Consider the following 288,358-nt stretch of genomic DNA (forward strand, 5'->3'; position numbering starts at 1 on the left):
CAGCCAGTCAAGCTCCTGCTGCTCCTCAGTGGCCATTGGCAGCGCATCTACAGCACCACAGACATCGGGGCTCCGGGCTTTCCCTGACGAATAGGGCTTCGACGTTTACCACCATCTGCACCTGGTCGCCAAAGCCAAAAAAACCCGAAAAATCACTAACGTTGGACGATTGCTCCCACACCGAAAGTGCCAGCAACTCAAGCTCTTCCTGCTCATCACCGGCCATTGGCAGCGCATCTACAGCACCACAGACACTGGGGCTCCGGGCTTTCCCTGACGAACATGGTTTCGACGTTTACCACCAGCTGCACCTGGGCGCCCACTCCAAAAAAACCCGAAAAATCACGAACGTCGGATGATTGCTCCCACACCGAAAGTGCCAGCCAGTCAAGCTCCTGCTGCACCTCCCCGGCCATTGGCAGCGCATCTACAGCACCACAGACGTCGGGGCTCCGGGCTTTCCCTGACGAACAGGGCTTCGACGTTTACCACCAGCTGCACCTGGGCGCCCACTCCAAAAAAACCCGAAAAATCACGAACGTCGGACGATTGCTCCCTCACCGAAAGTGCCAGCCAGTCAAGCTCTTGCTTGTCCTCACTGCCCATTGGCAGCGCATCTACAGCACCACAGACATCGGGGCTCCGGGCTTTCCCTGACGAACAGGGCTTCGACGTTTACCACCAGCTGCACCTGGTCGCACACTCCAAAAAAACCCGAAAAATCACGAACGTCGGACGATTGCTCCCACACAAAAAGTGCCAGCCAGTCAAGCTCCTGCTGCTCCTCAGCGGCCATTGGCAGCGCATCTACAGCACCACAGACATCGGGGCTCCGGGCTTTCCCTGACGAACAGGGCTTCGACGTTTACCACCAGCTGCACCTGGGGGGCCCACTGAAATAAACCCCAAAAAATCATGAACGTCAGACGATTGCTCCCACACAAAAAGTGCCAGCCAGTCAAGCACTTGCTGCTCCTCCCCGGCCATTGGCAGCGCATCTACAGCACCGCAGACATCGGGGCTCCGGGCTTTCCCTGACGAACAGGGCTTCGACGTTTACCACCACCTGCACCTGGTCGCCCACGCCAAAAAAACCCGAAAAATCACGAACGTCGGACGATTGCTCCCACAAAAAAAGTGCCAGCCAGTCAAGCTCTTGCTGCTGCTCCCCGGCCATTGGCAGTGCATCTACAGCACCACAGACATCGGGGCTCCGGGCTTTCCCTGACGAACAGGGCTTCGAAGTTTACCACCACCTGCACCTGGGCGCCCATTGGAAAAAAACCCAAGAAAAATCACGAACGTTGGACGATTGCTCCCACACCTTAAATGCCAGGAATTCAAGCTCTTGCTACTCCTCACCGGCCATTGGCAGCGCATCTACAGCACCACAGACATCGGGGCTCCGGGCTTTCCCTGACGAACAGGGCTTCGACGTTTACCACCAGCTGCACCTGGGGGGCCCACTCCAAAAATCCCGAAAAATCACAAACGTCGGACGATTGCTCCCACACAAAAAGTGCCAGCCAGTCAAGCTCTTGCTGCTCCTCCCCGGCCATTGGCAGCGCATCTACAGCACCACAGACATCGGGGCTCCGGGCTTTCCCTGACGAACAGGGCTTCGACGTTTACCACCAGCTGCACCTGGGGGGCCCACTGAAAAAAACCCCGAAAAATCATGAACGTCGGACGATTGCTCCCACACCGAAAGTGCCAGCCAGTCAAGCACTTGCTGCTCCTCCCCGGCCACTGGCAGCGCATCTACAGCACCACAGACACTGGGGCTCCGGGCTTTCCCTGACGAACAGGGCTTCGACGTTTACCACCAGCTGCAGCTGGTCGCCCACTCCAAAAAAACCCCGAAAAATCACGAACGTCTGACGATTGCTGCCACACAAAAAGTGTCAGCCAGTCAAGCTCCTGCTGCTCCTCACCGGCCATTGGCAGCGCATCTACAGCACCACAGACATCGGGGCTCCGGGCTTTCCCTGACGAACAGGGCTTCGACGTTTACCACCAGCTGCACCTGGGCGCCCACTCCAAAAAAACCCGAAAAATCACGAACGTCGGACGATTGCTCCCACACAAGAAGTGCCAGCCAGTCAAGCTCCTGCTGCTCCTCAGCGGCCATTGGCAGCGCATCTACAGCACCACAGACATCGGGGCTCCGGGCTTTCCCTGACGAACAGGGCTTCGACGTTTACCACCACCTGCACCTGGGCGCCCATTGGAAAAAAACCCAAGAAAAATCACGAACGTTGGATGATTGCTCCCACACCAAAAGTGCCAGCCAGTCAAGCTCTTGCTGCTCCTCACCGGCCATTGGCAGCGCATCTACAGCACAACAGACATCGGGGCTCCGGGCTTTCCCTGACGAACAGGGTTTCGATGTTTACCACCAGCTGCACCTGGGGGGCCCACTGAAAAAAACCCCGAAAAATCATGAACGTCGGACGATTGCTCCCACACCAAAAGTGCCAGCCAGTCAAGCTCTTGCTGCTCCTCACCGGCCATTGGCAGCGCATCTACAGCACCACAGACATCGGGGCTCCGGGCTTTCCCTGACGAACAGGGCTTCGACGTTTACCACCAGCTGCACCTGGTCGCCCACTCCAAAAAAACCCCGAAAAATCACGAACGTCTGACGATTGCTGCCACACAACAAGTGTCAGCCAGTCAAGCTCCTGCTGCTCCTCAGTGGCCATTGGCAGCGCATCTACAGCACCACAGACATCGGGGCTCCGGGCTTTCCCTGACGAATAGGGCTTCGACGTTTACCACCATCTGCACCTGGTCGCCAAAGCCAAAAAAACCCGAAAAATCACTAACGTTGGACGATTGCTCCCACACCGAAAGTGCCAGCAACTCAAGCTCTTCCTGCTCATCACCGGCCATTGGCAGCGCATCTACAGCACCACAGACACTGGGGCTCCGGGCTTTCCCTGACGAACATGGTTTCGACGTTTACCACCAGCTGCACCTGGGCGCCCACTCCAAAAAAACCCGAAAAATCACGAACGTCGGATGATTGCTCCCACACCGAAAGTGCCAGCCAGTCAAGCTCCTGCTGCACCTCCCCGGCCATTGGCAGCGCATCTACAGCACCACAGACGTCGGGGCTCCGGGCTTTCCCTGACGAACAGGGCTTCGACGTTTACCACCAGCTGCACCTGGGCGCCCACTCCAAAAAAACCCGAAAAATCACGAACGTCGGACGATTGCTCCCTCACCGAAAGTGCCAGCCAGTCAAGCTCTTGCTTGTCCTCACTGCCCATTGGCAGCGCATCTACAGCACCACAGACATCGGGGCTCCGGGCTTTCCCTGACGAACAGGGCTTCGACGTTTACCACCAGCTGCACCTGGTCGCACACTCCAAAAAAACCCGAAAAATCACGAACGTCGGACGATTGCTCCCACACAAAAAGTGCCAGCCAGTCAAGCTCCTGCTGCTCCTCAGCGGCCATTGGCAGCGCATCTACAGCACCACAGACATCGGGGCTCCGGGCTTTCCCTGACGAACAGGGCTTCGACGTTTACCACCAGCTGCACCTGGGGGGCCCACTGAAAAAAACCCCAAAAAATCATGAACGTTGGACGATTGCTCCCACACCGAAAGTGCCAGCCAGTCAAGCACTTGCTGCTCCTCCCCGGCCATTGGCAGCGCATCTACAGCACCACAGACATCGGCGCTCCGGGCTTTCCCTGACGAACAGGGCTTCGACGTTTACCACCACCTGCACCTGGGCGCCCATTGGAAAAAAACCCAAGAAAAATCACGAACGTCGGATGATTGCTCCCACACCAAAAGTGCCAGCCAGTCAAGCACTTGCTGCTCCTCCCTGGCCATTGGCAGCGCATCTACAGCACCACAGACATCGGGGCTCCTGGCTTTCCCTGACGAACAGGGCTTCGACGTTTACCACCAGCTGCACCTGGGCGCCCACTCCAAAAAAACCCGAAAAATCACGAACGTCGGACGATTGCTCCCACACAAGAAGTGCCAGTCAGTCAAGCTCCTGCTGCTCCTCACCGGCCATTGGCAGCGCATCTACCGCACCAGAGACATCGGGGCTCCGGGCTTTCCCTGACGAACACGGCTTCGATGTTTACCACCAGCTGCACCTGGGGGGCCCACTGAAAAAAACCCCGAAAAATCATGAACGTCGGACGATTGCTCCCACACCAAAAGTGCCAGCCAGTCAAGCTCTTGCTGCTCCTCACCGACCATTGGCAGCGCATCTACAGCACCACAGACATCGGGGCTCTGGGCTTTCCCTGACGAACAGGGCTTTGACGTTTACCACCAGCTGCACCTGGGCGCCCACTCCAAAAAAACCCGAAAAATCACGAACGTCTGACGATTGCTGCCACACAAAAAGTGTCAGCCAGTCAAGCCCCTGCTGCTCCTCAGCGGCCATTGACAGCGCATCTACAGCACCACAGACATCGGGGCTCCGGGCTTTCCCTGACGAACAGGGCTTCGACGTTTACCACCACCTGCACCTGGGCGCCCATTGGAAAAAAACCCAAGAAAAATCACGAACGTTGGACGATTGCTCCCACACCGAAAGTGCCAGCATCTCAAGCTCTTGCTACTCCTCACCGGCCATTGGCAGCACATCTACAGCACCACAGACATCGGGGCTCCGGGCTTTCCCTGACGAACAGGGCTTCGACGTTTACCACCAGCTGCACCTGGTCGCCCACTGAAAAAAAACCCCGAAAAATCACGAACGTCTGACGATTGCTCCCACACAAAAAGTGCCAGCCAGTGAAGCTCCTGCTGCTCCTCAGCGGCCATTGGCAGCGCATCTACAGCACCACAGACATCGGGGCTCCGGGCTTTCCCTGAGGAACAGGGCTTCGACGTTTACCACCAGCTGCGCCTGGGCGCCCACTAAAAAAAAACTCAAAAAATCATGAACGTCGGACGATTGCTCCCACACCGAAGGTGCCAGCCAGACAAGCTCTTGCTGCTCCTCCCCGGCCATTGGCAGCGCATCTACAGCACCACAGACATCGGGGCTCCAAGCTTTCCCTGACAAACAGGGCTTCGACGTTTACCACAAGCTGCACCTGGGGGGCCCACTGAAAAAAAACCCGATAAATCATGAACGTCGGACGATTGCTCCCACACTGAAAGTGCCAGCCAGTCAAGCTCTTGCTGCTCCTCACCGGCCATTGGCAGCGCATCTACAGCACCACAGACATCGGGGCTCCGGGCTTTCCCTGACGAACAGGGCTTCGACGTTTACCACCACCTGCGCCTGGGAGTCCACTCCAAAAAAACCCGAAAAATCACGAACGTCGGACGATTGCTCCCACACCGAAAGTGCCAGCCAGTCAAGCTCTTGCTGCTCCTCACCGGCCATTGGCAGCACATCTACAGCACCACAGACATCGGGGCTCGAGGCTTTCCCTGACGAACAGGGCTTCGACTTTTACCACCAGCTGCACCTGGGCGCCCACTCCAAAAAAACCCGAAAAATCACGAACGTCGGACGATTGCTCCCACACCAAAAGTGCCAGCCAGACAAGCTCTTGCTGCTCCTCACCGGCCATTGGCAGCGCATCTACAGCACCACAGACATCGGGGCTCCGGGCTTTCCCTGACGAACAGGGCTTCGACGTTTACCACCAGCTGCACCTGGGCGCCCATTGGAAAAAAACCCAAGAAAAATCACGAACGTTGGATGATTGCTCCCACACCGAAAGTGCCAGCAACTCAAGCTCTTGCTGCTCCTCACCGGCCATTGGCAGCGCATCTACAGCACCACAGACATCGGGGCTCCGGGCTTTCCCTGATGAACAGGGCTTCGACGTTTACCACCACCTGCACCTGGGCGCCCACTCCAAAATAGCCCCGAAAAATCACGAACGTCGGACGATTGCTCCCACACCGAAAGTGCCAGCCAGTCAAGCTCTTGCTGCTCCACCCCGGCCATTAGCAGTGCATCTACAGCACCACAGACATCGGGGCTCCGGGCTTTCCCTGACGAACAGGGCTTCGACTTTTACCACCAGCTGCACCTGGGCGCCTACTCCAAAAAACCCCGAAAAATCACGAACGTCGGACGATTGCTCCCACACCGAAAGTGCCAGCCAGTCAAGCTCCTGCTGCTCCTCAGCGGCCATTGGCAGCGCATCTACAGCACCAGAGACATCGGGGCTCCGGGCTTTCCCTGACGAACAGGGCTTCGACGTTTACCACCAGCTGCACCTGGGCGCCCACTGAAGAAAACCCCGAAAAATCACGAACGTGGGACGATAGCTCCCACACCGAAAGTGCCAGCCAGTCAAGCTCTTGCTGCTCCTCACCCGCCATTGGCAGCGCATCTACAGCACCACAGACATCGGGGCTCCGGGCTTTCCCTGATGAACAGGGCTTCGACGTTTACCACCAGCTGCACCTGGTCGCCCACTCCAGAAAATCCCGAAAAATCACGAACGTCAGACGATTGCTCCCACACCGAAGGTGCCAGCCAGACAAGCTCTTGCTGCTCCTCACCGGCCATTGGCAGCGCATCTACAGCACCACAGACATCGGGGCTCCGGGCTTTCCCTGTTGAACAGGGCTTCAACGTTTACCACCAGCTGCGCCTGGGCGCCCACTAAAATAAAAATCAAAAGATCATGAACTTCAGACGATAGCTCCCACACCGAAAGTGCCAGCAACTCAAGCTCTTGCTGCTCCTCACCGGCCATTGGCAGCGCATCTACAGCACCACAGACATCGGGGCTCCAGGCTTTCCCTGACGAACAGGGCTTCGATGTTTACCACCAGCTGCACCTGGGCGCCCACTCCAAAAAAGCCCCGAAAAATCACGAACGTCGGACGATTGCTCCCACACCGAAAGTGCCAGCCACTCAAGCTCTTGCTGCTCATCACCGGCCATTGGCAGCGCATCTACAGCACCACAGACATCGGGGCTCCGGGCTTTCCCTGACGAACAGGGCTTCGACCTTTACCACCACCTGCACCTGGGGGGCCCACTGAAAAAAATCCCGAAAAAGCATGAACGTCGGGCGATTGCTCCGACACCGAAAGTGCCAGTCAGTCAAGCTCTTGCTGCTCCTCAGCGGTCATTGGCAGCACATCTACAGCACCACAGACATCGGGGCTCCGGGCTTTCCCTGACGAACAGGGCTTCGACAATTACCACCACCTGCGCCTGGGCGCCTACTCCAAAAAAACCCCAAAAAATCACGAACGTCGGACGATTGCTCCCACACCGAAAGTGCCAGCCAGTCAAGCTCTTGCTACTCCTCACCGGCCATTGGCAGCGCATCTACAGCACCACAGACATCGGGGCTCCGGGCTTTCCCTGACGAACAGGGCTTTGACGTTTACCACCAGCTGCACCTGGGGGGCCCACTGAAAAAAACCCCCAAAAATCATGAACGTTGGACGATTGCTCCCACACAAAAAGTGCCAGCCAGTCAAGCTCTTGCTGCTCCTCACCGGCCATTGGCAGTGCATCTACAGCACCACAGACATCGGGGCTCCGGGCTTTCCCTGACGAACAGGACTTCGACGTTTACCACCACCTGCGCCTGGGAGTCCACTCCAAAAAAACCCGAAAAATCACGAACGTCGGACGATTGCTCCCACACCGAAAGTGCCAGGCAGTCAAGTTCTTGCTGCTCCTCACCGGGCATTGGCAGCGCATCTACAGCACCACAGACATCGGGGCTCCGGGCTTTCCCTGACGAACAGGGCTTCGACTTTTACCACCAGCTGCACCTGGGCGCCCACTCCAAAAAAACCCCGAAAAATCACGAACGTCGGACGATTGCTCCCACACCAAAAGTGCCAGCCAGACAAGCTCTTGCTGCTTCTCACCGGCCATTGGCAGCGCATCTACAGCACCACAGACATCGGGGCTCCGGGCTTTCCCTGACGAACAGGGCTTCGACGTTTACCACCAGCTGCGTCTGGGCGCCCATTGGAAAAAAACCCAAGAAAAATCACGAACGTTGGGCGATAGCTCCCACACCGAAAGTGCCAGGCAATCAAGCTCTTGCTGCTCCTCCCCGGCCATTGGCAGCGCATCTACAGCACCACAGACATCGGGGCTCCGGGCTTTCCCTGACGAACAGGGCTTCGACATTTACCACCACCTGCACCTGGGCGCCCACTCCAAAAAAGCCCCGAAAAATCACGAACGTCGGACGATTGCTCCCACACCGAAAGTGCCAGCCAGTCAAGCTCCTGTTGCTCCTCCCCGGCCATTGGCAGCGCATCTACAGCACCACAGACATCGGGGCTCCGGGCTTTCCCTGACGAACAGGGCTTCGACTTTTACCACCAGCTGCACCTGGGCGCCTACTCCAAAACAACCCCGAAAAATCACGAACGTCGGACGATTGCTCCCACACCGAAAGTGCCAGCCAGTCAAGCTCTTGCTGCTCCTCACCGGCCATTGGCAGGGCATCTACAGCACCACAGACATCGGGGCTCCGGGCTTTCTCTGACGAACAGGGCTTCGACGTTTACCACCAACTGCACCTGGTCGGCCACTCCAGAAAAACCCGAAAAATCACGAACGTCAGACGATTGCTCCCACACAAAAAGTGCCAGCCAGTCAAGATCCTGCTGCTCCTCACCGGCCATTGGCAGCGCATCTACAGCACCACAAACATCAGGGCTCCGAGCTTTCCCTGACGAACAGGGCTTCGACGTTTACCACCAGCTGCACCTGGGCGCCCACTGAAAAAAAACCCGAAAAATCACGAACATCGGACGATTGCTCCCACACCGAAAGTGCCAGCCAGTCAAGCTCTTGCTGCTCCTCAGCGGCCATTGGCAGCGCATCTACAGCACCACAGACATCGGGGCTCCGGGCTTTCCCTGATGAACAGGGCTTCGACGTTTACCACCAGCTGCACCTGGTCGCCCACTCCAGAAAATCCCGAAAAATCACGAACGTCAGACGTTTGCTCCCACACCGAAAGTGCCAGCCAGACAAGATCTTGCTGCTCCTCACCGGCCATTGGCAGCGCATCTACAGCACCACAGACATCGGGGCTCCGGGCTTTCCCTAACGAACAGGGCTTCGACGTTTACCACCAGCTGCACCTGGGGAGCCAACTGAAAAAAGCCCCGAAAAATCATGAACGTCGGACGATTGCTCCCACACCAAAAGTGCCAGCCAGACAAGCTCTTGCTGCTCCTCACCGGTCATTGGCAGCGCATCTACAGCACCACAGACATCGGGGCTCTACGCTTTCCCTGACGAACAGGGCTTTGACGTTTACTACCAGCTGCACACGGTCGCCCACGCCAAAAAAACACGAAAAATCACGAACGTCGGATGATTACTCCCACACAAAAAGTGCCAGCCAGTGAAGCTCCTGCTGCTCCTCAGCGGCCATTGGCAGCGCATCTACAGCACCAGAGACATCGGGGCTCCGGGCTTTCCCTGACGAACAGGGCTTCGACGTTTACCACCAGCTGCGCCTGGGCGCCCACTAAAAAAAAATCAAAAGATCATGAACTTCAGACGATAGCTCCCACACCGAAAGTGCCAGCAACTCAAGCTCTTGCTGCTCCTCACCGGCCATTGGCAGCGCATCTACAGCACCACAGACATCGGGGCTCCAGGCTTTCCCTGACGAACAGGGCTTCGACGTTTACCACCAGCTGCACCTGGGCGCCCACTGAAAAAAACCCCGAAAAATCACGAACGTCGGACGATTGCTCCCACACCGAAAGTGCCAGCCAGTCAAGCTCTTGCTGCTCCTCCCCGGCCATTGGCAGCGCATCTACAGCACCACAGACATCGGGGCTCCGGGCTTTCCCTGACGAACAGGGCTTCGACGTTTACCACCACCTGCACCTGGGCGCCCACTGGAAAAAAACCCAAGAAAAATCACGAACGTCGGACGATTGCTCCCACACCGAAAGTGCCAGCCAATCAAGCTCTTGCTGCTCCTCACCGGCCATTGGCAGCACATCTACAGCACCACAGACATCGGGGCTCCGGGCTTTCCCTGACGAACAGGGATTCGACGTTTACCACCAGCTGCACCTGGGCGCCCACTCCAAAAAAGCCCCGAAAAATCAGGAACGTCGGACGATTGCTCCCACACCGAAAGTGCCAGCCAGTCAAGCTCCTGTTGCTCCTCCCCGGCCATTGGCAGCGCATCTACAGCACCACAGACATCGGGGCTCCGGGCTTTCCCTGACGAACAGGGCTTCGACTTTTACCACCAGCTACACCTGGGCGCCTACTCCAAAACAACCCCGAAAAATCAGGAACGTCGGACGATTGCTCCCACACCGAAAGTGCCAGCCAGTCAAGCTCTTGCTGCTCCTCACCGGCCATTGGCAGCGCATCTACAGCACCACAGACATCGGGGCTCCGGGCTTTCCCTGACGAACAGGGCTTCGACGTTTACCACCAGCTGCACCTGGGCGCCCACTGAAAAAAACCCCGAAAAATCACGAACGTCGGACGATTGCTCCCACACCGAAACTGCCAGCCAGTCAAGCTCTTGCTGCTCCTCACCAGCCATTGGCAGCGCATCTATAGCACCACAGACATCGGGGCTCCGGGCTTTCCCTGATGAACAGGGCTTCGACGTTTACCACCAGCTGCACCTGGTCGCCCACTCCAGAAAATCCCGAAAAATCACGAACGTCAGATGATTGCTCCCACACCGAAAGTGCCAGCCAGACAAGCTCTTGCTGCTCCTCACCGGCCATTGGCAGCGCATCTACAGCACCACAGACATCGGGGCTCCGGGCTTTCCCTGTTGAACAGGGCTTCGACGTTTACCACCAGCTGCGCCTGGGCGCCCACTAAAAAAAAACTCAAAAGATCATGAACTTCGGACGATAGCTCTCACACCGAAAGTGCCAGCAACTCAAGCTCTTGCTGCTCCTCACCGGCCATTGGCAGCGCATCTACAGCACCACAAACATCGGGTTTCCGGGCTTTCCCTGACGAACAGGGCTTCGATGTTTACCACCAGCTGCACCTGGGCGCCCACTCCAAAAAAGCCCCGAAAAATCACGAACGTCGGACGATTGCTCCCACACCGAAAGTGCCAGCCAGTCAAGCTCTTGCTCTTCCTCCCCGGCCATTGGCAGCGCATCTACAGCACTACAGACATCGGGGCTCCGGGCTTTCCCTGACGAACAGGGCTTTGACATTTACCACCAGCTGCACCCGGGCGCCCACGCCAAAAAAGCCCCGCAAAATCATGAACGTTGGACGATTGCTCCCACACCAAAAGTGCCAGCCAGTCAAGCTCTTGCTGCTCGTCACCGGCCATTGGCAGCGCATCTACAGCACCACAGACATCGGGGCTCCGGGCTTTCCCTGACGAACAGGGCTTCGACCTTTACCACCACCTGCACCTCTGCCCCCATTGGAAAAAAACCCAAGAAAAATCACAAACGTCGGACGATTGCTGCCACACCGAAAGTGCCAGCCAGTCAAGCTCTTGCTGCTCATCACCGGCCATTGGCAGCCCATCTACAGCACCACAGACATCGGGGCTCCGGGCTTTCCCTGACGAACAGGGCTTGAACCTTTACCACCAGCTGCACCTGGGGGGCCCACTGAAAGAAACCCCCAAAAATCGGGAACGTCGGATGATTACTCCCACACAAAAAGTGCCAGCCAGTCAAGCTCTTGCTGCTCCTCACCGGCCATTGGCAGCGCATCTACAGCACCACAGACATCGGGGCTCCGGGCTTTCCCTGACGAACAGGGCTTCGACGTTTACCACCACCTGCACCTGGGCGCCCATTGGAAAAAAACCCAAGAAAAATCACGAACGTTGTACGATTGCTCCCACACCGAAAGTGCCAGCCAGTCAAGCTCTTGCTGCTCCTCACCGGCCATTGGCAGCACATCTACAGCAGCACAGACATCGGGGCTCCGGGCTTTCCCTGACGAACAGGGCTTCAACTTTTACCACCACCTGCGCCTGGGGGGCCCACTAAAATAAAACCCGAAAAATCATGAACGTCGGACGATTGCTCCCACACCGAAAGTGCCAGCCAGTCAAGCTCTTGCTGCTCCTCCCCGGCTATTGGCAGCGCATCTACAGCACCACAGACATCGGGGCTCCGGGCTTTCCCTGACGAACAGGGCTTCGAGGTTTACCACCAGGTGCACCTGGGGGGCCCACTGAAAAAAACCCCGAAAAATCATGAACGTCGGACGATTGCTCCCACACCGAAAGTGCCAGCCAGTCAAGCTCTTGCTGCTCATCACCGGCCATTGGCAGCGCATCTACAGCACCACAGACATCGGGGCTCCGGGCTTTCCCTGACGAACAGGGCTTCGACGTTTATCACCAGCTGCACCTGGTCGCACACTCCAAAAAAACCCGAAAAATCACGAACGTCGGACGATTGCTCCCACACAAAAAGTGCCAGCCAGTCAAGCTCCTGCTGCTCCTCACCGGCCATTGGCAGCGCATCTACAGCACCACAGACATCGGGGCTCCGGGCTTTCCCTGACGAACAGGGCTTCGACGTTTACCACCACCTGCACCTGGGCGCCCATTGGAAAAAAACCCAAGAAAAATCACGAACGTTGGACAATTGCTCCCACACCGAAAGTGCCAGCCAGTCAAGCTCTTGCTGCTCATCACCGGCCATTGGCAGCGCATCTACAGCACCACAGACATCGGGGCTCCGGGCTTTCCCTGACGAACAGGGCTTCGACCTTTACCACCAGCTGCACCTGGGGGGCCCACTGAAAAAAACCCCGAAAAATCATGAACGTCGGATGATTGCTCCCACACAAAAAGTTCCAGCCAGTCAAGCTCTTGCTGCTCCTCCCCGGCCATTGGCAGCGCATCTACAGCACCACAGACATCGGGGCTCCGGGCTTTCCCTGACGAACAGGGCTTCGACGTTTACCACCAGCTGCACCTGGGGGGCCCACTGAAAAAAACCCCGAAAAATCATGAACGTCAGACTATTGCTCCCACACCGAAAGTGCCAGCCAGTCAAGCTCTTGCTGCTCCTCACCGGCCATTGGCAGCGCATCTACAGCACCACAGATATCGGGGCTCCGGGCTTTCCCTGACGAACAGTGCTTCGACGTTTACCACCACCTGCACCTGGGCGCCCAGTGGAAAAAAACCCAAGAAAAATCACGAACGTCGGACGATTGCTCCCACACAGAAAGTGCCAGCCAGTCAAGCTCCTGCTTCTCCTCACCGGTCATTGGCAGCGCATCTACAGCACCACAGACATCGGGGCTCCGGGCTTTCCCTGACGAGCAGGGCTTCGACGTTTACCACCAGCTGCACCTGGGCGCCTACTAAAAAAAACCCCGAAAAATCACGAACGTCGGACGATTGCTCCCACACCGAAACTGCCAGCCAGTCAAGCTCTTGCTGCTCCTCACCCGCCATTGGCAGCGCATCTATAGCACCACAGACATCGGGGCTCCGGGCTTTCCCTGATGAACAGGGCTTCGACGTTTACCACCAGCTGCACCTGGTCGCCCACTCCAGAAAATCCCGAAAAATCACGAACGTCAGATGATTGCTCCCACACCGAAAGTGCCAGCCAGACAAGCTCTTGCTGCTCCTCACCGGCCATTGGCAGCGCATCTACAGCACCACAGACATCGGGGCTCCGGGCTTTCCCTGTTGAACAGGGCTTCAACGTTTACCACCAGCTGCGCCTGGGCGCCCACTAAAAAAAAACTCAAAAGATCATGAACTTCGGACGATAGCTCTCACACCGAAAGTGCCAGCAACTCAAGCTCTTGCTGCTCCTCACCGGCCATTGGCAGCGCATCTACAGCACCACAAACATCGGGTTTCCGGGCTTTCCCTGACGAACAGGGCTTCGATGTTTACCACCAGCTGCACCTGGGCGCCCACTCCAAAAAAGCCCCGAAAAATCACGAACGTCGGACGATTGCTCCCACACCGAAAGTGCCAGCCAGTCAAGCTCTTGCTCTTCCTCCCCGGCCATTGGCAGCGCATCTACAGCACTACAGACATCGGGGCTCCGGGCTTTCCCTGACGAACAGGGCTTTGACATTTACCACCAGCTGCACCTGGGCGCCCACGCCAAAAAAGCCCCGCAAAATCATGAACGTTGGACGATTGCTCCCACACCAAAAGTGCCAGCCAGTCAAGCTCTTGCTGCTCGTCACCGGCCATTGGCAGCGCATCTACAGCACCACAGACATCGGGGCTCCGGGCTTTCCCTGACGAACAGGGCTTCGACCTTTACCACCACCTGCACCTCTGCCCCCATTGGAAAAAAACCCAAGAAAAATCACAAACGTCGGACGATTGCTGCCACACCGAAAGTGCCAGCCAGTCAAGCTCTTGCTGCTCATCACCGGCCATTGGCAGCCCATCTACAGCACCACAGACATCGGGGCTCCGGGCTTTCCCTGACGAACAGGGCTTGAACCTTTACCACCAGCTGCACCTGGGGGGCCCACTGAAAGAAACCCCCAAAAATCGGGAACGTCGGATGATTACTCCCACACAAAAAGTGCCAGCCAGTCAAGCTCTTGCTGCTCCTCACCGGCCATTGGCAGCGCATCTACAGCACCACAGACATCGGGGCTCCGGGCTTTCCCTGACGAACAGGGCTTCGACGTTTACCACCACCTGCACCTGGGCGCCCATTGGAAAAAAACCCAAGAAAAATCACGAACGTTGTACGATTGCTCCCACACCGAAAGTGCCAGCCAGTCAAGCTCTTGCTGCTCCTCACCGGCCATTGGCAGCACATCTACAGCAGCACAGACATCGGGGCTCCGGGCTTTCCCTGACGAACAGGGCTTCGACTTTTACCACCACCTGCGCCTGGGGGGCCCACTAAAATAAAACCCGAAAAATCATGAACGTCGGACGATTGCTCCCACACCGAAAGTGCCAGCCAGTCAAGCTCTTGCTGCTCCTCCCCGGCTATTGGCAGCGCATCTACAGCACCACAGACATCGGGGCTCCGGGCTTTCCCTGACGAACAGGGCTTCGAGGTTTACCACCAGGTGCACCTGGGGGGCCCACTGAAAAAAACCCCGAAAAATCATGAACGTCGGACGATTGCTCCCACACCGAAAGTGCCAGCCAGTCAAGCTCTTGCTGCTCCTCACCGGCCATTGGCAGGGCATCTACAGCACCACAGACATCGGGGCTCCGGGCTTTCCCTGACGAACAGGGCTTCGACCTTTACCACCCCCTGCACCTCTGCCCCCATTGGAAAAAAACCCAAGAAAAATCACGAACGTTGGACGATTTCTCCCACACCGAAAGTGCCAGCCAGTCAAGCTCTTGCTGCTCATCACCGGCCATTGGCAGCGCATCTACAGCACCACAGACATCGGGGCTCCGGGCTTTCCCTGACGAACAGGGCTTCGACGTTTATCACCAGCTGCACCTGGTCGCACACTCCAAAAAAACCCGAAAAATCACGAACGTCGGACGATTGCTCCCACACAAAAAGTGCCAGCCAGTCAAGCTCCTGCTGCTCCTCACCGGCCATTGGCAGCGCATCTACAGCACCACAGACATCGGGGCTCCGGGCTTTCCCTGACGAACAGGGCTTCGACGTTTACCACCACCTGCACCTGGGCGCCCATTGGAAAAAAACCCAAGAAAAATCACGAACGTTGGACAATTGCTCCCACACCGAAAGTGCCAGCAACTCAAGCTCTTGCTGCTCATCACCGGACATTGGCAGCGCATCTACAGCACCACAGACATCGGGGCTCCGGGCTTTCCCTGACGAACAGGGCTTCGACCTTTACCACCAGCTGCACCTGGGGGGCCCACTGAAAAAAACCCCGAAAAATCATGAACGTCGGATGATTGCTCCCACACAAAAAGTTCCAGCCAGTCAAGCTCTTGCTGCTCCTCCCCGGCCATTGGCAGCGCATCTACAGCACCACAGACATCGGGGCTCCGGGCTTTCCCTGACGAACAGGGCTTCGACGTTTACCACCAGCTGCACCTGGGCGCCCACTCCAAAAAAACCCCGAAAAATCACGAAGGTTGGACGATTGCTCCCACACCGGAAGTGCCAGCCAGTCAAGCTCCTGCTGCTCCTCAGCGGCCATTGGCAGCGCATCTACAGCACCACAGATATCGGGGCTCCGGGCTTTCCCTGACGAACAGTGCTTCGACGTTTACCACCACCTGCACCTGGGCGCCCATTGGAAAAAAACCCAAGAAAAATCACGAACGTCGGACGATTGCTCCCACACAGAAAGTGCCAGCCAGTCAAGCTCCTGCTTCTCCTCACCGGTCATTGGCAGCGCATCTACAGCACCACAGACATCGGGGCTCCGGGCTTTCCCTGACGAGCAGGGCTTCGACGTTTACCACCAGCTGCACCTGGGCGCCTACTAAAAAAAACCCCGAAAAATCACGAACGTCGGACGATTGCTCCCACACCGAAAGTGCCAGCCAGTCAAGTGTTGGATACCTGGAGAGCCAGGGGCACTTAGTGAACAATCCAGACCGAATGGAATTGTTTTTTTTTTGAGTAGCAGGCCTCAAGGACATCGATAAGGCCGCTTGTGAGAAAGTACTGAAGCTGCCTGTAAGAAAAATACTGAAGCCACCTGTGAGAAAATAATGAGGCCGTCTGTGAGAAAGTAATGAAGCTGCCTGTGAGAAAGTAAACGAAGCAACCTTGAGAAGAAGGAAAACAGCTGGCATACGTGACTGGGGGCTGAACGTGATACAGGGTGCAGGTGGAGAGAGTCGTGCGCGTGAACATAGAGACTTAACGAATCATATTTTAGCTAGGAGCGCGTGCATGATATAGTTAAGCAATTAGTAGAGAGCTTGCGCATGATACGGAATTAGAAGGGCTATATTAACTGGGATGTATCAACAATAAATTGGCATTTGCTTGATCATATTGGTCGTCAGCAGTGTCCGTTACTTCCGCGTCAACAGGTGGCGCCCGAACAGGGACCCTCAGATCGGCGTTTGACATCCCGTCGGAACCGAAATAGGAAAAGAAGAGGGGGCGGAAGCCGGTCGAAGGCGAGTGCTGCCCCGGCACTCGGGAAGTCGCTATAGCACAAAAAGGTACAAAAGGTACGGAGGGAATCTCGTCTTGGCCAGGCGAGCGGCCGGGGAGGAGATAGGGTCCACACTGACCAAAGAGGAGTCAGCAGTGGTTAAGCTCCTCCAACATATGCTCTCTGTGAGAGGACTGAGTTATGACTCGGCCGTCCTAGAAGCTTTGCTGCAGTGAGCAAAGAAAAGGGAATTAATTCCCACAGTTGATGATGCTTTTGAACTCCCGACATGGGAGAAGATAGGAAAAGAGCTGTGGGATGAAACAAGTAAGGGATCAAAGGAGGCGAGCAAACTCTCCACTATGTGGAGGCTAATTAACGAAACATTGATAAGCATGAAAGCCGAGCGTTCAGTTGCCGCATCTGCTTTTGCGGCCTTAACTCCAGCCGGCGGGTCCACCTCTGCTACTAGCATGCTGTTCTCGGGTTTAACGAGCCCTGCCACCGCCCCGGCTCGTGCTGAGGGTGGGGGGGTTCGAGTCCCAGCAAGGACTGCAGGAGCTGCAGCCACAGCCCCTATAACTAGAGATATACAAGCACCAGAAGGAAAAACTGCCGAAAGCCTTTCACCACCAGATGTACCACTGCCAGGCACCCCGCCACGCTGCGCCAGTGCAGGCTTAGAGTCACGAGTCTTTTCGCCGACACCGACAGCTCCGGTTTATCCCCCATTACCACCTTCTTCCCCGCCACCACGGCATGAGGAGGAGGGGGATGAACATTCATCTGGCTCCAAGGACGCACAGCTGGAAGAGACGCTAAAAAGGCTGGAAGCCCTAGAGATTCGCCTAGAAGCGTCACTGGGAAACTTGTCAACTCCTTCGCCTGTGCCACATCGAGACCTGCCAGCATCCAACCTATTCGTTCCGAACGGACCATCGGGTGAGATCAGTCCTTTTGCACCTTTACAAGGGACGCTGGCGGGAGGGGCCGGGGATTTGAATCCGATAGCACGGTGGAAAGAGGTGATTCGAGATGCTTTGATAGAAGGAGAGCCTTTTCCTATGGCATTTCCAGTTGTGACTGATAATACCGGGAGAGGTGTGTGGCAGGCATTAGACTGGAAAATATTGAAGGAAGCTAAAAATGCAGTTACTCAGTGTGGGCTAAAATCATCATATACTCAATCTGTGTTGCAGCATATTTTTTTGTCACAGTTGTTAACTCCTTATGATATTAGAATGATTGTCCAGATGCTTTTGCTACCGTCACAGCAGCTGCAGTTTTTTCAGCACTGGCAGACTGCTTGTGATAAGGCAGCTGCAACTCCTCGACAACAGGGTGATCCATTATTTGGGGTGCAAACTCAAATGCTGATGGGAGCGGGACCCTACACACGATCTGATTGGCAAGCGCGATTTGCTACCGAAGTATTAGAACTGGGCCAAGATTTGGCTTATAGAGCGCTTGCTAGGGTGCACGATGAAAAGTCTGGACCTGCCTTTACGTCAGTAAGGCAAGGTCCCACAGAACCATATGGGAAATTTATTGATCGGTTGCACGCTGCAATAATGGGTCACCCTGATCTGGATGATGACATGAAAGTAAAGTTCTTAGATATGCTTGCCTTTAATAATGCTAATGAAAAAACTAAGAGAGTCCTTAGTGTGCTGCCAAAAGGATCTAGTACAGGGCAACTGCTGGAAGCTGCCGAGCGAATGGTAGAAGAAGAAAAGGCTACAGTCATGGCTGCTGTCGTAGGTGCAGCAGTTAAACCCTTGGTACCAAAAAAGCAGGCAAAGAGAAAGAACAAAAGGTGTTTTAGTTGTGGAAAATTGGGTCATTTCACTAAGGACTGTTTGCGATCGGGAAACAGGGCACGGAGCGCGTTCCACCCACGCGCAACGACACAAGTACAGGGTGCTTGGACCGCTGCGCGGCCGCCACAGTCGGCAGTGCCGGAGAGGACTTGGCAACAGCAGTAGATGTGACATTAACAACTTCAGAGGTTCAACTAGTTGATTCTGATCAGCAAGGACCGTTAGGGCATGGGTTAAGTGCATTACTTATAGGCCGTTCATCAGTGTCTCGAAAAGGCATATTTATAGTGCCTGGAATTATTGATGCAGATTATTGCGGGACTATAAAGATTATGGTGTATACACTAACACCACCCCTTACCATACCAGCACAATCAAAGATAGCACAATTGGTACCGTTTCATGCATGTGTTCCTCGGGCACACTCGGTCGTCCGCGGCCGGGGAGGCTTTGGGTCCACCGGCGCGCCAAATGTCTTATTGGCAATCGATATCGCCAGGGGAAAGCCAGAAGAAAAGGTCACAATTAAACATCCTAATGGACAATCCTTGGCGCTGTCGATGCTAATTGACACGGGTGCAGATGTTACCATTATTCCTGCAACAAAGTGGCCCTGTAATTGGCCATTGGTACCAGCAGTTACTACTGTGGTAGGGGTGGGAGGCGCACGGTGCACGATGATCAGTAAATCAATAGTGTCATTTAATTTTCAAGATGGTACAGTAGTTACCACGAGGCCGTATGTAATGCACATGCCTATAGCTCTTTTAGGTCGAGACGTGCTGTCCCAAATGAAAGCCCAGCTTGTAACCCAGCCTTTTTAGGGGTGGCCATGGTCAAGCAGCCTGTTCTAAAACTCACCTGGACGACGGCAACCCCAGTGTGGGTAGACCAATGGCCGCTAAAGCAGGATAGGCTGCAAATATTACAGAACCTAGTACATGAGCAATTGGAAGCAGGTCATATTGTGCCATCCATAAGCCCTTGGAACACCCCCGTTTTTACTATTCCAAAGAAATCGGGTAGATGGCGACTGCTGCATGATTTACGTGCAGTAAACGCTGTCATGCAGGATATGGGAACTTTACAGTCGGGATTACCTTCCCCTGTAATGATCCCTGAAAATTGGGATTTACTTATTATTGATTTAAAAGATTGTTTTTTCACCATTCCTTTACATCCAGATGACGCAGAAAAATTTGCTTTCACGGTACCAGCAGTTAACAAGCAGGAACCTGCTAAAAGGTATCAATGGGTGGTGCTACCCCAAGGCATGAAAAATTCCCCCACAATGTGTCAGAATTTTGTCGCATGGGCTCTGCAGCCATTTCGGCAAGAGCATCAGTCTTTGTTAATCTATCATTATATGGATGACATCTTAATAGCAGGCGAAAAAATGAATGCAGAAAAAATATTACAAGAGTTAATAAAAACTTTAGAGCCAAAAGGACTAAAAATTGCCCCTGAAAAAGTACAGCGTAAAGGCCCATGGCAATATTTAGGCTGGGTAATTACTGGAAGCACGGTGCGACCGCAAAAAATGCAAATTCATACAGACATTAAGAACCTCTCAGATGTTCAGAAATTGTTGGGAGACATACGACAAGTGGGTAAGATCCATCACTGGAATCACTAATGATGATTTAGCTCCTTTAATGCCCCTGCTGGGAACTACGACCAAACCAAATGAACGGCGAACTTTATCAGTAGAACAGAAACAGGTGTTAGACCAGACTGTAGAAAAAATTCTAACAGCTACCACACAAAGAAAAATTAATGATTTACCTTTACAGTTTTTGATTGTTAATTTGTCACCCAAGCGACAACATTTAATAGGGCTCATAGTGCAAGCAGAAGAACAGCACATTAGAATTTTGGAATGGGTATTTCTATCTTACCAACCCAAAAACACAGTTTGTACAAGGGTCGAGCTGTTAGCTAACATGATTATAAAAGGCAGAAGAAGGATTTTGGAACTGTCAGCTCAAGAACCTACAAGGCTATTTGTACCTATAGCTCAAAATTATTTGGACTGGCTTTTAGCAACTTCAGAGATGCTTCAAGTCGCTTTAGCTGACTACCCAGGTGCTGTAACTAATCATTATCCTTCAGCCAAACTTTTGTCACTGTTGCAAAATCAAGACTTTGAAGAAGCCCCTCGCAGGTCGGAAGTACCAGTAGAAGGACTCACAGTATTTACAGATGCTGGGAGGGAATCTAAACGAGCTGCCATCGCTTGGTACAGTAATAACCAATGGAATCATCAAATTCTTACAGGTTACATCACGGACTCCCTGCAGACGCTTGAACTGAGAGCAGTGGTGTGGGCCTTTCAACAGTGGCACGATGAGCCTCTAAATGTTGTTTCAGATTCATTATATGTGGTGGGCACGACACAGCGTTTAGAACGTGCCATGATAAAAACAGTAAAAAATAATACTTTGTATATGTTATTGATGCAGCTGTTGTTTTTGCTAAATCAACGCAGAGAACCTTATTTTATAACACACATTCGCAGTCATCAGTTTAACCAAGGCTTGTCTATAGGAAACAACATAGTAGACAAGCTAGTCGCTGCTGCATGGAAAAATCAAACAGTTAACCTGTTTGAGCAGGCTCGTTTATCTCATAATTTCTTACATCAATCTGCTAAAGTGCTAGCGAAACAATTTGATTTAAAATTCTCAGATGCTCGAGGAATAGTGCAGTCCTGCCCTGCTTGTCAAAAATCAGGAGCTGGTCTAGGCCTTGGGGTCAACCCTCGAGGTTTAGGCGCCTTGCAATTATGGCAAATGGATGTTACTCATATTGCAGAATTCGGACGTCAGAAGTATGTGCATGTCAGTATTGACACTTACTCGCATGCAATATGGGCCACTGCTCAAACAGGGGAAACAGCCAAACATGTTCTGAAGCATATGCATGCTGCCATTGCCGCACTAGGAGCTCCTCAAGAAATCAAAACTGACAATGGCCCTGCATATGTTTCGCAAACGTTTGTACGCTTTTGCCAACTATGGGGTATTCGCAGAGTAACAGGTATTCCTCACTCCCCTACAGGCCAAGCCATTGTAGAGTGTGCACATGCCACCTTAAAATCGCTTTTGCAAAAACAAAAAGGGGGAGAGCCGGCACCCTCTGAAAGGCTTGCAAAAGCGCTTTATGTGCTAAATTATCTGAGATTAACAGGAGACCGTGAATCTCCTCCAATTGTAATTCATCATATGTCATTGCAATCTGGACTGCAGAAAAGTGATTCGGTGAAGGTGCAGTACCGGGATTTAAAAACTGGGGAATGGAGAGGTCCGGCAGAAGTGAAAATGACCGGTCGAGGTTATGTTTGTGTTTTGACAGACGAAGGACCACGATGGGTTCCAAGTCGATGGGTGAAACCTTGGAAGGAAGACCTGGGACAGCAGGATGCATCATCATCCTCCTCCTGATGCTGGTAACTGGGTGTGTTGGTGAGACTGTAGACTTACATCGTATTGACCCCAGACCAAACATGTGGCTGACATTTGCCAACATTACAAACCAATCATCGTTTTGTGTGTCAATGGCTACTCCTGCTGATCCTTTTCGTACGTGTCTGATTGGTACTCCCTATTGGAATCCGGATGACTGGAAAGGATGGGTCAATAATCACACTGTTTTGAATGAGACTGTGGTGAATCAAACATGCCACGCAAAGATGGAGTGCGCCAGCCTCCGCCCTGGACAGAAACCGGTGTGTTGTTCTGGGAATAGCAATCAAATTGGAATAGCTGCAGCATTGGTGATTAGGCATTTAAATCACAGTTTGCCTTGGGATCCACAAGAGTTAGATCTAATGGGATCCTTAAATGGTTCAGGGTCTTGTTTTATGCTGGGAGGTCCCCTTTTTACAGAAAAGGGGGTAAATACAGCATGGAACAGGAACCAATGGACTGATGTAACTAGTAAAATGACTGACGCCCAAGGAAAACCTGTGTATACTTATCAAAACAGCTCAGGAGATTATTGTAATGGAGCAGTGGGAGCAGAAATCAAAGGTTCAAAGATGCCTCTTTGGGTGAATGACACGGTGTCGTAGTTCAGCCCCGATCGGACCAGACTACGCAGTCTCTCTCTCACTCCCCCCACCTTCCGAGAGAACAGGGAGAGAAAATATAAGGAAAAACGGCTCGAGGTTTGAGATAAGGACAGGGAGAAATCCTTAAAGTTACCGTCACGGGCAAAACAGACTCGACTTGGGGAAAACTATTCATTTATTACTACAAACAGCAGGATAATGAGACAGAGAACAAGATAACCTCCATCCACCCCTCCCTCTTCCCAAGCTTAAAATTATCTCTACTACCTCCCCCTCCCGAGCGGCACAGGGGGGGGGAAAGGGAATGGGGGTCGTGCTCAGTTCATCACGCGTTGTTTTACGCCGCTGCTTCATGGTTGGGGGAAGAACTCCTCACATTCCTCCCCTGCTCCAGCGTGGGGTCCCTCCCACGGGCCACAGTCCTTCGTGGAACTGCTCCGGCGTGGGTCATCTCTTCCACGGGTGCAGTCTCTCCAGAACAGCTGTCCCAGCGGGCCCTCCACGGGCCACAGCTGCCTTCAGGCATCCACCTCCCCCGGTACGGGGTCCTTCACGGGCTCCAAGTGGATCTCTGCTCCTCCGTGGACCTCCATGGGCTGCAGGGGGACAACCTGCTCCACCATGGTCGTCACCACAGGCTGCAGGGGAATCTTCGCCAGGAGCCGCATTACTCCTCCCCCTCCTTCTGAACTGACCTTGGCGTCTGCAGCCGTTCCTCACAACAGGCTGGTAGATTTCTCTCTGGATCTTTTTTTACATCTTATTCACTTCTCATCTCCTTTCCACTTCTTGCAGCCGGGCTGGACTGAGTCGGGCCCAGTCGGCTGCCTGGCGAGAGGCCAGAGGGTGAGGCCTGCAAGGCCCATGAGGCCTGCGCCTCCCCCTCTGCGCCTCTGCCCTTGCTCAGCTTCTTCACATCTTCTCTTCTCTCTCTTTTTTTTTTCTGTTTTCCCATTCTTAAATACGTTATCGCAGAGGTGTTATCACGAGACATTCTGCTACCAATCAGCTCGGCCTTGGCCAGCAGCAGGTCCGCCCTAGGCCAGGCCAAGTCCCCTGAACAAAGGGGAGCGACTTCTAGCAGTTTCCTACAGAAGCTACCACCCTAGGCCCCCCCTCACTAAACAAAACCACGACACACGGCCAAGGCCATACCCCCGGGATACTTCTTAATTTGTGGGGATCGGGCCTGGTCGGGAGTGCCAAAAGGGGCTATAGGAGGACCGTGTTATTTTGGAAAATTGATAATGTTTGCTCCATCTATGAAAGTATTGCGAAATCGTACTCGAGCAAGGAGATCACTAAAAGTATTAGCTCCCAACTGTGACGGCAATTTAACCCTATTGGGTACAGCTGAGCGTATAGCATTATCTATATTTGTTCCTTGGGCGGCATCTGCAAAAGCTTTAGCTAGCTTAAATAGATTAGCTTGTTGGGCACAAAAGCAAATGAATTTAACCTCTAGCATGTTATCGGGATTGTTAGAAGACACGGATAGTATGCGTCATGCTATTTTGCAGAATCGGGCAGCCGTTGATTTTTTGTTATTAGCGCATGGACGTGGATGTGAAGATTTTGAAGGTATGTGTTGCATGAATATTTCTGATCACTCTAAATCAATACACTATCAGTTGGCAGAGTTACGCCGGAACATGCATGCAATACAAGTGGAAAATGGACTTTCGGACTGGCTAAAATCATTGGGAGTCACAGGTTGGCTAAAAGATTTGATAGTACATGGGCTGGTAATATTAGTGGCTTTGCTGTTGGCACTAATGATATTGGGGTGTATTTTAAAATGCTTTGTGAAAGTTATGGAACGTATGATGACTGGGGTCTGGATTGTTAAAAAAAAAAAAAGGGGATTTGTTGGATACCTGGAGAGCCAGGGGCACTTAGTGAACAATCCAGACCGAATGGAATTGTTTTGTTTTTGAGTAGCAGGCCTCAAGGACATCGATAAGGCCGCTTGTGAGAAAGTACTGAAGCTGCCTGTAAGAAAAATACTGAAGCCACCTGTGAGAAAATAATGAGGCCGTCTGTGAGAAAGTAATGAAGCTGCCTGTGAGAAAGTAAACGAAGCAACCTTGAGAAGAAGGAAAACAGCTGGCATACGTGACTGGGGGCTGAACGTGATACAGGGTGCAGGTGGAGAGAGTCGTGCGCGTGAACATAGAGACTTAACGAATCATATTTTAGCTAGGAGCGCGTGCATGATATAGTTAAGCAATTAGTAGAGAGCTTGCGCATGATACGGAATTAGAAGGGCTATATTAACTGGGATGTATCAACAATAAATTGGCATTTGCTTGATCATAGTGGTCGTCAGCAGTGTCCGTTACTTCCGCGTCAACAGTCAAGCTCTTGCTGCTCCTCACCGGCCATTGGCAGCGCATCTAAAGCACCACAGACATCGGGGCTCCGGGCTTTCCCTGACGAACAGGGCTTCGACCTTTACTACCAGCTGCACCTGGGCGCCCGCTGCAGATTAACCCCGAAAAATCACGAACGTCGGACGATTGCTCCTACACCGAAAGTGCCAGGCAGTCAAGCTCTTGCTGCTCCTCACCGGCCATTAGCAGGGCATCTACAGCACCACAGACATCGGGGCTCCGGGCTTTCCCTGACGAACAGGGCTTCGACATTTACCACCCGCTGCACCTGGGCGCCAGCTGGAGATTAACCCCGAAAAATCACGAACGTCGGACGATTGCTCCCACACCGAAAGTGCCAGCAACTCAAGTTCTTGCTGCTCCTCACCTGCCATTGGCAGCGCATCTACAGCACCACAGACATGGGGGTCCGGGCTTTCTCTGACGAACAGGGCTTCGACGTTTAGCACCAGCTGCACCTGGGCGCCTACTAAAAAAAAAACCCGAAAAATCACGAACGTCGGACGATTGCTCCCACACCGAAAGTTCCAGAAACTCAAGCTCCTGCTGCTCCTCACCAGCCATTGGCAGCACAACTACAGCACCACAGACATCGGGGCTCCGGGTATTCCCTGAAGAACAGGGCTTTGACATTTACCACCACCTGCACCTGGGCGCCCACTGGAAAAAAACCCCGAAAATTCACAAACGTCGGACGATTGCTCCCACACCGAAAGTGCCAGCAACTCAAGCTCCTGCTGCTCCTCAGCGGCCATTGGCAGCGCATCTACAGCACCACAGACATCGGGGCTCCGGGCTTTCCCTGACGAACAGGGCTTCGACGCTTACCACCAGCTGCACCTGGGCGCCCATTGGAAAAAAACCCAAGAAAAATCACAAACTTTGGACGATTGCTCCCACACCAAAAGTGCCAGCAACTAAAGCTCTTGCTGCTCATCACCGGCCATTGGCAGCCTATCTACAGCACCACAGACGTTGGGGCTCCGGGCTTTCCCTGACGAACAGGGCTTCGACTTTTATCACCACCTGCACCTGGGGGGCCCACTGAAAAAAACCCCGAAAAATCATGAACGTCGGACGATTGCTCCCACACCGAAAGTGCCAGCCAGTCAAGCTTCTGCTGCTCCTCACCGGCCATTGGCAGCGCATCTACAGCACCACAGACATCGGGGCTCCGGGCTTTCCCTAACGAACAGGGCTTCGACTTTTATCACCAGCTGCACCTGGGGGGCCCACTGAAAAAAACCCCGAAAAATCACGAACGTCGGACGATTGCTCCCACACCGAAATTGCCAGCCAGTCAAGCTCTTGCTGCTCCTCCCCGGCCATTGGCAGCACATCTACAGCACCACAGACATCGGGGCTCCGGGCTTTCCCTGACGAACAGGGCTTACACCTTTACAACCACCTGCACCTGGGGGGCCCACTGAAAAAAACCCGAAAAATCATGAACGTCAGACGATTTCTCCCACACCGAAAGTGCCAGCCAGTCAAGCTCCTGCTGCTCCTCACCGGCCATTGGCAGCGCATCTACAGCACCACAGACATCGGGGCTCCGGGCTTTCCCTGACGAACAGGGCTTTGACGTTTACCACCAGCTGCACCTGGGCACGCACTAAAAAAAAACGCAAAAAAATCATGAACGTCGGACGATTGCTCCCACACCGAAAGTGCCAGCCAGACAAGCTCCTGCTGCTCCTCCCCGGCCACTGGCAGCGCATCTACAGCACCACAGACATCGGGGCTCCGGGCTTTCCCTGACGAACAGGGCTTCGACGTTTACCACCACCTGCACCTGGGGGGCCCACCGAAAAAAACCCAAGAAAAATCACGAACGTTGGACGATTGCTCCCACACCGAAAGTGCCAGCAACTCAAGCTCTTGCTGCTCCTCCCCGGCCATTGGCAGCGCATCTACAGCACCACAGACATCGGTGCTCCGGGCTTTCCCTGACGAACAGGGCTTCGAGGTTTACCACCAGCTGCACCTGGGTGGCCCACCGAAAAAAACCCGAAAAATCACGAACGTTGGACGATTGCTCCCACACCGAAAGTGCCAGCCACTCAAGCTCTTGCTGCTCATCACCGGCCATTGGCAGCGCATCTACAGCACCACAGACGTCGGGGCTCCGGGCTTTCCCTGACGAACAGGGCTTCGACGTTTACCACCAGCTGCACCTGGGCGCCCACTGAAAAAAACCCAGAAAAATCATGATCGTCGGACGATTGCTCCCACACTGAATGTGCCAGCCAGTCAAGCTTCTGCTGCTCCTCACCGGCCATTGGCAGTGCATCTACAGCACCACAGACATCGGGGCTCCGGGCTTTCCCTGATGAACAGGGCTTCGACGTTTACCACCACCTGCACCTGGGGGGCCCACTGAAAAAAACCCCAATAAATCATGAACGTCGGACGATTGCTCCCACACCGAAAGTGCCAGCCAATCAAGCTCTTGCTGCTCCTCACCGGCCATTGGCAGCGCATCTACAGCACCACAGACATCGGGACTCCGGGCTTTCCCTGACGAACAGGGCTTCTACGTTTACCACCAGCTGCACCTGAGCGCTCACTCCAAAAAAACACCGAAAAATCACGAACGTCGGACGATTTTTCCCACACCGAAAGTGCCAGCAACTCAAGCTCCTGCTGCTCCTCAGCGGCCATTGGCAGCGCATCTACAGCACCACAGACATCGGGGCTCCGGGCTTTCCCTGATGAACAGGGCTTCGACGTTTACCACCAGCTGCGCCTGGACGCCCACTAAAAAAAAACCCAAAAAATCACGAACGTCGGACGATTGCTCCCACACCAAAAGTGCCAGCCAGTCAAGCTCTTGCTGCTCCTCACCGGCCATTGGCAGCGCATCTACAGCACCACAGACATCGGGGTTCCGGGCTTTCCCTGACGAACAGGGCTTCGACGTTTACCACCACCTGCACCTGGGCGCCCACTCCAAAAAAAACCCGAAAAAACACGAACGTCGGACGAATGCTCCCACACAAAAAGTTCCAGCCAGTCAAGCTCTTGCTGCTCCTCCCCGGCCATTGGCAGCGCATCTACAGCACCACAGACATCGGGGCTCCGGGCTTTCCCTGACGAACAGGACTTCGACGTTTACCACCAGCTGCACCTGGGGGGCCCACTGAAAAAAACCCCGAAAAATCACGAACGTCGGACGATTGCTCCCACACTGAACGTGCCAGCCAGTCAAGCTTCTGCTGCTCCTCACCGGCCATTGGCAGTGCATCTACAGCACCACAGACATAGGGGCTCCAGGCTTTCCCTGACGAACAGGGCTTCGACGTTTACCACCAGCTGCGCCTGGGCGCCCACTAAAAAAAAACGCAAAAAATCACGAACGTCGGTCCATAGCTCCCACACCGAAAGTGCCAGCCACTCAAGCTCTTGCTGCTCCTCAGCGGCCATTGGCAGCGCATCTACAGCACCACAGACATCGGGGCTCCGGGCTTTCCCTGACGAACAGAGCTTCGATGTTTACCACCAGCTGCACCTGGGCATTCATTGGAAAAAATCCCCAAAAAATCACGAATGTCGGATGATTGCTCCCACACCGAAAGTGCCAACAACTCAAGCTCTTGCTGCTCCTCCCCGGCCATTGGCAGCGCATCTACAGCACCACAGACATCGGTGCTCCGGGCTTTCCCTGACGAACAGGGCTTCGACGTTTACCACCAGCTGCACCTGGGCACGCACGAAAAAAAACGCAAAAAAATCATGAACGTCGGACGATTGCTCCCACACCGAAAGTGCCAGCCAGTCAAGCTCCTGCTGCTCCTCCCCGGCCACTGGCAGCGCATCTACAGCACCACAGACATCGGGGCTCCGGGCTTTCCCTGACGAACAGGGCTTCGACGTTTACCACCACCTGCACCTGGGGGGCCCACCGAAAAAAACCCAAGAAAAATCACGAACGTTGGACGATTGCTCCCACACCGAATGTGCCAGCCAGTCAAGCTCTTGCTGCTCCTCCCCGGCCATTGGCAGCGCATCTACAGCACCAGAGACATCGGGGCTCCGGGCTTTCCCTGACGAACAGGGCTTCGACGTTTACCACCAGCTGCACCTGGCGGCCCCAGTGAAAAAAACCCCGAAAAAGCATGAACGTCGGACGATTGCTCCACACCGAAATTGCCAGCCAGTCAAGCTCTTGCTGCTCCTCCACTGCCATTGGCAGCACATCTACAGCACCACAGACATCGGGGCTCCGGGCTTTCCCTGACGAACAGGGCTTCGACGTTTACCACCACCTGCACCTGGGGGGCCCACCGAAAAAAACCCAAGAAAAATCACGAACGTTGGACGATTGCTCCCACACCGAAAGTGCCAGCCACTCAAGCTCTTGCTGCTCATCACCGGCCATTGGCAGCGCATCTACAGCACCACAGACATCGGGGCTCCGGGCTTTCCCTGACGAACAGGGCTTCGACGTTTACCACCACCTGCACCGGGGGGCCCACTGAAAAACACCCGGAAAAATCACGACCGTCGGACGATTGCTCCCACACAAAAAGTTCCAGCCAGTCAAGCTCTTGCTGCTCCTCCCCGGCCATTGGCAGCGCATCTACAGCACCACACACATCGGGGCTCCGGGCTTTCCCTGAGGAACAGGCCTTCGACGTTTACCACCAGCTGCACCTGTTCGCCCACTCCAAAAAAACCCGAAAATCACGAACGTCAAACGATTGCTCCCACACCGAAAGTGCCAGCCAGTCAAGCTCTTGCTGCTCCTCACCGGCCATTGGCAGCGCATCTACAGCACCACAGACATCGGGGCTCCGGGCTTTCCCTGACGAACAGGGCTTCGACGTTTACCACCAGCTGCACCTGGTCGCCCACTCCAAAAAAACCCGAAAATCACGAACGTCAAACGATTGCTCCCACACCGAAAGTGCCAGCCAGTCAAGCTCTTGCTGCTCCTCCCCGGCCATTGGCAGCGCATCTACAGCACCACAGACATCGGGGCTCCGGGCTTTCCCTGAGGAACAGGCCTTCGACGTTTACCACGAGCTGCACCTGGGCGCCCGCTGAAAAAAAACCCAGAAAAATAACGAACGTCGGACGATTGCTCCCACACCGAAAGTGCCAGCCAGTCAAGCTCTTGCTGCTCCTCACCGGCCATTGGCAGCCCATCTACAGCACCACAGACATCGGGGCTCCGGGCTTTCCCTGACGAACACGGCTTCGACGTTTACCACCAGCTGCACCTGGTCGCCCACTCCAGAAAAACCCGAAAAATCACGAACGTCGGACGATTGCTCCCACACAAAAAGTGCCAGCCAGTCAAGCTCTTGCTGCTCCTCCCCGGCCATTGGCAGCGCATCTACAGCACCACAGACATCGGGGCTCCGGGCTTTCCCTGACGAACAGGGCTTCGACGTTTACCACCAGCTGCACCTGGGCGCCCATTGGAAAAAAAACCAAGAAAATCACGAACGTCGGACGATTGCTCCCACACCGAAAGTGCCAGCAACTCAAGCTCTTGCTCCTCATCACCGGCCACTGGCAGCGCATCTACAGCACCACAGACACTGGGGCTCCGGGCTTTCCCTGACGAACAGGGCTTTGACGTTTACCACCAGCTGCACCTGGGGGGCCCACTGAAAAAAACCCCGAAAAATCATGAACGTCGGACGATTGCTCCCACACCGAAAGTGCCAGCCAGTCAAGCTCCTGCTGCTCCTCACCGGCCATTGGCAGCGCATCTACAGCACCACAGACATCGGGGCTCCGGGCTTTCCCTGACGAACAGGGCTTCGACGTTTACCACCACCTGCACCTGGGGGGCCCACCGAAAAAAACCCAAGAAAAATCACGAACGTTGGACTATTGCTCCCACACCGAAAGTGCCAGCAACTCAAGCTCTTGCTGCTCCTCCCCGGCCATTGGCAGCGCATCTACAGCACCACAGACATCGGGGCTCCGGGCTTTCCCTGACGAACAGGGCTTCGACGTTTACCACCAGCTGCACCTGGGGGGCCCACTGAAAAAAACCCCGAAAAATCATGTTCGTCGGACGATTGCTCCCACACTGAATGTGCCAGCCAGTCAAGCTTCTGCTGCTCCTCACCGGCCATTGGCAGTGCATCTACAGCACCACAGACATCGGGGCTCCGGGCTTTCCCTGACGAACAGGGCTTCTACGTTTACCACCAGCTGCGCCTGGGCGCCCACTAAAAAAAAACGCAAAAAATCACGAACGTCGGACCATTGCTCCCACACCGAAAGTGCCAGCAACTCAAGCTCTTGCTGCTCCTCACCGGCCATTGGCAGCGCATCTACAGCACCACAGACATCGGGGCTCCAGGCTTTCCCTGACGAACAGGGCTTCGACGTTTACCACCAGCTGCACCTGGTCGCCCACTCCAAAAAAACCCGAAAATCACGAACGTCAAACGATTGCTCCCACACCGAAAGTGCCAGCCAGTCAAGCTCTTGCTGCTCCTCCCCGGCCATTGGCAGCGCATCTACAGCACCACAGACATCGGGGCTCCGGGCTTTCCCTGAGGAACAGGCCTTCGACGTTTACCACCAGCTGCACCTGGGCGCCCACTGAAAAAAAACCCAAGAAAAATCACAAACTTTGGACGATTGCTCCCACACCGAAAGTGCCAGCAACTAAAGCTCTTGCTGCTCCTCCCCGGCCATTGGCAGCGCATCTACAGCACCACAGACATCGGGGCTCCGGGCTTTCCCTGACGAACAGGGCTTTGACGTTTACCACCACCTCCACCTGGGGGGCCCACTGAAAAAAACCCCGAAAAATCATGAACGTGGGACGATTGCTCCCACACCGAAAGTGCCAGCCAGTCAAGCTTCTGCTGCTCCTCACCGGCCATTGGCAGCGCATCTACAGCACCACAGACATCGGGGCTCCGGGCTTTCCCTAACGAACAGGGCTTCGACGTTTACCACCAGCTGCACCTGGTCGCCCACTCCAAAAAAACCCGAAAATCACGAACGTCAAACGATTGCTCCCACACAAAAAGTGCCAGCCAGTCAAGCTCTTGCTGCTCCTCACCGGCCATTGGCAGCGCATCTACAGCACCACAGACATCGGGGCTCCGGGCTTTCCCTGACGAACAGGGCTTCGACTTTTACCACCAGCTGCACCTGGGCGCCCACTCCAAAAAAACCCCGAAAAATCACGAACGTCGGACGATTGCTCCCACACCGAAAGTGCCAGCCAGTCAAGCTCTTGCTGCTCCTCACCGGCCATTGGCAGCGCATCTACAGCACCACAGATATCGGGGCTCCGGGCTTACCCTGACGAACAGGGCTTCGACGTTTACCACCAGCTGCACCTGGGGGCCCCACTGAAAAAAACCCCGAAAAAGCATGGACGTCGGACGATTGCTCCCACACCAAAAGTGCCAGCCAGTCAAGCTCTTGCTGCTCCTCCCCGGCCATTGGCATCGCATCAACAGCACCACAGATATCGGGGCTCCGGGCTTTCCCTGACGAACAGGGCTTCGATGTTTACCACCAGCTGCACCTGGGCACCCACTGGAAAAAAACCCAGAAAAATCACGAACGTCGGACGATTGCTCCCACACAAAAAGTGCCAGCCAGTCAAGCTCTTGCTGCTCCTCCCCGGCCATTGGCAGCGCATCTACAGCACCACAGACATCGGGGCTCCGGGCTTTCCCTGACGAACAGGGCTTCGACTTTTACCACCAGCTGCACCTGGGCGCCCACTCCAAAAAAACCCCGAAAAATCACGAACGTCGGACGATTGCTCCCACACCGAAAGTGCCAGCCAGTCAAGCTCTTGCTGCTCCTCACCGGCCATTGGCAGCCCATCTACAGCACCACAGACATCGGGGCTCCGGGCTTTCCCTGACGAACACGGCTTCGACGTTTACCACCAGCTGCACCTGGGCGCCCACTCCAGAAAAACCCGAAAAATCACGAACGTCGGACGATTGCTCCCACACAAAAAGTGCCAGCCAGTCAAGCTCTTGCTGCTCCTCCCCGGCCATTGGCAGCGCATCTACAGCACCACAGACATCGGGGCTCCGGGCTTTCCCTGACGAACAGGGCTTCGACGTTTACCACCACCTGCACCTGGGCGCCCATTGGAAAAAAACCCAAGAAAAATCACAAACTTTGGACGATTGCTCCCACACCAAAAGTGCCAGCAACTAAAGCTCTTGCTGCTCCTCCCCGGCCATTGGCAGCCCATCTACAGCACCACAGACGTTGGGGCTCCGGGCTTTCCCTGACGAACAGGGCTTCGACTTTTATCACCAGCTGCACCTGGGGGGCCCACTGAAAAAAACCCCGAAAAATCACGAACGTCGGACGATTGCTCCCACACCGAAAGTGCCAGCCAGTCAAGCTCTTGCTGCTCCTCCCCGGCCATTGGCAGCACATCTACAGCACCACAGACATCGGGGCTCCGGGCTTTCCCTGACGAACAGGGCTTACACCTTTACGACCACCTGCACCTGGGGGGCCCACTGAAAAAAACCCGAAAAATCATGAACGTCAGACGATTTCTCCCACACCGAAAGTGCCAGCCAGTCAAGCTCCTGCTGCTCCTCACCGGCCATTGGCAGCGCATCTACAGCACCACAGACATCGGGGCTCCGGGCTTTCCCTGACGAACAGGGCTTCGACGTTTACCACCAGCTGCACCTGGGCGCCCACTCCAAAAAAAACCCTAAAATCACGAACGTCAAACGATTGCTCCCACACAAAAAGTGCCAGCCAGTCAAGCTCTTGCTGCTCCTCACCGGCCATTGGCAGCGCATCTACAGCACCACAGACATCGGGGCTCCGGGCTTTCCCTGACGAACAGGGCTTCGACTTTTACCACCAGCTGCACCTGGGCGCCCACTCCAAAAAAACCCCGAAAAATCACGAACGTCGGACGATTGCTCCCACACCGAAAGTGCCAGCCAGTCAAGCTCTTGCTGCTCCTCAGCGGCCATTGGCAGCGCATCTACAGCACCACAGACATCGGGGCTCCGGGCTTTCCCTGATGAACAGGGCTTCGATGTTTACCACCAGCTGCACCTGGGCACCCACTGGAAAAAAACCCAGAAAAATCACGAACGTCGGACGATTGCTCCCACACCGAAAGTGCCAGCCAGTCAAGCTCTTGCTGCTCCTCACCGGCCATTGGTAGCACATCTACAGCACCACAGACATCAGGGCTCTGGGCTTTCCCTGACGAACAGGGCTTCGACTTTTACCACCACCTGCGCCTGGGAGTCCACTCCAAAAAAACCCAAAAAATCACAAACGTCGGACGATTGCTCCCACACCGAAAGTGTCTTCCAGTCAAGCTCTTGCTGCTCCTCACCGGCCATTGGCAGCGCATCTACAGCACCATGACATCGGGGCTCCGGGCTTTCCCTGACGAACAGGGCTTTGACGTTTACCACCAGCTGCACCTGGGGGGCCCACTTAAAAAAACCCCGAAAAATCATGAACGTCGGACGATTGCTCCGACACCGAAAGTGCCAGCCAGTCAAGCTCCTGCTGCTCCTCACCGGCCATTGGCAGCGCATCTACAGCACCACAGACATCGGGGCTCCGGGCTTTCCCTGACGAACAGGGCTTCGACGTTTACCACCAGCTGCACCTGGGCACCCACTCCAAAAAAAACCCGAAAAAACACGAACGTAGGACGATTGCTCCCACACAAAAAGTTCCAGCCAGGCAAGCTCTTGCTGCTCCTCCCCGGCCACTGGCAGCGCATCTACAGCACCACAGACATCGGGGCTCCGGGCTTTCCCTGACGAACAGGGCTTCGACGTTTACCACCAGCTGCAGCTGGTCGCCCACTCCAAAAAACACCCGAAAAATCACGAACGTCGGACGATTGCTCCCACACCGAAAGTGCCAGCCAGTCAAGCTCTTGCTGCTCCTCACCGGCCATTGGCAGTGCATCTACAGCACCACAGACATCGGGGCTCCGGGCTTTCCCTGACGAACAGGGCTTCGACGTTTACCACCAGCTGCACCTGGGCGCCCACTGGAAAAAAACCCCGAAAAATCACGAACGTCGGACGATTGCTCCCACACCGAAAGTGCCAGCCAGTCAAGCTCTTGCTGCTCCTCCCCAGCCATTGGCAGCGTATCTACAGCACCACAGACATCGGGGCTCCAGGCTTTCCCTGACGAACAGGGCTTCGACGTTTACCACCAGCTGCACCTGGGGGGCCCACTTAAAAAAACCCCAAAAAATCACGAACATCGGACGATTGCTCCCACACAAAAAGTGCCAGCAACTAAAGCTCTTGCTGCTCATCACCGGCCATTGGCAGCCCATCTACAGCACCACAGACGTTGGGGCTCCGGGCTTTCCCTGACGAACAGGGCTTTGACGTTTACCACCAGCTGCACCTGGGCACGCACTAAAAAAAAACGCAAAAAGTCACGAACGTCGGACGATTGCTCCCACACCGAAAGTGCCAGCCACACAAGCTCTTCCTGCTCCTCACCGGCCATTGGCAGCGCATCTACAGCACCACAGACATCGGGGCTCCGGGCTTTCCCTGACGAACAGGGCTTCGACGTTTACCACCACCTGCACCTGGGCGCCCAGTGGAAAAAAACCCAAGAAAAATCACGAACGTCGGGCGATTGCTCCCACACCGAAAGTGCCAGCAACTCAAGCTCTTGCTGCTCCTCACCGGCCATTGGCAGCGCATCTACAGCACCACAGACATCGGGGCTCCGGGCTTTCCCTGACGAACAGGGCTTCGACCTTTACCACCACCTGCACCTGGGGGGCCCACTGAAAAAAACCCCGAAAAAGCATGAACGTCAGACAATTGCTCCCACACCGAATGTGCCAGCCGGTTAAGCTCCTGCTGCTCCTCACCTGCCATTGGCAGCGCATCTACAGCACCACAGACATCGGGGCTCCGGGCTTTCCCTGACGAACAGGGCTTCGATGTTTACCACCAGCTGCACCTGGGCGCCCACTCCATAATAACCCCGAAAAATCACGAATGTCGGACGATTGCTCCCACACCGAAAGCGCCAGCAACTCAAGCTCTTGCTGCTCCTCACCGGCCATTGGCAGCACACCTACAGCACCACAGACATCGGGGCTCCGGGCATTCCCTGACGAACAGGGCTTCGACGTTTACCACCAGCTGCACCTGGGGGCCCCACTGAAAAAAACCCCGAAAAAGCATGGACGTCGGACGATTGCTCCCACACCGAAAGTGCCAGCCAGTCAAGCTCTTGCTGCTCCTCACCGGCCATTGGCATCGCATCAACAGCACCACAGACATCGGGGCTCCGGGCTTTCCCTGACGAACAGGGCTTCGATGTTTACCACCAGCTGCACCTGGGCACCCACTGGAAAAAAACCCAGAAAAATCACGAACGTCGGACGATTGCTCCCACACAAAAAGTGCCAGCCAGTCAAGCTCTTGCTGCTCCTCCCCGGCCATTGGCAGCACATCTACAGCACCACAGACATCGGGGCTCCGGGCTTTCCCTGACGAACAGGGCTTCGACGTTTACCACCAGCTGCACCTGGGCGCCCACTCCAAAAAAACCCGAAAATCACGAACGTCAAACGATTGCTCCCACACAAAAAGTGCCAGCCAGTCAAGCTCTTGCTGCTCCTCACCGGCCATTGGCAGCGCATCTACAGCACCACAGACATCGGGGCTCCGGGCTTTCCCTGACGAACAGGGCTTCGACTTTTACCACCAGCTGCACCTGGGCGCCCACTCCAAAAAAACCCCGAAAAATCACGAACGTCGGACGATTGCTCCCACACCGAAAGTGCCAGCCAGTCAAGCTCTTGCTGCTCCTCACCGGCCATTGGCAGCCCATCTACAGCACCACAGACATCGGGGCTCCGGGCTTTCCCTGACGAACACGGCTTCGACGTTTACCACCAGCTGCACCTGGGCGCCCACTCCAGAAAAACCCGAAAAATCACGAACGTCGGACGATTGCTCCCACACAAAAAGTGCCAGCCAGTCAAGCTCTTGCTGCTCCTCCCCGGCCATTGGCAGCGCATCTACAGCACCACAGACGTTGGGGCTCCGGGCTTTCCCTGACGAACAGGGCTTCGACGTTTACCACCACCTGCACCTGGGCGCCCATTGGAAAAAAACCCAAGAAAAATCACAAACTTTGGACGATTGCTCCCACACCAAAAGTGCCAGCAACTAAAGCTCTTGCTGCTCCTCCCCGGCCATTGGCAGCCCATCTACAGCACCACAGACGTTGGGGCTCCGGGCTTTCCCTGACGAACAGGGCTTTGACGTTTACCACCACCTGCACCTGGGGGGCCCACTGAAAAAAACCCCGAAAAATCATGAACGTCGGACGATTGCTCCCACACCGAAAGTGCCAGCCAGTCAAGCTTCTGCTGCTCCTCACCGGCCATTGGCAGCGCATCTACAGCACCACAGACATCGGGGCTCCGGGCTTTCCCTAACGAACAGGGCTTCGACTTTTATCACCAGCTGCACCTGGGGGGCCCACTGAAAAAAACCCCGAAAAATCACGAACGTCGGACGATTGCTCCCACACCGAAAGTGCCAGCCAGTCAAGCTCTTGCTGCTCCTCCCCGGCCATTGGCAGCACATCTACAGCACCACAGACATCGGGGCTCCGGGCTTTCCCTGACGAACAGGGCTTACACCTTTACGACCACCTGCACGTGGGGGGCCCACTGAAAAAAACCCGAAAAATCATGAACGTCAGACGATTTCTCCCACACCGAAAGTGCCAGCCAGTCAAGCTCCTGCTGCTCCTCACCGGCCATTGGCAGCGCATCTACAGCACCACAGACATCGGGGCTCCGGGCTTTCCCTGACGAACAGGGCTTCGACGTTTACCACCAGCTGCACCTGGGCGCCCACTCCAAAAAAAACCCGAAAATCACGAACGTCAAACGATTGCTCCCACACAAAAAGTGCCAGCCAGTCAAGCTCTTGCTGCTCCTCACCGGCCATTGGCAGCGCATCTACAGCACCACAGACATCGGGGCTCCGGGCTTTCCCTGACGAACAGGGCTTCGACTTTTACCACCAGCTGCACCTGGGCGCCCACTCCAAAAAAACCCCGAAAAATCACGAACGTCGGACGATTGCTCCCACACCGAAAGTGCCAGCCAGTCAAGCTCTTGCTGCTCCTCCCCAGCCATTGGCAGCGTATCTACAGCACCACAGACATCGGGGCTCCAGGCTTTCCCTGACGAACAGGGCTTCGACGTTTACCACCAGCTGCACCTGGGGGGCCCACTTAAAAAAACCCCAAAAAATCACGAACATCGGACGATTGCTCCCACACAAAAAGTGCCAGCAACTAAAGCTCTTGCTGCTCATCACCGGCCATTGGCAGCCCATCTACAGCACCACAGACGTTGGGGCTCCGGGCTTTCCCTGACGAACAGGGCTTTGACGTTTACCACCACCTGCACCTGGGGGGCCCACTGAAAAAAACCCCGAAAAATCATGAACGTGGGACGATTGCTCCCACACCGAAAGTGCCAGCCAGTCAAGCTTCTGCTGCTCCTCACCGGCCATTGGCAGCGCATCTACAGCACCACAGACATCGGGGCTCCGGGCTTTCCCTAACGAACAGGGCTTCGAATTTTATCACCAGCTGCACCTGGGGGGCCCACTGAAAAAAACCCCGAAAAATCACGAACGTCGGACGATTGCTCCCACACCGAAATTGCCAGCCAGTCAAGCTCTTGCTGCTCCTCCCCGGCCATTGGCAGCACATCTACAGTACCACAGACATCGGGGCTCCGGGCTTTCCCTGACGAACAGGGCTTACACCTTTACGACCACCTGCACCTGGGGGGCCCACTGAAAAAAACCCGAAAAATCATGAACGTCAGACGATTTCTCCCACACCGAAAGTGCCAGCCAGTCAAGCTCCTGCTGCTCCTCACCGGCCATTGGCAGCGCATCTACAGCACCACAGACATCGGGGCTCCGGGCTTTCCCTGACGAACAGGGCTTCGACTTTTACCACCAGCTGCACCTGGGCGCCCACTCCAAAAAAACCCCGAAAAATCACGAACGTCGGACGAGTGCTCCCACACCGAAAGTGCCAGCCAGTCAAGCTCTTGCTGCTCCTCACCGGCCATTGGCAGCGCATCTACAGCACCACAGACATCAGGGCTCCGGGCTTTCCCTGATGAAGAGGGCTTCGACTTTTACCACCACCTGCGCCTGGGAGTCCACTCCAAAAAAACCCAAAAAATCACGAACGTCGGACGATTGCTCCCACACCGAAAGTGCCAGCCAGTCAAGCTCTTGCTGCTCCTCAGCGGCCATTGGCAGCGCATCTACAGCACCATGACATCGGGGCTCCGGGCTTTCCCTGACGAACAGGGCTTTGACGTTTACCACCAGCTGCACCTGGGCACGCACTAAAAAAAAACGCAAAAAGTCACGAACGTCGGACGATTGCTCCCACACCGAAAGTGCCAGCCACACAAGCTCTTCCTGCTCCTCACCGGCCATTGGCAGCGCATCTACAGCACCACAGACATCGGGGCTCCGGGCTTTCCCTGACGAACAGGGCTTCGACGTTTACCACCACCTGCACCTGGGCGCCCAGTGGAAAAAAACCCAAGAAAAATCACGAACGTCGGGCGATTGCTCCCACACCGAAAGTGCCAGCCAGTCAAGCTCTTGCTGCTCCTCACCGGCCATTGGCAGCGCATCTACAGCACCACAGACATCGGGGCTCCGGGCTTTCCCTGACGAACAGGGCTTCGACGTTTACCACCAGCTGCGCCTGGGCGCCCACTCCAAAAAAAACCCGAAAAAACACGAACGTAGGACGATTGCTCCCACACAAAAAGTTCCAGGAGGAAAGCTCTTGCTGCTCCTCCCCGGCCACTGGCAGCGCATCTACAGCACCACAGACATCGGGGCTCCGGGCTTTCCCTGACGAACAGGGCTTCGACGTTTACCACCAGCTGCACCTGGGGGGCCCACTGAAAAAAACCCCGAAAAATCACGAACGTCGGACGATTGCTCCCACACCGAAAGTGCCAGCCAGTCAAGCTCTTGCTGCTCCTCCGCGGCCATTGGCAGCGCATCTACAGCACCACAGACATCGGGGCTCTGGGCTTTCCCTGACGAACAGGGCTTCGACGTTTACCACCACCTGCACCTGGGCGCCCATTGGAAAAAAACCCAAGAAAAAACACGAACGTTGGACGATTGCTCCCACACCGAAAGTGCCAGCAACTCAAGCTCTTGCTGCTCATCACCGGCCATTGGCAGCCCATCTACAGCACCACAGACATCGGGGCTCCGGGCTTTCCCTGACGAACAGGGCTTCGACCTTTACCACCACCTGCACCTGGGGGGCCCACTGAAAAAAACCCCGAAAAAGCATGAACGTCAGACGATTGCTCCCACACCAAAAGTGCCAGCCAGTCAAGCTCTTGCTGCTCCTCACCGGCCATTGGCAGCGCATCTACAGCACCACAGACATCGGGGCTCCGGGCTTTCCCTGACGAACAGGGCTTTGACGTTTACCACCAGCTGCACCTGGGGGGCCCACTTAAAAAAACCCCGAAAAATCATGAACGTGGGACGATTGCTCCCACACCGAAAGTGCCAGCCAGTCAAGCTTCTGCTGCTCCTCACCGGCCATTGGCAGCGCATCTACAGCACCACAGACATCGGGGCTCCGGGCTTTCCCTAACGAACAGGGCTTCGACGTTTACCACCAGCTGCACCTGGTCGCCCACTCCAAAAAAACCCGAAAATCACGAACGTCAAACGATTGCTCCCACACAAAAAGTGCCAGCCAGTCAAGCTCTTGCTGCTCCTCACCGGCCATTGGCAGCGCATCTACAGCACCACAGACATCGGGGCTCCGGGCTTTCCCTGACGAACAGGGCTTCGACTTTTACCACCAGCTGCACCTGGGGGGCCCACTTAAAAAAAACCCCGAAAAATCACGAACGTCGGACGATTGCTCCCACACCGAAAGTGCCAGCCAGTCAAGCTCTTGCTGCTCCTCACCGGCCATTGGCAGCGCATCTACAGCACCACAGATATCGGGGCTCCGGGCTTACCCTGACGAACAGGGCTTCGACGTTTACCACCAGCTGCACCTGGGGGCCCCACTGAAAAAAACCCCGAAAAAGCATGGACGTCGGACGATTGCTCCCACACCGAAAGTGCCAGCCAGTCAAGCTCTTGCTGCTCCTCACCGGCCATTGGCATCGCATCAACAGCACCACAGACATCGGGGCTCCGGGCTTTCCCTGACGAACAGGGCTTCGATGTTTACCACCAGCTGCACCTGGGCACCCACTGGAAAAAAACCCAGAAAAATCACGAACGTCGGACGATTGCTCCCACACAAAAAGTGCCAGCCAGTCAAGCTCTTGCTGCTCCTCCCCGGCCATTGGCAGCACATCTACAGCACCACAGACATCGGGGCTCCGGGCTTTCCCTGACGAACAGGGCTTCGACGTTTACCACCAGCTGCACCTGGGCGCCCACTCCAAAAAAACCCGAGAAATCACGAACGTCAAACGATTGCTCCCACACAAAAAGTGCCAGCCAGTCAAGCTCTTGCTGCTCCTCACCGGCCATTGGCAGCGCATCTACAGCACCACAGACATCGGGGCTCCGGGCTTTCCCTGACGAACAGGGCTTCGACTTTTACCACCAGCTGCACCTGGGCGCCCACTCCAAAAAAACCCCGAAAAATCACGAACGTCGGACGATTGCTCCCACACCGAAAGTGCCAGCCAGTCAAGCTCTTGCTGCTCCTCACCGGCCATTGGCAGCCCATCTACAGCACCACAGACATCGGGGCTCCGGGCTTTCCCTGACGAACACGGCTTCGACGTTTACCACCAGCTGCACCTGGGCGCCCACTCCAGAAAAACCCGAAAAATCACGAACGTCGGACGATTGCTCCCACACAAAAAGTGCCAGCCAGTCAAGCTCTTGCTGCTCCTCCCCGGCCATTGGCAGCGCATCTACAGCACCACAGACATCGGGGCTCCGGGCTTTCCCTGACGAACAGGGCTTCGACGTTTACCACCACCTGCACCTGGGCGCCCATTGGAAAAAAACCCAAGAAAAATCACAAACTTTGGACGATTGCTCCCACACCAAAAGTGCCAGCAACTAAAGCTCTTGCTGCTCCTCCCCGGCCATTGGCAGCCCATCTACAGCACCACAGACGTTGGGGCTCCGGGCTTTCCCTGACGAACAGGGCTTTGACGTTTACCACCACCTGCACCTGGGGGGCCCACTGAAAAAAACCCCGAAAAATCATGAACGTCGGACGATTGCTCCCACACCGAAAGTGCCAGCCAGTCAAGCTTCTGCTGCTCCTCACCGGCCATTGGCAGCGCATCTACAGCACCACAGACATCGGGGCTCCGGGCTTTCCCTAACGAACAGGGCTTCGACTTTTATCACCAGCTGCACCTGGGGGGCCCACTGAAAAAAACCCCGAAAAATCACGAACGTCGGACGATTGCTCCCACACCGAAAGTGCCAGCCAGTCAAGCTCTTGCTGCTCCTCCCCGGCCATTGGCAGCACATCTACAGCACCACAGACATCGGGGCTCCGGGCTTTCCCTGACGAACAGGGCTTACACCTTTACGACCACCTGCACGTGGGGGGCCCACTGAAAAAAACCCGAAAAATCATGAACGTCAGACGATTTCTCCCACACCGAAAGTGCCAGCCAGTCAAGCTCCTGCTGCTCCTCACCGGCCATTGGCAGCGCATCTACAGCACCACAGACATCGGGGCTCCGGGCTTTCCCTGACGAACAGGGCTTTGACGTTTACCACCAGCTGCACCTGGGCGCCCACTCCAAAAAAAACCCGAAAATCACGAACGTCAAACGATTGCTCCCACACAAAAAGTGCCAGCCAGTCAAGCTCTTGCTGCTCCTCACCGGCCATTGGCAGCGCATCTACAGCACCACAGACATCGGGGCTCCGGGCTTTCCCTGACGAACAGGGCTTCGACGTTTACCACCAGCTGCAGCTGGTCGCCCACTCCAAAAAAAACCCGAAAAATCACGAACGTCGGACGATTGCTCCCACACCGAAAGTGCCAGCCAGTCAAGCTCTTGCTGCTCCTCACCGGCCATTGGCAGTGCATCTACAGCACCACAGACATCGGGGCTCCGGGCTTTCCCTGACGAACAGGGCTTCGACGTTTACCACCAGCTGCACCTGGGGGGCCCACTTAAAAAAACCCCAAAAAATCACGAACATCGGACGATTGCTCCCACACAAAAAGTGCCAGCAACTAAAGCTCTTGCTGCTCATCACCGGCCATTGGCAGCCCATCTACAGCACCACAGACGTTGGGGCTCCGGGCTTTCCCTGACGAACAGGGCTTTGACGTTTACCACCACCTGCACCTGGGGGGCCCACTGAAAAAAACCCCGAAAAATCATGAACGTGGGACGATTGCTCCCACACCGAAAGTGCCAGCCAGTCAAGCTTCTGCTGCTCCTCACCGGCCATTGGCAGCGCATCTACAGCACCACAGACATCGGGGCTCCGGGCTTTCCCTAACGAACAGGGCTTCGAATTTTATCACCAGCTGCACCTGGGGGGCCCACTGAAAAAAACCCCGAAAAATCACGAACGTCGGACGATTGCTCCCACACCGAAATTGCCAGCCAGTCAAGCTCTTGCTGCTCCTCCCCGGCCATTGGCAGCACATCTACAGTACCACAGACATCGGGGCTCCGGGCTTTCCCTGACGAACAGGGCTTACACCTTTACGACCACCTGCACCTGGGGGGCCCACTGAAAAAAACCCGAAAAATCATGAACGTCAGACGATTTCTCCCACACCGAAAGTGCCAGCCAGTCAAGCTCCTGCTGCTCCTCACCGGCCATTGGCAGCGCATCTACAGCACCACAGACATCGGGGCTCCGGGCTTTCCCTGACGAACAGGGCTTCGACGTTTACCACCAGCTGCACCTGGTCGCCCACTCCAAAAAAACCCGAAAATCACGAACGTCAAACGATTGCTCCCACACCGAAAGTGCCAGCCAGTCAAGCTCTTGCTGCTCCTCACCGGCCATTGGCAGCGCATCTACAGCACCACAGACATCGGGGCTCCGGGCTTTCCCTGACGAACAGGGCTTCGACTTTTACCACCAGCTGCACCTGGGCGCCCACTCCAAAAAAACCCCGAAAAATCACGAACGTCGGACGAGTGCTCCCACACCGAAAGTGCCAGCCAGTCAAGCTCTTGCTGCTCCTCACCGGCCATTGGCAGCGCATCTACAGCACCACAGACATCAGGGCTCCGGGCTTTCCCTGATGAAGAGGGCTTCGACTTTTACCACCACCTGCGCCTGGGAGTCCACTCCAAAAAAACCCAAAAAATCACAAACGTCGGACGATTGCTCCCACACCGAAAGTGCCAGCCAGTCAAGCTCTTGCTGCTCCTCAGCGGCCATTGGCAGCGCATCTACAGCACCATGACATCGGGGCTCCGGGCTTTCCCTGACGAACAGGGCTTTGACGTTTACCACCAGCTGCACCTGGGCACGCACTAAAAAAAAACGCAAAAAGTCACGAACGTCGGACGATTGCTCCCACACCGAAAGTGCCAGCCACGCAAGCTCTTCCTGCTCCTCACCGGCCATTGGCAGCGCATCTACAGCACCACAGACATCGGGGCTCCGGGCTTTCCCTGACGAACAGGGCTTCGACGTTTACCACCACCTGCACCTGGGCGCCCAGTGGAAAAAAACCCAAGAAAAATCACGAAAGTCGGGCGATTGCTCCCACACCGAAAGTGCCAGCCAGTCAAGCTCTTGCTGCTCCTCACCGGCCATTGGCAGCGCATCTACAGCACCACAGACATCGGGGCTCCGGGCTTTCCCTGACGAACAGGGCTTCGACGTTTACCACCAGCTGCGCCTGGGCGCCCACTCCAAAAAAAACCCGAAAAAACACGAACGTAGGACGATTGCTCCCACACAAAAAGTTCCAGCCAGGAAAGCTCTTGCTGCTCCTCCCCGGCCACTGGCAGCGCATCTACAGCACCACAGACATCGGGGCTCCGGGCTTTCCCTGACGAACAGGGCTTCGACGTTTACCACCAGCTGCGCCTGGGCGCCCACTCCAAAAAAAACCCGAAAAAACACGAACGTAGGACGATTGCTCCCACACAAAAAGTTCCAGCCAGGAAAGCTCTTGCTGCTCCTCCCCGGCCACTGGCAGCGCATCTACAGCACCACAGACATCGGGGCTCCGGGCTTTCCCTGACGAACAGGGCTTCGACGTTTACCACCAGCTGCACCTGGGGGGCCCACTGAAAAAAACCCCGAAAAATCACGAACGTCGGACGATTGCTCCCACACCGAAAGTGCCAGCCAGTCAAGCTCTTGCTGCTCCTCCGCGGCCATTGGCAGCGCATCTACAGCACCACAGACATCGGGGCTCTGGGCTTTCCCTGACGAACAGGGCTTCGACGTTTACCACCACCTGCACCTCTGCTTCCATTGGAAAAAAACCCAAGAACAATCACGAACGTTGGACGATTGCTCCCACACCGAAAGTGCCAGCCAGTCAAGCTCTTGCTGCTCATCACCGGCCATTGGTAGCCCATCTACAGCACCACAGACATCGGGGCTCCGGGCTTTCCCTGACGAACAGGCCTTCGACGTTTACCACCAGCTGCACCTGGGGGGCCCACTGAAAAAAACCCCGAAAAATCATGAACGTCGGACGATTGCTCCCACACCAAAAGTGCCAGCCAGTCAAGCTCTTGCTGCTCCTCCCCGGTCATTGGCAGCGCATCTACAGCACCACAGACATCGGGGCTCCGGGCTTTCCCTGACGAACAGGGCTTCGACGTTTACCACCAGCTGCACCTGGTCGCCCACTCCAAAAAAACCCTAAAAATCACGAACGTCGGACGATTGCTCCCACACAAAAAGTACCAGCCAGTCAAGCTCCTGCTGCTCCTCACCGGCCATTGGCAGCGCATCTACAGCAACACAGACATTGGGGCTCCGGGCTTTCCCTGACGAACAGGGCGTGAACGTTTACCACCAGCTGCACCTGGGGGGCCCACTGAAAGAAACCCCGAAAAATCGGGAACGTCGGATGATTACTCCCACACCGAAAGTGCCAGCCAGTCAAGCTCTTGCTGCTCCTCCGCGGCCATTGGCAGCGCATCTACAGCACCACAGACATCGGGGCTCCGGGCTTTCCCTGACGAACAGGGCTTCGACGCTTACCACCAGCTGCACCTGGGCGCCCATTGGAAAAAAACCGAAGAAAAATCACGAACGTTGGACGATTGCTCCCACACCGAAAGTGCCAGCCAGTCAAGCTCTTGCTGCTCCTCACCGGCCATTGGCAGCGCATCTACAGCACCACAGACATCGGGGCTCCGGGCTTTCCCTGACGAACAGGGCTTCGACGTTTACCACCAGCTGCACCTGGGGGGCCCACTGAAAAAAACCCCGAAAAATCACGAACGTCGGACGATTGCTCCCACACCGAAAGTGCCAGCCAGTCAAGCTCTTGCTGCTCCTCCGCGGCCATTGGCAGCGCATCTACAGCACCACAGACATCGGGGCTCTGGGCTTTCCCTGACGAACAGGGCTTCGACGTTTACCACCACCTGCACCTGGGCGCCCATTGGAAAAAAACCCAAGAAAAAACACGAACTTTGGACGATTGCTCCCACACCGAAAGTGCCAGCAACTCAAGCTCTTGCTGCTCATCACCGGCCATTGGCAGCCCATCTACAGCACCACAGACATCGGGGCTCCGGGCTTTCCCTGACGAACAGGGCTTCGACCTTTACCACCACCTGCACCTGGGGGGCCCACTGAAAAAAACCCCGAAAAAGCATGAACGTCAGACGATTGCTCCCACACCGAAAGTGCCAGCCAGTCAAGCTCTTGCTGCTCCTCACCGGCCATTGGCAGCGCATCTACAGCACCACAGACATCGGGGCTCCGGGCTTTCCCTGACGAACAGGGCTTCGACGTTTACCACCAGCTGCACCTGGGGGGCCCACTTAAAAAAACCCCGAAAAATCATGAACGTCGGACGATTGCTCCCACACCGAAAGTGCCAGCCAGTCAAGCTCTTGCTGCTCCTCACCGGCCATTGGCAGTGCATCTACAGCACCACAGATATCGGGGCTCCGGGCTTTCCCTGACGAACAGGGCTTCGACGTTTACCACCAGCTGCACCTGGGCACGCACTAAAAAAAAACGCAAAAAATCACGAACGTCGGACGATTGCTCCCACGCCGAAAGTGCCAGCCAGTCAAGCTCCTGCTGCTCCTCCCCGGCCACTGGCAGCGCATCTACAGCACCACAGACATCGGGGCTCCGGGCTTTCCCTGACGAACAGGGCTTCCACGTTTACCACCAGCTGCACCTGGTCGCCCACTCCAAAAAAAACCCGAAAAATCACGAACGTCGGACGATTGCTCCCACACCGAAAGTGCCAGCCAGTCAAGCTCTTGCTGCTCCTCCCCAGCTATTGGCAGCGTATCTACAGCACCACAGACATCGGGGCTCCAGGCTTTCCCTGACGAACAGGGCTTCGACGTTTACCACCAACTGCACCTGGGGGGCCCACTGAAAAAAACCCCAAAAAATCACGAACGTCGGACGATTGCTCCCACACAAAAATGCCAGCCAGTCAAGCTCCTGCTGCTCCTCACCGGCCATTGGCAGCGCATCTACAGCACCACAGACATCGGGGCTCCGGGTTTTCCCTGACGAACAGGGCTTCGACGTTTACCACCAGCTGCACCTGGTCGCCCACTCAAAAAAGCCCCGAAAAATCACGAACGTCGGACGATTGCTCCCACACAAAAAGTGCCAGCCAGTCAAGCTCTTGCTGCTCCTCCCCGGCCATTGGCAGCGCATCTACAGCACCACAGACATCGGGGCTCCGGGCTTTCCCTGACGAACAGGGCTTCGACGTTTACCACCAGCTGCACCTGGGGGGCCCACTTAAAAAAACCCCAAAAAATCAGGAACGTCGGACGATTGCTCCCACACCGAAAGTGCCAGCCAGTCAAGCTCTTGCTGCTCCTCACCGGCCATTGGCAGCGCATCTACAGCACCACAGACATCGGGGCTCTGGGCTTTCCCTGACGAACAGGGCTTCGACGTTTACCACCACCTGCACCTCTGCTTCCATTGGAAAAAAACCCAAGAACAATCACGAACGTTGGACGATTGCTCCCACACCGAAAGTGCCAGCCAGTCAAGCTCTTGCTGCTCATCACCGGCCATTGGTAGCCCATCTACAGCACCACAGACATCGGGGCTCCGGGCTTTCCCTGACGAACAGGCCTTCGACGTTTACCACCAGCTGCACCTGGGGGGCCCACTGAAAAAAACCCCGAAAAATCATGAACGTCGGACGATTGCTCCCACACCAAAAGTGCCAGCCAGTCAAGCTCTTGCTGCTCCTCCCCGGTCATTGGCAGCGCATCTACAGCACCACAGACATCGGGGCTCCGGGCTTTCCCTGACGAACAGGGCTTCGACGTTTACGACCAGCTGCACCTGGTCGCCCACTCCAAAAAAACCCTAAAAATCACGAACGTCGGACGATTGCTCCCACACAAAAAGTACCAGCCAGTCAAGCTCCTGCTGCTCCTCACCGGCCATTGGCAGCGCATCTACAGCAACACAGACATTGGGGCTCCGGGCTTTCCCTGACGAACAGGGCGTGAACGTTTACCACCAGCTGCACCTGGGGGGCCCACTGAAAGAAACCCCGAAAAATCGGGAACGTCGGATGATTACTCCCACACCGAAAGTGCCAGCCAGTCAAGCTCTTGCTGCTCATCACCGGCCATTGGCAGCCCATCTACAGCACCACAGACATCGGGGCTCCGGGCTTTCCCTGACGAACAGGGCTTCGACGCTTACCACCAGCTGCATCTGGGCGCCCATTGGAAAAAAACCGAAGAAAAATCACGAACGTTGGACGATTGCTCCCACACCGAAAGTGCCAGCCAGTCAAGCTCTTGCTGCTCCTCACCGGCCATTGGCAGCGCATCTACAGCACCACAGACATCGGGGCTCCGGGCTTTCCCTGACGAACAGGGCTTCGACGTTTACCACCAGCTGCACCTGGGGGCCCCACTGAAAAAAACCCCGAAAAAGCATGAACGTCGGACGATTGCTCCGACACCGAAAGTGCCAGCCAGTCAAGCTCTTGCTGCTCCTCCCCGGCTATTGGCAGCGCATCTACAGCACCACAGACATCGGGGCTCCGGGCTTTCCCTGACGAACAGGGCTTCGACGTTTACCACCAGCTGCACCTGGGCGCCCACTCCAGAAAAACCCGAAAAATCACGAACGTCGGACGATTGCTCCCACACAAAATGTGCCAGCAACTCAAGCTCTTGCTGCTCCTCACCGGCCATTGGCAGCGCATCTACAGCACCACAGACATCGGGGCTCTGGGCTTTCCCTGTCGAACAGGGCTTCGACGTTTACCACCAGCTGCGCCTGTTCGCCCACTCCAAAAAAACCCGAAAAATCATGAACGTCGGACAATTGCTCCCATACAAAAAGTGCCAGCCAGTCAAGCTCCTGCTGCTCCTCAGCGGCCATTGGCAGCGCATCTACAGCACCACAGACATTGGGGCTCCGGGCTTTCCCTGACGAACAGGGCTTCGACATTTACCACCAGCTGCACCTGGTCGCCCACTCCAGAAAAACCCTAAAAATCACGAACGTCGGACGATTGCTCCCACACCGAAAGTGCCAGCCAGTCAAGCTCCTGCTGCTCCTCACCGGCTATTGGCAGCGCATCTACAGCACCACAGACATCGGGGCTCCGGGCATTCCCTGACGAACAGGGCTTCGACGTTTACCACCATCTGCACCTGGGCGCCCACTGAAAAAAAACCCCGAAAAATCACGAACGTCGGACGATTGCTCCCACACCGAAAGTGCCAGCCAGTCAAGCTCTTGCTGCTCCTCACCGGCCATTGGCAGCGCATCTACAGCACCACAGACATCGGGGCTCCGGGCTTTCCCTGACGAACAGGGCTTCGACGTTTACCACCAGCTGCACCTGGGGGGCCCACTCCATAAAAGCCCGAAAAATCACGAACGTTGGACGATTGCTCCCACACAAAAAGTGCCAGCCAGTCAAGCTCTTGCTGCTCCTCCCCGGCCATTGGCAGCGCATCTACAGCACCACAGACATCGGGGCTCCGGGCTTTCCCTGACGAACAGGGCTTCGACGTTTACCACCAGCTGCACCTGGGCGCCCACTCCAGAAAAACCCTAAAAATCACGAACGTCGGACGATTGCTCCCACACAAATAGTGCCAGCCAGTCAAGCTCCTGCTGCTCCTCACCGGCCATTGGCAGCGCATCTACAGCACCACAGACATCGGGGCTCCGGGCATTCCCTGACGAACAGGGCTTCGACATTTACCACCAGCTGCACCTGGGCGCCCACTGCAGAAAAACCCGAAAAATCACGAACGTCGGACGATTGCTCCCACACCGAAAGTGCCAGCCAGTCAATCTCTTGCTGCTCCTCCCCGGCCATTGGCAGCACATCTGCAGCACCACAGACATCGGGGCTCCGGGCTTTCCCTGACGAAAAAGGCTTCGACCTTTACTACCACCTGTGCCTGGGAGTCCACTCCAAAAAAACCCGGAAAATCACGAACATCGGACGACTGCTCCCACACCGAAAGTTCCAGCCAGTCAAGCTCTTGCTGCTCATCACCGGCCATTGGTAGCGCATCTACAGCACCACAGACATCGGGGCTCCGGGCTTTCCCTGACGAACAGGGCTTCGACGCTTACCACCAGATTCACCTGGGCGCCCATTGGAAAAAAACCCAAGAAAAATCACGAACGTTGGACGGTTGCTCCCACACCAAAAGTGCCAGCCAGTCAAGCTCTTGCTGCTCATCACAGGCCATTGGCAGCCCATCTACAGCACCACAGACATCGGGGCTCCGGGCTTTCCCTGACGAACAGGGCTTCGACGTTTACCACCAGCTGCACCTGGGGGGCCCACTCCAGAAAAACCCTAAAAATCACGAACGTCGGACGATTGCTCCCACACAAAAAGTGCCAGCCAGTCAAGCTCCTGCTGCTCCTCACCGGCCATTGGCAGCGCATCTACAGCACCACAGACATCGGGGCTCCGGGCTTTCCCTGACGAACAGGGCTTGAACGTTTACCACCAGCTGCACCTGGGGGGCCCACTGAAAGAAACCCCGAAAAATCGGGAACGTCGGATGATTAATCCCACACCAAAAGTGCCAGCCAGTCAAGCTCTTGCTGCTCCTCACCAGCCATTGGCACCGCATCTACAGCACCACAGACATCAGTGCTCTGGGCTTTCCCTGACGAACAGGGCTTCGACATTTACCACCACCTGCACCTGGGGGGCCCACTGAAAAAAACCCCGAAAAAGCATGAACGTCTGACGATTGCTCCCGCACAAAAAGTGCCAGCCAGTCAAGCTCCTGCTGCTCCTCACCGGCCATTGGCAGCGCATCTACAGCACCACAGACATCGGGGCTCCGGGCTTTCCCTGACGAACAGGGCTTCGACGTTTACCACCAGCTGCACCTGGGCGCCCATTGGAAAAAAACCCAAGAAAAATCACGAACGTCGGACGATTGCTCCCACACCGAAAGTGCCAGCCAGTGAAGCTCCTGCTGCTCCTCAGCGGCCATTGGCAGCGCATCTACAGCACCACAGACATCGGGGCTCCGGGCTTTCCCTGACGAACCGGGCTTCGACGTTTACCACCAGCTGCACCTGGTCGCCCACTCCAGAAAAACCCTAAAAATCACGAACGTCAGACGATTTCTCCCACACAAAAAGTGCCAGCCAGTCAAGCTCCTGCTGCTCCTCACTGGCTATTGGCAGCGCATCTACAGCACCACAGACATCGGGGCTCCGGGCTTTCCCTGACGAAAAGGGCTTCGACCTTTACCACCAGCTGCACCTGGGCGCCCACTCCAAAAAAACCCGGAAAATCACGAACGTCGGACGATTGCTCCCACACCGAAAGTTCCAGCAACTCAAGCTCTTGCTGCTCCTCACCGGCCATTGGCAGTGCATCTACACCACCACAGACATCGGGGCTCCGGGCTTTCCCTGACGAACAGGGCTTCGACCTTTACCACCACCTGCACCTCTGCCCCCATTGGAAAAAAACCCAAGAAAAGTCACGAACGTTAGACGATTGCTCCCACACCGAAAGTGCCAGCCAGTCAAGCTCTTGCTGCTCATCACCGGCCATTGGCAGCGCATCTACAGCACCACAGACATCGGGGCTCCGGGCTTTCCCTGACGAAAAGGGCTTCGACCTTTACCACCAGCTGCACCTGGGCGCCCACTCCAAAAAAACCCAGAAAATCACGAACGTCGGACGATTGCTCCCACACCGAAAGTTCCAGCCAGTCAAGCTCTTGCTGCTCCTCACCGGCCATTGGCAGTGCATCTACAGCACCACAGACATCGGGGCTCCGGGCTTTCCCTGACATACAGGGCTTCGACGCTTACCACCAGCTGCACCTGGGGGGCCCACTGAAAGAAACCCCGAAAAATCGGGAACGTCGGATGATTACTCGCACACCGAAAGTGCCAGCCAGTCAAGCTCCTGCTGCTCCTCACCGGCCATTGGCAGCGCATCTACAGCACCACAGACATCGGGGCTCCGGGCTTTCCCTGACGAACAGGGCTTCGACGTTTACCACCACCTGCACCTGGGCGCCCATTGGAAAAAAACCCAAGAAAAATCACGAACGTGGGACGATTGCTCCCACACCAAAAGTGCCAGCCAGTCAAGCTCTTGCTGCTCCTCCCCGGCCATTGGCAGCGCATCTACAGCACCACAGACATCGGGGCTCCGGGCTTTCCCTGACGAACAGGGCTTCGACGTTTACCACCAGCTGCACCTGTGGGGCCCACTGAAAAAAACCCTGAAAAATCATGAACGTCGGAAGATTGCTCCCACACAAAAAGTTCCAGCCAGTCAAGCTCTTGCTGCTCCTCCCCGGCCATTGGCAGCGCATCTACAGCACCACAGACATCGGGGCTCCGGGCTTTCCCTGACGAACAGGGCTTCGACGTTTACCACCAGCTGCACCTGGGCGCCCATTGGAAAAAAACCCAAGAAATATCACGAACGTCGGACGATTGCTCCCACACCGAAAGTGCCAGCCAGTGAAGCTCCTGCTGCTCCTCAGCGGCCATTGGCAGCGCATCTACAGCACCACAGACATCGGGGCTCCGGGCTTTCCCTGACGAACCGGGCTTCGACGTTTACCACCAGCTGCACCTGGTCGCCCACTCCAGAAAAACCCTAAAAATCACGAACGTCAGACGATTTCTCCCACACAAAAAGTGCCAGCCAGTCAAGCTCCTGCTGCTCCTCACTGGCTATTGGCAGCGCATCTACAGCACCACAGACATCGGGGCTCCGGGCTTTCCCTGACGAAAAGGGCTTCGACCTTTACCACCAGCTGCACCTGGGCGCCCACTCCAAAAAAACCCGGAAAATCACGAACGTCGGACGATTGCTCCCACACCGAAAGTTCCAGCAACTCAAGCTCTTGCTGCTCCTCACCGGCCATTGGCAGTGCATCTACACCACCACAGACATCGGGGCTCCGGGCTTTCCCTGACGAACAGGGCTTCGACCTTTACCACCACCTGCACCTCTGCCCCCATTGGAAAAAAACCCAAGAAAAGTCACGAACGTTAGACGATTGCTCCCACACCGAAAGTGCCAGCCAGTCAAGCTCTTGCTGCTCATCACCGGCCATTGGCAGCGCATCTACAGCACCACAGACATCGGGGCTCCGGGCTTTCCCTGACGAAAAGGGCTTCGACCTTTACCACCAGCTGCACCTGGGCGCCCACTCCAAAAAAACCCAGAAAATCACGAACGTCGGACGATTGCTCCCACACCGAAAGTTCCAGCCAGTCAAGCTCTTGCTGCTCCTCACCGGCCATTGGCAGTGCATCTACAGCACCACAGACATCGGGGCTCCGGGCTTTCCCTGACATACAGGGCTTCGACGCTTACCACCAGCTGCACCTGGGGGGCCCACTGAAAGAAACCCCGAAAAATCGGGAACGTCGGATGATTACTCGCACACCGAAAGTGCCAGCCAGTCAAGCTCCTGCTGCTCCTCACCGGCCATTGGCAGCGCATCTACAGCACCACAGACATCGGGGCTCCGGGCTTTCCCTGACGAACAGGGCTTCGACGTTTACCACCACCTGCACCTGGGCGCCCATTGGAAAAAAACCCAAGAAAAATCACGAACGTGGGACGATTGCTCCCACACCAAAAGTGCCAGCCAGTCAAGCTCTTGCTGCTCCTCCCCGGCCATTGGCAGCGCATCTACAGCACCACAGACATCGGGGCTCCGGGCTTTCCCTGACGAACAGGGCTTCGACGTTTACCACCAGCTGCACCTGTGGGGCCCACTGAAAAAAACCCTGAAAAATCATGAACGTCGGAAGATTGCTCCCACACAAAAAGTTCCAGCCAGTCAAGCTCTTGCTGCTCCTCCCCGGCCATTGGCAGCGCATCTACAGCACCACAGACATCGGGGCTCCGGGCTTTCCCTGACGAACAGGGCTTCGACGTTTACCACCAGCTGCACCTGGGCGCCCACTCCAGAAAAACCCGAAAAATCACGAACGTCGGACGATTGCTCCCACACAAAAAGTGCCAGCCAGTCAAGCTCCTGCTGCTCATCACCAGCCATTGGCAGCGCATCTACAGCACCACAGACATCAGGGCTCCGGGCTTTCCCTGACGAACAGGGCTTGAACGTTTACCACCAGCTGCACCTGGGGGGCCCACTGAAAGAAACCCCGAAAAATCAGGAACGTCGGACGATTGCTCCCACACCGAAAGTGCCAGCCAGTCAAGCTCTTGCTGCTCCTCACCGGCCATTGGCAGCGCATCTACAGCACCACAGACATCGGGGCTCCGGGCTTTCCCTGACGAACAGGGCTTCGACGTTTACCACCACCTGCACCTGGGCGCCCATTGGAAAAAAACCCAAGAAAAATCACAAACGTTGGACGATTGCTCCCACACCAAATGTGCCAGCCAGTCAAGCTCTTGCTGCTCATCACCAGCCATTGGCAGCGCATCTACAGCACCACAGACATCGGTGCTCTGGGCTTTTCCTGACGAACAGGGCTTCGACGTTTACCACCACCTGCACCTGGGGGGCCCACTGAAAAAAACCCCGAAAAAGCATGAACGTCTGACGATTGCTCCCGCACAAAAAGTGCCAGCCAGTCAAGCTCCTGCTGCTCCTCACCGGCCATTGGCAGCGCATCTACAGCACCACAGACATCGGGGCTCCGGGCTTTCCCTGACGAACAGGGCTTCGACGCTTACCACCAGCTGCACCTGGGGGGCCCACTGAAAGAAACCCCGAAAAATCGGGAACGTAGGATGATTACTCCCACACCGAAAGTGCCAGCCAGTCAAGCTCTTGCTGCTCCTCACCGGCCATTGGCAGCACATCTACAGCACCACAGACATCGGGGCTCCGGGCTTTCCCTGACGAACAGGGCTTCGACTTTTACCACCACCTGCACCTGGGGGGCCCACTGAAAAAAACCCCGAAAAATCATGAACGTCGGACGATTGCTCCCACACAAAAAGTTCCAGCCAGTCAAGCTCTTGCTGCTCCTCCCCGGCCATTGGCAGCGCATCTACAGCACCACAGACATCGGGGCTCCGGGCTTTACCTGACGAACAGGGCTTCGACCTTTACCACCACCTGCACCTGGGCGCCCATTGGAAAAAAACCCAAGAAAAATCACGAACGTTGGACGATAGCTCCCACACAAAAAGTGCCATCCAGTCAAGCTCCTGCTGCTGCTCCCCGGCCATTGGCAGCATATCTACAGCACCACAGACATCGGGGCTCCGGGCTTTCCCTGACGAAAAGGGCTTCGACCTTTCCCACCACCTGTGCCTGGGAATCCACTCCAAAAAAACGCGGAAAATCACGAACGTCGGACGATTGCTCCCACACCGAAAGTTCCAGCCAGTCAAGCTCTTGCTGCTCATCACCGGCCATTGGCAGCGCATCTACAGCACCACAGACATCGGGGCTCCGGGCTTTCCCTGACGAACAGGGCTTCGACGCTTACCACCAGATTCACCTGGGCGCCCATTGGAAAAAAACCCAAGAAAAATCACGAACGTTGGACGGTTGCTCCCACACCAAAAGTGCCAGCCAGTCAAGCTCTTGCTGCTCATCACAGGCCATTGGCAGCGCATCTACAGCACCACAGACATCGGGGCTCCGGGCTTTCCCTGACGAACAGGGCTTCGACCTTTACCACCAGCTGCACCTGGGGCGCCCACTGAAAAAAACCCCGAAAAATCACGAACGTCGGACGATTGCTCCCACACCAAAAGTGTCAGCCAGACAAGCTCTTGCTGCTCCTCACCGGCCATTGGCAGCGCATCTACAGCACCACAGACATCGGGGCTCCGGGCTTTCCCTGACGAACAGTGCTTCGACGTTTACCACCAGCTGCACCTGGGCGCCCATTGGAAAAAAACCCAAGAAAAATCACGAACGTCGGACGATTGCTCCCACACCGAAAGTGCCAGCCAGTGAAGCTCCTGCTGCTCCTCAGCGGCCATTGGCAGCGCATCTACAGCACCACAGACATCGGGGCTCCGGGCTTTCCCTGACGAACAGGGCTTCGACGTTTACCACCAGCTGCACCTGGGCGCCCACTGAAAAAAACCCCGAAAAATCACGAACGTTGGACGATTGCTCCCACACCGAAAGTGCCAGCCAGTCAAGCTCTTGCTGCTCATCACCGGCCATTCGCAGCGCATCTACAGCACCACAGACATCGGGGCTCCGGGCTTTCCCTGACGAACCGGGCTTCGACGTTTACCACCAGCTGCACCTGGTCGCCCACTCCAGAAAAACCCTAAAAATCACGAACGTCAGACGATTTCTCCCACACAAAAAGTGCCAGCCAGTCAAGCTCCTGCTGCTCCTCACTGGCCATTGGCAGCGCATCTACAGCACCACAGACATCGGGGCTCCGGGCTTTCCCTGACGAAAAGGGCTTCGACCTTTACCACCAGCTGCACCTGGGCGCCCACTCCAAAAAAACCCGGAAAATCACGAACGTCGGACGATTGCTCCCACACCGAAAGTTCCAGCCAGTCAAGCTCTTGCTGCTCCTCACCGGCCATTGGCAGTGCATCTACAGCACCACAGACATCGGGGCTCCGGGCTTTCCCTGACGAACAGGGCTTCGACCTTTACCACCACCTGCACCTCTGCCCCCATTGGAAAAAAACCCAAGAAAAGTCACGAACGTTAGACGATTGCTCCCACACCGAAAGTGCCAGCCAGTCAAGCTCTTGCTGCTCATCACTGGCCATTGGCAGCGCATCTACAGCACCACAGACATCGGGGCTCCGGGCTTTCCCTGACGAAAAGGGCTTCGACCTTTACCACCATCTGCACCTGGGCGCCCACTCCAAAAAAACCCAGAAAATCACGAACGTCGGACGATTGCTCCCACACCGAAAGTTCCAGCCAGTCAAGCTCTTGCTGCTCCTCACCGGCCATTGGCAGTGCATCTACAGCACCACAGACATCGGGGCTCCGGGCTTTCCCTGACATACAGGGCTTCGACGCTTACCACCAGCTGCACCTGGGGGGCCCACTGAAAGAAACCCCGAAAAATCGGGAACGTCGGATGATTACTCGCACACCGAAAGTGCCAGCCAGTCAAGCTCTTGCTGCTCCTCACCGGCCATTGGCAGCGCATCTACAGCACCACAGACATCGGGGCTCCGGGCTTTCCCTGACGAACAGGGCTTCGACGTTTACCACCAGCTGCACCTGTGGGGCCCACTGAAAAAAACCCCGAAAAATCATGAACGTCGGACGATTGCTCCCACACAAAAAGTTCCAGCCAGTCAAGCTCTTGCTGCTCCTCCCCGGCCATTGGCAGCGCATCTACAGCACCACAGACATCGGGGCTCCGGGCTTTCCCTGACGAACAGGGCTTCGACGTTTACCACCAGCTGCACCTGGGCGCCCACTGAAAAAAACCCCGAAAAATCACGAACGTCGGACGATTGCTCCCACACCGAAAGTGCCAGCCAGTCAAGCTCTTGCTGCTCCTCCCCGGCCATTGGCAGCACATCTACAGCACTACAGACATCGGGGCTCCGGGGATTTCCCTAACGAACAGGGCTTTGACGTTTACCACCAGCTGCACCTGGGGGGCCAACTGAAAAAAGCCCCGAAAAATCATGAACGTCGGACGATTGCTCCCACACCGCAAGTGCCAGCCAGACAAGCTCTTGCTGCTCCTCACCGGCCATTGGCAGCGCATCTACAGCACCACAGACATCGGGGCTTCGGGCTTTCCCTGACGAACAGGGCTTCGACGTTTACCACCACCTGCACCTGGGCGCCCACTCCAGAAAAACCCTAAAAATCACGAACGTCGGACGATTGCTCCCACACAAAAACTGCCAGCCAGTCAAGCTCCTGCTGCTCCTCACCGGCCATTGGCAGCGCATCTACAGCACCACAGACATCGGGGCTCCCGGCTTTCCCTGACGAACAGGGCTTGAACGTTTATCACCAGCTGCACCTGGGGGGCCCACTGAAAGAAACCCAAGAAAAATCGGGAACGTCGGATGATTACTCCCACACCGGAAGTGCCAGCCAGTCAAGCTCTTGCTGCTCCTCACCGGCCATTGGCAGCGCATCTACAGCACCACAGACATCGGGGCTCCGGGCTTTCCCTGACGAACAGGGCTTCGACGTTTACCACCAGCTGCACCTGGTCGCCCACTCCAGAAAAACCCTAAAAATCACGAACGTTGGACGATTGCTCCCACACAAAAAGTGCCAGCCAGTCAAGCTCCTGCTGCTCCTCACCGGCCATTGGCAGTGCATCTACAGCACCACAGACATCGGGGCTCCGGGCTTTCCCTGACGAACAGGGCTTCGACCTTTACCACCACCTGCACCTCTGCCCCCATTGGAAAAAAACCCAAGAAAAGTCACGAACGTTAGACGATTGCTCCCACACCGAAAGTGCCAGCCAGTCAAGCTCTTGCTGCTCATCACCGGCCATTGGCAGCGCATCTACAGCACCACAGACATCGGGGCTCCGGGCTTTCCCTGACGAACAGGGCTTCGACGCTTACCACCAGCTGCACCTGGGGTCCCACTGAAAGAAACCCCGAAAAATCGGGAACGTCGGATGATTACTCCCACACCGAAAGTGCCAGCCAGTCAAGCTCTTGCTGCTCCTCACCGGCCATTGGCAGCGCATCTACAGCACCACAGACATCGGGGCTTCGGGCTTTCCCTGACGAACAGGGCTTCGACGTTTACCACCAGCTGCACCTGGGCGCCCATTGGAAAAAAACCCAAGAAAAATCACGAACGTGGGACGATTGCTCCCACACCAAAAGTGCCAGCCAGTCAAGCTCTTGCTGCTCCTCCCCGGCCATTGGCAGCGCATCTACAGCACCACAGACATCGGGGCTCCGGGCTTTCCCTGACGAACAGGGCTTTGACGTTTACCACCAGCTGCACCTGGGGGGCCCACTGAAAAAAACCCCGAAAAATCATGAACGTCGGAAGATTGCTCCCACACAAAAAGTTCCAGCCAGTCAAGCTCTTGCTGCTCCTCACCGGCCATTGGCAGCGCATCTACAGCACTACAGACATCGGGGCTCCGGGGATTTCCCTAACGAACAGGGCTTTGACGTTTACCACCAGCTGCACCTGGGGGGCCAACTGAAAAAAGCCCCGAAAAATCATGAACGTCGGACGATTGCTCCCACACCGCAAGTGCCAGCCAGACAAGCTCTTGCTGCTCCTCACCGGCCATTGGCAGCGCATCTACAGCACCACAGACATCGGGGCTTCGGGCTTTCCCTGACGAACAGGGCTTCGACGTTTACCACCACCTGCACCTGGGCTTCCACTCCAGAAAAACCCTAAAAATCACGAACGTCGGACGATTGCTCCCACACAAAAACTGCCAGCCAGTCAAGCTCCTGCTGCTCCTCACCGGCCATTGGCAGCGCATCTACAGCACCACAGACATCGGGGCTCCGGGCTTTCCCTGACGAACAGGGCTTGAACGTTTATCACCAGCTGCACCTGGGGGGCCCACTGAAAGAAACCCAAGAAAAATCGGGAACGTCGGATGATTACTCCCACACCGGAAGTGCCAGCCAGTCAAGCTCCTGCTGCTCCTCAGCGGCCATTGGCAGCGCATCTACAGCACCACAGACATCGGGGCTCCGGGCTTTCCCTGACGAACAGGGCTTCGACGTTTACCACCACCTGTGCCTGGGAGTCCACTCCAAAAAAAACCGAAAAATCACAAACGTCGGACGATTGCTCCCACACCGAAAGTGCCAGCCATTCAAGCTCTTGCTGCTCCTCACCGGCCATTGGCAGCGCATCTACAGCACCACAGACATAGGGGCTCCGGGCTTTCCCTGACGAACAGGGCTTCGACGTTTACAACCAGCTGCACCTGGGGGGCCAACTGAAAAAAGCCCCGAAAAATCATGAACGTCGGACGATTGCTCCCACACCGAAACTGCCAGCCAGACAAGCTCTTGCTGCTCCTCACCGGCCATTGGCAGCGCATCTACAGCACCACAGACATCGGGGCTCCGGGCTTTCCCTGACGAACAGGGCTTCGACGTTTACCACCACCTGCACCTGGGCGCCCACTCCAGAAAAACCCTAAAAATCACGAACGTCGGACGATTGCTCCCACACAAAAAGTGCCAGCCAGTCAAGCTCCTGCTGCTCCTCACTGGCCACTGGCAGCGCATCTACAGCACCACAGACATCGGGGCTCCGGGCTTTCCCTGACGAACAGGGCTTCGACGTTTACCACCAGCTGCACCTGGGGGCCCCACTGAAAAAAACCCCAAAAATGCATGAACGTCGGACGATTGCACCCACACCGAAAGTGCCAGCCAGACAAGCTCTTGCTGCTCCTCACCGGCCATTGGCAGCACATCTACAGCAACACAGACATCGGGGCTCCGGGCTTTCTCTGACGAACAGGGCTTCGACGTTTACCACCAGCTGCACCTGGGGGGCCCACTGAAAAAAACCCCGAAAAATCACGAACGTTGGACGATTGCTCCCACACCGAAAGTGCCAGCCAGTCAAGCTCCTGCTGCTCCTCAGCGGCCATTGGCAGCGTATCCACAGCACCACAGACACTGGGGCTCCGGGCTTTCCCTGACGAACAGGGCTTCGACGTTTACCACCAGCTGCACCTGGTCGCCCACTCCAGAAAAACCCGAAAAATCACGAACGTCAGACGATTGCTCCCACACAAAAAGTGCCAGCCAGTCAAGCTCTTGCTGCTCCTCCCCGGCCATTGGCAGTGCATCTACAGCACCACAGACATCGGGGCTCCGGGCTTTCCCTGACGAACCGGGCTTCGACGTTTACCACCAGCTGCACCTGGTCGCCCACTCCAGAAAAACCCGAAAAATCACGAACGTCAGACGTTTGCTCCCACACAAAAAGTGCCAGCCAGTCAAGCTCCTGCTGCTCCTCACTGGCCATTGGCAGCGCATCTACAGCACCACAGACATCGGGGCTCCGGGCTTTCCCTGACGAACAGGGCTTCGATATTTACCACCAGCTGCACCTGGGGGCCCCACTGAAAAAAGCCCCGAAAAATCATGAACGTCGGACGATTGCTCCCACACCGAAACTGCCAGCCAGACAAGCTCTTGCTGTTCCTCACCGGCCATTGGCAGCGCATCTACAGCACCACAGACATCGGGGCTCCACGCTTTCCCTGACGAACAGGGCTTCGATGTTTACCACCAGCTGCACCTGGGGGGCCCACTGAAAGAATCCCCGAAAAATCGGGAACGTCGGATGATTACTCCCACACCGAAAGTGCCAGCCAGTCAAGCTCTTGCTGCTCATCACCGGCCATTGGCAGCGCATCTACAGCACCACAGACATCGGGGCTCCGGGCTTTCCCTGACGAACAGGGTTTCGACGTTTACCACCACCTGCACCTGGGCGCCCATTGGAAAAAAACCCAAGAAAAATCACGAACGTTGGACGGTTGCTCCCAAACCAAAAGTGCCAGCCAGTCAAGCTCTTGCTGCTCATCACCGGCCATTGGCAGCGCATCTACAGCACCACAGACATCGGGGCTCCGGGCTTTCCCTGACGAACAGGGCTTCGACGTTTACCACCAGCTGCACCTGGGTAGCCCACTGAAAAAAACCCCGAAAAATCATGAACGTCGGACGATTGCTCCCACACCAAAAGTGCCAGCCAGACAAGCTCTTGCTGCTCCTCCCCGGCCATTGGCAGCGCATCTACAGCACCACAGACATCGGGGCTCCGGGCTTTCCCTGACGAACAGGGCTTCGACGTTTACCACCAGCTGCACCTGGGGGGCCCACTGAAAAAAACCCCGAAAAATCATGAACGTCGGACGATTGCTCCCACACAAAAAGTTCCAGCCAGTCAAGCTCTTGCTACTCCTCCCCGGCCATTGGCAGCGCATCTACAGCACCACAGACATCGGGGCTCCGGGCTTTCCCTGACGAACAGGGCTTCAACGTTTACCACCAGCTGCACCTGGGGGGCCCACTGAAAAAAACCCCGAAAAATCACGAACGTCGGACGATTGCTCCCACACAAAAAGTGTCAGCCAGTCAAGCTCCTGCTGCTCCTCACCGGCCATTGGCAGCACATCTACAGCACCACAGACATCGGGGCTCCGGGCTTTCCCTGACGAACAGGGCTTCGACGTTTACCACCAGCTGCACCTGGGGGGCCCAATGAAAAAAACCCCGAAAAATCATGAACGTCGGACGATTGCTCCCACACCGAAAGTGCCAGCCAGTCAAGCTCTTGCTGCTACTCACCGGCGATTGGCACCTCATCTACAGCACCACAGACATCGGGGCTCCGGGCTTTCCCTGACGAACAGGGCTTCGACGTTTACCACCACCTGCACCTAGGCGCCCAATCCAAAAAACCCCAAAAAATCACAAACGTCGGACGATTGCTCCCACACCGAAAGTGCCAGCCAGTCAAGCTCTTGCTGCTCCTCACCAGCCATTGGCAGCGCATCTACAGCACCACAGGCATTGGGGCTCCAGGCATTCCCTGACGAACAGGGCTTCGACGTTTACCACCAGCTGGACCTGGTCGCACACTCCAAAAAAACCCGAGAAATCATGAATGTCGGACGATTGCTCCCACAGAAATGTGCCAGCCAGTCAAGCTCCTGCTGCTCCTCACGGGCCATTGGCATTGCATCTAGAGCACCACAGACATCGGGGCTCCGGGCTTTCCCTGACGAACAGGGCTTCGACGTTTACCACCATCTGCACCTGGGGGGCCCAATGAAAAAAACCCCGAGAAATCATGAACGTCGGACGATTGCTCCCACACCAAAAGTGCCAGCCAGTCAAGCTCTTCCTGCTCCTCACCGGCCATTGGCAGCGCATCTACAGCACCACAGACATCGGGGCTCCGGGCTTTTCCTGATGAACAGGGCTTCGACGTTTACCACCAGCTGCACCTGGGCGCCCACTCCAAAAAAACCCGAAAAATCACGAACGTCGGACGATTGCTCCCACACAAAAACTGCCAGCCAGTCAAGCTCCTGCTGCTCCTCCCCGGCCATTGGCAGCGCATCTACAGCACCACAGACATCGGGGCTCCGGGCTTTCCCTGACGAACAGGGCTTCGACATTTACCACCACCTGCACCTGGGCGCCCACTCCAAAAAAACCCCAAAAAATCACAAACGTCGGACGATTGCTCCCACACCGAAAGTGCCAGCCAGTCAAGCTCTTCCTGCTCCTCCCCGGCCATTGGCAGCGCATCTACAGCACCACAGACATCGGGGCTCCGGGCTTTCCCTGACGAACAGGGCTTCAACGTTTACCACCATCTGCACCTGGGGGACCCACTGAAAAAAACCCCGAGAAATCATGAACGTCGGACGATTGCTCCCACACCAAAAGTGCCAGCCAGTCAAGCTCTTCCTGCTCCTCACCGGCCATTGGCAGCGCATCTACAGCACCACAGACATCGGGGCTCCGGGCTTTTCCTGACGAACAGGGCTTCGACGTTTACCACCAGCTGCACCTGGGCGCCCACTCCAAAAAAACCCGAAAAATCATGAACGTCGGACGATTGCTCCCACACAAAAACTGCCAGCCAGTCAAGCTCCTGCTGCTCCTCCCCGGCCATTGGCAGCGCATCTACAGCACCACAGACATCGGGGCTCCGGGCTTTCCCTGACGAACAGGGCTTCGACGTTTACCACCAGCTGCACCTGGGGGGCCCACTGAAAAAAACCCCGAAAAATCATGAACGTCAGACGATTGCTCCCACACCAAAAGTGCCAGCCAGTCAAGATCTTCCTGCTCCTCACCGGCCATTGGCAGCGCATCTACAGCACCACAGACATCGGGGCTCCGGTCTTTCCCTGACGGACAGGGCTTCGACGTTTACCACCAGCTGCGCCTGGGCGCCCACTAAAAAAAAACCCAAAAAATCACGAAAGTCGGACGATTGCTCCCACACAAAAAGGGCCAGCCAGTCAATCTCCTGCTACTCCTCACGGGCCATTGGCATCGCATCTACAGCACCACAGACATCGGGGCTCCGGGCTTTCCCTGATGAACAGGGCTTCGACGTTTACCACCACCTGCACCTGGGCGCCCAATCCAAAAAAACCCCAAAAAATCACAAACGTCGGACGATTGCTCCCACACCGAAAGTGCCAGCAACTCAAGCTCTTGCTGCTCCTCACCAGCCATTGGCAGCGCATCTACAGCACCACAGGCATCGGGGCTCCAGGCATTCCCTGACGAACAGGGCTTCGACGTTTACCACCAGCTGCGACTGGGCGCCCACTCCAAAAAAACCCCGAAAAATCACGAACGTCGGACGATTGCTCCCACACCGAAAGTGCCAGCCAGTCAAGCTCTTGCTGCTTCTTCACCAGCCATTGGCAGCGCATCTACAGCACCACAGGCATTGGGGCTCCAGGCATTCCCTGACGAACAGGGCTTCGACGTTTACCACCAGCTGCACCTGGTCGCCCACTCCAAAAAAACCCGAGAAATCATGAATGTCGGACGATTGCTCCCACAGAAATGTGCCAGCCAGTCAAGCTCCTGCTGCTCCTCACCGGCCATTGGCAGCGCATCTACAGCACCACAGACATCGGGGCTCCGGGCTTTCCCTGACGAACAGGGCTTCGACATTTACCACCACCTGCACCTGGGCGCCCACTCCAAAAAAACCCCAAAAAATCACAAACGTCGGACGATTGCTCCCACACCGAAAGTGCCAGCCAGTCAAGCTCTTGCTGCTCCTCCCCGGCCATTGGCAGCGCATCTACAGCACCACAGACATCGGGGCTCCGGGCTTTCCCTGACGAACAGGGCTTCGGCGTTTACCACCATCTGCACCTGGGGGGCCCACTGAAAAAAACCCCGAGAAATCATGAACGTCGGACGATTGCTCCCACACCAAAAGTGCCAGCCAGTCAAGCTCTTCCTGCTCCTCACCGGCCATTGGCAGCGCATCTACAGCACCACAGACATCGGGGCTCCGGGCTTTTCCTGACGAACAGGGCTTCGACGTTTACCACCAGCTGCACCTGGGCGCCCACTCCAAAAAAACCCGAAAAATCACGAACGTCGGACGATTGCTCCCACACAAAAACTGCCAGCCTGTCAAGCTCCTGCTGCTCCTCACCGGCCATTGGCAGCGCATCTACAGCACCACAGACATCGGGGCTCCGGGCTTTCCCTGACGAACAGGGCTTCGACGTTTACCACCAGCTGCACCTGGGGGGCCCACTGAAAAAAACCCCGAAAAATCATGAACGTCAGACGATTGCTCCCACACCAAAAGTGCCAGCCAGTCAAGCTCTTCCGGCTCCTCACCGGCCATTGGCAGCGCATCTACAGCACCACAGACATCGGGGCTCCGGTCTTTCCCTGATGGACAGGGCTTCGACGTTTACCACCAGCTGCGCCTGGGCGCCCACTAAAAAAAAACCCGAAAAATCACGAACGTCGGACGATTGCTCCCACACAAAAACTGCCAGCCAGTCAAGCTCCTGCTGCTCCTCCCCGGCCATTGGCAGCGCATCTACAGCACCACAGACATCGGGGCTCCGGGCTTTCCCTGACGAACAGGGCTTCGACGTTTACCACCAGCTGCACCTGGGGGGCCCACTGAAAAAAACCCCGAAAAATCATGAACGTCGGACGATTGCTCCCACACCGAAAGTGCCAGCCAGTCAAGCTCTTCCTGCTCCTCACCGGCCATTGGCAGCGCATCTACAGCACCACAGACATCGGGGCTCCGGTCTTTCCCTGATGGACAGGGCTTCGACGTTTACCACCAGCTGCGCCTGGGCGCCCACTCCAAAAAAACCCAAAAAATCACGAAAGTCGGACGATTGCTCCCACACAAAAAGGGCCAGCCAGTCAATCTCCTGCTACTCCTCACGGGCCATTGGCATCGCATCTACAGCACCACAGACATCGGGGCTCCGGGCTTTCCCTGATGAACAGGGCTTCGACGTTTACCACCAGCTGCGACTGGGCGCCCACTCGAAAAAAAACCCGAAAAATCACGAACGTCGGACGATTGCTCCCACACCGAAAGTGCCAGCCAGTCAAGCTCCTGCTGCTCCTCACCGGCCATTGGCAGCGCATCTACAGCACCACAGACATCGGGGCTCCGGGCTTTCCCTGTCGAACAGGGCTTCGACGTTTACCACCAGCTGCACCTGGGCGCCCACTGGAAAAAAACCCCGAAAAATCACGAACGTGGGACGATTGCTCCCACACCAAAAGTGCCAGCCAGTCAAGCTCTTGCTGCTACTCACCGGCGATTGGAAGCGCATCTACAGCACCACAGACATCGGGGCTCCGGGCTTTCCCTGACGAACAGGGCTTCGACGTTTACCACCACCTGCACCTGGGCGCCCAATCCAAAAAAACCCCAAAAAATCACGAACGTCGGACGATTGCTCCCACACCGAAAGTGCCAGCCAGTCAAGCTCTTGCTGCTCCTCACCAGCCATTGGCAGCGCATCTACAGCACCAGAGGCATTGGGGCTCCAGGCATTCCCTGACGAACAGGGCTTCGACGTTTACCACCAGCTCGACCTGGTCGCCCACTCCAAAAAAACCCGAGAAATCATGAATGTCGGACGATTGCTCCCACAGAAATGTTCCAGCCAGTCAAGCTCCTGCTGCTCCTCACCGGCCATTGGCAGCGCATCTACAGCACCACATACATCGGGGCTCCGGGCTTTTCCTGACGAACAGGGCTTCGACCTTTACCACCAGCTGCACCTGGGCGCCCACTAAAAAAAACCCAAAAAAATCACGAACGTCGGACGATTGTTCTCACACTGAAAGTGCCAGCAACTCAAGCTGTTGCTGCTCCTCACAGGCCATTGGCAGCGCATCTACAGCACCACAGACATCGGGGCTCCAGGCTTTCCCTGACGAACAGGGCTTCGACGTTTACCACCATCTGCACCTGGGGGGCCCAATGAAAAAAACCCGAAAAATCACGAACGTCGGACGATTGCTGCCACACAAAAACTGCCAGCCAGTCAAGCTCCTGCTGCTCCTCACCGGCCATTGGCAGCGCATCTACAGCACCACAGACATCGGGGCTCCGGGCTTTCCCTGACGAACAGGGCTTCGACATTTACCACCACCTGCACCTGGGCGCCCACTCCAAAAAAACCCCAAAAAATCACAAACGTCGGACGATTGCTCCCACACCGAAAGTGCCAGCCAGTCAAGCTCTTGCTGCTCCTCCCCTGCCATTGGCAGCGCATCTACAGCACCACAGACATAGGGGCTCCGGGCTTTCCCTGACGAACAGGGCTTCGACGTTTACCACCATCTGCACCTGGGGGGCCCACTGAAAAAAACCCCGAAAAATCATGAACGTCGGACGATTGCTCCCACACCAAAAGTGCCAGCCAGTCAAGCTCTTCCTGCTCCTCACCGGCCATTGGCAGCGCATCTACAGCACCACAGACATCGGGGCTCCGGGCTTTCCCTGACGAACAGGGCTTCGACGTTTACCACCAGCTGCACCTGGGCGCTCACTCCAAAAAACCCCGAAAAATCACGAACGTCGGACGATTGCTCCCACACCAAAAGTGTCAGCCAGTCAAGCTCCTGCTGCTCCTCACCGGCCATTGGCAGCGCATCTACAGCACCACAGGCATCGGGGCTCCGGGCTTTCCCTGACGAACAGGGCTTCGACGTTTACCACCAGCTGCACCTGGGGGGCCCACTGAAAAAAACCCCGAAAAATCATGAACGTCGCAGGATTGCTCCCACACCAAAAGTGCCAGCCGGTCAAGCTCTTGCTGCTACTCACCGGCGATTGGCAGCGCATCTACAGCACCACAGACATCGGGGCTCCAGGCATTCCCTGATGAACAGGGCTTCGACGTTTACCACCAGCTGGACCTGGTCGCCCACTCCAAAAAAACCCGAGAAATCATGAATGTCGGACGATTGCTCCCACAGAAATGTGCCAGCCAGTCAAGCTCCTGCTGCTCCTCACGGGCCATTGGCATTGCATCTAGAGCACCACAGATATCGGGGCTCCGGGCTTTCCCTGACGAACAGGGCTTCGACGTTTACCACCATCTGCACCTGGGGGGCCCAATGAAAAAAACCCCGAGAAATCATGAACGTCGGACGATTGCTCCCACACCAAAAGTGCCAGCCAGTCAAGCTCTTCCTGCTCCTCACCGGCCATTGGCAGCGCATCTACAGCACCACAGACATCGGGGCTCCGGGCTTTTCCTGACGAACAGGGCTTCGACGTTTACCACCATCTGCACCTGGGCGCCCACTCCAAAAAAACCCGAAAAATCACGAACGTCGGACGATTGCTCCCACACAAAAACTGCCAGCCAGTCAAGCTCCTGCTGCTCCTCACCGGCCATTGGCAGCGCATCTACAGCACCACAGACATCGGGGCTCCGGGCTTTCCCTGACGAACAGGGCTTCGACATTTACCACCACCTGCACCTGGGCGCCCACTCCAAAAAAACCCCAAAAAATCACAAACGTCGGACGATTGCTCCCACACCGAAAGTGCCAGCCAGTCAAGCTCTTGCTGCTCCTCCCCGGCCATTGGCAGCGCATCTACAGCACCACAGACATCGGGGCTCCGGACTTTCCCTGACGAACAGGGCTTCGACGTTTACCACCATCTGCACCTGGGGGACCCACTGAAAAAAACCCCGAGAAATCATGAACGTCGGACGATTGCTCCCACACCGAAAGTGCCAGCCAGTCAAGCTCTTCCTGCTCCTCACCGGCCATTGGCAGCGCATCTACAGCACCACAGACATCGGGGCTCCGGGCTTTTCCTGACGAACAGGGCTTCGACGTTTACCACCAGCTGCACCTGGGCGCCCACTCCAAAAAAACCCGAAAAATCACGAACGTCGGACGATTGCTCCCACACAAAAACTGCCAGCCAGTCAAGCTCCTGCTGCTCCTCACCGGCCATTGGCAGCGCATCTACAGCACCACAGACATCGGGGCTCCGGGCTTTCCCTGACGAACAGGGCTTCGACGTTTACCACCAGCTGCACCTGGGGGGCCCACTGAAAAAAACCCCGAAAAATCATGAACGTCAGACGATTGCTCCCACACCAAAAGTGCCAGCCAGTCAAGCTCTTCCTGCTCCTCACCGGCCATTGGCAGCGCATCTACAGCACCACAGACATCGGGGCTCCGGTCTTTCCCTGACGGACAGGGCTTCGACGTTTACCACCAGCTGCACCTGGGCGCCCACTAAAAAAAAAACCCAAAAAAACACGAAAGTCGGACGATTGCTCCCACACAAAAAGGGCCAGCCAGTCAATCTCCTGCTACTCCTCACGGGCCATTGGCAGCGCATCTACAGCACCACAGACATCGGGGCTCCAGGCATTCCCTGACGAACAGGGATTCGACGTTTACCACCGGCTGCGACTGGGCGCCCACTCCAAAAAAACCCTGAAAAATCACGAACGTCGGACGATTGCTCCCACACCGAAAGTGCCAGCCAGTCAAGCTCTTGCTGCTCCTCACCGGCCATTGGCAGCGCATCTAAAGCACCACAGACATCAAGGCTCCGGGCTTTCCCTGACGAACAGGGCTTCGACGTTTACGACCAGCTGCACCTGGGCGCCCACGCCAAAAAAACCCGAAAATTCACGAACGTCGGACGATTGCTCCCACACAAAAAGTGCCAGCCAGTCAAGCTCCTGCTGCTCTTCACCGGCCATTGGCAGCGCATCTACAGCACCACAGACATCGGGGCTCCACGCTTTCCCTGACGAACAGGGCTTCGACCTTTACCACCAGCTGCACCAGGGCGCCCACTTGAAAAAAACCCCGAAAAATCACGAACGTCGGACGATTGCTCCCACACCGAAAGTGCCAGTCAGTCAAGCTATTGCTGCTCCTCACCGGCCATTGGCAGCGCATCTACAGCACCACAGACATCGGGGCTCCGGGCTTTCCCTGACGAACAGGGCTTCGACGTTTACCACCATCTGCACCTGGGGGGCCCACTGAAAAAAACCCCGAGAAATCATGAACGTCGGACGATTGCTCCCACACCAAAAGTGCCAGCCAGTCAAGCTCTTCCTGCTCCTCACCGGCCATTGGCAGCGCATCTACAGCACCACAGACATCGGGGCTCCGGGCTTTCCCTGACGAACAGGGCTTCGACGTTTACCACCAGCTGCACCTGGGCGCCCACTCCAAAAAAACCCGAAAAATCACGAACGTCGGACGATTGCTCCCACACAAAAAGTGTCAGCCAGTCAAGCTCCTGCTGCTCCTCCCCGGCCATTGGCAGCGCATCTACAGCACCACAGACATCGGGGCTCCGGGCTTTCCCTGACGAACAGGGCTTCGACGTTTACCACCATCTGCACCTGGGGGGCCCACTGAAAAAAACCCCGAGAAATCATGAACGTCGGACGATTGCTCCCACACCAAAAGTGCCAGCCAGTCAAGCTCTTCCTGCTCCTCACCGGCCATTGGCAGCGCATCTACAGCACCACAGACATTGGGGCTCCGGGCTTTCCATGACGAACAGGGCTTCGACGTTTACCACCAGCTGCACCTGGGCGCCCACTCCAAAAAAACCCGAAAAATCACGAACGTCGGACGATTGCTCCCACACAAAAACTGCCAGCCAGTCAAGCTCCTGCTGCTCCTCACCGGCCATTGGCAGCGCATCTACAGCACCACAGACATCGGGGCTCCGGGCTTTCCCTGACGAACAGGGCTTCGACGTTTACCACCAGCTGCGCCTGGGCGCCCACTAAAAAAAAAACCCAAAAAATCACGAACGTCGGACGATTGCTCCCACACCAAAAGTGCCAGCCAGACAAGCACTTGCTGCTCCTCACCGGCCATTGGCAGCGCATCTACAGCACCACAGACATCGGGGCTCCAGGCATTCCCTGACGAACAGGGATTCGACGTTTACCACCGGCTGCGACTGGGCGCCCACTCCAAAAAAACCCTGAAAAATCACGAACGTCGGACGATTGCTCCCACACCGAAAGTGCCAGCCAGTCAAGCTCCTGCTGCTCTTCACCGGCCATTGGCAGCGCATCTACAGCACCACAGACATCGGGGCTCCACGCTTTTCCTGACGAACAGGGCTTCGACCTTTACCACCAGCTGCACCAGGGCGCCCACTTGAAAAAAACCCCGAAAAATCACGAACGTCGGACGATTGCTCCCACACCGAAAGTGCCAGTCAGTCAAGCTATTGCTGCTCCTCACCAGCCATTGGCAGCGCATCTACAGCACCACAGACATCGGGGCTCCGGGCTTTCCCTGATGAACAGGGCTTCAGTGTTTACCACCAGGTGCACCTGGGCGTCCACTGAAATAAAACCCCGAAAAATCACGAACGTCGGACGATTGCTCCCACACCGAAAGTGCCAGCCAGTCAAGCTCTTGCTGCTCATCACCGGCCATTGGCAGCGCATCTACAGCACCACAGACATCGGGGCTCCGGTCTTTCCCTGACGGACAGGGCTTCGACGTTTACCACCAGCTGCGCCTGGGCGCCCACTAGAAAAAAAACCAAAAAATCACGAACGTCGGACGATTGCTCCCACACAAAAAGTGCCAGCCAGTCAAGCTCCTGCTGCTCCTCACAAGCCATTGGCATCGCATCTACAGCACCACAGACATCGGGGCTCCGGGCTTTCCCTGATGAATAGGGCTTCGACGTTTACCACCAGCTGCACCTCGGCGCCCACTCCAAAAAAAACCCGAAAAACCACGAACGTCGGACGATTGCTCCCACACAAAAAGTGCCAGCCAGACAAGCTCCTGCTGCTCCTCACGGGCCATTGGCATCGCATCTACAGCACCACAGACATCGGGGCTCCGGGCTTTCCCTGATGGACAGGGCTTCGACGTTTACCACCAGCTGCGCCTGGGCGCCCACTAAAAAAAAACCCAAAAAATCACGAAAGTCGGACGATTGCTCCCACACAAAAAGGGCCAGCCAGTCAATCTCCTGCTACTCCTCACGGGCCATTGGCAGCGCATCTACAGCACCACAGACATCGGGGCTCCGGGCTTTCCCTGATGAACAGGGCTTTGACGTTTACCACCAGCTGCACCTGGGCGCCCACTGGAAAAATCCCCTAAAAACCACGAACGACGGACGATTGCTCCCACACCAAAAGTGCCAGCCAGTCAAGCTCTTGCTGCTCCTAACCAGCCATTGGCAGCGCATCTACAGCACCACAGACATCGGGGCTCCGGGCTTTCCCTGACGAACAGGGCTTCGACGTTTACCACCAGCTGGACCTGGTCGCCCACTCCAAAAAAACCCGAGAAGTCATGAATGTCGGACGATTGCTCCCACAGAAATGTGCCAGCCAGTCAAGCTCCTGCTGCTCCTCACGGGCCATTGGCATTGCATCTAGAGCACCACAGACATCGGGGCTCCGGGCTTTCCCTGACGAACAGGGCTTCGACGTTTACCACCATCTGCACCTGGGGGGCCCACTGAAAAAAACCCCGAGAAATCATGAACGTCGGACGATTGCTCCGACACCAAAAGTGCCAGCCAGTCAAGCTCTTCCTGCTCCTCACCGGCCATTGGCAGCGCATCTACAGCACCACAGACATCGGGGCTCCGGGCTTTCCCTGATGGACAGGGCTTCGACGTTTACCACCAGCTGCACCTGGGCGCCCACTAAAAAAAAACCCAAAAAGTCACGAAAGTCGGACGATTGCTCCCACACAAAAAGGGCCAGCCAGTCAATCTCCTGCTACTCCTCACCGGCCATTGGCATCGCATCTACAGCACCACAGACATCGGGGCTCCGGGCTTTCCCTGATGAACAGGGCTTCGACGTTTACCACCAGCTGCACCTGGGCGCCCACTGGAAAAATCCCCTAAAAACCACGAACGTCGGACGATTGCTCCCACACCAAAAGTGCCAGCCAGACAAGCTCTTGCTGCTCCTCACCGGCCATTGGCAGCGCATCTACAGCACCACAGACATCGGGGCTCCAGGCATTCCCTGACGAACAGGGATTCGACGTTTACCACCGGCTGCGACTGGGCGCCCACTCCAAAAAAACCCTGAAAAATCACGAACGTCGGACGATTGCTCCCACATCGAAAGTGCCAGCCAGTCAAGCTCTTGCTGCTCCTCACCGGCCATTGGCAGCGCATCTAAAGCACCACAGACATCAAGGCTCCGGGCTTTCCCTGACGAACAGGGCTTCGACGTTTACGACCAGCTGCACCTGGGCGCCCACGCCAAAAAAACCCGAAAATCCACGAACGTCGGACGATTGCTCCCACACAAAAAGTGCCAGCCAGTCAAGCTCCTGCTGCTCTTCACCGGCCATTGGCAGCGCATCTACAGCACCACAGACATCGGGGCTCCACGCTTTCCCTGACGAACAGGGCTTCGACCTTTACCACCAGCTGCACCAGGGCGCCCACTTGAAAAAAACCCCGAAAAATCACGAACGTCGGACGATTGCTCCCACACCGAAAGTGCCAGTCAGTCAAGCTATTGCTGCTCCTCACCGGCCATTGGCAGCGTATCTACAGCACCACAGACATCGGGGCTCCGGGCTTTCCCTGACGAACAGGGCTTCGACGTTTACCACCATCTGCACCTGGGGGGCCCACTGAAAAAAACCCCGAGAAATCATGAACGTCGGACGATTGCTCCCACACCAAAAGTGCCAGCCAGTCAAGCTCTTCCTGCTCCTCACCGGCCATTGGCAGCGCATCTACAGCACCACAGACATCGGGGCTCCGGGCTTTTCCTGACGAACAGGGCTTCGACGTTTACCACCAGCTGCACCTGGGCGCCCACTCCAAAAAAACCCGAAAAATCACGAACGTCGGACGATTGCTCCCACACAAAAACTGCCAGCCTGTCAAGCTCCTGCTGCTCCTCACCGGCCATTGGCAGCGCATCTACAGCACCACAGACATCGGGGCTCCGGGCTTTCCCTGACGAACAGGGCTTCGACGTTTACCACCAGCTGCACCTGGGGGGCCCACTGAAAAAAACCCCGAAAAATCATGAACGTCGGACGATTGCTCCCACACCAAAAGTGCCAGCCAGTCAAGCTCTTCCTGCTCCTCACCGGCCATTGGCAGCGCATCTACAGCACCACAGACATCGGGGCTCCGGGCTTTCCCTGACGAACAGGGCTTCGACGTTTACCACCAGCTGCACCTGGGCGCTCACTCCAAAAAACCCCGAAAAATCACGAACGTCGGACGATTGCTCCCACACAAAAAGTGTCAGCCAGTCAAGCTCCTGCTGCTCCTCACCGGCCATTGGCAGCGCATCTACAGCACCACAGGCATCGGGGCTCCGGGCTTTCCCTGACGAACAGGGCTTCGACGTTTACCACCAGCTGCACCTGGGGGGCCCACTGAAAAAAACCCCGAAAAATCATGAACGTCGCACGATTGCTCCCACACCAAAAGTGCCAGCCGGTCAAGCTCTTGCTGCTACTCACCGGCGATTGGCAGCGCATCTACAGCACCACAGACATCGGGGCTCCGGGCTTTCCCTGACGAACAGGGCTTCGACGTTTACCACCAGCTGCACCTGTGGGGCCCACTGAAAAAAACCCCGAAAAATCATGAACGTCGGAAGATTGCTCCCACACAAAAAGTTCCAGCCAGTCAAGCTCTTGCTGCTCCTCCCCGGCCATTGGCAGCGCATCTACAGCACCACAGACATCGGGGCTCCGGGCTTTCCCTGACGAACAGGGCTTCGACGTTTACCACCAGCTGCACCTGGGCGCCCACTGAAAAAAACCCCGAAAAATCACGAACGTCGGACGATTGCTCCCACACCGAAAGTGCCAGCCAGTCAAGCTCTTGCTGCTCCTCCCCGGCCATTGGCAGCACATCTACAGCACTACAGACATCGGGGCTCCGGGGATTTCCCTAACGAACAGGGCTTTGACGTTTACCACCAGCTGCACCTGGGGGGCCAACTGAAAAAAGCCCCGAAAAATCATGAACGTCGGACGATTGCTCCCACACCGCAAGTGCCAGCCAGACAAGCTCTTGCTGCTCCTCACCGGCCATTGGCAGCGCATCTACAGCACCACAGACATCGGGGCTTCGGGCTTTCCCTGACGAACAGGGCTTCGACGTTTACCACCACCTGCACCTGGGCGCCCACTCCAGAAAAACCCTAAAAATCACGAACGTCGGACGATTGCTCCCACACAAAAACTGCCAGCCAGTCAAGCTCCTGCTGTTCCTCACCGGCCATTGGCAGCGCATCTACAGCACCACAGACATCGGGGCTCCCGGCTTTCCCTGACGAACAGGGCTTGAACGTTTATCACCAGCTGCACCTGGGGGGCCCACTGAAAGAAACCCAAGAAAAATCGGGAACGTCGGATGATTACTCCCACACCGGAAGTGCCAGCCAGTCAAGCTCTTGCTGCTCCTCACCGGCCATTGGCAGCGCATCTACAGCACCACAGACATCGGGGCTCCGGGCTTTCCCTGACGAACAGGGCTTCGACGTTTACCACCAGCTGCACCTGGTCGCCCACTCCAGAAAAACCCTAAAAATCACGAACGTTGGACGATTGCTCCCACACAAAAAGTGCCAGCCAGTCAAGCTCCTGCTGCTCCTCACCGGCCATTGGCAGTGCATCTACAGCACCACAGACATCGGGGCTCCGGGCTTTCCCTGACGAACAGGGCTTCGACCTTTACCACCACCTGCACCTCTGCCCCCATTGGAAAAAAACCCAAGAAAAGTCACGAACGTTAGACGATTGCTCCCACACCGAAAGTGCCAGCCAGTCAAGCTCTTGCTGCTCATCACCGGCCATTGGCAGCGCATCTACAGCACCACAGACATCGGGGCTCCGGGCTTTCCCTGACGAACAGGGCTTCGACGCTTACCACCAGCTGCACCTGGGGGGCCCACTGAAAGAAACCCCGAAAAATCGGGAACGTCGGATGATTACTCCCACACCGAAAGTGCCAGCCAGTCAAGCTCTTGCTGCTCCTCACCGGCCATTGGCAGCGCATCTACAGCACCACAGACATCGGGGCTTCGGGCTTTCCCTGACGAACAGGGCTTCGACGTTTACCACCAGCTGCACCTGGGCGCCCATTGGAAAAAAACCCAAGAAAAATCACGAACGTGGGACGATTGCTCCCACACCAAAAGTGCCAGCCAGTCAAGCTCTTGCTGCTCCTCCCCGGCCATTGGCAGCGCATCTACAGCACCACAGACATCGGGGCTCCGGGCTTTCCCTGACGAACAGGGCTTCGACGTTTACCACCAGCTGCACCTGTGGGGCCCACTGAAAAAAACCCCGAAAAATCATGAACGTCGGAATATTGCTCCCACACAAAAAGTTCCAGCCAGTCAAGCTCTTGCTGCTCCTCACCGGCCATTGGCAGCGCATCTACAGCACTACAGACATCGGGGCTCCGGGGATTTCCCTAACGAACAGGGCTTTGACGTTTACCACCAGCTGCACCTGGGGGGCCAACTGAAAAAAGCCCCGAAAAATCATGAACGTCGGACGATTGCTCCCACACCGCAAGTGCCAGCCAGACAAGCTCTTGCTGCTCCTCACCGGCCATTGGCAGCGCATCTACAGCACCACAGACATCGGGGCTTCGGGCTTTCCCTGACGAACAGGGCTTCGACGTTTACCACCACCTGCACCTGGGCTTCCACTCCAGAAAAACCCTAAAAATCACGAACGTCGGACGATTGCTCCCACACAAAAACTGCCAGCCAGTCAAGCTCCTGCTGCTCCTCACCGGCCATTGGCAGCGCATCTACAGCACCACAGACATCGGGGCTCCGGGCTTTCCCTGACGAACAGGGCTTGAACGTTTATCACCAGCTGCACCTGGGGGGCCCACTGAAAGAAACCCAAGAAAAATCGGGAACGTCGGATGATTACTCCCACACCGGAAGTGCCAGCCAGTCAAGCTCCTGCTGCTCCTCAGCGGCCATTGGCAGCGCATCTACAGCACCACAGACATCGGGGCTCCGGGCTTTCCCTGACGAACAGGGCTTCGACGTTTACCACCACCTGTGCCTGGGAGTCCACTCCAAAAAAAACCGAAAAATCACAAACGTCGGACGATTGCTCCCACACCGAAAGTGCCAGCCATTCAAGCTCTTGCTGCTCCTCACCGGCCATTGGCAGCGCATCTACAGCACCACAGACATAGGGGCTCCGGGCTTTCCCTGACGAACAGGGCTTCGACGTTTACCACCAGCTGCACCTGGGGGGCCAACTGAAAAAAGCCCCGAAAAATCATGAACGTCGGACGATTGCTCCCACACCGAAACTGCCAGCCAGACAAGCTCTTGCTGCTCCTCACCGGCCATTGGCAGCGCATCTACAGCACCACAGACATCGGGGCTCCGGGCTTTCCCTGACGAACAGGGCTTCTACGTTTACCACCACCTGCACCTGGGCGCCCACTCCAGAAAAACCCTAAAAATCACGAACGTCGGACGATTGCTCCCACACAAAAAGTGCCAGCCAGTCAAGCTCCTGCTGCTCCTCACTGGCCATTGGCAGCGCATCTACAGCACCACAGACATCGGGGCTCCGGGCTTTCCCTGACGAACAGGGCTTCGACGTTTACCACCAGCTGCACCTGGGGGACCCACTGAAAAAAACCCCAAAAAAGCATGAACGTCGGACGATTGCACCCACACCGAAAGTGCCAGCCAGACAAGCTCTTGCTGCTCCTCACCGGCCATTGGCAGCACATCTACAGCAACACAGACATCGGGGCTCCGGGCTTTCTCTGACGAACAGGGCTTCGACGTTTACCACCAGCTGCACCTGGGGGGCCCACTGAAAAAAACCCCGAAAAATCACGAACGTTGGACGATTGCTCCCACACCGAAAGTGCCAGCCAGTCAAGCTCCTGCTGCTCCTCAGCGGCCATTGGCAGCGTATCCACAGCACCACAGACACTGGGGCTCCGGGCTTTCCCTGACGAACAGGGCTTCGACGTTTACCACCAGCTGCACCTGGTCGCCCACTCCAGAAAAACCCGAAAAATCACGAACGTCAGACGATTGCTCCCACACAAAAAGTGCCAGCCAGTCAAGCTCTTGCTGCTCCTCCCCGGCCATTGGCAGTGCATCTACAGCACCACAGACATCGGGGCTCCGGGCTTTCCCTGACGAACCGGGCTTCGACGTTTACCACCAGCTGCACCTGGTCGCCCACTCCAGAAAAACCCGAAAAATCACGAACGTCAGACGTTTGCTCCCACACAAAAAGTGCCAGCCAGTCAAGCTCCTGCTGCTCCTCACTGGCCATTGGCAGCGCATCTACAGCACCACAGACATCGGGGCTCCGGGCTTTCCCTGACGAACAGGGCTTCGATATTTACCACCAGCTGCACCTGGGGGCCCCACTGAAAAAAGCCCCGAAAAATCATGAACGTCGGACGATTGCTCCCACACCGAAACTGCCAGCCAGACAAGCTCTTGCTGTTCCTCACCGGCCATTGGCAGCGCATCTACAGCACCACAGACATCGGGGCTCCACGCTTTCCCTGACGAACAGGGCTTCGATGTTTACCACCAGCTGCACCTGGGGGGCCCACTGAAAGAATCCCCGAAAAATCGGGAACGTCGGATGATTACTCCCACACCGAAAGTGCCAGCCAGTCAAGCTCTTGCTGCTCCTCACCGGCCATTGGCAGCGCATCTACAGCACCACAGACATCGGGGTTCCGGGCTTTCCCTGACGAACAGGGTTTCGACGTTTACCACCACCTGCACCTGGGCGCCCATTGGAAAAAAACCCAAGAAAAATCACGAACGTTGGACGGTTGCTCCCAAACCAAAAGTGCCAGCCAGTCAAGCTCTTGCTGCTCATCACCGGCCATTGGCAGCGCATCTACAGCACCACAGACATCGGGGCTCCGGGCTTTCCCTGACGAACAGGGCTTCGACGTTTACCACCAGCTGCACCTGGGTAGCCCACTGAAAAAAACCCCGAAAAATCATGAACGTCGGACGATTGCTCCCACACCAAAAGTGCCAGCCAGACAAGCTCTTGCTGCTCCTCCCCGGCCATTGGCAGCGCATCTACAGCACCACAGACATCGGGGCTCCGGGCTTTCCCTGACGAACAGGGCTTCGACGTTTACCACCAGCTGCACCTGGGGGGCCCACTGAAAAAAACCCCGAAAAATCATGAACGTCGGACGATTGCTCCCACACAAAAAGTTCCAGCCAGTCAAGCTCTTGCTACTCCTCCCCGGCCATTGGCAGCGCATCTACAGCACCACAGACATCGGGGCTCCGGGCTTTTCCTGACGAACAGGGCTTCGACGTTTACCACCAGCTGCACCTGGGCGCCCACTCCAAAAAAACCCGAAAAATCACGAACGTCGGACGATTGCTCCCACACAAAAACTGCCAGCCTGTCAAGCTCCTGCTGCTCCTCACCGGCCATTGGCAGCGCATCTACAGCACCACAGACATCGGGGCTCCGGGCTTTCCCTGACGAACAGGGCTTCGACGTTTACCACCAGCTGCACCTGGGGGGCCCACTGAAAAAAACCCCGAAAAATCATGAACGTCGGACGATTGCTCCCACACCAAAAGTGCCAGCCAGTCAAGCTCTTCCTGCTCCTCACCGGCCATTGGCAGCGCATCTACAGCACCACAGACATCGGGGGTCCGGGCTTTCCCTGACGAACAGGGCTTCGACGTTTACCACCAGCTGCACCTGGGCGCTCACTCCAAAAAACCCCGAAAAATCACGAACGTCGGACGATTGCTCCCACACAAAAAGTGTCAGCCAGTCAAGCTCCTGCTGCTCCTCACCGGCCATTGGCAGCGCATCTACAGCACCACAGGCATCGGGGCTCCGGGCTTTCCCTGACGAACAGGGCTTCGACGTTTACCACCAGCTGCACCTGGGGGGCCCACTGAAAAAAACCCCGAAAAATCATGAACGTCGCACGATTGCTCCCACACCAAAAGTGCCAGCCGGTCAAGCTCTTGCTGCTACTCACCGGCGATTGGCAGCGCATCTACAGCACCACAGACATCGGGGCTCCGGGCTTTCCCTGACGAACAGGGCTTCGACGTTTACCACCAGCTGCACCTGTGGGGCCCACTGAAAAAAACCCCGAAAAATCATGAACGTCGGAAGATTGCTCCCACACAAAAAGTTCCAGCCAGTCAAGCTCTTGCTGCTCCTCCCCGGCCATTGGCAGCGCATCTACAGCACCACAGACATCGGGGCTCCGGGCTTTCCCTGACGAACAGGGCTTCGACGTTTACCACCAGCTGCACCTGGGCGCCCACTGAAAAAAACCCCGAAAAATCACGAACGTCGGACGATTGCTCCCACACCGAAAGTGCCAGCCAGTCAAGCTCTTGCTGCTCCTCCCCGGCCATTGGCAGCACATCTACAGCACTACAGACATCGGGGCTCCGGGGATTTCCCTAACGAACAGGGCTTTGACGTTTACCACCAGCTGCACCTGGGGGGCCAACTGAAAAAAGCCCCGAAAAATCATGAACGTCGGACGATTGCTCCCACACCGCAAGTGCCAGCCAGACAAGCTCTTGCTGCTCCTCACCGGCCATTGGCAGCGCATCTACAGCACCACAGACATCGGGGCTTCGGGCTTTCCCTGACGAACAGGGCTTCGACGTTTACCACCACCTGCACCTGGGCGCCCACTCCAGAAAAACCCTAAAAATCACGAACGTCGGACGATTGCTCCCACACAAAAACTGCCAGCCAGTCAAGCTCCTGCTGCTCCTCACCGGCCATTGGCAGCGCATCTACAGCACCACAGACATCGGGGCTCCCGGCTTTCCCTGACGAACAGGGCTTGAACGTTTATCACCAGCTGCACCTGGGGGGCCCACTGAAAGAAACCCAAGAAAAATCGGGAACGTCGGATGATTACTCCCACACCGGAAGTGCCAGCCAGTCAAGCTCTTGCTGCTCCTCACCGGCCATTGGCAGCGCATCTACAGCACCACAGACATCGGGGCTCCGGGCTTTCCCTGACGAACAGGGCTTCGACGTTTACCACCAGCTGCACCTGGTCGCCCACTCCAGAAAAACCCTAAAAATCACGAACGTTGGACGATTGCTCCCACACAAAAAGTGCCAGCCAGTCAAGCTCCTGCTGCTCCTCACCGGCCATTGGCAGTGCATCTACAGCACCACAGACATCGGGGCTCCGGGCTTTCCCTGACGAACAGGGCTTCGACCTTTACCACCACCTGCACCTCTGCCCCCATTGGAAAAAAACCCAAGAAAAGTCACGAACGTTAGACGATTGCTCCCACACCGAAAGTGCCAGCCAGTCAAGCTCTTGCTGCTCATCACCGGCCATTGGCAGCGCATCTACAGCACCACAGACATCGGGGCTCCGGGCTTTCCCTGACGAACAGGGCTTCGACGCTTACCACCAGCTGCACCTGGGGGGCCCACTGAAAGAAACCCCGAAAAATCGGGAACGTCGGATGATTACTCCCACACCGAAAGTGCCAGCCAGTCAAGCTCTTGCTGCTCCTCACCGGCCATTGGCAGCGCATCTACAGCACCACAGACATCGGGGCTTCGGGCTTTCCCTGACGAACAGGGCTTCGACGTTTACCACCACCTGCACCTGGGCGCCCATTGGAAAAAAACCCAAGAAAAATCACGAACGTGGGACGATTGCTCCCACACCAAAAGTGCCAGCCAGTCAAGCTCTTGCTGCTCCTCCCCGGCCATTGGCAGCGCATCTACAGCACCACAGACATCGGGGCTCCGGGCTTTCCCTGACGAACAGGGCTTCGACGTTTACCACCAGCTGCACCTGTGGGGCCCACTGAAAAAAACCCCGAAAAATCATGAACGTCGGAATATTGCTCCCACACAAAAAGTTCCAGCCAGTCAAGCTCTTGCTGCTCCTCACCGGCCATTGGCAGCGCATCTACAGCACTACAGACATCGGGGCTCCGGGGATTTCCCTAACGAACAGGGCTTTGACGTTTACCACCAGCTGCACCTGGGGGGCCAACTGAAAAAAGCCCCGAAAAATCATGAACGTCGGACGATTGCTCCCACACCGCAAGTGCCAGCCAGACAAGCTCTTGCTGCTCCTCACCGGCCATTGGCAGCGCATCTACAGCACCACAGACATCGGGGCTTCGGGCTTTCCCTGACGAACAGGGCTTCGACGTTTACCACCACCTGCACCTGGGCTTCCACTCCAGAAAAACCCTAAAAATCACGAACGTCGGACGATTGCTCCCACACAAAAACTGCCAGCCAGTCAAGCTCCTGCTGCTCCTCACCGGCCATTGGCAGCGCATCTACAGCACCACAGACATCGGGGCTCCGGGCTTTCCCTGACGAACAGGGCTTGAACGTTTATCACCAGCTGCACCTGGGGGGCCCACTGAAAGAAACCCAAGAAAAATCGGGAACGTCGGATGATTACTCCCACACCGGAAGTGCCAGCCAGTCAAGCTCCTGCTGCTCCTCAGCGGCCATTGGCAGCGCATCTACAGCACCACAGACATCGGGGCTCCGGGCTTTCCCTGACGAACAGGGCTTCGACGTTTACCACCACCTGTGCCTGGGAGTCCACTCCAAAAAAAACCGAAAAATCACAAACGTCGGACGATTGCTCCCACACCGAAAGTGCCAGCCATTCAAGCTCTTGCTGCTCCTCACCGGCCATTGGCAGCGCATCTACAGCACCACAGACATAGGGGCTCCGGGCTTTCCCTGACGAACAGGGCTTCGACGTTTACCACCAGCTGCACCTGGGGGGCCAACTGAAAAAAGCCCCGAAAAATCATGAACGTCGGACGATTGCTCCCACACCGAAACTGCCAGCCAGACAAGCTCTTGCTGCTCCTCACCGGCCATTGGCAGCGCATCTACAGCACCACAGACATCGGGGCTCCGGGCTTTCCCTGACGAACAGGGCTTCGACGTTTACCACCACCTGCACCTGGGCGCCCACTCCAGAAAAACCCTAAAAATCACGAACGTCGGACGATTGCTCCCACACAAAAAGTGCCAGCCAGTCAAGCTCCTGCTGCTCCTCACTGGCCATTGGCAGCGCATCTACAGCACCACAGACATCGGGGCTCCGGGCTTTCCCTGACGAACAGGGCTTCGACGTTTACCACCAGCTGCACCTGGGGGCCCCACTGAAAAAAACCCCAAAAAAGCATGAACGTCGGACGATTGCACCCACACCGAAAGTGCCAGCCAGACAAGCTCTTGCTGCTCCTCACCGGCCATTGGCAGCACATCTACAGCAACACAGACATCGGGGCTCCGGGCTTTCTCTGACGAACAGGGCTTCGACGTTTACCACCAGCTGCACCTGGGGGGCCCACTGAAAAAAACCCCGAAAAATCACGAACGTTGGACGATTGCTCCCACACCGAAAGTGCCAGCCAGTCAAGCTCCTGCTGCTCCTCAGCGGCCATTGGCAGCGTATCCACAGCACCACAGACACTGGGGCTCCGGGCTTTCCCTGACGAACAGGGCTTCGACGTTTACCACCAGCTGCACCTGGTCGCCCACTCCAGAAAAACCCGAAAAATCACGAACGTCAGACGATTGCTCCCACACAAAAAGTGCCAGCCAGTCAAGCTCTTGCTGCTCCTCCCCGGCCATTGGCAGTGCATCTACAGCACCACAGACATCGGGGCTCCGGGCTTTCCCTGACGAACCGGGCTTCGACGTTTACCACCAGCTGCACCTGGTCGCCCACTCCAGAAAAACCCGAAAAATCACGAACGTCAGACGTTTGCTCCCACACAAAAAGTGCCAGCCAGTCAAGCTCCTGCTGCTCCTCACTGGCCATTGGCAGCGCATCTACAGCACCACAGACATCGGGGCTCCGGGCTTTCCCTGACGAACAGGGCTTCGATATTTACCACCAGCTGCACCTGGGGGCCCCACTGAAAAAAGCCCCGAAAAATCATGAACGTCGGACGATTGCTCCCACACCGAAACTGCCAGCCAGACAAGCTCTTGCTGTTCCTCACCGGCCATTGGCAGCGCATCTACAGCACCACAGACATCGGGGCTCCACGCTTTCCCTGACGAACAGGGCTTCGATGTTTACCACCAGCTGCACCTGGGGGGCCCACTGAAAGAATCCCCGAAAAATCGGGAACGTCGGATGATTACTCCCACACCGAAAGTGCCAGCCAGTCAAGCTCTTGCTGCTCCTCACCGGCCATTGGCAGCGCATCTACAGCACCACAGACATCGGGGTTCCGGGCTTTCCCTGACGAACAGGGTTTCGACGTTTACCACCACCTGCACCTGGGCGCCCATTGGAAAAAAACCCAAGAAAAATCACGAACGTTGGACGGTTGCTCCCAAACCAAAAGTGCCAGCCAGTCAAGCTCTTGCTGCTCATCACCGGCCATTGGCAGCGCATCTACAGCACCACAGACATCGGGGCTCCGGGCTTTCCCTGACGAACAGGGCTTCGACGTTTACCACCAGCTGCACCTGGGTAGCCCACTGAAAAAAACCCCGAAAAATCATGAACGTCGGACGATTGCTCCCACACCAAAAGTGCCAGCCAGACAAGCTCTTGCTGCTCCTCCCCGGCCATTGGCAGCGCATCTACAGCACCACAGACATCGGGGCTCCGGGCTTTCCCTGACGAACAGGGCTTCGACGTTTACCACCAGCTGCACCTGGGGGGCCCACTGAAAAAAACCCCGAGAAATCATGAACGTCGGACGATTGCTCCCACACCAAAAGTGCCAGCCAGTCAAGCTCTTCCTGCTCCTCACCGGCCATTGGCAGCGCATCTACAGCACCACAGACATCGGGGCTCCGGGCTTTCCCTGACGAACAGGGCTTCAACGTTTACCACCAGCTGCACCTGGGGGGCCCACTGAAAAAAACCCCGAAAAATCACGAACGTCGGACGATTGCTCCCACACAAAAAGTGTCAGCCAGTCAAGCTCCTGCTGCTCCTCACCGGCCATTGGCAGCACATCTACAGCACCACAGACATCGGGGCTCCGGGCTTTCCCTGACGAACAGGGCTTCGACGTTTACCACCAGCTGCACCTGGGGGGCCCAATGAAAAAAACCCCGAAAAATCATGAACGTCGGACGATTGCTCCCACACCGAAAGTGCCAGCCAGTCAAGCTCTTGCTGCTACTCACCGGCGATTGGCAGCGCATCTACAGCACCACAGACATCGGGGCTCCGGGCTTTCCCTGACGAACAGGGCTTCGACGTTTACCACCACCTGCACCTAGGCGCCCAATCCAAAAAACCCCAAAAAATCACAAACGTCGGACGATTGCTCCCACACCGAAAGTGTCAGCCAGTCAAGCTCTTGCTGCTCCTCACCAGCCATTGGCAGCGCATCTACAGCACCACAGGCATTGGGGCTCCAGGCATTCCCTGACGAACAGGGCTTCGACGTTTACCACCAGCTGGACCTGGTCGCCCACTCCAAAAAAACCCGAGAAATCATGAATGTCGGACGATTGCTCCCACAGAAATGTGCCAGCCAGTCAAGCTCCTGCTGCTCCTCACTGGCCATTGGCATTGCATCTAGAGCACCACAGACATCGGGGCTCCGGGCTTTCCCTGACGAACAGGGCTTCGACGTTTACCACCATCTGCACCTGGGGGGCCCAATGAAAAAAACCCCGAGAAATCATGAACGTCGGACGATTGCTCCCACACCAAAAGTGCCAGCCAGTCAAGCTCTTCCTGCTCCTCACCGGCCATTGGCAGCGCATCTACAGCACCACAGACATCGGGGCTCCGGGCTTTTCCTGATGAACAGGGCTTCGACGTTTACCACCAGCTGCACCTGGGCGCCCACTCCAAAAAAACCCGAAAAATCACGAACGTCGGACGATTGCTCCCACACAAAAACTGCCAGCCAGTCAAGCTCCTGCTGCTCCTCCCCGGCCATTGGCAGCGCATCTACAGCACCACAGACATCGGGGCTCCGGGCTTTCCCTGACGAACAGGGCTTCGACATTTACCACCACCTGCACCTGGGCGCCCACTCCAAAAAAACCCCAAAAAATCACAAACGTCGGACGATTGCTCCCACACCGAAAGTGCCAGCCAGTCAAGCTCTTCCTGCTCCTCACCGGCCATTGGCAGCGCATCTACAGCACCACAGACATCGGGGCTCCGGGCTTTCCCTGACGAACAGGGCTTCAACGTTTACCACCATCTGCACCTGGGGGACCCACTGAAAAAAACCCCGAGAAATCATGAACGTCGGACGATTGCTCCCACACCAAAAGTGCCAGCCAGTCAAGCTCTTCCTGCTCCTCACCGGCCATTGGCAGCGCATCTACAGCACCACAGACATCGGGGCTCCGGGCTTTTCCTGACGAACAGGGCTTCGACGTTTACCACCAGCTGCACCTGGGCGCCCACTCCAAAAAAACCCGAAAAATCATGAACGTCGGACGATTGCTCCCACACAAAATCTGCCAGCCAGTCAAGCTCCTGCTGCTCCTCACCGGCCATTGGCAGCGCATCTACAGCACCACAGACATCGGGGCTCCGGGCTTTCCCTGACGAACAGGGCTTCGACGTTTACCACCAGCTGCACCTGGGGGGCCCACTGAAAAAAACCCCGAAAAATCATGAACGTCAGACGATTGCTCCCACACCAAAAGTGCCAGCCAGTCAAGATCTTCCTGCTCCTCACCGGCCATTGGCAGCGCATCTACAGCACCACAGACATCGGGGCTCCGGTCTTTCCCTGACGGACAGGGCTTCGACGTTTACCACCAGCTGCGCCTGGGCGCCCACTAAAAAAAAACCCAAAAAATCACGAACGTCGGACGATTGCTCCCACACAAAAAGGGCCAGCCAGTCAATCTCCTGCTACTCCTCACCGGCCATTGGCATCGCATCTACAGCACCACAGACATCGGGGCTCCGGGCTTTCCCTGATGAACAGGGCTTCGACGTTTACCACCACCTGCACCTGGGCGCCCAATCCAAAAAAACCCCAAAAAATCACAAACGTCGGACGATTGCTCCCACACCGAAAGTGCCAGCAACTCAAGCTCTTGCTGCTCCTCACCAGCCATTGGCAGCGCATCTACAGCACCACAGGCATCGGGGCTCCAGGCATTCCCTGACGAACAGGGCTTCGACGTTTACCACCAGCTGCGACTGGGCGCCCACTCCAAAAAAACCCCGAAAAATCACGAACGTCGGACGATTGCTCCCACACCGAAAGTGCCAGCCAGTCAAGCTCTTGCTGCTTCTTCACCAGCCATTGGCAGCGCATCTACAGCACCACAGGCATTGGGGCTCCAGGCATTCCCTGACGAACAGGGCTTCGACGTTTACCACCAGCTGCACCTGGTCGCCCACTCCAAAAAAACCCGAGAAATCATGAATGTCGGACGATTGCTCCCACAGAAATGTGCCAGCCAGTCAAGCTCCTGCTGCTCCTCACCGGCCATTGGCAGCGCATCTACAGCACCACAGACATCGGGGCTCCGGGCTTTCCCTGACGAACAGGGCTTCGACATTTACCACCACCTGCACCTGGGCGCCCACTCCAAAAAAACCCCAAAAAATCACAAACGTCGGACGATTGCTCCCACACCGAAAGTGCCAGCCAGTCAAGCTCTTGCTGCTCCTCCCCGGCCATTGGCAGCGCATCTACAGCACCACAGACATCGGGGCTCCGGGCTTTCCCTGACGAACAGGGCTTCGGCGTTTACCACCATCTGCACCTGGGGGGCCCACTGAAAAAAACCCCGAGAAATCATGAACGTCGGACGATTGCTCCCACACCAAAAGTGCCAGCCAGTCAAGCTCTTCCTGCTCCTCACCGGCCATTGGCAGCGCATCTACAGCACCACAGACATCGGGGCTCCGGGCTTTTCCTGACGAACAGGGCTTCGACGTTTACCACCAGCTGCACCTGGGCGCCCACTCCAAAAAAACCCGAAAAATCACGAACGTCGGACGATTGCTCCCACACAAAAACTGCCAGCCTGTCAAGCTCCTGCTGCTCCTCACCGGCCATAGGCAGCGCATCTACAGCACCACAGACATCGGGGCTCTGGGCTTTCCCTGACGAACAGGGCTTCGACGTTTACCACCAGCTGCACCTGGGGGGCCCACTGAAAAAAACCCCGAAAAATCATGAACGTCGGACGATTGCTCCCACACCAAAAGTGCCAGCCAGTCAAGCTCTTCCGGCTCCTCACCGGCCATTGGCAGCGCATCTACAGCACCACAGACATCGGGGCTCCGGTCTTTCCCTGATGGACAGGGCTTCGACGTTTACCACCAGCTGCGCCTGGGCGCCCACTAAAAAAAAACCCAAAAAATCACGAAAGTCGGACGATTGCTCCCACACCGAAAGTGCCAGCCAGTCAAGCTCTTCCTGCTCCTCACCGGCCATTGGCAGCGCATCTACAGCACCACAGACATCGGGGCTCCGGGCTTTCCCTGACGAACAGGGCTTCGACATTTACCACCACCTGCACCTGGGCGCCCACTCCAAAATAACCCCAAAAAATCACAAACGTCGGACGAATGCTCCCACACCGAAAGTGCCAGCCAGTCAAGCTCTTGCTGCTCCTCCCCGGCCATTGGCAGCGCATCTACAGCACCACAGACATCGGGGCTCCGGGCTTTCCCTGACGAACAGGGCTTCGACGTTTACCACCATCTGCACCTGGGGGGCCCAATGAAAAAAACCCCGAGAAATCATGAACGTCGGACGATTGCTCCCACACCAAAAGTGCCAGCCAGTCAAGCTCTTCCTGCTCCTCACCGGACATTGGCAGCGCATCTACAGCACCACAGACATCGGGGCTCCGGGCTTTTCCTGACGAACAGGGCTTCGACGTTTACCACCAGCTGCACCTGGGCGCCCACTCCAAAAAAAACCCGAAAAATCACGAACGTCGGACGATTGCTCCCACACAAAAACTGCCAGCCAGTCAAGCTCCTGCTGCTCCTCCCCGGCCATTGGCAGCGCATCTACAGCACCACAGACATCGGGGCTCCGGGCTTTCCCTGACGAACAGGGCTTCGACGTTTACCACCAGCTGCACCTGGGGGGCCCACTGAAAAAAACCCCGAAAAATCATGAACGTCGGACGATTGCTCCCACACCGAAAGTGCCAGCCAGTCAAGCTCTTCCTGCTCCTCACCGGCCATTGGCAGCGCATCTACAGCACCACAGACATCGGGGCTCCGGTCTTTCCCTGATGGACAGGGCTTCGACGTTTACCACCAGCTGCGCCTGGGCGCCCACTCCAAAAAAACCCAAAAAATCACGAAAGTCGGACGATTGCTCCCACACAAAAAGGGCCAGCCAGTCAATCTCCTGCTACTCCTCACGGGCCATTGGCATCGCATCTACAGCACCACAGACATCGGGGCTCCGGGCTTTCCCTGATGAACAGGGCTTCGACGTTTACCACCAGCTGCGACTGGGCGCCCACTCGAAAAAAAACCCGAAAAATCACGAACGTCGGACGATTGCTCCCACACCAAAAGTGCCAGCCAGTCAAGCTCTTGCTGCTCCTCACCGGCCATTGGCAGCGCATCTACAGCACCACAGACATCGGGGCTCCGGGCTTTCCCTGACGAACAGGGCTTCGACGTTTACCACCAGCTGCACCTGGACGCCCACGCCAAAAAAACCCGAAAAATCACGAACGTCGGACGATTGCTCCCACACCGAAAGTGCCAGCCAGTCAAGCTCCTGCTGCTCCTCACCGGCCATTGGCAGCGCATCTACAGCACCACAGACATCGGGGCTCCGGGCTTTCCCTGTCGAACAGGGCTTCGACGTTTACCACCAGCTGCACCTGGGCGCCCACTGGAAAAAAAACCCCGAAAAATCACGAACGTGGGACGATTGCTCCCACACCAAAAGTGCCAGCCAGTCAAGCTCTTGCTGCTACTCACCGGCGATTGGAAGCGCATCTACAGCACCACAGACATCGGGGCTCCGGGCTTTCCCTGACGAACAGGGCTTCGACGTTTACCACCACCTGCACCTGGGCGCCCAATCCAAAAAAACCCCAAAAAATCACGAACGTCGGACGATGGCTCCCACACCGAAAGTGCCAGCCAGTCAAGCTCTTGCTGCTCCTCACCAGCCATTGGCAGCGCATCTACAGCACCAGAGGCATTGGGGCTCCAGGCATTCCCTGACGAACAGGGCTTCGACGTTTACCACCAGCTGGACCTGGTCGCCCACTCCAAAAAAAACCCGAAAAATCACGAACGTCGGACGATTGCTCCCACACAAAAACTGCCAGCCAGTCAAGCTCCTGCTGCTCCTCCCCGGCCATTGGCAGCGCATCTACAGCACCACAGACATCGGGGCTCCGGGCTTTCCCTGACGAACAGGGCTTCGACGTTTACCACCAGCTGCACCTGGGGGGCCCACTGAAAAAAACCCCGAAAAATCATGAACGTCGGACGATTGCTCCCACACCGAAAGTGCCAGCCAGTCAAGCTCTTCCTGCTCCTCACCGGCCATTGGCAGCGCATCTACAGCACCACAGACATCGGGGCTCCGGTCTTTCCCTGATGGACAGGGCTTCGACGTTTACCACCAGCTGCGCCTGGGCGCCCACTCCAAAAAAACCCAAAAAATCACGAAAGTCGGACGATTGCTCCCACACAAAAAGGGCCAGCCAGTCAATCTCCTGCTACTCCTCACGGGCCATTGGCATCGCATCTACAGCACCACAGACATCGGGGCTCCGGGCTTTCCCTGATGAACAGGGCTTCGACGTTTACCACCAGCTGCGACTGGGCGCCCACTCGAAAAAAAACCCGAAAAATCACGAACGTCGGACGATTGCTCCCACACCAAAAGTGCCAGCCAGTCAAGCTCTTGCTGCTCATCACCGGCCATTGGCAGCGCATCTACAGCACCACAGACATCGGGGCTCCGGGCTTTCCCTGACGAACAGGGCTTCGACGTTTACCACCAGCTGCACCTGGACGCCCACGCCAAAAAAACCCGAAAAATCACGAACGTCGGACGATTGCTCCCACACCGAAAGTGCCAGCCAGTCAAGCTCCTGCTGCTCCTCACCGGCCATTGGCAGCGCATCTACAGCACCACAGACATCGGGGCTCCGGGCTTTCCCTGTCGAACAGGGCTTCGACGTTTACCACCAGCTGCACCTGGGCGCCCACTGGAAAAAAACCCCGAAAAATCACGAACGTGGGACGATTGCTCCCACACCAAAAGTGCCAGCCAGTCAAGCTCTTGCTGCTACTCACCGGCGATTGGAAGCGCATCTACAGCACCACAGACATCGGGGCTCCGGGCTTTCCCTGACGAACAGGGCTTCGACGTTTACCACCACCTGCACCTGGGCGCCCAATCCAAAAAAACCCCAAAAAATCACGAACGTCGGACGATTGCTCCCACACCGAAAGTGCCAGCCAGTCAAGCTCTTGCTGCTCCTCACCAGCCATTGGCAGCGCATCTACAGCACCAGAGGCATTGGGGCTCCAGGCATTCCCTGACGAACAGGGCTTCGACGTTTACCACCAGCTCGACCTGGTCGCCCACTCCAAAAAAACCCGAGAAATCATGAATGTCGGACGATTGCTCCCACAGAAATGTTCCAGCCAGTCAAGCTCCTGCTGCTCCTCACGGGCCATTGGCATTGCATCTACAGCACCACAGACATCGGGGCTCCGGGCTTTCCCTGACGAACAGGGCTTCGACGTTTACCACCACCTGCACCTGGGCGCCCACTCCAAAAAAACCAGAAAAATCAGGAACGTCGAACGATTGCTCCCACACCGAAAGTGCCAGCCAGTCAAGCTCCTGCTGCTCCTCACCGGCCATTGGCAGCGCATCTACAGCACCACATACATCGGGGCTCCGGTCTTTTCCTGACGAACAGGGCTTCGACGTTTACCACCATCTGCACCTGGGGGGCCCAATGAAAAAAACCCCGAGAAATCATGAACGTCGGACGATTGCTCCCACACCGAAAGTGCCAGCCAGTCAAGCTCTTCCTGCTCCTCACCGGCCATTGGCAGCGCATCTACAGCACCACAGACATCGGGGCTCCACGCTTTCCCTGACGAACAGGGCTTCGACGTTTACCACCATCTGCACCTGGGGGGCCCAATGAAAAAAACCCGAAAAATCACGAACGTCGGACGATTGCTGCCACACAAAAACTGCCAGCCAGTCAAGCTCCTGCTGCTCCTCACCGGCCATTGGCAGCGCATCTACAGCACCACAGACATCGGGGCTCCGGGCTTTCCCTGACGAACAGGGCTTCGACATTTACCACCACCTGCACCTGGGCGCCCACTCCAAAAAAACCCCAAAAAATCACAAACGTCGGACGATTGCTCCCACACCGAAAGTGCCAGCCAGTCAAGCTCTTGCTGCTCCTCCCCTGCCATTGGCAGCGCATCTACAGCACCACAGACATCGGGGCTCCGGGCTTTCCCTGACGAACAGGGCTTCGACGTTTACCACCAGCTGCACCTGGGCGCTCACTCCAAAAAACCCCGAAAAATCACGAACGTCGGACGATTGCTCCCACACAAAAAGTGTCAGCCAGTCAAGCTCCTGCTGCTCCTCACCGGCCATTGGCAGCGCATCTACAGCACCACAGACATCGGGGCTCCGGGCTTTCCCTGACGAACAGGGCTTCGACGTTTACCACCAGCTGCACCTGGGGGGCCCACTGAAAAAAACCCCGAAAAATCATGAACGTCGCACGATTGCTCCCACACCAAAAGTGCCAGCCGGTCAAGCTCTTGCTGCTACTCACCGGCGATTGGCAGCGCATCTACAGCACCACAGACATCGGGGCTCCAGGCATTCCCTGATGAACAGGGCTTCGACGTTTACCACCAGCTGGACCTGGTCGCCCACTCCAAAAAAACCCGAGAAATCATGAATGTCGGACGATTGCTCCCACAGAAATGTGCCAGCCAGTCAAGCTCCTGCTGCTCCTCACGGGCCATTGGCATTGCATCTAGAGCACCACAGATATCGGGGCTCCGGGCTTTCCCTGACGAACAGGGCTTCGACGTTTACCACCATCTGCACCTGGGGGGCCCAATGAAAAAAACCCCGAGAAATCATGAACGTCGGACGATTGCTCCCACACCAAAAGTGCCAGCCAGTCAAGCTCTTCCTGCTCCTCACCGGCCATTGGCAGCGCATCTACAGCACCACAGACATCGGGGCTCCGGGCTTTTCCTGACGAACAGGGCTTCGACGTTTACCACCATCTGCACCTGGGCGCCCACTCCAAAAAAACCCGAAAAATCACGAACGTCGGACGATTGCTCCCACACAAAAACTGCCAGCCAGTCAAGCTCCTGCTGCTCCTCACCGGCCATTGGCAGCGCATCTACAGCACCACAGACATCGGGGCTCCGGGCTTTCCCTGACGAACAGGGCTTCGACATTTACCACCACCTGCACCTGGGCGCCCACTCCAAAAAAACCCCAAAAAATCACAAACGTCGGACGATTGCTCCCACACCGAAAGTGCCAGCCAGTCAAGCTCTTGCTGCTCCTCACCGGCCATTGGCAGCGCATCTACAGCACCACAGACATCGGGGCTCCGGACTTTCCCTGACGAACAGGGCTTCGACGTTTACCACCATCTGCACCTGGGGGACCCACTGAAAAAAACCCCGAGAAATCATGAACGTCGGACGATTGCTCCCACACCGAAAGTGCCAGCCAGTCAAGCTCTTCCTGCTCCTCACCGGCCATTGGCAGCGCATCTACAGCACCACAGACATCGGGGCTCCGGGCTTTTCCTGACGAACAGGGCTTCGACGTTTACCACCAGCTGCACCTGGGCGCCCACTCCAAAAAAACCCGAAAAATCACGAACGTCGGACGATTGCTCCCACACAAAAACTGCCAGCCAGTCAAGCTCCTGCTGCTCCTCACCGGCCATTGGCAGCGCATCTACAGCACCACAGACATCGGGGCTCCGGGCTTTCCCTGACGAACAGGGCTTCGACGTTTACCACCAGCTGCACCTGGGGGGCCCACTGAAAAAAACCCCGAAAAATCATGAACGTCAGACGATTGCTCCCACACCAAAAGTGCCAGCCAGTCAAGCTCCTGCTGCTCCTCACCGGCCATTGGCAGCGCATCTACAGCACCACAGACATCGGGGCTCCGGGCTTTCCCTGACGAACAGGGCTTCGACGTTTACCACCAGCTGCACCTGGGGGGCCCACTGAAAAAAACCCCGAAAAATCATGAACGTCAGACGATTGCTCCCACACCAAAAGTGCCAGCCAGTCAAGCTCTTCCTGCTCCTCACCGGCCATTGGCAGCGCATCTACAGCACCACAGACATCGGGGCTCCGGTCTTTCCCTGACGGACAGGGCTTCGACGTTTACCACCAGCTGCACCTGGGCGCCCACTAAAAAAAAAACCCAAAAAAACACGAAAGTCGGACGATTGCTCCCACACAAAAAGGGCCAGCCAGTCAATCTCCTGCTACTCCTCACGGGCCATTGGCAGCGCATCTACAGCACCACAGACATCGGGGCTCCAGGCATTCCCTGACGAACAGGGATTCGACGTTTACCACCGGCTGCGACTGGGCGCCCACTCCAAAAAAACCCTGAAAAATCACGAACGTCGGACGATTGCTCCCACACCGAAAGTGCCAGCCAGTCAAGCTCTTGCTGCTCCTCACCGGCCATTGGCAGCGCATCTAAAGCACCACAGACATCAAGGCTCCGGGCTTTCCCTGACGAACAGGGCTTCGACGTTTACCACCAGCTGCACCTGGGCGCCCACGCCAAAAAAACCCGAAAATTCACGAACGTCGGACGATTGCTCCCACACAAAAAGTGCCAGCCAGTCAAGCTCCTGCTGCTCTTCACCGGCCATTGGCAGCGCATCTACAGCACCACAGACATCGGGGCTCCACGCTTTCCCTGACGAACAGGGCTTCGACCTTTACCACCAGCTGCACCAGGGCGCCCACTTGAAAAAAACCCCGAAAAATCACGAACGTCGGACGATTGCTCCCACACCGAAAGTGCCAGTCAGTCAAGCTATTGCTGCTCCTCACCGGCCATTGGCAGCGCATCTACAGCACCACAGACATCGGGGCTCCGGGCTTTCCCTGACGAACAGGGCTTCGACGTTTGCCACCACCTGCACCTGGGGGGCCCACTGAAAAAAACCCCGAGAAATCATGAACGTCGGACGATTGCTCCCACACCAAAAGTGCCAGCCAGTCAAGCTCTTCCTGCTCCTCACCGGCCATTGGCAGCGCATCTACAGCACCACAGACATCGGGGCTCCGGGCTTTCCCTGACGAACAGGGCTTCGACGTTTACCACCAGCTGCACCTGGGCGCCCACTCCAAAAAAACCCGAAAAATCACGAACGTCGGACGATTGCTCCCACACAAAAAGTGTCAGCCAGTCAAGCTCCTGCTGCTCCTCCCCGGCCATTGGCAGCGCATCTACAGCACCACAGACATCGGGGCTCCGGGCTTTCCCTGACGAACAGGGCTTCGACGTTTACCACCATCTGCACCTGGGGGGCCCACTGAAAAAAACCCCGAGAAATCATGAACGTCGGACGATTGCTCCCACACCAAAAGTGCCAGCCAGTCAAGCTCTTCCTGCTCCTCACCGGCCATTGGCAGCGCATCTACAGCACCACAGACATCGGGGCTCCGGGCTTTCCATGACGAACAGGGCTTCGACGTTTACCACCAGCTGCACCTGGGCGCCCACTCCAAAAAAACCCGAAAAATCACGAACGTCGGACGATTGCTCCCACACAAAAACTGCCAGCCAGTCAAGCTCCTGCTGCTCCTCACCGGCCATTGGCAGCGCATCTACAGCACCACAGACATCGGGGCTCCGGGCTTTCCCTGACGAACAGGGCTTCGACGTTTACCACCAGCTGCGCCTGGGCGCCCACTAAAAAAAAAACCCAAAAAATCACGAAAGTCGGACGATTGCTCCCACACAAAAAGGGCCAGCCAGTCAATCTCCTGCTACTCCTCACGGGCCATTGGCATCGCATCTACAGCACCACAGACATCGGGGCTCCGGGCTTTCCCTGATGAACAGGGCTTCGACGTTTACCACCAGCTGCACCTGGGCGCCCACTGGAAAAATCCCCTAAAAACCACGAACGTCGGACGATTGCTCCCACACCAAAAGTGCCAGCCAGACAAGCACTTGCTGCTCCTCACCGGCCATTGGCAGCGCATCTACAGCACCACAGACATCGGGGCTCCAGGCATTCCCTGACGAACAGGGATTCGACGTTTACCACCGGCTGCGACTGGGCGCCCACTCCAAAAAAACCCTGAAAAATCACGAACGTTGGACGATTGCTCCCACACCGAAAGTGCCAGCCAGTCAAGCTCCTGCTGCTCTTCACCGGCCATTGGCAGCGCATCTACAGCACCACAGACATCGGGGCTCCACGCTTTTCCTGACGAACAGGGCTTCGACCTTTACCACCAGCTGCACCAGGGCGCCCACTTGAAAAAAACCCCGAAAAATCACGAACGTCGGACGATTGCTCCCACACCGAAAGTGCCAGTCAGTCAAGCTATTGCTGCTCCTCACCAGCCATTGGCAGCGCATCTACAGCACCACAGACATCGGGGCTCCGGGCTTTCCCTGATGAACAGGGCTTCAGTGTTTACCACCAGGTGCACCTGGGCGTCCACTGAAATAAAACCCCGAAAAATCACGAACGTCGGACGATTGCTCCCACACCGAAAGTGCCAGCCAGTCAAGCTCTTGCTGCTCATCACCGGCCATTGGCAGCGCATCTACAGCACCACAGACATCGGGGCTCCGGTCTTTCCCTGACGGACAGGGCTTCGACGTTTACCACCAGCTGCGCCTGGGCGCCCACTAGAAAAAAAACCAAAAAATCACGAACGTCGGACGATTGCTCCCACACAAAAAGTGCCAGCCAGTCAAGCTCCTGCTGCTCCTCACAAGCCATTGGCATCGCATCTACAGCACCACAGACATCGGGGCTCCGGGCTTTCCCTGATGAATAGGGCTTCGACGTTTACCACCAGCTGCACCTCGGCGCCCACTCCAAAAAAAACCCGAAAAACCACGAACGTCGGACGATTGCTCCCACACAAAAAGTGCCAGCCAGACAAGCTCCTGCTGCTCCTCACGGGCCATTGGCATCGCATCTACAGCACCACAGACATCGGGGCTCCGGGCTTTCCCTGATGGACAGGGCTTCGACGTTTACCACCAGCTGCGCCTGGGCGCCCACTAAAAAAAAACCCAAAAAATCACGAAAGTCGGACGATTGCTCCCACACAAAAAGGGCCAGCCAGTCAATCTCCTGCTACTCCTCACGGGCCATTGGCAGCGCATCTACAGCACCACAGACATCGGGGCTCCGGGCTTTCCCTGATGAACAGGGCTTTGACGTTTACCACCAGCTGCACCTGGGCGCCCACTGGAAAAATCCCCTAAAAACCACGAACGACGGACGATTGCTCCCACACCAAAAGTGCCAGCCAGTCAAGCTCTTGCTGCTCCTAACCAGCCATTGGCAGCGCATCTACAGCACCACAGACATCGGGGCTCCGGGCTTTCCCTGACGAACAGGGCTTCGACGTTTACCACCATCTGCACCTGGTCGCCCACTCCAAAAAAACCCGAGAAGTCATGAATGTCGGACGATTGCTCCCACAGAAATGTGCCAGCCAGTCAAGCTCCTGCTGCTCCTCACGGGCCATTGGCATTGCATCTAGAGCACCACAGACATCGGGGCTCCGGGCTTTCCCTGACGAACAGGGCTTCGACGTTTACCCCCATCTGCACCTGGGGGGCCCAATGAAAAAAACCCCGAGAAATCATGAACGTCGGACGATTGCTCCCACACCAAAAGTGCCAGCCAGTCAAGCTCTTCCTGCTCCTCACCGGCCATTGGCAGCGCATCTACAGCACCACAGACATCGGGGCTCCGGGCTTTTCCTGACGAACAGGGCTTCGACGTTTACCACCAGCTGCACCTGGGCGCCCACTCCAAAAAAACCCGAAAAATCACGAACGTCGGACGATTGCTCCCACACAAAAACTGCCAGCCAGTCAAGCTCCTGCTGCTCCTCACCGGCCATTGGCAGCGCATCTACAGCACCACAGACATCGGGGCTCCGGGCTTTCCCTGATGAACAGGGCTTCGACATTTACCACCACCTGCACCTGGGCGCCCACTCCAAAAAAAACCCAAAAAATCACAAACGTCGGACGATTGCTCCCACACCGAAAGTGCCAGCCAGTCAAGCTCTTGCTGCTCCTCCCCGGCCATTGGCAGCGCATCTACAGCACCACAGACATCGGGGCTCCGGGCTTTCCCTGACGAACAGGGCTTCGACGTTTACCACCATCTGCACCTGGGGGGCCCACTGAAAAAAACCCCGAGAAATCATGAACGTCGGACGATTGCTCCGACACCAAAAGTGCCAGCCAGTCAAGCTCTTCCTGCTCCTCACCGGCCATTGGCAGCGCATCTACAGCACCACAGACATTGGGGCTCCGGGCTTTCCCTGATGGACAGGGCTTCGACGTTTACCACCAGCTGCACCTGGGCGCCCACTAAAAAAAAACCCAAAAAGTCACGAAAGTCGGACGATTGCTCCCACACAAAAAGGGCCAGCCAGTCAATCTCCTGCTACTCCTCACCGGCCATTGGCATCGCATCTACAGCACCACAGACATCGGGGCTCCGGGCTTTCCCTGATGAACAGGGCTTCGACGTTTACCACCAGCTGCACCTGGGCGCCCACTGGAAAAATCCCCTAAAAACCACGAACGTCGGACGATTGCTCCCACACCAAAAGTGCCAGACAGACAAGCTCTTGCTGCTCCTCACCGGCCATTGGCAGCGCATCTACAGCACCACAGACATCGGGGCTCCAGGCATTCCCTGACGAACAGGGATTCGACGTTTACCACCGGCTGCGACTGGGCGCCCACTCCAAAAAAACCCTGAAAAATCACGAACGTCGGACAATTGCTCCCACACCGAAAGTGCCAGCCAGTCAAGCTCTTGCTGCTCCTCACCGGCCATTGGCAGCGCATCTAAAGCACCACAGACATCAAGGCTCCGGGCTTTCCCTGACGAACAGGGCTTCGACGTTTACGACCAGCTGCACCTGGGCGCCCACGCCAAAAAAACCCGAAAATCCACGAACGTCGGACGATTGCTCCCACACAAAAAGTGCCAGCCAGTCAAGCTCCTGCTGCTCTTCACCGGCCATTGGCAGCGCATCTACAGCACCACAGACATCGGGGCTCCACGCTTTCCCTGACGAACTGGGCTTCGACCTTTACCACCAGCTGCACCAGGGCGCCCACTTGAAAAAAACCCCGAAAAATCACGAACGTCGGACGATTGCTCCCACACCGAAAGTGCCAGTCAGTCAAGCTATTGCTGCTCCTCACCGGCCATTGGCAGCGTATCTACAGCACCACAGACATCGGGGCTCCGGGCTTTCCCTGACGAACAGGGCTTCGACGTTTACCACCATCTGCACCTGGGGGGCCCACTGAAAAAAACCCCGAGAAATCATGAACGTCGGACGATTGCTCCCACACCAAAAGTGCCAGCCAGTCAAGCTCTTCCTGCTCCTCACCGGCCATTGGCAGCGCATCTACAGCACCACAGACATCGGGGCTCCGGGCTTTTCCTGACGAACAGGGCTTCGACGTTTACCACCAGCTGCACCTGGGCGCCCACTCCAAAAAAACCCGAAAAATCACGAACGTCGGACGATTGCTCCCACACAAAAACTGCCAGCCTGTCAAGCTCCTGCTGCTCCTCACCGGCCATTGGCAGCGCATCTACAGCACCACAGACATCGGGGCTCCGGGCTTTCCCTGACGAACAGGGCTTCGACGTTTACCACCAGCTGCACCTGGGGGGCCCACTGAAAAAAACCCCGAAAAATCATGAACGTCGGACGATTGCTCCCACACCAAAAGTGCCAGCCAGTCAAGCTCTTCCTGCTCCTCACCGGCCATTGGCAGCGCATCTACAGCACCACAGACATCGGGGCTCCGGGCTTTCCCTGACGAACAGGGCTTCGACGTTTACCACCAGCTGCACCTGGGCGCTCACTCCAAAAAACCCCGAAAAATCACGAACGTCGGACGATTGCTCCCACACAAAAAGTGTCAGCCAGTCAAGCTCCTGCTGCTCCTCACCGGCCATTGGCAGCGCATCTACAGCACCACAGGCATCGGGGCTCCGGGCTTTCCCTGACGAACAGGGCTTCGACGTTTACCACCAGCTGCACCTGGGGGGCCCACTGAAAAAAACCCCGAAAAATCATGAACGTCGCACGATTGCTCCCACACCAAAAGTGCCAGCCGGTCAAGCTCTTGCTGCTACTCACCGGCGATTGGCAGCGCATCTACAGCACCACAGACATCGGGGCTCCAGGCATTCCCTGATGAACAGGGCTTCGACGTTTACCACCAGCTGGACCTGGTCGCCCACTCCAAAAAAACCCGAGAAATCATGAATGTCGGACGATTGCTCCCACAGAAATGTGCCAGCCAGTCAAGCTCCTGCTGCTCCTCACGGGCCATTGGCATTGCATCTAGAGCACCACAGATATCGGGGCTCCGGGCTTTCCCTGACGAACAGGGCTTCGACGTTTACCACCATCTGCACCTGGGGGGCCCAATGAAAAAAACCCCGAGAAATCATGAACGTCGGACGATTGCTCCCACACCAAAAGTGCCAGCCAGTCAAGCTCTTCCTGCTCCTCACCGGCCATTGGCAGCGCATCTACAGCACCACAGACATCGGGGCTCCGGGCTTTTCCTGACGAACAGGGCTTCGACGTTTACCACCATCTGCACCTGGGCGCCCACTCCAAAAAAACCCGAAAAATCACGAACGTCGGACGATTGCTCCCACACAAAAACTGCCAGCCAGTCAAGCTCCTGCTGCTCCTCACCGGCCATTGGCAGCGCATCTACAGCACCACAGACATCGGGGCTCCGGGCTTTCCCTGACGAACAGGGCTTCGACATTTACCACCACCTGCACCTGGGCGCCCACTCCAAAAAAACCCCAAAAAATCACAAACGTCGGACGATTGCTCCCACACCGAAAGTGCCAGCCAGTCAAGCTCTTTCTGCTCCTCCCCGGCCATTGGCAGCGCATCTACAGCACCACAGACATCGGGGCTCCGGACTTTCCCTGACGAACAGGGCTTCGACGTTTACCACCATCTGCACCTGGGGGACCCACTGAAAAAAACCCCGAGAAATCATGAACGTCGGACGATTGCTCCCACACCGAAAGTGCCAGCCAGTCAAGCTCTTCCTGCTCCTCACCGGCCATTGGCAGCGCATCTACAGCACCACAGACATCGGGGCTCCGGGCTTTTCCTGACGAACAGGGCTTCGACGTTTACCACCAGCTGCACCTGGGGGGCCCACTGAAAAAAACCCCGAAAAATCATGAACGTCAGACGATTGCTCCCACACCAAAAGTGCCAGCCAGTCAAGCTCTTCCTGCTCCTCACCGGCCATTGGCAGCGCATCTACAGCACCACAGACATCGGGGCTCCGGTCTTTCCCTGACGGACAGGGCTTCGACGTTTACCACCAGCTGCACCTGGGCGCCCACTAAAAAAAAAACCCAAAAAAACACGAAAGTCGGACGATTGCTCCCACACAAAAAGGGCCAGCCAATCAATCTCCTGCTACTCCTCACGGGCCATTGGCAGCGCATCTACAGCACCACAGACATCGGGGCTCCAGGCATTCCCTGACGAACAGGGATTCGACGTTTACCACCAGCTGCGACTGGGCGCCCACTCCAAAAAAACCCTGAAAAATCACGAACGTCGGACGATTGCTCCCACACCGAAAGTGCCAGCCAGTCAAGCTCTTGCTGCTCCTCACCGGCCATTGGCAGCGCATCTAAAGCACCACAGACATCAAGGCTCCGGGCTTTCCCTGACGAACAGGGCTTCGACGTTTACGACCAGCTGCACCTGGGCGCCCACGCCAAAAAAACCCGAAAATTCACGAACGTCGGACGATTGCTCCCACACAAAAAGTGCCAGCCAGTCAAGCTCCTGCTGCTCTTCACCGGCCATTGGCAGCGCATCTACAGCACCACAGACATCGGGGCTCCACGCTTTCCCTGACGAACAGGGCTTCGACCTTTACCACCAGCTGCACCAGGGCGCCCACTTGAAAAAAACCCCGAAAAATCACGAACGTCGGACGATTGCTCCCACACCGAAAGTGCCAGTCAGTCAAGCTATTGCTGCTCCTCACCGGCCATTGGCAGCGCATCTACAGCACCACAGACATCGGGGCTCCGGGCTTTCCCTGACGAACAGGGCTTCGACGTTTACCACCATCTGCACCTGGGGGGCCCACTGAAAAAAACCCCGAGAAATCATGAACGTCGGACGATTGCTCCCACACCAAAAGTGCCAGCCAGTCAAGCTCTTCCTGCTCCTCACCGGCCATTGGCAGCGCATCTACAGCACCACAGACATCGGGGCTCCGGGCTTTCCCTGACGAACAGGGCTTCGACGTTTACCACCAGCTGCACCTGGGCGCCCACTCCAAAAAAACCCGAAAAATCACGAACGTCGGACGATTGCTCCCACACAAAAAGTGTCAGCCAGTCAAGCTCCTGCTGCTCCTCCCCGGCCATTGGCAGCGCATCTACAGCACCACAGACATCGGGGCTCCGGGCTTTCCCTGACGAACAGGGCTTCGACGTTTACCACCATCTGCACCTGGGGGGCCCACTGAAAAAAACCCCGAGAAATCATGAACGTCGGACGATTGCTCCCACACCAAAAGTGCCAGCCAGTCAAGCTCTTCCTGCTCCTCACCGGCCATTGGCAGCGCATCTACAGCACCACAGACATCGGGGCTCCGGGCTTTCCATGACGAACAGGGCTTCGACGTTTACCACCAGCTGCACCTGGGCGCCCACTCCAAAAAAACCCGAAAAATCACGAACGTCGGACGATTGCTCCCACACAAAAACTGCCAGCCAGTCAAGCTCCTGCTGCTCCTCCACGGCCATTGGCAGCGCATCTACAGCACCACAGACATCGGGGCTCCGGGCTTTCCCTGACGAACAGGGCTTCGACGTTTACCACCAGCTGCGCCTGGGCGCCCACTAAAAAAAAAACCCAAAAAATCACGAAAGTCGGACGATTGCTCCCACACAAAAAGGGCCAGCCAGTCAATCTCCTGCTACTCCTCACGGGCCATTGGCATCGCATCTACAGCACCACAGACATCGGGGCTCCGGGCTTTCCCTGATGAACAGGGCTTCGACGTTTACCACCAGCTGCACCTGGGCGCCCACTGGAAAAATCCCCTAAAAACCACGAACGTCGGACGATTGCTCCCACACCAAAAGTGCCAGCCAGACAAGCACTTGCTGCTCCTCACCGGCCATTGGCAGCGCATCTACAGCACCACAGACATCGGGGCTCCAGGCATTCCCTGACGAACAGGGATTCGACGTTTACCACCGGCTGCGACTGGGCGCCCACTCCAAAAAAACCCTGAAAAATCACGAACGTCGGACGATTGCTCCCACACCGAAAGTGCCAGCCAGTCAAGCTCCTGCTGCTCTTCACCGGCCATTGGCAGCGCATCTACAGCACCACAGACATCGGGGCTCCACGCTTTTCCTGACGAACAGGGCTTCGACCTTTACCACCAGCTGCACCAGGGCGCCCACTTGAAAAAAACCCCGAAAAATCACGAACGTCGGACGATTGCTCCCACACCGAAAGTGCCAGTCAGTCAAGCTATTGCTGCTCCTCACCAGCCATTGGCAGCGCATCTACAGCACCACAGACATCGGGGCTCCGGGCTTTCCCTGATGAACAGGGCTTCAGTGTTTACCACCAGGTGCACCTGGGCGTCCACTGAAATAAAACCCCGAAAAATCACGAACGTCGGACGATTGCTCCCACACCGAAAGTGCCAGCCAGTCAAGCTCTTGCTGCTCATCACCGGCCATTGGCAGCGCATCTACAGCACCACAGACATCGGGGCTCCGGTCTTTCCCTGACGGACAGGGCTTCGACGTTTACCACCAGCTGCGCCTGGGCGCCCACTAGAAAAAAAACCAAAAAATCACGAACGTCGGACGATTGCTCCCACACAAAAAGTGCCAGCCAGTCAAGCTCCTGCTGCTCCTCACAAGCCATTGGCATCGCATCTACAGCACCACAGACATCGGGGCTCCGGGCTTTCCCTGATGAATAGGGCTTCGACGTTTACCACCAGCTGCACCTCGGCGCCCACTCCAAAAAAAACCCGAAAAACCACGAACGTCGGACGATTGCTCCCACACAAAAAGTGCCAGCCAGACAAGCTCCTGCTGCTCCTCACGGGCCATTGGCATCGCATCTACAGCACCACAGACATCGGGGCTCCGGGCTTTCCCTGATGGACAGGGCTTCGACGTTTACCACCAGCTGCGCCTGGGCGCCCACTAAAAAAAAACCCAAAAAATCACGAAAGTCGGACGATTGCTCCCACACAAAAAGGGCCAGCCAGTCAATCTCCTGCTACTCCTCACGGGCCATTGGCAGCGCATCTACAGCACCACAGACATCGGGGCTCCGGGCTTTCCCTGATGAACAGGGCTTTGACGTTTACCACCAGCTGCACCTGGGCGCCCACTGGAAAAATCCCCTAAAAACCACGAACGACGGACGATTGCTCCCACACCAAAAGTGCCAGCCAGTCAAGCTCTTGCTGCTCCTAACCAGCCATTGGCAGCGCATCTACAGCACCACAGACATCGGGGCTCCGGGCTTTCCCTGACGAACAGGGCTTCGACGTTTACCACCAGCTGGACCTGGTCGCCCACTCCAAAAAAACCCGAGAAGTCATGAATGTCGGACGATTGCTCCCACAGAAATGTGCCAGCCAGTCAAGCTCCTGCTGCTCCTCACGGGCCATTGGCATTGCATCTAGAGCACCACAGACATCGGGGCTCCGGGCTTTCCCTGACGAACAGGGCTTCGACGTTTACCCCCATCTGCACCTGGGGGGCCCAATGAAAAAAACCCCGAGAAATCATGAACGTCGGACGATTGCTCCCACACCAAAAGTGCCAGCCAGTCAAGCTCTTCCTGCTCCTCACCGGCCATTGGCAGCGCATCTACAGCACCACAGACATCGGGGCTCCGGGCTTTCCCTGACGAACAGGGCTTCGACGTTTACGACCAGCTGCACCTGGGCGCCCACGCCAAAAAAACCCGAAAATCCACGAACGTCGGACGATTGCTCCCACACAAAAAGTGCCAGCCAGTCAAGCTCCTGCTGCTCTTCACCGGCCATTGGCAGCGCATCTACAGCACCACAGACATCGGGGCTCCACGCTTTCCCTGACGAACAGGGCTTCGACCTTTACCACCAGCTGCACCAGGGCGCCCACTTGAAAAAAACCCCGAAAAATCACGAACGTCGGACGATTGCTCCCACACCGAAAGTGCCAGTCAGTCAAGCTATTGCTGCTCCTCACCGGCCATTGGCAGCGTATCTACAGCACCACAGACATCGGGGCTCCGGGCTTTCCCTGACGAACAGGGCTTCGACGTTTACCACCATCTGCACCTGGGGGGCCCACTGAAAAAAACCCCGAGAAATCATGAACGTCGGACGATTGCTCCCACACCAAAAGTGCCAGCCAGTCAAGCTCTTCCTGCTCCTCACCGGCCATTGGCAGCGCATCTACAGCACCACAGACATCGGGGCTCCGGGCTTTTCCTGACGAACAGGGCTTCGACGTTTACCACCAGCTGCACCTGGGCGCCCACTCCAAAAAAACCCGAAAAATCACGAACGTCGGACGATTGCTCCCACACAAAAACTGCCAGCCTGTCAAGCTCCTGCTGCTCCTCACCGGCCATTGGCAGCGCATCTACAGCACCACAGACATCGGGGCTCCGGGCTTTCCCTGACGAACAGGGCTTCGACGTTTACCACCAGCTGCACCTGGGGGGCCCACTGAAAAAAACCCCGAAAAATCATGAACGTCAGACGATTGCTCCCACACCAAAAGTGCCAGCCAGTCAAGCTCTTCCGGCTCCTCACCGGCCATTGGCAGCGCATCTACAGCACCACAGACATCGGGGCTCCGGGCTTTCCCTGTCAAACAGGGCTTCGACGTTTACCACCAGCTGCGCCTGGGCGCCCACTAAAAAAAAACCCAAAAAATCACGAAAGTCGGACGATTGCTCCCACACAAAAAGGGCTAGCCAATCAATCTCCTGCTACTCCTCACGGGCCATTGGTAGCGCATCTACAGCACCACAGACATCGGGGCTCCGGGCTTTCCCTGATGAACAGGGCTTTGACGTTTACCACCAGCTGCACCTGGGCGCCCACTGGAAAAATCCCCTAAAAACCACGAACGACGGACGATTGCTCCCACACCAAAAGTGCCAGCCAGTCAAGCTCTTGCTGCTCCTAACCAGCCATTGGCAGCGCATCTACAGCACCACAGACATCGGGGCTCCGGGCTTTCCCTGACGAACAGGGCTTCGACGTTTACCACCAGCTGGACCTGGTCGCCCACTCCAAAAAAACCCGAGAAATCATGAACGTCGGACGATTGCTCCCACACCAAAAGTGCCAGCCAGTCAAGCTCTTCCTGCTCCTCACCGGCCATTGGCAGCGCATCTACAGCACCACAGACATCGGGGCTCCGGGCTTTTCCTGACGAACAGGGCTTCGACGTTTACCACCAGCTGCACCTGGGCGCCCACTCCAAAAAAACCCGAAAAATCACGAACGTCGGACGATTGCTCCCACACAAAAACTGCCAGCCAGTCAAGCTCCTGCTGCTCCTCACCGGCCATTGGCAGCGCATCTACAGCACCACAGACATCGGGGCTCCGGGCTTTCCCTGACGAACAGGGCTTCGACATTTACCACCACCTGCACCTGGGCGCCCACTCCAAAAAAAACCCAAAAAATCACAAACGTCGGAAGATTGCTCCCACACCGAAAGTGCCAGCCAGTCAAGCTCTTGCTGCTCCTCCCCGGCCATTGGCAGCGCATCTACAGCACCACAGACATCGGGGCTCCGGGCTTTCCCTGACGAACAGGGCTTCGACGTTTACCACCATCTGCACCTGGGGGGCCCACTGAAAAAAACCCCGAGAAATCATGAACGTCGGACGATTGCTCCGACACCAAAAGTGCCAGCCAGTCAAGCTCTTCCTGCTCCTCACCGGCCATTGGCAGCGCATCTACAGCACCACAGACATCGGGGCTCCGGGCTTTTCCTGACGAACAGGGCTTCGACGTTTACCACCAGCTGCACCTGGGCGCCCACTCCAAAAAAACCCGAAAAATCACGAACGTCGGACGATTGCTCCCACACAAAAACTGCCAGCCAGTCAAGCTCCTGCTGCTCCTCACCGGCCATTGGCAGCGCATCTACAGCACCACAGACATCGGGGCTCCGGGCTTTCCCTGACGAACAGGGCTTCGACGTTTACCACCAGCTGCACCTGGGGGGCCCACTGAAAAAAACCCCGAAAAATCATGAACGTCAGACGATTTCTCCCACACCAAAAGTGCCAGCCAGTCAAGCTCTTCCTGCTCCTCACCGGCCATTGGCAGCGCATCTACAGCACCACAGACATCGGGGCTCCGGTCTTTCCCTGATGGACAGGGCTTCGACGTTTACCACCAGCTGCACCTGGGCGCCCACTAAAAAAAAACCCAAAAAGTCACGAAAGTCGGACGATTGCTCCCACACAAAAAGGGCTAGCCAGTCAATCTCCTGCTACTCCTCACCGGCCATTGGCATCGCATCTACAGCACCACAGACATCGGGGCTCCGGGCTTTCCCTGATGAACAGGGCTTCGACGTTTACCACCAGCTGCACCTGGGCGCCCACTGGAAAAATCCCCTAAAAACCACGAACGTCGGACGATTGCTCCCACACCAAAAGTGCCAGCCAGACAAGCTCTTGCTGCTCCTCACCGGCCATTGGCAGCGCATCTACAGCACCACAGACATCGGGGCTCCAGGCATTCCCTGACGAACAGGGATTCGACGTTTACCACCGGCTGCGACTGGGCGCCCACTCCAAAAAAACCCTGAAAAATCACGAACGTCGGACGATTGCTCCCACACCGAAAGTGCCAGCCAGTCAAGCTCTTGCTGCTCCTCACCGGCCATTGGCAGCGCATCTAAAGCACCACAGACATCAAGGCTCCGGGCTTTCCCTGACGAACAGGGCTTCGACGTTTACGACCAGCTGCACCTGGGCGCCCACGCCAAAAAAACCCGAAAATCCACGAACGTCGGACGATTGCTCCCACACAAAAAGTGCCAGCCAGTCAAGCTCCTGCTGCTCTTCACCGGCCATTGGCAGCGCATCTACAGCACCACAGACATCGGGGCTCCGGGCTTTCCCTGACGAACAGGGCTTCGACCTTTACCACCAGCTGCACCAGGGCGCCCACTTGAAAAAAACCCCGAAAAATCACGAACGTCGGACGATTGCTCCCACACCGAAAGTGCCAGTCAGTCAAGCTATTGCTGCTCCTCACCGGCCATTGGCAGCGTATCTACAGCACCACAGACATCGGGGCTCCGGGCTTTCCCTGACGAACAGGGCTTCGACGTTTACCACCATCTGCACCTGGGGGGCCCACTGAAAAAAACCCCGAGAAATCATGAACGTCGGACGATTGCTCCCACACCAAAAGTGCCAGCCAGTCAAGCTCTTGCTGCTCCTCACCGGCCATTGGCAGCGCATCTACAGCACCACAGACATCGGGGCTCCGGGCTTTCCCTGACGAACAGGGCTTCGACCTTTACCACCAGCTGCACCTGGGCGCCCACTCCAAAAAAACCCGAAAAATCACGAACGTCGGACGATTGCTCCCACACAAAAAGTGTCAGCCAGTCAAGCTCCTGCTGCTCCTCCCCGGCCATTGGCAGCGCATCTACAGCACCACAGACATCGGGGCTCCGGGCTTTCCCTGACGAACAGGGCTTCGACGTTTACCACCATCTGCACCTGGGGGGCCCACTGAAAAAAACCCAGAGAAATCATGAACGTCGGACGATTGCTCCCACACCAAAAGTGCCAGCCAGTCAAGCTCTTCCTGCTCCTCACCGGCCATTGGCAGCGCATCTACAGCACCACAGACATCGGGGCTCCGGGCTTTCCCTGACGAACAGGGCTTCGACGTTTACCACCACCTGCACCTGGGCGCCCACTCCAAAAAAACCCGAAAAATCACGAACGTCGGACGATTGCTCCCACACAAAAACTGCCAGCCAGTCAAGCTCCTGCTGCTCCTCACCGGCCATTGGCAGCGCATCTACAGCACCACAGACATCGGGGCTCCGGGCTTTCCCTGACGAACAGGGCTTCGACGTTTACCACCAGCTGCACCTGGGGGGCCCACTGAAAAAAACCCCGAAAAATCATGAACGTCAGACGATTGCTCCCACACCAAAAGTGCCAGCCAGTCAAGCTCTTCCTGCTCCTCACCAGCCATTGGCAGCGCATCTACAGCACCACAGACATCGGGGCTCAGGTCTTTCCCTGACGGACAGGGCTTCGACGTTTACCACCAGCTGCGCCTGGGCGCCCACTAAAAAAAAAACCCAAAAAATCACGAAAGTCGGACGATTGCTCCCACACAAAAAGGGCCAGCCAGTCAATCTCCTGCTACTCCTCACGGGCCATTGGCATCGCATCTACAGCACCACAGACATCGGGGTTCCGGGCTTTCCCTGATGAACAGGGCTTCGACGTTTACCACCAGCTACACCTGGGCGCCCACTGGAAAAATCCCCTAAAAACCACGAACGTCGGACGATTGCTCCCACACCAAAAGTGCCAGCCAGACAAGCACTTGCTGCTCCTCACCGGCCATTGGCAGCGCATCTACAGCACCACAGACATCGGGGCTCCAGGCATTCCCTGACGAACAGGGATTCGACGTTTACCACCGGCTGCGACTGGGCGCCCACTCCAAAAAAACCCTGAAAAATCACGAACGTCGGACGATTGCTCCCACACCGAAAGTGCCAGTCAGTCAAGCTATTGCTGCTCCTCACCAGCCATTGGCAGCGCATCTACAGCACCACAGACATCGGGGCTCCGGGCTTTCCCTGATGAACAGGGCTTCTGTGTTTACCCCCAGGTGCACCTGGGCGTCCACTGAAATAAAACCCCGAAAAATCACGAACGTCGGACGATTGCTCCCACACCGAAAGTGCCAGCCAGTCAAGCTCTTGCTGCTCATCACCGGCCATTGGCAGCGCATCTACAGCACCACAGACATCGGGGCTCCGGTCTTTCCCTGACGGACAGGGCTTCGACGTTTACCACCAGCTGCGCCTGGGCGCCCACTAAAAAAAAAACCAAAAAATCACGAACGTCGGACGATTGCTCCCACACAAAAAGTGCCAGCCAGTCAAGCTCCTGCTGCTCCTCACAAGCCATTGGCATCGCATCTACAGCACCACAGACATCGGGGCTCCGGGCTTTCCCTGATGAATAGGGCTTCGACGTTTACCACCAGCTGCACCTCGGCGCCCACTCCAAAAAAAACCCGAAAAACCACGAACGTCGGACGATTGCTCCCACACAAAAAGTGCCAGCCAGTCAAGCTCCTGCTGCTCCTCACGGGCCATTGGCATCGCATCTACAGCACCACAGACATCGGGGCTCCGGGCTTTCCCTGATGAATAGGGCTTCGACGTTTACCACCAGCTGCACCTGGGCGCCCACTCCAAAAAAAACCCGAAAAACCACGAACGTCGGACGATTGCTCCCACACAAAAAGTGCCAGCCAGACAAGCTCCTGCTGCTCCTCACTGGCCATTGGCATCGCATCTACAGCACCACAGACATCGGGGCTCCGGGCTTTCCCTGACGAACAGGGCTTCGACGTTTACCACCAGCTGCACCTGGGGGGCCCACTGAAAAAAACCCCGAAAAATCATGAACGTCGGACGATTGCTCCCACACCAAAAGTGCCAGCCAGTCAAGCTCTTCCGGCTCCTCACCGGCCATTGGCAGCGCATCTACAGCACCACAGACATCGGGGCTCCGGTCTTTCCCTGACGGACAGGGCTTCGACGTTTACCACCAGCTGCACCTGAAGGGCCCACTGAAAAAAACCAAAGAAAAATCACGAACGTCGGACGATTGCTCCCACACCGAAAGTGCCAGCCAGTCAAGCTCTTGCTGCTCCTCACCGGCCATTGGCAGCGCATCTACAGCACCACAGACATCGGGGCTCCGGGCTTTCCCTGACGAACAGGGCTTGAACGTTTACCACCAGCTGCGCCTGGGCGCCCACTAAAAAAAAACCCAAAAAATCACGAACGTCGGACGATTGCTCCGACACCGAAAGTGCCAGCCAGACAAGCTCTTGCTGTTCCTCACCGGCCATTGTCAGCGCATCTACAGCACCACAGACATCGGGGTTCCGGGCTTTCCCTGACGAACAGGGCTTCGACGTTTACCACCACCTGCACCTGGGCGCCCATTGGAAAAAAACCCAAGAAAAATCACAAATGTCGGAGTATTGCTCCCACACCTAAAGTGCCAGCCAGTCAAGCTCTTGCTGCTCCTCCCCGGCCATTGGCAGCGCATCTACAGCACCACAGACATCGGGGCTCCGGGCTTTCCCTGACGAACAGGGCTTCGACGTTTACCACCAGCTGCACCTGGGCGCCCACTAAAAAATAACCAAAAAGATCACGAACTTCGGACGATAGCTCCCACACCGCAAGTGCCAGCAACTCAAGCTCTTGCTGCTCCTCACCGGCCATTGGCAGCGCATCTACAGCACCACAGACATCGGGGCTCCGGGCTTTCCCTGACGAACAGGGCTTCGACCTTTACCACCAGCTGCACCTGGGCGCCCACTCCAAAAAAGCCCCGAAAAATCACGAACGTCGGACGATTGCTCCCACACCGAATGTGCCAGCCAGTCAAGCTCTTGCTGCTCCTCCCCGGCCATTGGCAGCGCATCTACAGCACCACAGACATGGGGGCTCCGGGCTTTCCCTGACGAACAGGTCTTCGACGTTTACCACCAGCTGCACCTGGGCGCCCATTGGAAAAAAACCCAAGAAAAATCACGAACGTTGGACGATTGCTCCCACACCAAAAGTGCCAGCCAGTCAAGCTGTTGCTGCTCCTCACCGGCCATTGGCAGCGCATCTACAGCACCACAGACATCGGGGCTCCGGGCTTTCCCTGACGAACAGGGCTTCGACGTTTACCACCAGCTGCCCCTGGGCGGCCCACTGAAAAAAACCCCGAAACGTCACGAACGTCGGACGATTGCTCCCACACCGAAAGTGCCAGCCAGTCAAGCTCTTGCTGCTCCTCACCGGCCATTGGCAGCGCATCTACAGCACCACAGACATCGGGGCTCCGGGCTTTCCCTGACGAACAGGGCTTCGACCTTTACCACCAGCTGCACCTGGGCGCCCACTCCAAAAAAAACCCGAAAAATCACGAACGTCGGACGATTGCTCCCACACAAAAAGTGTCAGCCAGTCAAGCTCCTGCTGCTCCTCCCCGGCCATTGGCAGCGCATCTACAGCACCACAGACATCGGGGCTCCGGGCTTTCCCTGACGAACAGGGCTTCGACGTTTACCACCATCTGCACCTGGGGGGCCCACTGAAAAAAACCCAGAGAAATCATGAACGTCGGACGATTGCTCCCACACCAAAAGTGCCAGCCAGTCAAGCTCTTCCTGCTCCTCACCGGCCATTGGCAGCGCATCTACAGCACCACAGACATCGGGGCTCCGGGCTTTCCCTGACGAACAGGGCTTCGACGTTTACCACCACCTGCACCTGGGCGCCCACTCCAAAAAAACCCGAAAAATCACGAACGTCGGACGATTGCTCCCACACAAAAACTGCCAGCCAGTCAAGCTCCTGCTGCTCCTCACCGGCCATTGGCAGCGCATCTACAGCACCACAGACATCGGGGCTCCGGGCTTTCCCTGACGAACAGGGCTTCGACGTTTACCACCAGCTGCACCTGGGGGGCCCACTGAAAAAAACCCCGAAAAATCATGAACGTCAGACGATTGCTCCCACACCAAAAGTGCCAGCCAGTCAAGCTCTTCCTGCTCCTCACCAGCCATTGGCAGCGCATCTACAGCACCACAGACATCGGGGCTCAGGTCTTTCCCTGACGGACAGGGCTTCGACGTTTACCACCAGCTGCGCCTGGGCGCCCACTAAAAAAAAAACCCAAAAAATCACGAAAGTCGGACGATTGCTCCCACACAAAAAGGGCCAGCCAGTCAATCTCCTGCTACTCCTCACGGGCCATTGGCATCGCATCTACAGCACCACAGACATCGGGGTTCCGGGCTTTCCCTGATGAACAGGGCTTCGACGTTTACCACCAGCTGCACCTGGGCGCCCACTGGAAAAATCCCCTAAAAACCACGAACGTCGGACGATTGCTCCCACACCAAAAGTGCCAGCCAGACAAGCACTTGCTGCTCCTCACCGGCCATTGGCAGCGCATCTACAGCACCACAGACATCGGGGCTCCAGGCATTCCCTGACGAACAGGGATTCGACGTTTACCACCGGCTGCGACTGGGCGCCCACTCCAAAAAAACCCTGAAAAATCACGAACGTCGGACGATTGCTCCCACACCGAAAGTGCCAGTCAGTCAAGCTATTGCTGCTCCTCACCAGCCATTGGCAGCGCATCTACAGCACCACAGACATCGGGGCTCCGGGCTTTCCCTGATGAACAGGGCTTCTGTGTTTACCCCCAGGTGCACCTGGGCGTCCACTGAAATAAAACCCCGAAAAATCACGAACGTCGGACGATTGCTCCCACACCGAAAGTGCCAGCCAGTCAAGCTCTTGCTGCTCATCACCGGCCATTGGCAGCGCATCTACAGCACCACAGACATCGGGGCTCCGGTCTTTCCCTGACGGACAGGGCTTCGACGTTTACCACCAGCTGCGCCTGGGCGCCCACTAAAAAAAAAACCAAAAAATCACGAACGTCGGACGATTGCTCCCACACAAAAAGTGCCAGCCAGTCAAGCTCCTGCTGCTCCTCACAAGCCATTGGCATCGCATCTACAGCACCACAGACATCGGGGCTCCGGGCTTTCCCTGATGAATAGGGCTTCGACGTTTACCACCAGCTGCACCTCGGCGCCCACTCCAAAAAAACCCGAAAAACCACGAACGTCGGACGATTGCTCCCACACAAAAAGTGCCAGCCAGTCAAGCTCCTGCTGCTCCTCACGGGCCATTGGCATCGCATCTACAGCACCACAGACATCGGGGCTCCGGGCTTTCCCTGATGAATAGGGCTTCGACGTTTACCACCAGCTGCACCTGGGCGCCCACTCCAAAAAAAACCCGAAAAACCACGAACGTCGGACGATTGCTCCCACACAAAAAGTGCCAGCCAGACAAGCTCCTGCTGCTCCTCACTGGCCATTGGCATCGCATCTACAGCACCACAGACATCGGGGCTCCGGGCTTTCCCTGACGAACAGGGCTTCGACGTTTACCACCACCTGCACCTGGGCGCCCATTGGAAAAAAACCCAAGAAAAATCACAAATGTCGGAGGATTGCTCCCACACCGAAAGTGCCAGCCAGTCAAGCTCTTGCTGCTCCTCCCCGGCCATTGGCAGCGCATCTACAGCACCACAGACATCGGGGCTCCGGGCTTTCCCTGACGAACAGGGCTTCGACGTTTACCACCAGCTGCACCTGGGCGCCCACTAAAAAATAACCAAAAAGATCACGAACTTCGGACGATAGCTCCCACACCGCAAGTGCCAGCAACTCAAGCTCTTGCTGCTCCTCACCGGCCATTGGCAGCGCATCTACAGCACCACAGACATCGGGGCTCCGGGCTTTCCCTGACGAACAGGGCTTCGACCTTTACCACCAGCTGCACCTGGGCGCCCACTCCAAAAAAGCCCCGAAAAATCACGAACGTCGGACGATTGCTCCCACACCGAATGTGCCAGCCAGTCAAGCTCTTGCTGCTCCTCCCCGGCCATTGGCAGCGCATCTACAGCACCACAGACATCGGGGCTCCACGCTTTCCCTGACGAACAGGGCTTCGACCTTTACCACCAGCTGCACCAGGGCGCCCACTTGAAAAAAACCCCGAAAAATCACGAACGTCGGACGATTGCTCCCACACCGAAAGTGCCAGTCAGTCAAGCTATTGCTGCTCCTCACCGGCCATTGGCAGCGTATCTACAGCACCACAGACATCGGGGCTCCGGGCTTTCCCTGACGAACAGGGCTTCGACGTTTACCACCATCTGCACCTGGGGGGCCCACTGAAAAAAACCCCGAGAAATCATGAACGTCGGACGATTGCTCCCACACCAAAAGTGCCAGCCAGTCAAGCTCTTCCTGCTCCTCACCGGCCATTGGCAGCGCATCTACAGCACCACAGACATCGGGGCTCCGGGCTTTTCCTGACGAACAGGGCTTCGACGTTTACCACCAGCTGCACCTGGGCGCCCACTCCAAAAAAACCCGAAAAATCACGAACGTCGGACGATTGCTCCCACACAAAAACTGCCAGCCTGTCAAGCTCCTGCTGCTCCTCACCGGCCATTGGCAGCGCATCTACAGCACCACAGACATCGGGGCTCCGGGCTTTCCCTGACGAACAGGGCTTCGACGTTTACCACCAGCTGCACCTGGGGGGCCCACTGAAAAAAACCCCGAAAAATCATGAACGTCAGACGATTGCTCCCACACCAAAAGTGCCAGCCAGTCAAGCTCTTCCGGCTCCTCACCGGCCATTGGCAGCGCATCTACAGCACCACAGACATCGGGGCTCCGGGCTTTCCCTGTCAAACAGGGCTTCGACGTTTACCACCAGCTGCGCCTGGGCGCCCACTAAAAAAAAACCCAAAAAATCACGAAAGTCGGACGATTGCTCCCACACAAAAAGGGCTAGCCAATCAATCTCCTGCTACTCCTCACGGGCCATTGGTAGCGCATCTACAGCACCACAGACATCGGGGCTCCGGGCTTTCCCTGATGAACAGGGCTTTGACGTTTACCACCAGCTGCACCTGGGCGCCCACTGGAAAAATCCCCTAAAAACCACGAACGACGGACGATTGCTCCCACACCAAAAGTGCCAGCCAGTCAAGCTCTTGCTGCTCCTAACCAGCCATTGGCAGCGCATCTACAGCACCACAGACATCGGGGCTCCGGGCTTTCCCTGACGAACAGGGCTTCGACGTTTACCACCAGCTGGACCTGGTCGCCCACTCCAAAAAAACCCGAGAAATCATGAACGTCGGACGATTGCTCCCACACCAAAAGTGCCAGCCAGTCAAGCTCTTCCTGCTCCTCACCGGCCATTGGCAGCGCATCTACAGCACCACAGACATCGGGGCTCCGGGCTTTCCATGACGAACAGGGCTTCGACGTTTACCACCAGCTGCACCTGGGCGCCCACTCCAAAAAAACCCGAAAAATCACGAACGTCGGACGATTGCTCCCACACAAAAACTGCCAGCCAGTCAAGCTCCTGCTGCTCCTCCACGGCCATTGGCAGCGCATCTACAGCACCACAGACATCGGGGCTCCGGGCTTTCCCTGACGAACAGGGCTTCGACGTTTACCACCAGCTGCGCCTGGGCGCCCACTAAAAAAAAAACCCAAAAAATCACGAAAGTCGGACGATTGCTCCCACACAAAAAGGGCCAGCCAGTCAATCTCCTGCTACTCCTCACGGGCCATTGGCATCGCATCTACAGCACCACAGACATCGGGGCTCCGGGCTTTCCCTGATGAACAGGGCTTCGACGTTTACCACCAGCTGCACCTGGGCGCCCACTGGAAAAATCCCCTAAAAACCACGAACGTCGGACGATTGCTCCCACACCAAAAGTGCCAGCCAGACAAGCACTTGCTGCTCCTCACCGGCCATTGGCAGCGCATCTACAGCACCACAGACATCGGGGCTCCAGGCATTCCCTGACGAACAGGGATTCGACGTTTACCACCGGCTGCGACTGGGCGCCCACTCCAAAAAAACCCTGAAAAATCACGAACGTCGGACGATTGCTCCCACACCGAAAGTGCCAGCCAGTCAAGCTCCTGCTGCTCTTCACCGGCCATTGGCAGCGCATCTACAGCACCACAGACATCGGGGCTCCACGCTTTTCCTGACGAACAGGGCTTCGACCTTTACCACCAGCTGCACCAGGGCGCCCACTTGAAAAAAACCCCGAAAAATCACGAACGTCGGACGATTGCTCCCACACCGAAAGTGCCAGTCAGTCAAGCTATTGCTGCTCCTCACCAGCCATTGGCAGCGCATCTACAGCACCACAGACATCGGGGCTCCGGGCTTTCCCTGATGAACAGGGCTTCAGTGTTTACCACCAGGTGCACCTGGGCGTCCACTGAAATAAAACCCCGAAAAATCACGAACGTCGGACGATTGCTCCCACACCGAAAGTGCCAGCCAGTCAAGCTCTTGCTGCTCATCACCGGCCATTGGCAGCGCATCTACAGCACCACAGACATCGGGGCTCCGGTCTTTCCCTGACGGACAGGGCTTCGACGTTTACCACCAGCTGCGCCTGGGCGCCCACTAGAAAAAAAACCAAAAAATCACGAACGTCGGACGATTGCTCCCACACAAAAAGTGCCAGCCAGTCAAGCTCCTGCTGCTCCTCACAAGCCATTGGCATCGCATCTACAGCACCACAGACATCGGGGCTCCGGGCTTTCCCTGATGAATAGGGCTTCGACGTTTACCACCAGCTGCACCTCGGCGCCCACTCCAAAAAAAACCCGAAAAACCACGAACGTCGGACGATTGCTCCCACACAAAAAGTGCCAGCCAGACAAGCTCCTGCTGCTCCTCACGGGCCATTGGCATCGCATCTACAGCACCACAGACATCGGGGCTCCGGGCTTTCCCTGATGGACAGGGCTTCGACGTTTACCACCAGCTGCGCCTGGGCGCCCACTAAAAAAAAACCCAAAAAATCACGAAAGTCGGACGATTGCTCCCACACAAAAAGGGCCAGCCAGTCAATCTCCTGCTACTCCTCACGGGCCATTGGCAGCGCATCTACAGCACCACAGACATCGGGGCTCCGGGCTTTCCCTGATGAACAGGGCTTTGACGTTTACCACCAGCTGCACCTGGGCGCCCACTGGAAAAATCCCCTAAAAACCACGAACGACGGACGATTGCTCCCACACCAAAAGTGCCAGCCAGTCAAGCTCTTGCTGCTCCTAACCAGCCATTGGCAGCGCATCTACAGCACCACAGACATCGGGGCTCCGGGCTTTCCCTGACGAACAGGGCTTCGACGTTTACCACCAGCTGGACCTGGTCGCCCACTCCAAAAAAACCCGAGAAGTCATGAATGTCGGACGATTGCTCCCACAGAAATGTGCCAGCCAGTCAAGCTCCTGCTGCTCCTCACGGGCCATTGGCATTGCATCTAGAGCACCACAGACATCGGGGCTCCGGGCTTTCCCTGACGAACAGGGCTTCGACGTTTACCCCCATCTGCACCTGGGGGGCCCAATGAAAAAAACCCCGAGAAATCATGAACGTCGGACGATTGCTCCCACACCAAAAGTGCCAGCCAGTCAAGCTCTTCCTGCTCCTCACCGGCCATTGGCAGCGCATCTACAGCACCACAGACATCGGGGCTCCGGGCTTTCCCTGACGAACAGGGCTTCGACGTTTACGACCAGCTGCACCTGGGCGCCCACGCCAAAAAAACCCGAAAATCCACGAACGTCGGACGATTGCTCCCACACAAAAAGTGCCAGCCAGTCAAGCTCCTGCTGCTCTTCACCGGCCATTGGCAGCGCATCTACAGCACCACAGACATCGGGGCTCCACGCTTTCCCTGACGAACAGGGCTTCGACCTTTACCACCAGCTGCACCAGGGCGCCCACTTGAAAAAAACCCCGAAAAATCACGAACGTCGGACGATTGCTCCCACACCGAAAGTGCCAGTCAGTCAAGCTATTGCTGCTCCTCACCGGCCATTGGCAGCGTATCTACAGCACCACAGACATCGGGGCTCCGGGCTTTCCCTGACGAACAGGGCTTCGACGTTTACCACCATCTGCACCTGGGGGGCCCACTGAAAAAAACCCCGAGAAATCATGAACGTCGGACGATTGCTCCCACACCAAAAGTGCCAGCCAGTCAAGCTCTTCCTGCTCCTCACCGGCCATTGGCAGCGCATCTACAGCACCACAGACATCGGGGCTCCGGGCTTTTCCTGACGAACAGGGCTTCGACGTTTACCACCAGCTGCACCTGGGCGCCCACTCCAAAAAAACCCGAAAAATCACGAACGTCGGACGATTGCTCCCACACAAAAACTGCCAGCCTGTCAAGCTCCTGCTGCTCCTCACCGGCCATTGGCAGCGCATCTACAGCACCACAGACATCGGGGCTCCGGGCTTTCCCTGACGAACAGGGCTTCGACGTTTACCACCAGCTGCACCTGGGGGGCCCACTGAAAAAAACCCCGAAAAATCATGAACGTCAGACGATTGCTCCCACACCAAAAGTGCCAGCCAGTCAAGCTCTTCCGGCTCCTCACCGGCCATTGGCAGCGCATCTACAGCACCACAGACATCGGGGCTCCGGGCTTTCCCTGTCAAACAGGGCTTCGACGTTTACCACCAGCTGCGCCTGGGCGCCCACTAAAAAAAAACCCAAAAAATCACGAAAGTCGGACGATTGCTCCCACACAAAAAGGGCTAGCCAATCAATCTCCTGCTACTCCTCACGGGCCATTGGTAGCGCATCTACAGCACCACAGACATCGGGGCTCCGGGCTTTCCCTGATGAACAGGGCTTTGACGTTTACCACCAGCTGCACCTGGGCGCCCACTGGAAAAATCCCCTAAAAACCACGAACGACGGACGATTGCTCCCACACCAAAAGTGCCAGCCAGTCAAGCTCTTGCTGCTCCTAACCAGCCATTGGCAGCGCATCTACAGCACCACAGACATCGGGGCTCCGGGCTTTCCCTGACGAACAGGGCTTCGACGTTTACCACCAGCTGGACCTGGTCGCCCACTCCAAAAAAACCCGAGAAATCATGAACGTCGGACGATTGCTCCCACACCAAAAGTGCCAGCCAGTCAAGCTCTTCCTGCTCCTCACCGGCCATTGGCAGCGCATCTACAGCACCACAGACATCGGGGCTCCGGGCTTTTCCTGACGAACAGGGCTTCGACGTTTACCACCAGCTGCACCTGGGCGCCCACTCCAAAAAAACCCGAAAAATCACGAACGTCGGACGATTGCTCCCACACAAAAACTGCCAGCCAGTCAAGCTCCTGCTGCTCCTCACCGGCCATTGGCAGCGCATCTACAGCACCACAGACATCGGGGCTCCGGGCTTTCCCTGACGAACAGGGCTTCGACATTTACCACCACCTGCACCTGGGCGCCCACTCCAAAAAAAACCCAAAAAATCACAAACGTCGGACGATTGCTCCCACACCGAAAGTGCCAGCCAGTCAAGCTCTTGCTGCTCCTCCCCGGCCATTGGCAGCGCATCTACAGCACCACAGACATCGGGGCTCCGGGCTTTCCCTGACGAACAGGGCTTCGACGTTTACCACCATCTGCACCTGGGGGGCCCACTGAAAAAAACCCCGAGAAATCATGAACGTCGGACGATTGCTCCGACACCAAAAGTGCCAGCCAGTCAAGCTCTTCCTGCTCCTCACCGGCCATTGGCAGCGCATCTACAGCACCACAGACATCGGGGCTCCGGGCTTTTCCTGACGAACAGGGCTTCGACGTTTACCACCAGCTGCACCTGGGCGCCCACTCCAAAAAAACCCGAAAAATCACGAACGTCGGACGATTGCTCCCACACAAAAACTGCCAGCCAGTCAAGCTCCTGCTGCTCCTCACCGGCCATTGGCAGCGCATCTACAGCACCACAGACATCGGGGCTCCGGGCTTTCCCTGACGAACAGGGCTTCGACGTTTACCACCAGCTGCACCTGGGGGGCCCACTGAAAAAAACCCCGAAAAATCATGAACGTCAGACGATTTCTCCCACACCAAAAGTGCCAGCCAGTCAAGCTCTTCCTGCTCCTCACCGGCCATTGGCAGCGCATCTACAGCACCACAGACATCGGGGCTCCGGTCTTTCCCTGATGGACAGGGCTTCGACGTTTACCACCAGCTGCACCTGGGCGCCCACTAAAAAAAAACCCAAAAAGTCACGAAAGTCGGACGATTGCTCCCACACAAAAAGGGCTAGCCAGTCAATCTCCTGCTACTCCTCACCGGCCATTGGCATCGCATCTACAGCACCACAGACATCGGGGCTCCGGGCTTTCCCTGATGAACAGGGCTTCGACGTTTACCACCAGCTGCACCTGGGCGCCCACTGGAAAAATCCCCTAAAAACCACGAACGTCGGACGATTGCTCCCACACCAAAAGTGCCAGCCAGACAAGCTCTTGCTGCTCCTCACCGGCCATTGGCAGCGCATCTACAGCACCACAGACATCGGGGCTCCAGGCATTCCCTGACGAACAGGGATTCGACGTTTACCACCGGCTGCGTCTGGGCGCCCACTCCAAAAAAACCCTGAAAAATCACGAACGTCGGACGATTGCTCCCACACCGAAAGTGCCAGCCAGTCAAGCTCTTGCTGCTCCTCACCGGCCATTGGCAGCGCATCTAAAGCACCACAGACATCAAGGCTCCGGGCTTTCCCTGACGAACAGGGCTTCGACGTTTACGACCAGCTGCACCTGGGCGCCCACGCCAAAAAAACCCGAAAATCCACGAACGTCGGACGATTGCTCCCACACAAAAAGTGCCAGCCAGTCAAGCTCCTGCTGCTCTTCACCGGCCATTGGCAGCGCATCTACAGCACCACAGACATCGGGGCTCCGGGCTTTCCCTGACGAACAGGGCTTCGACCTTTACCACCAGCTGCACCAGGGCGCCCACTTGAAAAAAACCCCGAAAAATCACGAACGTCGGACGATTGCTCCCACACCGAAAGTGCCAGTCAGTCAAGCTATTGCTGCTCCTCACCGGCCATTGGCAGCGTATCTACAGCACCACAGACATCGGGGCTCCGGGCTTTCCCTGACGAACAGGGCTTCGACGTTTACCACCATCTGCACCTGGGGGGCCCACTGAAAAAAACCCCGAGAAATCATGAACGTCGGACGATTGCTCCCACACCAAAAGTGCCAGCCAGTCAAGCTCTTGCTGCTCCTCACCGGCCATTGGCAGCGCATCTACAGCACCACAGACATCGGGGCTCCGGGCTTTCCCTGACGAACAGGGCTTCGACCTTTACCACCAGCTGCACCTGGGCGCCCACTCCAAAAAAACCCGAAAAATCACGAACGTCGGACGATTGCTCCCACACAAAAAGTGTCAGCCAGTCAAGCTCCTGCTGCTCCTCCCCGGCCATTGGCAGCGCATCTACAGCACCACAGACATCGGGGCTCCGGGCTTTCCCTGACGAACAGGGCTTCGACGTTTACCACCATCTGCACCTGGGGGGCCCACTGAAAAAAACCCAGAGAAATCATGAACGTCGGACGATTGCTCCCACACCAAAAGTGCCAGCCAGTCAAGCTCTTCCTGCTCCTCACCGGCCATTGGCAGCGCATCTACAGCACCACAGACATCGGGGCTCCGGGCTTTCCCTGACGAACAGGGCTTCGACGTTTACCACCACCTGCACCTGGGCGCCCACTCCAAAAAAACCCGAAAAATCACGAACGTCGGACGATTGCTCCCACACAAAAACTGCCAGCCAGTCAAGCTCCTGCTGCTCCTCACCGGCCATTGGCAGCGCATCTACAGCACCACAGACATCGGGGCTCCGGGCTTTCCCTGACGAACAGGGCTTCGACGTTTACCACCAGCTGCACCTGGGGGGCCCACTGAAAAAAACCCCGAAAAATCATGAACGTCAGACGATTGCTCCCACACCAAAAGTGCCAGCCAGTCAAGCTCTTCCTGCTCCTCACCAGCCATTGGCAGCGCATCTACAGCACCACAGACATCGGGGCTCAGGTCTTTCCCTGACGGACAGGGCTTCGACGTTTACCACCAGCTGCGCCTGGGCGCCCACTAAAAAAAAAACCCAAAAAATCACGAAAGTCGGACGATTGCTCCCACACAAAAAGGGCCAGCCAGTCAATCTCCTGCTACTCCTCACGGGCCATTGGCATCGCATCTACAGCACCACAGACATCGGGGTTCCGGGCTTTCCCTGATGAACAGGGCTTCGACGTTTACCACCAGCTACACCTGGGCGCCCACTGGAAAAATCCCCTAAAAACCACGAACGTCGGACGATTGCTCCCACACCAAAAGTGCCAGCCAGACAAGCACTTGCTGCTCCTCACCGGCCATTGGCAGCGCATCTACAGCACCACAGACATCGGGGCTCCAGGCATTCCCTGACGAACAGGGATTCGACGTTTACCACCGGCTGCGACTGGGCGCCCACTCCAAAAAAACCCTGAAAAATCACGAACGTCGGACGATTGCTCCCACACCGAAAGTGCCAGTCAGTCAAGCTATTGCTGCTCCTCACCAGCCATTGGCAGCGCATCTACAGCACCACAGACATCGGGGCTCCGGGCTTTCCCTGATGAACAGGGCTTCTGTGTTTACCCCCAGGTGCACCTGGGCGTCCACTGAAATAAAACCCCGAAAAATCACGAACGTCGGACGATTGCTCCCACACCGAAAGTGCCAGCCAGTCAAGCTCTTGCTGCTCATCACCGGCCATTGGCAGCGCATCTACAGCACCACAGACATCGGGGCTCCGGTCTTTCCCTGACGGACAGGGCTTCGACGTTTACCACCAGCTGCGCCTGGGCGCCCACTAAAAAAAAAACCAAAAAATCACGAACGTCGGACGATTGCTCCCACACAAAAAGTGCCAGCCAGTCAAGCTCCTGCTGCTCCTCACAAGCCATTGGCATCGCATCTACAGCACCACAGACATCGGGGCTCCGGGCTTTCCCTGATGAATAGGGCTTCGACGTTTACCACCAGCTGCACCTCGGCGCCCACTCCAAAAAAAACCCGAAAAACCACGAACGTCGGACGATTGCTCCCACACAAAAAGTGCCAGCCAGTCAAGCTCCTGCTGCTCCTCACGGGCCATTGGCATCGCATCTACAGCACCACAGACATCGGGGCTCCGGGCTTTCCCTGATGAATAGGGCTTCGACGTTTACCACCAGCTGCACCTGGGCGCCCACTCCAAAAAAAACCCGAAAAACCACGAACGTCGGACGATTGCTCCCACACAAAAAGTGCCAGCCAGACAAGCTCCTGCTGCTCCTCACTGGCCATTGGCATCGCATCTACAGCACCACAGACATCGGGGCTCCGGGCTTTCCCTGACGAACAGGGCTTCGACGTTTACCACCAGCTGCACCTGGGGGGCCCACTGAAAAAAACCCCGAAAAATCATGAACGTCGGACGATTGCTCCCACACCAAAAGTGCCAGCCAGTCAAGCTCTTCCGGCTCCTCACCGGCCATTGGCAGCGCATCTACAGCACCACAGACATCGGGGCTCCGGTCTTTCCCTGACGGACAGGGCTTCGACGTTTACCACCAGCTGCACCTGAAGGGCCCACTGAAAAAAACCAAAGAAAAATCACGAACGTCGGACGATTGCTCCCACACCGAAAGTGCCAGCCAGTCAAGCTCTTGCTGCTCCTCACCGGCCATTGGCAGCGCATCTACAGCACCACAGACATCGGGGCTCCGGGCTTTCCCTGACGAACAGGGCTTGAACGTTTACCACCAGCTGCGCCTGGGCGCCCACTAAAAAAAAACCCAAAAAATCACGAACGTCGGACGATTGCTCCGACACCGAAAGTGCCAGCCAGACAAGCTCTTGCTGTTCCTCACCGGCCATTGTCAGCGCATCTACAGCACCACAGACATCGGGGTTCCGGGCTTTCCCTGACGAACAGGGCTTCGACGTTTACCACCACCTGCACCTGGGCGCCCATTGGAAAAAAACCCAAGAAAAATCACAAATGTCGGAGTATTGCTCCCACACCTAAAGTGCCAGCCAGTCAAGCTCTTGCTGCTCCTCCCCGGCCATTGGCAGCGCATCTACAGCACCACAGACATCGGGGCTCCGGGCTTTCCCTGACGAACAGGGCTTCGACGTTTACCACCAGCTGCACCTGGGCGCCCACTAAAAAATAACCAAAAAGATCACGAACTTCGGACGATAGCTCCCACACCGCAAGTGCCAGCAACTCAAGCTCTTGCTGCTCCTCACCGGCCATTGGCAGCGCATCTACAGCACCACAGACATCGGGGCTCCGGGCTTTCCCTGACGAACAGGGCTTCGACCTTTACCACCAGCTGCACCTGGGCGCCCACTCCAAAAAAGCCCCGAAAAATCACGAACGTCGGACGATTGCTCCCACACCGAATGTGCCAGACAGTCAAGCTCTTGCTGCTCCTCCCCGGCCATTGGCAGCGCATCTACAGCACCACAGACATGGGGGCTCCGGGCTTTCCCTGACGAACAGGTCTTCGACGTTTACCACCAGCTGCACCTGGGCGCCCATTGGAAAAAAACCCAAGAAAAATCACGAACGTTGGACGATTGCTCCCACACCAAAAGTGCCAGCCAGTCAAGCTGTTGCTGCTCCTCACCGGCCATTGGCAGCGCATCTACAGCACCACAGACATCGGGGCTCCGGGCTTTCCCTGACGAACAGGGCTTCGACGTTTACCACCAGCTGCCCCTGGGCGGCCCACTGAAAAAAACCCCGAAACGTCACGAACGTCGGACGATTGCTCCCACACCGAAAGTGCCAGCCAGTCAAGCTCTTGCTGCTCCTCACCGGCCATTGGCAGCGCATCTACAGCACCACAGACATCGGGGCTCCGGGCTTTCCCTGACGAACAGGGCTTCGACCTTTACCACCAGCTGCACCTGGGCGCCCACTCCAAAAAAAACCCGAAAAATCACGAACGTCGGACGATTGCTCCCACACAAAAAGTGTCAGCCAGTCAAGCTCCTGCTGCTCCTCCCCGGCCATTGGCAGCGCATCTACAGCACCACAGACATCGGGGCTCCGGGCTTTCCCTGACGAACAGGGCTTCGACGTTTACCACCATCTGCACCTGGGGGGCCCACTGAAAAAAACCCAGAGAAATCATGAACGTCGGACGATTGCTCCCACACCAAAAGTGCCAGCCAGTCAAGCTCTTCCTGCTCCTCACCGGCCATTGGCAGCGCATCTACAGCACCACAGACATCGGGGCTCCGGGCTTTCCCTGACGAACAGGGCTTCGACGTTTACCACCACCTGCACCTGGGCGCCCACTCCAAAAAAACCCGAAAAATCACGAACGTCGGACGATTGCTCCCACACAAAAACTGCCAGCCAGTCAAGCTCCTGCTGCTCCTCACCGGCCATTGGCAGCGCATCTACAGCACCACAGACATCGGGGCTCAGGTCTTTCCCTGACGGACAGGGCTTCGACGTTTACCACCAGCTGCGCCTGGGCGCCCACTAAAAAAAAAACCCAAAAAATCACGAAAGTCGGACGATTGCTCCCACACAAAAAGGGCCAGCCAGTCAATCTCCTGCTACTCCTCACGGGCCATTGGCATCGCATCTACAGCACCACAGACATCGGGGTTCCGGGCTTTCCCTGATGAACAGGGCTTCGACGTTTACCACCAGCTGCACCTGGGCGCCCACTGGAAAAATCCCCTAAAAACCACGAACGTCGGACGATTGCTCCCACACCAAAAGTGCCAGCCAGACAAGCACTTGCTGCTCCTCACCGGCCATTGGCAGCGCATCTACAGCACCACAGACATCGGGGCTCCAGGCATTCCCTGACGAACAGGGATTCGACGTTTACCACCGGCTGCGACTGGGCGCCCACTCCAAAAAAACCCTGAAAAATCACGAACGTCGGACGATTGCTCCCACACCGAAAGTGCCAGTCAGTCAAGCTATTGCTGCTCCTCACCAGCCATTGGCAGCGCATCTACAGCACCACAGACATCGGGGCTCCGGGCTTTCCCTGATGAACAGGGCTTCTGTGTTTACCCCCAGGTGCACCTGGGCGTCCACTGAAATAAAACCCCGAAAAATCACGAACGTCGGACGATTGCTCCCACACCGAAAGTGCCAGCCAGTCAAGCTCTTGCTGCTCATCACCGGCCATTGGCAGCGCATCTACAGCACCACAGACATCGGGGCTCCGGTCTTTCCCTGACGGACAGGGCTTCGACGTTTACCACCAGCTGCGCCTGGGCGCCCACTAAAAAAAAAACCAAAAAATCACGAACGTCGGACGATTGCTCCCACACAAAAAGTGCCAGCCAGTCAAGCTCCTGCTGCTCCTCACAAGCCATTGGCATCGCATCTACAGCACCACAGACATCGGGGCTCCGGGCTTTCCCTGATGAATAGGGCTTCGACGTTTACCACCAGCTGCACCTCGGCGCCCACTCCAAAAAAACCCGAAAAACCACGAACGTCGGACGATTGCTCCCACACAAAAAGTGCCAGCCAGTCAAGCTCCTGCTGCTCCTCACGGGCCATTGGCATCGCATCTACAGCACCACAGACATCGGGGCTCCGGGCTTTCCCTGATGAATAGGGCTTCGACGTTTACCACCAGCTGCACCTGGGCGCCCACTCCAAAAAAAACCCGAAAAACCACGAACGTCGGACGATTGCTCCCACACAAAAAGTGCCAGCCAGACAAGCTCCTGCTGCTCCTCACTGGCCATTGGCATCGCATCTACAGCACCACAGACATCGGGGCTCCGGGCTTTCCCTGACGAACAGGGCTTCGACGTTTACCACCACCTGCACCTGGGCGCCCATTGGAAAAAAACCCAAGAAAAATCACAAATGTCGGAGGATTGCTCCCACACCGAAAGTGCCAGCCAGTCAAGCTCTTGCTGCTCATCCCCGGCCATTGGCAGCGCATCTACAGCACCACAGACATCGGGGCTCCGGGCTTTCCCTGACGAACAGGGCTTCGACGTTTACCACCAGCTGCACCTGGGCGCCCACTAAAAAATAACCAAAAAGATCACGAACTTCGGACGATAGCTCCCACACCGCAAGTGCCAGCAACTCAAGCTCTTGCTACTCCTCACCGGCCATTGGCAGCGCATCTACAGCACCACAGACATCGGGGCTCCGGGCTTTCCCTGACGAACAGGGCTTCGACCTTTACCACCAGCTGCACCTGGGCGCCCACTCCAAAAAAGCCCCGAAAAATCACGAACGTCGGACGATTGCTCCCACACCGAATGTGCCAGCCAGTCAAGCTCTTGCTGCTCCTCCCCGGCCATTGGCAGCGCATCTACAGCACCACAGACATGGGGGCTCCGGGCTTTCCCTGACGAACAGGTCTTCGACGTTTACCACCAGCTGCACCTGGGCGCCCATTGGAAAAAAACCCAAGAAAAATCACGAACGTTGGACGATTGCTCCCACACCAAAAGTGCCAGCCAGTCAAGCTGTTGCTGCTCCTCACCGGCCATTGGCAGCGCATCTACAGCACCACAGACATCGGGGCTCCGGGCTTTCCCTGACGAACAGGGCTTCGACGTTTACCACCAGCTGCCCCTGGGCGGCCCACTGAAAAAAACCCCGAAAAGTCACGAACGTCGGACGATTGCTCCCACACCGAAAGTGCCAGCCAGTCAAGCTCTTGCTGCTCCTCACCGGCCATTGGCAGCGCATCTACAGCACCACAGACATCGGGGCTCCGGGCTTTCCCTGATGAACAGGGCTTCGACCTTTACCACCAGCTGCACCTGGGCGCCCACTCCAAAAAACCCCGAAAAATCACGAACGTCGGACGATTGCTCCCTCACCGAAAGTGCCAGCCAGTCAAGCTCTTGCTGCTCCTCACCGGCCATTGGCAGCGCATCTACAGCACCACAGACATCGGGGCTCCGGGCTTTCCCTGACGAACAGGGCTTGAACGTTTACCACCAGCTGCGCCTGGGCGCCCACTAAAAAAAAAACCCAAAAAATCACGAACGTGGGACGATTGCTCCCACACCGAAAGTGCCAGCAACTCAAGCTCTTGCTGTTCCTCACCGGCCACTGTCAGCGCATCTACAGCACCACAGACATCGGGGCTCCGGGCTTTCCCTGACGAACAGGGCTTCGACGTTTACCACCAGCTGCACCTGGGCGCCCAATCAAAAAAAGCCCGGAAAAATCACGAACGTCGGAGGATTGCTCCCACACCAAAAGTGCCAGCCAGTCAAGCTCTTGCTGCTCCTCCCCGGCCATTGGCAGCGCATCTACAGCACCACAGTCATCGGGGCTCCGGGCTTTCCCTGACGAACAGGGCTTGAACGTTTACCACCAGCTGCACCTGGGGGGCCCACTTAAAAAAACCCCGAAAAATCATGAACGTCGGACGATTGCTCCCGCACTGAAAGTGCCAGCCAGTCAAGCTCTTGCTGCTCGTCACCGGCCATTGGCAGTGCATTTACAGCACCACAGACATCGGGGCTCCGGGCTTTCCCTGACGAACAGGGCTTCGACATTTACCACCACCTGCACCTGGGGAGCCAACTGAAAAAAACCCCGAAAAATCACAAACGTCGGACGATTGCTCCCACACCGAAAGTGCCAGCCAGTCAAGCTCTTGCTGCTCCTCCCCAGCCATTGGCAGCACATCTACAGCACCACAGACATCGGGGCTCCGGGCTTTCCCTGACGAACAGGGCTTCGACTTTTACCACCACCTGCGCCTCGGAGTCCACTCCAAAAAAACCCAAAAAATCACAAACGTCGGACGATTGCTCCCACACCGAAAGTGCCAGCCAGTCAAGCTCTTGCTGCTCCTCACCGGCCATTGGCAGCACATCTACAGCACCACAGACATCGGGGCTCCGGGCTTTCCCTGACGAACAGGGCTTCGACGTTTACCACCAGCTGCACCTGGTCGCCCACTCCAGAAAAACCCGAAAAATCACGAACGTCAGACGATTGCTCCCACACCAAAAGTGCCAGCCAGTCAAGCTCCTGCTGCTCCTCACCGGCCATTGGCAGCTCATCTACAGCACCACAGACATTGGGGCTCCGGGCTTTCCCTGACGAACAGGGCTTTGACATTTACCACCACCTGCACCTGGGGGCCCCACTGAAAAAAAAACCGAAAAAGCATGAACGTCGGACGATTGCTCCGACACCGAAAGTGCCAGCCAGTCAAGCTCTTGCTGCTCCTCCCCGGCCATTGGCAGCGCATCTACAGCACCACAGACATCGGGGCTCCGGGCTTTCCCTGACGAACAGGGCTTCGACGTTTACCACCAGCTGCACCTGGGGGGCCCACTGAAAAAAAACCCCGAAAAATCACGAACGTCGGACGATTGCTCCCACACAAAAAGTGCCAGCCAGTCAAGCTCTTGCTGCTCCTCACCGGCCATTGGCAGCGCATCGACAGCACCACAGACATCGGGGCTCCGGGCTTTCCCTGTCAAACAGGGCTTCGACGTTTACCACCAGCTGCGCCTGGGCACCCAGTAAAAAAAAACCCAAAATATCACGAACTTCAAACGATAGCTCCCACACCGAAAGTGCCAGCAACTCAAGCTCTTGCTGCTCCTCCCCGGCCATTGGCAGCGCATCTACAGCACCACAGACATCGGGGCTCCGGGCATTCCCTGACGAACAGGGCTTTGACGTTTACCACCAGCTGCACCTGGGGGGCCCACTGAAAAAAACCCCGAAAAATCATGAACGTTGGACGATTGCTCCCACACGGAAAGTGCCAGCCAGTCAAGCTCTTTCTGCTCGTCACCGGCCACTGGCAGTGCATCTACAGCACCACAGACATCGGGGCTCCGGGCTTTCCCTGACGAACAGGGCTTCGACGTTTACCACCAGCTGCACCTGGGCGCCCATTGGAAAAAAACCCAAGAAAAATCACAAACGTCGGACGATTGCTTCCACACCGAAAGTGCCAGCCAGTCAAGCTCTTGCTGCTCCTCACCGGCCATTGGCAGCGCATCTACAGCACCACAGACATCGGGGCTCCGGGCTTTCCCTGACGAACAGGGCTTCGACCTTTACCACCAGCTGCACCTGGTCGCCCACTCCAAAAAACCCCGAAAAATCACGAACGTCGGACGATTGCTCCCACACAAAAAGTTCCAGCCAGTCAAGCTCTTGCTGCTCCTCACCGGCCATTGGCAGTGCATCTACAGCACCACAGACATCGGGGCTCCGGGCTTTCCCTGACGAACAGGGCTTCGACCCTTACCACCACCTGCACCTCTGCCAACATCGGAAAAAAACCCAAGAGAAATCACGAACGTTGGACGATTGCTCCCACACCGAAAGTGCCAGCCAGTCAAGCTCTTGCTGCTCATCACCGGCCATTGGCAGCGCATCTACAGCATCACAGACATCGGGGCTCTGGGCTTTCCCTAACGAACAGGGCTTCGACGTTTACCACCAGCTGCACCTGGTCGCCCACTCCAAAAAAACCCGAGAAATCATGAACGTCGGACGATTGCTCCCACACAAAAAGTGCCAGCCAGTCAAGCTCTTGCTGCTCCTCACCGGCCATTGGCAGCGCATCTACAGCACCACAGACATCGGGGCTCCGGGCTTTCCCTGACGAACAGGGGTTCGACGTTTACCACAAGCTGCACCTGGGCGCCCATTGGAAAAAAACCCAAGAAAAATCACGAACGTTGGACGATTGCTCCCACACCAAAAGTGCCAGCCAGTCAAGCTCTTGCTGCTCATCACCGGCCATTGGCAGCGCATCTACAGCACCACAGACATCGGGGTTCCGGGCTTTCCCTGACGAACAGGGCTTCGACTTTTACCACCACCTGCGCCTGGGAGTCCACTCCAAAAAAACCCGAAATATCACAAACGACGGACGATTGCTCCCACACCGAAAGTGCCAGCCAGACAAGCTCTTGCTGCTCCTCCGCGGCCATTGGCAGCGCATCTACAGCACCACAGACATCGGGGCTCCGGGCTTTCCCTGACGAACAGGGCTTCGACGTTTACCACCACCTGCATTGGGCGCCCATTGGAAAAAAACGCAAGAAAAATCACGAACGTTGGACGATTGCTCCCACACCGAAAGTGCCAGCAACTCAAGCTCTTGCTGCTCATCACCGGCCATTGGCAGCGCATCTACAGCACCACAGACATCGGGGCTCCGGGCTTTCCCTGTCGAACAGGGCTTCAACGTTTACCACCACCTGCACCTGGGCACCCACTAAAAAAAAACCCAAAAGATCACGAACTTCGGACGATAGCTCCCACACCGAAAGTGCCAGAAACTCAAGCTCTTGCTGCTCCTCCCCGGCCATTGGCAGCGCATCTACAGCACCACAGACATCGGGGCTCCGGGCTTTCCCTGCGAACAGGGCTTCGACGTTTACCACCAGCTGCACCTGGGCGCCCAATCAAAAAAAGCCCGGAAAAATCACGAACGTCGGAGGATTGCTCCCACACCAAAAGTGCCAGCCAGTCAAGCTCTTGCTGCTCCTCCCCGGCCATTGGCAGCGCATCTACAGCACCACAGTCATCGGGGTTCCGGGCTTTCCCTGACGAACAGGGCTTTGACGTTTACCACCAGCTGCACCTGGGGGGCCCACTTAAAAAAACCCCGAAAAATCATGAACATCGGACGATTGCTCCCGCACTGAAAGTTCCAGCCAGTCAAGCTCTTGCTGCTCGTCACCGGCCATTGGCAGCACATCTACAGCACCACAGACATCGGGGCTCCGGGCTTTCCCTGACGAACAGGGCTTCGACTTTTACCACCACCTGCGCCTCGGAGTCCACTCCAAAAAAACCCAAAAAATCACAAACGTCGGACGATTGCTCCCACACCGAAAGTGCCAGCCAGTCAAGCTCTTGCTGCTCCTCACCGGCCATTGGCAGCGCATCTACAGCACCACAGACATCGGGGCTCCGGGCTTTCCCTGACGAACAGGGCTTCGACGTTTACCACCAGCTGCACCTGGTCGCCCACTCCAGAAAAACCCGAAAAATCACGAACGTCAGACGATTGCTCCCACACAAAAAGTGCCAGCCAGTCAAGCGCCTGCTGCTCCTCACCAGCCATTGGCAGCGCATCTACAGCACCACAGACATCGGGGCTCCGGGCTTTCCCTGACGAACAGGGCTTCGACGTTTACCACCAGCTGCACCTGGGGGGCCCACTAAAAAAAAACCCGAAAAATCACGAACGTCGGACGATTGCTCCCACACCCAAAGTGCCAGCCAGTCAAGCTCTTGCTGCTCCTCACCGGCCATTGGCAGCGCATCTACAGCACCACAGACATCGGGGCTCCGGGCTTTCCCTGACGAACAGGGGTTCGACGTTTACCACAAGCTGCACCTGGGCGCCCATTGGAAAAAAACCCAAGAAAAATCACGAACGTTGGACGATTGCTCCCACACCAAAAGTGCCAGCCAGTCAAGCTCTTGCTGCTCATCACCGGCCATTGGCAGCGCATCTACAGCACCACAGACATCGGGGTTCCGGGCTTTCCCTGACGAACAGGGCTTCGACTTTTACCACCACCTGCGCCTGGGAGTCCACTCCAAAAAAACCCGAAATATCACAAACGACGGACGATTGCTCCCACACCGAAAGTGCCAGCCAGACAAGCTCTTGCTGCTCCTCCGCGGCCATTGGCAGCGCATCTACAGCACCACAGACATCGGGGCTCCGGGCTTTCCCTGACGAACAGGGCTTCGACGTTTACCACCACCTGCATTGGGCGCCCATTGGAAAAAAACGCAAGAAAAATCACGAACGTTGGACGATTGCTCCCACACCGAAAGTGCCAGCAACTCAAGCTCTTGCTGCTCATCACCGGCCATTGGCAGCGCATCTACAGCACCACAGACATCGGGGCTCCGGGCTTTCCCTGTCGAACAGGGCTTCAACGTTTACCACCACCTGCACCTGGGCACCCACTAAAAAAAAACCCAAAAGATCACGAACTTCGGACGATAGCTCCCACACAAAAAGTGCCAGAAACTCAAGCTCTTGCTGCTCCTCCCCGGCCATTGGCAGCGCATCTACAGCACCACAGACATCGGGGCTCCGGGCTTTCCCTGCGAACAGGGCTTCGACGTTTACCACCAGCTGCACCTGGGCGCCCAATCAAAAAAAGCCCGGAAAAATCACGAACGTCGGAGGATTGCTCCCACACCAAAAGTGCCAGCCAGTCAAGCTCTTGCTGCTCCTCCCCGGCCATTGGCAGCGCATCTACAGCACCACAGTCATCGGGGTTCCGGGCTTTCCCTGACGAACAGGGCTTTGACGTTTACCACCAGCTGCACCTGGGGGGCCCACTTAAAAAAACCCCGAAAAATCATGAACGTCGGACGATTGCTCCCGCACTGAAAGTGCCAGCCAGTCAAGCTCTTGCTGCTCGTCACCGGCCATTGGCAGCACATCTACAGCACCACAGACATCGGGGCTCCGGGCTTTCCCTGACGAACAGGGCTTCGACTTTTACCACCACCTGCGCCTCGGAGTCCACTCCAAAAAAACCCAAAAAATCACAAACGTCGGACGATTGCTCCCACACCGAAAGTGCCAGCCAGTCAAGCTCTTGCTGCTCCTCACCGGCCATTGGCAGCGCATCTACAGCACCACAGACATCGGGGCTCCGGGCTTTCCCTGACGAACAGGGCTTCGACGTTTACCACCAGCTGCACCTGGTCGCCCACTCCAGAAAAACCCGAAAAATCACGAACGTCAGACGATTGCTCCCACACAAAAAGTGCCAGCCAGTCAAGCGCCTGCTGCTCCTCACCAGCCATTGGCAGCGCATCTACAGCACCACAGACATCGGGGCTCCGGGCTTTCCCTGACGAACAGGGCTTCGACGTTTACCACCAGCTGCACCTGGGGGGCCCACTAAAAAAAAACCCGAAAAAACACGAACGTCGGAGGATTGCTCCCACACCGAAAGTGCCAGCCAGTCAAGCTCTTGCTGCTCCTCACCGGCCATTGGCAGCGCATCGACAGCACCACAGACATCGGGGCTCCGGGCTTTCCCTGTCAAACAGGGCTTCGACGTTTACCACCAGCTGCGCCTGGGCACCCAGTAAAAAAAAACCCAAAATATCACGAACTTCAAACGATAGCTCCCACACCGAAAGTGCCAGCCAGTCAAGCTCTTGCTGCTCCTCACCGGCCATTGGCAGCGCATCTACAGCACCACAGACATCGGGGCTCCGGGCTTTCCCTGACAAACAGGGCTTCGACGTTTACCACCAGCTGCACCTGGTCGCCCACTCCAAAAAACCCCGAAAAATCACGAACGTCGGACGATTGCTCCCACACAAAAAGTGCCAGCCAGTCAAGCTCTTGCTGCTCCTCACCGGCCATTGGCAACGCATCTACAGCACCACAGACATCGGGGCTCCGGGCTTTCCCTGACGAACAGGGCTTGAACGTTTACCACCAGCTGCGCCTGGGCGCCCACTAAAAAAAAACCCAAAAAATCACGAACGTCAGACGATTGCTCCCACACCGAAAGTGCCAGCAACTCAAGCTCTCCCTGTTCCTCACCGGCCATTGGCAGCGCATCTACAGCACCACAGACATCGGGGCTCCGGGCTTTCCCTAACGAACAGGGCTTCGACGTTTACCACCAGCTGCACCTGGGCGCCCAATCAAAAAAAGCCCGGAAAAATCACGAACGTCGGAGGATTGCTCCCACACCGAAAGTGGCAGCCAGTCAAGCTCTTGCTGCTCATCACCGGCCATTGGCAGTGCATCTACAGCACCACAGACATCGGGGCTCCGGGCTTTCCCTGACGAACAGGGCTTCGACCCTTACCACCACCTGCACCTCTGCCAATATTGGAAAAAAACCCAAGAGAAATCACGAACGTTGGACGATTGCTCCCACACCGAAAGTGCCAGCCAGTCAAGCACTTGCTGCTCATCACCGGCCATTGGCAGCGCATCTACAGCACCACAGACATCGGGGCTCCGGGCTTTCCCTGACGAACAGGGGTTCGACGTTTACCACAAGCTGCACCTGGGCGCCCATTGGAAAAAAACCCAAGAAAAATCACGAACGTTGGACGATTGCTCCCACACCAAAAGTGCCAGCCAGTCAAGCTCTTGCTGCTCATCACCGGCCATTGGCAGCGCATCTACAGCACCACAGACATCGGGGTTCCGGGCTTTCCCTGACGAACAGGGCTTCGACATTTACCACCACCTGCGCCTGGGAGTCCACTCCAAAAAAACCCGAAATATCACAAACGACGGACGATTGCTACCACACCGAAAGTGCCAGCCAGACAAGCTCTTGCTGCTCCTCCGCGGCCATTGGCAGCGCATCTACAGCACCACAGACATCGGGGCTCCGGGCTTTCCCTGACGAACAGGGCTTCGACGTTTACCACCACCTGCACCTGGGCGCCCATTGGAAAAAAACGCAAGAAAAATCAGGAACGTTGGACGATTGCTCCCACACCGAAAGTGCCAGCAACTCAAGCTCTTGCTGCTCATCACCGGCCATTGGCAGCGCATCTACAGCACCACAGACATCGGGGCTCCGGGCTTTCCCTGTCGAACAGGGCTTCGACGTTTACCACCACCTGCACCTGGGCACCCACTAAAAAAAAACCCAAAAGATCACGAACTTCGGACGATTGCTCCCACACCGAAAGTGCCAGAAACTCAAGCTCTTGCTGCTCCTCCCCGGCCATTGGCAGCGCATCTACAGCACCACAGACATCGGGGCTCCGGGCTTTCCCCGACGAACAGGGCTTCGACGTTTACCACCAGCTGCACCTGGGGGGCCCACTGAAAAAAACCCCGAAAAATCATGAACGTCGGACGATTGCTCCCACACAAAAAGTGCCAGCCAGTCAAGCCCTTGCTGCTCCTCACCGGCCATTGGCAGCGCATCTACAGCACCACAGACATCGGGGCTCCGGGCTTTCCCTGACGAACAGGGCTTCGACGTTTACCACCACCTGCACCTGGGCGCCCACTCCAAAAAAACCCAAGAAAAATCACGAACGTTGGACGATTGCTCCCACACCGAAAGTGTCAGCAACTCAAGATCTTGCTGCTCCTCACCGGCCATTGGCAGCGCATCTACAGCACCACAGACATTGGGGCTCCGGGCTTTCCCCGACGAACAGGGCTTCGACGTTTACCACCAGCTGCACCTGGGGGGCCCACTGAAAAAAACCCAAGAAAAATCACGAACGATGGACGATTGCTCCCACACAAAAAGTGCCAGCCAGTCAAGCTGTTGCTGCTCATCACCGGCCATTGGCAGTGCATCTACAGCACCACAGACATCGGGGCTCCGGGCTTTCCCTGACGAACAGGGCTCCGACCTTTACCACCACCTGCACCTCTGCCAACATTGGAAAAAAACCCAAGAAAAATCACGAACGTTGGACGATTGCTCCCACACCGACAGTGCCAGCAACTCAAGCTCTTGCTGCTCAACACCGGCCATTGGCAGCGCATCTACAGCACCACAGACATCGGGGCTCCGGGCTTTCCCTAACGAACAGGGCTTCGACGTTTACCACCAGCTGCACCTGGGGGGCCAACTGAAAAAAGCCCCGAAAAATCACGAACGTCGGACGATTGCTCCCACACAAAAAGTGCCAGCCAGTCAAGCTCCTGCTGCTCCTCACCGGCCATTGGCAGCGCATCTACAGCACCACAGACATCGGGGCTCCGGGCTTTTCCTGACGAACAGGGATTCGACGTTTACCACCACCTGCACCTGGGCGCCCATTGGAAAAAAACCCAAGAAAAATCATGAACGTTGGACAATTGCTCCCACACCGAAAGTGCCAGCAACTCAAGCTGTTGCTGCTCCTCAGCGGCCATTGGCAGCGCATCTACAACACCACAGACATCGGGGCTCCGGGCTTTCCCTGACGAACAGGGCTTCGACGTTTACCACCAGCTGCACCTGGGGGCCCCACTGAAAATAACCCCGAAAAATCACGAACGTCGGACGATTGCTCCCACACAAAAAGTGCCAGCCAGTCAAGCTCTTGCTGCTCCTCCCCGGCCATTGGCAGCGCATCTACAGCACCACAGACATCGGGGCTCCGGGCTTTCCCTGACGAACAGGGCTTCGACGTTTACCACCACCTGCACCTGGGCGCCCACTCCAAAAAAACCCAAGAAAAATCATGAACGTTGGACGATTGCTCCCACACCGAAAGTGTCAGCAACTCAAGCTCTTGCTGCTCCTCCCCGGCCATTGGCAGCGCATCTACAGCACCACAGACATTGCGGCTCCGGGCTTTCCCTGACGAACAGGCCTTCGACGTTTACCACCAGCTGCACCTGGGGGGCCCACTGAAAAAAACCCCGAAAAATCACGAACGTCGGACGATTGCTCCCACACAAAAAGTGCCAGCCAGTCAAGCTCTTGCTGCTCCTCACCGGCCATTGGCAGCGCATCTACAGCACCACAGACATCGGGGCTCCGGGCTTTCCCTGTCAAACAGGGCTTCGACGTTTACCACCAGCTGCACCTGGGGGTTCATTGGAAAAAAACCCAAGAAAAATCACAAATGTCGGACGATTGCTCCCACACCGAAAGTGCCAGCCAGTCAAGCTCTTGCTGCTCCTCCCCGGCCATTGGCAGCGCATCTACAGCACCACAGACATCGGGGCTCCGGGCTTTCCCTGACGAACAGGGCTTTGACGTTTACCACCAGCTGCACCTGGGGGGCCCACTGAAAAAAACCAAAGAAAAATCACGAACGTTGGACGATTGCTCCCACACCGAAAGTGCCAGCCAGTCAAGCTCTTGCTGCTCCTCACCGGCCATTGGCAGCGCATCTACAGCACCACAGACATCGGGGCTCCGGGCTTTCCCTGACGAACAGGGCTTGAACGTTTACCACCAGCTGCGCCTGGGCGCCCACTAAAAAAAAACCAAAAAATCACGAACGTCGGACGATTGCTCCCACACCGAAAGTGCCAGCAACTCAAGCTCTTGCTGTTCCTCACCGGCCATTGTCAGCGCATCTACAGCACCACAGACATCGGGGCTCCGGGCTTTCCCTGACGAACAGGGCTTCGACGTTTATCACCACCTGCACCTGGGCGCCCATTGGAAAAAAACCCAAGAAAAATCACAAACGTCGGAGGATTGCTCCCACACCGAAAGTGCCAGCCAGTCAAGCTCTTGCTGCTCCTCCCCGGCCATTGGCAGCGCATCTACAGCACCACAGACATCGGGGCTCCGGGCTTTCCCTGACGAACAGGGCTTCGACGTTTACCACCAGCTGCACCTGGGCGCCCACTAAAAAATAACCAAAAAGATCACGAACTTCGGACGATAGCTCCCACACCGAAAGTGCCAGCCAGTCAAGCTCTTGCTGCTCCTCACCGGCCATTGGCAGCGCATCTACAGCACCACAGACATCGGGGCTCCGGGCTTTCCCTGACGAACAGGGCTTCGACCTTTACCACCAGCTGCACCTGGGCGCCCACTCCAAAAAAGCCCCGAAAAATCACAAACGTCGGACGATTGCTCCCACACCGAATGTGCCAGCCAGTCAAGCTCTTGCTGCTCCTCACCGGCCATTGGCAGCGCATCTACAGCACCACAGACATCGGGGCTCCGGGCTTTCCCTGACGAACAGGGGTTCGACGTTTACCACAAGCTGCACCTGGGCGCCCATTGGAAAAAAACCCAAGAAAAATCACGAACGTTGGACGATTGCTCCCACACCAAAAGTGCCAGCCAGTCAAGCTCTTGCTGCTCATCACCGGCCATTGGCAGCGCATCTACAGCACCACAGACATTGGGGCTCCGGGCTTTCCCTGACGAACAGGCCTTCGACGTTTACCACCAGCTGCACCTGGGGGGCCCACTGAAAAAAACCCCGAAAAATCACGAACGTCGGACGATTGCTCCCACACAAAAAGTGCCAGCCAGTCAAGCTCTTGCTGCTCCTCACCGGCCATTGGCAGCGCATCTACAGCACCACAGACATCGGGGCTCCGGGCTTTCCCTGTCAAACAGGGCTTCGACGTTTACCACCAGCTGCACCTGGGGGTTCATTGGAAAAAAACCCAAGAAAAATCACAAATGTCGGACGATTGCTCCCACACCGAAAGTGCCAGCCAGTCAAGCTCTTGCTGCTCCTCCCCGGCCATTGGCAGCGCATCTACAGCACCACAGACATCGGGGCTCCGGGCTTTCCCTGACGAACAGGGCTTTGACGTTTACCACCAGCTGCACCTGGGGGGCCCACTGAAAAAAACCAAAGAAAAATCACGAACGTTGGACGATTGCTCCCACACCGAAAGTGCCAGCCAGTCAAGCTCTTGCTGCTCCTCACCGGCCATTGGCAGCGCATCTACAGCAGCACAGACATCGGGGCTCCGGGCTTTCCCTGACGAACAGGGCTTGAACGTTTACCACCAGCTGCGCCTGGGCGCCCACTAAAAAAAAACCAAAAAATCACGAACGTCGGACGATTGCTCCCACACCGAAAGTGCCAGCAACTCAAGCTCTTGCTGTTCCTCACCGGCCATTGTCAGCGCATCTACAGCACCACAGACATCGGGGCTCCGGGCTTTCCCTGACGAACAGGGCTTCGACGTTTATCACCACCTGCACCTGGGCGCCCATTGGAAAAAAACCCAAGAAAAATCACAAACGTCGGAGGATTGCTCCCACACCGAAAGTGCCAGCCAGTCAAGCTCTTGCTGCTCCTCCCCGGCCATTGGCAGCGCATCTACAGCACCACAGACATCGGGGCTCCGGGCTTTCCCTGACGAACAGGGCTTCGACGTTTACCACCAGCTGCACCTGGGCGCCCACTAAAAAATAACCAAAAAGATCACGAACTTCGGACGATAGCTCCCACACCGAAAGTGCCAGCCAGTCAAGCTCTTGCTGCTCCTCACCGGCCATTGGCAGCGCATCTACAGCACCACAGACATCGGGGCTCCGGGCTTTCCCTGACGAACAGGGCTTCGACCTTTACCACCAGCTGCACCTGGGCGCCCACTCCAAAAAAGCCCCGAAAAATCACAAACGTCGGACGATTGCTCCCACACCGAATGTGCCAGCCAGTCAAGCTCTTGCTGCTCCTCACCGGCCATTGGCAGCGCATCTACAGCACCACAGACATCGGGGCTCCGGGCTTTCCCTGACGAACAGGGGTTCGACGTTTACCACAAGCTGCACCTGGGCGCCCATTGGAAAAAAACCCAAGAAAAATCACGAACGTTGGACGATTGCTCCCACACCAAAAGTGCCAGCCAGTCAAGCTCTTGCTGCTCATCACCGGCCATTGGCAGCGCATCTACAGCACCACAGACATCGGGGTTCCGGGCTTTCCCTGACGAACAGGGCTTCGACATTTACCACCACCTGCGCCTGGGAGTCCACTCCAAAAAAACCCGAAATATCACAAACGATGGACGATTGCTCCCACACCGAAAGTGCCAGCCAGACAAGCTCTTGCTGCTCCTCCGTGGCCATTGGCAGCGCATCTACAGCACCACAGACATCGGGGCTCCGGGCTTTCCCTGACGAACAGGGCTTCGACGTTTACCACCACCTGCACCTGGGCGCCCATTGGAAAAAAACGCAAGAAAAATCACGAACGTTGGACGATTGCTCCCACACCGAAAGTGCCAGCAACTCAAGCTCTTGCTGCTCATCACCGGCCATTGGCAGCGCATCTACAGCACCACAGACATCGGGGCTCCGGGCTTTCCCTGTCGAACAGGGCTTCGACGTTTACCACCACCTGCACCTGGGCACCCACTAAAAAAAAACCCAAAAGATCACGAACTTCGGACGATAGCTCCCACTCCGAAAGTGCCAGAAACTCAAGCTCTTGCTGCTCCTCCCCGGCCATTGGCAGCGCATCTACAGCACCACAGACATCGGGGCTCCGGGCTTTCCCCGACGAACAGGGCTTCGACGTTTACCACCAGCTGCACCTGGGGGGCCCACTGAAAAAAACCCCGAAAAATCATGAACGTCGGACGATTGCTCCCACACAAAAAGTGCCAGCCAGTCAAGCCCTTGCTGCTCCTCCCCGGCCATTGGCAGCGCATCTACAGCACCACAGACATCGGGGCTCCGGGCTTTCCCTGACGAACAGGGCTTCGACTTTTACCACCACCTGCGCCTCGGACTCCACTCCAAAAAAACCCGAAATATCACAAACGACGGACGATTGCTCCCACACCGAAAGTGCCAGCAACTCAAGCTCTTGCTGCTCCTCCCCGGCCATTGGCAGCGCATCTACAGCACCACAGACATCGGGGCTCCGGGCTTTCCCTGACGAACAGGGCTTCGACGTTTACCACCACCTGCACCTGGGCGCCCACTCCAAAAAAACCCAAGAAAAATCACGAACGTTGGACGATTGCTCCCACACCTAAAGTGTCAGCAACTCAAGATCTTGCTGCTCCTCACCGGCCATTGGCAGCGCATCTACAGCACCACAGACATTGGGGCTCCGGGCTTTCCCCGACGAACAGGGCTTCGACGTTTACCACCAGCTGCACCTGGGGGGCCCACTGAAAAAAACCCAAGAAAAATCATGAACGATGGACGATTGCTCCCACACCAAAAGTGCCAGCAACTCAAGCTCTTGCTGCTCCTCACCGGCCATTGGCAGCGCATCTACAGCACCACAGACATCGGGGCTCCACGCTTTCCCTGACGAACAGGGTTTCAACGTTTACCACCAGCTGCACCTGGTCGCCCACTCCAAAAAAACCCGAAAAATCACGAACGTCGGACGATTGCTCCCACACAAAAAGTGCCAGCCAGTCAAGCTCCTGCTGCTCCTCACCGGCCATTGGCAGCGCATCTACAGCACCACAGACATCGGGGCTCCGGGCTTTTCCTGACGAACAGGGATTCGACGTTTACCACCACCTGCACCTGGGCGCCCATTGGAAAAAAACCCAAGAAAAATCATGAACGTTGGACAATTGCTCCCACACCGAAAGTGCCAGCAACTCAAGCTGTTGCTGCTCATCACCGGCCATTGGCAGCGCATCTACAACACCACAGACATCGGGGCTCCGGGCTTTCCCTGACGAACAGGGCTTCGACGTTTACCACCAGCTGCACCTGGGGGCCCCACTGAAAAAAAACCCGAAAAATCACGAACGTCGGACGATTGCTCCCACACAAAAAGTGCCAGCCAGTCAAGCTCTTGCTGCTCCTCCCCGGCCATTGGCAGCACATCTACAGCACCACAGACATCGGGGTTCCGGGCTTTCCCTGACGAACAGGGCTTCGACTTTTACCACCACCTGCGCCTCGGAGTCCACTCCAAAAAAACCCGAAATATCACAAACGACGGACGATTGCTCCCACACCGAAAGTGCCAGCAACTCAAGCTCTTGCTGCTCCTCCCCGGCCATTGGCAGCGCATCTACAGCACCACAGACATCGGGGCTCCGGGCTTTCCCTGACGAACAGGGCTTCGACGTTTACCACCACCTGCACCTGGGCGCCCACTCCAAAAAAACCCAAGAAAAATCACGAACGTTGGACGATTGCTCCCACACCGAAAGTGTCAGCAACTCAAGCTCTTGCTGCTCCTCCCCGGCCATTGGCAGCGCATCTACAGCACCACAGACATCGGGGCTCCGGGCTTTCCCTGACGAACAGGCCTTCGACGTTTACCACCAGCTGCACCTGGGGGGCCCACTGAAAAAAACCCCGAAAAATCACAAACGTCGGACGATTGCTCCCACACAAAAAGTGCCAGCCAGTCAAGCTCTTGCTGCTCCTCACCGGCCATTGGCAGCGCATCTACAGCACCACAGACATCGGGGCTCCAGGCTTTCCCTGTCAAACAGGGCTTCGACGTTTACCACCAGCTGCACCTGGGCGCCCATTGGAAAAAAACCCAAGAAAAATCACAAATGTCGGACGATTGCTCCCACACCGAAAGTGCCAGCCAGTCAAGCTCTTGGTGCTCCTCCCCGGCCATTGGCAGCGCATCTACAGCACCACAGACATCGGGGCTCCGGGCTTTCCCTGACGAACAGGGCTTCGACGTTTACCACCACCTGCACCTGGGCGCCCACTCCAAAAAAACCCAAGAAAAATCACGAACGTTGGACGATTGCTCCCACACCTAAAGTGTCAGCAACTCAAGATCTTGCTGCTCCTCACCGGCCATTGGCAGCGCATCTACAGCACCACAGACATTGGGGCTCCGGGCTTTCCCCGACGAACAGGGCTTCGACGTTTACCACCAGCTGCACCTGGGGGGCCCACTGAAAAAAACCCAAGAAAAATCACGAACGATGGACGATTGCTCCCACACAAAAAGTGCCAGCCAGTCAAGCTCCTGCTGCTCCTCACTGGCCATTGGCAGCGCATCTACAGCACCACAGACATCGGGGCTCCGGGCTTTTCCTGACGAACAGGGATTCGACGTTTACCACCACCTGCACCTGGGCGCCCATTGGAAAAAAACCCAAGAAAAATCATGAACGTTGGACAATTGCTCCCACACCGAAAGTGCCAGCAACTCAAGCTGTTGCTGCTCATCACCGGCCATTGGCAGCGCATCTACAACACCACAGACATCGGGGCTCCGGGCTTTCCCTGACGAACAGGGCTTCGACGTTTACCACCAGCTGCACCTGGGGGCCCCACTGAAAAAAAACCCGAAAAATCACGAACGTCGGACGATTGCTCCCACACAAAAAGTGCCAGCCAGTCAAGCTCTTGCTGCTCCTCCCCGGCCATTGGCAGCACATCTACAGCACCACAGACATCGGGGTTCCGGGCTTTCCCTGACGAACAGGGCTTCGACTTTTACCACCACCTGCGCCTCGGAGTCCACTCCAAAAAAACCCGAAATATCACAAACGACGGACGATTGCTCCCACACCGAAAGTGCCAGCAACTCAAGCTCTTGCTGCTCCTCCCCGGCCATTGGCAGCGCATCTACAGCACCACAGACATCGGGGCTCCGGGCTTTCCCTGACGAACAGGGCTTCGACGTTTACCACCACCTGCACCTGGGCGCCCACTCCAAAAAAACCCAAGAAAAATCACGAACGTTGGACGATTGCTCCCACACCGAAAGTGTCAGCAACTCAAGCTCTTGCTGCTCCTCCCCGGCCATTGTCAGCGCATCTACAGCACCACAGACATCGGGGCTCCGGGCTTTCCCTGACGAACAGGCCTTCGACGTTTACCACCAGCTGCACCTGGGGGGCCCACTGAAAAAAACCCCGAAAAATCACAAACGTCGGACGATTGCTCCCACACAAAAAGTGCCAGCCAGTCAAGCTCTTGCTGCTCCTCACCGTCCATTGGCAGCGCATCTACAGCACCACAGACATCGGGGCTCCGGGCTTTCCCTGTCAAACAGGGCTTCGACGTTTACCACCAGCTGCACCTGGGCGCCCATTGGAAAAAAACCCAAGAAAAATCACAAATGTCGGACGATTGCTCCCACACCGAAAGTGCCAGCCAGTCAAGCTCTTGGTGCTCCTCCCCGGCCATTGGCAGCGCATCTACAGCACCACAGACATCGGGGCTCCGGGCTTTCCCTGACGAACAGGGCTTGAACGTTTACCACCAGCTGCGCCTGGGCGCCCACTAAAAAAAAACCCAAAAAATCACGAACGTTGGACGATTGCTCCCACACCGAAAGTGCCAGCAACTCAAGCTCTTGCTGTTCCTCACCGGCCATTGTCAGCGCATCTACAGCACCACAGACATCGGGGCTCCGGGCTTTCCCTGACGAACAGGGCTTCGACGTTTACCACCAGCTGCACCTGGGCGCCCACTAAAAAATAACCAAAAAGATCACGAACTTCGGACGATAGCTCCCACACCGAAAGTGCCAGCCAGTCAAGCTCTTGCTGCTCCTCACCGGCCATTGGCAGCGCATCTACAGCACCACAGACATCGGGGCTCCGGGCTTTCCCTGACGAACAGGGCTTCGACGTTTACCACCAGCTGCACCTGGGCGCCCACTCCAAAAAAGCCCCGAAAAATCACAAACGTCGGACGATTGCTCCCACACCGAATGTGCCAGCCAGTCAAGCTCTTGCTGCTCCTCACCGGCCATTGGCAGCGCATCTACAGCACCACAGACATCGGGGCTCCGGGCTTTCCCTGACGAACAGGGCTTCGACGTTTACCACCAGCTGCACCTGGGCGCCCACTCCAAAAAAAACCCGAAAATCACGAACGTCAAACGATTGCTCCCACACAAAAAGTGCCAGCCAGTCAAGCTCTTGCTGCTCCTCACCGGCCATTGGCAGCGCATCTACAGCACCACAGACATCGGGGCTCCGGGCTTTCCCTGACGAACAGGGCTTCGACTTTTACCACCAGCTGCACCTGGGCGCCCACTCCAAAAAAACCCCGAAAAATCACGAACGTCGGACGATTGCTCCCACACCGAAAGTGCCAGCCAGTCAAGCTCTTGCTGCTCCTCAGCGGCCATTGGCAGCGCATCTACAGCACCACAGACATCGGGGCTCCGGGCTTTCCCTGATGAACAGGGCTTCGATGTTTACCACCAGCTGCACCTGGGCACCCACTGGAAAAAAACCCAGAAAAATCACGAACGTCGGACGATTGCTCCCACACCGAAAGTGCCAGCCAGTCAAGCTCTTGCTGCTCCTCACCGGCCATTGGTAGCACATCTACAGCACCACAGACATCAGGGCTCTGGGCTTTCCCTGACGAACAGGGCTTCGACTTTTACCACCACCTGCGCCTGGGAGTCCACTCCAAAAAAACCCAAAAAATCACAAACGTCGGACGATTGCTCCCACACCGAAAGTGTCTTCCAGTCAAGCTCTTGCTGCTCCTCACCGGCCATTGGCAGCGCATCTACAGCACCATGACATCGGGGCTCCGGGCTTTCCCTGACGAACAGGGCTTTGACGTTTACCACCAGCTGCACCTGGGGGGCCCACTTAAAAAAAACCCCGAAAAATCATGAACGTCGGACGATTGCTCCGACACCGAAAGTGCCAGCCAGTCAAGCTCTTGCTGCTCCTCACCGGCCATTGGCAGCGCATCTACAGCACCACAGACATCGGGGCTCCGGGCTTTCCCTGACGAACAGGGCTTCGACGTTTACCACCAGCTGCACCTGGGCACCCACTCCAAAAAAAACCCGAAAAAACACGAACGTAGGACGATTGCTCCCACACAAAAAGTTCCAGCCAGGCAAGCTCTTGCTGCTCCTCCCCGGCCACTGGCAGCGCATCTACAGCACCACAGACATCGGGGCTCCGGGCTTTCCCTGACGAACAGGGCTTCGACGTTTACCACCAGCTGCAGCTGGTCGCCCACTCCAAAAAACACCCGAAAAATCACGAACGTCGGACGATTGCTCCCACACCGAAAGTGCCAGCCAGTCAAGCTCTTGCTGCTCCTCACCGGCCATTGGCAGTGCATCTACAGCACCACAGACATCGGGGCTCCGGGCTTTCCCTGACGAACAGGGCTTCGACGTTTACCACCAGCTGCACCTGGGCGCCCACTGGAAAAAAACCCCGAAAAATCACGAACGTCGGACGATTGCTCCCACACCGAAAGTGCCAGCCAGTCAAGCTCTTGCTGCTCCTCCCCAGCCATTGGCAGCGTATCTACAGCACCACAGACATCGGGGCTCCAGGCTTTCCCTGACGAACAGGGCTTCGACGTTTACCACCAGCTGCACCTGGGGGGCCCACTTAAAAAAACCCCAAAAAATCACGAACATCGGACGATTGCTCCCACACAAAAAGTGCCAGCAACTAAAGCTCTTGCTGCTCATCACCGGCCATTGGCAGCCCATCTACAGCACCACAGACGTTGGGGCTCCGGGCTTTCCCTGACGAACAGGGCTTTGACGTTTACCACCACCTGCACCTGGGGGGCCCACTGAAAAAAACCCCGAAAAATCATGAACGTGGGACGATTGCTCCCACACCGAAAGTGCCAGCCAGTCAAGCTTCTGCTGCTCCTCACCGGCCATTGGCAGCGCATCTACAGCACCACAGACATCGGGGCTCCGGGCTTTCCCTAACGAACAGGGCTTCGAATTTTATCACCAGCTGCACCTGGGGGGCCCACTGAAAAAAACCCCGAAAAATCACGAACGTCGGACGATTGCTCCCACACCGAAATTGCCAGCCAGTCAAGCTCTTGCTGCTCCTCCCCGGCCATTGGCAGCACATCTACAGTACCACAGACATCGGGGCTCCGGGCTTTCCCTGACGAACAGGGCTTACACCTTTACGACCACCTGCACCTGGGGGGCCCACTGAAAAAAACCCGAAAAATCATGAACGTCAGACGATTTCTCCCACACCGAAAGTGCCAGCCAGTCAAGCTCCTGCTGCTCCTCACCGGCCATTGGCAGCGCATCTACAGCACCACAGACATCGGGGCTCCGGGCTTTCCCTGACGAACAGGGCTTCGACATTTACCACCAGCTGCACCTGGGCGCCCACTCCAAAAAAACCCGAAAATCACGAACGTCAAACGATTGCTCCCACACCGAAAGTGCCAGCCAGTCAAGCTCTTGCTGCTCCTCACCGGCCATTGGCAGCGCATCTACAGCACCACAGACATCGGGGCTCCGGGCTTTCCCTGACGAACAGGGCTTCGACTTTTACCACCAGCTGCACCTGGGCGCCCACTCCAAAAAAACCCCGAAAAATCACGAACGTCGGACGAGTGCTCCCACACCGAAAGTGCCAGCCAGTCAAGCTCTTGCTGCTCCTCACCGGCCATTGGCAGCGCATCTACAGCACCATGACATCGGGGCTCCGGGCTTTCCCTGACGAACAGGGCTTTGACGTTTACCACCAGCTGCACCTGGGCACGCACTAAAAAAAAACGCAAAAAGTCACGAACGTCGGACGATTGCTCCCACACCGAAAGTGCCAGCCACACAAGCTCTTCCTGCTCCTCACCGGCCATTGGCAGCGCATCTACAGCACCACAGACATCGGGGCTCCGGGCTTTCCCTGACGAACAGGGCTTCGACGTTTACCACCACCTGCACCTGGGCGCCCAGTGGAAAAAAACCCAAGAAAAATCACGAACGTCGGGCGATTGCTCCCACACCGAAAGTGCCAGCCAGTCAAGCTCTTGCTGCTCCTCACCGGCCATTGGCAGCGCATCTACAGCACCACAGACATCGGGGCTCCGGGCTTTCCCTGACGAACAGGGCTTCGACGTTTACCACCAGCTGCCCCTGGGCGCCCACTCCAAAAAAAACCCGAAAAAACACGAACGTAGGACGATTGCTCCCACACAAAAAGTTCCAGCCAGGAAAGCTCTTGCTGCTCCTCCCCGGCCACTGGCAGCGCATCTACAGCACCACAGACATCGGGGCTCCGGGCTTTCCCTGACGAACAGGGCTTCGACGTTTACCACCAGCTGCACCTGGGGGGCCCACTGAAAAAAACCCCGAAAAATCACGAACGTCGGACGATTGCTCCCACACCGAAAGTGCCAGCCAGTCAAGCTCTTGCTGCTCCTCCGCGGCCATTGGCAGCGCATCTACAGCACCACAGACATCGGGGCTCTGGGCTTTCCCTGACGAACAGGGCTTCGACGTTTACCACCACCTGCACCTGGGCGCCCATTGGAAAAAAACCCAAGAAAAAACACGAACGTTGGACGATTGCTCCCACACCGAAAGTGCCAGCAACTCAAGCTCTTGCTGCTCATCACCGGCCATTGGCAGCCCATCTACAGCACCACAGACATCGGGGCTCCGGGCTTTCCCTGACGAACAGGGCTTCGACCTTTACCACCACCTGCACCTGGGGGGCCCACTGAAAAAAACCCCGAAAAAGCATGAACGTCAGACGATTGCTCCCACACCGAAAGTGCCAGCCAGTCAAGCTCTTGCTGCTCCTCACCGGCCATTGGCAGCGCATCTACAGCACCACAGACATCGGGGCTCCGGGCTTTCCCTGACGAACAGGGCTTTGACGTTTACCACCAGCTGCACCTGGGGGGCCCACTTAAAAAAACCCCGAAAAATCATGAACGTGGGACGATTGCTCCCACACCGAAAGTGCCAGCCAGTCAAGCTTCTGCTGCTCCTCACCGGCCATTGGCAGCGCATCTACAGCACCACAGACATCGGGGCTCCGGGCTTTCCCTAACGAACAGGGCTTCGACGTTTACCACCAGCTGCACCTGGTCGCCCACTCCAAAAAAACCCGAAAATCACGAACGTCAAACGATTGCTCCCACACAAAAAGTGCCAGCCAGTCAAGCTCTTGCTGCTCCTCACCGGCCATTGGCAGCGCATCTACAGCACCACAGACATCGGGGCTCCGGGCTTTCCCTGACGAACAGGGCTTCGACTTTTACCACCAGCTGCACCTGGGCGCCCACTCCAAAAAAACCCCGAAAAATCACGAACGTCGGACGATTGCTCCCACACCGAAAGTGCCAGCCAGTCAAGCTCTTGCTGCTCCTCACCGGCCATTGGCAGCGCATCTACAGCACCACAGATATCGGGGCTCCGGGCTTACCCTGACGAACAGGGCTTCGACGTTTACCACCAGCTGCACCTGGGGGCCCCACTGAAAAAAACCCCGAAAAAGCATGGACGTCGGACGATTGCTCCCACACCGAAAGTGCCAGCCAGTCAAGCTCTTGCTGCTCCTCACCGGCCATTGGCATCGCATCAACAGCACCACAGACATCGGGGCTCCGGGCTTTCCCTGACGAACAGGGCTTCGATGTTTACCACCAGCTGCACCTGGGCACCCACTGGAAAAAAACCCAGAAAAATCACGAACGTCGGACGATTGCTCCCACACAAAAAGTGCCAGCCAGTCAAGCTCTTGCTGCTCCTCCCCGGCCATTGGCAGCACATCTACAGCACCACAGACATCGGGGCTCCGGGCTTTCCCTGACGAACAGGGCTTCGACGTTTACCACCAGCTGCACCTGGGCGCCCACTCCAAAAAAACCCGAAAATCACGAACGTCAAACGATTGCTCCCACACAAAAAGTGCCAGCCAGTCAAGCTCTTGCTGCTCCTCACCGGCCATTGGCAGCGCATCTACAGCACCACAGACATCGGGGCTCCGGGCTTTCCCTGACGAACAGGGCTTCGACTTTTACCACCAGCTGCACCTGGGCGCCCACTCCAAAAAAACCCCGAAAAATCACGAACGTCGGACGATTGCTCCCACACCGAAAGTGCCAGCCAGTCAAGCTCTTGCTGCTCCTCACCGGCCATTGGCAGCCCATCTACAGCACCACAGACATCGGGGCTCCGGGCTTTCCCTGACGAACACGGCTTCGACGTTTACCACCAGCTGCACCTGGGCGCCCACTCCAGAAAAACCCGAAAAATCACGAACGTCGGACGATTGCTCCCACACAAAAAGTGCCAGCCAGTCAAGCTCTTGCTGCTCCTCCCCGGCCATTAGCAGCGCATCTACAGCACCACAGACATCGGGGCTCCGGGCTTTCCCTGACGAACAGGGCTTCGACGTTTACCACCACCTGCACCTGGGCGCCCATTGGAAAAAAACCCAAGAAAAATCACAAACTTTGGACGATTGCTCCCACACCAAAAGTGCCAGCAACTAAAGCTCTTGCTGCTCCTCCCCGGCCATTGGCAGCCCATCTACAGCACCACAGACGTTGGGGCTCCGGGCTTTCCCTGACGAACAGGGCTTTGACGTTTACCACCACCTGCACCTGGGGGGCCCACTGAAAAAAACCCCGAAAAATCATGAACGTCGGACGATTGCTCCCACACCGAAAGTGCCAGCCAGTCAAGCTTCTGCTGCTCCTCACCGGCCATTGGCAGCGCATCTACAGCACCACAGACATCGGGGCTCCGGGCTTTCCCTAACGAACAGGGCTTCGACTTTTATCACCAGCTGCACCTGGGGGGCCCACTGAAAAAAACCCCGAAAAATCACGAACGTCGGACGATTGCTCCCACACCGAAAGTGCCAGCCAGTCAAGCTCTTGCTGCTCCTCCCCGGCCATTGGCAGCACATCTACAGCACCACAGACATCGGGGCTCCGGGCTTTCCCTGACGAACAGGGCTTACACCTTTACGACCACCTGCACGTGGGGGGCCCACTGAAAAAAACCCGAAAAATCATGAACGTCAGACGATTTCTCCCACACCGAAAGTGCCAGCCAGTCAAGCTCCTGCTGCTCCTCACCGGCCATTGGCAGCGCATCTACAGCACCACAGACATCGGGGCTCCGGGCTTTCCCTGACGAACAGGGCTTCGACGTTTACCACCAGCTGCACCTGGGCGCCCACTCCAAAAAAAACCCGAAAATCACGAACGTCAAACGATTGCTCCCACACAAAAAGTGCCAGCCAGTCAAGCTCTTGCTGCTCCTCACCGGCCATTGGCAGCGCATCTACAGCACCACAGACATCGGGGCTCCGGGCTTTCCCTGACGAACAGGGCTTCGACTTTTACCACCAGCTGCACCTGGGCGCCCACTCCAAAAAAACCCCGAAAAATCACGAACGTCGGACGATTGCTCCCACACTGAAAGTGCCAGCCAGTCAAGCTCTTGCTGCTCCTCAGCGGCCATTGGCAGCGCATCTACAGCACCACAGACATCGGGGCTCCGGGCTTTCCCTGATGAACAGGGCTTCGATGTTTACCACCAGCTGCACCTGGGCACCCACTGGAAAAAAACCCAGAAAAATCACGAACGTCGGACGATTGCTCCCACACCGAAAGTGCCAGCCAGTCAAGCTCTTGCTGCTCCTCACCGGCCATTGGTAGCACATCTACAGCACCACAGACATCAGGGCTCTGGGCTTTCCCTGACGAACAGGGCTTCGACTTTTACCACCACCTGCGCCTGGGAGTCCACTCCAAAAAAACCCAAAAAATCACAAACGTCGGACGATTGCTCCCACACCGAAAGTGTCTTCCAGTCAAGCTCTTGCTGCTCCTCACCGGCCATTGGCAGCGCATCTACAGCACCATGACATCGGGGCTCCGGGCTTTCCCTGACGAACAGGGCTTTGACGTTTACCACCAGCTGCACCTGGGGGGCCCACTTAAAAAAAACCCCGAAAAATCATGAACGTCGGACGATTGCTCCGACACCGAAAGTGCCAGCCAGTCAAGCTCTTGCTGCTCCTCACCGGCCATTGGCAGCGCATCTACAGCACCACAGACATCGGGGCTCCGGGCTTTCCCTGACGAACAGGGCTTCGACGTTTACCACCAGCTGCACCTGGGCACCCACTCCAAAAAAAACCCGAAAAATCATGAACGTCAGACGATTTCTCCCACACCGAAAGTGCCAGCCAGTCAAGCTCCTGCTGCTCCTCACCGGCCATTGGCAGCGCATCTACAGCACCACAGACATCGGGGCTCCGGGCTTTCCCTGACGAACAGGGCTTCGACGTTTACCACCAGCTGCAGCTGGTCGCCCACTCCAAAAAAACCCGAAAATCACGAACGTCAAACGATTGCTCCCACACCGAAAGTGCCAGCCAGTCAAGCTCTTTCTGCTCCTCACCGGCCATTGGCAGCGCATCTACAGCACCACAGACATCGTGGCTCCGGGCTTTCCCTGACGAACAGGGCTTCGACTTTTACCACCAGCTGCACCTGGGCGCCCACTCCAAAAAAACCCCGAAAAATCACGAACGTCGGACGAGTGCTCCCACACCGAAAGTGCCAGCCAGTCAAGCTCTTGCTGCTCCTCACCGGCCATTGGCAGCGCATCTACAGCACCACAGACATCAGGGCTCCGGGCTTTCCCTGATGAAGAGGGCTTCGACTTTTACCACCACCTGCGCCTGGGAGTCCACTCCAAAAAAACCCAAAAAATCACAAACGTCGGACGATTGCTCCCACACCGAAAGTGCCAGCCAGTCAAGCTCTTGCTGCTCCTCAGCGGCCATTGGCAGCGCATCTACAGCACCATGACATCGGGGCTCCGGGCTTTCCCTGACGAACAGGGCTTTGACGTTTACCACCAGCTGCACCTGGGCACGCACTAAAAAAAAACGCAAAAAGTCACGAACGTCGGACGATTGCTCCCACACCGAAAGTGCCAGCCACACAAGCTCTTCCTGCTCCTCACCGGCCATTGGCAGCGCATCTACAGCACCACAGACATCGGGGCTCCGGGCTTTCCCTGACGAACAGGGCTTCGACGTTTACCACCACCTGCACCTGGGCGCCCAGTGGAAAAAAACCCAAGAAAAATCACGAAAGTCGGGCGATTGCTCCCACACCGAAAGTGCCAGCCAGTCAAGCTCTTGCTGCTCCTCACCGGCCATTGGCAGCGCATCTACAGCACCACAGACATCGGGGCTCCGGGCTTTCCCTGACGAACAGGGCTTCGACGTTTACCACCAGCTGCGCCTGGGCGCCCACTCCAAAAAAAACCCGAAAAAACACGAACGTAGGACGATTGCTCCCACACAAAAAGTGCCAGCCAGTCAAGCTCTTGCTGCTCCTCACCGGCCATTGGCAGCGCATCTACAGCACCACAGACATCGGGGCTCCGGGCTTTCCCTGACGAACAGGGCTTCGACTTTTACCACCAGCTGCACCTGGGCGCCCACTCCAAAAAAACCCCGAAAAATCACGAACGTCGGACGATTGCTCCCACACCGAAAGTGCCAGCCAGTCAAGCTCTTGCTGCTCCTCAGCGGCCATTGGCAGCGCATCTACAGCACCACAGACATCGGGGCTCCGGGCTTTCCCTGATGAACAGGGCTTCGATGTTTACCACCAGCTGCACCTGGGCACCCACTGGAAAAAAACCCAGAAAAATCACGAACGTCGGACGATTGCTCCCACACCGAAAGTGCCAGCCAGTCAAGCTCTTGCTGCTCCTCACCGGCCATTGGTAGCACATCTACAGCACCACAGACATCAGGGCTCTGGGCTTTCCCTGACGAACAGGGCTTCGACTTTTACCACCACCTGCGCCTGGGAGTCCACTCCAAAAAAACCCAAAAAATCACAAACGTCGGACGATTGCTCCCACACCGAAAGTGTCTTCCAGTCAAGCTCTTGCTGCTCCTCACCGGCCATTGGCAGCGCATCTACAGCACCATGACATCGGGGCTCCGGGCTTTCCCTGACGAACAGGGCTTTGACGTTTACCACCAGCTGCACCTGGGGGGCCCACTTAAAAAAAACCCCGAAAAATCATGAACGTCGGACGATTGCTCCGACACCGAAAGTGCCAGCCAGTCAAGCTCTTGCTGCTCCTCACCGGCCATTGGCAGCACATCTACAGCACCACAGACATCGGGGCTCCGGGCTTTCCCTGACGAACAGGGCTTCGACGTTTACCACCAGCTGCACCTGGGCACCCACTCCAAAAAAAACCCGAAAAAACACGAACGTAGGACGATTGCTCCCACACAAAAAGTTCCAGCCAGGCAAGCTCTTGCTGCTCCTCCCCGGCCACTGGCAGCGCATCTACAGCACCACAGACATCGGGGCTCCGGGCTTTCCCTGACGAACAGGGCTTCGACGTTTACCACCAGCTGCAGCTGGTCGCCCACTCCAAAAAAAACCCGAAAAATCACGAACGTCGGACGATTGCTCCCACACCGAAAGTGCCAGCCAGTCAAGCTCTTGCTGCTCCTCACCGGCCATTGGCAGTGCATCTACAGCACCACAGACATCGGGGCTCCGGGCTTTCCCTGACGAACAGGGCTTCGACGTTTACCACCAGCTGCACCTGGGGGGCCCACTTAAAAAAACCCCAAAAAATCACGAACATCGGACGATTGCTCCCACACAAAAAGTGCCAGCAACTAAAGCTCTTGCTGCTCATCACCGGCCATTGGCAGCCCATCTACAGCACCACAGACGTTGGGGCTCCGGGCTTTCCCTGACGAACAGGGCTTTGACGTTTACCACCACCTGCACCTGGGGGGCCCACTGAAAAAAACCCCGAAAAATCATGAACGTGGGACGATTGCTCCCACACCGAAAGTGCCAGCCAGTCAAGCTTCTGCTGCTCCTCACCGGCCATTGGCAGCGCATCTACAGCACCACAGACATCGGGGCTCCGGGCTTTCCCTAACGAACAGGGCTTCGAATTTTATCACCAGCTGCACCTGGGGGGCCCACTGAAAAAAACCCCGAAAAATCACGAACGTCGGACGATTGCTCCCACACCGAAATTGCCAGCCAGTCAAGCTCTTGCTGCTCCTCCCCGGCCATTGGCAGCACATCTACAGTACCACAGACATCGGGGCTCCGGGCTTTCCCTGACGAACAGGGCTTACACCTTTACGACCACCTGCACCTGGGGGGCCCACTGAAAAAAACCCGAAAAATCACGAACGTCAAACGATTGCTCCCACACCGAAAGTGCCAGCCAGTCAAGCTCTTGCTGCTCCTCACCGGCCATTGGCAGCGCATCTACAGCACCACAGACATCGGGGCTCCGGGCTTTCCCTGACGAACAGGGCTTCGACTTTTACCACCAGCTGCACCTGGGCGCCCACTCCAAAAAAACCCCGAAAAATCACGAACGTCGGACGAGTGCTCCCACACCGAAAGTGCCAGCCAGTCAAGCTCTTGCTGCTCCTCACCGGCCATTGGCAGCGCATCTACAGCACCACAGACATCAGGGCTCCGGGCTTTCCCTGATGAAGAGGGCTTCGACTTTTACCACCACCTGCGCCTGGGAGTCCACTCCAAAAAAACCCAAAAAATCACAAACGTCGGACGATTGCTCCCACACCGAAAGTGCCAGCCAGTCAAGCTCTTGCTGCTCCTCAGCGGCCATTGGCAGCGCATCTACAGCACCATGACATCGGGGCTCCGGGCTTTCCCTGACGAACAGGGCTTTGACGTTTACCACCAGCTGCACCTGGGCACGCACTAAAAAAAAACGCAAAAAGTCACGAACGTCGGACGATTGCTCCCACACAAAAAGTGCCAGCCACACAAGCTCTTCCTGCTCCTCACCGGCCATTGGCAGCGCATCTACAGCACCACAGACATCGGGGCTCCGGGCTTTCCCTGACGAACAGGGCTTCGACGTTTACCACCACCTGCACCTGGGCGCCCAGTGGAAAAAAACCCAAGAAAAATCACGAAAGTCGGGCGATTGCTCCCACACCGAAAGTGCCAGCCAGTCAAGCTCTTGCTGCTCCTCACCGGCCATTGGCAGCGCATCTACAGCACCACAGACATCGGGGCTCCGGGCTTTCCCTGACGAACAGGGCTTCGACGTTTACCACCAGCTGCGCCTGGGCGCCCACTCCAAAAAAAACCCGAAAAAACACGAACGTAGGACGATTGCTCCCACACAAAAAGTTCCAGCCAGGAAAGCTCTTGCTGCTCCTCCCCGGCCACTGGCAGCGCATCTACAGCACCACAGACATCGGGGCTCCGGGCTTTCCCTGACGAACAGGGCTTCGACGTTTACCACCAGCTGCACCTGGGGGGCCCACTGAAAAAAACCCCGAAAAATCACGAACGTCGGACGATTGCTCCCACACCGAAAGTGCCAGCCAGTCAAGCTCTTGCTGCTCCTCCGCGGCCATTGGCAGCGCATCTACAGCACCACAGACATCGGGGCTCTGGGCTTTCCCTGACGAACAGGGCTTCGACGTTTACCACCACCTGCACCTGGGCGCCCATTGGAAAAAAACCCAAGAAAAAACACGAACGTTGGACGATTGCTCCCACACCGAAAGTGCCAGCAACTCAAGCTCTTGCTGCTCATCACCGGCCATTGGCAGCCCATCTACAGCACCACAGACATCGGGGCTCCGGGCTTTCCCTGACGAACAGGGCTTCGACCTTTACCACCAGCTGCACCTGGGGGGCCCACTTAAAAAAAACCCCGAAAAATCATGAACGTCGGACGATTGCTCCGACACCGAAAGTGCCAGCCAGTCAAGCTCTTGCTGCTCCTCACCGGCCATTGGCAGCGCATCTACAGCACCACAGACATCGGGGCTCCGGGCTTTCCCTGACGAACAGGGCTTCGACGTTTACCACCAGCTGCACCTGGGCACCCACTCCAAAAAAAACCCGAAAAAACACGAACGTAGGACGATTGCTCCCACACAAAAAGTTCCAGCCAGGCAAGCTCTTGCTGCTCCTCCCCGGCCACTGGCAGCGCATCTACAGCACCACAGACATCGGGGCTCCGGGCTTTCCCTGACGAACAGGGCTTCGACGTTTACCACCAGCTGCAGCTGGTCGCCCACTCCAAAAAAAACCCGAAAAATCACGAACGTCGGACGATTGCTCCGACACCGAAAGTGCCAGCCAGTCAAGCTCTTGCTGCTCCTCACCGGCCATTGGCAGCGCATCTACAGCACCACAGACATCGGGGCTCCGGGCTTTCCCTGACGAACAGGGCTTCGACGTTTACCACCAGCTGCACCTGGGCACCCACTCCAAAAAAAACCCGAAAAAACACGAACGTAGGACGATTGCTCCCACACAAAAAGTTCCAGCCAGGCAAGCTCTTGCTGCTCCTCCCCGGCCACTGGCAGCGCATCTACAGCACCACAGACATCGGGGCTCCGGGCTTTCCCTGACGAACAGGGCTTCGACGTTTACCACCAGCTGCAGCTGGTCGCCCACTCCAAAAAAAACCCGAAAAATCACGAACGTCGGACGATTGCTCCCACACCGAAAGTGCCAGCCAGTCAAGCTCTTGCTGCTCCTCACCGGCCATTGGCAGTGCATCTACAGCACCACAGACATCGGGGCTCCGGGCTTTCCCTGACGAACAGGGCTTCGACGTTTACCACCAGCTGCACCTGGGGGGCCCACTTAAAAAAACCCCAAAAAATCACGAACATCGGACGATTGCTCCCACACAAAAAGTGCCAGCAACTAAAGCTCTTGCTGCTCATCACCGGCCATTGGCAGCCCATCTACAGCACCACAGACGTTGGGGCTCCGGGCTTTCCCTGACGAACAGGGCTTTGACGTTTACCACCACCTGCACCTGGGGGGCCCACTGAAAAAAACCCCGAAAAATCATGAACGTGGGACGATTGCTCCCACACCGAAAGTGCCAGCCAGTCAAGCTTCTGCTGCTCCTCACCGGCCATTGGCAGCGCATCTACAGCACCACAGACATCGGGGCTCCGGGCTTTCCCTAACGAACAGGGCTTCGAATTTTATCACCAGCTGCACCTGGGGGGCCCACTGAAAAAAACCCCGAAAAATCACGAACGTCGGACGATTGCTCCCACACCGAAAGTGCCAGCCAGTCAAGCTCTTGCTGCTCCTCCCCGGCCATTGGCAGCACATCCACAGTACCACAGACATCGGGGCTCCGGGCTTTCCCTGACGAACAGGGCTTACACCTTTACGACCACCTGCACCTGGGGGGCCCACTGAAAAAAACCCGAAAAATCATGAACGTCAGACGATTTCTCCCACACCGAAAGTGCCAGCCAGTCAAGCTCCTGCTGCTCCTCACCGGCCATTGGCAGCGCATCTACAGCACCACAGACATCGGGGCTCCGGGCTTTCCCTGACGAACAGGGCTTCGACGTTTACCACCAGCTGCACCTGGTCGCCCACTCCAAAAAAACCCGAAAATCACGAACGTCAAACGATTGCTCCCACACCGAAAGTGCCAGCCAGTCAAGCTCTTGCTGCTCCTCACCGGCCATTGGCAGCGCATCTACAGCACCACAGACATCGGGGCTCCGGGCTTTCCCTGACGAACAGGGCTTCGACTTTTACCACCAGCTGCACCTGGGCGCCCACTCCAAAAAAACCCCGAAAAATCACGAACGTCGGACGAGTGCTCCCACACCGAAAGTGCCAGCCAGTCAAGCTCTTGCTGCTCCTCACCGGCCATTGGCAGCGCATCTACAGCACCACAGACATCAGGGCTCCGGGCTTTCCCTGATGAAGAGGGCTTCGACTTTTACCACCACCTGCGCCTGGGAGTCCACTCCAAAAAAACCCAAAAAATCACAAACGTCGGACGATTGCTCCCACACCGAAAGTGCCAGCCAGTCAAGCTCTTGCTGCTCCTCAGCGGCCATTGGCAGCGCATCTACAGCACCATGACATCGGGGCTCCGGGCTTTCCCTGACGAACAGGGCTTTGACGTTTACCACCAGCTGCACCTGGGCACGCACTAAAAAAAAACGCAAAAAGTCACGAACGTCGGACGATTGCTCCCACACCGAAAGTGCCAGCCACACAAGCTCTTCCTGCTCCTCACCGGCCATTGGCAGCGCATCTACAGCACCACAGACATCGGGGCTCCGGGCTTTCCCTGACGAACAGGGCTTCGACGTTTACCACCACCTGCACCTGGGCGCCCAGTGGAAAAAAACCCAAGAAAAATCACGAAAGTCGGGCGATTGCTCCCACACCGAAAGTGCCAGCCAGTCAAGCTCTTGCTGCTCCTCACCGGCCATTGGCAGCGCATCTACAGCACCACAGACATCGGGGCTCCGGGCTTTCCCTGACGAACAGGGCTTCGACGTTTACCACCAGCTGCGCCTGGGCGCCCACTCCAAAAAAAACCCGAAAAAACACGAACGTAGGACGATTGCTCCCACACAAAAAGTTCCAGCCAGGAAAGCTCTTGCTGCTCCTCCCCGGCCACTGGCAGCGCATCTACAGCACCACAGACATCGGGGCTCCGGGCTTTCCCTGACGAACAGGGCTTCGACGTTTACCACCAGCTGCACCTGGGGGGCCCACTGAAAAAAACCCCGAAAAATCACGAACGTCGGACGATTGCTCCCACACCGAAAGTGCCAGCCAGTCAAGCTCTTGCTGCTCCTCCGCGGCCATTGGCAGCGCATCTACAGCACCACAGACATCGGGGCTCTGGGCTTTCCCTGACGAACAGGGCTTCGACGTTTACCACCAGCTGCACCTGGGGGGCCCACTGAAAAAAACCCCGAAAAATCACGAACGTCGGACGATTGCTCCCACACCGAAAGTGCCAGCCAGTCAAGCTCTTGCTGCTCCTCACCGGCCATTGGCAGCGCATCTACAGCACCACAGACATCGGGGCTCCGGGCTTTCCCTGACGAACAGGGCTTCCACGTTTACCACCAGCTGCACCTGGTCGCCCACTCCAAAAAAAACCCGAAAAATCACGAACGTCGGACGATTGCTCCCACACCGAAAGTGCCAGCCAGTCAAGCTCTTGCTGCTCCTCCCCAGCTATTGGCAGCGCATCTACAGCACCACAGACATCGGGGCTCCAGGCTTTCCCTGACGAACAGGGCTTCGACGTTTACCACCAACTGCACCTGGGGGGCCCACTGAAAAAAACCCCAAAAAATCACGAACGTCGGACGATTGCTCCCACACAAAAATGCCAGCCAGTCAAGCTCCTGCTGCTCCTCACCGGCCATTGGCAGCGCATCTACAGCACCACAGACATCGGGGCTCCGGGTTTTCCCTGACGAACAGGGCTTCGACGTTTACCACCAGCTGCACCTGGTCGCCCACTCAAAAAAGCCCCGAAAAATCACGAACGTCGGACGATTGCTCCCACACAAAAAGTGCCAGCCAGTCAAGCTCTTGCTGCTCCTCCCCGGCCATTGGCAGCGCATCTACAGCACCACAGACATCGGGGCTCCGGGCTTTCCCTGACGAACAGGGCTTCGACGTTTACCACCAGCTGCACCTGGGGGGCCCACTTAAAATAACCCCAAAAAATCAGGAACGTCGGACGATTGCTCCCACACCGAAAGTGCCAGCCAGTCAAGCTCTTGCTGCTCCTCACCGGCCATTGGCAGCGCATCTACAGCACCACAGACATCGGGGCTCTGGGCTTTCCCTGACGAACAGGGCTTCGACGTTTACCACCACCTGCACCTCTGCTTCCATTGGAAAAAAACCCAAGAACAATCACGAACGTTGGACGATTGCTCCCACACCGAAAGTGCCAGCCAGTCAAGCTCTTGCTGCTCATCACCGGCCATTGGTAGCCCATCTACAGCACCACAGACATCGGGGCTCCGGGCTTTCCCTGACGAACAGGCCTTCGACGTTTACCACCAGCTGCACCTGGGGGGCCCACTGAAAAAAACCCCGAAAAATCATGAACGTCGGACGATTGCTCCCACACCAAAAGTGCCAGCCAGTCAAGCTCTTGCTGCTCCTCCCCGGTCATTGGCAGCGCATCTACAGCACCACAGACATCGGGGCTCCGGGCTTTCCCTGACGAACAGGGCTTCGACGTTTACCACCAGCTGCACCTGGTCGCCCACTCCAAAAAAACCCTAAAAATCACGAACGTCGGACGATTGCTCCCACACAAAAAGTACCAGCCAGTCAAGCTCCTGCTGCTCCTCACCGGCCATTGGCAGCGCATCTACAGCACCACAGACATTGGGGCTCCGGGCTTTCCCTGACGAACAGGGCGTGAACGTTTACCACCAGCTGCACCTGGGGGGCCCACTGAAAGAAACCCCGAAAAATCGGGAACGTCGGATGATTACTCCCACACCGAAAGTGCCAGCCAGTCAAGCTCTTGCTGCTCATCACCGGCCATTGGCAGCCCATCTACAGCACCACAGACATCGGGGCTCCGGGCTTTCCCTGACGAACAGGGCTTCGACGCTTACCACCAGCTGCACCTGGGCGCCCATTGGAAAAAAACCGAAGAAAAATCACGAACGTTGGACGATTGCTCCCACACCAAAAGTGCCAGCCAGTCAAGCTCTTGCTGCTCCTCACCGGCCATTGGCAGCGCATCTACAGCACCACAGACATCGGGGCTCCGGGCTTTCCCTGACGAACAGGGCTTCGACGTTTACCACCAGCTGCACCTGGGGGCCCCACTGAAAAAAACCCCGAAAAAGCATGAACGTCGGACGATTGCTCCGACACCGAAAGTGCCAGCCAGTCAAGCTCTTGCTGCTCCTCCCCGGCTATTGGCAGCGCATCTACAGCACCACAGACATCGGGGCTCCGGGCTTTCCCTGACGAACAGGGCTTCGACGTTTACCACCAGCTGCACCTGGGCGCCCACTCCAGAAAAACCCGAAAAATCACGAACGTCGGACGATTGCTCCCACACAACATGTGCCAGCCAGTCAAGCTCTTGCTGCTCCTCACCGGCCATTGGCAGCGCATCTACAGCACCACAGACATCGGGGCTCTGGGCTTTCCCTGTCGAACAGGGCTTCGACGTTTACCACCAGCTGCGCCTGTTCGCCCACTCCAAAAAAACCCGAAAAATCATGAACGTCGGACAATTGCTCCCATACAAAAAGTGCCAGCCAGTCAAGCTCCTGCTGCTCCTCAGCGGCCATTGGCAGCGCATCTACAGCACCACAGACATTGGGGCTCCGGGCTTTCCCTGACGAACAGGGCTTCGACATTTACCACCAGCTGCACCTGGTCGCCCACTCCAGAAAAACCCTAAAAATCACGAACGTCGGACGATTGCTCCCACACCGAAAGTGCCAGCCAGTCAAGCTCCTGCTGCTCCTCACCGGCTATTGGCAGCGCATCTACAGCACCACAGACATCGGGGCTCCGGGCATTCCCTGACGAACAGGGCTTCGACGTTTACCACCATCTGCACCTGGGCGCCCACTGAAAAAAAACCCCGAAAAATCACGAACGTCGGACGATTGCTCCCACACCGAAAGTGCCAGCCAGTCAAGCTCTTGCTGCTCCTCACCGGCCATTGGCAGCGCATCTACAGCACCACAGACATCGGGGCTCCGGGCTTTCCCTGACGAACAGGGCTTCGACGTTTACCACCAGCTGCACCTGGGGGGCCCACTCCATAAAAGCCCGAAAAATCACGAACGTTGGACGATTGCTCCCACACAAAAAGTGCCAGCCAGTCAAGCTCTTGCTGCTCCTCCCCGGCCATTGGCAGCGCATCTACAGCACCACAGACATCGGGGCTCCGGGCTTTCCCTGACGAACAGGGCTTCGACGTTTACCACCAGCTGCACCTGGTCGCCCACTCCAGAAAAACCCTAAAAATCACGAACGTCGGACGATTGCTCCCACACAAATAGTGCCAGCCAGTCAAGCTCCTGCTGCTCCTCACCGGCCATTGGCAGCGCATCTACAGCACCACAGACATCGGGGCTCCGGGCATTCCCTGACGAACAGGGCTTCGACATTTACCACCAGCTGCACCTGGGCGCCCACTGCAGAAAAACCCGAAAAATCACGAACGTCGGACGATTGCTCCCACACCGAAAGTGCCAGCCAGTCAATCTCTTGCTGCTCCTCCCCGGCCATTGGCAGCACATCTGCAGCACCACAGACATCGGGGCTCCGGGCTTTCCCTGACGAAAAAGGCTTCGACCTTTACTACCACCTGTGCCTGGGAGTCCACTCCAAAAAAACCCGGAAAATCACGAACATCGGACGACTGCTCCCACACCGAAAGTTCCAGCCAGTCAAGCTCTTGCTGCTCATCACCGGCCATTGGTAGCGCATCTACAGCACCACAGACATCGGGGCTCCGGGCTTTCCCTGACGAACAGGGCTTCGACGCTTACCACCAGATTCACCTGGGCGCCCATTGGAAAAAAACCCAAGAAAAATCACGAACGTTGGACGGTTGCTCCCACACCAAAAGTGCCAGCCAGTCAAGCTCTTGCTGCTCATCACAGGCCATTGGCAGCCCATCTACAGCACCACAGACATCGGGGCTCCGGGCTTTCCCTGACGAACAGGGCTTCGACGTTTACCACCAGCTGCACCTGGGGGGCCCACTCCAGAAAAACCCTAAAAATCACGAACGTCGGACGATTGCTCCCACACAAAAAGTGCCAGCCAGTCAAGCTCCTGCTGCTCCTCACCGGCCATTGGCAGCGCATCTACAGCACCACAGACATCGGGGCTCCGGGCTTTCCCTGACGAACAGGGCTTGAACGTTTACCACCAGCTGCACCTGGGGGGCCCACTGAAAGAAACCCCGAAAAATCGGGAACGTCGGATGATTAATCCCACACCAAAAGTGCCAGCCAGTCAAGCTCTTGCTGCTCCTCACCAGCCATTGGCAGCGCATCTACAGCACCACAGACATCGGGGCTCCGGGCTTTCCCTGACGAACAGGGCTTCGACGTTTACCACCAGCTGCACCTGGGGGCCCCACTGAAAAAAAAATCCGAAAAATCATGAACGTCGGACGATTGCTCCCACACCGAAAGTGCCAGCCAGTCAAGCTCTTGCTGCTCCTCACCGCCATTGGCAGCACATCTACAGCACCACAGACATCGGGGTTCCGGGCTTTCCCTGACGAACAGGGCTTCGACGTTTACCACCACCTGCGCCTGGGAGTCCACTCCAAAAAAACCCGAAAAATCACAAACGTCGGACGATTGCTCCCACACCGAAAGTGCCAGCCAGTCAAGCTCTTGCTGCTCCTCACCGGCCATTGGCAGCGCATCTACAGCACCACAGACATCGGGGCTCCGGGCTTTCCCTGACGAACAGGGCTTCGACGTTTACCACCAGCTGCACCTGGGCGCCCATTGGAAAAAAACCCAAGAAAAATCATGAACGTGGGACGATTGCTCCCACACCGAAAGTGCCAGCCAGTCAAGCTCTTGCTGCTCATCACCGGCCATTGGCACCGCATCTACAGCACCACAGACATCAGTGCTCTGGGCTTTCCCTGACGAACAGGGCTTCGACGTTTACCACCAGCTGCACCTGGGCGCCCATTGGAAAAAAACCCAAGAAAAATCACGAACGTCGGACGATTGCTCCCACACCGAAAGTGCCAGCCAGTGAAGCTCCTGCTGCTCCTCAGCGGCCATTGGCAGCGCATCTACAGCACCACAGACATCGGGGCTCCGGGCTTTCCCTGACGAACAGGGCTTCGACGTTTACCACCAGCTGCACCTGGGCGCCCACTGAAAAAAACCCCGAAAAATCACGAACGTTGGACGATTGCTCCCACACCGAAAGTGCCAGCCAGTCAAGCTCTTGCTGCTCATCACCGGCCATTCGCAGCGCATCTACAGCACCACAGACATCGGGGCTCCGGGCTTTCCCTGACGAACCGGGCTTCGACGTTTACCACCAGCTGCACCTGGTCGCCCACTCCAGAAAAACCCTAAAAATCACGAACGTCAGACGATTTCTCCCACACAAAAAGTGCCAGCCAGTCAAGCTCCTGCTGCTCCTCACTGGCTATTGGCAGCGCATCTACAGCACCACAGACATCGGGGCTCCGGGCTTTCCCTGACGAAAAGGGCTTCGACCTTTACCACCAGCTGCACCTGGGCGCCCACTCCAAAAAAACCCGGAAAATCACGAACGTCGGACGATTGCTCCCACACCGAAAGTTCCAGCAACTCAAGCTCTTGCTGCTCCTCACCGGCCATTGGCAGTGCATCTACACCACCACAGACATCGGGGCTCCGGGCTTTCCCTGACGAACAGGGCTTCGACCTTTACCACCACCTGCACCTCTGCCCCCATTGGAAAAAAACCCAAGAAAAGTCACGAACGTTAGACGATTGCTCCCACACCGAAAGTGCCAGCCAGTCAAGCTCTTGCTGCTCATCACCGGCCATTGGCAGCGCATCTACAGCACCACAGACATCGGGGCTCCGGGCTTTCCCTGACGAAAAGGGCTTCGACCTTTACCACCAGCTGCACCTGGGCGCCCACTCCAAAAAAACCCAGAAAATCACGAACGTCGGACGATTGCTCCCACACCGAAAGTTCCAGCCAGTCAAGCTCTTGCTGCTCCTCACCGGCCATTGGCAGTGCATCTACAGCACCACAGACATCGGGGCTCCGGGCTTTCCCTGACATACAGGGCTTCGACGCTTACCACCAGCTGCACCTGGGGGGCCCACTGAAAGAAACCCCGAAAAATCGGGAACGTCGGATGATTACTCGCACACCGAAAGTGCCAGCCAGTCAAGCTCCTGCTGCTCCTCACCGGCCATTGGCAGCGCATCTACAGCACCACAGACATCGGGGCTCCGGGCTTTCCCTGACGAACAGGGCTTCGACGTTTACCACCACCTGCACCTGGGCGCCCATTGGAAAAAAACCCAAGAAAAATCACGAACGTGGGACGATTGCTCCCACACCAAAAGTGCCAGCCAGTCAAGCTCTTGCTGCTCCTCCCCGGCCATTGGCAGCGCATCTACAGCACCACAGACATCGGGGCTCCGGGCTTTCCCTGACGAACAGGGCTTCGACGTTTACCACCAGCTGCACCTGTGGGGCCCACTGAAAAAAACCCTGAAAAATCATGAACGTCGGAAGATTGCTCCCACACAAAAAGTTCCAGCCAGTCAAGCTCTTGCTGCTCCTCCCCGGCCATTGGCAGCGCATCTACAGCACCACAGACATCGGGGCTCCGGGCTTTCCCTGACGAACAGGGCTTCGACGTTTACCACCAGCTGCACCTGGGCGCCCACTCCAGAAAAACCCGAAAAATCACGAACGTCGGACGATTGCTCCCACACAAAAAGTGCCAGCCAGTCAAGCTCCTGCTGCTCATCACCAGCCATTGGCAGCGCATCTACAGCACCACAGACATCAGGGCTCCGGGCTTTCCCTGACGAACAGGGCTTGAACGTTTACCACCAGCTGCACCTGGGGGGCCCACTGAAAGAAACCCCGAAAAATCAGGAACGTCGGACGATTGCTCCCACACCGAAAGTGCCAGCCAGTCAAGCTCTTGCTGCTCCTCACCGGCCATTGGCAGCGCATCTACAGCACCACAGACATCGGGGCTCCGGGCTTTCCCTGACGAACAGGGCTTCGACGTTTACCACCACCTGCACCTGGGCGCCCATTGGAAAAAAACCCAAGAAAAATCACAAACGTTGGACGATTGCTCCCACACCAAATGTGCCAGCCAGTCAAGCTCTTGCTGCTCATCACCAGCCATTGGCAGCGCATCTACAGCACCACAGACATCGGTGCTCTGGGCTTTTCCTGACGAACAGGGCTTCGACGTTTACCACCACCTGCACCTGGGGGGCCCACTGAAAAAAACCCCGAAAAAGCATGAACGTCGGACGATTGCTCCGACACCGAAAGTGCCAGCCAGTCAAGCTCTTGCTGCTCCTCCCCGGCTATTGGCAGCGCATCTACAGCACCACAGGCATCGGGGCTCCGGGCTTTCCCTGACGAACAGGGCTTCGACGTTTACCACCAGCTGCACCTGGGCGCCCACTCCAGAAAAACCCGAAAAATCACGAACGTCGGACGATTGCTCCCACACAAAATGTGCCAGCCAGTCAAGCTCTTGCTGCTCCTCACCGGCCATTGGCAGCGCATCTACAGCACCACAGACATCGGGGCTCTGGGCTTTCCCTGTCGAACAGGGCTTCGACGTTTACCACCAGCTGCGCCTGTTCGCCCACTCCAAAAAAACCCGAAAAATCATGAACGTCGGACAATTGCTCCCATACAAAAAGTGCCAGCCAGTCAAGCTCCTGCTGCTCCTCAGCGGCCATTGGCAGCGCATCTACAGCACCACAGACATTGGGGCTCCGGGCTTTCCCTGACGAACAGGGCTTCGACATTTACCACCAGCTGCACCTGGTCGCCCACTCCAGAAAAACCCTAAAAATCACGAACGTCGGACGATTGCTCCCACACCGAAAGTGCCAGCCAGTCAAGCTCCTGCTGCTCCTCACCGGCTATTGGCAGCGCATCTACAGCACCACAGACATCGGGGCTCCGGGCATTCCCTGACGAACAGGGCTTCGACGTTTACCACCATCTGCACCTGGGCGCCCACTGAAAAAAAACCCCGAAAAATCACGAACGTCGGACGATTGCTCCCACACCGAAAGTGCCAGCCAGTCAAGCTCTTGCTGCTCCTCACCGGCCATTGGCAGCGCATCTACAGCACCACAGACATCGGGGCTCCGGGCTTTCCCTGACGAACAGGGCTTCGACGTTTACCACCAGCTGCACCTGGGGGGCCCACTCCATAAAAGCCCGAAAAATCACGAACGTTGGACGATTGCTCCCACACAAAAAGTGCCAGCCAGTCAAGCTCTTGCTGCTCCTCCCCGGCCATTGGCAGCGCATCTACAGCACCACAGACATCGGGGCTCCGGGCTTTCCCTGACGAACAGGGCTTCGACGTTTACCACCAGCTGCACCTGGTCGCCCACTCCAGAAAAACCCTAAAAATCACGAACGTCGGACGATTGCTCCCACACAAATAGTGCCAGCCAGTCAAGCTCCTGCTGCTCCTCACCGGCCATTGGCAGCGCATCTACAGCACCACAGACATCGGGGCTCCGGGCATTCCCTGACGAACAGGGCTTCGACATTTACCACCAGCTGCACCTGGGCGCCCACTGCAGAAAAACCCGAAAAATCACGAACGTCGGACGATTGCTCCCACACCGAAAGTGCCAGCCAGTCAATCTCTTGCTGCTCCTCCCCGGCCATTGGCAGCACATCTGCAGCACCACAGACATCGGGGCTCCGGGCTTTCCCTGACGAAAAAGGCTTCGACCTTTACTACCACCTGTGCCTGGGAGTCCACTCCAAAAAAACCCGGAAAATCACGAACATCGGACGACTGCTCCCACACCGAAAGTTCCAGCCAGTCAAGCTCTTGCTGCTCATCACCGGCATTGGTAGCGCATCTACAGCACCACAGACATCGGGGCTCCGGGCTTTCCCTGACGAACAGGGCTTCGACGCTTACCACCAGATTCACCTGGGCGCCCATTGGAAAAAAACCCAAGAAAAATCACGAACGTTGGACGGTTGCTCCCACACCAAAAGTGCCAGCCAGTCAAGCTCTTGCTGCTCATCACAGGCCATTGGCAGCCCATCTACAGCACCACAGACATCGGGGCTCCGGGCTTTCCCTGACGAACAGGGCTTCGACGTTTACCACCAGCTGCACCTGGGGGGCCCACTCCAGAAAAACCCTAAAAATCACGAACGTCGGACGATTGCTCCCACACAAAAAGTGCCAGCCAGTCAAGCTCCTGCTGCTCCTCACCGGCCATTGGCAGCGCATCTACAGCACCACAGACATCGGGGCTCCGGGCTTTCCCTGACGAACAGGGCTTGAACGTTTACCACCAGCTGCACCTGGGGGGCCCACTGAAAGAAACCCCGAAAAATCGGGAACGTCGGATGATTAATCCCACACCAAAAGTGCCAGCCAGTCAAGCTCTTGCTGCTCCTCACCAGCCATTGGCAGCGCATCTACAGCACCACAGACATCGGGGCTCCGGGCTTTCCCTGACGAACAGGGCTTCGACGTTTACCACCAGCTGCACCTGGGGGCCCCACTGAAAAAAAAATCCGAAAAATCATGAACGTCGGACGATTGCTCCCACACCGAAAGTGCCAGCCAGTCAAGCTCTTGCTGCTCCTCACCGCCATTGGCAGCACATCTACAGCACCACAGACATCGGGGTTCCGGGCTTTCCCTGACGAACAGGGCTTCGACGTTTACCACCACCTGCGCCTGGGAGTCCACTCCAAAAAAACCCGAAAAATCACAAACGTCGGACGATTGCTCCCACACCGAAAGTGCCAGCCAGTCAAGCTCTTGCTGCTCCTCACCGGCCATTGGCAGCGCATCTACAGCACCACAGACATCGGGGCTCCGGGCTTTCCCTAACGAACAGGGCTTCGACGTTTACCACCAGCTGCACCTGGGCGCCCATTGGAAAAAACCCCAAGAAAAATCATGAACGTGGGACGATTGCTCCCACACCGAAAGTGCCAGCCAGTGAAGCTCCTGCTGCTCCTCAGCGGCCATTGGCAGCGCATCTACAGCACCACAGACATCGGGGCTCCGGGCTTTCCCTGACGAACAGGGCTTCGACGTTTACCACCAGCTGCACCTGGGCGCCCACTGAAAAAAACCCCGAAAAATCACGAACGTTGGACGATTGCTCCCACACCGAAAGTGCCAGCCAGTCAAGCTCTTGCTGCTCATCACCGGCCATTCGCAGCGCATCTACAGCACCACAGACATCGGGGCTCCGGGCTTTCCCTGACGAACCGGGCTTCGACGTTTACCACCAGCTGCACCTGGTCGCCCACTCCAGAAAAACCCTAAAAATCACGAACGTCAGACGATTTCTCCCACACAAAAAGTGCCAGCCAGTCAAGCTCCTGCTGCTCCTCACTGGCTATTGGCAGCGCATCTACAGCACCACAGACATCGGGGCTCCGGGCTTTCCCTGACGAAAAGGGCTTCGACCTTTACCACCAGCTGCACCTGGGCGCCCACTCCAAAAAAACCCGGAAAATCACGAACGTCGGACGATTGCTCCCACACCGAAAGTTCCAGCAACTCAAGCTCTTGCTGCTCCTCACCGGCCATTGGCAGTGCATCTACACCACCACAGACATCGGGGCTCCGGGCTTTCCCTGACGAACAGGGCTTCGACCTTTACCACCACCTGCACCTCTGCCCCCATTGGAAAAAAACCCAAGAAAAGTCACGAACGTTAGACGATTGCTCCCACACCGAAAGTGCCAGCCAGTCAAGCTCTTGCTGCTCATCACCGGCCATTGGCAGCGCATCTACAGCACCACAGACATCGGGGCTCCGGGCTTTCCCTGACGAAAAGGGCTTCGACCTTTACCACCAGCTGCACCTGGGCGCCCACTCCAAAAAAACCCAGAAAATCACGAACGTCGGACGATTGCTCCCACACCGAAAGTTCCAGCCAGTCAAGCTCTTGCTGCTCCTCACCGGCCATTGGCAGTGCATCTACAGCACCACAGACATCGGGGCTCCGGGCTTTCCCTGACATACAGGGCTTCGACGCTTACCACCAGCTGCACCTGGGGGGCCCACTGAAAGAAACCCCGAAAAATCGGGAACGTCGGATGATTACTCGCACACCGAAAGTGCCAGCCAGTCAAGCTCCTGCTGCTCCTCACCGGCCATTGGCAGCGCATCTACAGCACCACAGACATCGGGGCTCCGGGCTTTCCCTGACGAACAGGGCTTCGACGTTTACCACCACCTGCACCTGGGCGCCCATTGGAAAAAAACCCAAGAAAAATCACGAACGTGGGACGATTGCTCCCACACCAAAAGTGCCAGCCAGTCAAGCTCTTGCTGCTCCTCCCCGGCCATTGGCAGCGCATCTACAGCACCACAGACATCGGGGCTCCGGGCTTTCCCTGACGAACAGGGCTTCGACGTTTACCACCAGCTGCACCTGTGGGGCCCACTGAAAAAAACCCTGAAAAATCATGAACGTCGGAAGATTGCTCCCACACAAAAAGTTCCAGCCAGTCAAGCTCTTGCTGCTCCTCCCCGGCCATTGGCAGCGCATCTACAGCACCACAGACATCGGGGCTCCGGGCTTTCCCTGACGAACAGGGCTTCGACGTTTACCACCAGCTGCACCTGGGCGCCCACTCCAGAAAAACCCGAAAAATCACGAACGTCGGACGATTGCTCCCACACAAAAAGTGCCAGCCAGTCAAGCTCCTGCTGCTCATCACCAGCCATTGGCAGCGCATCTACAGCACCACAGACATCAGGGCTCCGGGCTTTCCCTGACGAACAGGGCTTGAACGTTTACCACCAGCTGCACCTGGGGGGCCCACTGAAAGAAACCCCGAAAAATCAGGAACGTCGGACGATTGCTCCCACACCGAAAGTGCCAGCCAGTCAAGCTCTTGCTGCTCCTCACCGGCCATTGGCAGCGCATCTACAGCACCACAGACATCGGGGCTCCGGGCTTTCCCTGACGAACAGGGCTTCGACGTTTACCACCACCTGCACCTGGGCGCCCATTGGAAAAAAACCCAAGAAAAATCACAAACGTTGGACGATTGCTCCCACACCAAATGTGCCAGCCAGTCAAGCTCTTGCTGCTCATCACCAGCCATTGGCAGCGCATCTACAGCACCACAGACATCGGTGCTCTGGGCTTTTCCTGACGAACAGGGCTTCGACGTTTACCACCACCTGCACCTGGGGGGCCCACTGAAAAAAACCCCGAAAAAGCATGAACGTCTGACGATTGCTCCCGCACAAAAAGTGCCAGCCAGTCAAGCTCCTGCTGCTCCTCACCGGCCATTGGCAGCGCATCTACAGCACCACAGACATCGGGGCTCCGGGCTTTCCCTGACGAACAGGGCTTCGACGCTTACCACCAGCTGCACCTGGGGGGCCCACTGAAAGAAACCCCAAAAAATCGGGAACGTAGGATGATTACTCCCACACCGAAAGTGCCAGCCAGTCAAGCTCTTGCTGCTCCTCACCGGCCATTGGCAGCACATCTACAGCACCACAGACATCGGGGCTCCGGGCTTTCCCTGACGAACAGGGCTTCGACTTTTACCACCACCTGCACCTGGGGGGCCCACTGAAAAAAACCCCGAAAAATCATGAACGTCGGACGATTGCTCCCACACAAAAAGTTCCAGCCAGTCAAGCTCTTGCTGCTCCTCCCCGGCCATTGGCAGCGCATCTACAGCACCACAGACATCGGGGCTCCGGGCTTTCCCTGACGAACAGGCCTTCGATGTTTACCACCAGCTGCACCTGGGGGGCCCACTGAAAAAAACCCCGAAAAATCACGAACGTCGGACGATTGCTCCCACACAAAAAGTGCCAGCCAGTCAAGCTCCTGCTGCTCCTCCCCGGCCATTGGCAGCGCATCTACAGCACCACAGACATCGGGGCTCCGGGCTTTCCCTGACGAAAAGGGCTTCGACCTTTCCCACCACCTGTGCCTGGGAATCCACTCCAAAAAAACGCGGAAAATCACGAACGTCGGACGATTGCTCCCACACCGAAAGTTCCAGCCAGTCAAGCTCTTGCTGCTCATCACCGGCCATTGGCAGCGCATCTACAGCACCACAGACATCGGGGCTCCGGGCTTTCCCTGACGAACAGGGCTTCGACGCTTACCACCAGATTCACCTGGGCGCCCATTGGAAAAAAACCCAAGAAAAATCACGAACGTTGGACGGTTGCTCCCACACCAAAAGTGCCAGCCAGTCAAGCTCTTGCTGCTCATCACAGGCCATTGGCAGCGCATCTACAGCACCACAGACATCGGGGCTCCGGGCTTTCCCTGACGAACAGGTCTTCGACCTTTACCACCAGCTGCACCTGGGGGGCCCACTGAAAAAAACCCCGAAAAATCACGAACGTCGGACGATTGCTCCCACACCAAAAGTGTCAGCCAGACAAGCTCTTGCTGCTCCTCACCGGCCATTGGCAGCGCATCTACAGCACCACAGACATCGGGGCTCCGGGCTTTCCCTGACGAACAGTGCTTCGACGTTTACCACCAGCTGCACCTGGGCGCCCATTGGAAAAAAACCCAAGAAAAATCACGAACGTCGGAAGATTGCTCCCACACCGAAAGTGCCAGCCAGTGAAGCTCCTGCTGCTCCTCAGCGGCCATTGGCAGCGCATCTACAGCACCACAGACATCGGGGCTCCGGGCTTTCCCTGACGAACAGGGCTTCGACGTTTACCACCAGCTGCACCTGGGCGCCCACTGAAAAAAACCCCGAAAAATCACGAACGTTGGACGATTGCTCCCACACCGAAAGTGCCAGCCAGTCAAGCTCTTGCTGCTCATCACCGGCCATTCGCAGCGCATCTACAGCACCACAGACATCGGGGCTCCGGGCTTTCCCTGACGAACCGGGCTTCGACGTTTACCACCAGCTGCACCTGGTCGCCCACTCCAGAAAAACCCTAAAAATCACGAACGTCAGACGATTTCTCCCACACAAAAAGTGCCAGCCAGTCAAGCTCCTGCTGCTCCTCACTGGCCATTGGCAGCGCATCTACAGCACCACAGACATCGGGGCTCCGGGCTTTCCCTGACGAAAAGGGCTTCGACCTTTACCACCAGCTGCACCTGGGCGCCCACTCCAAAAAAACCCGGAAAATCACGAACGTCGGACGATTGCTCCCACACCGAAAGTTCCAGCCAGTCAAGCTCTTGCTGCTCCTCACCGGCCATTGGCAGTGCATCTACAGCACCACAGACATCGGGGTTCCGGGCTTTCCCTGACGAACAGGGCTTCGACCTTTACCACCACCTGCACCTCTGCCCCCATTGGAAAAAAACCCAAGAAAAGTCACGAACGTTAGACGATTGCTCCCACACCGAAAGTGCCAGCCAGTCAAGCTCTTGCTGCTCATCACTGGCCATTGGCAGCGCATCTACAGCACCACAGACATCGGGGCTCCGGGCTTTCCCTGACGAAAAGGGCTTCGACCTTTACCACCATCTGCACCTGGGCGCCCACTCCAAAAAAACCCAGAAAATCACGAACGTCGGACGATTGCTCCCACACCGAAAGTTCCAGCCAGTCAAGCTCTTGCTGCTCCTCACCGGCCATTGGCAGTGCATCTACAGCACCACAGACATCGGGGCTCCGGGCTTTCCCTGACATACAGGGCTTCGACGCTTACCACCAGCTGCACCTGGGGGGCCCACTGAAAGAAACCCCGAAAAATCGGGAACGTCGGATGATTACTCGCACACCGAAAGTGCCAGCCAGTCAAGCTCTTGCTGCTCCTCACCGGCCATTGGCAGCGCATCTACAGCACCACAGACATCGGGGCTCCGGGCTTTCCCTGACGAACAGGGCTTCGACGTTTACCACCAGCTGCACCTGTGGGGCCCACTGAAAAAAACCCCGAAAAATCATGAACGTCGGAAGATTGCTCCCACACAAAAAGTTCCAGCCAGTCAAGCTCTTGCTGCTCCTCCCCGGCCATTGGCAGCGCATCTACAGCACCACAGACATCGGGGCTCCGGGCTTTCCCTGACGAACAGGGCTTCGACGTTTACCACCAGCTGCACCTGGGCGCCCACTGAAAAAAACCCCGAAAAATCACGAACGTCGGACGATTGCTCCCACACCGAAAGTGCCAGCCAGTCAAGCTCTTGCTGCTCCTCCCCGGCCATTGGCAGCGCATCTACAGCACTACAGACATCGGGGCTCCGGGGATTTCCCTAACGAACAGGGCTTTGACGTTTACCACCAGCTGCACCTGGGGGGCCAACTGAAAAAAGCCCCGAAAAATCATGAACGTCGGACGATTGCTCCCACACCGCAAGTGCCAGCCAGACAAGCTCTTGCTGCTCCTCACCGGCCATTGGCAGCGCATCTACAGCACCACAGACATCGGGGCTTCGGGCTTTCCCTGACGAACAGGGCTTCGACGTTTACCACCACCTGCACCTGGGCGCCCACTCCAGAAAAACCCTAAAAATCACGAACGTCGGACGATTGCTCCCACACAAAAACTGCCAGCCAGTCAAGCTCCTGCTGCTCCTCACCGGCCATTGGCAGCGCATCTACAGCACCACAGACATCGGGGCTCCGGGCTTTCCCTGACGAACAGGGCTTGAACGTTTATCACCAGCTGCACCTGGGGGGCCCACTGAAAGAAACCCAAGAAAAATCAGGAACGTCGGATGATTACTCCCACACCGGAAGTGCCAGCCAGTCAAGCTCTTGCTGCTCCTCACCGGCCATTGGCAGCGCATCTACAGCACCACAGACATCGGGGCTCCGGGCTTTCCCTGACGAACAGGGCTTCGACGTTTACCACCAGCTGCACCTGGTCGCCCACTCCAGAAAAACCCTAAAAATCACGAACGTTGGACGATTGCTCCCACACAAAAAGTGCCAGCCAGTCAAGCTCCTGCTGCTCCTCACCGGCCATTGGCAGTGCATCTACAGCACCACAGACATCGGGGCTCCGGGCTTTCCCTGACGAACAGGGCTTCGACCTTTACCACCACCTGCACCTCTGCCCCCATTGGAAAAAAACCCAAGAAAAGTCACGAACGTTAGACGATTGCTCCCACACCGAAAGTGCCAGCCAGTCAAGCTCTTGCTGCTCATCACCGGCCATTGGCAGCGCATCTACAGCACCACAGACATCGGGGCTTCGGGCTTTCCCTGACGAACAGGGCTTCGACGTTTACCACCAGCTGCACCTGGGCGCCCATTGGAAAAAAACCCAAGAAAAATCACGAACGTGGGACGATTGCTCCCACACCAAAAGTGCCAGCCAGTCAAGCTCTTGCTGCTCCTCCCCGGCCATTGGCAGCGCATCTACAGCACCACAGACATCGGGGCTCCGGGCTTTCCCTGACGAACAGGGCTTCGACGTTTACCACCAGCTGCACCTGTGGGGCCCACTGAAAAAAACCCCGAAAAATCATGAACGTCGGAAGATTGCTCCCACACAAAAAGTTCCAGCCAGTCAAGCTCTTGCTGCTCCTCACCGGCCATTGGCAGCGCATCTACAGCACTACAGACATCGGGGCTCCGGGGATTTCCCTAACGAACAGGGCTTTGACGTTTACCACCAGCTGCACCTGGGGGGCCAACTGAAAAAAGCCCCGAAAAATCATGAACGTCGGACGATTGCTCCCACACCGCAAGTGCCAGCCAGACAAGCTCTTGCTGCTCCTCACCGGCCATTGGCAGCGCATCTACAGCACCACAGACATCGGGGCTTCGGGCTTTCCCTGACGAACAGGGCTTCGACGTTTACCACCACCTGCACCTGGGCTTCCACTCCAGAAAAACCCTAAAAATCACGAACGTCGGACGATTGCTCCCACACAAAAACTGCCAGCCAGTCAAGCTCCTGCTGCTCCTCACCGGCCATTGGCAGCGCATCTACAGCACCACAGACATCGGGGCTCCGGGCTTTCCCTGACGAACAGGGCTTGAACGTTTATCACCAGCTGCACCTGGGGGGCCCACTGAAAGAAACCCAAGAAAAATCGGGAACGTCGGATGATTACTCCCACACCGGAAGTGCCAGCCAGTCAAGCTCCTGCTGCTCCTCAGCGGCCATTGGCAGCGCATCTACAGCACCACAGACATCGGGGCTCCGGGCTTTCCCTGACGAACAGGGCTTCGACGTTTACCACCACCTGTGCCTGGGAGTCCACTCCAAAAAAAACCGAAAAATCACAAACGTCGGACGATTGCTCCCACACCGAAAGTGCCAGCCATTCAAGCTCTTGCTGCTCCTCACCGGCCATTGGCAGCGCATCTACAGCACCACAGACATAGGGGCTCCGGGCTTTCCCTGACGAACAGGGCTTCGACGTTTACCACCAGCTGCACCTGGGGGGCCAACTGAAAAAAGCCCCGAAAAATCATGAACGTCGGACGATTGCTCCCACACCGAAACTGCCAGCCAGACAAGCTCTTGCTGCTCCTCACCGGCCATTGGCAGCGCATCTACAGCACCACAGACATCGGGGCTCCGGGCTTTCCCTGACGAACAGGGCTTCGACGTTTACCACCACCTGCACCTGGGCGCCCACTCCAGAAAAACCCTAAAAATCACGAACGTTGGACGATTGCTCCCACACAAAAAAAGCCAGCCAGTCAAGCTCCTGCTGCTCCTCACTGGCCATTGGCAGCGCATCTACAGCACCACAGACATCGGGGCTCCGGGCTTTCCCTGACGAACAGGGCTTCGACGTTTACCACCAGCTGCACCTGGGGGGCCCACTGAAAAAAACCCCGAAAAATCACGAACGTTGGACGATTGCTCCCACACCGAAAGTGCCAGCCAGTCAAGCTCCTGCTGCTCCTCAGCGGCCATTGGCAGCGTATCCACAGCACCACAGACACTGGGGCTCCGGGCTTTCCCTGACGAACAGGGCTTCGACGTTTACCACCAGCTGCACCTGGTCGCCCACTCCAGAAAAACCCGAAAAATCACGAACGTCAGACGATTGCTCCCACACGAAAAGTGCCAGCCAGTCAAGCTCTTGCTGCTCCTCCCCGGCCATTGGCAGTGCATCTACAGCACCACAGACATCGGGGCTCCGGGCTTTCCCTGACGAACCGGGCTTCGACGTTTACCACCAGCTGCACCTGGTCGCCCACTCCAGAAAAACCCGAAAAATCACGAACGTCAGACGTTTGCTCCCACACAAAAAGTGCCAGCCAGTCAAGCTCCTGCTGCTCCTCACTGGCCATTGGCAGCGCATCTACAGCACCACAGACATCGGGGCTCCGGGCTTTCCCTGACGAACAGGGCTTCGATATTTACCACCAGCTGCACCTGGGGGCCCCACTGAAAAAAGCCCCGAAAAATCATGAACGTCGGACGATTGCTCCCACACCGAAACTGCCAGCCAGACAAGCTCTTGCTGTTCCTCACCGGCCATTGGCAGCGCATCTACAGCACCACAGACATCGGGGCTCCACGCTTTCCCTGACGAACAGGGCTTCGATGTTTACCACCAGCTGCACCTGGGGGGCCCACTGAAAGAATCCCCGAAAAATCGGGAACGTCGGATGATTACTCCCACACCGAAAGTGCCAGCCAGTCAAGCTCTTGCTGCTCCTCACCGGCCATTGGCAGCGCATCTACAGCACCACAGACATCGGGGCTCCGGGCTTTCCCTGACGAACAGGGTTTCGACGTTTACCACCACCTGCACCTGGGCGCCCATTGGAAAAAAACCCAAGAAAAATCACGAACGTTGGACGGTTGCTCCCAAACCAAAAGTGCCAGCCAGTCAAGCTCTTGCTGCTCATCACCGGCCATTGGCAGCGCATCTACAGCACCACAGACATCGGGGCTCCGGGCTTTCCCTGACGAACAGGGCTTCGACGTTTACCACCAGCTGCACCTGGGTAGCCCACTGAAAAAAACCCCGAAAAATCATGAACGTCGGACGATTGCTCCCACACCAAAAGTGCCAGCCAGACAAGCTCTTGCTGCTCCTCCCCGGCCATCGGCAGCGCATCTACAGCACCACAGACATCGGGGCTCCGGGCTTTCCCTGACGAACAGGGCTTCGACGTTTACCACCAGCTGCACCTGGGGGGCCCACTGAAAAAAACCCCGAAAAATCATGAACGTCGGACGATTGCTCCCACACAAAAAGTTCCAGCCAGTCAAGCTCTTGCTACTCCTCCCCGGCCATTGGCAGCGCATCTACAGCACCACAGACATCGGGGCTCCGGGCTTTCCCTGACGAACAGGGCTTCGACGTTTACCACCAGCTGCACCTGGGGGGCCCACTGAAAAAAACCCCGAAAAATCACGAACGTCGGACGATTGCTCCCACACAAAAAGTGTCAGCCAGTCAAGCTCCTGCTGCTCCTCACCGGCCATTGGCAGCACATCTACAGCACCACAGACATCGGGGCTCCGGGCTTTCCCTGACGAACAGGGCTTCGACGTTTACCACCAGCTGCACCTGGGGGGCCCAATGAAAAAAACCCCGAAAAATCATGAACGTCGGACGATTGCTCCCACACCGAAAGTGCCAGCCAGTCAAGCTCTTGCTGCTACTCACCGGCGATTGGCAGCGCATCTACAGCACCACAGACATCGGGGCTCCGGGCTTTCCCTGACGAACAGGGCTTCGACGTTTACCACCACCTGCACCTAGGCGCCCAATCCAAAAAACCCCAAAAAATCACAAACGTCGGACGATTGCTCCCACACCGAAAGTGCCAGCCAGTCAAGCTCTTGCTGCTCCTCACCAGCCATTGGCAGCGCATCTACAGCACCACAGGCATTGGGGCTCCAGGCATTCCCTGACGAACAGGGCTTCGACGTTTACCACCAGCTGGACCTGGTCGCCCACTCCAAAAAAACCCGAGAAATCATGAATGTCGGACGATTGCTCCCACAGAAATGTGCCAGCCAGTCAAGCTCCTGCTGCTCCTCACGGGCCATTGGCATTGCATCTAGAGCACCACAGACATCGGGGCTCCGGGCTTTCCCTGACGAACAGGGCTTCGACGTTTACCACCATCTGCACCTGGGGGGCCCAATGAAAAAAACCCCGAGAAATCATGAACGTCGGACGATTGCTCCCACACCAAAAGTGCCAGCCAGTCAAGCTCTTCCTGCTCCTCACCGGCCATTGGCAGCGCATCTACAGCACCACAGACATCGGGGCTCCGGGCTTTTCCTGATGAACAGGGCTTCGACGTTTACCACCAGCTGCACCTGGGCGCCCACTCCAAAAAAACCCGAAAAATCACGAACGTCGGACGATTGCTCCCACACAAAAACTGCCAGCCAGTCAAGCTCCTGCTGCTCCTCCCCGGCCATTGGCAGCGCATCTACAGCACCACAGACATCGGGGCTCCGGGCTTTCCCTGACGAACAGGGCTTCGACATTTACCACCACCTGCACCTGGGCGCCCACTCCAAAAAAACCCCAAAAAATCACAAACGTCGGACGATTGCTCCCACACCGAAAGTGCCAGCCAGTCAAGCTCTTCCTGCTCCTCCCCGGCCATTGGCAGCGCATCTACAGCACCACAGACATCGGGGCTCCGGGCTTTCCCTGACGAACAGGGCTTCAACGTTTACCACCATCTGCACCTGGGGGACCCACTGAAAAAAACCCCGAGAAATCATGAACGTCGGACGATTGCTCCCACACCAAAAGTGCCAGCCAGTCAAGCTCTTCCTGCTCCTCACCGGCCATTGGCAGCGCATCTACAGCACCACAGACATCGGGGCTCCGGGCTTTTCCTGACGAACAGGGCTTCGACGTTTACCACCAGCTGCACCTGGGCGCCCACTCCAAAAAAACCCGAAAAATCATGAACGTCGGACGATTGCTCCCACACAAAAACTGCCAGCCAGTCAAGCTCCTGCTGCTCCTCCCCGGCCATTGGCAGCGCATCTACAGCACCACAGACATCGGGGCTCCGGGCTTTCCCTGACGAACAGGGCTTCGACGTTTACCACCAGCTGCACCTGGGGGGCCCACTGAAAAAAACCCCGAAAAATCATGAACGTCAGACGATTGCTCCCACACCAAAAGTGCCAGCCAGTCAAGATCTTCCTGCTCCTCACCGGCCATTGGCAGCGCATCTACAGCACCACAGACATCGGGGCTCCGGTCTTTCCCTGACGGACAGGGCTTCGACGTTTACCACCAGCTGCGCCTGGGCGCCCACTAAAAAAAAACCCAAAAAATCACGAAAGTCGGACGATTGCTCCCACACAAAAAGGGCCAGCCAGTCAATCTCCTGCTACTCCTCACGGGCCATTGGCATCGCATCTACAGCACCACAGACATCGGGGCTCCGGGCTTTCCCTGATGAACAGGGCTTCGACGTTTACCACCACCTGCACCTGGGCGCCCAATCCAAAAAAACCCCAAAAAATCACAAACGTCGGACGATTGCTCCCACACCGAAAGTGCCAGCAACTCAAGCTCTTGCTGCTCCTCACCAGCCATTGGCAGCGCATCTACAGCACCACAGGCATCGGGGCTCCAGGCATTCCCTGACGAACAGGGCTTCGACGTTTACCACCAGCTGCGACTGGGCGCCCACTCCAAAAAAACCCCGAAAAATCACGAACGTCGGACGATTGCTCCCACACCGAAAGTGCCAGCCAGTCAAGCTCTTGCTGCTTCTTCACCAGCCATTGGCAGCGCATCTACAGCACCACAGGCATTGGGGCTCCAGGCATTCCCTGACGAACAGGGCTTCGACGTTTACCACCAGCTGCACCTGGTCGCCCACTCCAAAAAAACCCGAGAAATCATGAATGTCGGACGATTGCTCCCACAGAAATGTGCCAGCCAGTCAAGCTCCTGCTGCTCCTCACCGGCCATTGGCAGCGCATCTACAGCACCACAGACATCGGGGCTCCGGGCTTTCCCTGACGAACAGGGCTTCGACATTTACCACCACCTGCACCTGGGCGCCCACTCCAAAAAAACCCCAAAAAATCACAAACGTCGGACGATTGCTCCCACACCGAAAGTGCCAGCCAGTCAAGCTCTTGCTGCTCCTCCCCGGCCATTGGCAGCGCATCTACAGCACCACAGACATCGGGGCTCCGGGCTTTCCCTGACGAACAGGGCTTCGGCGTTTACCACCATCTGCACCTGGGGGGCCCACTGAAAAAAACCCCGAGAAATCATGAACGTCGGACGATTGCTCCCACACCAAAAGTGCCAGCCAGTCAAGCTCTTCCTGCTCCTCACCGGCCATTGGCAGCGCATCTACAGCACCACAGACATCGGGGCTCCGGGCTTTTCCTGACGAACAGGGCTTCGACGTTTACCACCAGCTGCACCTGGGCGCCCACTCCAAAAAAACCCGAAAAATCACGAACGTCGGACGATTGCTCCCACACAAAAACTGCCAGCCTGTCAAGCTCCTGCTGCTCCTCACCGGCCATTGGCAGCGCATCTACAGCACCACAGACATCGGGGCTCCGGGCTTTCCCTGACGAACAGGGCTTCGACGTTTACCACCAGCTGCACCTGGGGGGCCCACTGAAAAAAACCCCGAAAAATCATGAACGTCAGACGATTGCTCCCACACTAAAAGTGCCAGCCAGTCAAGCTCTTCCGGCTCCTCACCGGCCATTGGCAGCGCATCTACAGCACCACAGACATCGGGGCTCCGGCCTTTCCCTGATGGACAGGGCTTCGACGTTTACCACCAGCTGCGCCTGGGCGCCCACTAAAAAAAAACCCAAAAAATCACGAAAGTCGGACGATTGCTCCCACACCGAAAGTGCCAGCCAGTCAAGCTCTTCCTGCTCCTCACCGGCCATTGGCAGCGCATCTACAGCACCACAGACATCGGGGCTCCGGGCTTTCCCTGACGAACAGGGCTTCGACATTTACCACCACCTGCACCTGGGCGCCCACTCCAAAATAACCCCAAAAAATCACAAACGTCGGACGAATGCTCCCACACCGAAAGTGCCAGCCAGTCAAGCTCTTGCTGCTCCTCCCCGGCCATTGGCAGCGCATCTACAGCACCACAGACATCGGGGCTCCGGGCTTTCCCTGACGAACAGGGCTTCGACGTTTACCACCATCTGCACCTGGGGGGCCCAATGAAAAAAACCCCGAGAAATCATGAACGTCGGACGATTGCTCCCACACCAAAAGTGCCAGCCAGTCAAGCTCTTCCTGCTCCTCACCGGACATTGGCAGCGCATCTACAGCACCACAGACATCGGGGCTCCGGGCTTTTCCTGACGAACAGGGCTTCGACGTTTACCACCAGCTGCACCTGGGCGCCCACTCCAAAAAAAACCCGAAAAATCACGAACGTCGGACGATTGCTCCCACACAAAAACTGCCAGCCAGTCAAGCTCCTGCTGCTCCTCCCCGGCCATTGGCAGCGCATCTACAGCACCACAGACATCGGGGCTCCGGGCTTTCCCTGACGAACAGGGCTTCGACGTTTACCACCAGCTGCACCTGGGGGGCCCACTGAAAAAAACCCCGAAAAATCATGAACGTCGGACGATTGCTCCCACACCGAAAGTGCCAGCCAGTCAAGCTCTTCCTGCTCCTCACCGGCCATTGGCAGCGCATCTACAGCACCACAGACATCGGGGCTCCGGTCTTTCCCTGATGGACAGGGCTTCGACGTTTACCACCAGCTGCGCCTGGGCGCCCACTCCAAAAAAACCCAAAAAATCACGAAAGTCGGACGATTGCTCCCACACAAAAAGGGCCAGCCAGTCAATCTCCTGCTACTCCTCACGGGCCATTGGCATCGCATCTACAGCACCACAGACATCGGGGCTCCGGGCTTTCCCTGATGAACAGGGCTTCGACGTTTACCACCAGCTGCGACTGGGCGCCCACTCGAAAAAAAACCCGAAAAATCACGAACGTCGGACGATTGCTCCCACACCAAAAGTGCCAGCCAGTCAAGCTCTTGCTGCTCCTCACCGGCCATTGGCAGCGCATCTACAGCACCACAGACATCGGGGCTCCGGGCTTTCCCTGACGAACAGGGCTTCGACGTTTACCACCAGCTGCACCTGGACGCCCACGCCAAAAAAACCCGAAAAATCACGAACGTCGGACGATTGCTCCCACACCGAAAGTGCCAGCCAGTCAAGCTCCTGCTGCTCCTCACCGGCCATTGGCAGCGCATCTACAGCACCACAGACATCGGGGCTCCGGGCTTTCCCTGTCGAACAGGGCTTCGACGTTTACCACCAGCTGCACCTGGGCGCCCACTGGAAAAAAACCCCGAAAAATCACGAACGTGGGACGATTGCTCCCACACCAAAAGTGCCAGCCAGTCAAGCTCTTGCTGCTACTCACCGGCGATTGGAAGCGCATCTACAGCACCACAGACATCGGGGCTCCGGGCTTTCCCTGACGAACAGGGCTTCGACGTTTACCACCACCTGCACCTGGGCGCCCAATCCAAAAAAACCCCAAAAAATCACGAACGTCGGACGATTGCTCCCACACCGAAAGTGCCAGCCAGTCAAGCTCTTGCTGCTCCTCACCAGCCATTGGCAGCGCATCTACAGCACCAGAGGCATTGGGGCTCCAGGCATTCCCTGACGAACAGGGCTTCGACGTTTACCACCAGGTGGACCTGGTCGCCCACTCCAAAAAAAACCCGAAAAATCACGAACGTCGGACGATTGCTCCCACACAAAAACTGCCAGCCAGTCAAGCTCCTGCTGCTCCTCCCCGGCCATTGGCAGCGCATCTACAGCACCACAGACATTGGGGCTCCGGGCTTTCCCTGACGAACAGGGCTTCGACGTTTACCACCAGCTGCACCTGGGGGGCCCACTGAAAAAAACCCCGAAAAATCATGAACGTCGGACGATTGCTCCCACACCGAAAGTGCCAGCCAGTCAAGCTCTTCCTGCTCCTCACCGGCCATTGGCAGCGCATCTACAGCACCACAGACATCGGGGCTCCGGTCTTTCCCTGATGGACAGGGCTTCGACGTTTACCACCAGCTGCGCCTGGGCGCCCACTCCAAAAAAACCCAAAAAATCACGAAAGTCGGACGATTGCTCCCACACAAAAAGGGCCAGCCAGTCAATCTCCTGCTACTCCTCACGGGCCATTGGCATCGCATCTACAGCACCACAGACATCGGGGCTCCGGGCTTTCCCTGATGAACAGGGCTTCGACGTTTACCACCAGCTGCGACTGGGCGCCCACTCGAAAAAAAACCCGAAAAATCACGAACGTCGGACGATTGCTCCCACACCAAAAGTGCCAGCCAGTCAAGCTCTTGCTGCTCATCACCGGCCATTGGCAGCGCATCTACAGCACCACAGACATCGGGGCTCCGGGCTTTCCCTGACGAACAGGGCTTCGACGTTTACCACCAGCTGCACCTGGACGCCCACGCCAAAAAAACCCGAAAAATCACGAACGTCGGACGATTGCTCCCACACCGAAAGTGCCAGCCAGTCAAGCTCCTGCTGCTCCTCACCGGCCATTGGCAGCGCATCTACAGCACCACAGACATCGGGGCTCCGGGCTTTCCCTGTCGAACAGGGCTTCGACGTTTACCACCAGCTGCACCTGGGCGCCCACTGGAAAAAAACCCCGAAAAATCACGAACGTGGGACGATTGCTCCCACACCAAAAGTGCCAGCCAGTCAAGCTCTTGCTGCTACTCACCGGCGATTGGAAGCGCATCTACAGCACCACAGACATCGGGGCTCCGGGCTTTCCCTGACGAACAGGGCTTCGACGTTTACCACCACCTGCACCTGGGCGCCCAATCCAAAAAAACCCCAAAAAATCACGAACGTCGGACGATTGCTCCCACACCGAAAGTGCCAGCCAGTCAAGCTCTTGCTGCTCCTCACCAGCCATTGGCAGCGCATCTACAGCACCAGAGGCATTGGGGCTCCAGGCATTCCCTGACGAACAGGGCTTCGACGTTTACCACCAGCTCGACCTGGTCGCCCACTCCAAAAAAACCCGAGAAATCATGAATGTCGGACGATTGCTCCCACAGAAATGTTCCAGCCAGTCAAGCTCCTGCTGCTCCTCACGGGCCATTGGCATTGCATCTACAGCACCACAGACATCGGGGCTCCGGGCTTTCCCTGACGAACAGGGCTTCGACGTTTACCACCACCTGCACCTGGGCGCCCACTCCAAAAAAACCAGAAAAATCAGGAACGTCGAACGATTGCTCCCACACCGAAAGTGCCAGCCAGTCAAGCTCCTGCTGCTCCTCACCGGCCATTGGCAGCGCATCTACAGCACCACATACATCGGGGCTCCGGTCTTTTCCTGACGAACAGGGCTTCGACCTTTACCACCAGCTGCACCTGGGCGCCCACTAAAAAAAACCCAAAAAAATCACGAACGTCGGACGATTGTTCTCACACCGAAAGTGCCAGCAACTCAAGCTGTTGCTGCTCCTCACAGGCCATTGGCAGCGCATCTACAGCACCACAGACATCGGGGCTCCAGGCTTTCCCTGACGAACAGGGCTTCGACGTTTACCACCATCTGCACCTGGGGGGCCCAATGAAAAAAACCCCGAGAAATAATGAACGTCGGACGATTGCTCCCACACCGAAAGTGCCAGCCAGTCAAGCTCTTCCTGCTCCTCACCGGCCATTGGCAGCGCATCTACAGCACCACAGACATCGGGGCTCCAGGCTTTCCCTGACGAACAGGGCTTCGACGTTTACCACCATCTGCACCTGGGGGGCCCAATGAAAAAAACCCGAAAAATCACGAACGTCGGACGATTGCTGCCACACAAAAACTGCCAGCCAGTCAAGCTCCTGCTGCTCCTCACCGGCCATTCGCAGCGCATCTACAGCACCACAGACATCGGGGCTCCGGGCTTTCCCTGACGAACAGGGCTTCGACATTTACCACCACCTGCACCTGGGCGCCCACTCCAAAAAAACCCCAAAAAATCACAAACGTCGGACGATTGCTCCCACACCGAAAGTGCCAGCCAGTCAAGCTCTTGCTGCTCCTCCCCTGCCATTGGCAGCGCATCTACAGCACCACAGACATCGGGGCTCCGGGCTTTCCCTGACGAACAGGGCTTCGACGTTTACCACCATCTGCACCTGGGGGGCCCACTGAAAAAAACCCCGAAAAATCATGAACGTCGGACGATTGCTCCCACACCAAAAGTGCCAGCCAGTCAAGCTCTTCCGGCTCCTCACCGGCCATTGGCAGCGCATCTACAGCACCACAGACATCGGGGCTCCGGGCTTTCCCTGACGAACAGGGCTTCGACGTTTACCACCAGCTGCACCTGGGCGCTCACTCCAAAAAACCCCGAAAAATCACGAACGTCGGACGATTGCTCCCACACAAAAAGTGTCAGCCAGTCAAGCTCCTGCTGCTCCTCACCGGCCATTGGCAGCGCATCTACAGCACCACAGGCATCGGGGCTCCGGGCTTTCCCTGACGAACAGGGCTTCGACGTTTACCACCAGCTGCACCTGGGGGGCCCACTGAAAAAAACCCCGAAAAATCATGAACGTCGCACGATTGCTCCCACACCAAAAGTGCCAGCCGGTCAAGCTCTTGCTGCTACTCACCGGCGATTGGCAGCGCATCTACAGCACCACAGACATCGGGGCTCCAGGCATTCCCTGATGAACAGGGCTTCGACGTTTACCACCAGCTGGACCTGGTCGCCCACTCCAAAAAAACCCGAGAAATCATGAATATCGGACGATTGCTCCCACAGAAATGTGCCAGCCAGTCAAGCTCCTGCTGCTCCTCACGGGCCATTGGCATTGCATCTAGAGCACCACAGATATCGGGGCTCCGGGCTTTCCCTGACGAACAGGGCTTCGACGTTTACCACCATCTGCACCTGGGGGGCCCAATGAAAAAAACCCCGAGAAATCATGAACGTCGGACGATTGCTCCCACACCAAAAGTGCCAGCCAGTCAAGCTCTTCCTGCTCCTCACCGGCCATTGGCAGCGCATCTACAGCACCACAGACATCGGGGCTCCGGGCTTTTCCTGACGAACAGGGCTTCGACGTTTACCACCATCTGCACCTGGGCGCCCACTCCAAAAAAACCCGAAAAATCACGAACGTCGGACGATTGCTCCCACACAAAAACTGCCAGCCAGTCAAGCTCCTGCTGCTCCTCACCGGCCATTGGCAGCGCATCTACAGCACCACAGACATCGGGGCTCCGGGCTTTCCCTGACGAACAGGGCTTCGACATTTACCACCACCTGCACCTGGGCGCCCACTCCAAAAAAACCCCAAAAAATCACAAACGTCGGACGATTGCTCCCACACCGAAAGTGCCAGCCAGTCAAGCTCTTGCTGCTCCTCCCCGGCCATTGGCAGCGCATCTACAGCACCACAGACATCGGGGCTCCGGACTTTCCCTGACGAACAGGGCTTCGACGTTTACCACCATCTGCACCTGGGGGACCCACTGAAAAAAACCCCGAGAAATCATGAACGTCGGACGATTGCTCCCACACCGAAAGTGCCAGCCAGTCAAGCTCTTCCTGCTCCTCACCGGCCATTGGCAGCGCATCTACAGCACCACAGACATCGGGGCTCCGGGCTTTTCCTGACGAACAGGGCTTCGACGTTTACCACCAGCTGCACCTGGGCGCCCACTCCAAAAAAACCCGAAAAATCACGAACGTCGGACGATTGCTCCCACACAAAAACTGCCAGCCAGTCAAGCTCCTGCTGCTCCTCACCGGCCATTGGCAGCGCATCTACAGCACCACAGACATCGGGGCTCCGGGCTTTCCCTGACGAACAGGGCTTCGACGTTTACCACTAGCTGCATCTGGGGGGCCCACTGAAAAAAACCCCGAAAAATCATGAACGTCAGACGATTGCTCCCACACCAAAAGTGCCAGCCAGTCAAGCTCTTCCTGCTCCTCACCGGCCATTGGCAGCGCATCTACAGCACCACAGACATCGGGGCTCCGGTCTTTCCCTGACGGACAGGGCTTCGACGTTTACCACCAGCTGCACCTGGGCGCCCACTAAAAAAAAAACCCAAAAAAACACGAAAGTCGGACGATTGCTCCCACACAAAAAGGGCCAGCCAGTCAATCTCCTGCTACTCCTCACGGGCCATTGGCAGCGCATCTACAGCACCACAGACATCGGGGCTCCAGGCATTCCCTGACGAACAGGGATTCGACGTTTACCACCGGCTGCGACTGGGCGCCCACTCCAAAAAAACCCTGAAAAATCACGAACGTCGGACGATTGCTCCCACACCGAAAGTGCCAGCCAGTCAAGCTCTTGCTGCTCCTCACCGGCCATTGGCAGCGCATCTAAAGCACCACAGACATCAAGGCTCCGGGCTTTCCCTGACGAACAGGGCTTCGACGTTTACGACCAGCTGCACCTGGGCGCCCACGCCAAAAAAACCCGAAAATTCACGAACGTCGGACGATTGCTCCCACACAAAAAGTGCCAGCCAGTCAAGCTCCTGCTGCTCTTCACCGGCCATTGGCAGCGCATCTACAGCACCACAGACATCGGGGCTCCAGGCTTTCCCTGACGAACAGGGCTTCGACGTTTACCACCAGCTGCACCTGGTCGCCCACTCCAAAAAATCCCGAAAAATCACGAACGTCGGACGATTGCTCCCACACCGAAAGTGCCAGTCAGTCAAGCTATTGCTGCTCCTCACCGGCCATTGGCAGCGCATCTACAGCACCACAGACATCGGGGCTCCGGGCTTTCCCTGACGAACAGGGCTTCGACGTTTACCACCATCTGCACCTGGGGGGCCCACTGAAAAAAACCCCGAGAAATCATGAACGTCGGACGATTGCTCCCACACCAAAAGTGCCAGCCAGTCAAGCTCTTCCTGCTCCTCACCGGCCATTGGCAGCGCATCTACAGCACCACAGACATCGGGGCTCCGGGCTTTCCCTGACGAACAGGGCTTCGACGTTTACCACCAGCTGCACCTGGGCGCCCACTCCAAAAAAACCCGAAAAATCACGAACGTCGGACGATTGCTCCCACACAAAAAGTGTCAGCCAGTCAAGCTCCTGCTGCTCCTCCCCGGCCATTGGCAGCGCATCTACAGCACCACAGACATCGGGGCTCCGGGCTTTCCCTGACGAACAGGGCTTCGACGTTTACCACCATCTGCACCTGGGGGGCCCACTGAAAAAAACCCCGAAAAATCATGAACGTCGGACGATTGCTCCCACACCAAAAGTGCCAGCCAGTCAAGCTCTTCCTGCTCCTCACCGGCCATTGGCAGCGCATCTACAGCACCACAGACATCGGGGCTCCGGGCTTTCCATGACGAACAGGGCTTCGACGTTTACCACCAGCTGCACCTGGGCGCCCACTCCAAAAAAACCCGAAAAATCACGAACGTCGGACGATTGCTCCCACACAAAAACTGCCAGCCAGTCAAGCTCCTGCTGCTCCTCACCGGCCATTGGCAGCGCATCTACAGCACCACAGACATCGGGGCTCCGGGCTTTCCCTGACGAACAGGGCTTCGACGTTTACCACCAGCTGCGCCTGGGCGCCCACTAAAAAAAAAACCCAAAAAATCACGAAAGTCGGACGATTGCTCCCACACAAAAAGGGCCAGCCAGTCAATCTCCTGCTACTCCTCACGGGCCATTGGCATCGCATCTACAGCACCACAGACATCGGGGCTCCGGGCTTTCCCTGATGAACAGGGCTTCGACGTTTACCACCAGCTGCACCTGGGCGCCCACTGGAAAAATCCCCTAAAAACCACGAACGTCGGACGATTGCTCCCACACCAAAAGTGCCAGCCAGACAAGCACTTGCTGCTCCTCACCGGCCATTGGCAGCGCATCTACAGCACCACAGACATCGGGGCTCCAGGCATTCCCTGACGAACAGGGATTCGACGTTTACCACCGGCTGCGACTGGGCGCCCACTCCAAAAAAACCCTGAAAAATCACGAACGTCGGACGATTGCTCCCACACCGAAAGTGCCAGCCAGTCAAGCTCCTGCTGCTCTTCACCGGCCATTGGCAGCGCATCTACAGCACCACAGACATCGGGGCTCCACGCTTTTCCTGACGAACAGGGCTTCGACCTTTACCACCAGCTGCACCAGGGCGCCCACTTGAAAAAAACCCCGAAAAATCACGAACGTCGGACGATTGCTCCCACACCGAAAGTGCCAGTCAGTCAAGCTATTGCTGCTCCTCACCAGCCATTGGCAGCGCATCTACAGCACCACAGACATCGGGGCTCCGGGCTTTCCCTGATGAACAGGGCTTCAGTGTTTACCACCAGGTGCACCTGGGCGTCCACTGAAATAAAACCCCGAAAAATCACGAACGTCGGACGATTGCTCCCACACCGAAAGTGCCAGCCAGTCAAGCTCTTGCTGCTCATCACCGGCCATTGGCAGCGCATCTACAGCACCACAGACATCGGGGCTCCGGTCTTTCCCTGACGGACAGGGCTTCGACGTTTACCACCAGCTGCGCCTGGGCGCCCACTAGAAAAAAAACCAAAAAATCACGAACGTCGGACGATTGCTCCCACACAAAAAGTGCCAGCCAGTCAAGCTCCTGCTGCTCCTCACAAGCCATTGGCATCACATCTACAGCACCACAGACATCGGGGCTCCGGGCTTTCCCTGATGAATAGGGCTTCGACGTTTACCACCAGCTGCACCTCGGCGCCCACTCCAAAAAAAACCCGAAAAACCACGAACGTCGGACGATTGCTCCCACACAAAAAGTGCCAGCCAGACAAGCTCCTGCTGCTCCTCACGGGCCATTGGCATCGCATCTACAGCACCACAGACATCGGGGCTCCGGGCTTTCCCTGATGGACAGGGCTTCGACGTTTACCACCAGCTGCGCCTGGGCGCCCACTAAAAAAAAACCCAAAAAATCACGAAAGTCGGACGATTGCTCCCACACAAAAAGGGCCAGCCAGTCAATCTCCTGCTACTCCTCACGGGCCATTGGCAGCGCATCTACAGCACCACAGACATCGGGGCTCCGGGCTTTCCCTGATGAACAGGGCTTTGACGTTTACCACCAGCTGCACCTGGGCGCCCACTGGAAAAATCCCCTAAAAACCACGAACGACGGACGATTGCTCCCACACCAAAAGTGCCAGCCAGTCAAGCTCTTGCTGCTCCTAACCAGCCATTGGCAGCGCATCTACAGCACCACAGACATCGGGGCTCCGGGCTTTCCCTGACGAACAGGGCTTCGACGTTTACCACCAGCTGGACCTGGTCGCCCACTCCAAAAAAACCCGAGAAGTCATGAATGTCGGACGATTGCTCCCACAGAAATGTGCCAGCCAGTCAAGCTCCTGCTGCTCCTCACGGGCCATTGGCATTGCATCTAGAGCACCACAGACATCGGGGCTCCGGGCTTTCCCTGACGAACAGGGCTTCGACGTTTACCCCCATCTGCACCTGGGGGGCCCAATGAAAAAAACCCCGAGAAATCATGAACGTCGGACGATTGCTCCCACACCAAAAGTGCCAGCCAGTCAAGCTCTTCCTGCTCCTCACCGGCCATTGGCAGCGCATCTACAGCACCACAGACATCGGGGCTCCGGGCTTTTCCTGACGAACAGGGCTTCGACGTTTACCACCAGCTGCACCTGGGCGCCCACTCCAAAAAAACCCGAAAAATCACGAACGTCGGACGATTGCTCCCACACAAAAACTGCCAGCCAGTCAAGCTCCTGCTGCTCCTCACCGGCCATTGGCAGCGCATCTACAGCACCACAGACATCGGGGCTCCGGGCTTTCCCTGACGAACAGGGCTTCGACATTTACCACCACCTGCACCTGGGCGCCCACTCCAAAAAAAACCCAAAAAATCACAAACGTCGGACGATTGCTCCCACACCGAAAGTGCCAGCCAGTCAAGCTCTTGCTGCTCCTCCCCGGCCATTGGCAGCGCATCTACAGCACCACAGACATCGGGGCTCCGGGCTTTCCCTGACGAACAGGGCTTCGACGTTTACCACCATCTGCACCTGGGGGGCCCACTGAAAAAAACCCCGAGAAATCATGAACGTCGGACGATTGCTCCGACACCAAAAGTGCCAGCCAGTCAAGCTCTTCCTGCTCCTCACCGGCCATTGGCAGCGCATCTACAGCACCACAGACATCGGGGCTCCGGGCTTTCCCTGATGGACAGGGCTTCGACGTTTACCACCAGCTGCACCTGGGCGCCCACTAAAAAAAAACCCAAAAAGTCACGAAAGTCGGACGATTGCTCCCACACAAAAAGGGCCAGCCAGTCAATCTCCTGCTACTCCTCACCGGCCATTGGCATCGCATCTACAGCACCACAGACATCGGGGCTCCGGGCTTTCCCTGATGAACAGGGCTTCGACGTTTACCACCAGCTGCACCTGGGCGCCCACTGGAAAAATCCCCTAAAAACCACGAACGTCGGACGATTGCTCCCACACCAAAAGTGCCAGCCAGACAAGCTCTTGCTGCTCCTCACCGGCCATTGGCAGCGCATCTACAGCACCACAGACATCAGGGCTCCAGGCATTCCCTGACGAACAGGGATTCGACGTTTACCACCGGCTGCGACTGGGCGCCCACTCCAAAAAAACCCTGAAAAATCACGAACGTCGGACGATTGCTCCCACACCGAAAGTGCCAGCCAGTCAAGCTCTTGCTGCTCCTCACCGGCCATTGGCAGCGCATCTAAAGCACCACAGACATCAAGGCTCCGGGCTTTCCCTGACGAACAGGGCTTCGACGTTTACGACCAGCTGCACCTGGGCGCCCATTGGAAAAAAAACCCGAAAATCCACGAACGTCGGACGATTGCTCCCACACAAAAAGTGCCAGCCAGTCAAGCTCCTGCTGCTCTTCACCGGCCATTGGCAGCGCATCTACAGCACCACAGACATCGGGGCTCCACGCTTTCCCTGACGAACAGGGCTTCGACCTTTACCACCAGCTGCTCCAGGGCGCCCACTTGAAAAAAACCCCGAAAAATCACGAACGTCGGACGATTGCTCCCACACCGAAAGTGCCAGTCAGTCAAGCTCTTGCTGCTCCTCACCGGCCATTGGCAGCGTATCTACAGCACCACAGACATCGGGGCTCCGGGCTTTCCCTGACGAACAGGGCTTCGACGTTTACCACCATCTGCACCTGGGGGGCCCACTGAAAAAAACCCCGAGAAATCATGAACGTCGGACGATTGCTCCCACACCAAAAGTGCCAGCCAGTCAAGCTCTTCCTGCTCCTCACCGGCCACTGGCAGCGCATCTACAGCACCACAGACATCGGGGCTCCGGGCTTTTCCTGACGAACAGGGCTTCGACGTTTACCACCAGCTGCACCTGGGCGCCCACTCCAAAAAAACCCGAAAAATCACGAACGTCGGACGATTGCTCCCACACAAAAACTGCCAGCCTGTCAAGCTCCTGCTGCTCCTCACCGGCCATTGGCAGCGCATCTACAGCACCACAGACATCGGGGCTCCGGGCTTTCCCTGACGAACAGGGCTTCGACGTTTACCACCAGCTGCACCTGGGGGGCCCACTGAAAAAAACCCCGAAAAATCATGAACGTCGGACGATTGCTCCCACACCAAAAGTGCCAGCCAGTCAAGCTCTTCCTGCTCCTCACCGGCCATTGGCAGCGCATCTACAGCACCACAGACATCGGGGCTCCGGGCTTTCCCTGACGAACAGGGCTTCGACGTTTACCACCAGCTGCACCTGGGCGCTCACTCCAAAAAACCCCGAAAAATCACGAACGTCGGACGATTGCTCCCACACAAAAAGTGTCAGCCAGTCAAGCTCCTGCTGCTCCTCACCGGCCATTGGCAGCGCATCTACAGCACCACAGGCATCGGGGCTCCGGGCTTTCCCTGACGAACAGGGCTTCGACGTTTACCACCAGCTGCACCTGGGGGGCCCACTGAAAAAAACCCCGAAAAATCATGAACGTCGCACGATTGCTCCCACACCAAAAGTGCCAGCCGGTCAAGCTCTTGCTGCTACTCACCGGCGATTGGCAGCGCATCTACAGCACCACAGACATCGGGTCTCCAGGCATTCCCTGATGAACAGGGCTTCGACGTTTACCACCAGCTGGACCTGGTCGCCCACTCCAAAAAAACCCGAGAAATCATGAATGTCGGACGATTGCTCCCACAGAAATGTGCCAGCCAGTCAAGCTCCTGCTGCTCCTCACGGGCCATTGGCATTGCATCTAGAGCACCACAGATATCGGGGCTCCGGGCTTTCCCTGACGAACAGGGCTTCGACGTTTACCACCATCTGCACCTGGGGGGCCCAATGAAAAAAACCCCGAGAAATCATGAACGTCGGACGATTGCTCCCACACCAAAAGTGCCAGCCAGTCAAGCTCTTCCTGCTCCTCACCGGCCATTGGCAGCGCATCTACAGCACCACAGACATCGGGGCTCCGGGCTTTTCCTGACGAACAGGGCTTCGACGTTTACCACCATCTGCACCTGGGCGCCCACTCCAAAAAAACCCGAAAAATCACGAACGTCGGACGATTGCTCCCACACAAAAACTGCCAGCCAGTCAAGCTCCTGCTGCTCCTCACCGGCCATTGGCAGCGCATCTACAGCACCACAGACATCGGGGCTCCGGGCTTTCCCTGACGAACAGGGCTTCGACATTTACCACCACCTGCACCTGGGCGCCCACTCCAAAAAAACCCCAAAAAATCACAAACGTCGGACGATTGCTCCCACACCGAAAGTGCCAGCCAGTCAAGCTCTTGCTGCTCCTCCCCGGCCATTGGCAGCGCATCTACAGCACCACAGACATCGGGGCTCCGGACTTTCCCTGACGAACAGGGCTTCGACGTTTACCACCATCTGCACCTGGGGGACCCACTGAAAAAAACCCCGAGAAATCATGAACGTCGGACGATTGCTCCCACACCGAAAGTGCCAGCCAGTCAAGCTCTTCCTGCTCCTCACCGGCCATTGGCAGCGCATCTACAGCACCACAGACATCGGGGCTCCGGGCTTTTCCTGACGAACAGGGCTTCGACGTTTACCACCAGCTGCACCTGGGCGCCCACTCCAAAAAAACCCGAAAAATCACGAACGTCGGACGATTGCTCCCACACAAAAACTGCCAGCCAGTCAAGCTCCTGCTGCTCCTCACCGGCCATTGGCAGCGCATCTACAGCACCACAGACATCGGGGCTCCGGGCTTTCCCTGACGAACAGGGCTTCGACGTTTACCACCAGCTGCACCTGGGGGGCCCACTGAAAAAAACCCCGAAAAATCATGAACGTCAGACGATTGCTCCCACACCAAAAGTGCCAGCCAGTCAAGCTCTTCCTGCTCCTCACCGGCCATTGGCAGCGCATCTACAGCACCACAGACATCGGGGCTCCGGTCTTTCCCTGACGGACAGGGCTTCGACGTTTACCACCAGCTGCACCTGGGCGCCCACTAAAAAAAGAACCCAAAAAAACACGAAAGTCGGACGATTGCTCCCACACAAAAAGGGCCAGCCAGTCAATCTCCTGCTACTCCTCACGGGCCATTGGCAGCGCATCTACAGCACCACAGACATCGGGGCTCCAGGCATTCCCTGACGAACAGGGATTCGACGTTTACCACCGGCTGCGACTGGGCGCCCACTCCAAAAAAACCCTGAAAAATCACGAACGTCGGACGATTGCTCCCACACCGAAAGTGCCAGCCAGTCAAGCTCTTGCTGCTCCTCACCGGCCATTGGCAGCGCATCTAAAGCACCACAGACATCAAGGCTCCGGGCTTTCCCTGACGAACAGGGCTTCGACGTTTACGACCAGCTGCACCTGGGCGCCCACGCCAAAAAAACCCGAAAATTCACGAACGTCGGACGATTGCTCCCACACAAAAAGTGCCAGCCAGTCAAGCTCCTGCTGCTCTTCACCGGCCATTGGCAGCGCATCTACAGCACCACAGACATCGGGGCTCCACGCTTTCCCTGACGAACAGGGCTTCGACCTTTACCACCAGCTGCACCAGGGCGCCCACTTGAAAAAAACCCCGAAAAATCACGAACGTCGGACGATTGCTCCCACACCGAAAGTGCCAGTCAGTCAAGCTATTGCTGCTCCTCACCGGCCATTGGCAGCGCATCTACAGCACCACAGACATCGGGGCTCCGGGCTTTCCCTGACGAACAGGGCTTCGACGTTTACCACCATCTGCACCTGGGGGGCCCACTGAAAAAACCCCGAGAAATCATGAACGTCGGACGATTGCTCCCACACCAAAAGTGCCAGCCAGTCAAGCTCTTCCTGCTCCTCACCGGCCATTGGCAGCGCATCTACAGCACCACAGACATCGGGGCTCCGGGCTTTCCCTGACGAACAGGGCTTCGACGTTTACCACCAGCTGCACCTGGGCGCCCACTCCAAAAAAACCCGAAAAATCACGAACGTCGGACGATTGCTCCCACACAAAAAGTGTCAGCCAGTCAAGCTCCTGCTGCTCCTCCCCGGCCATTGGCAGCGCATCTACAGCACCACAGACATCGGGGCTCCGGGCTTTCCCTGACGAACAGGGCTTCGACGTTTACCACCATCTGCACCTGGGGGGCCCACTGAAAAAAACCCCGAGAAATCATGAACGTCGGACGATTGCTCCCACACCAAAAGTGCCAGCCAGTCAAGCTCTTGCTGCTCCTCACCGGCCATTGGCAGCGCATCTACAGCACCACAGACATCGGGGCTCCGGGCTTTCCATGACGAACAGGGCTTCGACGTTTACCACCAGCTGCACCTGGGCGCCCACTCCAAAAAAACCCGAAAAATCACGAACGTCGGACGATTGCTCCCACACAAAAACTGCCAGCCAGTCAAGCTCCTGCTGCTCCTCACCGGCCATTGGCAGCGCATCTACAGCACCACAGACATCGGGGCTCCGGGCTTTCCCTGACGAACAGGGCTTCGACGTTTACCACCAGCTGCGCCTGGGCGCCCACTGGAAAAATCCCCTAAAAACCACGAACGTCGGACGATTGCTCCCACACCAAAAGTGCCAGCCAGACAAGCACTTGCTGCTCCTCACCGGCCATTGGCAGCGCATCTACAGCACCACAGACATCGGGGCTCCAGGCATTCCCTGACGAACAGGGATTCGACGTTTACCACCGGCTGCGACTGGGCGCCCACTCCAAAAAAACCCTGAAAAATCACGAACGTCGGACGATTGCTCCCACACCGAAAGTGCCAGCCAGTCAAGCTCCTGCTGCTCTTCACCGGCCATTGGCAGCGCATCTACAGCACCACAGACATCGGGGCTCCACGCTTTTCCTGACGAACAGGGCTTCGACCTTTACCACCAGCTGCACCAGGGCGCCCACTTGAAAAAAACCCCGAAAAATCACGAACGTCGGACGATTGCTCCCACACCGAAAGTGCCAGTCAGTCAAGCTATTGCTGCTCCTCACCAGCCATTGGCAGCGCATCTACAGCACCACAGACATCGGGGCTCCGGGCTTTCCCTGACGAACAGGGCTTCAGTGTTTACCACCAGGTGCACCTGGGCGTCCACTGAAATAAAACCCCGAAAAATCACGAACGTCGGACGATTGCTCCCACACCGAAAGTGCCAGCCAGTCAAGCTCTTGCTGCTCATCACCGGCCATTGGCAGCGCATCTACAGCACCACAGACATCGGGGCTCCGGGCTTTCCCTGACGGACAGGGCTTCGACGTTTACCACCAGCTGCGCCTGGGCGCCCACTAGAAAAAAAACCAAAAAATCACGAACGTCGGACGATTGCTCCCACACAAAAAGTGCCAGCCAGTCAAGCTCCTGCTGCTCCTCACAAGCCATTGGCATCGCATCTACAGCACCACAGACATCGGGGCTCCGGGCTTTCCCTGATGAATAGGGCTTCGACGTTTACCACCAGCTGCACCTCGGCGCCCACTCCAAAAAAAACCCGAAAAACCACGAACGTCGGACGATTGCTCCCACACAAAAAGTGCCAGCCAGACAAGCTCCTGCTGCTCCTCACGGGCCATTGGCATCGCATCTACAGCACCACAGACATCGGGGCTCCGGGCTTTCCCTGATGGACAGGGCTTCGACGTTTACCACCAGCTGCGCCTGGGCGCCCACTAAAAAAAAACCCAAAAAATCACGAAAGTCGGACGATTGCTCCCACACAAAAAGGGCCAGCCAGTCAATCTCCTGCTACTCCTCACGGGCCATTGGCAGCGCATCTACAGCACCACAGACATCGGGGCTCCGGGCTTTCCCTGATGAACAGGGCTTTGACGTTTACCACCAGCTGCACCTGGGCGCCCACTGGAAAAATCCCCTAAAAACCACGAACGACGGACGATTGCTCCCACACCAAAAGTGCCAGCCAGTCAAGCTCTTGCTGCTCCTAACCAGCCATTGGCAGCGCATCTACAGCACCACAGACATCGGGGCTCCGGGCTTTCCCTGACGAACAGGGCTTCGACGTTTACCACCAGCTGGACCTGGTCGCCCACTCCAAAAAAACCCGAGAAGTCATGAATGTCGGACGATTGCTCCCACAGAAATGTGCCAGCCAGTCAAGCTCCTGCTGCTCCTCACGGGCCATTGGCATTGCATCTAGAGCACCACAGACATCGGGGCTCCGGGCTTTCCCTGACGAACAGGGCTTCGACGTTTACCCCCATCTGCACCTGGGGGGCCCAATGAAAAAAACCCCGAGAAATCATGAACGTCGGACGATTGCTCCCACACCAAAAGTGCCAGCCAGTCAAGCTCTTCCTGCTCCTCACCGGCCATTGGCAGCGCATCTACAGCACCACAGACATCGGGGCTCCGGGCTTTTCCTGACGAACAGGGCTTCGACGTTTACCACCAGCTGCACCTGGGCGCCCACTCCAAAAAAACCCGAAAAATCACGAACGTCGGACGATTGCTCCCACACAAAAACTGCCAGCCAGTCAAGCTCCTGCTGCTCCTCACCGGCCATTGGCAGCGCATCTACAGCACCACAGACATCGGGGCTCCGGGCTTTCCCTGACGAACAGGGCTTCGACATTTACCACCACCTGCACCTGGGCGCCCACTCCAAAAAAAACCCAAAAAATCACAAACGTCGGACGATTGCTCCCACACCGAAAGTGCCAGCCAGTCAAGCTCTTGCTGCTCCTCCCCGGCCATTGGCAGCGCATCTACAGCACCACAGACATCGGGGCTCCGGGCTTTCCCTGACGAACAGGGCTTCGACGTTTACCACCATCTGCACCTGGGGGGCCCACTGAAAAAAACCCCGAGAAATCATGAACGTCGGACGATTGCTCCGACACCAAAAGTGCCAGCCAGTCAAGCTCTTCCTGCTCCTCACCGGCCATTGGCAGCGCATCTACAGCACCACAGACATCGGGGCTCCGGGCTTTCCCTGATGGACAGGGCTTCGACGTTTACCACCAGCTGCACCTGGGCGCCCACTAAAAAAAAACCCAAAAAGTCACGAAAGTCGGACGATTGCTCCCACACAAAAAGGGCCAGCCAGTCAATCTCCTGCTACTCCTCACCGGCCATTGGCATCGCATCTACAGCACCACAGACATCGGGGCTCCGGGCTTTCCCTGATGAACAGGGCTTCGACGTTTACCACCAGCTGCACCTGGGCGCCCACTGGAAAAATCCCCTAAAAACCACGAACGTCGGACGATTGCTCCCACACCAAAAGTGCCAGCCAGACAAGCTCTTGCTGCTCCTCACCGGCCATTGGCAGCGCATCTACAGCACCACAGACATCGGGGCTCCAGGCATTCCCTGACGAACAGGGATTCGACGTTTACCACCGGCTGCGACTGGGCGCCCACTCCAAAAAAACCCTGAAAAATCACGAACGTCGGACGATTGCTCCCACACCGAAAGTGCCAGCCAGTCAAGCTCTTGCTGCTCCTCACCGGCCATTGGCAGCGCATCTAAAGCACCACAGACATCAAGGCTCCGGGCTTTCCCTGACGAACAGGGCTTCGACGTTTACGACCAGCTGCACCTGGGCGCCCACGCCAAAAAAACCCGAAAATCCACGAACGTCGGACGATTGCTCCCACACAAAAAGTGCCAGCCAGTCAAGCTCCTGCTGCTCTTCACCGGCCATTGGCAGCGCATCTACAGCACCACAGACATCGGGGCTCCACGCTTTCCCTGACGAACAGGGCTTCGACCTTTACCACCAGCTGCACCAGGGCGCCCACTTGAAAAAAACCCCGAAAAATCACGAACGTCGGACGATTGCTCCCACACCGAAAGTGCCAGTCAGTCAAGCTATTGCTGCTCCTCACCGGCCATTGGCAGCGTATCTACAGCACCACAGACATCGGGGCTCCGGGCTTTCCCTGACGAACAGGGCTTCGACGTTTACCACCATCTGCACCTGGGGGGCCCACTGAAAAAAACCCCGAGAAATCATGAACGTCGGACGATTGCTCCCACACCAAAAGTGCCAGCCAGTCAAGCTCTTCCTGCTCCTCACCGGCCATTGGCAGCGCATCTACAGCACCACAGACATCGGGGCTCCGGGCTTTTCCTGACGAACAGGGCTTCGACGTTTACCACCAGCTGCACCTGGGCGCCCACTCCAAAAAAACCCGAAAAATCACGAACGTCGGACGATTGCTCCCACACAAAAACTGCCAGCCTGTCAAGCTCCTGCTGCTCCTCACCGGCCATTGGCAGCGCATCTACAGCACCACAGACATCGGGGCTCCGGGCTTTCCCTGACGAACAGGGCTTCGACGTTTACCACCAGCTGCACCTGGGGGGCCCACTGAAAAAAACCCCGAAAAATCATGAACGTCAGACGATTGCTCCCACACCAAAAGTGCCAGCCAGTCAAGCTCTTCCGGCTCCTCACCGGCCATTGGCAGCGCATCTACAGCACCACAGACATCGGGGCTCCGGGCTTTCCCTGTCAAACAGGGCTTCGACGTTTACCACCAGCTGCGCCTGGGCGCCCACTAAAAAAAAACCCAAAAAATCACGAAAGTCGGACGATTGCTCCCACACAAAAAGGGCTAGCCAATCAATCTCCTGCTACTCCTCACGGGCCATTGGTAGCGCATCTACAGCACCACAGACATCGGGGCTCCGGGCTTTCCCTGATGAACAGGGCTTTGACGTTTACCACCAGCTGCACCTGGGCGCCCACTGGAAAAATCCCCTAAAAACCACGAACGACGGACGATTGCTCCCACACCAAAAGTGCCAGCCAGTCAAGCTCTTGCTGCTCCTAACCAGCCATTGGCAGCGCATCTACAGCACCACAGACATCGGGGCTCCGGGCTTTCCCTGACGAACAGGGCTTCGACGTTTACCACCAGCTGGACCTGGTCGCCCACTCCAAAAAAACCCGAGAAATCATGAACGTCGGACGATTGCTCCCACACCAAAAGTGCCAGCCAGTCAAGCTCTTCCTGCTCCTCACCGGCCATTGGCAGCGCATCTACAGCACCACAGACATCGGGGCTCCGGGCTTTTCCTGACGAACAGGGCTTCGACGTTTACCACCAGCTGCACCTGGGCGCCCACTCCAAAAAAACCCGAAAAATCACGAACGTCGGACGATTGCTCCCACACAAAAACTGCCAGCCAGTCAAGCTCCTGCTGCTCCTCACCGGCCATTGGCAGCGCATCTACAGCACCACAGACATCGGGGCTCCGGGCTTTCCCTGACGAACAGGGCTTCGACATTTACCACCACCTGCACCTGGGCGCCCACTCCAAAAAAAACCCAAAAAATCACAAACGTCGGACGATTGCTCCCACACCGAAAGTGCCAGCCAGTCAAGCTCTTGCTGCTCCTCCCCGGCCATTGGCAGCGCATCTACAGCACCACAGACATCGGGGCTCCGGGCTTTCCCTGACGAACAGGGCTTCGACGTTTACCACCATCTGCACCTGGGGGGCCCACTGAAAAAAACCCCGAGAAATCATGAACGTCGGACGATTGCTCCGACACCAAAAGTGCCAGCCAGTCAAGCTCTTCCTGCTCCTCACCGGCCATTGGCAGCGCATCTACAGCACCACAGACATCGGGGCTCCGGGCTTTTCCTGACGAACAGGGCTTCGACGTTTACCACCAGCTGCACCTGGGCGCCCACTCCAAAAAAACCCGAAAAATCACGAACGTCGGACGATTGCTCCCACACAAAAACTGCCAGCCAGTCAAGCTCCTGCTGCTCCTCACCGGCCATTGGCAGCGCATCTACAGCACCACAGACATCGGGGCTCCGGGCTTTCCCTGACGAACAGGGCTTCGACGTTTACCACCAGCTGCACCTGGGGGGCCCACTGAAAAAAACCCCGAAAAATCATGAACGTCAGACGATTTCTCCCACACCAAAAGTGCCAGCCAGTCAAGCTCTTCCTGCTCCTCACCGGCCATTGGCAGCGCATCTACAGCACCACAGACATCGGGGCTCCGGTCTTTCCCTGATGGACAGGGCTTCGACGTTTACCACCAGCTGCACCTGGGCGCCCACTAAAAAAAAACCCAAAAAGTCACGAAAGTCGGACGATTGCTCCCACACAAAAAGGGCTAGCCAGTCAATCTCCTGCTACTCCTCACCGGCCATTGGCATCGCATCTACAGCACCACAGACATCGGGGCTCCGGGCTTTCCCTGATGAACAGGGCTTCGACGTTTACCACCAGCTGCACCTGGGCGCCCACTGGAAAAATCCCCTAAAAACCACGAACGTCGGACGATTGCTCCCACACCAAAAGTGCCAGCCAGACAAGCTCTTGCTGCTCTTCACCGGCCATTGGCAGCGCATCTACAGCACCACAGACATCGGGGCTCCAGGCATTCCCTGACGAACAGGGATTCGACGTTTACCACCGGCTGCGACTGGGCGCCCACTCCAAAAAAACCCTGAAAAATCACGAACGTCGGACGATTGCTCCCACACCGAAAGTGCCAGCCAGTCAAGCTCTTGCTGCTCCTCACCGGCCATTGGCAGCGCATCTAAAGCACCACAGACATCAAGGCTCCGGGCTTTCCCTGACGAACAGGGCTTCGACGTTTACGACCAGCTGCACCTGGGCGCCCACGCCAAAAAAACCCGAAAATCCACGAACGTCGGACGATTGCTCCCACACAAAAAGTGCCAGCCAGTCAAGCTCCTGCTGCTCTTCACCGGCCATTGGCAGCGCATCTACAGCACCACAGACATCGGGGCTCCGGGCTTTCCCTGACGAACAGGGCTTCGACCTTTACCACCAGCTGCACCAGGGCGCCCACTTGAAAAAAACCCCGAAAAATCACGAACGTCGGACGATTGCTCCCACACCGAAAGTGCCAGTCAGTCAAGCTATTGCTGCTCCTCACCGGCCATTGGCAGCGTATCTACAGCACCACAGACATCGGGGCTCCGGGCTTTCCCTGACGAACAGGGCTTCGACGTTTACCACCATCTGCACCTGGGGGGCCCACTGAAAAAAACCCCGAGAAATCATGAACGTCGGACGATTGCTCCCACACCAAAAGTGCCAGCCAGTCAAGCTCTTCCTGCTCCTCACCGGCCATTGGCAGCGCATCTACAGCACCACAGACATCGGGGCTCCGGGCTTTCCCTGACGAACAGGGCTTCGACCTTTACCACCAGCTGCACCTGGGCGCCCACTCCAAAAAAACCCGAAAAATCACGAACGTCGGACGATTGCTCCCACACAAAAAGTGTCAGCCAGTCAAGCTCCTGCTGCTCCTCCCCGGCCATTGGCAGCGCATCTACAGCACCACAGACATCGGGGCTCCGGGCTTTCCCTGACGAACAGGGCTTCGACGTTTACCACCATCTGCACCTGGGGGGCCCACTGAAAAAAACCCAGAGAAATCATGAACGTCGGACGATTGCTCCCACACCAAAAGTGCCAGCCAGTCAAGCTCTTCCTGCTCCTCACCGGCCATTGGCAGCGCATCTACAGCACCACAGACATCGGGGCTCCGGGCTTTCCCTGACGAACAGGGCTTCGACGTTTACCACCACCTGCACCTGGGCGCCCACTCCAAAAAAACCCGAAAAATCACGAACGTCGGACGATTGCTCCCACACAAAAACTGCCAGCCAGTCAAGCTCCTGCTGCTCCTCACCGGCCATTGGCAGCGCATCTACAGCACCACAGACATCGGGGCTCCGGGCTTTCCCTGACGAACAGGGCTTCGACGTTTACCACCAGCTGCACCTGGGGGGCCCACTGAAAAAAACCCCGAAAAATCATGAACGTCAGACGATTGCTCCCACACCAAAAGTGCCAGCCAGTCAAGCTCTTCCTGCTCCTCACCAGCCATTGGCAGCGCATCTACAGCACCACAGACATCGGGGCTCAGGTCTTTCCCTGATGGACAGGGCTTCGACGTTTACCACCAGCTGCGCCTGGGCGCCCACTAAAAAAAAAACCCAAAAAATCACGAACGTCGGACGATTGCTCCCACACAAAAAGGGCCAGCCAGTCAATCTCCTGCTACTCCTCACGGGCCATTGGCATCGCATCTACAGCACCACAGACATCGGGGTTCCGGGCTTTCCCTGATGAACAGGGCTTCGACGTTTACCACCAGCTGCACCTGGGCGCCCACTGGAAAAATCCCCTAAAAACCACGAACGTCGGACGATTGCTCCCACACCAAAAGTGCCAGCCAGACAAGCACTTGCTGCTCCTCACCGGCCATTGGCAGCGCATCTACAGCACCACAGACATCGGGGCTCCAGGCATTCCCTGACGAACAGGGATTCGACGTTTACTACCGGCTGCGACTGGGCGCCCACTCCAAAAAAACCCTGAAAAATCACGAACGTCGGACGATTGCTCCCACACCGAAAGTGCCAGTCAGTCAAGCTATTGCTGCTCCTCACCAGCCATTGGCAGCGCATCTACAGCACCACAGACATCGGGGCTCCGGGCTTTCCCTGATGAACAGGGCTTCTGTGTTTACCCCCAGGTGCACCTGGGCGTCCACTGAAATAAAACCCCGAAAAATCACGAACGTCGGACGATTGCTCCCACACCGAAAGTGCCAGCCAGTCAAGCTCTTGCTGCTCATCACCGGCCATTGGCAGCGCATCTACAGCACCACAGACATCGGGGCTCCGGTCTTTCCCTGACGGACAGGGCTTCGACGTTTACCACCAGCTGCGCCTGGGCGCCCACTAAAAAAAAAACCAAAAAATCACGAACGTCGGACGATTGCTCCCACACAAAAAGTGCCAGCCAGTCAAGCTCCTGCTGCTCCTCACAAGCCATTGGCATCGCATCTACAGCACCACAGACATCGGGGCTCCGGGCTTTCCCTGATGAATAGGGCTTCGACGTTTACCACCAGCTGCACCTCGGCGCCCACTCCAAAAAAAACCCGAAAAACCACGAACGTCGGACGATTGCTCCCACACAAAAAGTGCCAGCCAGTCAAGCTCCTGCTGCTCCTCACCAGCCATTGGCATCGCATCTACAGCCCCACAGACATCGGGGCTCCGGGCTTTCCCTGATGAATAGGGCTTCGACGTTTACCACCAGCTGCACCTGGGCGCCCACTCCAAAAAAAACCCGAAAAACCACGAACGTCGGACGATTGCTCCCACACAAAAAGTGCCAGCCAGACAAGCTCCTGCTGCTCCTCACTGGCCATTGGCATCGCATCTACAGCACCACAGACATCGGGGCTCCGGGCTTTCCCTGACGAACAGGGCTTCGACGTTTACCACCAGCTGCACCTGGGGGGCCCACTGAAAAAAACCCCGAAAAATCATGAACGTCGGACGATTGCTCCCACACCAAAAGTGCCAGCCAGTCAAGCTCTTCCGGCTCCTCACCGGCCATTGGCAGCGCATCTACAGCACCACAGACATCGGGGCTCCGGTCTTTCCCTGACGGACAGGGCTTCGACGTTTACCACCAGCTGCACCTGAAGGGCCCACTGAAAAAAACCAAAGAAAAATCACGAACGTCGGACGATTGCTCCCACACCGAAAGTGCCAGCCAGTCAAGCTCTTGCTGCTCCTCACCGGCCATTGGCAGCGCATCTACAGCACCACAGACATCGGGGCTCCGGGCTTTCCCTGACGAACAGGGCTTGAACGTTTACCACCAGCTGCGCCTGGGCGCCCACTAAAAAAAAACCCAAAAAATCACGAACGTCGGACGATTGCTCCGACACCGAAAGTGCCAGCCAGACAAGCTCTTGCTGTTCCTCACCGGCCATTGTCAGCGCATCTACAGCACCACAGACATCGGGGTTCCGGGCTTTCCCTGACGAACAGGGCTTCGACGTTTACCACCACCTGCACCTGGGCGCCCATTGGAAAAAAACCCAAGAAAAATCACAAATGTCGGAGGATTGCTCCCACACCGAAAGTGCCAGCCAGTCAAGCTCTTGCTGCTCCTCCCCGGCCATTGGCAGCGCATCTACAGCACCACAGACATCGGGGCTCCGGGCTTTCCCTGACGAACAGGGCTTCGACGTTTACCACCAGCTGCACCTGGGCGCCCACTAAAAAATAACCAAAAAGATCACGAACTTCGGACGATAGCTCCCACACCGCAAGTGCCAGCAACTCAAGCTCTTGCTGCTCCTCACCGGCCATTGGCAGCGCATCTACAGCACCACAGACATCGGGGCTCCGGGCTTTCCCTGACGAACAGGGCTTCGACCTTTACCACCAGCTGCACCTGGGCGCCCAATCCAAAAAAGCCCCGAAAAATCACGAACGTCGGACGATTGCTCCCACACCGAATGTGCCAGCCAGTCAAGCTCTTGCTGCTCCTCCCCGGCCATTGTCAGCGCATCTACAGCACCACAGACATCGGGGCTCTGGGCTTTCCCTGACGAACAGGGCTTTGACGTTTACCACCAGCTGCACCTGGGGGGCCCACTGGAAAAAACCCCGAAAAATCATGAACGTTGGACGGTAGCTCCCACACCGAAAGTGCCAGCCAGTCAAGCTCTTGCTGCTCCTCACCGGCCATTGGCAGCGCATCTACAGCACCACAGACATCGGGGCTCCGGGCTTTCCCTGACGAACAGGGCTTCGACGTTTACCACCAGCTGCACCTGGTCGCCCACTCCAAAAAAACCCGAAAAATCATGAACGTCGGACGATTGCTCCCACACAAAAAGTGCCAGCCAGTCAAGCTCTTGCTGCTCCTCCCCGGCCATTGGCAGCGCATCTACAGCACCACAGACATGGGGGCTCCGGGCTTTCCCTGACGAACAGGTCTTCGACGTTTACCACCAGCTGCACCTGGGCGCCCATTGGAAAAAAACCCAAGAAAAATCACGAACGTTGGACGATTGCTCCCACACCAAAAGTGCCAGCCAGTCAAGCTGTTGCTGCTCCTCCCCGGCCATTGGCAGCGCATCTACAGCACCACAGACATCGGGGCTCCGGGCTTTCCCTGACGAACAGGGCTTCGACGTTTACCACCAGCTGCACCTGGGCGGCCCACTGAAAAAAACCCCGAAAAGTCACGAACGTCGGACGATTGCTCCCACACCGAAAGTGCCAGCCAGTCAAGCTCTTGCTGCTCCTCACCGGCCATTGGCAGCGCATCTACAGCACCACAGACATCGGGGCTCCGGGCTTTCCCTGATGAACAGGGCTTCGACCTTTACCACCAGCTGCACCTGGGCGCCCACTCCAAATAACCCCGAAAAATCACGAACGTCGGACGATTGCTCCCTCACCGAAAGTGCCAGCCAGTCAAGCTCTTGCTGCTCCTCACCGGCCATTGGCAGCGCATCTACAGCACCACAGACATCGGGGCTCCGGGCTTTCCCTGACGAACAGGGCTTGAACGTTTACCACCAGCTGCGCCTGGGCGCCCACTAAAAAAAAAACCCAAAAAATCACGAACGTGGGACGATTGCTCCCACACCGAAAGTGCCAGCAACTCAAGCTCTTGCTGTTCCTCACCGGCCACTGTCAGCGCATCTACAGCACCACAGACATCGGGGCTCCGGGCTTTCCCTGACGAACAGGGCTTCGACGTTTACCACCAGCTGCACCTGGGCGCCCAATCAAAAAAAGCCCGGAAAAATCACGAACGTCGGAGGATTGCTCCCACACCAAAAGTGCCAGCCAGTCAAGCTCTTGCTGCTCCTCCCCGGCCATTGGCAGCGCATCTACAGCACCACAGTCATCGGGGCTCCGGGCTTTCCCTGACGAACAGGGCTTGAACGTTTACCACCAGCTGCACCTGGGGGGCCCACTTAAAAAAACCCCGAAAAATCATGAACGTCGGACGATTGCTCCCGCACTGAAAGTGCCAGCCAGTCAAGCTCTTGCTGCTCGTCACCGGCCATTGGCAGTGCATTTACAGCACCACAGACATCGGGGCTCCGGGCTTTCCCTGACGAACAGGGCTTCGACATTTACCACCACCTGCACCTGGGGAGCCAACTGAAAAAAACCCCGAAAAATCACAAACGTCGGACGATTGCTCCCACACCGAAAGTGCCAGCCAGTCAAGCTCTTGCTGCTCCTCCCCAGCCATTGGCAGCACATCTACAGCACCACAGACATCGGGGCTCCGGGCTTTCCCTGACGAACAGGGCTTCGACTTTTACCACCACCTGCGCCTCGGAGTCCACTCCAAAAAAACCCAAAAAATCACAAACGTCGGACGATTGCTCCCACACCGAAAGTGCCAGCCAGTCAAGCTCTTGCTGCTCCTCACCGGCCATTGGCAGCGCATCTACAGCACCACAGACATCGGGGCTCCGGGCTTTCCCTGACGAACAGGGCTTCGACGTTTACCACCAGCTGCACCTGGTCGCCCACTCCAGAAAAACCCGAAAAATCACGAACGTCAGACGATTGCTCCCACACAAAAAGTGCCAGCCAGTCAAGCTCCTGCTGCTCCTCACCGGCCATTGGCAGCTCATCTACAGCACCACAGACATTGGGGCTCCGGGCTTTCCCTGACGAACAGGGCTTCGACGTTTACCACCACCTGCACCTGGGGGCCCCACTGAAAAAAAACCCGAAAAAGCATGAACGTCGGACGATTGCTCCGACACCGAAAGTGCCAGCCAGTCAAGCTCTTGCTGCTCCTCCCCGGCCATTGGCAGCGCATCTACAGCACCACAGACATCGGGGCTCCGGGCTTTCCCTGACGAACAGGGCTTCGACTTTTACCACCAGCTGCACCTGGGGGGCCCACTGAAAAAAAACCCGAAAAATCACGAACGTCGGACGATTGCTCCCACACAAAAAGTGCCAGCCAGTCAAGCTCTTGCTGCTCCTCACCGGCCATTGGCAGCGCATCGACAGCACCACAGACATCGGGGCTCCGGGCTTTCCCTGTCAAACAGGGCTTCGACGTTTACCACCAGCTGCGCCTGGGCACCCAGTAAAAAAAAACCCAAAATATCACGAACTTCAAACGATAGCTCCCACACCGAAAGTGCCAGCAACTCAAGCTCTTGCTGCTCCTCCCCGGCCATTGGCAGCGCATCTACAGCACCACAGACATCGGGGCTCCGGGCATTCCCTGACGAACAGGGCTTTGACGTTTACCACCAGCTGCACCTGGGGGGCCCACTGAAAAAAACCCGGAAAAACCATGAACGTTGGACGATTGCTCCCACACCGAAAGTGCCAGCCAGTCAAGCTCTTTCTGCTCGTCACCGGCCACTGGCAGTGCATCTACAGCACCACAGACATCGGGGCTCCGGGCTTTCCCTGACGAACAGGGCTTCGACGTTTACCACCAGCTGCACCTGGGCGCCCATTGGAAAAAAACCCAAGAAAAATCACAAACGTCGGACGATTGCTTCCACACCGAAAGTGCCAGCCAGTCAAGCTCTTGCTGCTCCTCACCGGCCATTGGCAGCGCATCTACAGCACCACAGACATCGGGGCTCCGGGCTTTCCCTGACGAACAGGGCTTCGACATTTACCACCAGCTGCACCTGGTCGCCCACTCCAAAAAACCCCGAAAAATCACGAACGTCGGACGATTGCTCCCACACAAAAAGTTCCAGCCAGTCAAGCTCTTGCTGCTCCTCACCGGCCATTGGCAGTGCATCTACAGCACCACAGACATCGGGGCTCCGGGCTTTCCCTGACGAACAGGGCTTCGACCCTTACCACCACCTGCACCTCTGCCAACATTGGAAAAAAACCCAAGAGAAATCACGAACGTTGGACGATTGCTCCCACACCGAAAGTGCCAGCCAGTCAAGCTCTTGCTGCTCATCACCGGCCATTGGCAGCGCATCTACAGCATCACAGACATCGGGGCTCTGGGCTTTCCCTAACGAACAGGGCTTCGACGTTTACCACCAGCTGCACCTGGTCGCCCACTCCAAAAAAACCCGAGAAATCATGAACGTCGGACGATTGCTCCCACACAAAAAGTGCCAGCCAGTCAAGCTCTTGCTGCTCCTCACCGGCCATTGGCAGCGCATCTACAGCACCACAGACATCGGGGCTCCGGGCTTTCCCTGACGAACAGGGGTTCGACGTTTACCACAAGCTGCACCTGGGCGCCCATTGGAAAAAAACCCAAGAAAAATCACGAACGTTGGACGATTGCTCCCACACCAAAAGTGCCAGCCAGTCAAGCTCTTGCTGCTCATCACCGGCCATTGGCAGCGCATCTACAGCACCACAGACATCGGGGTTCCGGGCTTTCCCTGACGAACAGGGCTTCGACTTTTACCACCACCTGCGCCTGGGAGTCCACTCCAAAAAAACCCGAAATATCACAAACGACGGACGATTGCTCCCACACCGAAAGTGCCAGCCAGACAAGCTCTTGCTGCTCCTCCGCGGCCATTGGCAGCGCATCTACAGCACCACAGACATCGGGGCTCCGGGCTTTCCCTGACGAACAGGGCTTCGACGTTTACCACCACCTGCATTGGGCGCCCATTGGAAAAAAACGCAAGAAAAATCACGAACGTTGGACGATTGCTCCCACACCGAAAGTGCCAGCAACTCAAGCTCTTGCTGCTCATCACCGGCCATTGGCAGCGCATCTACAGCACCACAGACATCGGGGCTCCGGGCTTTCCCTCTCGAACAGGGCTTCAACGTTTACCACCACCTGCACCTGGGCACCCACTAAAAAAAAACCCAAAAGATCACGAACTTCGGACGATAGCTCCCACACCGAAAGTGCCAGAAACTCAAGCTCTTGCTGCTCCTCCCCGGCCATTGGCAGCGCATCTACAGCACCACAGACATCGGGGCTCCGGGCTTTCCCTGCGAACAGGGCTTCGACGTTTACCACCAGCTGCACCTGGGCGCCCAATCAAAAAAAGCCCGGAAAAATCACGAACGTCGGAGGATTGCTCCCACACCAAAAGTGCCAGCCAGTCAAGCTCTTGCTGCTCCTCCCCGGCCATTGGCAGCGCATCTACAGCACCACAGTCATCGGGGTTCCGGGCTTTCCCTGACGAACAGGGCTTTGACGTTTACCACCAGCTGCACCTGGGGGGCCCACTTAAAAAAACCCCGAAAAATCATGAACGTCGGACGATTGCTCCCGCACTGAAAGTGCCAGCCAGTCAAGCTCTTGCTGCTCGTCACCGGCCATTGGCAGCACATCTACAGCACCACAGACATCGGGGCTCCGGGCTTTCCCTGACGAACAGGGCTTCGACTTTTACCACCACCTGCGCCTCGGAGTCCACTCCAAAAAAACCCAAAAAATCACAAACGTCGGACGATTGCTCCCACACCGAAAGTGCCAGCCAGTCAAGCTCTTGCTGCTCCTCACCGGCCATTGGCAGCGCATCTACAGCACCACAGACATCGGGGCTCCGGGCTTTCCCTGACGAACAGGGCTTCGACGTTTACCACCAGCTGCACCTGGTCGCCCACTCTAGAAAAACCCGAAAAATCACGAACGTCAGACGATTGCTCCCACACAAAAAGTGCCAGCCAGTCAAGCGCCTGCTGCTCCTCACCAGCCATTGGCAGCGCATCTACAGCACCACAGACATCGGGGCTCCGGGCTTTCCCTGACGAACAGGGCTTCGACGTTTACCACCAGCTGCACCTGGGGGGCCCACTAAAAAAAAACCCGAAAAATCACGAACGTCGGACGATTGCTCCCACACCCAAAGTGCCAGCCAGTCAAGCTCTTGCTGCTCCTCACCGGCCATTGGCAGCGCATCTATAGCACCACAGACATCGGGGTTCCGGGCTTTCCCTGACGAACAGGGCTTCGACGTTTACCACCACCTGCGCCTGGGAGTCCACTCCAAAAAAACCCGAAATATCACAAACGACGGACGATTGCTCCCACACCGAAAGTGCCAGCCAGACAAGCTCTTGCTGCTCCTCCGCGGCCATTGGCAGCGCATCTACAGCACCACAGACATCGGGGCTCCGGGCTTTCCCTGACGAACAGGGCTTCGACGTTTACCACCACCTGCATTGGGCGCCCATTGGAAAAAAACGCAAGAAAAATCACGAACGTTGCACGATTGCTCCCACACCGAAAGTGCCAGCAACTCAAGCTCTTGCTGCTCATCACCGGCCATTGGCAGCGCATCTACAGCACCACAGACATCGGGGCTCCGGGCTTTCCCTGTCGAACAGGGCTTCAACGTTTACCACCAGCTGCACCTGGGCACCCACTAAAAAAAAACCCAAAAGATCACGAACTTCGGACGATAGCTCCCACACAAAAAGTGCCAGAAACTCAAGCTCTTGCTGCTCCTCCCCGGCCATTGGCAGCGCATCTACAGCACCACAGACATCGGGGCTCCGGGCTTTCCCTGCGAACAGGGCTTCGACGTTTACCACCAGCTGCACCTGGGCGCCCAATCAAAAAAAGCCCGGAAAAATCACGAACGTCGGAGGATTGCTCCCACACCAAAAGTGCCAGCCAGTCAAGCTCTTGCTGCTCCTCCCCGGCCATTGGCAGCGCATCTACAGCACCACAGTCATCGGGGTTCCGGGCTTTCCCTGACGAACAGGGCTTTGACGTTTACCACCAGCTGCACCTGGGGGGCCCACTTAAAAAAACCCCGAAAAATCATGAACGTCGGACGATTGCTCCCGCACTGAAAGTGCCAGCCAGTCAAGCTCTTGCTGCTCGTCACCGGCCATTGGCAGCACATCTACAGCACCACAGACATCGGGGCTCCGGGCTTTCCCTGACGAACAGGGCTTCGACTTTTACCACCACCTGCGCCTCGGAGTCCACTCCAAAAAAACCCAAAAAATCACAAACGTCGGACGATTGCTCCCACACCGAAAGTGCCAGCCAGTCAAGCTCTTGCTGCTCCTCACCGGCCATTGGCAGCGCATCTACAGCACCACAGACATCGGGGCTCCGGGCTTTCCCTGACGAACAGGGCTTCGACGTTTACCACCAGCTGCACCTGGGGGGCCCACTAAAAAAAAACCCGAAAAATCACGAACGTCGGAGGATTGCTCCCACACCCAAAGTGCCAGCCAGTCAAGCTCTTGCTGCTCCTCACCGGCCATTGGCAGCGCATCGACAGCACCACAGACATCGGGGCTCCGGGCTTTCCCTGTCAAACAGGGCTTCGACGTTTACCACCAGCTGCGCCTGGGCACCCAGTAAAAAAAAACCCAAAATATCACGAACTTCAAACGATAGCTCCCACACCGAAAGTGCCAGCAACTCAAGCTCTTGCTGCTCCTCCCCGGCCATTGGCAGCGCATCTACAGCACCACAGACATCGGGGCTCCGGGCATTCCCTGACGAACAGGGCTTTGACGTTTACCACCAGCTGCACCTGGGGGGCCCACTGAAAAAAACCCCGAAAAATCATGAACGTTGGACGATTGCTCCCACACCGAAAGTGCCAGCCAGTCAAGCTCTTGCTGCTCCTCACCGGCCATTGGCAGCGCATCTACAGCACCACAGACATCGGGGCTCCGGGCTTTCCCTGACAAACAGGGCTTCGACCTTTACCACCAGCTGCACCTGGTCGCCCACTCCAAAAAACCCCGAAAAATCACGAACGTCGGACGATTGCTCCCACACAAAAAGTGCCAGCCAGTCAAGCTCTTGCTGCTCCTCACCGGCCATTGGCAACGCATCTACAGCACCACAGACATCGGGGCTCCGGGCTTTCCCTGACGAACAGGGCTTGAACGTTTACCACCAGCTGCGCCTGGGCGCCCACTAAAAAAAAACCCAAAAAATCACGAACGTCAGACGATTGCTCCCACACCGAAAGTGCCAGCAACTCAAGCTCTCCCTGTTCCTCACCGGCCATTGGCAGCGCATCTACAGCACCACAGACATCGGGGCTCCGGGCTTTCCCTAACGAACAGGGCTTCGACGTTTACCACCAGCTGCACCTGGGCGCCCAATCAAAAAAAGCCCGGAAAAATCACGAACGTCGGAGGATTGCTCCCACACCGAAAGTGGCAGCCAGTCAAGCTCTTGCTGCTCATCACCGGCCATTGGCAGTGCATCTACAGCACCACAGACATCGGGGCTCCGGGCTTTCCCTGACGAACAGGGCTTCGACCCTTACCACCACCTGCACCTCTGCCAATATTGGAAAAAAACCCAAGAGAAATCACGAACGTTGGACGATTGCTCCCACACCGAAAGTGCCAGCCAGTCAAGCACTTGCTGCTCATCACCGGCCATTGGCAGCGCATCTACAGCACCACAGACATCGGGGCTCTGGGCTTTCCCTAACGAACAGGGCTTCGACGTTTACCACCAGCTGCACCTGGTCGCCTACTCCAAAAAAACCCGAAAAATCACGAACGTCGGACGATTGCTCCCACACAAAAAGTGCCAGCCAGTCAAGCTCTTGCTGCTCCTCACCGGCCATTGGCAGCGCATCTACAGCACCACAGACATCGGGGCTCCGGGCTTTCCCTGACGAACAGGGGTTCGACGTTTACCACAAGCTGCACCTGGGCGCCCATTGGAAAAAAACCCAAGAAAAATCACGAACGTTGGACGATTGCTCCCACACCAAAAGTGCCAGCCAGTCAAGCTCTTGCTGCTCATCACCGGCCATTGGCAGCGCATCTACAGCACCACAGACATCGGGGTTCCGGGCTTTCCCTGACGAACAGGGCTTCGACATTTACCACCACCTGCGCCTGGGAGTCCACTCCAAAAAAACCCGAAATATCACAAACGACGGACGATTGCTACCACACCGAAAGTGCCAGCCAGACAAGCTCTTGCTGCTCCTCCGCGGCCATTGGCAGCGCATCTACAGCACCACAGACATCGGGGCTCCGGGCTTTCCCTGACGAACAGGGCTTCGACGTTTACCACCACCTGCACCTGGGCGCCCATTGGAAAAAAACGCAAGAAAAATCAGGAACGTTGGACGATTGCTCCCACACCGAAAGTGCCAGCAACTCAAGCTCTTGCTGCTCATCACCGGCCATTGGCAGCGCATCTACAGCACCACAGACATCGGGGCTCCGGGCTTTCCCTGACGAACAGGGCTTCGACGTTTACCACCACCTGCACCTGGGCGCCCACTCCAAAAAAAACCAAGAAAAATCACGAACGTTGGACGATTGCTCCCACACCGAAAGTGTCAGCAACTCAAGATCTTGCTGCTCCTCACCGGCCATTGGCAGCGCATCTACAGCACCACAGACATTGGGGCTCCGGGCTTTCCCCGACGAACAGGGCTTCGACGTTTACCACCAGCTGCACCTGGGGGGCCCACTGAAAAAAACCCAAGAAAAATCACGAACGATGGACGATTGCTCCCACACAAAAAGTGCCAGCCAGTCAAGCTCTTGCTGCTCATCACCGGCCATTGGCAGTGCATCTACAGCACCACAGACATCGGGGCTCCGGGCTTTCCCTGACGAACAGGGCTTCGACCTTTACCACCACCTGCACCTCTGCCAACATTGGAAAAAAACCCAAGAAAAATCACGAACGTTGGACGATTGCTCCCACACCGACAGTGCCAGCAACTCAAGCTCTTGCTGCTCAACACCGGCCATTGGCAGCGCATCTACAGCACCACAGACATCGGGGCTCCGGGCTTTCCCTAACGAACAGGGCTTCGACGTTTACCACCAGCTGCACCTGGGGGGCCAACTGAAAAAAGCCCCGAAAAATCACGAACGTCGGACGATTGCTCCCACACCAAAAGTGCCAGCCAGTCAAGCTCCTGCTGCTCCTCACCGGCCATTGGCAGCGCATCTACAGCACCACAGACATCGGGGCTCCGGGCTTTTCCTGACGAACAGGGATTCGACGTTTACCACCACCTGCACCTGGGCGCCCATTGGAAAAAAACCCAAGAAAAATCATGAACGTTGGACAATTGCTCCCACACCGAAAGTGCCAGCAACTCAAGCTGTTGCTGCTCCTCAGCGGCCATTGGCAGCGCATCTACAACACCACAGACATCGGGGCTCCGGGCTTTCCCTGACGAACAGGGCTTCGACGTTTACCACCAGCTGCACCTGGGGGCCCCACTGAAAATAACCCCGAAAAATCACGAACGTCGGACGATTGCTCCCACACAAAAAGTGCCAGCCAGTCAAGCTCTTGCTGCTCCTCCCCGGCCATTGGCAGCGCATCTACAGCACCACAGACATCGGGGCTCCGGGCTTTCCCTGACGAACAGGGCTTCGACGTTTACCACCACCTGCACCTGGGCGCCCACTCCAAAAAAACCCAAGAAAAATCACGAACGTTGGACGATTGCTCCCACACCGAAAGTGTCAGCAACTCAAGCTCTTGCTGCTCCTCCCCGGCCATTGGCAGCGCATCTACAGCACCACAGACATTGGGGCTCCGGGCTTTCCCTGACGAACAGGCCTTCGACGTTTACCACCAGCTGCACCTGGGGGGCCCACTGAAAAAAACCCCGAAAAATCACGAACGTCGGACGATTGCTCCCACACAAAAAGTGCCAGCCAGTCAAGCTCTTGCTGCTCCTCACCGGCCATTGGCAGCGCATCTACAGCACCACAGACATCGGGGCTCCGGGCTTTCCCTGTCAAACAGGGCTTCGACGTTTACCACCAGCTGCACCTGGGGGTTCATTGGAAAAAAACCCAAGAAAAATCACAAATGTCGGACGATTGCTCCCACACCGAAAGTGCCAGCCAGTCAAGCTCTTGCTGCTCCTCCCCGGCCATTGGCAGCGCATCTACAGCACCACAGACATCGGGGCTCCGGGCTTTCCCTGACGAACAGGGCTTTGACGTTTACCACCAGCTGCACCTGGGGGGCCCACTGAAAAAAACCAAAGAAAAATCACGAACGTTGGACGATTGCTCCCACACCGAAAGTGCCAGCCAGTCAAGCTCTTGCTGCTCCTCACCGGCCATTGGCAGTGCATCTACAGCACCACAGACATCGGGGCTCCGGGCTTTCCCTGACGAACAGGGCTTGAACGTTTACCACCAGCTGCGCCTGGGCGCCCACTAAAAAAAAACCAAAAAATCACGAACGTCGGACGATTGCTCCCACACCGAAAGTGCCAGCAACTCAAGCTCTTGCTGTTCCTCACCGGCCATTGTCAGCGCATCTACAGCACCACAGACATCGGGGCTCCGGGCTTTCCCTGACGAACAGGGCTTCGACGTTTATCACCACCTGCACCTGGGCGCCCATTGGAAAAAAACCCAAGAAAAATCACAAACGTCGGAGGATTGCTCCCACACCGAAAGTGCCAGCCAGTCAAGCTCTTGCTGCTCCTCCCCGGCCATTGGCAGCGCATCTACAGCACCACAGACATCGGGGCTCCGGGCTTTCCCTGACGAACAGGGCTTCGACGTTTACCACCAGCTGCACCTGGGCGCCCACTAAAAAATAACCAAAAAGATCACGAACTTCGGACGATAGCTCCCACACCGAAAGTGCCAGCCAGTCAAGCTCTTGCTGCTCCTCACCGGCCATTGGCAGCGCATCTACAGCACCACAGACATCGGGGCTCCGGGCTTTCCCTGACGAACAGGGCTTCGACCTTTACCACCAGCTGCACCTGGGCGCCCACTCCAAAAAAGCCCCGAAAAATCACAAACGTCGGACGATTGCTCCCACACCGAATGTGCCAGCCAGTCAAGCTCTTGCTGCTCCTCACCGGCCATTGGCAGCGCATCTACAGCACCACAGACATCGGGGCTCCGGGCTTTCCCTGACGAACAGGGGTTCGACGTTTACCACAAGCTGCACCTGGGCGCCCATTGGAAAAAAACCCAAGAAAAATCACGAACGTTGGACGATTGCTCCCACACCAAAAGTGCCAGCCAGTCAAGCTCTTGCTGCTCATCACCGGCCATTGGCAGCGCATCTACAGCACCACAGACATTGGGGCTCCGGGCTTTCCCTGACGAACAGGCCTTCGACGTTTACCACCAGCTGCACCTGGGGGGCCCACTGAAAAAAACCCCGAAAAATCACGAAAGTCGGACGATTGCTCCCACACAAAAAGTGCCAGCCAGTCAAGCTCTTGCTGCTCCTCACCGGCCATTGGCAGCGCATCTACAGCACCACAGACATCGGGGCTCCGGGCTTTCCCTGTCAAACAGGGCTTCGACGTTTACCACCAGCTGCACCTGGGGGTTCATTGGAAAAAAACCCAAGAAAAATCACAAATGTCGGACGATTGCTCCCACACCGAAAGTGCCAGCCAGTCAAGCTCTTGCTGCTCCTCCCCGGCCATTGGCAGCGCATCTACAGCACCACAGACATCGGGGCTCCGGGCTTTCCCTGACGAACAGGGCTTTGACGTTTACCACCAGCTGCACCTGGGGGGCCCACTGAAAAAAACCAAAGAAAAATCACGAACGTTGGACGATTGCTCCCACACCGAAAGTGCCAGCCAGTCAAGCTCTTGCTGCTCCTCACCGGCCATTGGCAGCGCATCTACAGCACCACAGACATCGGGGCTCCGGGCTTTCCCTGACGAACAGGGCTTGAACGTTTACCACCAGCTGCGCCTGGGCGCCCACTAAAAAAAAACCAAAAAATCACGAACGTCGGACGATTGCTCCCACACCGAAAGTGCCAGCAACTCAAGCTCTTGCTGTTCCTCACCGGCCATTGTCAGCGCATCTACAGCACCACAGACATCGGGGCTCCGGGCTTTCCCTGACGAACAGGGCTTCGACGTTTATCACCACCTGCACCTGGGCGCCCATTGGAAAAAAACCCAAGAAAAATCACAAACGTCGGAGGATTGCTCCCACACCGAAAGTGCCAGCCAGTCAAGCTCTTGCTGCTCCTCCCCGGCCATTGGCAGCGCATCTACAGCACCACAGACATCGGGGCTCCGGGCTTTCCCTGACGAACAGGGCTTCGACGTTTACCACCAGCTGCACCTGGGCGCCCACTAAAAAATAACCAAAAAGATCACGAACTTCGGACGATAGCTCCCACACCGAAAGTGCCAGCCAGTCAAGCTCTTGCTGCTCCTCACCGGCCATTGGCAGCGCATCTACAGCACCACAGACATCGGGGCTCCGGGCTTTCCCTGACGAACAGGGCTTCGACCTTTACCACCAGCTGCACCTGGGCGCCCACTCCAAAAAAGCCCCGAAAAATCACAAACGTCGGACGATTGCTCCCACACCGAATGTGCCAGCCAGTCAAGCTCTTGCTGCTCCTCACCGGCCATTGGCAGCGCATCTACAGCACCACAGACATCGGGGCTCCGGGCTTTCCCTGACGAACAGGGGTTCGACGTTTACCACAAGCTGCACCTGGGCGCCCATTGGAAAAAAACCCAAGAAAAATCACGAACGTTGGACGATTGCTCCCACACCAAAAGTGCCAGCCAGTCAAGCTCTTGCTGCTCATCACCGGCCATTGGCAGCGCATCTACAGCACCACAGACATCGGGGTTCCGGGCTTTCCCTGACGAACAGGGCTTCGACATTTACCACCACCTGCGCCTGGGAGTCCACTCCAAAAAAACCCGAAATATCACAAACGATGGACGATTGCTCCCACACCGAAAGTGCCAGCCAGACAAGCTCTTGCTGCTCCTCCGTGGCCATTGGCAGCGCATCTACAGCACCACAGACATCGGGGCTCCGGGCTTTCCCTGACGAACAGGGCTTCGACGTTTACCACCACCTGCACCTGGGCGCCCATTGGAAAAAAACGCAAGAAAAATCACGAACGTTGGACGATTGCTCCCACACCGAAAGTGCCAGCAACTCAAGCTCTTGCTGCTCATCACCGGCCATTGGCAGCGCATCTACAGCACCACGACATCGGGGCTCCGGGCTTTCCCTGTCGAACAGGGCTTCGACGTTTACCACCACCTGCACCTGGGCACCCACTAAAAAAAAACCCAAAAGATCACGAACTTCGGACGATAGCTCCCACTCCGAAAGTGCCAGAAACTCAAGCTCTTGCTGCTCCTCCCCGGCCATTGGCAGCGCATCTACAGCACCACAGACATCGGGGCTCCGGGCTTTCCCCGACGAACAGGGCTTCGACGTTTACCACCAGCTGCACCTGGGGGGCCCACTGAAAAAAACCCCGAAAAATCATGAACGTCGGACGATTGCTCCCACACAAAAAGTGCCAGCCAGTCAAGCCCTTGCTGCTCCTCCCCGGCCATTGGCAGCGCATCTACAGCACCACAGACATCGGGGCTCCGGGCTTTCCCTGACGAACAGGGCTTCGACTTTTACCACCACCTGCGCCTCGGACTCCACTCCAAAAAAACCCGAAATATCACAAACGACGGACGATTGTTCCCACACCGAAAGTGCCAGCAACTCAAGCTCTTGCTGCTCCTCCCCGGCCATTGGCAGCGCATCTACAGCACCACAGACATCGGGGCTCCGGGCTTTCCCTGACGAACAGGGCTTCGACGTTTACCACCACCTGCACCTGGGCGCCCACTCCAAAAAAACCCAAGAAAAATCACGAACGTTGGACGATTGCTCCCACACCTAAAGTGTCAGCAACTCAAGATCTTGCTGCTCCTCACCGGCCATTGGCAGCGCATCTACAGCACCACAGACATTGGGGCTCCGGGCTTTCCCCGACGAACAGGGCTTCGACGTTTACCACCAGCTGCACCTGGGGGGCCCACTGAAAAAAACCCAAGAAAAATCACGAACGATGGACGATTGCTCCCACACCAAAAGTGCCAGCCAGACAAGCTCTTGCTGCTCCTCACCGGCCATTGGCAGCGCATCTACAGCACCACAGACATCGGGGCTCCACGCTTTCCCTGACGAACAGGGTTTCAACGTTTACCACCAGCTGCACCTGGTCGCCCACTCCAAAAAAACCCGAAAAATCACGAACGTCGGACGATTGCTCCCACACAAAAAGTGCCAGCCAGTCAAGCTCCTGCTGCTCCTCACCGGCCATTGGCAGCGCATCTACAGCACCACAGACATCGGGGTTCCGGGCTTTCCCTGACGAACAGGGCTTCGACTTTTACCACCACCTGCGCCTCGGAGTCCACTCCAAAAAAACCCGAAATATCACAAACGACGGACGATTGCTCCCACACCGAAAGTGCCAGCAACTCAAGCTCTTGCTGCTCCTCCCCGGCCATTGGCAGCGCATCTACAGCACCACAGACATCGGGGCTCCGGGCTTTCCCTGACGAACAGGGCTTCGACGTTTACCACCACCTGCACCTGGGCGCCCACTCCAAAAAAACCCAAGAAAAATCACGAACGTTGGACGATTGCTCCCACACCGAAAGTGCCAGTCAGTCAAGCTATTGCTGCTCCTCACCGGCCATTGGCAGCGTATCTACAGCACCACGACATCGGGGCTCCGGGCTTTCCCTGTCGAACAGGGCTTCGACGTTTACCACCACCTGCACCTGGGCACCCACTAAAAAAAAACCCAAAAGATCACGAACTTCGGACGATAGCTCCCACTCCGAAAGTGCCAGAAACTCAAGCTCTTGCTGCTCCTCCCCGGCCATTGGCAGCGCATCTACAGCACCACAGACATCGGGGCTCCGGGCTTTCCCCGACGAACAGGGCTTCGACGTTTACCACCAGCTGCACCTGGGGGGCCCACTGAAAAAAACCCCGAAAAATCATGAACGTCGGACGATTGCTCCCACACAAAAAGTGCCAGCCAGTCAAGCCCTTGCTGCTCCTCCCCGGCCATTGGCAGCGCATCTACAGCACCACAGACATCGGGGCTCCGGGCTTTCCCTGACGAACAGGGCTTCGACTTTTACCACCACCTGCGCCTCGGACTCCACTCCAAAAAAACCCGAAATATCACAAACGACGGACGATTGTTCCCACACCGAAAGTGCCAGCAACTCAAGCTCTTGCTGCTCCTCCCCGGCCATTGGCAGCGCATCTACAGCACCACAGACATCGGGGCTCCGGGCTTTCCCTGACGAACAGGGCTTCGACGTTTACCACCACCTGCACCTGGGCGCCCACTCCAAAAAAACCCAAGAAAAATCACGAACGTTGGACGATTGCTCCCACACCTAAAGTGTCAGCAACTCAAGATCTTGCTGCTCCTCACCGGCCATTGGCAGCGCATCTACAGCACCACAGACATCGGGGCTCCGGGCTTTCCCTGACGAACAGGGCTTCGACGTTTACCACCAGCTGCACCTGGGGGGCCCACTGAAAAAAACCCAAGAAAAATCACGAACGATGGACGATTGCTCCCACACCAAAAGTGCCAGCCAGACAAGCTCTTGCTGCTCCTCACCGGCCATTGGCAGCGCATCTACAGCACCACAGACATCGGGGCTCCACGCTTTCCCTGACGAACAGGGTTTCAACGTTTACCACCAGCTGCACCTGGTCGCCCACTCCAAAAAAACCCGAAAAATCACGAACGTCGGACGATTGCTCCCACACAAAAAGTGCCAGCCAGTCAAGCTCCTGCTGCTCCTCACCGGCCATTGGCAGCGCATCTACAGCACCACAGACATCGGGGTTCCGGGCTTTCCCTGACGAACAGGGCTTCGACTTTTACCACCACCTGCGCCTCGGAGTCCACTCCAAAAAAACCCGAAATATCACAAACGACGGACGATTGCTCCCACACCGAAAGTGCCAGCAACTCAAGCTCTTGCTGCTCCTCCCCGGCCATTGGCAGCGCATCTACAGCACCACAGACATCGGGGCTCCGGGCTTTCCCTGACGAACAGGGCTTCGACGTTTACCACCACCTGCACCTGGGCGCCCACTCCAAAAAAACCCAAGAAAAATCACGAACGTTGGACGATTGCTCCCACACCGAAAGTGTCAGCAACTCAAGCTCTTGCTGCTCCTCCCCGGCCATTGGCAGCGCATCTACAGCACCACAGACATCGGGGCTCCGGGCTTTCCCTGACGAACAGGCCTTCGACGTTTACCACCAGCTGCACCTGGGGGGCCCACTGAAAAAAACCCCGAAAAATCACAAACGTCGGACGATTGCTCCCACACAAAAAGTGCCAGCCAGTCAAGCTCTTGCTGCTCCTCACCGGCCATTGGCAGCGCATCTACAGCACCACAGACATCGGGGCTCCAGGCTTTCCCTGTCAAACAGTTCTTCGACGTTTACCACCAGCTGCACCTGGGCGCCCATTGGAAAAAAACCCAAGAAAAATCACAAATGTCGGACGATTGCTCCCACATAGAAAGTGCCAGCCAGTCAAGCTCTTGGTGCTCCTCCCCGGCCATTGGCAGCGCATCTACAGCACCACAGACATCGGGGCTCCGGGCTTTCCCTGACGAACAGGGCTTCGACGTTTACCACCACCTGCACCTGGGCGCCCACTCCAAAAAAACCCAAGAAAAATCACGAACGTTGGACGATTGCTCCCACACCTAAAGTGTCAGCAACTCAAGATCTTGCTGCTCCTCACCGGCCATTGGCAGCGCATCTACAGCACCACAGACATTGGGGCTCCGGGCTTTCCCCGACGAACAGGGCTTCGACGTTTACCACCAGCTGCACCTGGGGGGCCCACTGAAAAAAACCCAAGAAAAATCACGAACGATGGACGATTGCTCCCACACCAAAAGTGCCAGCCAGACAAGCTCTTGCTGCTCCTCACCGGCCATTGGCAGCGCATCTACAGCACCACAGACATCGGGGCTCCACGCTTTCCCTGACGAACAGGGTTTCAACGTTTACCACCAGCTGCACCTGGTCGCCCACTCCAAAAAAACCCGAAAAATCACGAACGTCGGACGATTGCTCCCACACAAAAAGTGCCAGCCAGTCAAGCTCCTGCTGCTCCTCACTGGCCATTGGCAGCGCATCTACAGCACCACAGACATCGGGGCTCCGGGCTTTTCCTGACGAACAGGGATTCGACGTTTACCACCACCTGCACCTGGGCGCCCATTGGAAAAAAACCCAAGAAAAATCATGAACGTTGGACAATTGCTCCCACACCGAAAGTGCCAGCAACTCAAGCTGTTGCTGCTCATCACCGGCCATTGGCAGCGCATCTACAACACCACAGACATCGGGGCTCCGGGCTTTCCCTGACGAACAGGGCTTCGACGTTTACCACCAGCTGCACCTGGGGGCCCCACTGAAAAAAAACCCGAAAAATCACGAACGTCGGACGATTGCTCCCACACAAAAAGTGCCAGCCAGTCAAGCTCTTGCTGCTCCTCCCCGGCCATTGGCAGCACATCTACAGCACCACAGACATCGGGGTTCCGGGCTTTCCCTGACGAACAGGGCTTCGACTTTTACCACCACCTGCGCCTCGGAGTCCACTCCAAAAAAACCCGAAATATCACAAACGACGGACGATTGCTCCCACACCGAAAGTGCCAGCAACTCAAGCTCTTGCTGCTCCTCCCCGGCCATTGGCAGCGCATCTACAGCACCACAGACATCGGGGCTCCGGGCTTTCCCTGACGAACAGGGCTTCGACGTTTACCACCACTTGCACCTGGGCGCCCACTCCAAAAAAACCCAAGAAAAATCACGAACGTTGGACGATTGCTCCCACACCGAAAGTGTCAGCAACTCAAGCTCTTGCTGCTCCTCCCCGGCCATTGGCAGCGCATCTACAGCACCACAGACATCGGGGCTCCGGGCTTTCCCTGACGAACAGGCCTTCGACGTTTACCACCAGCTGCACCTGGGGGGCCCACTGAAAAAAACCCCGAAAAATCACAAACGTCGGACGATTGCTCCCACACAAAAAGTGCCAGCCAGTCAAGCTCTTGCTGCTCCTCACCGGCCATTGGCAGCGCATCTACAGCACCACAGACATCGGGGCTCCGGGCTTTCCCTGTCAAACAGGGCTTCGACGTTTACCACCAGCTGCACCTGGGCGCCCATTGGAAAAAAACCCAAGAAAAATCACAAATGTCGGACGATTGCTCCCACACCGAAAGTGCCAGCCAGTCAAGCTCTTGGTGCTCCTCCCCGGCCATTGGCAGCGCATCTACAGCACCACAGACATCGGGGCTCCGGGCTTTCCCTGACGAACAGGGCTTCGACGTTTACCACCAGCTGCACCTGGGGGGCCCACTGAAAAAAACCAAAGAAAAATCACGAACGTTGGACGATTGCTCCCACACCGAAAGTGCCAGCCAGTCAAGCTCTTGCTGCTCCTCACCGGCCATTGGCAGCGCATCTACAGCACCACAGACATCGGGGCTCCGGGCTTTCCCTGACGAACAGGGCTTGAACGTTTACCACCAGCTGCGCCTGGGCGCCCACTAAAAAAAAACCCAAAAAATCACGAACGTTGGATGATTGCTCCCACACCGAAAGTGCCAGCAACTCAAGCTCTTGCTGTTCCTCACCGGCCATTGTCAGCGCATCTACAGCACCACAGACATCGGGGCTCCGGGCTTTCCCTGACGAACAGGGCTTCGACGTTTACCACCACCTGCACCTGGGCGCCCATTGGAAAAAAACCCAAGAAAAATCACAAACGTCGGAGGATTGCTCCCACACCGAAAGTGCCAGCCAGTCAAGCTCTTGCTGCTCCTCACCGGCCATTGGCAGCGCATCTACAGCACCACAGACATCGGGGCTCCGGGCTTTCCCTGACGAACAGGGCTTCGACGTTTACCACCAGCTGCACCTGGGCGCCCACTAAAAAATAACCAAAAAGATCACGAACTTCGGACGATAGCTCCCACACCGAAAGTGCCAGCCAGTCAAGCTCTTGCTGCTCCTCACCGGCCATTGGCAGCGCATCTACAGCACCACAGACATCGGGGCTCCGGGCTTTCCCTGACGAACAGGGCTTCGACGTTTACCACCAGCTGCACCTGGGCGCCCACTCCAAAAAAGCCCCGAAAAATCACAAACGTCGGACGATTGCTCCCACACCGAATGTGCCAGCCAGTCAAGCTCTTGCTGCTCCTCACCGGCCATTGGCAGCGCATCTACAGCACCACAGACATCGGGGCTCCGGGCTTTCCCTGACGAACAGGGGTTCGACGTTTACCACAAGCTGCACCTGGGCGCCCATTGGAAAAAAACCCAAGAAAAATCACGAACGTTGGACGATTGCTCCCACACCAAAAGTGCCAGCCAGTCAAGCTCTTGCTGCTCATCACCGGCCATTGGCAGCGCATCTACAGCACCACAGACATCGGGGTTCCGGGCTTTCCCTGACCAACAGGGCTTCGACATTTACCACCACCTGCGCCTGGGAGTCCACTCCAAAAAAACCCGAAATATCACAAACGATGGACGATTGCTCCCACACCGAAAGTGCCAGCCAGACAAGCTCTTGCTGCTCCTCCGTGGCCATTGGCAGCGCATCTACAGCACCACAGACATCGGGGCTCCGGGCTTTCCCTGACGAACAGGGCTTCGACGTTTACCACCACCTGCACCTGGGCGCCCATTGGAAAAAAACGCAAGAAAAATCACGAACGTTGGACGATTGCTCCCACACCGAAAGTGCCAGCAACTCAAGCTCTTGCTGCTCATCACCGGCCATTGGCAGCGCATCTACAGCACCACAGACATCGGGGCTCCGGGCTTTCCCTGTCGAACAGGGCTTCGACGTTTACCACCACCTGCACCTGGGCACCCACTAAAAAAAAACCCAAAAGATCACGAACTTCGGACGATAGCTCCCACTCCGAAAGTGCCAGAAACTCAAGCTCTTGCTGCTCCTCCCCGGCCATTGGCAGCGCATCTACAGCACCACAGACATCGGGGCTCCGGGCTTTCCCCGACGAACAGGGCTTCGACGTTTACCACCAGCTGCACCTGGGGGGCCCACTGAAAAAAACCCCGAAAAATCATGAACGTCGGACGATTGCTCCCACACAAAAAGTGCCAGCCAGTCAAGCCCTTGCTGCTCCTCCCCGGCCATTGGCAGCGCATCTACAGCACCACAGACATCGGGGCTCCGGGCTTTCCCTGACGAACAGGGCTTCGACTTTTACCACCACCTGCGCCTCGGACTCCACTCCAAAAAAACCCGAAATATCACAAACGACGGACGATTGCTCCCACACCGAAAGTGCCAGCAACTCAAGCTCTTGCTGCTCCTCCCCGGCCATTGGCAGCGCATCTACAGCACCACAGACATCGGGGCTCCGGGCTTTCCCTGACGAACAGGGCTTCGACGTTTACCACCACCTGCACCTGGGCGCCCACTCCAAAAAAACCCAAGAAAAATCACGAACGTTGGACGATTGCTCCCACACCGAAAGTGTCAGCAACTCAAGATCTTGCTGCTCCTCACCGGCCATTGGCAGCGCATCTACAGCACCACAGACATTGGGGCTCCGGGCTTTCCCCGACGAACAGGGCTTCGACGTTTACCACCAGCTGCACCTGGGGGGCCCACTGAAAAAAACCCAAGAAAAATCACGAACGATGGACGATTGCTCCCACACCAAAAGTGCCAGCCAGACAAGCTCTTGCTGCTCCTCACCGGCCATTGGCAGCGCATCTACAGCACCACAGACATCGGGGCTCCACGCTTTCCCTGACGAACAGGGTTTCAACGTTTACCACCAGCTGCACCTGGTCGCCCACTCCAAAAAAACCCGAAAAATCACGAACGTCGGACGATTGCTCCCACACAAAAAGTGCCAGCCAGTCAAGCTCTTGCTGCTCCTCCCCGGCCATTGGCAGCACATCTACAGCACCACAGACATCGGGGCTCCGGGCTTTTCCTGACGAACAGGGATTCGACGTTTACCACCACCTGCACCTGGGCGCCCATTGGAAAAAAACCCAAGAAAAATCATGAACGTTGGACAATTGCTCCCACACCGAAAGTGCCAGCAACTCAAGCTGTTGCTGCTCATCACCGGCCATTGGCAGCGCATCTACAACACCACAGACATCGGGGCTCCGGGCTTTCCCTGACGAACAGGGCTTCGACGTTTACCACCAGCTGCACCTGGGGGCCCCACTGAAAAAAAACCCGAAAAAACACGAACGTCGGACGATTGCTCCCACACAAAAAGTGCCAGCCAGTCAAGCTCTTGCTGCTCCTCCCCGGCCATTGGCAGCACATCTACAGCACCACAGACATCGGGGTTCCGGGCTTTCCCTGACGAACAGGGCTTCGACTTTTACCACCACCTGCGCCTCGGAGTCCACTCCAAAAAAACCCGAAATATCACAAACGACGGACGATTGCTCCCACACCGAAAGTGCCAGCAACTCAAGCTCTTGCTGCTCCTCCCCGGCCATTGGCAGCGCATCTACAGCACCACAGACATCGGGGCTCCGGGCTTTCCCTGACGAACAGGGCTTCGACGTTTACCACCACCTGCACCTGGGCGCCCACTCCAAAAAAACCCAAGAAAAATCACGAACGTTGGACGATTGCTCCCACACCGAAAGTGTCAGCAACTCAAGCTCTTGCTGCTCCTCCCCGGCCATTGGCAGCGCATCTACAGCACCACAGACATCGGGGCTCCGGGCTTTCCCTGACGAACAGGGCTTTGACGTTTACCACCAGCTGCACCTGGGGGGCCCACTGAAAAAAACCAAAGAAAAATCACGAACGTTGGACGATTGCTCCCACACCGAAAGTGCCAGCCAGTCAAGCTCTTGCTGCTCCTCACCGGCCATTGGCAGCGCATCTACAGCACCACAGACATCGGGGCTCCGGGCTTTCCCTGACGAACAGGGCTTGAACGTTTACCACCAGCTGCGCCTGGGCGCCCACTAAAAAAAAACCCAAAAAATCACGAACGTTGGACGATTGCTCCCACACCGAAAGTGCCAGCAACTCAAGCTCTTGCTGTTCCTCACCGGCCATTGTCAGCGCATCTACAGCACCACAGACATCGGGGCTCCGGGCTTTCCCTGACGAACAGGGCTTCGACGTTTACCACCACCTGCACCTGGGCGCCCATTGGAAAAAAACCCAAGAAAAATCACAAACGTTGGAGGATTGCTCCCACACCGAAAGTGCCAGCCAGTCAAGCTCTTGCTGCTCCTCACCGGCCATTGGCAGCGCATCTACAGCACCACAGACATCGGGGCTCCGGGCTTTCCCTGACGAACAGGGCTTCGACGTTTACCACCAGCTGCACCTGGGGGGCCCACTGGAAAAAACCCCGAAAAATCATGAACGTTGGACGATAGCTCGCACACAAAAAGTGCCAGCCAGTCAAGCTCTTGCTGCTCCTCACGGGCCATTGGCAGCGCATCTACAGCACCACAGACATCGGGGCTCCGGGCTTTCCCTGACGAACAGGGCTTCGACGTTTACCACCAGCTGCACCTGGGCGCCCATTGGAAAAAATCCCTGAAAAAATCACGAACGTTGGACGATTGCTCCCACACCAAAAGTGCCAGCCAGTCAAGCTGTTGCTGCTCCTCACCGGCCATTGTCAGCGCATCTACAGCACCACAGACATCGGGGCTCCGGGCTTTCCCTGACGAACAGGGCTTCGACGTTTACCACCACCTGCACCTGGGCGCCCATTGGAAAAAAACCCAAGAAAAATCACAAACGTCGGAGGATTGCTCCCACACCGAAAGTGCCAGCCAGTCAAGCTCTTGCTGCTCCTCACCGGCCATTGGCAGCGCATCTACAGCACCACAGACACTGGGGCTCCGGGCTTTCCCTGACGAACAGGGCTTCGACGTTTACCACCAGCTGCACCTGGGCGCCCACTAAAAAATAACCAAAAAGATCACGAACTTCGGACGATAGCTCCCACACCGAAAGTGCCAGCCAGTCAAGCTCTTGCTTCTCCTCACCGGCCATTGGCAGCGCATCTACAGCACCACAGACATCGGGGCTCCGGGCTTTCCCTGACGAACAGGGCTTCGACGTTTACCACCAGCTGCACCTGGGCGCCCACTCCAAAAAAGCCCCGAAAAATCACAAACGTCGGACGATTGCTCCCACACCGAATGTGCCAGCCAGTCAAGCTCTTGCTGCTCCTCACCGGCCATTGGCAGCGCATCTACAGCACCACAGACATCGGGGCTCCGGGCTTTCCCTGACGAACAGGGGTTCGACGTTTACCACAAGCTGCACCTGGGCGCCCATTGGAAAAAAACCCAAGAAAAATCACGAACGTTGGACGATTGCTCCCACACCAAAAGTGCCAGCCAGTCAAGCTCTTGCTGCTCATCACCGGCCATTGGCAGCGCATCTACAGCACCACAGACATCGGGGCTCCGGGCTTTCCCTGACGAACAGGGCTTCGACGTTTACCACCAGCTGCGTCTGGGCGCCCACTAAAAAAAACCCCAAAAAGTCACGAACGTCGGACGATTGCTCCCACACCAAAAGTGCCAGCCAGTCAAGCTGTTGCTGCTCCTCACCGGCCATTGTCAGCGCATCTACAGCACCACAGACATCGGGGCTCCGGGCTTTCCCTGACGAACAGGGCTTCGACGTTTACCACCACCTGCACCTGGGCGCCCATTGGAAAAAAACCCAAGAAAAATCACAAACGTCGGAGGATTGCTCCCACACCGAAAGTGCCAGCCAGTCAAGCTCTTGCTGCTCCTCACCGGCCATTGGCAGCGCATCTACAGCACCACAGACACTGGGGCTCCGGGCTTTCCCTGACGAACAGGGCTTCGACGTTTACCACCAGCTGCACCTGGGCGCCCACTAAAAAATAACCAAAAAGATCACGAACTTCGGACGATAGCTCCCACACCGAAAGTGCCAGCCAGTCAAGCTCTTGCTGCTCCTCACCGGCCATTGGCAGCGCATCTACAGCACCACAGACATCGGGGCTCCGGGCTTTCCCTGACGAACAGGGCTTCGACGTTTACCACCAGCTGCACCTGGGCGCCCACTCCAAAAAAGCCCCGAAAAATCACAAACGTCGGACGATTGCTCCCACACCGAATGTGCCAGCCAGTCAAGCTCTTGCTGCTCCTCACCGGCCATTGGCAGCGCATCTACAGCACCACAGACATCGGGGCTCCGGGCTTTCCCTGACGAACAGGGGTTCGACGTTTACCACAAGCTGCACCTGGGCGCCCATTGGAAAAAAACCCAAGAAAAATCACGAACGTTGGACGATTGCTCCCACACCAAAAGTGCCAGCCAGTCAAGCTCTTGCTGCTCATCACCGGCCATTGGCAGCGCATCTACAGCACCACAGACATCGGGGTTCCGGGCTTTCCCTGACGAACAGGGCTTCGACATTTACCACCACCTGCGCCTGGGAGTCCACTCCAAAAAAACCCGAAATATCACAAACGATGGACGATTGCTCCCACACCGAAAGTGCCAGCCAGACAAGCTCTTGCTGCTCCTCCGTGGCCATTGGCAGCGCATCTACAGCACCACAGACATCGGGGCTCCGGGCTTTCCCTGACGAACAGGGCTTCGACGTTTACCACCACCTGCACCTGGGCGCCCATTGGAAAAAAACGCAAGAAAAATCACGAACGTTGGACGATTGCTCCCACACCGAAAGTGCCAGCAACTCAAGCTCTTGCTGCTCATCACCGGCCATTGGCAGCGCATCTACAGCACCACAGACATCGGGGCTCCGGGCTTTCCCTGTCGAACAGGGCTTCGACGTTTACCACCACCTGCACCTGGGCACCCACTAAAAAAAAACCCAAAAGATCACGAACTTCGGACGATAGCTCCCACTCCGAAAGTGCCAGAAACTCAAGCTCTTGCTGCTCCTCCCCGGCCATTGGCAGCGCATCTACAGCACCACAGACATCGGGGCTCCGGGCTTTCCCCGACGAACAGGGCTTCGACGTTTACCACCAGCTGCACCTGGGGGGCCCACTGAAAAAAACCCCGAAAAATCATGAACGTCGGACGATTGCTCCCACACAAAAAGTGCCAGCCAGTCAAGCCCTTGCTGCTCCTCCCCGGCCATTGGCAGCGCATCTACAGCACCACAGACATCCGGGCTCCGGGCTTTCCCTGACGAACAGGGCTTCGACTTTTACCACCACCTGCGCCTCGGATTCCACTCCAAAAAAACCCGAAATATCACAAACGACGGACGATTGCTCCCACACCGAAAGTGCCAGCAACTCAAGCTCTTGCTGCTCCTCCCCGGCCATTGGCAGCGCATCTACAGCACCACAGACATCGGGGCTCCGGGCTTTCCCTGACGAACAGGGCTTCGACCTTTACCACCACCTGCACCTCTGCCAACATTGGAAAAAAACCCAAGAAAAATCACGAACGTTGGACGATTGCTCCCACACCGAAAGTGCCAGCAACTCAAGCTCTTGCTGCTCAACACCGGCCATTGGCAGCGCATCTACAGCACCACAGACATCGGGGCTCCGGGCTTTCCCTAACGAACAGAACTTCGACGTTTACCACCAGCTGCACCTGGGGGGCCAACTGAAAAAAGCCCCGAAAAATCACGAACGTCGGACGATTGCTCCCACACCAAAAGTGCCAGCCAGACAAGCTCTTGCTGCTCCTCACCGGCCATTGGCAGCGCATCTACAGCACCACAGACATCGGGGCTCCACGCTTTCCCTGACGAACAGGGTTTCAACGTTTACCACCAGCTGCACCTGGTCGCCCACTCCAAAAAAACCCGAAAAATCACGAACGTCGGACGATTGCTCCCACACAAAAAGTGCCAGCCAGTCAAGCTCCTGCTGCTCCTCACCGGCCATTGGCAGCGCATCTACAGCACCACAGACATCGGGGCTCCGGGCTTTTCCTGACGAACAGGGATTCGACGTTTACCACCACCTGCACCTGGGCGCCCACTCCAAAAAACCCAAGAAAAATCACGAACGTTGGACGATTGCTCCCACACCGAAAGTGTCAGCAACTCAAGCTCTTGCTGCTCCTCACCGGCCATTGGCAGCGCATCTACAGCACCACAGACATCGGGGCTCCGGGCTTTCCCCGACGAACAGGGCTTCGACGTTTACCACCAGCTGCACCTGGGGGGCCCACTGAAAAAAACCCAAGAAAAATCACGAACGATGGACGATTGCTCCCACACAAAAAGTGCCAGCCAGTCAAGCTCTTGCTGCTCATCACCGGCCATTGGCAGTGCATCTACAGCACCACAGACATCGGGGCTCCGGGCTTTCCCTGACGAACAGGGCTTCGACCTTTACCACCACCTGCACCTCTGCCAACATTGGAAAAAAACCCAAGAAAAATCACGAACGTTGGACGATTGCTCCCACACCGAAAGTGCCAGCAACTCAAGCTCTTGCTGCTCAACACCGGCCATTGGCAGCGCATCTACAGCACCACAGACATCGGGGCTCCGGGCTTTCCCTAACGAACAGAACTTCGACGTTTACCACCAGCTGCACCTGGGGGGCCAACTGAAAAAAGCCCCGAAAAATCACGAACGTCGGACGATTGCTCCCACACCAAAAGTGCCAGCCAGACAAGCTCTTGCTGCTCCTCACCGGCCATTGGCAGCGCATCTACAGCACCACAGACATCGGGGCTCCACGCTTTCCCTGACGAACAGGGTTTCAACGTTTACCACCAGCTGCACCTGGTCGCCCACTCCAAAAAAACCCGAAAAATCACGAACGTCGGACGATTGCTCCCACACAAAAAGTGCCAGCCAGTCAAGCTCCTGCTGCTCCTCACCGGCCATTGGCAGCGCATCTACAGCACCACAGACATCGGGGCTCCGGGCTTTTCCTGACGAACAGGGATTCGACGTTTACCACCACCTGCACCTGGGCGCCCATTGGAAAAAAACCCAAGAAAAATCATGAACGTTGGACAATTGCTCCCACACCGAAAGTGCCAGCAACTCAAGCTGTTGCTGCTCCTCAGCGGCCATTGGCAGCGCATCTACAACACCACAGACATCGGGGCTCCGGGCTTTCCCTGACGAACAGGGCTTCGACGTTTACCACCAGCTGCACCTGGGGGCCCCACTGAAAAAAACCCCGAAAATCACGAACGTCGGACGATTGCTCCCACACAAAAAGTGCCAGCCAGTCAAGCTCTTGCTGCTCCTCCCCGGCCATTGGCAGCACATCTACAGCACCACAGACATCGGGGTTCCGGGCTTTCCCTGACGAACAGGGCTTCGACTTTTACCACCACCTGCGCCTCGGAGTCCACTCCAAAAAAACCCGAAATATCACAAACGACGGACGATTGCTCCCACACCGAAAGTGCCAGCAACTCAAGCTCTTGCTGCTCCTCCCCGGCCATTGGCAGCGCATCTATAGCACCACAGACATCGGGGCTCCGGGCTTTCCCTGACGAACAGGGCTTCGACGTTTACCACCACCTGCACCTGGGCGCCCACTCCAAAAAAACCCAAGAAAAATCACGAACGTTGGACGATTGCTCCCACACCGAAAGTGTCAGCAACTCAAGCTCTTGCTGCTCCTCCCCGGCCATTGGCAGCGCATCTACAGCACCACAGACATCGGGGCTCCGGGCTTTCCCTGACGAACAGGCCTTCGACGTTTACCACCAGCTGCACCTGGGGGGCCCACTGAAAAAAACCCCGAAAAATCACAAACGTCGGACGATTGCTCCCACACAAAAAGTGCCAGCCAGTCAAGCTCTTGCTGCTCCTCACCGGCCATTGGCAGCGCATCTACAGCACCACAGACATCGGGGCTCCGGGCTTTCCCTGTCAAACAGGGCTTCGACGTTTACCACCAGCTGCACCTGGGCGCCCATTGGAAAAAAACCCAAGAAAAATCACAAATGTCGGACGATTGCTCCCACACCGAAAGTGCCAGCCAGTCAAGCTCTTGCTGCTCCTCCCCGGCCATTGGCAGCGCATCTACAGCACCACAGACATCGGGGCTCCGGGCTTTCCCTGACGAACAGGGCTTTGACGTTTACCACCAGCTGCACCTGGGGGGCCCACTGAAAAAAACCAAAGAAAAATCACGAACGTTGGACGATTGCTCCCACACCGAAAGTGCCAGCCAGTCAAGCTCTTCCTGCTCCTCACCGGCCATTGGCAGCGCATCTACAGCACCACAGACATCGGGGCTCCGGGCTTTCCCTGACAACAGGGCTTGAACGTTTACCACCAGCTGCGCCTGGGCGCCCACTAAAAAAAAACCCAAAAAATCACGAACGTCGGACGATTGCTCCCACACCGAAAGTGCCAGCAACTCAAGCTCTTGCTGTTCCTCACCGGCCATTGTCAGCGCATCTACAGCACCACAGACATCGGGGCTCCGGGCTTTCCCTGACGAACAGGGCTTCGACGTTTACCACCACCTGCACCTGGGCGCCCATTGGAAAAAAACCCAAGAAAAATCACAAACGTCGGAGGATTGCTCCCACACCGAAAGTGCCAGCCAGTCAAGCTCTTGCTGCTCCTCACCGGCCATTGGCAGTGCATCTACAGCACCACAGACATCGGGGCTCCGGGCTTTCCCTGACGAACAGGGCTTCGACGTTTACCACCAGCTGCACCTGGGCGCCCACTAAAAAATAACCAAAAAGATCACGAACTTCGGACGATAGCTCCCACACCGAAAGTGCCAGCCAGTCAAGCTCTTGCTGCTCCTCACCGGCCATTGGCAGCGCATCTACAGCACCACAGACATCGGGGCTCCGGGCTTTCCCTGACGAACAGGGCTTCGACCTTTACCACCAGCTGCACCTGGGCGCCCACTCAAAAAAAGCCCCGAAAAATCACAAACGTCGGATGATTGCTCCCACACCGAATGTGCCAGCCAGTCAAGCTCTTGCTGCTCCTCACCGGCCATTGGCAGCGCATCTACAGCACCACAGACATCGGGGCTCCGGGCTTTCCCTGACGAACAGGGCTTTGACGTTTACCACCAGCTGCACCTGGGGGGCCCACTGGAAAAAACCCCGAAAAATCATGAACGTTGGACGATAGCTCGCACACCGAAAGTGCCAGCCAGTCAAGCTCTTGCTGCTCCTCACCGGCCATTGGCAGCGCATCTACAGCACCACAGACATCGGGGCTCCGGGCTTTCCCTGACGAACAGGGCTTCGACGTTTACCACCAGCTGCACCTGGTCGCCCACTCCAAAAAAACCCGAAAAATCATGAACGTCGGACGATTGCTCCCACACAAAAAGTGCCAGCCATTCAAGCTCTTGCTGCTCCTCACGGGCCATTGGCAGCGCATCTACAGCACCACAGACATCGGGGCTCCGGGCTTTCCCTGACGAACAGGGCTTCAACGTTTACCACCAGCTGCACCTGGGCGCCCATTGGAAAAAATCCCTGAAAAAATCACGAACGTTGGACGATTGCTCCCACACCGAAAGTGCCAGCAACTCAAGCTCTTGCTGCTCCTCCCCGGCCATTGGCAGCGCATCTACAGCACCACAGACATCGGGGCTCCGGGCATTCCCTGACGAACAGGGCTTTGACGTTTACCACCAGCTGCACCTGGGGGGCCCACTGAAAAAAACCCCGAAAAATCATGAACGTTGGACGATTGCTCCCACACCGAAAGTGCCAGCCAGTCAAGCTCTTTCTGCTCCTCACCGGCCATTGGCAGTGCATCTACAGCACCACAGACATCGGGGCTCCGGGCTTTCCCTGACGAACAGGGCTTCGACCTTTACCACCAGCTGCACCTGGTCGCCCACTCCAAAAAACCCCGAAAAATCACGAACGTCGGACGATTGCTCCCACACAAAAAGTGCCAGCCAGTCAAGCTCTTGCTGATCCTCACCGGCCATTGGCAGCGCATCTACAGCACCACAGACATCGGGGCTCCGGGCTTTCCCTGACGAACAGGGCTTCGACGTTTACCACCAGCTGCACCTGGGCGGCCCACTGAAAAAAACCCCGAAAAGTCACGAACGTCGGACGATTGCTCCCACACCGAAAGTGCCAGCCAGTCAAGCTCTTGCTGCTCCTCACCGGCCATTGGCAGCGCATCTACAGCACCACAGACATCGGGGCTCCGGGCTTTCCCTGATGAACAGGGCTTCGACCTTTACCACCAGCTGCACCTGGGCGCCCACTCCAAAAAACCCCGAAAAATCACGAACGTCGGACGATTGCTCCCACACAAAAAGTGCCAGCCAGTCAAGCTCTTGCTGCTCCTCACCGGCCATTGGCAGCGCATCTACAGCACCACAGACATCGGGGCTCGGGGCTTTCCCTGACGAACAGGGCTTGAACGTTTACCACCAGCTGCGCCTGGGCGCCCACTAAAAAAAAAACCCAAAAAATCACGAACGTGGGACGATTGCTCCCACACCGAAAGTGCCAGCAACTCAAGCTCTTGCTGTTCCTCACCGGCCACTGTCAGCACATCTACAGCACCACAGACATCGGGGCTCCGGGCTTTCCCTGATGAACAGGGCTTCGACGTTTACCACCAGCTGCACCTGGGCGCCCAATCAAAAAAAGCCCGGAAAAATCACGAACGTCGGACGATTGCTCCCACACCGAAAGTGCCAGCCAGTCAAGCTCTTGCTGCTCCTCCCCGGCCATTGGCAGCGCATCTACAGCACCACAGTCATCGGGGCTCCGGGCTTTCCCTGACGAACAGGGCTTTGATGTTTACCACCAGCTGCACCTGGGGGGCCCACTTAAAAAAACCCCGAAAAATCATGAACGTTGGACGATTGCTCCCGCACTGAAAGTGCCAGCCAGTCAAGCTCTTGCTGCTCGTCACCGGCCATTGGCAGTGCATCTACAGCACCACAGACATCGGGGCTCCGGGCTTTCCCTGACGAACAGGGCTTCGACCTTTACCACCACCTGCACCTGGGGAGCCAACTGAAAAAAACCCCGAAAAATCACAAACGTCGGACGATTGCTCCCACACCGAAAGTGCCAGCCAGTCAAGCTCCTGCTGCTCCTCCCCAGCCATTGGCAGCACATCTACAGCACCACAGACATCGGGGCTCCGGGCTTTCCCTGACGAACAGGGCTTCGACTTTTACCACCACCTGCGCCTCGGAGTCCACTCCAAAAAAACCCAAAAAATCACAAACGTCGGACGATTGCTCCCACACCGAAAGTGCCAGCCAGTCAAGCTCTTGCTGCTCCTCACCGGCCATTGGCAGCGCATCTACAGCACCACAGACATCGGGGCTCCGGGCTTTCCCTGACGAACAGGACTTCGACGTTTACCACCAGCTGCACCTGGTCGCCCACTCCAGAAAAACCCGAAAAATCACGAACGTCAGACGATTGCTCCCACACAAAAAGTGCCAGCCAGTCAAGCTCTTGCTGCTCCTCCCCGGCCATTGGCAGCACATCTACAGCACCACAGACATCGGGGTTCCGGGCTTTCCCTGACGAACAGGGCTTCGACGTTTACCACCACCTGCGCCTGGGAGTCCACGCCAAAAAAACCCGAAAAATCACAAACGTCGGCCGATTGCTCCCACACCGAAAGTGCCAGCCAGTCAAGCTCCTGCTGCTCCTCACCGGCCATTGGCAGCGCATCTACAGCACCACAGACATCGGGGCTCCGGGCTTTCCCTGACGAACAGGGCTTCGACGTTTACCACCAGCTGCACCTGGGCGCCCACTGAAAAAAACCCCGAAAAATCACGAACGTCGGACGATTGCTCCCACACAAAAAGTGCCAGCCAGTCAAGCTCTTGCTGCTCCTCACCGGCCATTGGCAGCGCATCGACAGCACCACAGACATCGGGGCTCCGGGCTTTCCCTGTCAAACAGGGCTTCGACGTTTACCACCAGCTGCGCCTGGGCACCCAGTAAAAAAAAACCCAAAATATCACGAACTTCAAACGATAGCTCCCACACCGAAAGTGCCAGCAACTCAAGCTCTTGCTGCTCCTCCCCGGCCATTGGCAGCGCATCTACAGCACCACAGACATCGGGGCTCCGGGCATTCCCTGACGAACAGGGCTTTGACGTTTACCACCAGCTGCACCTGGGGGGCCCACTGAAAAAAACCCCGAAAAATCATGAACGTTGGACGATTGCTCCCACACCGAAAGTGCCAGCCAGTCAAGCTCTTTCTGCTCCTCACCGGCCATTGGCAGTGCATCTACAGCACCACAGACATCGGGGCTCCGGGCTTTCCCTGACGAACAGGGCTTCGACCTTTACCACCAGCTGCGTCTGGGCGCCCACTCCAAAAAACCCCGAAAAATCACGAACGTCGGACGATTGCTCCCACACAAAAAGTGCCAGCCAGTCAAGCTCTTGCTGATCCTCACCGGCCATTGGCAACGCATCTACAGCACCACAGACATCGGGGCTCCGGGCTTTCCCTGACGAACAGGGCTTGAACGTTTACCACCACCTGCGCCTGGGCGCCCACTGAAAAAAAACCCAAAAAATCACGAACGTAGGACGATTGCTCCCACACCGAAAGTGCCAGCAACTCAAGCTCTGGCTGTTCCTCACCGGCCATTGGCAGCGCATCTACAGCACCACAGACATCGGGGCTCCGGGCTTTCCCTAACGAACAGGGCTTCGACGTTTACCACCAGCTGCACCTGGGCGCCCAATCAAAAAAAGCCCGGAAAAATCACGAACGTCGGACGATTGCTCCCACACAAAAAGTGCCAGCCAGTCAAGCTCTTGCTGCTCCTCACGGGCCATTGGCAGCGCATCTACAGCACCACAGACATCGGGGCTCCGGGCTTTCCCTGACGAACAGGGCTTCGACGTTTACCACCAGCTGCACCTGGGCGCCCATTGGAAAAAAACCCAAGAAAAATCACGAACGTCAGACGATTGCTCCCACACAAAAAGTGCCAGCCAGTCAAGCTGTTGCTGCTCCTCACCGGCCATTGGCAGCGCATCTACAGCACCACAGACATCGGGGCTCCGGGCTTTCCCTGACGAACAGGGCTTCGACGTTTACCACCAGCTGCACCTGGGCGGCCCACTGAAAAAAACCCCGAAAAGTCACGAACGTCGGACGATTGCTCCCACACCGAAAGTGCCAGCCAGTCAAGCTCTTGCTGCTCCTCACCGGCCATTGGCAGCGCATCTACAGCACCACAGACATCGGGGCTCCGGGCTTTCCCTGATGAACAGGGCTTCGACCTTTACCACCAGCTGCACCTGGGCGCCCACTCCAAAAAACCCCGAAAAATCACGAACGTCGGACGATTGCTCCCACACAAAAAGTGCCAGCCAGTCAAGCTCTTGCTGCTCCTCACCGGCCATTGGCAGCGCATCTACAGCACCACAGACATCGGGGCTCGGGGCTTTCCCTGACGAACAGGGCTTGAACGTTTACCACCAGCTGCGCCTGGGCGCCCACTAAAAAAAAAACCCAAAAAATCACGAACGTGGGACGATTGCTCCCACACCGAAAGTGCCAGCAACTCAAGCTCTTGCTGTTCCTCACCGGCCACTGTCAGCACATCTACAGCACCACAGACATCGGGGCTCCGGGCTTTCCCTGATGAACAGGGCTTCGACGTTTACCACCAGCTGCACCTGGGCGCCCAATCAAAAAAAGCCCGGAAAAATCACGAACGTCGGACAATTGCTCCCACACCGAAAGTGCCAGCCAGTCAAGCTCTTGCTGCTCCTCCCCGGCCATTGGCAGCGCATCTACAGCACCACAGTCATCGGGGCTCCGGGCTTTCCCTGACGAACAGGGCTTTGATGTTTACCACCAGCTGCACCTGGGGGGCCCACTTAAAAAAACCCCGAAAAATCATGAACGTTGGACGATTGCTCCCGCACTGAAAGTGCCAGCCAGTCAAGCTCTTGCTGCTCGTCACCGGCCATTGGCAGTGCATCTACAGCACCACAGACATCGGGGCTCCGGGCTTTCCCTGACGAACAGGGCTTCGACCTTTACCACCACCTGCACCTGGGGAGCCAACTGAAAAAAACCCCGAAAAATCACAAACGTCGGACGATTGCTCCCACACCGAAAGTGCCAGCCAGTCAAGCTCCTGCTGCTCCTCCCCAGCCATTGGCAGCACATCTACAGCACCACAGACATCGGGGCTCCGGGCTTTCCCTGACGAACAGGGCTTCGACTTTTACCACCACCTGCGCCTCGGAGTCCACTCCAAAAAAACCCAAAAAATCACAAACGTCGGACGATTGCTCCCACACCAAAAGTGCCAGCCAGTCAAGCTCTTGCTGCTCCTCACCGGCCATTGGCAGCGCATCTACAGCACCACAGACATCGGGGCTCCGGGCTTTCCCTGACGAACAGGGCTTCGACGTTTACCACCAGCTGCACCTGGGCGCCCACTCCAGAAAAACCCGAAAAATCACGAACGTCAGACGATTGCTCCCACACCGAAAGTGCCAGCCAGTCAAGCTCCTGCTGCTCCTCACCGGCCATTGGCAGCGCATCTACAGCACCACAGACATCGGGGCTCCGGGCTTTCCCTGACGAACAGGGCTTCGACGTTTACCACCAGCTGCACCTGGGCGCCCACTGAAAAAAGCTCCGAAAAATCACGAACGTCGGACGATTGCTCCCACACCGAAAGTGCCAGCCAGTCAAGCTCTTGCTGCTCCTCCCCGGCCATTGGCAGCGCATCTACAGCACCACAGACATCGGGGCTCCGGGCTTTCCCTGACGAACAGGGCTTCGACGTTTACCACCAGCTGCACCTGGGGGGCCCACTGAAAAAAACCCCGAAAAATCACGAACGTCGGACGATTGCTCCCACACAAAAAGTGCCAGCCAGTCAAGCTCTTGCTGCTCCTCACCGGCCATTGGCAGCGCATCGACAGCACCACAGACATCGGGGCTCCGGGCTTTCCCTGTCAAACAGGGCTTCGACGTTTACCACCAGCTGCGCCTGGGCACCCACTAAAAAAAAACCCAAAATATCACGAACTTCAAACGATAGCTCCCACACCGAAAGTGCCAGCCAGTCAAGCTCTTGCTGCTCCTCCCCGGCCATTGGCAGCGCATCTACAGCACCACAGACATCGGGGCTCCGGGCATTCCCTGACGAACAGGGCTTTGACGTTTACCACCAGCTGCACCTGGGGGGCCCACTGAAAAAAACCCCGAAAAATCATGAACGTTGGACGATTGCTCCCACACCGAAAGTGCCAGCCAGTCAAGCTCTTTCTGCTCCTCACCGGCCATTGGCAGTGCATCTACAGCACCACAGACATCGGGGCTCCGGGCTTTCCCTGACGAACAGGGCTTGAACGTTTACCACCAGCTGCGCCTGGGCGCCCACTAAAAAAAAACCCAAAAAATCACGAACGTCGGACGATTGCTCCCACACCGAAAGTGCCAGCAACTCAAGCTCTGGCTGTTCCTCACCGGCCATTGGCAGCGCATCTACAGCACCACAGACATCGGGGCTCCGGGCTTTCCCTAACGAACAGGGCTTCGACGTTTACCACCAGCTGCACCTGGGCGCCCAATCAAAAAAAGCCCGGAAAAATCACGAACGTCGGAGGATTGCTCCCACACCGAAAGTGCCAGCCAGTCAAGCTCTTGCTGCTCCTCCCCGGCCATTGGCAGCGCATCTACAGCACCACAGACATCGGGGCTCCGGGCTTTCCCTGACGAACAGGGCTTTGACGTTTACCACCAGCTGCACCTGGGGGGCCCACTTAAAAAAACCCCGAAAAATCATGACGTCGGACGATTGCTCCCACACTGAAAGTGCCAGCCAGTCAAGCTCTTGCTGCTCCTCCCCGGCCATTGGCAGCGCATCTACAGCACCACAGACATCGGGGCTCCGGGCTTTCCCTGACGAACAGGGCTTCGACGTTTACCACCAGCTGCACCTGGGGAGCCAACTGAAAAAAACCCCGAAAAATCATGAAGATCGGACGATTGCTCCCACACCGAAAGTGCCAGCCAGTCAAGCTCTTGCTGCTCCTCCCCAGCCATTGGCAGCACATCTACAGCACCACAGACATCGGGGCTCCGGGCTTTCCCTGACAAACAGGGCTTCGACTTTTACCACCACCTGCGCCTCGGAGTCCACTCCAGAAAAACCCGAAAAATCACGAACGTCAGACGATTGCTCCCACACAAAAAGTGCCAGCCAGTCAAGCTCCTGCTGCTCCTCACCGGCCATTGGCAGCGCATCTACAGCACCACAGACATCGGGGCTCCGTGCTTTCCCTGTCAAACAGGGCTTCGACGTTTACCACCAGCTGCGCCTGGGCACACACTAAAAAAAAACCCAAAAGATCAAGAACTTTGGACGATAGCTCCCACACCGAAAGTGCCAGCAACTCAAGCTCTTGCTGCTCCTCCCCGGCCATTGGCAGCGCATCTACAGCACCACAGACATCGGGGCTCCAGGCATTCCCTGACGAACAGGGCTTCGACCTTTACCACCAGCTGCACCTGGTCGCCCACTCCAAAAAACCCCGAAAAATCACGAACGTCGGACGATTGCTCCCACACAAAAAGTGCCAGCCAGTCAAGCTCTTGCTGCTCCTCAGCGGCCATTGGCAGCGCATCTACAGCACCACAGACATCGGGGCTCCGGGCTTTCCCTGACGAACAGGGCTTGAACGTTTACCACCAGCTGCGCCTGGGCGCCCACTAAAAAAAAACCCAAAAAATCACGAACGTCGGACGATTGCTCCCACACCGAAAGTGCCACCCAGTCAAGCTCTTGCTGCTCCTCACCGGCCATTGTCAGCGCATCTACAGCACCACAGACATCGGGGCTCTGGGCTTTCCCTGACGAACAGGGCTTCGACGTTTACCACCAGCTGCACCTGGGCGCCCAATCAAAAAAAGCCCGGAAAAATCACGAACGTCGGAGGATTGCTCCCACACCGAAAGTGCCAGCCAGTCAAGCTCTTGCTGCTCCTCCCCGGCCATTGGCAGCGCATCTACAGCACCACAGTCATCGGGGCTCCGGGCTTTCCCTGACGAACAGGGCTTTGACGTTTACCACCAGCTGCACCTGGGGGGCCCACTTAAAAAAACCCCGAAAAATCATGAACGTCGGACGATTGCTCCCACACCGAAAGTGCCAGCCAGTCAAGCTCTTGCTGCTCCTCACCGGCCATTGGCAGCGCATCTACAGCACCACAGTCATCGGGGCTCCGGGCTTTCCCTGACGAACAGGGCTTTGACGTTTACCACCAGCTGCACCTGGGGGGCCCACTTAAAAAAACCCCGAAAAATCACGAACGTCGGACGATTGCTCCCACACCGAAAGTGCCAGCCAGTCAAGCTCTTGCTGCTCCTCCCCGGCCATTGGCAGCGCATCTACAGCACCACAGTCATCGGGGCTCCGGGCTTTCCCTGACGAACAGGGCTTCGACGTTTACCACCAGCTGCACCTGGGCGCCCACTAAAAAATAACCAAAAAGATCACGAACTTCGGACGATAGCTCCCACACCGAAAGTGCCAGCCAGTCAAGCTCTTGCTGCTCCTCACCGGCCATTGGCAGCGCATCTACAGCACCACAGACATCGGGGCTCTGGGCTTTCCCTGACGAACAGGGCTTTGACGTTTACCACCAGCTGCACCTGGGGGGCCCACTGGAAAAAACCCCGAAAAATCATGAACGTTGGACGATAGCTCCCACACCGAAAGTGCCAGCCAGTCAAGCTCTTGCTGCTCCTCACCGGCCATTGGCAGCGCATCTACAGCACCACAGACATCGGGGCTCCGGGCTTTCCCTGACGAACAGGGCTTCGACGTTTACCACCAGCTGCACCTGGTCGCCCACTCCAAAAAAACCCGAAAAATCATGAACGTCGGACGATTGCTCCCACACAAAAAGTGCCAGCCAGTCAAGCTCTTGCTGCTCCTCACGGGCCATTGGCAGCGCATCTACAGCACCACAGACATCGGGGCTCCGGGCTTTCCCTGACGAACAGGTCTTCGACGTTTACCACCAGCTGCACCAGGGCGCCCATTGGAAAAAAACCCAAGCAAAATCACGAACGTTGGATGATTGCTCCCACACCAAAAGTGCCAGCCAGTCAAGCTGTTGCTGCTCCTCACCGGCCATTGGCAGCGCATCTACAGCACCACAGACATCGGGGCTCCGGGCTTTCCCTGACGAACAGGGCTTCGACGTTTACCACCACCTGCACCTGGGCGGCCCACTGAAAAAAACCCCGAAAAGTCACGAACGTCGGACGATTGCTCCCACACCGACAGTGCCAGCCAGTCAAGCTCTTGCTGCTCCTCACCGGCCTTTGGCAGCGCATCTACAGCACCACAGACATCGGGGCTCCGGGCTTTCCGTGACGAACAGGGCTTCGACATTTACCACCAGCTGCACCTGGGCGCCCACTCCAAAAAAACCCGAAAAATCACGAACGTCGGACGATTGCTCCCACACAAAAAGTGCCAGCCAGTCAAGCTCTTGCTGCTCCTCACCGGCCATTGGCAGCGCATCTACAGCACCACAGACATCGGGGCTCCGGGCTTTCCCTGTCGAACAGGGCTTGAACGTTTACCACCAGCTGCGCCTGGGCGCCCACTAAAAAAAAAACCCAAAAAATCACGAACTTTGGACGATTGCTCCCACACCGAAAGTGCCAGCAACTCAAGCTCTTGCTGTTCCTCACCGGCCACTGTCAGCGCATCTACAGCACCACAGACATCGGGGCTCCGGGCTTTCCCTGACGAACAGGGCTTCGACGTTTACCACCAGCTGCACCTGGGCGCCCACTAAAAAATAACCAAAAAGATCACGAACTTCGGACGATAGCTCCCACACCGAAAGTGCCAGCCAGTCAAGCTCTTGCTGCTCCTCACCGGCCATTGGCAGCGCATCTACAGCACCACAGACATCGGGGCTCCGGGCTTTCCCTGACGAACAGGGCTTCGACCTTTACCACCAGCTGCACCTGGGCGCCCACTCCAAAAAAGCCCCGAAAAATCACAAACGTCGGACGATTGCTCCCACACCGAATGTGCCAGCCAGTCCAGCTCTTGCTGCTCCTCCCCGGCCATTGTCAGCGCATCTACAGCACCACAGACATCGGGGCTCCGGGCTTTCCCTGACGAACAGGGCTTTGACGTTTACCACCAGCTGCACCTGGGGGGCCCACTGGAAAAAACCCCGAAAAATCATGAACGTTGGACGATAGCTCCCACACCGAAAGTGCCAGCCAGTCAAGCTCTTGCTGCTCCTCACCGGCCATTGGCAGCGCATCTACAGCACCACAGACATCGGGGCTCCGGGCTTTCCCTGACGAACAGGGCTTCGACGTTTACCACCAGCTGCACCTGGTCGCCCACTCCAAAAAAACCCGAAAAATCATGAACGTCGGACGATTCCTCCCACACAAAAAGTGCCAGCCAGTCAAGCTCTTGCTGCTCCTCACGGGCCATTGGCAGCGCATCTACAGCACCACAGACATCGGGGCTCCGGGCTTTCCCTGACGAACAGGTCTTCGACGTTTACCACCAGCTGCACCAGGGCGCCCATTGGAAAAAAACCCAAGAAAAATCACGAACGTTGGACGATTGCTCCCACACCAAAAGTGCCAGCCAGTCAAGCTGTTGCTGCTCCTCACCGGCCATTGGCAGCGCATCTACAGCACCACAGACATCGGGGCTCCGGGCTTTCCGTGACGAACAGGGCTTCGACATTTACCACCAGCTGCACCTGGGCGCCCACTCCAAAAAAACCCGAAAAATCACGAACGTCGGACGATTGCTCCCACACAAAAAGTGCCAGCCAGTCAAGCTCTTGCTGCTCCTCACCGGCCATTGGCAGCGCATCTACAGCACCACAGACATCGGGGCTCCGGGCTTTCCCTGACGAACAGGGCTTGAACGTTTACCACCAGCTGCGCCTGGGCGCCCACTAAAAAAAAAACCCAAAAAATCACGAACTTTGGACGATAGCTCCCACACCGAAAGTGCCAGCCAGTCAAGCTCTTGCTGCTCCTCACCGGCCATTGGCAGCGCATCTACAGCACCACAGACATCGGGGCTCCGGGCTTTCCCTGACGAACAGGGCTTCGACGTTTACCACCAGCTGCACCTGGTCGCCCACTCCAAAAAAACCCGAAAAATCATGAACGTCGGACGATTGCTCCCACACAAAAAGTGCCAGCCAGTCAAGCTCTTGCTGCTCCTCACGGGCCATTGGCAGCGCATCTACAGCACCACAGACATCGGGGCTCCGGGCTTTCCCTGACGAACAGGTCTTCGACGTTTACCACCAGCTGCACCAGGGCGCCCATTGGAAAAAAACCCAAGAAAAATCACGAACGTTGGACGATTGCTCCCACACCGAAAGTGCCAGCCAGTCAAGCTCTTGCTGCTCCTCACTGGCCATTGGCAGCGCATCTACAGCACCACAGACATCGGGGCTCCGGGCTTTCCCTGACGAACAGGGCTTCGACGTTTACCACCAGCTGCACCTGGTCGCCCACTCCAAAAAAACCCGAAAAATCACGAACGTCGGTCGATTTCTCCCACTCCGAAAGTGCAAGCCAGTCCAGCTTTTGCTCTCCTCCCCGGCCGTTGGCAGCGCATCTACAGCACCACAGACATCGGGGCTCCGGGCTTTCCCTGACGAACAGGGCTTCGATATTTACCACCAGCTGCACCTGGGCACCCACTCCAAAAAAACCCGAAAAATCACGAACGTCGGACGATTGCTCCCACACAAAAAGTGCCAGCAACTCAAGCTCTTGCTACTCCTCACCGGCCATTGGCAGCGCATCTACAGCACCACAGACATCGGGGCTCCGGGCTTTCCCTGACGAACAGGGCTTCAACGTTTACCACCACCTGCACCTGGGCGCCCATTGGAAAAAAACCCAAGAAAAATCACGAACGTTGGACGATTGCTCCCACACCGAAAGTGCGAGCAACTCAAGCTCTTCCTGCTCATCACCGGCCATTGGCAGCGCATCTACAGCACCACAGACACTGGGGCTCCGGGCTTTCCCTCACGAACAGGGCTTCGACGTTTACCACCAGCTGCGCCTGGGCGCCCACTAAAAAAAAACCCGAAAAATCACGAACGTCGGACGATTGCTCCCACACCGAAAGTGCCAGCCAGTCAAGCTCCTGCTGCTCCTCATCGGCCATTGGCAGCGCATCTACAGCACCACAGACATCGGGGCTCCGGGCTTTCCCTGACGAACAGGGCTTCGACGTTTACCACCAGCTGCGCCTGGGCGCCCACTAAAAAAAACCCCGAAAAATCACGAACGTCGGACGATTGCTCCCACACCGAAAGTGCCAGCCAGTCAAGCTCTTGCTGTACCTCACCGGCCATTGGCAGCCCATCTACAGCACCACAGACATCGGGGCTCCGGGATTTCCCTGAAGAACAGGGCTTTGACATTTACCACCAGCTGCACCTGGGCACCCACTCCAAAAAAACCCGAAAAATCACGAACGTCGGACGATTGCTCCCACACCGAAAATGCCAGCCAGTCAAGCTCTTGCTGCTCCTCCCCGGCCGTTGGCAGCGCATCTACAGCACCACAGACATCGGGGCTCCGGGCTTTCCCTCACGAACAGGGCTTCGACGTTTACCACCAGCTGCACCTGGGGGGCCCACTGAAAAAAACCCCGAAAAATCACGAACGTCAGACTATTGCTCCCACACAAGAAGTGCCAGCCAGTCAAGCTCCTGCTGCTCCTCAGCGGCCATTGGCAGCGCATCTACAGCACCACAGACATCGGGGCTCCGGGCTTTCCCTGACGAACAGGGCTTCGACGTTTACCACCAGCTGCACCTGGGCGCCCACTCCAAAAAAACCCCGAAAAATCACGAAGATCGGACGATTGCTCCCACACCGAAAGTGCCAGCCAGTCAAGCTCTTGCTGCTGCTCCCCGGCAATTGGCAGCGCATCTACAGCACCACAGACATCGGGGCTCCGGGCTTTCCCTGACGAACAGGGCTTCGACATTTACCACCAGCTGCACCTGGGCGCCCACTAAAATAAAACCCGAAAAATCCTGAACGTCGGACGATTGCTCCCACACAAAAAGTGCCAGCCAGTCAAGCTCCTGCTGCTCCTCACCGGCCATTGGCAGCGCATCTACAGCACCACAGACATCGGGGCTCCGGGCTTTCCCTGACGAACAGGGCTTCGACGTTTACCACCAGCTGCGTCTGGGCGCCCACTAAAAAAAACCCCAAAAAATCACGAATGTCGGACGATTGCTCCCACACAAAAAGTGCCAGCCAGTCAAGCTCTTGCTGCTCCTCACCGGCCATTGGCAGCGCATCTACAGCACCACAGACATCGGGGCTCCGGGATTTCCCTCACGAACAGGGCTTCGACGTTTACCACCAGCTGCACCTGGGCGCCCATTGGAAAAAAACCCAAGAAAATCACGAACGTTGGACGATTGCTCCCACACCGAAAGTGTTAGCAACTCAAGCTCTTGCTCCTCATCACCGGCCACTGGCAGCGCATCTACAGCACCACAGACATCGGGGCTCCGGGCTTTCCCTGACGAACAGGACTTCGACGTTTACCACCAGCTGCACCTGAGCGCTCACTAAAAAAAAACCCGAAAAATCACGAACGTCGGACGATTGCTCCCACACCGAAAGTGCCAGCCAGTCAAGCACTTGCTGCTCATCACCGGCCATTGGCAGCGCATCTACAGCACCACAGACATCGGGGCTCCGGGCTTTCCCTGACGAACAGGGCTTCGACGTTTACCACCAGCTGCACCTGGTCGCCCACTCCAAAAAATCCCGAAAAATCACGAACGTCGGTCGATTGCTCCCACTCCGAAAGTGCAAGCCAGTCAAGCTCCTGCTGCTCCTCACCGGCCGTTGGCAGCGCATCTACAGCACCACAGACATCGGGGCTCCGGGCTTTCCCTGACGAACAGGGCTTCGACGTTTACCACCAGCTGCACCTGGGCGCCCACTCCAAAAAAACCCGAAAAATCACGAACGTCGAACGATTGCTCCCACACCAAAAGTGCCAGCCAGTCAAGCTCCTGCTGCTCCTCAGCGGCCATTGGCAGCGCATCTACAGCACCGCAGACATCGGGGCTCCGGGCTTTCCCTGACGAACAGGGCTTCGACGTTTACCACCATCTGCACCTTGGCGCCCACTGAAAAAAACCCCGAAAAATCATGAACGTCGGACGATTGCTCCCACACCGAAAGTGCCAGCCAGTCAAGCTCCTGCTGCTCCTCACCGGCCATTGGCAGCGCATCTACAGCACCACAGACATCGGGGCTCCGAGCTTTCCCTGACGAACAGGGCTTCGACCTTTACCACCAGCTGCGTCTGGGCACCCACTCCAAAAAAACCCCGAAAAATCACGAATGTCGGACGATTGCTCCCACACCGAACGTGCCAGCCATTCAAGCTCTTGCTGCTCCTCCCCGGCCATTGGCAGCGCATCTACAGCACCACAGACATCGGGGCTCTGGGCTTTCCCTGACGAACAGGGCTTCGACGTTTACCACCAGCTGCACCTGGGCGCCCAATGGAAAAAAAAACCAAGAAAATCACGAACGTTGGACGATTGCTCCCACACCGAAAGTGCCAGCAACTCAAGCTCTTGCTCCTCATCACCGGCCACTGGCAGCGCATCTACAGCACCACAGACATCGGGGCTCTGGGCTTTCCCTGACGAACAGGGCTTCGACGTTTACCACCAGCTGCACCTGGGCGCCCAATGGAAAAAAAAACCAAGAAAATCACGAACGTTGGACGATTGCTCCCACACCGAAAGTGCCAGCAACTCAAGCTCTTGCTCCTCATCACCGGCCACTGGCAGCGCATCTACAGCACCACAGACACTGGGGCTCCGGGCTTTCCCTGACGAACAGGACTTCGACGTTTACCACCACCTGCACCTGGGCGCCCACTCCAAAAAAACCCTAAAAATCACGAATGTCGGACGATTGCTCCCACACCGAACGTGCCAGCCAGTCAAGCTCTTGCTGCTGCTCCCCGGCCATTGGCAGCGCATCTACAGCACCACAGACATCAGGGCTCCAGGCTTTCCCTGACGAACAGGGCTTTGACATTTACCACCAGCTGCACCTGGGCACCCACTCCAAAAAAACCCGAAAAATCACGAAGATCCGACGATTGCTCCCTCACCGAAAATGCCAGCCAGTCAAGCTCTTGCTGCTCCTCCCCGGCCATTGGCAGCGCATCTACAGCACCACAGACATCGGGGCACTGGGCTTTCCCTGACGAACAGTGCTTCGACATTTACCACCAGCTGCGCCTGAGCGCTCACTAAAAAAAAACCCGAAAAATCACGAACGTCGGACGATTGCTCCCACACAAAAAGTGCCAGCCAGTCAAGCTCTTGCTGCTCCTCCCCGGCCATTGGCAGCGCATCTACAGCACCACAGACATCGGGGCTCCGGGCTTTCCCTGACGAACAGGGCTTCGACGTTTACCACCAGCTGCACCTGGTCGCCCACTCTAAAAAATCCCGAAAAATCACGAACGTCGGTCGATTGCTCCCACTCCGAAAGTGCAAGCCAGTCAAGCTCCTGCTGCTCCTCACTGGCCGTTGGCAGCGCATCTACAGCACCACAGACATCGGGGCTCCGGGCTTTCCCTGACGAACAGGGCTTCGACGTTTACCACCAGCTGCACCTGGGCGCCCACTCCAAAAAAACCCGAAAAATCACGAACGTCGTACGATTGCTCCCACACCAAAAGTGCCAGCCAGTCAATCTCTTGCTGCTTCTCCCTGGCCATTGGCAGCGCATCTACAGCACCACAGACATCGGGGCTCCGGGCTTTCCCTGACGAACAGGGCTTCGACGTTTACCACCAGCTGCACCTGTGGGGCCCACTGAAAAAAAACCCCAAAAAATCATGAACGTCGGACTATTGCTGCCACACCAAAAGTGCCAGCAACTCAAGCTCTTGCTCCTCATCACCGGCCACTGGCAGCGCATCTACAGCACCACAAACACTGGGGCTCCGGGCTTTCCCTGACGAACAGGACTTCGACGTTTACCACCAGCTGCACCTGGGCGCCCACTCCAAAAAAACCCCGAAAAATCACGAATGTCGGACGATTGCTCCCACACCGAACGTGCCAGCCAGTCAAGCTCTTGCTGCTGCTCCCCGGCCATTGGCAGCGCATCTACAGCGCCACAGACATCGGGGCACTGGGCTTTCCCTGACGAACAGTGCTTCGACATTTACCACCAGCTGCGCCTGAGCGCTCACTAAAAAAAAACCCGAAAAATCACGAACGTCGGACGATTGCTCCCACACCGAAAGTGCCAGCCAGTCAAGCACTTGCTGCTCATCACCGGCCATTGGCAGCGCATCTACAGCACCACAGACATCGGGGCTCCGGGCTTTCCCTGACGAACAGGGCTTCGACGTTTACCACCAGCTGCACCTGGTCGCCCAATCAAAAAAAGCCCGGAAAAATCACGAACGTCGGTCGATTGCTCCCACTCCGAAAGTGCAAGCCAGTCAAGATCCTGCTGCTCCTCACCGGCCGTTGGCAGCGCATCTACAGCACCACAGACATCGGGGCTCCGGGCTTTCCCTGACGAACAGGGCTTCGACGTTTACCACCAGCTGCACCTGGGCGCCCACTCCAAAAAATCCCCGAAAAATCATGAAGATCGGACGATTGCTCCCACACCGAAAGTGCCAGCCAGTCAAGCTCTTGCTGCTGCTCCCCGGCCATTGGCAGTGCATCTACAGCACCACAGACATCGGGGCTCCGGGCTTTCCCTGACGAACAGGGCTTCGACGTTTACCACCACCTGCACCTGGGCGCCCATTGGAAAAAAACCCAAGAAAAATCATGAACGTTGGACGATTGCTCCCACACCGAAAGTGCCAGCCAGTCAAGCTCTTGCTGCTCCTCCCCGGCCATTGGCAGCGCACCTACAGCACCACAGACATCGGGGCTCTGGGCTTTCCCTGACGAACAGGACTTCGACGTTTACCACCATCTGCACCTGTTCGCCCACGCCAAAAAAACCCGAAAAATCGCGAACGTCGGACGATTGCTCCCACACAAAAAGTGCCAGCCAGTCAAGCTCCTGCTGCTCCTCACCGGCCATTGGCAGCGCATCTACAGCACCACAGACATCGGGGCTCCAAGCTTTCCCTGACGAACAGGGCTTCGACGTTTACCACCAGCTGCACCTGGGCACCCACTCCAAAAAAACCCGAAAAATCACGAACGTCGGACGATTGCTCCCACACCGAAAGTGCCGGCCAGTCAAGCCCTTGCTGCTCCTCCCCGGCCATTGGCAGCGCATCTACAGCACCACAGACATCGGGGCTCCGGGCTTTCCCTGACGAACAGGGCTTCGACGTTTACCGCCAGCTGCACCTGGGCGCCCATTGGAAAAAAACCCAAGAAAATCACGAACGTCGGACGATTGCTCCCACACCGAAAATGCCAGCCAGTCAAGCTCTTGCTGCTCCTCACCGGCCATTGGCAGCGCATCTACAGCACCACAGACATCGGGGCTCCGGGCTTTCCCTGACGAACAGGGCTTCGACGTTTACCACCAGCTGCACCTGGGGGGCCCACTGAAAAAAACCCCAAAAAATCATGAACGTCGGACGATTGCTCCCACACCGAAAATGCCAGCCAGTCAAGCTCCTGCTGCTCCTCCCCGGCCATTGGCTGCGCATCTACAGCACCACAGACATCGGGGCTCCGGGCTTTCCCTGACGAACAGGGCTTCGACGTTTACCACCACCTGCACCTGGGCGCCCATTGGAAAAAAACCCAAGAAAAATCACGAACGTTGGATGATTGCTCCCACACCGAAAGTGCCAGCCAGTCAAGCTCTTGCTGCTCCTCACCGGCCATTGGCAGCGCATCTACAGCACCACAGACATCGGGGCTCCGGGCTTTCCCTCACGAACAGGGCTTCGACGTTTACCACCATCTGCACCGGGTCGCCCACGCCAAAAAAACCCGAAAAATCAAGAACGTCGGACGATTGCTGCCACACAAAAAGTGTCAGCAACTCAAGCTCTTGCTACTCCTCACCGGCCATTGGCAGCGCATCTACAGCACCACAGACATCGGGGCTCCGGGCTTTCCCTGACGAACAGGGCTTCGACGTTTACCACCAGCTGCGTCTGGGCGCCCACTAAAAAAAACCCCAAAAAGTCACGAACGTCGGACGATTGCTCCCACACAAAAAGTGCCAGCCAGTCAAGCTCTTGCTGCTCATGACCGGCCATTGGCAGCGCATCTACAGCACCACAGACATCGGGGCTCCGGGCTTTCCCTGACGAACAGGGCTTCGACGTTTACCACCAGCTGCACCTGGGGGGCCCACTGAAAGAAACCCCAAAAAATCATGAACGTCGGACGATTGCTCCCACACCGAAAGTGCCAGCCAGTCAAGCTCTTGCTGCTCCTCACCGGCCATTGGCAGCGCATCTACAGCACCACAGACATCGGGGCTCCGGGCTTTCCCTGACGAACAGGGCTTCGACGTTTACCACCACCTGCACCTGGGCGCCCATTGGAAAAAAAACCAGGAAAAATCACGAACGTTGGACGATTGCTCCCACACCGAAAGTGCCAGCAACTCAAGCTCTTGCTGCTCCTCCCCGGCCATTGGCAGCGCATCTACAGCGCCACAGACATCGGGGCTCTGGGCTTTCCCTGACGAACAGTGCTTCGACATTTACCACCAGCTGCACCTGGGCGCCCACTCCAAAAAAACCCGAAAAATCACGAACGTCGGACGATTGCTCCCACACAAAAAGTGCCAGCCAGTCAAGCTCTTGCTGCTGCTCCCTGGCCATTGGCAGTGCATCTACAGCACCACAGACATCGGGGCTCCGGGCTTTCCCTGACGAACAGGGCTTCGACGTTTACCACCACCTTCACCTGGGCGCCCATTGGAAAAAAACCCAAGAAAAATCACGAACGTTGGACGATTGCTCCCACACCGAAAGTGCCAGCAACTCAAGCTCTTGCTACTCCTCACCGGCCATTGGCAGCGCATCTACAGCACCACAGACATCGGGGCTCCGGGCTTTCCCTGACGAACAGGGCTTCGACGTTTACCACCAGCTGCGTCTGGGCGCCCACTAAAAAAAACCCCGAAAAATCATGAACGTCGGACGATTGCTCCCACACAGAAAGTTCCAGCCACTCAAGCTCTTGCTGCTCATCACCGGCCATTGGCAGCGCATCTACAGCACCACAGACACTGGGGCTCCGGGCACTCCCTGACGAACAGGGCTTCGACTTTTACCACCAGCTGCACCTGGGCACCCACTCCAAAAAAACCCGAAAAATCACGAACGTCTGACGATTGCTGCCACACAAAAAGTGTGTCGTGGTTTTGTTAGTAAGGGGGGGCCTAAGGTGGTAGCTTCTGTAGGAAACTGCTAGAAGTCGCTCCCCTTTGTTCAGTGGACTCGGCCTGGCCTAGGGCGGACCTGCTGCTGGCCAAGGCCAAGCCAATTGGTAGCAGAATGTCTCGTGATAACGCCTCTGCGATAACGTATTTAAGAATGGGAAAACAGAAAAAAAAGAGAGGAGAGAAGATGTGAAGAAGCTGAGCGGGGGCAGAGGCGCAGAGGGGGAGGCGCAGGCCTCATGGGCCTTGCAGGCCTCACCCTCTGGCCTCTCGCCAGGCAGCCGACTGGGCCCGACTCGGTCCAGCCTGGCTGCAAGAAGTGGAGAGGAGATGAGAAGTGAATAAGATGTAAAAAAAGATCCTGAGAGACATCTACCAGCCTGTTGTGAGGAACGGCTGCAGACGCCAAGGTCAGTTCAGAAGGAGGGGGAGGAGTAATGCGGCTCCTGGCCAAGATTCCCCTGCAGCCTGTGGTGACGACCATGGTGGAGCAGGTTGTCCCCCTGCAGCCCATGGAGGTCCACGGAGGGGCAGAGATCCACTTGGAGCCCGTGAAGGACCCCATACTGGGGGAGGTGGATGCCTGAAGGCAGCTGTGGCCCGTGGAGGGCCCGCTGGGACAGCTGTTCTGGAGAGACTGAACTCTGTGGAAGAGATCACCCACGCCGGAGCAGTTCCACGAAGGACTGTGGCCCGTGGGAGGGACCCCACGCTGGAGCAGGGGAGGAATGTGAGGAGTTCTTCCCCCGACCATGAAGCAGCGGCGTAAAACAACATATGATGAACTGACTGCAACCCCCATTCCCTCTTCCCCCCTGTGCCGCTCGGGAGGGGAAGGTAGTAGAGATAATGTTAAGCTTGGGAAGAGGGAGGGGTGGATGGAGGTTATCTTGTTCTCTGTCTCATTATCCTGCTGTTTGTAGTAATAAATGAATAGTTTTCCCCAAGTCGAGTCTGTTTTGCCCGTGACGGTAACTTTAAGGATTTCTCCCTGTCCTTATCTCAAACCTCGAGCCGTTTTTCCTTATATTTTCTCTCCCTGTTCTCTCGGAAGGTGGGGGGAGTGACAGAGAGACTGCGTAGTCTGGTCCGATCGGGGCTGAACTACGACAAAGTGTCAGCTAGTCAAGCTCCTGCTGCTCCTCAGCGGCCATTGGCAGCGCATCTACAGCACCACAGACATCGGGGCTCCGGGCTTTCCCTGACGAACAGGGCTTCGACGTTTACCACCACCTGCACCTGGGCGCCCACTCCAAAAAAACCCCGAAAAATCACGAAGATCGGACGATTGCTCCCACACCGAAAGTGCCAGCCAGTCAATCTCTTGCTGCTTCTCCCCGGCCATTGGCAGCGCATCTACAGCACCACAGACATCGGGGCTCCGGGCTTTCCCTGACGAACAGGGCTTCGACGTTTACCACCACCTGCACCTGGGCGCCCATTGGAAAAAAACCCAAGAAAAATCACGAACGTTGGACGATTGCTCCCACACCGAAAGTGCCAGCCAGTCAAGCTCTTGCTGCTCCTCCCCGGCCATTCGCAGCGCATCTACAGCACCACAGACATCAGGGCTCTGGGCTTTCCCTGACGAACAGTGCTTCGACATTTACCACCAGCTGCGCCTGAGCGCTCACTAAAAAAAAACCCGAAAAATCACGAACGTCGGACGATTGCTCCCACACAAAAAGTGCCAGCCAGTCAAGCTCTTGCTGCTCCTCAGCGGCCATTGGCAGCGCATCTACAGCACCACAGACATCGGGGCTCCGGGCTTTCCCTGACGAACAGGGCTTCGACATTTACCACCACCTGCGCGTGGTTGCCCACTCCAGAAAAACCCGAAAAATCACGAACGTCGGACGATTGCTCCCACACCGAAAATGCCAGCCAGTCAAGCTCTTGCTGCTCCTCACCGGCCATTGGCAGCGCATCTACAGCACCACAGACATCGGGGCTCCGGGCTTTCCCTGACGAACAGGGCTTCGACGTTTACCACCAGCTGCACCTGGTCGCCCATTGGAAAAAAACCCAAGAAAAATCACGAACGTTGGATGATTGCTCCCACACCGAAAGTGCCAGCAACTCAAGCTCTTGCTGCTCATCACCGGCCATTGGCAGCGCATCTACAGCACCACAGACACTGGGGCTCCGGGCTTTCCCTGACGAACAGGGCTTCGACGTTTACCACCAGCTGCACCTGGGCACCCACTCCAAAAAAACCCCGAAAAATCACGAAAGTCGGACGATTGCTCCCACACCGAAAGTGCCAGCCAGTCAAGCTCGTGCTGCTCCTCCCCGGCCATTGGCAGCGCATCTACAGCACCACAGACATCGGGGCTCCGGGCTTTCCCTGATGAACAGGGCTTCGACGTTTACCACCAGCTGCACCTGGGCGCCCATTGGAAAAAAAACCAAGAAAATCACGAACGTTGGACGATTGCTCCCACACCGAAAGTGCCAGCAACTCAAGCTCTTGCTCCTCATCACCGGCCACTGGCAGCGCATCTACAGCACCACAGACACTGGGGCTCCGGGCTTTCCCTGACGAACAGGACTTCGACGTTTAACACCAGCTGCACCTGGGCGCCCACTCCAAAAAAACCCCGAAAAATCACGATGTCGGACGATTGCTCCCACACCGAACGTGCCAGCCAGTCAAGCTCTTGCTGCTGCTCCCCGGCCATTGGCAGCGCATCTACAGCACCACAGACATCAGGGCTCCAGGCTTTCCCTGACGAACAGGGCTTCGACGTTTACCACCAGCTGCACCTGGTCGCCCACTAAAAAAAAACCCGAAAAATCACGAACATCGGTCGATTGCTCCCACTCCGAAAGTGCAAGCCAGTCAAGCTCCTGCTGCTCCTCCCCGGCCGTTGGCAGCGCATCTACAGCACCACAGACATCGGGGCTCCGGGCTTTCCCTGACGAACAGGGCTTCGACATTTACCACCACCTGCGCGTGGTTGCCCAGTCCAGAAAAACCCGAAAAATCACCAACGTCGGACGATTGCTCCCACACCGAAAATGCCAGCCAGTCAAGCTCTTGCTGCTCCTCACCGGCCATTGGCAGCGCATCTACAGCACCACAGACATCGGGGCTCCGGGCTTTCCCTGACGAACAGGGCTTCGACGTTTACCACCACCTGCACCTGGGCGCCCATTGGAAAAAAACCCAAGAAAAATCACGAACGTTGGACGATTGCTCCCACACCGAAAGTGCCAGCCAGTCAAGCTCTTGCTGCTCCTCCCCGGCCATTCGCAGCGCATCTACAGCACCACAGACATCAGGGCTCTGGGCTTTCCCTGACGAACAGTGCTTCGACATTTACCACCAGCTGCGCCTGAGCGCTCACTAAAAAAAAACCCGAAAAATCACGAACGTCGGACGATTGCTCCCACACAAAAAGTGCCAGCCAGTCAAGCTCTTGCTGCTCCTCAGCGGCCATTGGCAGCGCATCTACAGCACCACAGACATCGGGGCTCCGGGCTTTCCCTGACGAACAGGGCTTCGACGTTTACCACCAGCTGCACCTGGGCGCCCATTGGAAAAAAACCCAAGAAAAATCACGAACGTTGGATGATTGCTCCCACACCGAAAGTGCCAGCAACTCAAGCTCTTGCTGCTCATCACCGGCCATTGGCAGCGCATCTACAGCACCACAGACACTGGGGCTCCGGGCTTTCCCTGACGAACAGGGCTTCGACGTTTACCACCAGCTGCACCTGGGCACCCACTCCAAAAAAACCCCGAAAAATCACGAAAGTCGGACGATTGCTCCCACACCGAAAGTGCCAGCCAGTCAAGCTCGTGCTGCTCCTCCCCGGCCATTGGCAGCGCATCTACAGCACCACAGACATCGGGGCTCCGGGCTTTCCCTGATGAACAGGGCTTCGACGTTTACCACCAGCTGCACCTGGGCGCCCATTGGAAAAAAACCCAAGAAAATCACGAACGTTGGACGATTGCTCCCACACCGAAAGTGCCAGCAACTCAAGCTCTTGCTCCTCATCACCGGCCACTGGCAGCGCATCTACAGCACCACAGACACTGGGGCTCCGGGCTTTCCCTGACGAACAGGACTTCGACGTTTAACACCAGCTGCACCTGGGCGCCCACTCCAAAAAAACCCCGAAAAATCACGATGTCGGACGATTGCTCCCACACCGAACGTGCCAGCCAGTCAAGCTCTTGCTGCTGCTCCCCGGCCATTGGCAGCGCATCTACAGCACCACAGACATCAGGGCTCCAGGCTTTCCCTGACGAACAGGGCTTCGACGTTTACCACCAGCTGCACCTGGTCGCCCACTAAAAAAAAACCCGAAAAATCACGAACATCGGTCGATTGCTCCCACTCCGAAAGTGCAAGCCAGTCAAGCTCCTGCTGCTCCTCAGCGGCCATTGGCAGCGCATCTACAGCACCACAGACATCGGGGCTCCGGGCTTTCCCTGACGAACAGTGCTTCGACATTTACCACCAGCTGCGCCTGAGCGCTCACTAAAAAAAAACCCGAAAAATCACGAACGTCGGACGATTGCTCCCACACCAAAAGTGCCAGCCAGTCAAGCTCTTGCTGCTCCTCAGCGGCCATTGGCAGCGCATCTACAGCACCACAGACATCGGGGCTCCGGGCTTTCCCTGACGAACAGGGCTTCGACATTTACCACCACCTGCGCGTGGTTGCCCACTCCAGAAAAACCCGAAAAATCACCAACGTCGGACGATTGCTCCCACACCGAAAATGCCAGCCAGTCAAGCTCTTGCTGCTCCTCACCGGCCATTGGCAGCGCATCTACAGCACCACAGACATCGGGGCTCCGGGCTTTCCCTGACGAACAGGGCTTCGACGTTTACCACCACCTGCACCTGGGCGCCCATTGGAAAAAAACCCAAGAAAAATCACGAACGTTGGATGATTGCTCCCACACCGAAAGTGCCAGCAACTCAAGCTCTTGCTGCTCATCACCGGCCATTGGCAGCGCATCTACAGCACCACAGACACTGGGGCTCCGGGCTTTCCCTGACGAACAGGGCTTCGACGTTTACCACCAGCTGCACCTGGGCACCCACTCCAAAAAAACCCCGAAAAATCACGAAAGTCGGACGATTGCTCCCACACCGAAAGTGCCAGCCAGTCAAGCTCGTGCTGCTCCTCCGTGGCCATTGGCAGCGCATCTACAGCACCACAGACATCGGGGCTCCGGGCTTTCCCTGATGAACAGGGCTTCGACGTTTACCAACAGCTGCACCTGGGCGCCCATTGGAAAAAAAAACAAGAAAATCACGAACGTTGGACGATTGCTCCCACACCGAAAGTGCCAGCAACTCAAGCTCTTGCTGCTCCTCCCCGGCCATTGGCAGCGCATCTACAGCACCACAGACATCGGGGCACTGGGCTTTCCCTGACGAACAGTGCTTCGACATTTACCACCAGCTGCGCCTGAGCGCTCACTAAAAAAAAACCCGAAAAATCACGAACGTCGGACGATTGCTCCCACACAAAAAGTGCCAGCCAGTCAAGCTCTTGCTGCTGCTCCCCGGCCATTGGCAGCGCATCTACAGCACCACAGACATCGGGGCTCCAGGCTTTCCCTGACGAACAGGGCTTCGACGTTTACCACCAGCTGCACCTGGTCGCCCACTCCAAAAAATCCCGAAAAATCACGAACGTCGGTCGATTGCTCCCACTCCGAAAGTGCAAGCCAGTCAAGCTCCTGCTGCTCCTCACCGGCCGTTGGCAGCGCATCTACAGCACCACAGACATCGCGGCTCCGGGCTTTCCCTGACGAACAGGGCTTCGACGTTTACCACCAGCTGCACCTGGGCGCCCACTCCAAAAAAACCCGAAAAATCACGAACGTCGTACGATTGCTCCCACACCAAAAGTGCCAGCCAGTCAATCTCTTGCTGCTTCTCCCTGGCCATTGGCAGCGCATCTACAGCACCACAGACATCGGGGCTCCGGGCTTTCCCTGACGAACAGGGCTTCGACGTTTACCACCAGCTGCACCTGGGCGCCCACTCCAAAAAAACCCCGAAAAATCATGAAGATCGGACGATTGCTCCCACACCGAAAGTGCCAGCCAGTCAAGCTCTTGCTGCTGCTCCCCGGCCATTGGCAGTGCATCTACAGCACCACAGACATCGGGGCTCCGGGCTTTCCCTGACGAACAGGGCTTCGACGTTTACCACCACCTGCACCTGGGCGCCCATTGGAAAAAAAACCAAGAAAAATCATGAACGTTGGACGATTGCTCCCACACCGAAAGTGCCAGCCAGTCAAGCTCTTGCTGCTCCTCCCCGGCCATTGGCAGCGCATCTACAGCACCACAGACATCGGGGCTCCGGGCTTTCCCTGACGAACAGGGCTTCGACGTTTACCACCACCTGCACCTGGGCGCCCATTGGAAAAAAACCCAAGAAAAATCACGAACGTTGGATGATTGCTCCCACACCGAAAGTGCCAGCAACTCAAGCTCTTGCTGCTCATCACCGGCCATTGGCAGCGCATCTACAGCACCACAGACACTGGGGCTCCGGGCTTTCCCTGACGAACAGGGCTTCGACGTTTACCACCAGCTGCACCTGGGCACCCACTCCAAAAAAACCCCAAAAAATCACGAAAGTCGGACGATTGCTCCCACATCGAAAGTGCCAGCCAGTCAAGCTCGTGCTGCTCCTCCCCAGCCATTGGCAGCGCATCTACAGCACCACAGACATCGGGGCTCCGGGCTTTCCCTGATGAACAGGGCTTCGACGTTTACCACCAGCTGCACCTGGGCGCCCATTGGAAAAAAAACCAAGAAAATCACGAACGTTGGACGATTGCTCCCACACCGAAAGTGCCAGCAACTCAAGCTCTTGCTCCTCATCACCGGCCACTGGCAGCGCATCTACAGCACCACAGACATCGGGGCTCCGGGCTTTCCCTGACGAACAGGACTTCGACGTTTAACACCAGCTGCACCTGGGCGCCCACTCCAAAAAAACCCCGAAAAATCACGATGTCGGACGATTGCTCCCACACCGAACGTGCCAGCCAGTCAAGCTCTTGCTGCTGCTCCCCGGCCATTGGCAGCGCATCTACAGCACCACAGACATCAGGGCTCCAGGCTTTCCCTGACGAACAGGGCTTCGACGTTTACCACCAGCTGCACCTGGTCGCCCACTAAAAAAAAACCCGAAAAATCACGAACATCGGTCGATTGCTCCCACTCCGAAAGTGCAAGCCAGTCAAGCTCCTGCTGCTCCTCCCCGGCCGTTGGCAGCGCATCTACAGCACCACAGACATCGGGGCTCCGGGCTTTCCCTGACGAACAGTGCTTCGACATTTACCACCAGCTGCGCCTGAGCGCTCACTAAAAAAAAACCCGAAAAATCACGAACGTCGGACGATTGCTCCCACACAAAAAGTGCCAGCCAGTCAAGCTCTTGCTGCTCCTCAGCGGCCATTGGCAGCGCATCTACAGCACCACAGACATCGGGGCTCCGGGCTTTCCCTGACGAACAGGGCTTCGACATTTACCACCACCTGCGCGTGGTTGCCCACTCCAGAAAAACCCGAAAAATCACCAACGTCGGACGATTGCTCCCACACCGAAAATGCCAGCCAGTCAAGCTCTTGCTGCTCCTCACCGGCCATTGGCAGCGCATCTACAGCACCACAGACATCGGGGCTCCGGGCTTTCCCTGACGAACAGGGCTTCGACGTTTACCACCACCTGCACCTGGGCGCCCATTGGAAAAAAACCCAAGAAAAATCACGAACGTTGGATGATTGCTCCCACACCGAAAGTGCCAGCAACTCAAGCTCTTGCTGCTCATCACCGGCCATTGGCAGCGCATCTACAGCACCACAGACACTGGGGCTCCGGGCTTTCCCTGACGAACAGGGCTTCGACGTTTACCACCAGCTGCACCTGGGCACCCACTCCAAAAAAACCCCGAAAAATCACGAAAGTCGGACGATTGCTCCCACACCGAAAGTGCCAGCCAGTCAAGCTCGTGCTGCTCCTCCCCGGCCATTGGCAGCGCATCTACAGCACCACAGACATCGGGGCTCCGGGCTTTCCCTGATGAACAGGGCTTCGACGTTTACCACCAGCTGCACCTGGGCGCCCATTGGAAAAAAAACCAAGAAAATCACGAACGTTGGACGATTGCTCCCACACCGAAAGTGCCAGCAACTCAAGCTCTTGCTCCTCATCACCGGCCACTGGCAGCGCATCTACAGCACCACAGACACTGGGGTTCCGGGCTTTCCCTGACGAACAGGACTTCGACGTTTAACACCAGCTGCACCTGGGCGCCCACTCCAAAAAAACCCCGAAAAATCACGATGTCGGACGATTGCTCCCACACCGAACGTGCCAGCCAGTCAAGCTCTTGCTGCTGCTCCCCGGCCATTGGCAGCGCATCTACAGCACCACAGACATCAGGGCTCCAGGCTTTCCCTGACGAACAGGGCTTCGACGTTTACCACCAGCTGCACTTGGGCGCCCACTCCAAAAAAACCCGAAAAATCACGAACGTTGGACGATTGCTCCCACACAAAAAGTGCCAGCCAGTCAAGCTCCTGCTGCTCCTCAGCGGCCATTGGCAGCGCATCTACAGCACCACAGACATCGGGGCTCCGGGCTTTCCCTGACGAACAGGGCTTCGACGTTTACCACCAGCTGCACCTGGGGGGCCCACTGAAAAAAACCCCAAAAAATCATGAACGTCGGACGATTGCTCCCACACAAAAAGTGCCAGCCAGTCAAGCTCTTGCTGCTCCTCCCCGGCCATTGGCAGCGCATCTACAGCACCACAGACATCGGGGCTCCGGGCTTTCCCTGACGAACAGGGCTTCGACGTTTACCACCACCTGCACCTGGGCGCCCATTGGAAAAAAACCCAAGAAAAATCACGAACGTTGGATGATTGCTCCCACACCGAAAGTGCCAGCCAGTCAAGCTCTTGCTACTCCTCACCGGCCATTGGCAGCGCATCTACAGCACCACAGACATCGGGGCTCCGGGCTTTCCCTGACGAACAGGGCTTCGACATTTACCACCAGCTGCCCCTGGGCGCCCACTCCAAAAAAACCCGAAAAATCACGAACGTCGGACGATTGCTCCCACACAAGAAGTGCCAGCCAGTCAAGCTCCTGCTGCTCCTCAGCGGCCATTGGCAGCGCATCTACAGCACCACAGACATCGGGGCTCCGGGCTTTCCCTGACGAACAGGGCTTCGACGTTTACCACCACCTGCACCTGGGCGCCCATTGGAAAAAAAACCAGGAAAAATCACGAACGTTGGACGATTGCTCCCACACCGAAAGTGCCAGCAACTCAAGCTCTTGCTCCTCATCACCGGCCACTGGCAGCGCATCTACAGCACCACAGACACTGGGGCTCCGGGCTTTCCCTGACGAACAGGACTTCGACGTTTAACACCAGCTGCACCTGGGGGGCCCACTCCAAAAAAACCCCGAAAAATCACGATGTCGGACGATTGCTCCCACACCGAACGTGCCAGCCAGTCAAGCTCTTGCTGCTGCTCCCCGGCCATTGGCAGCGCATCTACAGCACCACAGACATCAGGGCTCCAGGCTTTCCCTGACGAACAGGGCTTCGACGTTTACCACCAGCTGCACCTGGGCGCCCACTAAAAAAAAACCCGAAAAATCACGAACATCGGTCGATTGCTCCCACTCCGAAAGTGCAAGCCAGTCAAGCTCCTGCTGCTCCTCAGCGGCCATTGGCAGCGCATCTACAGCACCACAGACATCGGGGCTCCGGGCTTTCCCTGACGAACAGGGCTTCGACGTTTACCACCAGCTGCACCTGGGCGCCCACTCCAAAAAAACCCCGAAAAATCACGAACGTCGGACGATTGCTCCCACACCGAAAGTGCCAGCAACTCAAGCTCTTGCTACTCCTCACCGTCCATTGGCAGCGCATCTACAGCACCACAGACATCGGGGCTCCGGGCTTTCCCTCACGAACAGGGCTTCGACGTTTACCACCATCTGCACCTGGTCGCCCACGCCAAAAAAACCCGAAAAATCAAGAACGTCGGACGATTGCTGCCACACAAAAAGTGTCAGCAACTCAAGCTCTTGCTACTCCTCACCGGCCATTGGCAGCGCATCTACAGCACCACAGACATCGGGGCTCCGGGCTTTCCCTGACGAACAGGGCTTCGACGTTTACCACCAGCTGCGTCTGGGCGCCCACTAAAAAAAACCCCAAAAAGTCACGAACGTCGGACGATTGCTCCCACACAAAAAGTGCCAGCCAGTCAAGCTCTTGCTGCTCATCACCGGCCATTGGCAGCGCATCTACAGCACCACAGACATCGGGGCTCCGGGCTTTCCCTGACGAACAGGGCTTCGACGTTTACCACCAGCTGCACCTGGGCGCCCACTCCAAAAAAACCTGAAAAATCACGAACGTCTGACGATTGCTGCCACACAAGAAGTGTCAGCCAGTCAAGCTCCTGCTGCTCCTCAGCGGCCATTGGCAGCGCATCTACAGCACCACAGACATCGGGGCTCCGGGCTTTCCCTGACGAACAGGGCTTCGACGTTTACCACCAGCTGCACCTGGGGGGCCCACTGAAAAAAACCCCAAAAAATCATGAACGTCGGACGATTGCTCCCACACTGAAAGTGCCAGCCAGTCAAGCTCTTGCTGCTCCTCACCGGCCATTGGCAGCGCATCTACAGCACCACAGACATCGGGGCTCCGGGCTTTCCCTGACGAACAGGGCTTCGACGTTTACCACCACCTGCAGCTGGGCGCCCATTGGAAAAAAACCCAAGAAAAATCACGAACGTTGGACGATTGCTCCCACACCGAAAGTGCCAGCAACTCAAGCTCTTGCTACTCCTCACCGGCCATTGGCAGCGCATCTACAGCACCACAGACATCGGGGCTCCGGGCTTTCCCTGACGAACAGGGCTTCGACGTTTACCACCATCTGCACCTGGTCGCCCACGCCAAAAAAACCCGAAAAATCAAGAACGTCGGACGATTGCTGCCACACAAAAATTGTCAGCAACTCAAGCTCTTGCTACTCCTCACCGGCCATTGGCAGCGCATCTACAGCACCACAGACATCGGGGCTCCGGGCTTTCCCTGACGAACAGGGCTTCGACGTTTACCACCAGCTGCGTCTGGGCGCCCACTAAAAAAAACCCCAAAAAGTCACGAACGTCGGACGATTGCTCCCACACCGAAAGTGCCAGCCAGTCAAGCTCTTGCTGCTCATGACCGGCCATTGGCAGCGCATCTACAGCACCACAGACATCGGGGCTCCGGGCTTTCCCTGACGAACAGGGCTTCGACGTTTACCACCAGCTGCACCTGGGCGCCCACTCCAAAAAAACCTGAAAAATCACGAACGTCTGACGATTGCTGCCACACAAGAAGTGTCAGCCAGTCAAGCTCCTGCTGCTCCTCAGCGGCCATTGGCAGCGCATCTACAGCACCACAGACATCGGGGCTCCGGGCTTTCCCTGACGAACAGGACTTCGACATTTACCACCAGCTGCACCTGGGCGCCCACTCCAAAAAAACCCGGAAAAATCACGAAGATCGAACGATTGCTCCCACACCGAAAGTGCCAGCCAGTCAAGCTCCTGCTGCTCCTCAGCGGCCATTGGCAGCGCATCTACAGCACCACAGACATCGGGGCTCCGGGCTTTCCCTGACGAACAGGGCTTCGACGTTTACCACCACCTGCACCTGGGCGCCCATTGGAAAAAAAACCAGGAAAAATCACGAACGTTGGACGATTGCTCCCACACCGAAAGTGCCAGCCAGTAAAGCTCTTGCTGCTCCTCCCCGGCCATTGGCAGCGCATCTACAGCGCCACAGACATCGGGGCTCTGGGCTTTCCCTGACGAACAGTGCTTCGACATTTACCACCAGCTGCACCTGGGCGCCCACTCCAAAAAAACCCGAAAAATCACGAACGTCGGACGATTGCTCCCACACAAAAAGTGCCAGCCAGTCAAGCTCTTGCTGCTGCTCCCTGGCCATTGGCAGTGCATCTACAGCACCACAGACATCGGGGCTCCGGGCTTTCCCTGACGAACAGGGCTTCGACGTTTACCACCAGCTGCACCTGCGCGCCCATTGGAAAAAAACCCAAGAAAAATCACGAACGTCGGACGATTGCTCCCACACCGAAAGTGCCAGCAACTCAAGCTCTTGCTACTCCTCACCGGCCATTGGCAGCGCATCTACAGCACCACAGACATCGGGGCTCCGGGCTTTCCCTGACGAACAGGGCTTCGACGTTTACCACCAGCTGCGTCTGGGCGCCCACTAAAAAAAACCCCAAAAAATCACGAACGTCGGACGATTGCTCCCACACCAAAAGTGCCAGCCAGTCAAGCTCTTGCTGCTCATAACCGGCCATTGGCAGCGCATCTACAGCACCACAGACATCGGGGCTCCGGGCTTTCCCTCACGAACAGGTCTTCGACGTTTACCACCAGCTGCACTTGGGGGGCCCACTGAAAAAAACCCCGAAAAATCATGAACGTCGGACGATTGCTCCCACACCGAAAGTTCCAGCCACTCAAGCTCTTGCTGCTCATCACCGGCCATTGGCAGCGCATCTACAGCACCACAGACACTGGGGCTCCGGGCACTCCCTGACGAACAGGGCTTCGACTTTTACCACCAGCTGCACCTGGGCACCCACTCCAAAAAAACCCGAAAAATCACGAACGTCTGACGATTGCTGCCACACAAAAAGTGTGTCGTGGTTTTGTTAGTAAGGGGGGGCCTAAGGTGGTAGCTTCTGTAGGAAACTGCTAGAAGTCGCTCCTCTTTGTTCAGTGGACTCGGCCTGGCCTAGGGCGGACCTGCTGCTGGCCAACGCCAAGCCAATTGGTAGCAGAATGTCTCGTGATAACGCCTCTGCGATAACGTATTTAAGAATGGGAAAACAGAAAAAAAAGAGAGGAGAGAAGATGTGAAGAAGCTGAGCGGGGGCAGAGGCGCAGAGGGGGAGGCGCAGGCCTCATGGGCCTTGCAGGCCTCACCCTCTGGCCTCTCGCCAGGCAGCCGACTGGGCCCGACTCGGTCCAGCCTGGCTGCAAGAAGTGGAGAGGAGATGAGAAGTGAATAAGATGTAAAAAAAGATCCTGAGAGACATCTACCAGCCTGTTGTGAGGAACGGCTGCAGACGCCAAGGTCAGTTCAGAAGGAGGGGGAGGAGTAATGCGGCTCCTGGCCAAGATTCCCCTGCAGCCTGTGGTGACGACCATGGTGGAGCAGGTTGTCCCCCTGCAGCCCATGGAGGTCCACGGAGGGGCAGAGATCCACTTGGAGCCCGTGAAGGACCCCATACTGGGGGAGGTGGATGCCTGAAGGCAGCTGTGGCCCGTGGAGGGCCCGCTGGGACAGCTGTTCTGGAGAGACTGAACTCTGTGGAAGAGATCACCCACGCCGGAGCAGTTCCACGAAGGACTGTGGCCCGTGGGAGGGACCCCACGCTGGAGCAGGGGAGGAATGTGAGGAGTTCTTCCCCCGACCATGAAGCAGCGGCGTAAAACAACATATGATGAACGGACTGCAACCCCCATTCCCTCTTCCCCCCTGTGCCGCTCGGGAGGGGAAGGTAGTAGAGATAATGTTAAGCTTGGGAAGAGGGAGGGGTGGATGGAGGTTATCTTGTTCTCTGTCTCATTATCCTGCTGTTTGTAGTAATAAATGAATAGTTTTCCCCAAGTCGAGTCTGTTTTGCCCGTGACGGTAACATTAAGGATTTCTCCCTGTCCTTATCTCAAACCTCGAGCCGTTTTTCCTTATATTTTCTCTCCCTGTTCTCTCGGAAGGTGGGGGGAGTGACAGAGAGACTGCGTAGTCTGGTCCGATCGGGGCTGAACTACGACAAAGTGTCAGCCAGTCAAGCTCCTGCTGCTCCTCAGCGGCCATTGGCAGCGCATCTACAGCACCACAGACATCGGGGCTCCGGGCTTTCCCTGACGAACAGGGCTTCGACGTTTACCACCAGCTGCACCTGGGCGCCCACTCCAAAAAAACCCCGAAAAATCACGAAGATCGGACGATTGCTCCCACACCGAAAGTGCCAGCCAGTCAATCTCTTGCTGCTTCTCCCCGGCCATTGGCAGCGCATCTACAGCACCACAGACATCGGGGCTCCGGGCTTTCCCTGACGAACAGGGCTTCGACGTTTACCACCAGCTGCACCTGGGGGGCCCACTGAAAAAAACCCCATAAAATCATGAACGTTGGACGATTGCTCCCACACCGAAAGTGCCAGCCAGTCAAGCTCTTGCTGCTCCTCACCGGCCATTGGCAGCGCATCTACAGCACCACAGACATCGGGGCTCCGGGCTTTCCCTGACGAACAGGGCTTCGACGTTTACCACCACCTGCACCTGGGCGCCCATTGGAAAAAAACCCAAGAAAAATCACGAACGTTGGACGATTGCTCCCACACCGAAAGTGCCAGCCAGTCAAGCTCTTGCTGCTCCTCCCCGGCCATTCGCAGCGCATCTACAGCACCACAGACATCAGGGCTCTGGGCTTTCCCTGACGAACAGTGCTTCGACATTTACCACCAGCTGCGCCTGAGCGCTCACTAAAAAAAAACCCGAAAAATCACGAACGTCGGACGATTGCTCCCACACAAAAAGTGCCAGCCAGTCAAGCTCTTGCTGCTCCTCAGCGGCCATTGGCAGCGCATCTACAGCACCACAGACATCGGGGCTCCGGGCTTTCCCTGACGAACAGGGCTTCGACATTTACCACCACCTGCGCGTGGTTGCCCACTCCAGAAAAACCCGAAAAATCACCAACGTCGGACGATTGCTCCCACACCGAAAATGCCAGCCAGTCAAGCTCTTGCTGCTCCTCACCGGCCATTGGCAGCGCATCTACAGCACCACAGACATCGGGGCTCCGGGCTTTCCCTGACGAACAGGGCTTCGACGTTTACCACCAGCTGCACCTGGTCGCCCATTGGAAAAAAACCCAAGAAAAATCACGAACGTTGGATGATTGCTCCCACACCGAAAGTGCCAGCAACTCAAGCTCTTGCTGCTCATCACCGGCCATTGGCAGCGCATCTACAGCACCACAGACACTGGGGCTCCGGGCTTTCCCTGACGAACAGGGCTTCGACGTTTACCACCAGCTGCACCTGGGCACCCACTCCAAAAAAACCCCGAAAAATCACGAAAGTCGGACGATTGCTCCCACACCGAAAGTGCCAGCCAGTCAAGCTCGTGCTGCTCCTCCCCGGCCATTTGCAGCGCATCTACAGCACCACAGACATCGGGGCTCCGGGCTTTCCCTGATGAACAGGGCTTCGACGTTTACCACCAGCTGCACCTGGTCGCCCACTAAAAAAAAACCCGAAAAATCACGAACATCGGTCGATTGCTCCCACTCCGAAAGTGCAAGCCAGTCAAGCTCCTGCTGCTCCTCCCCGGCCGTTGGCAGCGCATCTACAGCACCACAGACATTGGGGCTCCGGGCTTTCCCTGACGAACAGGGCTTCGACTTTTACCACCAGCTGCACCTGGGCGCCCACTCCAAAAAAACCCGAAAAATCACGAACGTCGGACGATTGCTCCCACACAAAAAGTGCCAGCCAGTCAAGCTCCTGCTGCTCCTCAGCGGCCATTGGCAGCGCATCTACAGCACCACAGACATCGGGGCTCCGGGCTTTCCCTGACAAACAGGGCTTCGACGTTTACCACCACCTGCACCTGGGGGGCCCACTGAAAAAAACCCCGAAAAATCATGAACGTCGGACGATTGCTCCCACACCGAAAGTGCCAGCAACTCAAGCTCTTGCTACTCCTCACCGGCCATTGGCAGCGCATCTACAGCACCACAGACATCGGGGCTCTGGGCTTTCCCTCACGAACAGGGCTTCGACGTTTACCACCATCTGCACCTGGTCGCCCACGCTAAAAAAACCCGAAAAATCAAGAACGTCGGACGATTGCTGCCACACAAAAAGTGTCAGCAACTCAAGCTCTTGCTACTCCTCACCGGCCATTGGCAGCGCATCTACAGCACCACACACATCGGGGCTCCGGGCTTTCCCTGACGAACAGGGCTTCGACGTTTACCACCAGCTGCGTCTGGGCGCCCACTAAAAAAAACCCCAAAAAGTCACGAACGTCGGACGATTGCTCCCACACAAAAAGTGCCAGCCAGTCAAGCTCTTGCTGCTCATGACCGGCCATTGGCAGCGCATCTACAGCACCACAGACATCGGGGCTCCGGGCTTTCCCTGACGAACAGGGCTTCGACGTTTACCACCAGCTGCACCTGGGCGCCCACTCCAAAAAAACCTGAAAAATCACGAACGTCTGACGATTGCTGCCACACAAGAAGTGTCAGCCAGTCAAGCTCCTGCTGCTCCTCAGCGGCCATTGGCAGCGCATCTACAGCACCACAGACATCGGGGCTCCGGGCTTTCCCTGACGAACAGGACTTCGACATTTACCACCAGCTGCACCTGGGCGCCCACTCCAAAAAAACCCCGAAAAATCACGAAGATCGAACGATTGCTCCCACACCGAAAGTGCCAGCCAGTCAAGCTCCTGCTGCTCCTCAGCGGCCATTGGCAGCGCATCTACAGCACCACAGACATCGGGGCTCCGGGCTTTCCCTGACGAACAGGGCTTCGACGTTTACCACCACCTGCACCTGGGGGGCCCACTGATAGAAACCCCAAAAAATCATGAACGTCGGACGATTGCTCCCACACCGAAAGTGCCAGCCAGTCAAGCTCTTGCTGCTCCTCACCGGCCATTGGCAGCGCATCTACAGCACCACAGACATCGGGGCTCCGGGCTTTCCCTGACGAACAGGGCTTCGACGTTTACCACCACCTGCACCTGGGCGCCCATTGGAAAAAAAACCAGGAAAAATCACGAACGTTGGACGATTGCTCCCACACCGAAAGTGCCAGCCAGTAAAGCTCTTGCTGCTCCTCCCCGGCCATTGGCAGCGCATCTACAGCGCCACAGACATCGGGGCTCTGGGCTTTCCCTGACGAACAGTGCTTCGACATTTACCACCAGCTGCACCTGAGCGCTCACTAAAAAAAAACCCGAAAAATCACAAAAGTCGGACGATTGCTCCCACACAAAAAGTGCCAGCCAGTCAAGCTCCTGCTGCTCCTCAGCGGTTATTGGCAGCGCATCTACAGCACCACAGACATCGGGGCTCCGGGCTTTCCCTGACGAACAGGGCTTCGACGTTTACCACCACCTGCGCGTGGTTGCCCATTGGAAAAAAACCCAAGAAAAATCACGAACGTTGGATGATTGCTCCCACACTGAAAGTGCCAGCAACTCAAGCTCTTGCTGCTCATCACCGGCCATTGGCAGCGCATCTACAGCACCACAGACACTGGGGCTCCGGGCTTTCCCTGACGAACAGGGCTTCGACGTTTACCACCACCTGCACCTGGGCACCCACTCCAAAAAAACCCCGAAAAATCACGAAAGTCGGACGATTGCTCCCACACCGAAAGTGCCAGCCAGTCAAGCTCGTGCTGCTCCTCCCCGGCCATTGGCAGCGCATCTACAGCACCACAGACATCGGGGCTCCGGGCTTTCCCTGATGAACAGGGCTTCGACGTTTACCACCAGCTGCACCTGGGCGCCCATTGGAAAAAAAACCAAGAAAATCACGAACGTTGGACGATTGCTCCCACACCGAAAGTGCCAGCAACTCAAGCTCTTGCTCCTCATCACCGGCCACTGGCAGCGCATCTACAGCACCACAGACACTGGGGCTCCGGGCTTTCCCTGACGAACAGGACTTCGACGTTTAACACCAGCTGCACCTGGGCGCCCACTCCAAAAAAACCCCGAAAAATCACGATGTCGGACGATTGCTCCCACACCGAACGTGCCAGCCAGTCAAGCTCTTGCTGCTGCTCCCCGGCCATTGGCAGCGCATCTACAGCACCACAGACATCGGGGCTCCAGGCTTTCCCTGACGAACAGGGCTTCGACGTTTACCACCAGCTGCACCTGGTCGCCCACTAAAAAAAAACCCGAAAAATCACGAACATCGGTCGATTGCTCCCACTCCGAAAGTGCAAGCCAGTCAAGCTCCTGCTGCTCCTCCCTGGCCGTTGGCAGCGCATCTACAGCACCACAGACATCGGGGCTCCGGGCTTTCCCTGACGAACAGGGCTTCGACGTTTACCACCAGCTGCACCTGGGCGCCCACTCCAAAAAAACCCGAAAAATCACGAACGTCGGACGATTGCTCCCACACAAAAAGTGCCAGCCAGTCAAGCTCCTGCTGCTCCTCAGCGGCCATTGGCAGCGCATCTACAGCACCACAGACATCGGGGCTCCGGGCTTTCCCTGACAAACAGGGCTTCGACGTTTACCACCAGCTGCACCTGGGGGGCCCACTGAAAAAAACCCCAAAAAATCATGAACGTCGGACGATTGCTCCCACACAAAAAGTGCCAGCAAGTCAAGCTCTTGCTGCTCCTCCCCGGCCATTGGCAGCGCATCTACAGCACCACAGACATCGGGGCTCCGGGCTTTCCCTGACGAACAGGGCTTCGACGTTTACCACCAGCTGCACCTGGTCGCCCATTGGAAAAAAACCCAAGAAAAGTCACGAACGTTGGATGATTGCTCCCACACCGAAAGTGCCAGCCAGTCAAGCTCTTGCTGCTCCTCACCGGCCATTGGCAGCGCATCTACAGCACCACAGACATCGGGGCTCCGGGCTTTCCCTGACGAACAGGGCTTCGACATTTACCACCAGCTGCCCCTGGGCGCCCACTCCAAAAAAACCCGAAAAATCACGAACGTCAGACGATTGCTCCCACACAAGAAGTGCCAGCCAGTCAAGCTCCTGCTGCTCCTCAGCGGCCATTGGCAGCGCATCTACAGCACCACAGACATCGGGGCTCCGGGCTTTCCCTGACGAACAGGGCTTCGACGTTTACCACCAGCTGCACCTGGGCGCCCACTCCAAAAAAACCCCGAAAAATCATGAAGATCGGACGATTGCTCCCACACCGAAAGTGCCAGCCAGTCAAGCTCTTGCTGCTGCTCCCCGGCCATTGGCAGCGCATCTACAGCACCACAGACATCGGGGCTCCGGGCTTTCCCTGACGAACAGGGCTTCGACGTTTACCACCAGCTGCACCTGGGCGCCCACTCCAAAAAAACCCCGAAAAATCATGAAGATCGGACGATTGCTCCCACACCGAAAGTGCCAGCCAGTCAAGCTCTTGCTGCTGCTCCCCGGCCATTGGCACTGCATCTACAGCACCACAGACATCGGGGCTCCGGGCTTTCCCTGACGAACAGGGCTTCGACGTTTACCACCATCTGCACCTGGTCGCCCACGCCAAAAAAACCCGAAAAATCAAGAACGTCGGACGATTGCTGCCACACAAAAAGTGTCAGCAACTCAAGCTCTTGCTACTCCTCACCGGCCATTGGCAGCGCATCTACAGCACCACAGACATCGGGGCTCCGGGCTTTCCCTGACGAACAGGGCTTCGACGTTTACCACCAGCTGCGTCTGGGCGCCCACTAAAAAAAACCCCAAAAAGTCACGAACGTCGGACGATTGCTCCCACACAAAAAGTGCCAGCCAGTCAATCTCTTGCTGCTCATGACCGGCCATTGGCAGCGCATCTACAGCACCACAGACATCGGGGCTCCGGGCTTTCCCTGACGAACAGGGCTTCGACATTTACCACCAGCTGCACCTGGGCGCCCACTCCAAAAAAACCTGAAAAATCACGAACGTCTGACGATTGCTGCCACACAAGAAGTGTCAGCCAGTCAAGCTCCTGCTGCTCCTCAGCGGCCATTGGCAGCGCATCTACAGCACCACAGACATCGGGGCTCCGGGCTTTCCCTGACGAACAGGGCTTCGACGTTTACCACCAGCTGCACCTGGGCGCCCACTCCAAAAAAACCCCGAAAAATCACGAAGATCGAACGATTGCTCCCACACCGAAAGTGCCAGCCAGTCAAGCTCCTGCTGCTCCTCAGCGGCCATTGGCAGCGCATCTACAGCACCACAGACATCGGGGCTCCGGGCTTTCCCTGACGAACAGGGCTTCGACGTTTACCAGCAGCTGCACCTGGGGGGCCCACTGAAAGAAACCCCAAAAAATCATGAACGTCGGACGATTGCTCCCACACCGAAAGTGCCAGCCAGTCAAGCTCTTGCTGCTCCTCACCGGCCATTGGCAGCGCATCTACAGCACCACAGACATCGGGGCTCCGGGCTTTCCCTGACGAACAGGGCTTCGACGTTTACCACCACCTGCACCTGGGCGCCCATTGGAAAAAAAACCAGGAAAAATCACGAACGTTGGACGATTGCTCCCACACCGAAAGTGCCAGCCAGTAAAGCTCTTGCTGCTCCTCCCCGGCCATTGGCAGCGCATCTACAGCGCCACAGACATCGGGGCTCTGGGCTTTCCCTGACGAACAGTGCTTCGACATTTACCACCAGCTGCACATGAGCGCTCACTAAAAAAAAACCCGAAAAATCACAAAAGTCGGACGATTGCTCCCACACAAAAAGTGCCAGCCAGTCAAGCTCCTGCTGCTCCTCAGCGGCCATTGGCAGCGCATCTACAGCACCACAGACATCGGGGCTCCGGGCTTTCCCTGACGAACAGGGCTTCGACGTTTACCACCACCTGCACCTGGGCGCCCATTGGAAAAAAACCCAAGAAAAATCACGAACGTTGGATGATTGCTCCCACACCGAAAGTGCCAGCAACTCAAGCTCTTGCTGCTCACCACCGGCCATTGGCAGCGCATCTACAGCACCACAGACATCGGGGCTCCGGGCTTTCCCTGACGAACAGGGCTTTGACGTTTACCACCAGCTGCACCTGGGCGCCCATTGGAAAAAAACCCAAGAAAAATCATGAACGTTGGATGATTGCTCCCACACCGAAAGTGCCAGCAACTCAAGCTCTTGCTGCTCACCACCGGCCATTGGCAGCGCATCTACAGCACCACAGACATCAGGGCTCCAGGCTTTCCCTGACGAACAGGGCTTTGACATTTACCACCAGCTGCACCTGGGCACCCACTCCAAAAAAACCTGAGAAATCACGAACGTCGGACGATTGCTCCCACACCGAAAATGCCAGCCAGTCAAGCTCTTGCTGCTCCTCCCCGGCCATTGGCAGCGCATCTACAGCGCCACAGACATCGGGACTCTGGGCTTTCCCTGACGAACAGGGCTTCGACGTTTACCACCAGCTGCACCTGGTCGCCCACGCAAAAAAAACTTGAAAAATCACGAACGTCGGACGATTGCTCCCACACCGAAAATGCCAGCCAGTCAAGCTCTTGCTACTCCTCCCCGGCCATTGGCAGCGCATCTACAGCACCACAGACATCGGGGCTCGGGGCTTTCCCTGACGAACAGGGCTTCGACGTTTACCACCACCTGCACCTGGGCGCCCATTGGAAAAAAACCCAAGAAAAATCAGGAACGTTGGATGATTGCTCCCACACTGAAAGTGCCAGCAACTCAAGCTCTTGCTGCTCACCACCGGCCATTGGCAGCGCATCTACAGCACCACAGACATCGGGGCTCCAGGCTTTCCCTGACGAACAGGGCTTTGACATTTACCACCAGCTGCACCTGGGCACCCACTCCAAAAAAACCCGAAAAATCACGAACGTCGGACGATTGCTCCCACACCGAAAATGCCAGCCAGTCAAGCTCTTGCTGCTCCTCCCCGGCCATTGGCAGCACATCTACAGCACCACAGACATCGGGGCTCCAGGCTTTCCCTGACGAACAGGGCTTCGACGTTTACCACCAGCTGCACCTGGGCGCCCACTCCAAAAAAACCCCGAAAAATCACGAACGTCGGACGATTGCTCCCACACCGAAAGTGCCAGCCAGTCAAGCTCTTGCTGCTGCTCCCTGGCCATTGGCAGTGCATCTACAGCACCACAGACATCGGGGCTCCGGGCTTTCCCTGACGAACAGGGCTTCGACGTTTACCACCACCTTCACCTGGGCGCCCATTGGAAAAAAACCCAAGAAAAATCACGAACGTTGGACGATTGCTCCCACACCGAAAGTGCCAGCAACTCAAGCTCTTGCTACTCCTCACCGGCCATTGGCAGCGCATCTACAGCACCACAGACATCGGGGCTCCGGGCTTTCCCTGACGAACAGGGCTTCGACGTTTACCACCAGCTGCGTCTGGGCGCCCACTAAAAAAAACCCCAAAAAATCACGAACGTCGGACGACTGCTCCCACACAAAAAGTGCCAGCCACTCAAGCTCTTGCTGCTCATCACCGGCCATTGGCAGCGCATCTACAGCACCACAGACACTGGGGCTCCGGGCACTCCCTGACGAACAGGGCTTCGACTTTTACCACCAGCTGCACCTGGGCACCCACTCCAAAAAAACCCGAAAAATCACGAACGTCTGACGATTGCTGCCACACAAAAAGTGTGTCGTGGTTTTGTTAGTAAGGGGGGGCCTAAGGTGGTAGCTTCTGTAGGAAACTGCTAGAAGTCGCTCCCCTTTGTTCAGTGGACTCGGCCTGGCCTAGGGCGGACCTGCTGCTGGCCAAGGCCAAGCCAATTGGTAGCAGAATGTCTCGTGATAACGCCTCTGCGATAACGTATTTAAGAATGGGAAAACAGAAAAAAAAGAGAGGAGAGAAGATGTGAAGAAGCTGAGCGGGGGCAGAGGCGCAGAGGGGGAGGCGCAGGCCTCATGGGCCTTGCAGGCCTCACCCTCTGGCCTCTCGCCAGGCAGCCGACTGGGCCCGACTCGGTCCAGCCTGGCTGCAAGAAGTGGAGAGGAGATGAGAAGTGAATAAGATGTAAAAAAAGATCCTGAGAGACATCTACCAGCCTGTTGTGAGGAACGGCTGCAGACGCCAAGGTCAGTTCAGAAGGAGGGGGAGGAGTAATGCGGCTCCTGGCCAAGATTCCCCTGCAGCCTGTGGTGACGACCATGGTGGAGCAGGTTGTCCCCCTGCAGCCCATGGAGGTCCACGGAGGGGCAGAGATCCACTTGGAGCCCGTGAAGGACCCCATACTGGGGGAGGTGGATGCCTGAAGGCAGCTGTGGCCCGTGGAGGGCCCGCTGGGACAGCTGTTCTGGAGAGACTGAACTCTGTGGAAGAGATCACCCACGCCGGAGCAGTTCCACGAAGGACTGTGGCCCGTGGGAGGGACCCCACGCTGGAGCAGGGGAGGAATGTGAGGAGTTCTTCCCCCGACCATGAAGCAGCGGCGTAAAACAACATATGATGAACTGACTGCAACCCCCATTCCCTCTTCCCCCCTGTGCCGCTCGGGAGGGGAAGGTAGTAGAGATAATGTTAAGCTTGGGAAGAGGGAGGGGTGGATGGAGGTTATCTTGTTCTCTGTCTCATTATCCTGCTGTTTGTAGTAATAAATGAATAGTTTTCCCCAAGTCGAGTCTGTTTTGCCCGTGACGGTAACTTTAAGGATTTCTCCCTGTCCTTATCTCAAACCTCGAGCCGTTTTTCCTTATATTTTCTCTCCCTGTTCTCTCGGAAGGTGGGGGGAGTGACAGAGAGACTGCGTAGTCTGGTCCGATCGGGGCTGAACTACGACAAAGTGTCAGCCAGTCAAGCTCCTGCTGCTCCTCAGCGGCCATTGGCAGCGCATCTACAGCACCACAGACATCGGGGCTCCGGGCTTTCCCTGACGAACAGGGCTTCGACGTTTACCACCAGCTGCACCTGGGCGCCCACTCCAAAAAAACCCCGAAAAATCACGAAGATTGGACGATTGCTCCCACACCGAAAGTGCCAGCCAGTCAATCTCTTGCTGCTTCTCCCCGGCCATTGGCAGCGCATCTACAGCACCACAGACATCGGGGCTCCGGGCTTTCCCTGACGAACAGGGCTTCGACATTTAGCACCACCTGCGCGTGGTTGCCCACTCCAGAAAAACCCGAAAAATCACGAACGTCGGACGATTGCTCCCACACCGAAAATGCCAGCCAGTCAAGCTCTTGCTGCTCCTCACCGGCCATTGGCAGCGCATCTACAGCACCACAGACATCGGGGCTCCGGGCTTTCCCTGACGAACAGGGCTTCGACGTTTACCACCACCTGCACCTGGGCGCCCATTGGAAAAAAACCCAAGAAAAATCACGAACGTTGGATGATTGCTCCCACACTGAAAGTGCCAGCAACTCAAGCTCTTGCTGCTCATCACCGGCCATTGGCAGCGCATCTACAGCACCACAGACACTGGGGCTCCGGGCTTTCCCTGACGAACAGGGCTTCGACGTTTACCACCAGCTGCACCTGGGCACCCACTCCAAAAAAACCCCGAAAAATCACGAAAGTCGGACGATTGCTCCCACACCGAAAGTGCCAGCCAGTCAAGCTCGTGCTGCTCCTCCCCGGCCATTGGCAGCGCATCTACAGCACCACAGACATCGGGGCTCCGGGCTTTCCCTGATGAACAGGGCTTCGACGTTTACCACCAGCTGCACCTGGGCGCCCATTGGAAAAAAAACCAAGAAAATCACGAACGTTGGACGATTGCTCCCACACCGAAAGTGCCAGCAACTCAAGCTCTTGCTCCTCATCACCGGCCACTGGCAGCGCATCTACAGCACCACAGACACTGGGGCTCCGGGCTTTCCCTGACGAACAGGACTTCGACGTTTAACACCAGCTGCACCTGGGCGCCCACTCCAAAAAAACCCCGAAAAATCACGATGTCGGACGATTGCTCCCACACCGAACGTGCCAGCCAGTCAAGCTCTTGCTACTGCTCCCCGGCCATTGGCAGCGCATCTACAGCACCACAGACATCAGGGCTCCAGGCTTTCCCTGACGAACAGGGCTTCGACGTTTACCACCAGCTGCACCTGGTCGCCCACTAAAAAAAAACCCGAAAAATCACGAACATCGGTCGATTGCTCCCACTCCGAAAGTGCAAGCCAGTCAAGCTCCTGCTGCTCCTCCCCGGCCGTTGGCAGCGCATCTACAGCACCACAGACATCGGGGCTCCGGGCTTTCCCTGACGAACAGGGCTTCGACGTTTACCACCAGCTGCACCTGGGCGCCCACTCCAAAAAAACCCGAAAAATCACGAACGTCGGACGATTGCTCCCACACAAAAAGTGCCAGCCAGTCAAGCTCCTGCTGCTCCTCAGCGGCCATTGGCAGCGCATCTACAGCACCACAGACATCGGGGCTCCACGCTTTCCCTGACAAACAGGGCTTCGACGTTTACCACCAGCTGCACCTGGGGGGCCCACTGAAAAAAACCCCAAAAATTCATGAACGTCGGACGATTGCTCCCACACAAAAAGTGCCAGCAAGTCAAGCTCTTGCTGCTCCTCCCCGGCCATTGGCAGCGCATCTACAGCACCACAGACATCGGGGCTCCGGGCTTTCCCTGACGAACAGGGCTTCGACATTTACCACCAGCTGCCCCTGGGCGCCCACTCCAAAAAAACCCGAAAAATCACGAACGTCGGACGATTGCTCCCACACAAGAAGTGCCAGCCAGTCAAGCTCCTGCTGCTCCTCAGCGGCCATTGGCAGCGCATCTACAGCACCACAGACATCGGGGCTCCGGGCTTTCCCTGACGAACAGGGCTTCGACGTTTACCACCAGCTGCACCTGGGCGCCCACTCCAAAAAAACCCCGAAAAATCATGAAGATCGGACGATTGCTCCCACACCGAAAGTGCCAGCCAGTCAAGCTCTTGCTGCTGCTCCCCGGCCATTGGCAGCGCATCTACAGCACCACAGACATCGGGGCTCCGGGCTTTCCCTGACGAACAGGGCTTCGACGTTTACCACCAGCTGCACCTGGGCGCCCACTCCAAAAAAACCCCGAAAAATCATGAAGATCGGACGATTGCTCCCACACCGAAAGTGCCAGCCAGTCAAGCTCTTGCTGCTGCTCCCCGGCCATTGGCAGCGCATCTACAGCACCACAGACATCGGGGCTCCGGGCTTTCCCTGACGAACAGGGCTTCGACGTTTACCACCAGCTGCACCTGGGCGCCCACTCCAAAAAAACCCCGAAAAATCATGAAGATCGGACGATTGCTCCCACACCGAAAGTGCCAGCCAGTCAAGCTCTTGCTGCTGCTCCCCGGCCATTGGCACTGCATCTACAGCACCACAGACATCGGGGCTCCGGGCTTTCCCTGACGAACAGGGCTTCGACGTTTACCACCAGCTGCGTCTGGGCGCCCACTAAAAAAAACCCCAAAAAGTCACGAACGTAGGACGATTGCTCCCACACAAAAAGTGCCAGCCAGTCAAGCTCCTGCTGCTCATGACCGGCCATTGGCAGCGCATCTACAGCACCACAGACATCGGGGCTCCGGGCTTTCCCTGACGAACAGGGCTTCGACATTTACCACCAGCTGCACCTGGGCGCCCACTCCAAAAAAACCTGAAAAATCACGAACGTCTGACGATTGCTGCCACACAAGAAGTGTCAGCCAGTCAAGCTCCTGCTGCTCCTCAGCGGCCATTGGCAGCGCATCTACAGCACCACAGACATCGGGGCTCCGGGCTTTCCCTGACGAACAGGGCTTCGACGTTTACCACCAGCTGCACCTGGGCGCCCACTCCAAAAAAACCCCGAAAAATCACGAAGATCGAACGATTGCTCCCACACCGAAAGTGCCAGCCAGTCAAGCTCCTGCTGCTCCTCAGCGGCCATTGGCAGCGCATCTACAGCACCACAGACATCGGGGCTCCGGGCTTTCCCTGACGAACAGGGCTTTGACGTTTACCACCAGCTGCACCTGGGCACCCACTCCAAAAAAACCCGAAAAATCACGAACGTCGGACGATTGCTCCCACACCGAAAATGCCAGCCAGTCAAGCTCTTGCTGCTCCTCCCCGGCCATTGGCAGCACATCTACAGCACCACAGACATCGGGGCTCCAGGCTTTCCCTGACGAACAGGGCTTCGACGTTTACCACCAGCTGCACCTGGGCGCCCACTCCAAAAAAACCCCGAAAAATCACGAACGTCGGACGATTGCTCCCACACCGAAAGTGCCAGCCAGTCAAGCTCTTGCTGCTGCTCCCCGGCCATTGGCAGTGCATCTACAGCACCACAGACACTGGGGCTCCGGGCTTTCCCTGACGAACAGGGCTTCGACGTTTACCACCACCTTCACCTGGGCGCCCATTGGAAAAAAACCCAAGAAAAATCACGAACGTTGGACGATTGCTCCCACACCGAAAGTGCCAGCAACTCAAGCTCTTGCTACTCCTCACCGGCCATTGGCAGCGCATCTACAGCACCACAGACATCGGGGCTCCGGGCTTTCCCTGACGAACAGGGCTTCGACGTTTACCACCAGCTGCGTCTGGGCGCCCACTAAAAAAAACCCCAAAAAATCACGAACGTCGGACGATTGCTCCCACACCAAAAGTGCCAGCCAGTCAAGCTCTTGCTGCTCATAACCGGCCATTGGCAGCGCATCTACAGCACCACAGACATCGGGGCTCCGGGCTTTCCCTCACGAACAGGTCTTCGACGTTTACCACCAGCTGCACTTGGGGGGCCCACTGAAAAAAACCCCGAAAAATCATGAACGTCGGACGATTGCTCCCACACCGAAAGTTCCAGCCACTCAAGCTCTTGCTGCTCATCACCGGCCATTGGCAGCGCATCTACAGCACCACAGACACTGGGGCTCCGGGCACTCCCTGACGAACAGGGCTTCGACTTTTACCACCAGCTGCACCTGGGCACCCACTCCAAAAAAACCCGAAAAATCACGAACGTCTGACGATTGCTGCCACACAAAAAGTGTGTCGTGGTTTTGTTAGTAAGGGGGGGCCTAAGGTGGTAGCTTCTGTAGGAAACTGCTAGAAGTCGCTCCCCTTTGTTCAGTGGACTCGGCCTGGCCTAGGGCGGACCTGCTGCTGGCCAAGGCCAAGCCAATTGGTAGCAGAATGTCTCGTGATAACGCCTCTGCGATAACGTATTTAAGAATGGGAAAACAGAAAAAAAAGAGAGGAGAGAAGATGTGAAGAAGCTGAGCGGGGGCAGAGGCGCAGAGGGGGAGGCGCAGGCCTCATGGGCCTTGCAGGCCTCACCCTCTGGCCTCTCGCCAGGCAGCCGACTGGGCCCGACTCGGTCCAGCCTGGCTGCAAGAAGTGGAGAGGAGATGAGAAGTGAATAAGATGTAAAAAAAGATCCTGAGAGACATCTACCAGCCTGTTGTGAGGAACGGCTGCAGACGCCAAGGTCAGTTCAGAAGGAGGGGGAGGAGTAATGCGGCTCCTGGCCAAGATTCCCCTGCAGCCTGTGGTGACGACCATGGTGGAGCAGGTTGTCCCCCTGCAGCCCATGGAGGTCCACGGAGGGGCAGAGATCCACTTGGAGCCCGTGAAGGACCCCATACTGGGGGAGGTGGATGCCTGAAGGCAGCTGTGGCCCGTGGAGGGCCCGCTGGGACAGCTGTTCTGGAGAGACTGAACTCTGTGGAAGAGATCACCCACGCCGGAGCAGTTCCACGAAGGACTGTGGCCCGTGGGAGGGACCCCACGCTGGAGCAGGGGAGGAATGTGAGGAGTTCTTCCCCCGACCATGAAGCAGCGGCGTAAAACAACATATGATGAACTGACTGCAACCCCCATTCCCTCTTCCCCCCTGTGCCGCTCGGGAGGGGAAGGTAGTAGAGATAATGTTAAGCTTGGGAAGAGGGAGGGGTGGATGGAGGTTATCTTGTTCTCTGTCTCATTATCCTGCTGTTTGTAGTAATAAATGAATAGTTTTCCCCAAGTCGAGTCTGTTTTGCCCGTGACGGTAACTTTAAGGATTTCTCCCTGTCCTTATCTCAAACCTCGAGCCGTTTTTCCTTATATTTTCTCTCCCTGTTCTCTCGGAAGGTGGGGGGAGTGACAGAGAGACTGCGTAGTCTGGTCCGATCGGGGCTGAACTACGACAAAGTGTCAGCCAGTCAAGCTCCTGCTGCTCCTCAGCGGCCATTGGCAGCGCATCTACAGCACCACAGACATCGGGGCTCCGGGCTTTCCCTGACGAACAGGGCTTCGACGTTTACCACCAGCTGCACCTGGGGGGCCCACTGAAAAAAACCCCATAAAATCATGAACGTCGGACGATTGCTCCCACACCGAAAGTGCCAGCCAGTCAAGCTCTTGCTGCTCCTCACCGGCCATTGGCAGCGCATCTACAGCACCACAGACATTGGGGCTCCGGGCTTTCCCTGACGAACAGGGCTTCGACGTTTACCACCACCTGCACCTGGGCGCCCATTGGAAAAAAACCCAAGAAAAATCACGAACGTTGGACGATTGCTCCCACACCGAAAGTGCCAGCCAGTCAAGCTCTTGCTGCTCCTCCCCGGCCATTGGCAGCGCATCTACAGCACCACAGACATCAGGGCTCTGGGCTTTCCCTGACGAACAGTGCTTCGACATTTACCACCAGCTGCGCCTGAGCGCTCACTAAAAAAAAACCCGAAAAATCACGAACGTCGGACGATTGCTCCCACACAAAAAGTGCCAGCCAGTCAAGCTCTTGCTGCTCCTCAGCGGCCATTGGCAGCGCATCTACAGCACCACAGACATCGGGGCTCCGGGCTTTCCCTGACGAACAGGGCTTCGACATTTACCACCACCTGCGCGTGGTTGCCCACTCCAGAAAAACCCGAAAAATCACGAACGTCGGACGATTGCTCCCACACCGAAAATGCCAGCCAGTCAAGCTCTTGCTGCTCCTCACCGGCCATTGGCAGCGCATCTACAGCACCACAGACATCGGGGCTCCGGGCTTTCCCTGACGAACAGGGCTTCGACGTTTACCACCAGCTGCACCTGGTCGCCCATTGGAAAAAAACCCAAGAAAAATCACGAACGTTGGATGATTGCTCCCACACCGAAAGTGCCAGCAACTCAAGCTCTTGCTGCTCATCACCGGCCATTGGCAGCGCATCTACAGCACCACAGACACTGGGGCTCCGGGCTTTCCCTGACGAACAGGGCTTCGACGTTTACCACCAGCTGCACCTGGGCACCCACTCCAAAAAAACCCCGAAAAATCACGAAAGTCGGACGATTGCTCCCACACCGAAAGTGCCAGCCAGTCAAGCTCGTGCTGCTCCTCCCCGGCCATTGGCAGCGCATCTACAGCACCACAGACATCGGGGCTCCGGGCTTTCCCTGATGAACAGGGCTTCGACGTTTACCACCAGCTGCA

At 56.9% G+C, this 288,358-nt stretch overlaps 1 protein-coding gene across 1 annotated transcript; it reads left to right on the forward strand.

The window, feature by feature from the left end:
* The first annotated feature begins 22,161 nt into the window (after positions 1-22,161).
* LOC147596615 (uncharacterized) lies at positions 22,162-207,666 on the forward strand. Its single transcript, XM_086769471.1, has 3 exons — positions 22,162-22,242; positions 24,015-24,701; positions 207,646-207,666. The coding sequence occupies exons 1-3, from the start codon at positions 22,162-22,164 to the stop codon at positions 207,664-207,666; spliced, it is 789 nt and encodes a 262-aa protein (XP_086625597.1).
* Positions 207,667-288,358: the final 80,692 nt, after the last annotated feature.

Source organism: Chlamydotis macqueenii, chromosome W, assembly GCF_036417535.1.
Source record: "Chlamydotis macqueenii isolate bChlMac1 chromosome W, bChlMac1.mat, whole genome shotgun sequence".
In the NCBI taxonomy this organism is placed as follows: Eukaryota; Metazoa; Chordata; class Aves; order Otidiformes; family Otididae; genus Chlamydotis; species Chlamydotis macqueenii.

Bases quoted from the DNA above. Each gene is read 5' to 3' on its own strand.
- LOC147596615 (XM_086769471.1), top strand. From the start codon at position 22,162: ATGGGTTCCAAGTCGATGGGTGAAACCTTGGAAGGAAGACCTGGGACA. The intron at 22,243-24,014 runs GTAACTGGGTGT...CACACGGCCAAG, and splicing joins TCATCCTCCTCCTGATGCTG to GCCATACCCCCGGGATACTT. The intron at 24,702-207,645 runs GTCTGGATTGTT...GTTTACCCCCAG, and splicing joins TGGAACGTATGATGACTGGG to GTGCACCTGGGCGTCCACTG.